Source organism: Pan paniscus, chromosome 1, assembly GCF_029289425.2.
Source record: "Pan paniscus chromosome 1, NHGRI_mPanPan1-v2.0_pri, whole genome shotgun sequence".
Lineage (NCBI taxonomy): Eukaryota > Metazoa > Chordata > Mammalia > Primates > Hominidae > Pan > Pan paniscus.
The window spans coordinates 225,809,357-226,048,285 of NC_073249.2; the positions used below are offsets into that span (position 1 = coordinate 225,809,357).

At 58.3% G+C, this 238,929-nt stretch overlaps 4 protein-coding genes across 21 annotated transcripts; 2 read left to right on the plus strand and 2 right to left on the minus strand.

Annotated features, from left to right (window-relative positions):
• The first annotated feature begins 33,165 nt into the window (after positions 1–33,165).
• Positions 33,166–40,970, plus strand: PEX10 (peroxisomal biogenesis factor 10). Its single transcript, XM_055099132.2, has 6 exons — positions 33,166–33,414; positions 35,340–35,420; positions 36,933–37,339; positions 38,896–39,071; positions 39,172–39,307; positions 39,959–40,970. Exons 1-6 carry the CDS (start codon positions 33,303–33,305, stop codon positions 40,025–40,027), a joined length of 981 nt encoding a protein of 326 aa, XP_054955107.1. The 5' UTR covers positions 33,166–33,302; the 3' UTR covers positions 40,028–40,970.
• RER1 (retention in endoplasmic reticulum sorting receptor 1) lies at positions 40,357–55,744 on the minus strand. Of its 4 annotated transcripts, XM_055099148.2 has the most exons (8): positions 55,051–55,222; positions 54,294–54,446; positions 51,136–51,223; positions 49,474–49,578; positions 47,228–47,327; positions 45,807–45,885; positions 43,447–43,582; positions 40,357–42,753 (listed from the first exon to the last, which is right to left on the minus strand). In XM_055099148.2, the coding sequence occupies exons 2-8, from the start codon at positions 54,305–54,307 to the stop codon at positions 42,664–42,666; spliced, it is 612 nt and encodes a 203-aa protein (XP_054955123.1). In that variant the 5' UTR covers positions 54,308–54,446; positions 55,051–55,222; the 3' UTR covers positions 40,357–42,663. The 4 variants fall into 4 exon arrangements, with proteins under 4 accessions (XP_054955123.1, XP_054955128.1, XP_063458447.1 ...); XM_055099153.2 differs by lacking the exons at positions 54,294–54,446; positions 55,051–55,222 and adding an exon at positions 55,644–55,744; XM_063602377.1 differs by lacking the exons at positions 54,294–54,446; positions 55,051–55,222 and adding an exon at positions 54,883–54,961.
• On the plus strand, positions 55,267–131,399 carry MORN1 (MORN repeat containing 1). 14 transcript variants are annotated; one of them, XM_055099087.2, is made up of 14 exons: positions 55,267–55,551; positions 57,010–57,081; positions 58,663–58,761; positions 59,470–59,580; positions 61,082–61,172; positions 61,912–61,999; positions 72,579–72,675; positions 74,545–74,655; positions 88,422–88,545; positions 89,533–89,699; positions 115,509–115,642; positions 115,811–115,890; positions 128,492–128,538; positions 131,073–131,399. In XM_055099087.2, exons 1-14 carry the CDS (start codon positions 55,476–55,478, stop codon positions 131,267–131,269), a joined length of 1,494 nt encoding a protein of 497 aa, XP_054955062.1. In that variant the 5' UTR covers positions 55,267–55,475; the 3' UTR covers positions 131,270–131,399. The 14 variants fall into 14 exon arrangements, with proteins under 14 accessions (XP_054955062.1, XP_054955069.1, XP_054955100.1 ...); XM_055099082.2 differs by having other exon boundaries at positions 55,304–55,605; XM_055099083.2 differs by having other exon boundaries at positions 55,304–55,605; positions 115,814–115,890.
• Positions 131,400–142,510: 11,111 nt separating this feature from the next.
• SKI (SKI proto-oncogene) lies at positions 142,511–227,738 on the minus strand. 2 transcript variants are annotated; one of them, XM_003807318.6, is made up of 7 exons: positions 226,322–227,738; positions 149,524–149,649; positions 149,231–149,346; positions 148,532–148,794; positions 148,048–148,340; positions 146,384–146,614; positions 142,511–146,055 (listed from the first exon to the last, which is right to left on the minus strand). In XM_003807318.6, exons 1-7 carry the CDS (start codon positions 227,288–227,290, stop codon positions 145,867–145,869), a joined length of 2,187 nt encoding a protein of 728 aa, XP_003807366.2. In that variant the 5' UTR covers positions 227,291–227,738; the 3' UTR covers positions 142,511–145,866. The 2 variants fall into 2 exon arrangements, with proteins under 2 accessions (XP_003807366.2, XP_034809393.1); XM_034953502.3 differs by having other exon boundaries at positions 148,526–148,794; positions 226,322–227,357.
• Positions 227,739–238,929: the final 11,191 nt, after the last annotated feature.

Sequence of the window (238,929 nt, forward strand, 5' to 3'; positions counted from 1 at the left end):
CGGGACCGGGAAGGGGGCGGGGCCGAGAGCGCTTCCCATCTCCAGGCTGGGCGTTTGCCCAGGCGCTGGGAGAAGCCAAGACAGGGGCCCCGGCGACACTACAACCCACCCCCCACTCCCATCACCCTGGCGTTTGAGGACTGGGGCCTGGGCCACCCCTTCCCCATTTGAGGACTGGGGCCTGGGCCACCCCTCCCCCAACTAAGATGTCAGGGGCACATGCAGACCCTTGCAGAAGTGCCTGGGACTGCTGAGAACGGGGTACGGCCCAGCCCCAAGAGGGTGGCAGGGCACCCTTAGCTCCCATCAGGCGGCCAGCCCACCCACCTCTGGGGGGAGGGAGCTTGGTGCTGCCTCCTGTGCCCCCAGGGAGAACCAGGATGACCATTCCCCTGGGCAGGTCCCTAGCCCCACACCAGTCAACTCTTCCACTGTTCCAGACCCTGGAGGCCCAAAGCAGCCACAGAGACAGGCCCTAGACCCTGGGGACCCTCCCTGCCCACCAGGCTTCTCTGTTTCCAGGCACTTCGTCGGTTCCCCGCTCTGCTGCAGGCAGCCGTGAAGGAGGAGGCGGGAGACAAGTCAAGAGAGACTGCCCAGCTCTGGCCTGTGTCCAGAGAGGCCTCAGCTCCCCCAGGTCTGCCTTGGCCACAGAGCCAAGAGGCAGAACTTTCCCAACAGACCCTCCTGGCAGACTCTGGAACAAGAAGGGCTCCTGCACTCAGAGCCCCCAGCTTACCCACAAGGCCAGCCTCCAGCCTTAGAGGGAAGCCACAGCGTTCACCCTAGGGCAGCCCCGTGCACCCACACCATTCTGCTTCTGCACCCAAGGGTCCCTGGACTTTGTTCTTTGGGTCTAATATGAGTGGTTCAGACTGAGAGGGGGTCCTCGCCAGAGCTGAGAAAGGGGCACAGGCCACTAAGGACACACACATCCCTGGGCCCGTCAGCTCTGCCTGCCAGGGAGAGGAAAGGCTGAGTCTGAGATGAGGCCCGAGATGGGCGCCAAGCTGGGAGCCAGGGAGGAGGCCAGGGGTGGGGTAGGGGTGCATGGGAGCGTGTCACTTGGGACCAGTGTTGCCAGAGTTTCTATTTTGCTCTCCAAAGCAGACTCTGCCCACCATCTGGCCCTGGCGTAGTGGCTGAAGAGGAGACAGAAGACACAGGTGCATGTCCTGGCTCCCCACAGATTCACGAGAGGCCTCAGTCTCCCCTCCAGACCTCAGTTTCCCCAGGAATAGACCTGCTGGTGTCTATGGTTCTTTCCCGATTGCTGAAGCCCAGGAGGTTTCTGACTCCCCCAAGCAGTCTATTGCTTGGCTGTGCCCCAGAGCCTGGGGCATGGTCAGGATTCCTCCTGGTGCAAAGCTCACGGCGGAGAGGCTACGTCCTGCCGCCTGCAGGGCCAGCTCCGCTCCCGAGGCTTTCTGCTTTCCAGGAGCACCAGGCAGTGCCATCTCCACACAGCCCTGGAGACTCTGTGCTGGGTGTGTGTTCCCGGATGTTTCATCTGGCTGAGGCTGGGCGGGCTGTAGCGGCCTCTGCCCAGGACCAGGAGCCTGCAGTGAAGCCTCTGTCATCACTACCCTGAGGGGCTGACAGAGCCCTGCGCCCTGAGGTGTGGCTGCCTTAACGCAGGCTGTGGATGGAAGGCAAAGAGAGCCGCTCCTCCCCCAGTGAACCCTGTGGCAGCTCCAGGGCTTCTCCTCCAAGGAAAGGCTAGTTCCTGGCTCCCTTGGCCACACCGGCACACGGGACTCCCAGACTCCACCCTGGCTTCCTCTCCCGGGGTGCTGGCTCCTGCAGCTTCTCTGCTTACCCCTACACCAGGGACCTAATGCCCAGGCCAGGGCAGAGTTGCCGCTCCTCCCTCTCCTTCCCAGGAGGAAACCCCGCCGTGACAGCATCAGCTGGTCTGGGATCCCAAAGTGAGAGTGGACTCAGCAGATGAGTGGAGGACGGACGTGCCAGTCGACGCTCAGAAACGTGCAGGAGGAATAAATGAGGTGTGGGTGAATGAAAGAGTACCCACAGAGCTCGGTGCTGTGAATGAACGTCCCCAGGCTCCTGCCCACCCCCATGCCCCCACGCTCAGCCCCTCCCAGTGCAGGCCCAGGAGCTGGCAGAAGCCAAACCCAGGCCGGATGCGACACCTGCTTGGAGTTGGGAGTTGCTCTGGGACCATACGTGTGGTGCCCGTGCCTCTTCGCTTCTGAGGCTTCACAGCAGGGGCTGGCAGGGGCCGGCAGGGGCTGGCAGGGGGGCTCTCTCCACTTTTCCCATCCCCCGGCCCTCTAGGGGCTTTCCTCAGATGAAAGCCTGAGCACCCCTTTCACTGCCTGGCTTAGAGACCACCTGGAGCCAGGTGCAGTCAGGATGGGAACCCACCCCCTCCACTTCCTGGGCACCTGGAACGGGCAGTGCCCTCTCAACCATGCCCATCTGCACCCCCTTTCCCGGACAGCATGGTCGGGGCGGTTTCCTGGGGGCAGGACCACCCGGGCACAGCCAGATCTCGGCAGTTGTGGAGCTCAGTGGCCTCAGATGAGGCCCCAGGAGGAAAGACCCACAGCTTTCCGTTCCCAGGGGGACGTGGCCAAGCACCAGGGACCCAGGGACAGAGGCAGAGAGATGACACCAACAGCAATGAGACAGAAACCTGGCCTCCTGCACGAAGCCAAAACTGAAATGCAAATTGGAAACCGTGAAAGAAATCTCCATCCTGAGCCATAGGCTCAAGAATCCCTGGTCGCAGCATGCAAGATCCCCGGGCGGGCCGGGCAAGGCCAGCGACAGACATGGAGAGAGGATCCCTGGTCGCAGCATGCAAGATCCCCGGGCGGGCCGGGCAAGGCCAGCGACAGACGTGGAGAGAGGATCCCTGGTCGCAGCATGCAAGATCCCCGGGCGGGCCGGGCAAGGCCAGCGACAGACGTGGAGAGAGGATCCCTGGTCGCAGCATGCAAGATCCCCGGGCGGGCCGGGCAAGGCCAGCGACAGACGTGGACTGAGGATCCCTGGTCGCAGTATGCAAGATCCCCGGGCGGGCCGGGCAAGGCCAGCGACAGACATGGAGAGAGGATCCCTGGTTGCAGCATGCAAGATCCCCAGGCAGGCCGGGCAAGGCCAGCGACAGACATGGAGAGAGGCCGCCTCTCACGGCAGACTGTGTGGAGGCACCCACCACCATGGCCGGGTGCTCCTGGGGGCAACCCCGGCAGCCAGGGCACACTGCCTGCCTCCCACCCGAGATCCTCCCCAGCTCCAGCCCTCCCAGCCAGTCTTCCTTCCTGGGCGCTCCCAGATGGGCTGCTTCCTGGGCCATACCCACAGACCCCATCTGGCCTGCAGGCCTCACTCCAATACACCCACCCCTGCAGCTGGACCACAGGCTACATCGGACCCCTCAGCCTGGCACCCAGGGCCCTGTGGACTGGCTGCAGCTGCCTTCTCTACCCTGTTTGCCCTTCCCTCATAGACACTCCACCAAGCCTGACTCCCCCTTCTCCACAGGCCCCCTGCCCACCCCTGCCTGGTTTCCAAGGTCAGGAACGAGGCACCTCCTCTGGGAAGCCTCCCTGGTTGCCTTGTCCCCCGCAGTGTCCCGGACATGACCTTGCCCTGATTTTGAGTCTGCCCTTCACATTAAGATCGTGAGGTCCCTGCAGGCAGGGAGCCGCGTGCCCGCTGCCCTCGAACACTCCAGCCAGGCCTGGCTGCGGTGTCTCTCAGGCAATGCCTTTCCTCAGTGGAGAAGAATCCAGCTGGACTCTGACGGGCTCTCCCCACGGACCCCGGGACTCTCCCTCGAGGGCGGCAGTGTCAGCCCCAGGTGAACAGATGGCTCAGGGCCAGAGACCTGGGCGGGAGGTCTCAGAGGCCCTTCTGCAGCCTGAGGTCACCATGGAGGACAGACAGCCCGGAGAGGCACAGCTGAGCACTGCAGAGAGAGCACGTGCACGCAACTCAATCAATGGGCTTAATCGGGTAAACGTGCAATCCTCAGCAGCTAAACTTAGAAAGTGTGTGTTTCATTTTCCACCAGCATCTGGTCTGAAGACGTCCCGTTCTCAATCAGAACTCAAGACAACGAACGGGTGGGATGGGATCAGCTGCCCCTGGCTTGGCTTCCCATGAACAGGGCCCAGAACCCGGGGGCAGCCCTGGGGTTGGGGACCAGGTCTGGCCAGCACTGGGGTGGGTGGGAGCCCACAGGGCAGGGCTGAGCCTCCTGCTCTGAGACCCCCCCAGGCACCTTGCTGCATGGGCTGGTGCCAGCGAGAAGGGTGAGGACACCCTCGGGGGGCCAAAGGTCTTTATAGGCACTGTCTGCCCCTAGGAATCATTGAGGCCTGACACACCCTTTTCTCCGAGGGGGAAACTGAGGCACAAAGAGAGAAAGGCACCTGCCCAGGGTCCCCAGAGACATGGTATCCTGCCTTGAAACAGTCTCTCATTGGCAAGGGAGATATTTCCGTCCAGGTCTAGCAAGACAGGGACCCTGGGAGCTGGGTCAGGGCTGGGAGGGCGTAGTCAAAGCCACTTCTACCTGGAGCCACCCATGTGGCCAGAGCTGGGCTCCACCGGCCCATCCAGATCCCTGGGCAGGGCAGCCCACGCCGGCGAATTGGGGCAAAACACTCAATGCTGCCGCGAATTGCCCCAGTTCCCCCCTGCACACGCTGCGCCCCCTGAAGGACCCCAGATCTGCAGGGAAGGTGCCCATGGGACCAGAGGCCCCTCTGGCACACAGGGAGGGTGGCAGACTGGTGGGCAGGCAGCGGGACGGGGGGTGCTCCCAGCTGGAATGATCCGAGCAAATTTGGAGGAAAATAGACCTCCAGGCTGTGGGGAGCAGGTGTTGGGAGGCGGGGGCAAGAAGGGACCTTCACCTGCCCTAGCCGCAGTGGCCGGGGGTGCTCTCTCTTGGGCAATCGGCAAAGACGATGTGGAGAAGCACCAGCCCCCTCCCCTTCCTGTGGGCACCCACACCCAGAGCCCTCACGCTGCCCTCTCTGATGGAGGCCAGGGTCAAGTGTGCACACCTTTGCAGGAGGTGAGCTGCAGGGGACATGGCAGGGGCATGGGAGACAGTACAGGAGGGAGTGCCTCCTGGACAGGCCCTCCCCTGGGCCTCCTGCTGACCTGGGCTGACCCTGGGCCCCTCGGCCTCACAGTCATGCCCCAGGGGTGCCAAGGGGCAGAGACTGGTGGGACCCAGGGACACTGGGCCCTGCCCTTTCTTCTTACCCCACGCCAGCCGGGCCCAGTGCACACTTCCTTGTAAACCAACTGTCGCCTGCACAGGGCCGGGCGCCAGCACACACCGTCTGCCGAGCACCGTTCATCTCCGCGCTTGCTCATTTCCACGGCTGCCAACAGGCACGCTCTGAGCATCCCCAGGGCTCTGAGCCAGGTGGCTGGGAGCGCAGTGTGACCCTGCCCTGGGGGAGGCCTCAGCCCAGGGACCTGCAAAGCCAGCACACAACCAAGTTGCCAAGAACTTTACTAATGCTGAGGCAGTAGGTGCCAGGCGTGCCTGGAGGGACCTTGGCGGCTGCTCAGTTGGGGTGGGGTGGAAGAGGCAGGCAGGGGCCAGATCGTGGAAGGCCTTCGAGGCCAAAGAGGAGGCGGTGAGAGGCGAGTTCTGGAAGACCACTGAGATGGACGGCCACGTGCGTGGGTGCATGTACTGTGTGTGCACGTGTGTGGTTTGGGTGCATGTGAACATGTGTTGTATATACACGTGTTTCCCTATGTGTGGGGGGGGTGGGTATACATATGTGTGTGCACGTATGTGTGTGGTATGCACACGTGTATGTGCATGTCTGCACAAATGTGTGTGCCTTCATGTGTGCGTGTGCATGTGTGTATTGCCTGTCCCTAGAGAGAGAGGCAGGGAGCAGGCGATCTGGCTATGGCCCCTGCTTAGCCAGGTATGACTTGAGGGTGGTTCTGAAGGGGTGGGGGCTGCAGGAGTGGAGCAAAGAGGGGGACATGGGACAGGAGAGAAACCCCCAGGCTGAGTCAGATGGTGGGCAGGAGGGTGTTCCCAGGATCTGGGCCCCCCAGTTGCGGTGGGTGCTATTTGCCCAGCAGGGAGGCCTGGAGTCAGGGTCTGAGGTTGAGTCCTCAGGGATGATGAATTTGAGATTTGGGCAGAGCTGTCCAGCTGGCCAGAGGAGGTCTAAGTCAGTCTTGGACAGGAGTAGGGGCTGGGCACTGCATGGAGCAACCCTAGAGAATGTGGGGGCCTCTGGAACAGGAGTCCGTGCTCAGAGAGGAGGGGCTCGCAGCCCACCAAGGCACCGAAATTGGCAGAGTGACCCTGGGCCATAACCCAAGCCTGCTCCCTCCCAGCCAAGCCCTCCATGACCCGGGGACCTGCTGTGGCCTTGCTGCTCCCTCACCTGCCCACTGGGCCCCAGGGCAACACCGAGCACCTGACCCATGGGGGCTGCCCTGCCCCACAGAAGGCGAGAGGCCTGGCGGCCCTGTCTGGGCTGGGGACTGTGGAAGGGTCTTGGGAGCAAAGCCCCGGGGAGGGGCCCCAGCAGCACCTCAGGTCCCCATGCTCACCCCCACCCAAGGTGCACCCTGGGCCCAGAGCTCCCCACGAGGCCTCAGCTGGGTGGTCTCTTGGGACACTCTAACCAGATGGGCCATGCTGCCCACACCCTCCCCTGCCTGCAGGTCCCCACCTACCCTGGCCCAGGAAGACCAACCCTGCCCTCTTCACCAGACTCCAGGAGCCACGGTGCCCAGGACAAGGCTGCATATGCCCACTCAGTGCCAGTTTCCAGGACACTAGGAGAAGGGACTAGCCTGACCCTCGGGCCATGCCTGCCAGCGCAGCCTGCATAGCCACCCACCCCTGCCTCTCCAGGCCTCCCAGGAGACAGAGCCACAGGTGACGGCTAAGCCCTGGGGAGTCACCACTGACCTTGGAGGGAGGAAGGGAGGAGGGAGGAGGGAGGAAGGAGGAAAGGTGGAGGGAGAAAGGAGGAAAGGAGGAGAGAGGAAGGGAGGAGGGAGGAAGGGAGGAAAGGAGGAGGGAGGAGGGAGGAAAGGTGGAGGGAGGAGGGAGGAGGGGAGGAAAGGAGGAGGGAGGAAGGGAGGAGGGAGGAAAGGAGGAGGGAGGAGGGAGGAAGGAGGAAAGGTGGAGGGAGGAAGAAGGAAAGGAGGAGAGAGGAAGGGAGGAGGGAGGAAGGGAGGAAAGGAGGAGGGAGGAAGGGAGGAGGGAGGAGGGAGGAAGGAGGAAAGGTGGAGGGAGGAAGAAGGAAAGGAGGAGAGAGGAAGGGAGGAGGGAGGAAGGGAGGAAAGGAGGAGGGAGGAAGGGAGGAGGGAGGAGGGAGGAGGGAGGAGGGGAGGAAAGGAGGAGGGAGGAAGGGAGGAGGGAGGAGGGGAGGAAAGGAGGAGGGAGGAAGGGAGGAGGGAGGAAAGGAGGAGGGAGGAGGGAGGAGGGAGGAAGGAGGAAAGGTGGAGGGAGGAAGGAGGAAAGGAGGAGGGAGGAAGGGAGGAGGGAGGAAGGGAGGAGGGAGGAAAGGTGGAGGGAGGAAGGAGGAAAGGTGGAGGGAGGAAGGAGGAGGGAGGAGGGAGGAGGGAGGAAGGAGGAAAGGTGGAGGGAGGAAGGAGGAAAGGAGGAGGGAGGAAGGGAGGAGGGAGGAAGGGAGGAGGGAGGAAGGGAGGAGGGAGGAAGGGAGGAGGGAGGAAAGGTGGAGGGAGGAAGGAGGAAAGGTGGAGGGAGGAAGGAGGAGGGAGGAAGGGAGGAGGGAGGAGGGGAGGAGGGAGGAAAGGTGGAGGGAGGAAGGAGGAAAGGTGGAGGGAGGAAGGAGGAGGGAGGAAGGGAGGAGGGAGGAGGGGAGGAGGGAGGAAAGGTGGAGGGAGGAAGGAGGAAAGGTGGAGGGAGGAAGGAGGAGGGAGGAAGGGAGGAGGGAGGAAGGGAGGAGGGAGGAGGGGAGGAGGGAGGAAAGGTGGAGGGAGGAAGGAGGAAAGGTGGAGGGAGGAAGGAGGAGGGAGGAAGGGAGGAGGGAGGAAAGGTGAAGGGAGGAAGGAGGAAAGGTGGAGGGAGAAAGGAGGAGGGAGGAAGGGAGGAGGGAGGAAGGGAGGAGGGAGGAAGGGAGGAGGGAGGAAGGGAGGAGGGAGGAAAGGTGGAGGGAGGAAGGGAGGAAGGGAGGAAGGGAGGAGGGAGGAGGGAGGAAGGGAGGAGGGAGGAAGGAGGAGGGAGGAAGGGAGGAGGGAGGAAAGGTGGAGGGAGGAAGGGAGGAAGGGAGGAAGGGAGGAAGGGAGGAAGGGAGGAGGGAGGAGGGAGGAAGGGAGGAGGGAGGAGGGGAGGAGGGAGGAAAGGTGGAGGGAGGAAGGAGGAAAGGTGGAGGGAGGAAGGAGGAGGGAGGAAGGGAGGAGGGAGGAAAGGTGGAGGGAGGAAGGAGGAAAGGTGGAGGGAGAAAGGAGGAGGGAGGAAGGGAGGAGGGAGGAAGGGAGGAGGGAGGAAGGGAGGAAGGAGGAAGGGAGGAGGGAGGAAGGGAGGAAGGGAGGAAGGAGGAAAGGAGGAGGGAGGAGGGAGGAAAGGTGGAGGGAGAAAGGAGGAGGGAGGAAGGGAGGAGGGAGGAAAGGTGGAGGGAGGAAGGGAGGAGGGAGGAGGGAGGACGGAGGAAGGAGGAGAGAGGAAGGGAGGAAGGGAGGAGGGGAGGAGGGAGGAGGGAGGAAGGGAGGAAGGAGGAAGGGAGGAGGGAGGAAGGGAGGAGGGAGGAGGGAGGAAGGGAGGAGGGAGGAAGGGAGGAGGGAGGAGGGGAGGAGGGAGGAAAGGTGGAGGGAGGAAGGGAGGAAGGGAGGAAGGGAGGAGGGAGGAGGGAGGAAGGGAGGAGGGAGGAAGGAGGAGGGAGGAAGGGAGGAGGGAGGAAAGGTGGAGGGAGGAAGGGAGGAAGGGAGGAAGGGAGGAGGGAGGAGGGAGGAAGGGAGGAGGGGAGGAGGGAGGAAAGGTGGAGGGAGGAAGGAGGAAAGGTGGAGGGAGGAAGGAGGAGGGAGGAAGGGAGGAGGGAGGAAAGGTGGAGGGAGGAAGGAGGAAAGGTGGAGGGAGAAAGGAGGAGGGAGGAAGGGAGGAGGGAGGAAGGGAGGAGGGAGGAAGGGAGGAAGGAGGAAGGGAGGAGGGAGGAAGGGAGGGAGGAAGGAGGAAAGGAGGAGGGAGGAGGGAGGAAAGGTGGAGGGAGAAAGGAGGAGGGAGGAAGGGAGGAGGGAGGAAAGGTGGAGGGAGGAAGGGAGGAAGGGAGGAAGGGAGGAGGGAGGAAGGGAGTAAGGAGGAAAGGTGGAGGGAGAAAGGAGGAGGGAGGAAGGGAGGAGGGAGGAAGGGAGGAAGGAGGAAGGGAGGAGGGAGGAGGGGAGGAGGGGAGGAGGGAGGAGGGGAGGAGGGGAGGAGGGAGGAGGGGAGGAGGGGAGGAGGGAGGAGGGGAGGAGGGAGGAGGGGAGGAGGGGAGGAGGGAGGAGGGGAGGAAGGGAGGAGGGAGGAAGGGAGGAGGGAGAAGGGAGGAGGGGAGGAGGGAAGAAGGGAGGAGGGAGGAGGGAGGAGGGGAGGAGGTGAGGAGGGAGGAGGGGAGGAGGGAGGAGGGGAGGAGGGGAGGAGGGAGGAGGGGAGGAAGGGAGGAGGGAGGAAGGGAGGAGGGGAGGAGGGGAGGAGGGAGGAGGGAGGAAGGGAGGAGGGAGGAGGAGAGGAGGGAGGAGGGAGGAAGGGAGGAGGGAGGAGGGAGGAAGGGAGGAAGGAGGAAAGGAGGAGGGAGGAAGGGAGGAGGGAGGGAGGGAGGAGGGGAGGAGGGAGGAGGGAGGAAGGGAGGAGGGAGGAAGGGAGGAGGGAGGAAGGGAGGAGGGGAGGAGGGAGGAGGGAGGAAGGGAGGAGGGGCCCTCACTCTTTTCCTGGCCAGAGGGAGAGAGATAATGAGAGCCCAAGTCTCAGCAGCAAATTCAGCCCCACACTGGGCAGACCAGGTGTTCCCAGCTGAGCCCCCCAGGTGTGGGGCCACTCACTCCAGGCTGAGCTGAGCCTCCCATCGCAGGGGCTCTGGACCCCAGCTGCCCACAGTTCATCATCTTCTCCACCCTGGCTGTATTCCACAGCCATCAAAGGACCCTGGAAACCCAGTCTCCCCTCCTGGAGATCATAGCTGGCCAGGCGTGCTGCGGGCTCTGAGAGCCGTGTCACGCTGCACTCGGGCCCTGCCAGCCAGCAACTATTCCCACCTCTGTCCTCCCCAGGGACCCCATTGAGGTCCCTGGCCCCTTCCCCAGTCCCTGCAAAGAGAGGCCCCTGCGCCTGCTATCCCCGCCTCACTAACACGTGCCTCCAGCCTCCAGCCATTTGGAACCTAAAACAGCTTTGCTGGTGCCCTCTGACTACCCAGGGTGGTGTGAGAGCGCTGGTCAGCCCAGAACCCGGGGACCCCTGGGCGTGAGCCTCACTTCCCTAACCTCTCTGAGGAAACACCTGAGCCCAGGTGCCCTCCCTGCAAGAGGCAGCAACCGGGCCCCACCCCCCACAGCCCCTGCCCGGCCTCTGGCCTGCTCACTGTCCGCAGGTGACAGGGGTTCCTGGAGGAAAGGTCCTCACCCCCGGGACCATCTTCCACATGCTCTCCTTCGTCCTGGTGAGCTCCACCCCTCCTCCCAGCAGAGCTCCTGGACTGCCCACTTCTCGGCAGCCCGGGCAGGACCATCCAGGTCAGTGCACCTGCCTCCTGCTGCTGACAAAGCCAAGTCCCTGGGCCCCGGTGTTCTGCCCGGCCTGCTGCATGCTGAGGCTCGCAGGCCACGGACTTCTCAGAACAAATCCCCCCTGAGAAGCCAGCTCTGGGCCACGGGGACACACTTCTAGAGGCCTGCCTTCCCGTGCGGGCTCAGCTCTCCTGGGCAGCCTGGGTACAGCATGGGTGCCCGAGGACATACACAACCCACAGCTGATCCTGCCCGGGGGTGGTTTCCACAGGGAGCCTCGATTTCCAGGTGAAGCACATCATCAGTGCGCGTGGCACCAGCGAGAGGAGCTTGCATGGCCCCAGAGTGGGGACACAACCGGCGAGGCTCTCCCCACTTTTAGTGCGGCTGGCAGCCCGGGCAGCCTGGGGCTCCTCTGCTGGCTGTGGGGGGAAGGGGGTTGCTGGAAGCCAGGCCCTTGCCACACTTGGCCCTTCCGGGACTGGAGGGTCCCACGGCCCAGTGTCCAGGGTTCTGCGTCTCCAAGGAGAGTCAGGGCCCCCGAGGCCAGTGACGGAGCTTGTGCCGCCCGCACCTGGCGGCAGCTGCTTTGTCTACAAAGGCAGCGTTTAATTTTGCTTTCCACAACCAGACTGCATTCTGGATACAGCTGTGGAGACAGATAAGGAACCTGTGCATGGGGGAAATACGCCCCTGCCAGAGGCCCTGTGGGTGCCCGGGAGAGAAGGGGCCCCACGGCACAAGGAGCTGGGGCCACCTTCCCAGGTCGTAGACGGCTGTGAAGGTGAGTCCGTGTGTCCTGCCTCCTTCTAGAAAAGCCTCTGACCTGGCTTCAGGCAGGGACTGACCCGGGGAAGGCACGGTGCCCCCTGCCCAGGCGCGGCCCCCGCCGGCCCCTGGCACACCCAGCCACCTCCCTTGGTTGCTCAGTAAGAAGCTGAAGGTGGGAGCCTCAAAGAGCTCGGTGCACATACATCAAACGCCACCCTGGGAGACCCGCAGCCTCCAAGGAAACAACGGGAGACCCGCCACGAAGCCGGATGCGCGATGCCTGTGAAGGAAACTCCTGCGATGTTGATGGCAGCAGCGCGTCGAGTTTCCTCGGTGCCCGGGGGAGACTGCACTGCTGCCCCTCGGAGCATGAGGCAGACACTCAAAGCCGGGCTCCAGGGGAAAATTCAAAGGTTCGAAGGGACCAAACGGCCAACATCACCCGGGACCCCCAGTGTGGGCACATCCGTGGAGGGAGTCGATGGCTCTGAGGGGGTTGGGGAGCAGGCAGGGGCTCTGCCTAACCCAGGCACCCAAAGCCACGAAGGAGCGGGGAGAGGTGGATGGCAATGGCTGGTCTGATTTTCTCCCTTGTCTTTTTCTGTATTTTCCAAAGCATCTCCTCTGAGTGAGTCTTGCTTTCATGATCAGGGAAAAAAGAAACATACAAGAGCCGCCAACATAAGAGCCGGTGTAGAGTCAGAAGGAAAACGCAGATCTGAGTGCACTTTGAAGTCAGAAAGCCCCCGGGGAGGCTCCTGCTGTGCGGACACACCGTTCCCACCTGTGCCAGCCTCAAGGTACCGAGACTGAGCCACTCCAGCTCCAGCTCAGTGAGAATGGGGGGACACATACTCCAGCAGCCCTGAACCCCGAGAGCCACAGCCTCCCGCTGGAGTACTCCAGGGGACAGGAGCACACCGGTCCAGATGGGCCTCAGCAGCCCCTGGCCAAGTAGGGCCATGCTGCCAGCCTCATCCACATGGAGATGCCAGGGAGGCCAGGCCACCAGCAGCCCCAGGTGCACATGCAGTCAGCCCCACAAAACCTGCCTGCCTCTGCTCCCAGCACCACCACCCAACCACAGCACACTGGTCCTCCCCGGACACCTGAGCACGTACACAGCGGGGGCCGGGAGCCAATCTGGAAGGGGAAGAGTGGAAGGAGGACCCCCATTTACCCTTGCTGGCTCAGTATTAGGGGGCAGCCCGAAGAAGGCTCCCACCTCTGAGTTCAGTGGGGCCCCACATCCAAGCTGTTCAATCCTCCCAGAGGGAAACACGGCCCCAACCTCAGGGACGGGAGGGGGCAAGGGGTGGGCACTTGAAGCTCAGCCATGGGCACTGGTGGGTAACAGGCAGGCAGGGTGCCCAGGTTCTTCCACCCAGCCCGTGTGTGCACCGGGAAGAGAAGGGAGCACTGCCACAGACCCCTCCCCACCTGACGGACGGGAAAGACCTCCAGGCGCCTCCCAGGGGCAGCTCCTGTGACAGCCCCTCCGGACGGGGGAGTTGGGGACCCTCCCTGCTGTGGGAGGGTGGCAGTGTGCGTCCAGGCAAGCCTGCACGGCGGGCTCTGACCCTCTACCTCTGGCATCCGGCCCCAGGCACTGAGAGGCTCAGGGATCAGGAGTGAAGGCTCCCAGAGCCTGGAGAGTGCACTGTCTGGGCAGCTCAGACCCTCGTCATGCCCAGCAGGGGACCCCGGGCCCAGGGCACTGAGTGTGGGGGCCGGGTGCACACCCCAGCCTGTGCCATGGGCCCGGCCACGTGCCCAGCAGTCATTTGCATTCTCCCCCACCCGTTAGCCCCGGGAGCTGGATCAAGCTGCTCTAAATGAAAGCCCGTTACCACGGATACACGAGAACTGGGGTAAGGCAAACTGCACAGGGGACGGGGTGTGCTGTCAGCCATGAGGGGCCAGCAGGGCAGGGAGCTGGCCCAGTGCTGTCCCACGGCCCCCAACCTGGGCCCCCTGCTGTCCACCTGCCCCAGTCCCAGCCGGAGTGCTCAGTTATTCACCCCCAAGCTGCACTCCCAAGCGGACCCGACCCCCATCCCCATCACTGCCCACCGCTTCAGGGCTGAGGGTGTGAGCCAGGAAGATGAGAGAGTCGGCAGCCAGGTGCCAGCCCCAGCATTGTGGGGTCCTCACCGCCTCATCTGCAGAGTGGGGCCTGGCCTCACTGTCGGCAGCCATGGCCGTGAGTCCCAGAGGAGGCAGCACGAAGCTGACGCCTGGTAAATGCACGAGGCTCCATACAAGCCCCCCAACCTGGGACCCCGAAACCCAACAGGCAGAGCCGAGCCTGTCCTGGAGCAGGCCAGAGGCCCACACCACCCAGGGCACCTTGCCAACCACTACCCTAATGTGCACAGGTAACTGAGCTGGCATCAGTGGCGGCAGGCACGGACTCAAAGGAAAGGGACACGATTCAGGCTCAACCAAGAAGGATCCTCCCAGAAAGGCCCCCAGGATGAGGGTAGGCCCAGCACCCAGCACAAGACTGCCCTCCCTCAGCATCCACCACCCAGGCATGGGGCGGGGACAGTAACAAGGGGTAGGAATGGAGAGGCAGGGACTGTGATGAGGGGCAGGGCCAGCAGCAGAAGGGTACACAGCAGGAGTCCCCTATCCTGGGAACTGTTGCCCCTGGACCTGATACTGTTTCTGCACATAGGACCGCTGGCTCCTCCCGCCCCCAGGCCCTGCCAGAGTTGGAAGCTCTCCAGGACTCTGGAAGCTCTGGAGAAGGGGGTGCAGCTTGCTCCCCTCCCCCATCTGGTCTCCCCTTTTCCTGGTGTCCATTCCAGACAGCTCTGAAAGCCAGGGCCCCAAGCCCGGCAGGGGCTGTGTGCAGCTCCACAGGCGCAGCTCCACCCTCAGATGGCGAAGACCTGTCTGGGCATATCTGGAGAATGTGGCATTAACAAGCCGGAGCCACCTCTGCGAGGCACAGGCATGCACAGAGCATGAGCACACACACACACACACACACACACGCACTTGGGCACACACCATGTAGGCACAGGTGCAGACCCTCACGAGTGCAGGCAGACACACGCAACACGCACACACGCTCACCACTGCCATGGTTCTTGCCTGGGAGCAGCCGCCCAGAGAGCAGCAGGGGCCCCCAGGGGGAGCAGAAGCAGCAGATAGCGGTGTGCGCGCACACACACACGCACATGCACACGCAAGGCAGCCAGCCACAGGCCTGCCACTCCAGGGCATCCCAGCAGAAGCTCAGGAGCTCAGGGGACCAGCTCCACACCCCAAAGTCTCCACACTAGACCCCAGAGCTGTCCGCCACATCGGGAGGCCTTCGCCCTTCTGACAGTGACAACACGACCAAGAAGAAAGCATCGTGAGCTGCAGGGGCACCTCTCCCAGACCCCCCAGTGCAGCAGGTGGGCAGAGAGCCGTCCCCCAAGAATGAACCCACCCCCTCTCTGCCCACACGAAGGGACACACACTGAGAGCTCTTGAATTGCACGCCAGGCTCCTCTGCACGTGGCGGCCCCACCTGCCCTGGGGTGCTAGCAGAGCCCCAGTTCTCCCCAGGTGACATCACGGGACATCAGGATCACTGAACTGAACCCTGAACCGTATTGTCCCTGGGCTCCAGGAAACAGAGACGCACTCAGCAGGAGAAGAACAATGTTCTCTGGCTTGGTGTGGGTAGCCAGGGCCTCACTCACCCACGGGCAGAATGTTGGCGCTCAAGAAAAGCCACCTGCTCTCCGGATCCGGCCCTGGGTCCTCAGGCGGAAGAGCTGGGCCAGGAAGGGGGCCGGCTGTCGGGGGAGCCATCATGGAGGGACTGAGGACTGTCAGTGCAGGCAGCAACTGAAAGCTGGGACTGGCTGGGATCACCAGCTGGGGCCAGCCGTCCACAGGAGGCAGGAGGAGGCTGCTCCGAGGTCCCTCTGCTCCCAGGGCCCCCGGTGTCCCTTGTCGGGGTGTAGCCTGGGCCAGCAGCTCATCACACACCTAGAGAGAGCAAGAAGGCCAGAGGGAGTTGGTGAGTGAGGTCTGTCCAGGCAGGTGCATAACTCGGGGGAGGGAGCACAGTGTGTGCCCAGTGACCCCTGCTGGCAGGCGCTGCATTGCAGCCCAGCTTCACTGCACCTCATAGGTAAATAGGCCAGCACAGTGGGGCTGGGTAGCTGTGTCTGAAGAGTCAGGTGGGAAGAACCAAAGGGCAGGGGAGGAGAGCCACAGGACCCTGCCCTGAAACCCCAAGTCTCTGGGGGAGTCACAGAGGAAGCCAGAAGACCAGGGACCCGAGGCCACAGCTTCCTCCATGCTCCAGCTGTTTCTCTGTGTTGACACTTTCCCCACAGCTTGATGAAATTTAAAGGCAAAACAGGAGTCACTTTACAGAAACCAGCCAGTCTCCCAGGAGCACATTTGCAAAGCAAGAGGTGCCTGGGGTGTCTCTGAGGCTGGCCCCCCCAGCCCCTCCTGCTGTGCTGGGTACAGGAGGTACTTGCCAGCCCTCACAGCACAATGGGCCCCCACGGCCCCAAAGAGGAGCCGCAGGCATGGCGGGCAGCCCTTTCTCCTTTCTCCAGCCCTGTGGTCTCACCAGTGTCACTCCTGAGGCCAGGGTCTCAAGCCCTTTTGGTCACCACGCAGCCCATGCAGTGAATCAAGGCCCCTTCGGTCTCTCTGGTAATGTCTGCCAAGGGCAGCCCCGTTTGGCTGAGCTCCAAACCCCTAACTCTCACTGCTCCCAAGAAGGGGCCCCAGGCTCCAAACAGCCTCCTCGTCCTGGCCCAGGGGTTCCGTCCCACCAGCCTCTGCTCAGCCTCCCTGCCCAGAACCTGCCTTTCCACCACACCACCCGCCAACTCCTCACTCTCAGGCCAGCTCCTTTCAGAGCCTTTCTGGCCACCTTTTCCTTGGTGCCCGCCCCTCAGGGAGGTGAGTGCCCTCCCTGGGGAGGGGATTAACAGGGGCCAGGTGGAGGCCTTGGCCATTAGGCCTGGATTCTTCCCAGCCTGCCCAGCACAGATGGACATCAGGAGTCCTGGGCCCTCAAACACACAGAGCCATGCTCTGCCAGGTGGGAAGAACAGCCAGGGCTGGGAGGGGCAGGCTCCTGGCGGCACGTCTCTCTCCCCAGGGCCCTAGAAGCAGCCCTGGCAGGTAGGACCCCCACCCTTGACCTCGCCTCCCTCCTCGCACCCAATCCCCAGGAAGGAGGGCCCCTTGGCCACCTGTCCCCTCACCCTGCACACCCCAGGCCCTGGCCCTCCAGCCTCACCCACCCCCTCCAATCGGCACAGACCTAGACTTGGCTGGCCCGGCACCTCTGGCAGCCCTGGCCCCAGAAGATGGCAGGGAGAGGGCATTGGGCCGCCACCCACCCTGGGGCCCCCAGGACTCCCAGCTTGCTCTCGACCAGAGGCCTCCCTCCTCACCCAAGCCTGGTGGTGCCCAGCCCTCTCTCCGGAGCCTCTCACCGCACTGCCCTGGCTCCAGGCTCACCCCCAGGCATGGGGTCTCCCAGCCCAGGTTCCCCGAGGCGGCTGGAATGAGCACTCAGCCCCTCAGCCTCAGGGCCCTGGAGGCTTGAGCTGATCCAGCCACCGTCCCAGCCGGAGACCGGCAGGTTCCTGAGCAGTTCCTGCGGCAGTGGGAGTGCAGGAGCCGTGCCCCGACACGTCTGCCGGCGTAAGGGCCGGGCGTGGGCTCCGCTGGGGCTGGCACAGTCCAACCTAATTAGGCAACAATGCCACGTCGGCTGCCGCAAGCCTAGGCGAGGCCACGGAGGACCATGAGGTCAGCCGTTGGCGTGGGCCCCACAGCACGGCACCGGGCGAGCCAGACGCAGGACCCCGTGCAGGACAGATGCAGTCCACGCTTGCCCACCCAGTCCTGCCCTGAGAGCCACCGTGGTCCCAGAGTGGCGCCCTTACTTCCAGCCACACTGGTCTCTGTGGCTCCTGGAGAGCTGGAGAGGGCCTACAGGTCAGAGGAGCACCGGCTGGTCTTGTCATGGGGCCATCCCCAGCGAGGCCTGCTGCTCCCCGCCCTGGCCATGGAGTGCTGGCCGATCCCCAGGAGCCCAGACCCTGGCCTAAGAAGGGGACATTGCCGGTGCCAGGCCTTCAGCCTCTGCTCAGACCCTGGACCTGCTGCCTTGGGCAACTCTCACTGACAACGTCACTCGGGGCCAGGCTGGACCGGGCCATGCTGGGGACAGGGTGGAGAGGTCCCCTGGACCCTGTCCCCACTGAATCAGGAAGCACAGCCCAGGCCCAGGCCCAGCTCCGGGCCGAGTGCCCAGGGTGCAACGGCCACACGCAGACCAGCAGATCTTCCTCTAGGCAGGGACCTCTGCCCTCGAAGCCCCCGGAGGATGAAATGGCACCCACTCAGCAGGTCCTACAGCCCTAAGTTCCCAGCCTGCCCGCCCACTGCTCTCACCCACAGGGAGAGCCCAGGTACCTGCTCAGGGCCAGCGAGTCCAAGCCGGCTCCCACCCCTGGAGGGCTCCCACCCCCGGAGGGCTCCCACTCCCGGAGGGCTCCCACTTCTGGAGGGCTCCCACTTCTGGAGGGCTCGCCGGCTGCTTCTGTTTCAATACCTGCGGTGGCCCCTCCCGCTGTGTCCCTTGGATCGCGAGCTCCCAGCAGAGGTACCGGAGGCCCCCACAAGCCCCGGCCTGCTCCTCTGACCCATCCTCCCTCCCACCTTCTGCGGCAGTGCCCAGGAAGTGGGGTGCCACACCCTTGGCTGGTATCCCCTGGCTCAGGAAGCCCCCTGAGGGCAGGTAGAAGTGGGAGCCTCAGCCTCTCCAGGAAAGATGTCACAGAGGGGCGTCCTCTCCCTCCTGGCCTGAGGCCCCACTGGCCACCCAGCCCACAAGAGAGTCTACTCTCAGGAGGGAGAGATTGAGGCCCAGAGAGGGCAGGACCCTATCCCGGAGAAACCACCAGCAGGGGCGGCTGAGCTGGGGCGGGTTCGGCTGCCCCCAGCACCTGACTCCTCCCAGACCTGCGGCCCCAGGCCCCCACTAGAGACCCAGAGGGTGAGGGGACAGCCTGCCTGCCCCAGCTGCCCTCCTGGCCCCAGGGCGCCCCACTGCAGCCCACTGCCCAGCTCCTCAACGCCCCCAGGAGCTCCACCCGGTGGGCCCCTCGCCACCGGCACCCGCTGTCACACACAGGCCACCTCCTGCTACATCCCTGCTACCCTGACTTCCGTCTCCAGGCTGAACGTGGGTCCCAGGTATGGAGACCCCCGGCCAAGACGTCCTGGGCATAGGAGGCAGACCAGGCCCCATGCCAGTGAGCCTATGGCTGGGCCTCTGCCACTCTGCCAGGGGCCACTGGCTGCCCACAGTCCTCCCCACTCTCCCAGCCCAAGGCCCCTCTGTGAGGCCCTGCTCCCACCCCTGGACTAAGCGGATGCAGGGAACACACACCTAAGGCCCCGGAGAAGCCACAGGCCCCAGCAAGCTCAGCCGCTGCCCCCAAGCTGGTGGGGTTGCTGGAGCCCGCCTCGCTACGCCCACCTGCCGGCCTGGCCGCACAGGGAGACAAAGGACCCAGCAGCCCCGACCCCACAACCGTGTCAGGAAGTGCGAGGCTGAAGCCAGGCCCCTCCATGCTCACAGCGGGCAGGAATGTCAGCCTGCACATCTGCGCTCAGGGGCCAGCTTCATGGAGGGAGTGGAGCCCGCCCGGCTCACCGGCACTCTGGAGACAGAGGGAGGGGTGTTTGACAAGGGAAGGGAAGACCGCGAGGGGCCAGCCCTAGGTCAGCGTGGGAGCACTGGGCCGAGCTCGTGTGTGTAGGCCGGGGACTCCGCCACTCTGACCTGGAGGGAAAGGCCCCCAGGACCCCATGGGGACTCAGGAGGCTGCTCATGGCAGCCCCGAACCAGGGACTTTGGGAGGCCATGGGGTGGGGGACACCCCGGAGCCCCACTCAGTGTTAGAAGCAAGAAGGGAAAGCTTAGTGCCGGGTGGAGAAAGTAAAGATCAGAATGGGGTGCTTAGCCAAACACGGGGCCATAGACACTGCTCCCCAGAGTGTGGCCCACATAACCCTGGGGTCCTCAGAACCTTCCAGGAGCCTGCAAGGTCTAAGCTGTTTTTATGTAAAGGAGGTGTCCCTTCCCCGCGCTGACATCTGCACAGATGGTGAAAGGCTCTGATGGGTGACACCCTGGGCCTCGGCTCAGATACAGTGTCCTTCACCAATGCATGCTCAGAATTAAAGCAGAGAACAGGCCATTTCCCTAAGAAGGTCTTTGTTGAAACAGCACAAATGATGAACTGTACCGAAGCTCAGTTCCGTGCAGGGAGCCAGGGAGAACAGAAAGCTGCCATAGCAAAGGGCGTTTTCCTGGGAGGAGGCTCTCGAGCGACGGGGACTCCAGCTGAATTAGCTGGGGGACCCACTGTATAGTGGGGAGCAGGACTTTCCTGGAAAGACAGCTGAGACACTGCGGTGCTGCCGGCTGTGTGCTGCACTGGCGTTTCCTCAAAAATGCATGAGCCCGGCGCAGTGGCTCACTCCTGTCATCCCAGAACTTTGGGAGGCCAAGGCAGGTGGATTGCTCAACTGAGGAGTTTCAGACCAGCCTGGGCAACATGGTGAAACTCCATCTCTACAAAAAAAACACACCAAAATTAGCCAGGCGCGGTGGTACGTGCCTGTAATCCCGGCTACCTGGGGGTCTGAGGCAGGAGAATCACTTGAGCACAGAAGGCAGAAATTGCAGTCAGCCAAGATCATGCCACTGCACTCCAACCTTGGCAACAGAGGCAGACCCTATCTAAAGCTGCCACCTAAAAACCAGCAGAGCAGATCCAGCAACCCCACTCCTGCGTATACTTCCAAAGGAAATGAAATCAACGTGTTGAAGAGACCTGCATTTCCATGTCCACTGCCACACTGTTCGCAACAGCCGAGTTACAGAATCAGCCTGAGTGTCCATCAGTGGATGAGTGGATACAGAAAATGTGTGTGGGGGGGTGTATGTGTGTGTATATGTGTGTATGTATATGTGTATGTGTGCATGTGTATATATGTGTGTGTGTGTATGTATGTGTGTGTGTTACATATGTGTGTGTAAATATGTGTGTGTGCATGCGCCCAAGCAACGAAATACTATTCAGCTTTTCTTTTTTTTTTTTTTTTTGAGACGGAGTGTCACACTCTATCGCCCAGGCTGGAGTGCAGTGGCGCGATCTCCGCTCACTGCAGCCTCCGCCTCCTGGGTTCAAGTGATTCTCCTGCCTCAGCCTCCTGAGTAGCTGGGATTACAGGTGGCCGCCACCACGCACGTCTAATTTTGTGTTTTTTGTTTTTTGTTTTTTTGAGACGGAGTCTTGCTCTGTTGCCCAGGATGGAGTGCAGTGGAGCAATCTCAGCTCACTGCAACCTTCGCCTCCCGGGTCCACACCATTCTCCTGCCTCAGCCTCCCGAGTAACTGGGACTACAGGCGCCCGCGACCATCCCCAGCTAATTTTTTGTATTTTTAGTAGAGACAGGGTTTCACTGTGTTAGCCAGGATGGTCTCGATCTCCTGACCTCGTGATCCGCCCGCCTCGGCCTCCCAAAGTGCTGGGATTACAGGCATGAGCCACCGCGCCCGGCCTAATTTTGCGTATTTTTAGTAGAGATGGGGTTTTGCCATGTTGGCCAGGCTGGTCTCAAACTCCTGATCTCAAGTGATCTGCCTGCCTCAGCCTCCCAAAGTGCTGGGATTATAGCTGTGAGCCACCGCACCTGGCCTCAGCCTTTAAAAAGGAAGAAATTCTGTCATTTTCAACAACATGGATGGAACTGGAGAACATCAAGCTAAGTGATATAAGCCAAACCACAGAAGACAAATACCACATCTTCTCACTTATATGTAGAATCTAAAACACCTGAGCTCATAGAAGCAGGGTAGAAAGCTGGTCCCTAGAGGCCAGGGTTTGGGGAATGGGGAGATGATGGCCAAAGGGTGCCAGGCCTCAGTTAGACAGGAAGGGTATGTTTTGTGGTTTGGGGGGATTTTTTAGTTCTGTTGTGCAGCATGGTGAATATAATTAATAATAGAGTTTCGTGCATTTCAAAACTGCTAAGAGTACATGTCAAATGTTCTCACCACAAAAGATGGTAAATATCTGAGGTGATGGTTATGTTAATTAGCTTGATTTAAACTGAAATGATTGTATTTAAAAATCATAACATCACTATCTACCTCATAAATATATACAACTATAATCTGTCAAATATATACATTTAAAAATGAAATTTAAAAATAAATAGGCCGGGCACAGAGGCTCATGCTGGGAGGCCAGGGTGGGAGCACCACTTGAAGACAGGGTTTGAGGCTGAAATCACTCCTGTAAACTTTATAAAATTATTCAGAGAAGAAGGGAGGGGGAGAAGGGAAAATGAACTAAGCTGGTGGTGCAGGCAGCGTCACGACGAGGTGGGCTGGCTCTCTGACCTCTCCTCATAACTGTTGCTGCCTACTGCCCCAGAATCACACAGACCCCATCCCAAGATCATAGTTCCCCTAACTACCATAGAGAGAACAACTTAAACATTGTAAAAGGTTGATTTCCATCTGAGATACTCTTTCAGGTCCTGCATAACAGTAAAATTACTGATGCCAGCTGGTGGGAAGGACCTCACAGGAGCTGACTCACCAGCAAATGCATTTTCCACCTCCTGATTTCATCCCCCTTACCCCAACCAGTCAGTGAGCCCAGCTTCTCCAGCCCCTCACCCTCCATAATCTCCTTAAGAACCCCAGCCCAGAACTCCAGGGGAGGTGGATTTGAGGGTCTCCTCCCATCTCCTTGCTTGGCACCTGCAATCATTAAGCTTTCTCTGCTGCAAACCCTGCTGTCTCCGTGTATCGGTTGGTTACTGTGCAGAGGGCACACCAACCTGGTGGCCTTGTAACAAGAACAGCAGCGACAACAGAGCAAGATCCCATCTCTTTAAAAAAAATAGCTGGGTGTGGGGGGATGTGCCTGTGGTCCCAGCTACTCAGGAAGCTGAGGCAGGAGGATTGCTTCAGCCCAGGAGTTCGAGGTTACGGTGAACTGTGATGGTGCCACTGCATTCCAGCGTGGGGGACAGAGCAAGACCTTGCCTCTAAAACAAACAAACAACAAACAAACAAACAAACAAACAAAACTAAATAAAACCCTCTCCAAAACAACACAAAACAGCAAATTGCAGGATCTGTTGCCAATAATAAAATTCAGGCTTAGGTAAAAATCAGCATTTTGGAAAACTTGTATTCATCACTGTGAGTCTATCAGCTTCCAAATATTTAAAGGCTTTTATCGTGAGATCGGGGTGATAATAATGTGATTTTGGGATAATATTTAATAAAATGTGTCAAGATTTGAAAAATCTGCATAACTCAGTAAACCAATATTTTTCAAATTATTAATACCAAAACATGGTCTTCCAAAATTATGCACAGGTAAATTTCCACTCAAAGTGAAAAACAGGGCCAGGTACAGCGGCTCATGCCTGTAATCCCAACACTTTAGGAGGCTAAGGTGGGAGGATCACTTGAGGCCAGGAGTTTGAGGCCACAGTGAGCTATGATGGTACCACTGCACTCCAGCCTGGGCAACAGAGCAAGACCCTTTCTCAAAACATAACAAAAACAAAAAACAAAGTAAAAACAGACCAACAGATGATAATGTAACACAACAGATGATAATGTAACACAACAGATGATAATGTAACAATACAAAAAGTCCATTGGCACTGTTTCAGATTCTGTTATCGCAACAACCTGTAAGAAACTCTACCATTCATCCAGTCCGGGTGTACCATCAGAGAAGAGTGTCCATGATTACCTGAAAAGGCGGCTCAGCCCTGTGAGGCCAGATCTCTTCACTGATTTCAACCAAAACACACTGTGACAGATGCAACGCAGATGCAGACAAACATTCAAGAGACTGCAAAACTGCAAAGCCACGTCCCTCTTCTCACTGGATTTTTTTGTTTTGAAAGTATTTTTCATAAAATGTTAACATGTTATTTCTACTAACATGTCATTAGTTTATGGGTTTTTGTTTGTTTGTTTGTTTTTTGAGGTGGAGTCTTGCACTGTCCTCCAGGCTGGAGTGCACTGGCGCGATCTCGGCTCACTGCAACTTCCACCTCCTGGGTTCAAGCGATTCTCCTGCCTCAGCCTCCCGAGTAGCTAAGATTACAGGCACCTGCCACCATGCCCGGCTAATTTTTGTATTTTTAGTAGAGACATGGTTTCCATGTTGGCCAGGACGGTCTCAAACTCCTGGCCTCAGGTGATCCTCCTCCTTCAGCCTCCCAAAGTGCTGGGATTACAGGCGTGAGCCACTGCGCCTGGCCTTTTCTTTTCTTCTTTTTTTGAGATAAAGTCTTGCTCCATCGCCTGGGCTGGAGTGTAGTGGCGTGATCTTGGCTCACTGCAGCCTCTGCTTCCCAGGTTCAAGCAATTCTCCCGCCTCAGCCTCCTGTGTAGCTGAGATTACAGGCATGCGCCACCACGCCCAGCTAATTTTTGTATTTTTAGTAGAGACGGGGTTTCACCATGTTGGCCAGGCTGGTCTCAAACTCCTGGCCTCAGGTGATCCTCCTGCCTTGACCTCCCAAAGTGCTGGGATTATAGGCGTGAACCACTGCGCCTGGCCTGTTGTTATTTTCAATAAGACTTCATGAATATTTTCATATTTTTTCATGAAGGTGGTGTAAACATGTGGTGTAAACATTCCCACTTGAGCCCACAGAGCACAGAGTGGGGAGGAGATGGACAGTATCATACGGCATTTCCACTAGACAGACACACACAGACTGCACCCAGATAACAGCATGGATCACAGTAAGCTAGAAATAATTAGGAAGCAATACATTTTGAGTATTTATTTCCTTTGCTTTTTATACTATTTCTGTGTTTTACATAATTTAATTACTTTAATTTGATTTGAATAATGGTTGTGTCCAACAACCAGCTGATGAGATTACTGGAGATGCTACCGTAGGCTCTGGTGAGCACGTGCAAGCCTGCTCCAGCACACACTACAGACAGCACCCCAAAACCAAAGTTCCTTGGGCTTCTCAACAGCTGCTAAGAGTGTTGGGGCCAGATGCAGTGGCTCACGTCTGTAACCCCAGCACTTTGGGAGGCCAAGGAGGGTGGATCATCTGATGTCAGGAGTTCGAGACCAGCCTGGCCAACATGGTGAAATTCCGTCTCTACTAAAAATACAAAAATTAGCCAGGCGTGGTGGCGCATGCCTGTAATCTCAGCTACTCAGGAGGCTGAGGCAGGAAAATTGATTGAACCCGGGAAGCAGAGGTTGCAGTGAGCCGAGATCGCACCACTGCACTCCAGCCTGGGTGAGACTCTGTCTCAAAAAAAAAAAAAGTGTGAAGGGATACTAAGGCCAAAACGTTTGCACCCCACTAATAGTGATTAAAATACTCGCACCAGAACAACACAGCATTCTGGAAAATACAAAAAACCAGATACACACTCAACACTCCTCAGAAGGAGTCCCAAGGGGGAAGAGATACTGATGGGGGCAAAGGCAATGAATCGATTGATCAATCACTCCACCCTCCAATCGAGAGAGGAGCGGCTCCCACAGCCCTCCAGGCCTGAGGCCTGAAGAAGAGATTTTTCAAAATGGGGGTCTCTGGGTCAGAGGTCAGCTTGAAGCCTGCCCTTAAACTCTCCCTCTCTGACTCAGTTTCCTCATCTGTAAAGCGGGGTGCAAAGAGTGTGCCCCAGCCCTGGGGTCCTGAGAAGCTGGACCTGGCAGGCGGACTTGAGGCCCTTCCTGTGGTCCAGCTCCGGGACTCCCCAGCCCTCGGGGCTCTTTCTGCAGCCCCTACCTACCGGGACATAACCGTTCAGCCCCGCATCCCACTGTGGATCCGCAACCCCGCCCCTGCCTGGACCTTCTCCCCTTGCCAGCATCACTGGGCCCCACAGGCCCCCACACCCACCTCTCGAAGGAGGTGGAAGCTTTCAGACCTGCACCTGGGGAGCTTTGTCCTGAAATCACGGGGCAGGGGGCTGAAAGTGGAATTGAGCAGCGGGAGGAAGGACAAGAGGTGGGTGCTGCCTGGATGCCCCCCAGACACTGGCTCCTTTGGGATCCAAGTCTTGGGGAGGAGTTGGGGTCAGCTGAGAGGGATGTGAGGTAGGGGCTGGGGCGGGGGGCCTGTCTGAGTCCTTAACTCAGCACTGATGAGCTCCTGACCAATGACCAGAGATGGCGGGGAGTGGGGAGGCAGGTTACTGTTGCTGTGCCCGCCCCCACCCCCATAACTGTACCCAGCCTACTGGGGAGGCAGCACAGGAGGGGGTAGTGGGGAGAGGGCACAAAGGGGTTGCCTGGGGGTGGGGGGGACTTGGCCTGCTATGCTTGAACTTGAGTTGGCAAGAGCCAACTACGGGCAGCAGGTGCAGCAGTTCCGAGGCAGAAAGGGCCTGGCTGGCCCCAGCCCAGGGCTGGCTTGAGGGTCCCAGTCCAGCTTCTACGGACAGCTTCAGATTAATCCCCCAAGGATGAATATGGTGGAGCCCACAGGAAGAAGGATGAGCGGCCCCCAAGTCTCCAGAACCCCATGTCACCACCTCCATCAGAGCCAGCAGCGCCTCCTCGAAGCTGGCCCCCGGGTCTGTGGATGCCAGGGTCAGGCACGGGGATCCCTGCATTGAGCTCCGGGCAAGAAGAGCCAGCGAGGTGGTGGGGTGGTAGATCTGGAGAGCCCCGGGCCCCTACCTGCTCCCCTTCCGCCCTCACCAGCCTCACATCCCCAGGGGAGACCCTGCACCCCACTGCCATGGGAGGCGCCTCTGTCAACAACAAGTGGAAAACCCCCCCGACCAACAGCCGAGGCCGGGGCCTCAGAGTGTGGACCAGCTCCGCACAGGCGCCCCTTCGATCCCCTCTGGACAATTATTGTCTCTTCACAATCAGTGGGAAACTCAAGGACCAGCAAATAGGACCTCCAGGGCCAACCAGGAATGGCACGGCTGAGCCAGGGGTGCAGAGGGAAGGAGCTGGCAGGGGATAGATGGATTTACGGATGGATAGACAGACAGCAGCACAGCCCAAGGCCTCCGCTGTGGATTGAAGCTCAACCGTGCAGACCAGGCCGGCAGCCTGGGAGGGGACAGATGACCGCAGGTGGGAAGGGTCAGGGCAGGCTCTCCTGGGACGGGCCCCACGCAGGGAAGGGCAAGGAGCTGGGCAGACAGATGGGGGAGCCTCAGACGCCACATCCTTGGCCAGGTGTCACATGCCCCAGCCAGAGGATGAGCCGTGCCAACCGCAGAGAGAGGCGTCGGGCACAGACCCCGAGGGTGGGGAGGTGAGCAGGTCCTCTCTCGGGTAGGGGAGTGGTAGGAAGAATCCAGGGCTACTTGGCTGCAACCCCAATAAGCCAGGTTTTGCGCCAGCATTTCCCCGCCCAGTGTGGGCTGAGGTGGGCAGAGACCTGGGCATAACTGGGCACTGGGAGGTCGGCAGCCAGGGAGAGGGGGACAGCCAAGTGGAGGCCACGTGCAAAGGAGAGGCCGTCATGAGCGCACAGGTCAGGTGTCTGCGGAGCACACGGCTCACTCCCACTCGCACACACAGGACCTGCGGAGGCAGGCGGGCAGCCTCAGGAGTCCAGGACGGCACCTCTGGAACTTGGGGAGCCTTTGCCTGACTGAAGATCCTGAGCCCTGAGGAGCAGCCCCGTGGGGAGCCCTTATTGTCCATCGGGTATCAAACGCCAGGTTCAGAACTCCGGAAGGAGGCAGGTCAGAGGAGAACAGGAGGGGATGACCCACACCATTCAGCCGTCCGAGGGAGGCAGTGGGTGGGGCCCAATGCCAGCCATGGCCCCGGGGCCCCTCCTTCTAGCACGTGGTGGAGCAGAACGACCAGAGCCCTGCCCCCTCCACTGAGACCCCCAGAGCTCGCTGCAGGAGCCCCCATGCCTGACCCTGGCATCCAGACCCGGGAGCCAGCTTTGATAACTAAAACATCCCCACTCCTGTCTCTCTCGGTCTAACTGAAGGCGCCCAGAGGAATGCTGGACGCTGTCACTGTCGGCAGCTGCTCATCGGTGTGAATCAGTTCAGTGCAGTTTCCAAAAAACAAAATTCAGAAACCAACTAGCTATGGGGCTGAAGACAGAGCAACATGGGCTCTGCCCGGAATTCTCGGGGGCACCTGCCGTGATGGGTGTCTGCCTCGCACCGGTCACACGTCTTCACTGCGCTGACTCCACAGTTCCTGCAGGTTCCTGAGTGCCTGCGTGTTCGCGTTTGGGGGCAGGACACAGGGATGCCCTGGGCTCAGCCTCTTCTCACCAGAGTCTAAATGCCTGCAAAGCTCTGAGCTGGGGGTCCGGGGCAGGCCCCGAAGGGCACCCCACACATGTGCCATCCTAAGTCCTCTCATAACCCGGGAGGCAGGGGCCTCTATTCCCCCACTTGACAGGTGAGGAAGCTGAGGCCAGGGAAGACCAGGAGCTGCTCAAGGTCACACCTCAGCGCAGAGGCTGTAGCCCCTGCCCGTCCCCTCCTCCCAGGGCTGCCCGGCTCCTGGCCCTGACTCTGCCTTAGGGGAGGCTGCGTGGGGAAGGTGGCGTGGCAGTGCCTCAGGAGGTGGCTCCCAGGTGCCCTCCAGCCAGCACACAGCCCCTCACCGGCTGGCCACACTCAGCACAGCCCAGGCTACGCAGTGCTCGCAGGACAGGGCCGGACTCTCCACAGCCCATCCAAATGCCCACATCCAGAGTGGACGCCATTCCAGCTTGGGCCTCCCTCGTGGGTCCTCTCCGGCCTTGCCTAGTACCCACAGGTCCTGGGCTCACTCTCCTGGGAACCCCACCCTGTGTGATTCCAGACTCACCAGGCCCCCCTCCCTCCGGCCTCACAGAGGAGGCTGGGAAGCTGGGCAGGGCCCACCCTTAGCGCCCCCCAACCCAACAATCCCAGCCTCCACTTGTCAGAAAAGGCCATGCCTCTCACATGGACAGAGCCCTCCCTCACTCTTACCAGTGCAAAGTCTCTTCCTCCAGGAAGTCCTCCCAGATCTCCTTTTTGGGGGACCCTTGGTTTCCAGCCCCCAGTTATCAGCCGGTTCAGCCCAGATGACAGCTGCACACCAGGACCCCTCATTTCCTATCAGTGAGGTCATGGTGCCAGCACCCCTCCCCAAGCCCAGCGACAGGTAGAGACTGGGACACAGGTATGGGCAAACTGACCTGGGATTCACCTTGTGCCTGCCTTGGACCAGGCATGGCCTCTCTGGCCATCAGTTTCTCAACTCTGCCACAGGCCCATGCCCCTCTCTCCACAGACCCCTCCCCATTTCTCTTTCCTGTCCTAGCTCCCTCAGGGTCCTAAGAGCAGCCCAGAGCCCCAGGGCCCCAGGGCCCCCCCAGGCTGGCTCTGCTGTCAGACCCACAGTTCTGCCAGGAATTCATTCCTGCTGGTCCCCGGCCAACACAGGGACACAGGCAGAGCCCCGGACCACCTGCCCGAGCCCCAAAATCACCCAACATCACTTCCCAGGCCAGCCCATGCCCACACCAACCCTCTGCACTCTGCACCCCTGTCCTAACCTCACCTGCTAAACCCTGGCCCAGGCACTGTTTCCCACAGAGGCTCCAGGCGGCCTTCATCCACCAGCACTTCCTGCCTCTGGCTGCCAGGCCCCGCCCTCCCCGTCTTGGCTCTGGGGCCTCTGCCTGACTGTGCCCACCCAGGGCTCACTTCCCCTCCCTGGGCCCAGTGCCGCCCGCTGCCCACCCTCCCCAGCTCACACTCTGCAGGTACCTCCAGGTCCTGGGTCTGCCACAGACGGGTGGAGTGCGGCTCCCAGGGCCTCCAGCCAGGCAGACGAACCCGTTCTCCCGGTTTGTGGCTGGCACTGCGAGGGGCTTCCCGAGGGCCGCACCCTACAGTCCTGTCCCTGTACTCGGGGCCAGCTTGTGGGTGGCCCTTCCTCAATCCCCAAACCCATGTATAGCTAAAGAGAAGGGAGGGGACACGGCCACACCCCTGAAGCCAGAACTGCCACGCTGGGCAGGAGCCACTCCCCTCAAGCAGCACCAGCGCCCACTTCTGCTCTGTGCTCCGGGCACCTGCCCACCCAGGGACCCCGACCTGCTGTGTCCAGCTCCTGGGCCCACCCTTCCCTCCTCGGGGTCCTGAGCGACCGCTGGGTGCCAGGCAGCAACCCAGGCACAGCAGTCCCCTGTTCTGGTGGTGCTCACACCCCACCAGAGGGGGCACAGGGGGCAGCACCTGCTGGTGCGTCAGATCACCTGCGGGGCTGCCCACTGCACTGGGTGTTGGTGGGGGGATGGGGATACGAACCGTGGGGCTGCACCCCGAGCTCCCTCTCCTCCCCGGCCTCTGAGCTCCCCACAGCACCGGAACTGGGTTTAGCGGAGCAGCGCAGGCCCTCCAGAGGAAGGATGTCGGACAACACACCTGCTGCTGCTGGGCGGAAGTGGGTGAGTGTGATGGGCGAGGCTGAGAGCCCTGCTCCGGCGCAGGCTTCGTCTGGGAGCTTGTTGGAAATGCAGAACTGGACCTCGGCCCAGGCCCATCCACCCAGACCTGCACTGTGACCAGACCCCAGACGATGTGTGCACTGGGCAGGAGCAAAGCAGGCTCTTAATAAATACCAGCTGATTATTGCCCAGTCCCATTCCACAGACCAGAAGACAGAAGCCCAGGGGAGTTCAGACGGAATGGGTGTGAGAGCCCCCTGTAAATGGCAGGGCCGGCGGAGGGCACAGCAGGCTGCAGTCAGAGGCCAGCCAGGAAGCACTGCTGTGCCGCGTCCCCAGCAGCCTGGTTTTGAAGCCGGGCGGCACATAGGCTGAGTGGCAAGAGATGGTGAGGCATATCGGGGCTTATTGATTCAAGAGCAGGCTCCTCCAGAAGGATGTAAGGCGCTGCCAACAAGAATAATGCTCGGTTTAAAGGCTGTGGTGATCCCCTGCTGGGGCCAGGCACATGGCTGTCAAGAGACCCAAGACTGGGGCTGGGCCCTGTTGGCCACTTCTGCCCAATGCCTGTGGTTGCTCTCCCTAAAATCCACAGCCTTGGCCAGGCACGGTGGCTCACACCTGTAATCCCAGCACTTTGGGAGGCTGAGGCGGGCGGATCACAAGGTCAGGAGGTCAAGACCATCCTGGCTAACACGGTGAAACCCCGTCTCTACTAAAAATACAAAAAATTAGCGGGCGCCTGTAGTCCCAGGTACTCAGGAGGCTGAGGCAACAGAATGGTGCGAACCCCAGAGGCAGAGCTTGCAGTGAGCCGAGATCCTGCCACTGCACTCCAGCCTGGGCGACAGAGCGAGACTCTGTCTCAAAAAAAAAAAAAAAGAAAAATCCACAGCCTCCACCTTCCTGACCTCAATCCCCAAAGAAGAGAGGGACAGAGTTTGTGAAAAGTCCCAAGGGCTCAAGAGGAGGCTGCCACAGGAAGGCAAGGGTGCTAAGTGGCAAACGCCCCCTCCCCTGGCAGGACCTCCCATGCCCCACTCCAGAACCCTGGAACCAACCAGAGCTCCCAGGTTGCCTGGTCAGCCAGGAAGGACATGGAGACCTGACTCCCGCCCCACCTCCCTGAGACCCCCCTCCAGGCGATGGTCGCTCCACTTCGCCAGTGGTTCTGATCTAGATTCGATTCCCTTTGGGGCAAAACTCACCGCCTAATCCCCTGTAACTCTACCGGGGAGCCCGGTGGAGAGCAGACGGGCTGACGCTGCCACCTGCCGGCCATCCCAGGATAGGACCGCCATATTCAAGTCGCCCTCAGGAAAGACCCTCGGGGCACGAGAGGCTTTCGAAGCCCCAGTGAGTGAGGCAACTGAGGGTCGCGGGTGCCATTACAAGGCCCAGTCAAGGCCTAGAGCCAAGGCTTGAACCGTGGGGGACCCCCAAGCCCCACCTGCCCAGGAACAGCAGACACTGGGACACTTTGTTTCGGGTCCTGCCCAGGCCCCTCCCACTGTGAGGCTGGGATTTGTCGCCCAGGGTGCAGATGAGAAGAGTGGGGAAAGCAGTCCTGAGCCAGGACAGCGGTGGGGGATGCCTCCTAGAGCAGGCCCTCCCGTCAGGGGCCCATCCTAGAACCCAGCGTGAATCCAAAGGAGCCGAAGCCGCCTCCTCAGAATCAGACGTGGAGCCATGAACCCAGGGGCCAGAGCGGCATCTCAAACTGTTATCTAAGCATTGACCAGAACACATGATCACCTCAGCGGCTCCACGTGGGCGATGCCAGGTTGCCTGGTCCACGGATGAGGGGTTCAGCCCAAGGTGCTCAACCCAATCAGAGGGCAGGCTCTGTGTCCAGGAGACATGGGTGCACCCGCGGGGTCAGAACTCCAAAGGGGCGCGGGGGCGCTGGGAGGTTTGGTAGCCAGAGGGCCTGCGGGGCGGGGCCACCCAGGCCATGCCCCTTCCCTGTAAGAGGGGCCATTCCTGCAGGGTGGGGCTCTGGCTTTGTGACTGGGCTGTGCCAGTCTGGGGATGATCCCACAGCTGAGCTCCTGTAGATGGAACCAGAGGTGAGGCAAGGAACTGGAGGCCCTCCCCACTGAGGTCAGCGGGGCGCAGACGCCCCCTTGTCGTGCCCTGCCTTCCTCCTGCAATCCTGCAGGACTCTCCAGGGCCCAGTGCTGCCCTTGGGGCCAAAAAACAGGGCCTTCTCCTTCACCTGCCCTGCAGCCATTCAGGTATGTGCCAGGCATCTCCTGCCCTCCCTGGCCAGGCGGCCCCAGAGGCACAGGCCGCAGACACCGCAGGCGACCTGCGCGGGCCTCCAGTTCCCGCCCCAGCCCTTCCCGCCCCCAGCTCAGGGCAGGTCCAGCTGTGGCCAGCGGCTGGGGAAGGTTCTGTCCCCTCCAGGTGTGCGGCCTTGGCAAGTGCTTCAGGCCTCCCTCCGCTCGTCCCCTGGGAGCAGAGGGATCGGAGCGCCTGCGATGTGGTTCCCCAGAGCACCTGCGGGGCTCAGGCCAGGCAGGGTGGAGGGTGGAGGGTGGAAGGCCACCTTCCGCCCGTCCTGGAACCACGCGGCGGCCTCCCGGCTGCCCCCCACCCGCCAGGCCCTGACTCCCGTGGGCACCAGGGGGGCGTCCACACCAAGCAGGCCGTGTGCTTTTCGCGCAGGATTACTGGGGAAGGCGGCTGCTCGGGGCCTGGAAGGTCCCGGGTCTCGCCTCGTGCCCCTCTGGCCCCCAAACCGACCGGCTCCCCGGAACTGGCCAACCCGCGCTGAGAGCCCGCGCAGCTCAGAGGGCGCGAGGGCGGGACCGCCGCGGCCGGCGCTGGGAGCTCGGCTTCCCGGAGACCCAAGCGAAAGCCTCCGTCTCCCCAGCCGTAAATGGGCCTGCAGCGTCTCCACTCCGCAGCGCTGTCCCCAGTGGGAGGGCGGCCCGTGGACGTGCAGGGAGCAGAGCAGGGGCCCCTGGCAGCGTAGGACCCCGGGGGCGCCGCAGCCACGCGGCCGCGAGCCCGTCCCGCTGCCTCGCCAGCGCCCCTCGCGCGTGCCCCGCCCCCACCTCGGCTCGCGGGCCCCGCCCCGCTCCGCCCCGCCCTGCGCCTCCGACTACCTTCCCGCTGCCCCGCCCCGCGCTGCGCTGGTTCGGACTCCAGCCCCGCTTCCGCCCGGGCCCTGGCCCCGCCTCCAGCCCCAGTCCGGCCCCGCCCCAGCACCTTGACGCAGAGGTCTGCGCCGCACGCAGAGCCACGTCGTGCCGTCATCAGTTCTCGCCCGTCTGGGCGTGGGCGTGGCCGGCGTCGCTTCTCGGGACCACCCGAACCCGCGGCCATGGCCCCGGCCGCCGCCAGCCCGCCGGAGGTGATCCGCGCGGCGCAGAAGGACGAGTACTACCGCGGTGGGCTACGGAGCGCGGCGGGCGGCGCCCTGCACAGCCTGGCGGGTGAGGGCCGGGCGCGGCCGGACGTCCTCGCGAGCGGCCCAGGGGGTGTTGCCCCTCATGGAGGCGGGGTGTCTGCCGTGTGTGGTCACGGTCGCCTGGGCCCGTCCCACAACCTGGGACCCGGCAGTCTCCTTCGCCTGCCCTGCGGCCATTCAGGGATGTGCGGGGCACCTCCTGCCCTCCCTGGCCAGGTGGCGCCAGAGGCACAGGCCGCAGACACTGCGGGGGACCTGCGTGGGCCTCCAGTTCCCGCCCAAGCCCTTCCCGTCCCCAGCTCAGGGCAGGTCCAGCTGACGCCAGCGGCTGGGGAAGACTCTGTCCCCTCCAGGTGTGAGGCCTTGGCAAGTGCTTCAAGCCTCCCTCCGATCCTCCCCTGTGAGCAGAGGGGTCAGAGCGCCCGCGGCGCGAACGCCTCATACCTCGGTCCCGTTCACACTGACCCCGGCCTTTCCTAGGCCTGAGCAGCAGCCCAGGCCCCTCGCCCTGCTGACCGCAGTGTAGGCTCAGCCAGGCCCTGCCTGCCTCACCAGGCCGTGAGCTGAGTACAGAAGCCAGTGTACTCAATGAAGCAGCACCTGTCATCCCAGCAGTTTGGGAGGCAGAGGCGGGAGGATCGCTTGAGCCCAGGAGTTTGAGACCAGCCTGGGCAACATGGCAAGACCCCGTCTCTACAAAAAATCTGAAAATTAGCCAGACGTGGTGGCGGCATCTGTAATCCCAGCTCTTCAGGAGGCTGAGGCAAGAGAATCGCCTGAGCCCGAGGGATGAGGCTGCAGTGAGCCATGATTGTGCCGCTGCACTCCAGCCTGGGCGACAGGGCCAGACCCCATCACCGATTAAAAAACGAAAAAAAAAAAGATGCCAGGTGTGGTGGCTCACGCCTGTAATCCCAGCACTTTGGGAGGCCGAGGCGGGTGGATCACTTGAGGTCAGGAGTTCGAGACCAGTCTACGCAACATGGTGAAACCCCATCTCTACTAAAAATACAAAAATCAGCAGGGCGTGGTGGCGCGTGCGTGTAATCCCAGCTACTTGGGAGGCTGAGACAGAATCACTTGAACCCGGGAGGTGGAGGTTGCAGTAAGCCAAGATCGTGCCACTGCACTCGTCTGGGCAACAGAGTGAGACTCCATCTCAAAAAAAAAAGGCAAAGCCATCAAGTCTTTGGGGGGTGGGGCAGGCAGTCGTTAAAGGCATGAACTCCCAGCAGAACGTTTCAGGGAGCAGTGGCACTAGAGCCCAGTGGTGGGGGTGTCGTGGCCACAGGAACAGTGCCATGGGACAGGAAGAGCATGGGTAAATATCAGAGGACAGCCAGGCTCCGTGCCGGGAGGCCCATGGGTGTCAGGTGGGCAGCCATTGGTGGATTCTGAACAGGAGAGTGACATGATGAGAATTTTTTGTGTGTGTACTTACTTGTTTTACAATACACTTGGCACTTACCCCTGTGCCAGACACTGTTCCCAGTGTTTTACAAATATTGAATCTTCAAACATCCCTCCAAGTAGGACTTAATACTCTTCTGATAGATGAGCAAATTGAGATTCCAGAAAGACCTCACAGCCAGCAAGTTGGAGAGCTGCTTTTTGATGCTAGACAGTTGGCCTCTGGCCTGTAATCTTAATACCCCAGACCATCTTTCCATGTGGCCCTCATAGGCCCTAGAACAGTTGCTCAGGGGAATCCCGGAGCAAGAGATGAGCACAGGTGGGAGATTCTTCGCAGACTGTCTGCAGCTCACGCTAAGGCAAGTCAAGGTGGTGCCTCCGGAGACAGAAGCAGAGAGGGAGGCCAGGGAGTGAGTGTTGGCTTCATGGAAGGGGTGGGACTGGATCTGGGCCTAGACAACTGGGGGAGGACTGTGGTCCCTCATCCTCAGGGGATGCCCACCAGCTCCCCCGGACTAATACTGTTTCTCCTCTCAGGTGCGAGGAAGTGGCTGGAGTGGAGGAAGGAGGTTGAGCTGCTCTCAGATGTGGCCTACTTTGGCCTCACCACACTTGCAGGTAGAAGCTCCCACGGGACCTCAGGACTGAGGGCAGCCACACACACCAAGTCTGGGGACAGTGGCCAGGGGGCTGCCAGGCAGTATGAGAAGCTCCTGGAGCTGGCCTGGGTGAGGTTGCTTCAGGGAAGTGCAGGAGGTACTGCTCCGAGGGAGGCGAGGCATCTGCTCCCAGCAGGGAGCCGACTTTTCCAGCCTTTGTGTGTCCCTGGGGATCTTTGTTTAAGACTTTACCCCGGGTGCCATTGAGACCCATTTCTCAGTGGCCAGCCCTGGTGGCACCAGTGAGTCACAGTGCTGTGCCATGTCATAGGGTGCAGTGCCCGTGTGACAGTGCCCTGGTGGAGCAGTGGTGGGTCTGTGGCCCAGGCTGGTCACCATCCTGTAGAGGGAGTTGTTGACAGAGGCTCTCAGGCTCCCAACCCCAGCTCAGCATGTAGCAAGGACCACCGAGTGCCAGCCTGGTTCCCTACGAGGGGCTCGCCCCGGGCATCCTGCCGCCATGGAGGGTGTGCTCGGTGGGCGGGAGACAGATGTGGCTGCGTCACAGAGCATCTTGGGAAGTGAGGGGCTCTCAGAAATAAAGACCACGTCTTGGGGGAGAGCATTTTCCAGACCGGCAGAGCAAGCAGCCGGGAAAGGCCCTGAAAAGAACACGCCCTTGGCGGTTTGGGAGAATGACCCCAGGGGGCTCGTGAGTTTTGTAAGCCCATAGCTTTCCCTGTGCGAGGCTTGGGGCGTTGCAGGGACGTGGGCAGGGGAGAGGCCGACCACTAGCTAAGACCAGACCTCAGGGGACAAAGTTGGGCTCAGGGAGACTACAGAGGCTGTGACAGTCCCCCACAGGATGGTGGTGGTACAGAGCAGGGGCGGCAGCAAGGGGGTGGAACACACAGGGAAGGTGCATGCAGGGTGCCCCTTGGGCTTGACCTCAGGAACCGGAGGCCTGGCGTTGCCATCCACAGAGATGGAAACGGGGAGCAGGCTTTTCTGGGTGGGGGCGCTGAAAGCTGTCTTGGCAGGGGTGGAATTGGGGTGCTCATCTGAGGATACATGGCGATGTCAGGTAGGTGGCGGACCTGCATGGCTGGCACTCACAAGTAAGGTCCAGGCTGGGCATAAATCGGGTGGTGCCAGCTGTGTGGTTGGTGGAGAGCCATGGGACTGGATCCGAGTGCTTGGGCTGGGGTAGGTGGCGGGGACAGCTAGGGAGAAAGGGGAAAGAGCAGAGACTCTCGGGGAGAAGCCAGGAGAGCGAGGGACACTGGCCAGCCAAGGCCCTGGGAGCCAAGGGCAGCCATTGGCCGGGCCTGTCATGTGCTGCCTGAGGTCACAGTGGGCTTAGCGACAGAAGGTCATGTTGGCCTCAGCCAGCACGGGGTGGCAGTGGGCTCAAGGGCAACAAGATGGGGCTGTTGACAGGAGCCAGCAGAGGGTCGGCTGGCAGGGGCGCCGGGAGCCTGTCCCCGCGGCAGCAGTCTCAGGGTCCACATACCCATCCTCTTCCTCGCAGGCTACCAGACCCTGGGGGAGGAGTACGTCAGCATCATCCAGGTGGACCCATCGCGGATACACGTGCCCTCCTCGCTGCGCCGTGGCGTGCTGGTGACGCTGCATGCTGTCCTGCCCTACCTGCTGGACAAGGCCCTGCTCCCCCTGGAGCAGGAGCTGCAGGCTGACCCCGACAGTGGGCGACCCTCGCAGGGGAGCCTGGGGCCAGGTGGGCGTGGCTGCTCAGGGGCGCGGCGCTGGATGCGTCACCACACGGCCACCCTGACTGAGCAGCAGAGGAGGGCGCTGCTGCGGGCGGTCTTCGTCCTCAGACAGGGCCTCGCCTGCCTCCAGCGGCTGCACGTTGCCTGGTTTTACATCCACGGCGTCTTCTACCACCTGGCCAAGAGGCTCGCGGGGATCACGTACGTAAGTAGCAGGCGCTGAGGGCACAGCTGCCTAGGCCGCCCTTGTCACCCCCACTGGACTCGGGTGCATGCACAGAGCTGGCCCTCCAGGCCTCTCAGCCAACAGGGTTCTACATCCAGCATCTGTGTCAAGGCAGGAACCCAAATCCTCTGCTTGGAAAAAAAGCAGATTTTGTTTAGTTACACTTGGCTGAAAGATCCAAGGAAGTCCAGACCCTAAGTGTAGAATGATCTCCTGCTGCAGCCCCTCATGGACACCAGGCCCTGCGCTTAGCTCTTTACTGACCGGGGGGCCCCGGGTCACGCCTCACCACAGATCCCTGAACCTGGGCCCGTGACTGCCTATGTCACTGCTGTGGGGAACAAACAGCTTCTCCCAGACAGTGTGGGAGCGTGGACTGCAGCCCCGGCCCCAGCCCCTCACCCCTCGCCCCTGCCTGGCCCAGCAGTCTGCCCCATCAGACGGCCGTTCCCACCTTCTCCCCTCCGCAGCCGTCGGCACCTCTGCCTATCCTGACCCCCAGCTGATGCCCCTGCTTCCAGATTCAGCAACGAAGCCTCCCCCGTGGTCCCACCACCATGTCCACCTGCCACAGCGTTAGTCCCTGGCCCACCAGAGCCACTACTGCATGAGCTCCTTCCAGAACAGCCCTCTGAGGAACCCCCTTCCTTTTGTCCCTAGAGCTGCACTGGTCCCCTCAGCCCCTACTTGCCAGGCAACCCCGCCTCCACACACACCCTAAACAGGAGGCCACCGTGACCTCGTCGCAGAGCCAGTGGTCAGGTCTTCGTCCTCAGCGTACCCAGCCTCACTCGCGTATTTGATGTGGTTTCTTGCCCCGTCCATGTTGGTGAGGGATTTGATGAGCTGCTGTGACAGGGGCATGGAAGTGGGGCTCAAACCAGATGGGAGGCTCCCTCTCTCCTAGGACAGCCAGGAAGTGGCTGGACACCCAGGGCCCATGCTGGCTGTGTGACCTGCCACCTCTGTATGTGGTTCCCGGCCCTGGGCCGAGGCTGTCTGGCTGTCTCCATTTCCCAGCCAGTGGAAAGTGACATGGGAAACCGAGGGCAGCCAGCTGTCCTTCAGTGGCACGGTCAGAAGCTACCTGTGTCACCAGCAGGAGGGTGGCAGCAGTGTCCCTGGGGCCATGTGCCTTGTTACACTGGGGCTTCGGTCCCTGTAGCAGGGTAGCTGGTGGGCAGCGTCTGCAGCCCCACATTTCCGCTCCCCGCCTCCTTTTCTGAGAGGTGGTCCCTGGACATCCCCACATCCTCACCTGCTCTGCCAGCCTCATAGCTAAGACTCTTTCTGCACTGGTGATGCCAAGGCTGGTCTGGAGCTCAGGCCTCTCCGTCATGCTAGGCTATGAAGCAGGCACCTCAGACTCCCTGAACCTGCCCCCTGGCTTGATCGTTTCTGCCGGGCACTCCCCGTGCCAGTGAGAGGCCTGGTTCTAACGCGCTCTGTGCCAACTGAACGTGTGACCCTCCCAGCAGGCACTGAGGCCAGATCCCCTCAGGGTCCTGATGAGTGTGGCGCCATCTGCCTTACAGCTCCGTGTCCGCAGCCTGCCCGGAGAGGACCTGAGGGCCCGTGTTAGCTACAGGGTGCTGGGGGTCGTCTCACTGCTGCACCTGGTGCTGTCCGTGGGGCTGCAGCTGTACGGTTTCAGGCAGCGGCAGCGAGCCAGGAAGGAGTGGAGGCTGCACCGCGGCCTGTCTCACCGCAGGTGCGTGCGGGGGCCACACATGGGGGCTGGGGGTGTCCTGGGCACTTCACAAGGACCTGTAAGGTACACCCACCTTGACGCTCTGCCCCACCTTCCCCAGGGCCTCCTTGGAGGAGAGAGCTATTTCCAGAAACCCCCTGTGCACCCTGTGCCTGGAGGAGCGCAGGCACCCAACAGCCACGCCCTGCGGCCACCTGTTCTGCTGGGAGTGCATCACTGCGTGGTGCAGCAGCAAGGTGAGGTGGGAGCCTGCTGGGGTCCTGGGGTGGTCAGCGGCTGTGCCAGCAAGATGCACCTGGCTGCAGCAGAAGTGGGGAGTCTGGCTCTGAGCACCCTCCAGTTTTGAGGGTACAGAGGTGGGCATCTTTTTAAAGGCTCCCAGGTAGGTCAGATCTGGGTTCGTTGCGGGGGTTAAAGTTCCAAATTCACGTGTATTGAGGCTTTGCCGAATGCAGGTTGGGGTAGTGGCCAGCCCTGAAAGGCCCCACGCCTGTGCCACACACCCCAGCACACCCTTCCTCCCGGGGTCCTCACCACACTTGAAAAGCCTAGCACACTGACTCACACCCACCGAAGATGCCGGCAGGGTGAGAGCAGCACGCTTTCCCAGGAGCTGGGCTTCCTGGGCTGTGTCAGCTGCGGGAGCAGGAGGGAACCTCCCGGCCGAGCCCCACACCCTGAGCCCCACGCCCCCAGCCCCGCCCCAGCCCCCACTGGGACTCGGCCTTCTGAAAAAAAGGCTGGCTTTCTTGGTCATTAGTTGAAGGAAATACAACATTTATGTTGTGTGTCATGTGCAGAGAATGTGGACAGGAAAAGAAATGCCGATGGGGATGGGCATGGCCCAGTGGCCCCAGCTGCTGTGACCCCCTTTCTCCTCTCTGCAGGCGGAGTGTCCCCTCTGCCGGGAGAAGTTCCCTCCCCAGAAGCTCATCTACCTTCGGCACTACCGCTGAGCCGGCGCCCAGGTGGGCCTGGACACACATGACCTCTACGGGAGTCCGAACGCCAAGATTGAGTCTCAGGATTAACCTTGCTTGCACGGAAGTTAGAACACTCTCAGTTTTTTGTCATGTAAGATACTAACCTAGCCACCCTGGGAGAGAACAGAAAGCTGTCCCTGGCTGCGCTTTCTCAGCCCTGGGAGGGGCGCCTGAACCCACAACATTTCCCTAACCCCAACCTGGCAGGACTCAGCCACTTCTTCAGGAATTTCACTTATTTGGACAGGATTTTAGGTTTCCCTCCCTTCCCCAAACCATACAGTTGAGAAGTAACTCAGAAGTAGGCCAGAAGACACTTTATTCGTTTATATTGTGAGAAAATGGCCCCATCAGGCTTGTGTTAAGGCAATGGACTGAATGAGTGCGTGCTGGGTGGGGTGGGGCACGGAGGCTGGCGGGTGGCTTCAGCCAGTGCGGTGAGAACAGCAGCCCCACGGCCCCATGGGAGGCGGCGCTGCTCTCCCCGAGGGCGGCTGGGCAGAGCACATCCCCCAGGACTTGACCACACGGGGCAGAGAGAAACCAACCAAGGCCAGCACCTCCGTCGGAAGCATTTGGCACGCACACCTTCAATACACGTCAAGGTCGCTTCCAGTTTTAGAAAACAGAAATCTGCATCTCAGCCTGAGACGCACAGAGAGGTCTCTTCCTGACCCAGACGCACTCACGAGCCAGGTCCTGGGGGTATGGGGGCTGCCAGGGGCGCCCGAGCCCTCTCCTGGGGGCCTGCTGGGCAGGCGACCTGCTGACCCACGGTCACTGCTGTGTTCAGCCCCTCAGCTCGGCCCCAGCCTATTTCCCGCCTCCATTTGATGTTTCCAGGTTTTCAAAACTGCATTTAACCTGCGCCAGAGAGTTCGCCGTAGGCATCTTTAATAAACTAACTCCAGCAAAATGTGGGTACGTTACTAACACAAGACGGAACTTGAGATTTCCTGAAGCGCAGTGTTAAAATGCCTCGAGGGTGTGTGCCACATTTCCCTGCTGACGTAAAACACCTGGCCAGCAGGACCGGCTTCCAGCAAAGACCCGCGCAAACCATGTCTTGCTGTTTGACTTACTTAGGAATGAGGATGACCCTGTATTCCTGGGTTAGTCAAGGTCAGCTTGCCAGAGACGGATGAGGGCGGGGGGGCTGTGACCCTCTAGACTGGGAGGACCACCAGGAGAGGCACTGGGGGCTGCGGCCGGGTGGGCAGATGCCGCCGTGGCTCCATCCATCAGCACCCAGTCCTTTGCTTCACTGTGCTCTGGCCAAGCGCGTGCGACTTCCTGTCACACCTTAGGCCTGAGCGCTTATTAAGAAAACAGTATGAAAAATGACAAACACTCCTGTCCGCAGTCTGAGAATCCCAAGTGTCTCAACACGGTACCAGAAGTACCACCTGGGAGCAGCACTGGCTATCTTGGGTCAGGGACACACAAGCTTGAACATGGCCTCTTAGAGGAGCTCGATGTCAGATATGTAAACACTGGCACAAGAAAATCCAGACACTAAGCATTCACCGTGTCAATTCTGAGACAGGAAACACCGCCCAGAGTGAGGAGCCTGCGCAGCCCGGGGCCCAGGAGGAGAGGCCTTTACTCGCATGTCAGCGTCTCATCTGGGACCACAGCTGGGATGTTCTGCTGTGCAATATGGGTCACCTTTCGAAAAGGCCAAACAAAAGGTGGGCTTTCCTGTGTCCAGCGACTGCCATGTTTTAGATAAAGACTTTAGTAAAGGTGGAGGTAAAATCACTTGGTAAAACGTTGAGAGTATTTCTTTTCTCGAATCAAAAACGCTGACATGCAAGTGGGTTCCGCCTCTCCCGCAGTGGGGGGCCGAGTGCTGAACCTACAAAGCCGTCTGCTCCCTGCCAGCTTCGCTGCCCCTCATGGAGGGTTGCATGAGGACAGATTTAAATTAAAAACAAAACACTCTACGTATCAAGGAAATGTGTCAAAATAATCTCAAACAATTAAAATATAATATATATTTATAATTCCGGGCCCTCAAAAGCAATCATAGTAGTTAAGAACAAAGTTTTGAGTCATTAGGATAGAGGCCAACTTTAAACATCTCCAGTGAGATGGAATTAGGAAACTGGCATTAGAACCCCACACAGTTACTTGACAATCACCTTTAAAACGTTAAGTTCTTTCGGACACGCAGGAATCAGGCTAGATCATCCCTCGGGCTCTGTGGAGTGGCTGGCACCACCTGCGGCTGCTGGGGAAGGCGGCTGGCGGGGAGCGGCCCGTTCCTCCCTCGCAGGCCTTGCTCCTGCCTGCCCACCTGGCACAGCGGGGACCGGCCACTCGCCCTTGCTCCCATGGGCTCCACCCGCCTGGCTTCCCGCCTGCAGCTGACTAGAATTCCATCCGTGAGAAACACTTGAACGTCACTGAAAAAGAAATCCATGCGATTTGGTTTAAGCGCCAGTTTCTTCTAGAACCTGATATTTCAGTTACAAATCATTGAAGCTCCTTTTTAAAAAGAAAATTTGACTCCCTCGTAATCAACTACTTTATGTGAAGAAAAAAGGCATTGTTAACAATGGCTGAAAACTGTTCTTGCAACACGTGAGGCGGCCTCAGTCCCGCTTCTAGCTGGCGAAGGCCTTGCTGGCATCCTCCTTGCCTCTGTACCTCCTCTTCCCATGTGTGAACGGGATGTACCGGTACTTAATCATGTGCTGGGGGGAGAAACACAGACTCAGTTACTGCACAACCGCTCTCCAGTCAGTCACACTGTCCCCAAATCTGAGCGGCCAAAGGTCCCCCATCTTTTCTATACATCAGACAAGTGGAATCGGAGCCCCAGTGGCTTCCTGCGCCCACATCAACACAGCAAGACCTTCCACAGCCCACGAGGCCTAGGTTTGAAACCCCATCAATCCCAGTGCTTCGTGAGCCTCCCGTGGAGGAAGGGCAAGGGGGATGTGAGGTGGCCCAGGGCCCTCTCTGCAGCCAACACCCTGGGCACAGAGTGAGGCCCATGGCACGAAGGCCACACCGTCAAGGGCACAGTCCGCAGTCTCAGCTAATTTCCCCCTAACGCCCTCCTCCTCGGGCAGGCTGGCACAGGGCGCTGGGCACCCTAAGAGGAGCCACCGGGACACTGCACTCGCCGGGGCTCTCCCACCCGGCTTCCACAAAGTTTCCACCAAGAGCCCGCCCGCTCCCACAGCTGCGCTCCCCGTTTAGTTAGCCGGCCGTGCTGGGGAACGGAGCAGTGTCCTTGTCACACACAAGATGGTGCCACTTAGCTCCACATTCACACCAGGCAGACTCTGCCACCACCCACCACAGCCCAGCACAGCTCCCCCAATGCTGTGGGTAACAGAACAGCGATTGCGGCCGGCGTGGCGGCAGCGCCTCTGCTTTACCTTGATTTGCCTCTTCATCGTGATACAGAAGAGCATGATGAAGTACATCACCAGAATCGGCCAGAACACCGGGACGTTGAAAGCGTCGAAGAAAGTACAGACCATAGCCACAAGGATGCCCTTGGTAGCCGCATGCCTTCAAGTGGGGAGAGAGGGTTAGCGCCGCATCTGCAGCCAGCACCGGGCACCTGCCGGCCGCCTCCAGCCTTGCAGCTGCACCGACCGTCCCCGCAAACAGAAGCATCCCTGTGGAAAGGAGGGGTCTACCCTGGGCACAGCAGCAGCAGGACCCTTTGCATGTAGCTCACAGACATGTACTGCCCTAACCACAGAAACATCCTTCTCTTACTCCCTTGAAAGACACAATTCTTCTTAAAACTACACAAAGTATAAAGCATCAGTACTGAGGCTGGGGGCCCCATGCCTGCTGGCTGGGCCTGCAATCTGGAGAGAAACCCAGGCTGTGTCTTGTGGACCATCCAGGGCCTTCACCTTGTCACTGTGGCATGGCCACCAGTGCTCCCTCCCGTCCCAGCACATGGCCAACAGATGCCACGGCCCTGGAGGCTCAGCTCTCCCTTCCTAGTCCAAGCTTCTGGTGGCTTCCAGGGCCCCGATCTTTCTGCACCACATTCCATCTGCGGCTGCAAAGTCAAGGCGTGGAGCCCCACGAGCTCAGCAGGCTCCTTCAGTTTACTGATCCAACAGACTTGGGTTCCTCCTGTGCTCCCAGAGTGGGGTATGAGGGACAGGACAAACGGATGCACACGCTCCCGTCCCTCTGACGGCTGCGCCACCCACCTCTGCCTACCCGTGCAGACACGGACACCTCGGCTCAAACCCCTCTCAAAAATGACTCCAGGAGAAGGCTAGTCCCCCTCTGCCAGCCAAAAGGAGCCACAAGGCTGGGGATGGGAGAGAGGAGAGAGGAGGGAGGAGGGAGGAGGGAGGAGGAGGGAGGAGGAGGGAGGAAGGAGGGAGTAGGAGGGAGTAGGAGGGAGGGAGGAGGAGGGAGGGAGGAGGGGGGAGGAAGGAGGGAGGAGGGGGAGGAGGGAGGAGGAAGAAGAGGAGGAGGGAGGAAGAAGGGAGGAGGGAGGAGGAGGGAGGAAGGAGGGAGGGAGGAGGGAGGAGGAGGGAGGAAGGAGGGAGGAGGAGGAAGAGGAGGAGGAGGGAGGAAGAAGGGAGGAGGGAGGAGGAGGGAGGGAGGAGGAGGCAGGAAGGAGGGAGGAGGCGGCAGGAAGGAGGGAGGAGGGAGGAAGGAGGGAGGAGGAGGGAGGGTGGAGGAGGAGGAGAGAGGGAGGAGGGAGGGAGGAGGGAGGAAGAAGGGAGGAGGAGGGAAGGAGGGAGGGAGGGAGGGAGGGAGGGAGGGAGGGAGGAGGAGGGAGGACGGAGGGAGGAGGAGGCAGGAAGGAGGGAGGAGGCGGCAGGAAGGAGGGAGGAGGAGGGAGGAAGGAGGGAGAAGGAGGGAGGAGGAGGCAGGAAGGAGGGAGGAGGAGGGAGGAAGGAGGGAGGAGGAGGCAGGAAGGAGGGAGGAGGCGGCAGGAAGGAGGGAGGAGGAGGGAGGAAGGAGGGAGGAGGAGGGAGGAGGCAGGGAGGAGGAGGGAGGAGGCAGGAAGGAGGGAGGAGGAGGGAGGGTGGAGGAGGAGGGAGGGAGGAGGGAGGGAGGGAGGGAGGAGGGAGGAAGAAGGGAGGAGGAGGGAGGACGGAGGGAGGAGGAGGCAGGAAGGAGGGAGGAGGCGGCAGGAAGGAGAGAGGAGGAGGGAGGAAGGAAGGAGAAGGAGGGAGGAGGAGGCAGGAAGGAGGGAGGAGGAGGGAGGAAGGAGGGAGAAGGAGGGAGGAGGAGGCAGGAAGGAGGGAGGTGGCGGCAGGAAGGAGGGAGGAGGAGGGAGGAGGAGGGAGGAGGAGGGAGGAGGAGGCAGGAAGGAGGGAGGCGGCAGGAAGGAGGGAGGCAGCAGGAAGGAGGGAGGAGGAGGGAGGAAGGAGGGAGGAGGAGGGAGGAAGGAGGGAGGAGGAGGGAGGGTGGAGGAGGGAGGAGGAGGAGGGTGGAGGAGGGAGGAAGGGAGGAAGGGAGGAGGAGGGAGGAGGAGGGAGGACGGAGGGCCTGCCCTCCCCAGGCCACGACCACAGGAGCCGGTGCGCACTCCATCCCAGACTCAGCCTCCAGGGCACTGGTGCTGACTTGAAACCAAGAGAATGCGGCAAGGTAGTGAGTGGCCTTCTACAGAGAGCCCCTGCGATTCGCCGTGCCCAGCCCAGCACAGCAGTCATCTTTCAGGTGACTTGAACAAAAATCAGTGTAGTCTCAGTCTCAGCCACCCTTGAGCACAATTCTCTTCAAATACCGTGAAGAATTAGCTCACCAAAATTTAAACTCTGGAAGCCTTCGAATGAAGGGGCGGAATTCCTCGTTCTGTTTGGTGGGTAGCGAAGGACCGTCATCTGTAAGGCAGAGCAACCATCAGGGAGGGCACCTCTTTTCATTCCCATCACAGTTCTACCTTTTCCCCTCAAGGCTTTGGACTAGCAGGCCTCACAAATCTAAACCGAGATTCATGTCGTTTAACCAGAGAAAACGAGAAAACGGGGGTCTGTGGTCAACTGACACATCCAATTCACTGCTTTCAGAAGGTGCTATCAGAATGTTTTTAGACTTCCACACGTTTTCAATGCACAAAGAATTCAACCACATATAAACATCCAGGAACACGTCAGCTGCACCACGTAAAGGCACAGAAGAAAACAAAGGCAAATTAACATAAAAAGCAAGCGGCAGAGAACAGGGCGGGGCCGAGGATGCGCTGACCGTGGAACCCCGGCGCCAGGCCTGTCCCACCAGCAGCTGTGCCAAGCCCACTCTCACCCCGCCTCCCCCACTGGGATGGGTGCCGCTCCCCATTTACAGATGGGAAAACTGAGGCCTACAGGAAAGGGGCTCTTTGTTGTTTTCTAGTCTCCTCCAAACAGCAACAACAGAGAGGGGCTGTGTTCCCAGCAATCTTTTCATCACATATCCTACACAGAAGACTCACAGGCTTCTGGCCACACAGTGAGAGCATACCCTACTCCCTGACAGCAGGTTCCCCCAGAACGAGGAGGGTCCTGGCAGGGAGCTGCGTGTGGGTTTTCCCTCAATGGCCACCACGTCCTGGAATGCAGTTGTTTGTTCCTCGCCTGGGGCTGGTCAGTCAGGCGTGAACTCAGGGCCCCTACCTGGCCCAGGCAGGCCCAGGAGCTGCGTGAGTCTTCCAATAGTGGAGCACGAAGCGCCAGGAACACTTCAGCTCACAGCTCCTCAGAAACCAGAGAAGGCCGCCCAAAGCCTGACCCGACCCGATGCTGGCATTAGGGTCCCGGCGGTCTCTGTGCACCACAGTGAGCTGCCTGTGGAACCCTCTGGCTACGGGAAAAGGTAACCTCGTCATGGCTGCCTCCGCTGATTCTGAGAGGGACCACTGACTGGGGTGGGACGGGGGCCGGAGTTGGACTGTCCACCTCAGACCCCTACTGTCTGTGGTACCATGTGACCTCGAACACGTTACCTAACCCTGTATGCCTCAGTTTCCTCATCTGCAAAGTGGGAAAACAGAATGAACACCCACTTCGTGGCTGTCAGGAAGGTTTGAAGAGTCACTCTACAAACATATCCTGATCACCCAACATTATAAGTACATTTCAACCCCAAGAGAAGAGTCTCGGGTGTTTCCAGAGAACACTGGGCAATCCCATCAGAAAAGAAAGGCCCAACCTGCCCACACAGCCCAGTGCACAGCCGCTACCCTACCTGAGTCTTCCATTAAGGAAGGATCCACTTTGGGAGAAAGAAAAGCTATGAAAAGATTTAGATGGTAGATCCCCAAGGCATAGGTCACAATGTACCAACCCTGAAAGAGAAGGAAAGAGAGTCAGTGGTGCACTCTGACCGTCCATCAGCCTGAGCCAGTTCACGTTTGCACTCCGGTTCACTCTCAACTTTGTTAACTGATCTAACTTTGTTTTAACACAAAACTTACTCATAGCAAGGACAAGGAAATACAGTGAAATCCCATGGTAACAATTTATCTCAAATTATACTCTGTGGGAACAGAGACAAAGCGGACAAGCAAGGGCCCAAATGAGCAAAGCTCTTCAAGGGTCCAGTTAGACACATGTGATCCCTGAAGCCACAGACGCCCCACAAGGAGCGCAGCAGAAAAGGAGGCTTTTCTCAAGAAGCACATGCTCAAGCTACACCACAGGCTCGGGTGGCCCGGGCACCTGAGCGATGCTGGCCCAGAGCCCCACCCAGGAGCAGCTTCATCAGAAACAGAAGACAGACTCTCAACTGTGACTGGAGGCGTGCTGGCTGATGTTCCTCCAACAGACAATTCACATTGCCAAAATCACTCTGCCAGGAGGGTTAAACCTTTGCCCAGAAGAAATCCACAACCGGGAAATCCAGAAAAGTGTGCTTATGCCAAGCCTTCCTCAAGAGATGAAAAGTGGGGAGAATTTTGGCAAGATGCCTGAGTGCAGCACACTTATTTGCAACTAATTCATTTTTAAAATGATTAAGCATATACCGTTAGAAGCCAGAACTGCATTCTCAATTTCAAAAGCCTTAAATTTCTCAGTCGGGTGTGGTGGCTCACGCCTGCAATCCCAGCACTTTGGGAGGCCAAGGCGGGTGGATCACCTGAGGTCAGGAGTTCAAGACCAGCCTGGCCAACATGGTGAAACCTCGTCTCTACTGAAAATACAAAAATTAGCCAGGCATGGTGGCACATGCCTGTGATCCCAGCTGCTCGGGAAGCTGAAGTAAGAGAATCACTTGAACCCGGGAGGTGGAGGTTGCAGTGAGCCAAGATCAGGCCACTGCACTCCAGCCTGGGCGACAGAGTGAGACCCCATCTCAAAACAATAAATAAAAATATAAATGCTTTAACTTTCTCATACAAACAAGAAGTCTTTCTGCCTAAAAGCTTTTCCAGTCAGACGGCTGAACGCCGGATGTGAGGGCTAACTGATGTCTGTGTGTCCATCCTCGGCTGAACGCCAGATGTGAGGGCTAACTGATGTCTGTGTGTCCATCCTTGGCTGCAGGGCCACACCCGAAGAGACGCCAAATGAGGCACGAGCTTGGTTTCGAACGCAATAAAACTGACCTGTGGGTGCTGCACTCTTCCCGCCCCCTGCTCCTGCCTGAAGTCCCTGATTCAAGATTTCTAGGTCATTCTTTCCATCAGAGAATGGACCCAGTTCCAATTTAAAAACAAAAATAAATAAATAAATTAAGGTGTGTGCTTTAAACAAGGAAGTATCTTCTACAGTCCCCAGAGGAGAAAATAGCCCAGACAAGGCTTTCAGCATGCCCTGCTCTGCACATAAGATTATGTAACCTCCTCTAAAGACTGACGAAGAATTCCCATCTTACAGGTTTGCTCCTAGAAACCCCGTGTTTACCAGCAAGTAAAGGAGCACCCAGGTGAAGTCTGAGACGACATCACCTGACCTAGGGGTGCCCGAAAACACACGAAGGAAACCCTCGAGACCCCCTTCGGTCACTGTCTCTCTTACTTGACTCGGCGTCTCAACCTGCACTGTGCTTTGGCCTCACACAAGGGAGAGCTCAGGAAAAGCTACATAAACCCTTTGGACGCCGAGTCATTCATGACACCCAAGGCATGGACTCTTCACCCAAGGAATGAGGCAGCCACAGAGCGCAACCTTGTCCTGAGCATCATGCAGCAGGGTCGGAGGGACACCAGCGGCTCCACTGTCCAGGCCTGGACGTGCCCAGGGCAGGGCCAGGCTGGGCTCAGGACGGCCTGGGTATACTGAGAAGCCTGGCGAGGGGACTCCGGGTGAATCATAAACAACCCTGTTCGTTAAAGGCAGTCACTGAGATCTTTCTGACATTTGGCGTTTAGCTGAAAATTGATTACTAGAGACCACTTCCTGCAAGACAGACTGGATCAACAACATCCCCACAAACACCACGCCCAGGTAACGTGGACAGAGCCAAGTCTTGTCACTTCAGCCCACACCTACCTGCAGCAGGTAAACTCGAATCATGTAGACAAAGCTCAGGCCCAGTGTCACGACCCATCGCACAGCCGTGTAGGGTGTGGACTTGTCTAGCCAGGACTGATAAATCTAGAAAGACAAGAGTCCAAAAGCATGAAGCAGGTCCTGTAACTTCTGTACTGACTCTGCCACAAAATGTACCTTCTGCTAGGGTTGGCTTTCAATTTTTAAAACAGCTAAAAGAGTGAGTTAAAATAGCAAGAGATCATCTGTGTATCAGCACAAAGTGACTACAATTAATCCAAAGTTTATTTTCAATAATTCCTGAAGCAGGTTCATCTCTTAAGCAAGACTATTACAAAACAATCTCCTAGGAAACTGTGACATTGTGCTGGCCCCAAGGGATCACTATGGGGAAGACCAGCCTCACCCCAAAGAGAGGACTGTGCATCTCAAAGTCCCCACCCTACAGCACAGCCCTTATCGTCACATCTCAGGTCAGCTCCCCCATCTGCAGCAGCCAGCAGCCAGCCTTGCCCCGCTCCCAGGCCCACTGGCCACAGCCTGAGCCCCAGCAGCCACACCCGCATGTGTGTGCGTCCAGGCGGCTGTGGACATGACCGAAGGAGCCCTTAGTTTTATGTATGTATTTTTACAAATATACGTGTGTATGGTTTTTTAATTTAGAAATTTAATTTTCAAATTGTGAGAAATTTCCAAATTCACAAAAGTAAAAAGATTATAGAAGCCTACATATGCCTGTCACCCAACTTCATTAATCGCCAATTGCTTTTCATATGTGATTTAATTAAGGTGATGAATTTTTATTTGAGCCAGATCCTCAGCATCTGGAACTGCCGGTGACCCAAGCTTTTCCTGACACTGAGGTTCGGACTCCAGCGTTCAAAGGCAGCTCTAGGTCCCTCACTCACCAAGCAACGCACACACAGCCCACACAAGAGCCTCTCACCCTCAGGGACAGAACCGCCGAGCTGACACGGGGCAGGTGGGGCTACCAGCACCGGGGACGTGGGTGGCTGGGAGAGGGACAGCAAGAGCAGAACGGCAGCCACGGCCACGTCTGTCCTGCCTGGGAGCTGAGACTGGGTTTTATATTTTTAAAGCTTGGTAAAAGGAAAACAGAAACAGAAAACGCATATGTTTGATAGACCACGTGTGGCCCCAGAGCCCGATCTCTCCACAGCTGGCCCTTCACAGTGAAGAGAACACTGTCTTCAGGAAGTTTGAGCCTGAGGCGAAGTAACTTCTCCATCAGGAACACCAGCAAACAGATCCTTCCCGAAAATGCTGGGAGTCCCATTTCTTTTTCAAATATTTTTTTTTTTTTTTTTTTTTTTTTGAGACGGAGTCTTGCTCTCTCGCCCAGGCTGGAGTGCAGTGGCCCGATCTCAGCTCACTGCAAGCTCCGCCTCCTGGGTTCACGCCATTCTCCTGCCTCAGCCTCCCGAGTAGCTGGGACTACAGGCGCCCGCCACCACGCCCGGCTAATTTTTTTCTATTTTTAGTAGAGACGGGGTTTCACCGTGTTAGCTAGGATGGTCTCGATCTCCTGACCTCGTGATCCGCCCGCCTCAGCCTCCCAAAGTACTGGGATTACAGGCGTGAGCCACCGCGCCCGGCCTCTTTTTCAAATATTTATACTCATCTACTAAAAAACCCACCAACCTGTCCAAGTCTTGTGAAAAATCTGTACACCACCGAAGGTTTCCCATGGACGGACTCTCCCACACTGTCCCCTTCAGACATTCTGTAACTGGGAGAAAAACACAAAATACTTTTCAGTAAAAAGCATTCACGGGTGTGAAATCCTGGCCCTATTTTCACCAACACTGTCAAGTAGGTTTCTTCCACATTCAGTATTTTGTCCATATACCATTTGTGTTTTTACCATGAATTGTTCGGGAAAAAGTAGCAGGTACACAGGCTTCCGTGGAGGGGAAGGGCAGCGTGAGACGCATGGGCCCAGGAGCACAGGCCGCGTTTTCATTCCCACTCTGGCACCTCAGTCACCTGCGTGAGCGGCACTGTCCACCCCACTGGCCCCAGGAGCAGCCTTGCTGGCCATGGGGTCCACTGGCTGGTCCATGGCACGTGGCACTGCATGTCCTCCCTCCAAGGACTGCATCCTCTGTGGATCCCTCAGGGTTCCCCCGCCCAGGCACCTTGTCTGCTCCACGCCCTGTCCTGGGTCTCTGGTCTGGCAGGAGCAGGAGGGATCCTGTCCTCTCAGGGCCAGGTCCTCCACCCCATGAACAGGAAAATGTTATCTACAACTCTCAGGTAGTCCATCCATCTGCGTCCCAGTTTCTTATCTGGCAAGCGGAGGTAACGTATCTGCTCCTATTTCAACACACTGCTGTGATGCCATGAGGAATTCACCTGAGAACCCAGGTGCCAGAGGTCACACTGTTCACCCACTTAATTCCCAGATGCTCAAGTGAAGGGCATCATGACCCCCATTTCACCAAGTCTCAAACAGTGGAAGCCACGTGTCCAAGGTCCTGCCACAGCCCTGCTTCTGGGCAGGCCAAGCCAAGCCTGACTGCCACCTGGCTCCTCAGCTGAGCACGCCGCCACCCCACTCCTGAGAGGAGACGGCGTCAGGACCTGCCGCTCTTCGGTAAAGCACAGCTGAGTACCGAGGGCCTGCCGGTTGTCATTCCTACTTTAAAGATGAGATGCCTCCTGGCCCCTGAGCTAGAGAAGACGCCAGGGGTGACGTTCACCTCCCCCACCACCCCCCATCTGCTCCCTCGGCAGGGCAGTGAGGAGAAACAGACTCTGGTCTCAAGTTTGGCTTAAAGTCCCACCTGTGCTAAGCGGCTGTGAGGCCTTCAGCAAACCCTCTGAGCACGCAGCCAGCCTCAGTTTCCTCATCTGTAAAATGAGGCTCTAAGAAATACCAGACACGAAAGCAAAGACATCATTCCTCAGCAACAGCTGGGGTCAGTCTTATTGTTCTCATTTACAGATAAGAAAACTGAAGCTCACAAAGACCAAAGAGTTGCCCTGGCCCATCAGCATGTTCGCAGTGGGCAGGAGCCGGAACCTGCACCTTCCTGAAACCAACGCTCTTCCAGTCCCATCCTCACTGTGAGCACTGGGGAAATCTTCCCTTCAGGTGGCAGGCAACAGGTAGCCAGACGCAATCCCGCCCTCAAGTGCCTTGGCTCTCCCATCACAACTGATGCGCTGAAGTGATCCAGGCAGCTCCCTCCACGTCATCAAGTCTGTGCAGAATGTGGCTCCATGACACCGTTCCTGGATCCTCTGTGCAGAGTGCCAGGCTGCTCAAGGAGACCGAGGGGCCCTTTGGTCTCGCGGAGCCGTGTAAACCAGACACAGAGGAGGAGCACCTTTACTCTCCACTGAAAGAACTCCATATTTAAATAGAGGCTACACTAAAATGCGTCACCTGGAATGGCCACCCTATTTAGGCCAAAGCCAGGCCATCTGAAAGCCACCTGTCACACTGTTCGTCCTACAGCTCCTTGTAAGTTTCCCTGTTTTACTCAGACTGTTTCCCATTAAAGCACTTTTACTGGACTGGAGGTGATGAGAGTAATGTCAGGGAGAAAATACCCAGCTCTCCTGCCAAAGGGTGTTCTCTAGGCAAAGCTCAGAACTTCTCACTCTCCAATTGAACATGTAGAAAACCTACTCAAAACGCCATCAGCCAATTCTGCTTGTCTGACACACATAACACGTATACCAAACACACACGTATACCAAACACAGCTTGCACCCTGACTGAACGCATTGCCAGGAATAGCCTGAGGCAGGGCAGCAGGAGCAAGAACGTGAACTTTGGACTCCAACGGCCTGCTTTCAGATCCTGGCTCTACCACTCTCTGCCAGTGTGACTAGGACAGGCTATTCCAGGATGCCTCAGGTTCCAGTCTGTGAAATGGGACAACAGCACCTCTCATGCCTTCTCCACGAGGCTCTCGTGAGGAATCAGTGGGCAGCCCATGGAGCACCCTTGGAGCCGGGCAAGGCAGTGCCAGCCCTGTTCCTGGATCAGGGCCAGCCCTCACAGCAGCTGCCCCCCCTGCAGTCCTCTTCTCCGCTCAGTTTGAAGGCCACCTCCTCTTCAGAGGCCTCCGTTACCGCCCACACTGACCCCCAGTCCCTTACATCACATCGCCCTATTTTTATTTTGTGTACAACTGTTTCCTGATACCTTTCTGGTTTACTTCTCAATTTTCTCCTGCTAGAATGAAGCTCCTTGAGGGGTCCCTTGTCTGGTTCGGGGCTGGGCCCTGCCACCTGGAAGTCCATTACATAGTAGACAGCCCATCAATTACCTGTTGAAGGTGACTGCTTTATGCCTGGTCACAAACAAAACAGAAAGGGAGATAAAACCAGTCCAAGCAGAGACCATGAGGACGTGCCAGAAAGTGTAAGACTCTCTATGTGCCTTGTTCCAGGCCTGTCACATTCATCCACATCTGTGGTCCATCATTCTGCACGTGGAAAGGATGAAGTCCTCTGCCTGGCGTCCGGGAGCATTGACAGTCTGGCTCCCGCCTTTCTCTTCACGTCCCCATCCCCAATTCCTCCGGGACTAAGAAAGCCCCCGGCTGCCGTGCACCAAGCTTCACGCCTCTGGTGTTGTTCAGTCCTCTGAAATGCCCTCCCAGACCCCGTCTCTTCCTTCTTCCCAAGGCCACATTCCAGCCTGGGCTCCCCCCTCCTCTGGGCCTGACCATCTTATATCTCCACCTGGCTCTGACACACTGTTACCGCCGTCGCCGTCACCTCAGGCATACGGCAGAAGCCATGTGAGAGTCTGAATTACTGAGAACCCTTTATCCACTTACGGGGATAACTGCATCTTCCTGGGAAATGTCAACTCAACCAAAAATAAAGTGCTTCCAGGACTAGCGGCCAGTCTCTACTCTTCATAAAGGGAAAAGGGCGAAAGCCCACTGAAGGTACTTAGGCTGAAAGCAGCCCTCTGTGCTGTAAGACACCTGGCAGAGAAACGAACGATACCTTTATCAGTGGGGCCACAGACCAGTACTAAGTCAGCCTGGAGAATTTATGATTTTATTGCCTATTTAGAATACGATCAAAACCGATGTAACTAGTTTCCCTTCAGCCCGTCAGTAACGCCTTCACCCCAGAGCTTAACACTAAATCCTACAGATAAGCGCTGACCTGGACGCAGGATGGGGAGAGGGCACATTACTCTGGAATACAGCCCAACTCGCAGCGCTGTGGGGGCCGCGACTGCCCGCTTCCCCCAGATGCCAAGGAGGGGATGCGGACGAGATGCGGCCCGGGTGGCTCGAGGGCTGCAGCCCCCGCCCGGCCCCTCTCCCGCTCCCCCGACCCTCGCAGGCCCCAGGGCTCCGCCGCACCCTCCAGCACCCCGTCCCGGGCCCGACCCCGAGGCGCGACCCGTACCCCTCAGGGCCGCGGGTCGGGAACACGGTCCCCGCGGCCACCCGGGCCCCGACGGCCCTCCCCGCCCGGCCCTCAGCGCGGCCCCGCCCGCCCGCGGCCTTGACAGCCCGGAAGGAGCGGAGGCGGCGCTGCCCGGCCGTTCCCGCGCCACGCAGCCCTTCCTGGCACCTCGCAGCTCCGCTACGGCCGAGCCGCGGTCTCCCTCACGGCCGCGGGAAGGAGGACGGCGGGGCACGGGCGGCCGCAGGCGCTGCGCTCCGGCTCCGGGAAGCTGCAGCGAGCACTTCCGCTCCGTCCTCCGCGGCGCCGCCTCCAGGGCCCCCAAGATGGCGCGAGGGCGGGGCCAAGGGCTCCAACCATTTCCGCTTCCGGCGCAGACGCGCAGGCCGTTGGCGGGCGGGCCTCTCGGCGGAAGAGACGACAGCGGCGGAAACGCGCACAGGCGCAGCTGCGTCCTCTGGCTCCGGGCCCGGCTAGCTTCGCTCCAGAGATTGCGCGGGCTCAGGGACTAGGCCCGTGGCCACACCCCTCCTTGCGACAAAGACCAATGGAAGTGGGCGTTGCTGGTCGCTAAGGGAACCCTCGGCAGCAAGATGGCAGCGGCTGGCGAGGGCACCCCGAGCTCCCGCGGGCCGCGTCGGGACCCGCCTAGGCGGCCGCCCCGGGACGGTAACGACTGCGGGCCACGGGACAGGTCGCTGGCTGCCCTGGGCTCCATTCAGGGTGCGATCGCTCTACGCCCTCGACCCCCAAATGCTCACCTCGGAAAGTAGAGGTCCAGGTGCCGCGGCGGAGCCAGGGCCGCCCCCGCGTCCCCCACTCCCACAGGACTCGCCGTGCGCCTCCTCGGGCCCGGCTCGCACCCTTCCCCGAGCCCTCCTCCCGCAGCAGGCCAAGCCCTGCAGGGGGTCGCCCCCCGCGGGCTCCTAGCAGGGAAGACCGGGTTCCGGCCGCAGCCTCACAACCAGCGGGACCTGGGGTTGCCATGGGGATCCCGAAGCCCAGGACGTGGGGCGAGGGCAGGCGCAGGAGCAGCACCAAGCCTCCTGACTTCCTGGCCGGTGCTGTCCAGAAACGCTAGGACGCGTTTCAAAAGCAGTTTTTGCCTGTACTTCCAGCACTTTGGGAGGCCGAGGCGGGTGGATCACCTGAGGTCAGGAGTTCGAGACCAGTGTGGCCAACATGGCGAAACCCCGTCTCTACTAAAAAATACAAAAATTGGCCGGGGGTGGTGCCTCCTGTAGTTCCAGCTACTCGGGAGGCTGAGGCAGGAGAATCGCTTGAACCCAGGAAGCGGAGGTTGCAGTGAGCCGAGATCGCGCCGCTGCACCCCAGCCTGGGCGACAGAGCAAGACTCAGTCTCAAAAAAAAAAAGAGCAGGTTTTGATAGGAACTGTTTCTAGAATCAAATAAACGGGTCTGGAATGAACTCAGAGCTAACACTAGTATCTTCAGGTAGAACCTGACCCTGATTTGGGACAGATACAGTAGCCTGTAGTAACCCCCTGCCCTCCTCCCCGACATTTTCCCATAAACCCTGCCCCCAAAATGTGCCTGAGGAGCTGGTAGGGAGGGAGCCCTGCCCATTCCTGGAACTGCAGGAGTTGGCGGGTGGCACACCCAGCAACTAGGAGGAGATGAAGCCGGCCAGGCCGTCCTTGGGTATGAGTGTGGATTTTCTCCCCAGCGATAGGAGGCCACTGAAGGGCCACAGCAGGGGATGGGAGAGTCTGCTCCTCCCTTGTGTGCCTCACTGACACTGCTGCTCTGCCTTCCCCTGGCTCACTCATCTCCTGCAACAAGGCTCCCAACCTGCCCCTCACCACCTCCCGAGCACCTCTGGTCTCTCAAGGACCTGCACTTGTTTCAAGCCAGCCCTCTTACTGGGCCTGTCTTCTCTGCACCAAGTAGGTCCTCATCCTTGTCACATAAACAAATGAGCAAATGAATGGCCCAACAGTCGACAGGAGAGCTCATGAGCCCCACAGGTCGCCTCTGGTCTGCTGAAGGTGACGTGTACCAACCCCTTGAAGGCCCTCAAGGGAGCTGCACTCCCTCCTTCAGCACTGGAGAGCATCCCTCATCTCTGTGTCTGTGCTTACCTGTGTATGTCTTCTCAATACTCAGGTTATGGTGTCTACGTATACCCAAATTCCTTCTTTCGATATGAAGGAGAATGGAAAGCAGGGAGGAAGCACGGTGAGAAGCCTCTGTGGTCTCTTCTTGCAGCTGCTGCCCCACAGCTGATGAAACCAGTTTCTCCCCGGGAGGTTGGGTGGGCAAGTGGCATTTCCTGTAGCTTTCGAGCCCATTGTACCCTGGTGCTTCCCTGGCTGCTCAGGGTAAGGCCGGATGGGCAGGGGAAACAGAGGCCTGGGAGACCCCCCTGGAGGGCCACCTTTAGCAAAGGAAGCTGCGACTTTGAAATTCTCCCTAGAGGTTGAGTTCATTTGTCTTTTCCAGACTGAAAACTGGCCTTATGGTTTATTTCCGATTATAAAGAGAACCTACTCTTGTAGTAAACCCAAGTAATAGAAGAAAGAAAGTGTAAAGTCAAGCCAAGCACAGTGGCTCACGCCTGTAATCCCAGTACTTTGGGAGGCCAAGGTGGGCGGATCACTTGAGGTCAGGAGTTCCAGAACAGCCTGACCAGCATGCTGAAACCCTGACCCTACTAAAAAGACAATAATAGCTGGATGTGGTAAGGCACACCTGTAATCCCAGCTACTTGGCAGGCTGAGCCAGGAGAATCCCTTGAACACAGGAGGCAGAGGTCGCAGTCAGCTGAGATTGTGCCACTGCACTCCAGCCTGGGTGACAGAGACTCCATCTCAAAACAGAACAAAAAAAGCAAGTATAAAGTCGATAACACCTGTACCCCCACCAACCCCAGGCAAGTGCCGTGAACCTTCGGTGGTGTGGACGTTCCTGCCACTGTGCTCCTCCCACGCAGTTTTGTATCTGCTCTCTGCCAGTTTTGTTTCTTTTCTTTTTTTTTTTTTTTTTGAGACAGAGTTTTGCTCTTGTTGCCCAGGCTGGAGTGCAATGCTGCCATCTCGGCTCACTGCAACCTCCGGCTCCCAGGTTCAAGTGATTCTCCTGCCTCAGCCTCACGAGTAGCTGGGATTACAGGCACCTGCCACCACGCCCGGCTAATTTTTGTATTTTTAGTAGAGATGCAGTTTTGCCATGTTGGCCAGGCTGGTCTCGAACTCCTGACCTCAGGTGATCTGCCCACCTCAACCTCCCAAAGTGCTGGGATTACAGGCATGAGCCACTGCGCCCAGCCACTCTGCCCAGTTTTCTTCTCTCTCTCTTTTTTTTTTTTTTTTTTTTTTTTTTGAGACAGTCTTGCTCTGTCGCCCAGGCTGGAGTGCAGTGGCGCAATCATGGCTCTCTGCAGCCTCAACCTCCTGACTCAAGGGATCCTCCCACCTCAGCCTCCTGAGCAGCTGGACCCACAAACACGTACCACCACACCTGGCTAATTTTTAAAATTTTGTGTAGAGACGGGGTCTCTCCGTGTTGCTCAGGCTGGCTGCGTGCACTTCGATTCCTGTACTTGTTCTGGCTGAAGGCGCCGGCCGCTCAGGTGTGTTTCAGCAGATATTTTTGAGAACATTTTTTTATTTTTAAATACATGTACAGCATGAGTGATGGAGCCAAACACAAGTTTTGAAGCCAAGCTCTTCGTTCTGAGAAACAGGCCCAACACTGCACAGTGTCATTCGCAGTCAACCCAACCACTGTCTGAGTTCACATGACGATTTCTCCTGCCAGGTCACGGGAAGTTGTTATTTAAAGATGGCAGTTATTACGAAGGGGCGTTTGTGGACGGAGAGATCATGGGAGAAGGCCGCCGGCACTGGGCCGGGTCAGGTGAGCTCCAGCCGGGATGGCACATTCACTCCTTTCTCATAACCCCTCAGGCTCAGTTGGTCCCCTGAGTCTAGACGCAGAAGGCGTGACATGTAGACGGGAAGCTTTGTGCCGTGAGGGGCCTGGCCTACCGAGAAGCCCTGGGGACCTGACTGAGGCTCTGTGGTCACCGCTGAGAGCAACTCAGGCTTCCGGAGACACTTTTCTAGAATAAAGATTTATCTGTCCCAAGTTACACTATTTCTTTTTTATTTAAAGCTATTTCAGCCACATTGAATCCCTAGATGGGAAACCAGCTCTGGGGACTCGTTGCCGGGAGCTGTGTGTCCAGGAACCTCAGACCCTCACGCCAGAGGGGTCGGTGGGTTCTCAGTGGAGGTGTTTTCTCTCAGGCTTGGCTTTCAGTTTTTAAAGAGCCAGGGAAAAAGCTCACCCTTCACCCTGCAAACCGACCAGAGGGTCCTTTGCCCTCGGGATAGATGCCCACAGAGAGTGTCTGCCTGGGGCTGTCTGCATGCCCAGCTGTTGGGGAGACCAGACCTGCTTACCATGTTTTCCCTCATGAACCAGACTGAGTAGTATGATGAGGCAGGGACGTCCATTCTGGAATGGTTCCTGCGTGTCATGGGTCAGGGACAGAGGAGAGCCGACTGGGGCCGCAGCCCCGAACTGAACCTCCTGTCTCCCCTCCTCCTTGTCCACATGCAGGAGACACCTTCTCTGGACAGTTTGTTCTGGGAGAGCCTCAAGGCTACGGCGTCATGGAGTACAAAGCCGGCGGATGTTACGAAGGGGAGGTCTCCCACGGCATGCGGGAAGGTCTGGCGCCCACAGGAGCCGGGTGCTGTGAGGGTGGGCGCTTTCAGGACATGGAATCCTACGTCCACTCGGGTTCAGGAACCTCTGAGAGGGCCTGCCTGACTTCAGAGGGTGGGAAAGGAGGTAGGGGGCCCATGCCCTCTTCTCCACACCCCCAGGCCATGTCCTATGCCCGGCATACACCAGTATGCCCAGCGGGTCCTGTGGCGCTTGATGCAGCTCTGTCATCCGCTACCGCGGAACAGACGCCCGTGGCTTAGGGGTTAAAATGGCCACTGCTTTATTGACTGCTCCTGATCCTGGGGTCAGTAGGTTGGCCTGGGCCCTGCAGGGAGGGGCTTCTGGTCTGGACTATGTGGGGTCACTAAATGGCTACAGTCACAGCAACTCTGCCAGGCCTGAGGGTCCCTGAGGTCCTCATAGGCCTGGGAAGCCCAGCTCCTTGCCCGGTAGTCTTGCACAGCTTAGCCACTTCCTCCACATTCTGTTGGCCCAAGCAAGTCAGGAGGCCAGACTCAAGCCAGGAGGGGGCTGTGCCCTGTCCCTCTACCCAGCCAAGCCAGGCCCAGCACGGTCCGTAGTCCCACAGCCAAAAGGCCACCCGCACCCGAGACAGGAGTCAAGCACATAATACCCTCCACCACAGACGGAGCTTCTTTTTCCAGTGTTTTCCTTATGTTAAGAAGCAGAGGCCAGGCATGGTAGCTCACGCTTGTAATCCCAGCACTTTGGGAGGCCAAGGCAGGCGGATCACCTGAGATGAGGAGTTTGAGACCAGCCTTGGCAAAATGGTGAAACTCCATCTCTACTAAAAATACAAAAATGGCTGGGCATGGTGGCACACACCTGTAATCCCAGCTACTCAGGAGGCTGAGGCAAGAGAATCACTTGAACCCAGGAGGCAGAGGTTGTAGTGAGCCGAGATCGTGCCACTGCACTCCAGCCTGGCGACAGAGCGGGACTCCGTCTCAAAAGCAAAGCAACAACAACAAAAAAACAAAAGAAGCAGAAATACTCTCAAATTTCTGAGTTGTCCAAAATCTGAAAATGCCGCAGTTTACGAACCCCCATCCTCTTTTGAGTTTCTCCTTGTTCAGGTCAAGCCCTGCCCTCCTCACTGTGAACTTGAAGTTTCTTGTGAAAACAAACGACAGGCCCAAACTGCACCCATCCTCACCCCAGCAGCACGCAGAGCCTGTGCAGCCTCAGATGGCAGAGTCTGCAGGGCCCTCGACGGCACCTCTCAGAGCTGGACCCCAGGGCCATTTTTGCTGCCCTGTCAGCTCACCGACCTTTCCCGTTCAGAGCCTCACCGAGCCGTGCTGAGGCCTCTGTGTAGCCAGGTCTGGAGGGTCTGTCATGTTCCTGGGGGGCCCTGAGCCCCATGCCTCCTAGACTCGCTACTTTGCTCCTGCCCGCCCTCCAAGGAGCGGAGGGCAGATCCCTTCTCAGATGCAGGAGGAGGCACAAAGCCAAGTCTGTCTCTCGGTCCCTTCTCCAGGACACGGGTTTCTGGTGGACCGGGATGGACAAGTGTACCAGGGCTCCTTCCATGACAACAAGAGGCACGGCCCTGGGCAGATGCTCTTTCAGTGAGTATGAGTCTTGCGGGTGCTGCCTGGTGCACGACAAATACACAGGGCAGGTGTGAGGCCATGTGGCCTGGGGGTGTAGACAGGACTGCCGTGGGACACCCCGGGCCTGTTCCGGCCCCTGCTGTCTACCCGCCACCCCCCCGGTGCCAAGTTGTTGAACCACATTCTGTGGTTTCAGTGTTATTCTGTAATTTTCCCCTTGTTTATTGAAATTGACCAATTGTGTGTTTGGTAGATAAAACATCACCCCCCCCCCCGATTAAAATACCTCCTGAGGACGTCAGGCTGGCGGCAAAGTGGCACCACAGGAGCGTCTCCAGGTCTAAATGAGGATGGGGGTGCCCTCCAGCCAGCAGAGCCTCCCGCCTCCCGAGTGCTGGGCATCTTCAGCCCGTGTGGAAATTCCCACTGCGGAGTCTTGGCCTCACTGGTTGTGGAGACTGCAGCTCCCTCCCGTTGCCTCTCCTGGGTCATTTTCCCATTTTGAGTGGCGGAAGCCGAGCGCGTCCCGAGCAGGCCTACCATCTAGGGTGGGGGTGGGCGGACGTGTCCCCACCGCCTGTCGTCGGCCCCCAGCCGGCCCTAGCGAGGCAGGAGCTCTTGGGGCCATCTGCTCGGGCCTATTTTTGCCTCGGTCCCGCGGTGCCTGCGGAGCCCGGTGGGAGGAGCCGGTCTGAGTCACTGCCACCACCGAGCTCCCCCCGTTGAGAGTGGACTCTGTGCGTGTGTCCCCCAGGAACGGTGACAAGTACGACGGCGACTGGGTCCGGGACCGGCGTCAGGGACACGGGGTGCTGCGCGGCGCCGACGGCTCCACCTACGAGGTACCCGGGGCGCACGGCGCCTGCTGCCCAGAGGGTGCAGGCCTCGTGGTGGGCAGGGCGCGTGGGGTGTATGGGGAGCCTCACCCTGGCAGCTTCTCCACGTGCCAGGTCCTGCGATGCCCTGATCCCATGTGGGAAGATAAGTTTCTCTCTCCCCTCACAGTTCCCTGTTGGGAAAAGAGAAAAACAAACAGGAGTGTATTCATATGTGTGCCTTGTGTATACTCGGGAGGTACGCGGAGAGGCAGGGAAGCTCACAGGCGGCTCTCACTTTTGACTTAAATCCCATCTTCAGCCAAACCAAAGGAAGAAGCGTGCTGGGGGCCAGTCACGGGGATAAGGCTGGTGGCGCAGCTGAGGCGGGGCCTTCTCCACCAACGGGAGCCTCTGCGCCTCGGCGATCTGGGGCCTTTCTCTTCCTGGTACGGAGAGGAGATGCCCTTACCAGTGGAACTTCCTTTACGGATGCAAATTTTTTCTTACAAAAGGGAGCTTCTCCTGTGTCTGCAGTTTCTCAAAATAATCTGCTCAAAATAGTGCTGATGCCAAAGAGGCAGATTTGGGGGTGGTACATTCTGGTCTGTGACAAGCCCTACAAGGCAGGGACTAGGATTGTTCGCGGGGGAATGGGGCAGCGGCCCCGTGAGTGCAGAGAGCAAATTTCAGGATGTTTGGAGGAGAGGACACCAGACTTGTTGACAGGCTGGATGTGTGGGCAAAGGCAAGAGAAGAGTCAAGGTTGGTGCCTGAGCTTTCGGTCTGAGCATTGGATGGACAGTGGGGCCTGGTTCAGGACGCAGTCAGGAGGCAGAAGCAACACCGATCACTCCAATGGGGAAAAATGTAATGAAAAAATCACTAACAAGGACGATTCAGGAGACAGAAACCACACCCATCACTCCAATGGGAAAAACGTAATGAAAGAGTCACCAACAAGGACGAGGCAGCTAGCTACCAAAAAGGGCAGGAGAAGGAAGAGCAACGTCTCAGTGTCAGGAGGGGGCCCGGAGACAGACCCTCTGCGGTGGAGTCTGGGAGTGGTGTGGTTGCTGCTTGGGCTGGGCTGCAGGCCTGAGCTCCTGGCTGGTGGGAAGGGGAGGCTGCTGGTCCACAGCGTGGGGGTGCTTCACAGTTAACCAAGCCATCCCCCATGTTGGCCGTGAGGCACCAGCGGAATTGAGAGCCTCAGAAACCCAGGTGCTGCTGTGTGAGGCTGTCGCAGCCATGAAGATGACCATGACTGCAAGGGCTGTGAGGGGCCCCTTGAGCGTCCAGCAGCACTAACAGATAGGAACCACACGTGCAGGTCTCTAAACGCAGCGCAGGTCACAGCCTGAGAATCAGGACTGCTGTGGCCGTGGAGAGGAGTCCCTCGTTCCTTAGAGCCTCGGGGCTGCTTTGATGAGAAACGCAACATTTAATTGTGTGGGTCGCAGAATTACAATGTCAGTTGAATTCCCTTCCTTGCCAAGATTCTCCTATGAAAGTTGGAGCAGTGGTTGGAGAGAATGGTCCCTGGAACTAGGAGGAACCCAGCACCCTCCTGAGACTCAGACCTCCACAGAGAGGGTGTGGCTGCCAGCCCAGGTGGTAGAGAGGTTTTCTAGGGTGCCAGGGGCCAAAGCTACTTCTCAGGAAACTCCCCCTGAGGTGCAGGAGACGCTTGCCAGAGACCAGACACTGGGGTGTTCCACAGGCCACTGGCCCTGGCCATAGGAGTTAAAGTAGAAACACTACCTCCCACAGTCCCGCCTTGTTCTCTGTTGACAAAGCCTGGCATTGCACTTGTTGGCAAAGGAGAAACATTGACAGGGTCCAGTTCCCGTCAGGCAAAAGTGGGCAAGGAAGGGGGTGCTGGGAGCTGAGAGGTGATGGGTTGGCAGTTGGCATGGGGCCACATGGGGATGGAGGAGTTGGGGGTGGGGATGGGAGCCTCATCCTGGCTGGCACAGCTGCCCGCAGCAGGGCCTCAGAGGTGGTCAGATGTGGGGCCCCTGGAGGGGTGGTCAGGCGGGAGGTGCAGTGTGGCTCCCCTCCGCATGCATGTCCACCCTCCCTGCTCTTGAAACAGAGCATCCTGCTTGGGTAAAAGTGCCACCCATGCCCACTCCGGGGTCTGCCAGCCCTGCTCAGGGCAGTTGACCATTGGCAGTGTCCTTGCTGGACCACGGGAGCCCATGTCAGCGTCGTTGCTGCCCCTGCTGGCCTGGGCTGGTGCTGCGGGTTCTCACCTGAGCCATATGCAGGAGATGCTGTAGCAAGGCCAAGGCTCTGCCTCTTCTCCCCTGGGGACGTGTGTCCATCCTACAGGACCAGACTTCACCGCGTGCTGGGGCAGCCACTGCTCCCTTGTCTTCACTGTCCAGAGTGGCAGTGGGAGAGTGCGCCTAAGGGAGTCCCTGGGCAGAATTCTCTTCTGCCCACCCCTTCCCACCCGAGCACACCCGGGCCCCCACCCCACTGCCACCATGACGATTCCCTCGCCTTGCAGGGCTAGGGCGAAGCTGGGGCCGGCGCTGGTGCACAGCTCTGGAGCTTGGGCTCGGGTGTGTGGTTTCACTTCCTGGGTGCCAGGCGCTGCTGTCAGCCTTTCGGTGCATTGGCTCATGATCCCCACCAGTCCGAGCAGGGCATAGGTGAGGAAGCTGAGGTGCTAGGATGGCAGGCTCCCTCACCAGGGCAACGCAGCCCTGTGGGCCCCCGGCCACTCACCCAATCCTCATGTTCCCTGAGATTCAGGAGGACCTGGTCAGGGCATGTCTCATGGCCCAGGGACACAGAGGTGCCGCCTGCTGCCAGACAGGGCCATCCCCTCCGGCCTGGGCTGGGCGAGAAGCAGCTCCTGTTCTTCCAGAGGACCATGGACAGCTTTGTCCTCCCCACCCCCACTCCCAGCCCAGCCCTGTCCCCAGAGGCTGTTCTGTCCCACAGGTGCCCTGGCTACCACCCAGGCGCCAACTCGGGTCCACACTGCTTGCTGGTCACCAGCGCCCTGGGCCAAGAGAGAGGACCAGGCAAGGGACGGCGCCCTCCCTCCTGGGCTGACAGCACCAGGGTGCTCAGCGCATCCACCAGGGGGCAGCCCAGCCCTGTCCCGGCACCACACTGGCCCGGGCCTTGCCGGAGGGAGGCAGCTCCTCCCCGGGAGCCCAGAGCTTATTCCCAAGCCATGAGTTTGGACGGGGGAGGATGGCCTGGGATGGCCACTGGGCCCAAGGGCTGGCTGGGTACTCCTGAGAGCCGGGCCCCCAAGCGGCCCCCCAGGCCTTTCTGCTTGGGATGGTTTCTCCCCTTGGTGCTAAAACCTTGAATTCTGCAGAGGGTTTTGCAGAGGATTTCTGCGAGAGTCTTGGTGCCAAACCCTTCGCGTGACCTACATTCCCTGGGGTTATAACATGACCTCCCCACTCCTCTGCCGTCCAGGCCCAGAGGACTGGGAGACCTGGGCAGGCCCTGGGACCGCCTGCCAACCGAGGCCCGCACACCCTCCCCAGACAGGCCCGTGGCTTGAGCTCCCTGGGGACACTGCTGTGTGCTGGTGCTCGCTGCCCCACGGGGTGCTCTGGGCAGTGTCACTGGTGGCAGCAGTCCCCTGGCCTCGTCCACGCTGCTGACACCTGCAGGCACCGGCAGCCCGTGGCCAGTGAGCTGCCTGCTCCTCCAGCGCCTTCTCCAGGCATTGCTCCTGCCCAGACCGATGTAGACGCTGAGAAGGGCACCCGAGGCCAAAAGGACAGGCTGGGCCCCCATGCCCTCAGGTCAGGACTGGGCCGGGGCCACCTCCCACGCAGCACAGCCGTGGCTGCCAGACCACGCTTCAGAGGCAGGAGGTTTTCACATGGCTGTTTGTGCAAGAAGACATTACCAGGTCTGTCCGTTGGACTCTGGTTAATGAGGAGAAGCGAGGCTCTCTTGGCTCAGCTGCTCAGTTCTCTGCTCTGCATCTTAGCGCTGGGCCCTCCGGTCACAGTGCCTCTCCTCCACCTTCAACCTGGAGAGTAAACGACATCGACCCGGAGAGGCAGCAGCCGCCAGAGACGGGAGTCAGGCCGCACATCCCGAGAGCTGTCCAGAGTGAGGGGACAGCCGTTCCTTGTGGTGTCATTAGTCAAATATTTAGCCCGCTTTAAAAAACATTTTGTCGACCAGGCACGGTGGCTCACACCTGTACTCTCAGCACTTTGGGAGGCCGAGGTGGGAGGATTGCTTGAGCCCAGGAGTTCAAGACCAGCCTGGGCAACACAGGGAGACCCTGTCTCTACAAAAGAAGTTTTAAAAAATACAAAAGTAGGCCAGGTGCAGTGGCTCACGCCTGTAATTCCAGCACTTTGGGAGGCCGAGGTGGGAGGATTGCTTGGGCCCAGGAGTTTAAGACCAGCCTGGGCAACATAGGGAGACCCTGTCTCTACAAAAGAATTTTTAAACAATATAAAATTAGCTAAGCATGGTGGTACACACCTGTGGCCCCAGCTCCTCAGGAGGCTGAGGAGGGAGGATCGCTTGAACCTGGGAGGCAGAGGTTGTAGTGAGCTGAGATCACGCCCACTGCACTCCAGCCTGGGTGACAGAGCAAGACCCTGTCTCAAAAAAATAAAAAACCAAAACACCAACCATTTTATCATGGTAAAATCCATATAACGTAAAACTTAGCATCTTAACTACTTTTTGTTTTGAAGAGGCGAGGTCTCACTGTGTTGCCCAGGCTAATCTCCAATTCCTGGGCCCCAAGTGCTTTTGCCTTGGCCCCCAAAGGGCTAGGATTTCAGGCGCGAGCCACTGCACTGGGCCGTGACCATTTTTAAGCGTGCAGTGGCGTGGCAGGAGGCACAGGCACATTTCGTGTAGCCACAACCACATCCACCTCCAGAACTTTGTCACCTTCCCACCCGAACCTCTGTCCCCATCCAGCACGAACTCCCCACGCTCCCACCCCTGGCAGCCACTGTTCCACTGTGTGTTTGTAGACTCTGCTGATCTCAGGGCCTCCTGTGAGTGGTGTCCTTTCGTGCCAGGCTTGTTTCACCCGGCGCGGTGTCCCCAGAAGCCTCCATGCTGGAGCCTGTGCCAGCCCCTCCTTCCTTGCTAAGGCTGAGCCGGGCCCGCACCCCCAACCACCACCACCCCATGTGGACAGACACGCTTCTGTGCCCATCTGTGGGTGGACTCTGGGGAGGCTTCCCCTCCTGGGTCCTGTGGGTGATGCTGCTGTGAATACGGCTGCACAGAGAACTCTTCAAGGCCCTGTGGGCCGCAGCCCCAGAGGTGAGACTGCTGCATCGGATGGTGATTCTGTTTTTAATTTTTGAGGAACCGCCATGCTGTTCTCCACAGCGGCCTCACCCTTTTACCTTCCTGCCCACAGTGCACACAGTTCCAGTTCCTCCCCAGCCTCACCAACACTGGTTATTTTCTGTTATTTTTGTAAAAGGTTACCCTAATGAGTATTAGCCCTCTTAACAATAACCACAATTGAGATGCAAGCCCACCCACTGTCAGCCGTGGCCACCACTGCGCACCTGGTCTCCCCCTCTTTGACGCTTCTTGGCAGCTGTAGTCTCCCCCAGTCCTGGCCACCAGCTGCCCCCACCCGTGAGCACCTGCCCCTCACCATGTTTGGTGGTGCCAGGCTTTGTGGACAGGAGTTTGGCCTTTTGACTTCTTCCTGGGAGCTTAAACCATCGATCAGGGCCACGAGGTAGGCGCTGGGACCTTCTTGGACACTGAGTTGCCTCTTAGAACTGCCCTGCCCCTCCAGCCACACCCCAACCAGCGCTGGCTGTTCGTTTATTTTTAGAGATCATTTTATGTTCTGAAAAGACTAGAAAGTGGTAAGTCCTTTCTTCTCTCTCTCCTGGCCTTCGCCTCTGCCCACCTCGGAGCATGCCCTTGGCACCTCCTACATCAGCTCTGATCCACCCATCTATAGTAGGAGAAACTCAAGGAGACATCGGCTGCTACCCAGACACCATGAGCTCGGGGTTGGTGAGGCCCCTCTGGGAGACCTGTTCTCCCTCTCAACAGCAGGTGTGTTTTCTGCAAACCGTGTCTCCTGCCTTGCAGCCAGTATTCCTTAATGCAGAGCTCTATGAAGAACCTTTTTTTAAAAATGCATTCTAGAAAAAAATGCATTCCTGAAAATAAACATGTTACAGCTTCTTCTGATGGAAAATAAGAACAGCGGATCCCAAAGCAGAGAAGGCTCCTCTTCCACAGGGACAGGAGCCACGCGGCTCAGGCCGGTCCCGGAAGCCACAGAGGTCCTGGGCCACGAGCACCCCCACCAGCCTGTGACGCCTCAGCCGTCTCCGTCCCCCACACTCCTAGTTTACAGCTTACTGCCTCGACCTCCCAGGACCCGAGGGCTTGGGCAGGCCCCACACGTCCTCCAGAACATCCTCGGTGGGAGCCGGACCAGAACACGGAGCAGACAGAGTGGAGGCCACACGTGTGTGTGCACATCAGAGCGTCTCCTACCCATGTTGGCAGCAGCGCGGCCCTCCGGGTGTCCCTGGCTGTATCAGCTGCGCCATGAGTGTTGGCTGTCTCACACGCCAGCTTTCCCGGAGTTGCCGCTGGGTGCCGAGCACCTGCTCACTGCACGGAGCAGGTGGCTCCTTCTGGGCGGCTTTGCCTGCCGCAGTCCCCAGGCCTCCTCTCCTCAGCTGGGCGTGTGTGGGAATGCCCAACCGGAGGCCTCCACGGGGCCTACAGCCTCCACATTTGGGCCTACTGCCCTCGGACCCAGGGGTCACAGTCCAGGAAGCCTGGGCCAGTGGGGGACTCCTGGGGTACATGTAACACTGAGAATCATGTAGATAATTTGGGGTGTTTGAGCACGCATGGCCTGTGGGGAGTCTGGCCGGCTTGCCTCATGTGGACCCCCCACCACCCTGGGGCAGAGGAGGGGGCCGGCTGTTGGGGCCGTCATGGAAGCACTAGGGTTACACTAGGGCGGGCCCCATGTACCCTCTGGAACTCCTCACAGTTCACACCTTGAAGCCCAGGCACTTGCGATGGGACCAGCGAGGTCAAATGCAGGACCCCCGGTCCTCACTGTTACCATGAAGTGATGCAAATGGCCGGTCTTCAGAAACCGGAGCTAGCCCCACCCGTGCCACCAAGGCACACCAGCCCCTGAGCAGTCGCAGGGCCCAGGCAGAAGGGTCCGGCAGGCACCTCACTCATGACGTGGCCTGAGGGGGCTGGGCAGCTGGTCCTCGGAGCCCCCACCTGGTGCACCAGGCCATGAACCTCAGCAAAGGCCCCGTCTCTTGATGCCCAAGGTTTGGCAATGGTTGGGGGTTACTTTCTCCAGACCACAGCACCCTCGAGGCCAACACTGGGGAAAGCTGGAGCCCCTGCTCTTCACCCCCACCTCCCGGGGCTGTTGAACCCCAAGGAGCACCAGACCCAGGACCCCCCCAGGAGGGCCAGAGGCAGGAAGTGCCTGATGGTGCCAGGGGAGGGTGGATGCCTGACTAGGGCCTGAAAACAGAGGGCATCGCTTCCAATAAAGCATGGAAAGAAAACAGCATGAATGGACCAGAAGTGCTTCCCAGTGGGAGAAAGAAGAGCACTCACAACCTCTTCTGCCCCAGGCTGCTTGGAGTGGGCCAGCGCCAGAGCAGTCCCTGCACCAGCCGAGCCGTCCGAGCTCCTCGACTATCAAGGAAGGTGTGAGCCTTTGGCTGAGTGGTGCTGGGAGCTGGGGAGAGCCGAGCACTGCCCGGGGCCTCCTGAGTGCTCTGCTACCCGGCTGGGCAGGGAAGGGAGGGCCCCTCACAGAGGACACCCTTGTGGTCCTGGGGTCGCCTTTGTGACCGAGGGGGACGTATGTGTGTCACCATCATCCTGCACAACCGCTTCCTGACTTTGGAACCGCTGTTTGCCTCTTTATTTTGGGTGTGGACCTGGACCCCAAGTGGCCGTTCCCCAAAGGTTGTGTGACCATCACCACCTTCCCGTGTCCCGCACCGCACACCCGTGCTCACCTGGGTGCCAGGCAGTGGCCCGGCAGGGAGGAGGAGGGTGAGCAGGTGGCAAAATGCCCATTCCTCGGTCCCAGCCTCTGTGTGGCTGAGGCCCTGCACGTAACTCTCCACGCTGGGCATCGGCCTGGACTGTGCCTGGGTGCTCCCTGAGGCCCGGGCGGGAGGAAGCTGCTCCAGGACTCTCAGCGCCCCAGTCTGTGCCGTCAGCAGGAGGATCAGGAGCCTCCCCTGCACCCTATTTAATAAGCTCTTGCTCGTTCCTGCTTGGGGTACATGCAACAGAAACAGCCGAATTGTCAAAGGTGTGATTGATAACGTGAATTAGACAAGACCGTGCTATTGGATCAGTTGAATTATCACTCAAATGTGCTTGGACTGACCAAGTGCTGCATGAAAGCTTGCCTGGCTCAGCCCTCCCACCCGGACACCAGCGGTGGGTACCGAGGATGCCAAGCCCTGACCTGATTGCTGCGCACCCAGGGAGGGAGATGCCAGGCAGGCTCGTGCCACATACGTGAGCCGCAGCCTCAGACCAACCATGGGTGGAGCCACTCACCCCAAAGGCGGGCTCTGCACCTCTGCATTTCTCGTGACTCGAGTGTGTCTGGCTTCCCCTGCCCAGCCACAGCCTCACTGGGTATTCACCCTGGACGCCATATTGCAGCTGGTGTCAGCCCTGCCCCGCAGCTCCACCTCCCTCCTCCTGAAAGCCCGGGGCACCTTCCAGAGGCCGAACAGGTGGAAGGGGGCAGAGACCAGACATCGCCATTCTCATCAGTGACGGTGACGGGGGCCCCGGACGCCCTGAAGAGCCCTCAGCTGTGCGCTGACTCGCGCCTCTCCCCGTCCAGCGTGAATGAGATGAGAGACAGTGAGGACAATGGTCCCAGGAAGGGACCCTCAAGAAATGCCAATCAAATGCGTTGGACTCTCACCCAGTTTGGTGGGAACGTCTGGAGTCATAGGACAGAGAGCTGAGGGGGCAAGGCTGAGGGGAGGTGCTCTGTGGATGCAAGGGTGCCCACGGCCTCCAACAGGGCATGGCCTCCAGGCATGCCATGCAGCAGCAGTCAGGGCAGCCCATGGACTCTGCACCAGTCCTTGGTATCTGAAGCCCAGAACCACTCTCACCTGACCCCACATGTGGTCAGCTCTGGAGCCCCCATCCACTGTAGTTGCCAGCGTGGATGGTGCTTGCCCAGAGCCCAGGGTGGCACGGTGAACCGGACTCTGATCTTCAGGGCAACTGTCTGGGCCGATGGGGTGACGTCAGTGGTGCGCTCAGCTTGGAACACTGCAGGAATGCAGCCGGGTGGGTGCTGGCTGGGATCTTGGGGTCTGGGAGCTGGAGGAACAAGAGCCTCAGGAGCAAGGGCCCTGTCCAGACAGCAGCCGGGCCTCTGCCCACCTGGCACCCCGAGCTGGCTGCCTAGCCTCTCCTGAAGCTGAGAGCTGCCTTTTTGCTGCCTCCGGGCACCCACGCGGGCTTCCAGTTGTCTCGGATCGGAGCCCTCTGCCTGGAGGCGTGAGCCGTGCTCCCAGCCAGCAGCTGTGAGTTGCCCCCACCCTGCCCCAGCCCTTCATGCACTGTGGCTCTCCCTGGCCTTTGGGGCAATCCAGTCGCCTTCAGGGCTGTCTGCAGAGGCCCTGTCTCCCTGCAGCCAGAGAGAGCTCCAGCACCATCCACTTCTCCCTGATCTGCCACACTCCTCAGCCCTGGCCCTCGGCCCTCGCTGTCTCTTCCCACGCATCCCAGGGCCCAGGATCCGTGGAGAGGCCCCAGAAGGCACGAGCTGCGCCCTGCAGACCTGCCACAGCTGCCTCGGGGTTCTCCTGGGGAAGGCACCCAGGGAGGGCCGGGCAGGGAAGCAGGAGCCCACTTAGCTCCTGCCAAAGAGTGAACAGAAGCAAAACGTGTCTTTGGTTAATTTTTCTTCTAAGAGAAGTAATTCAGAGTGAAATGAAATACCATTTAAATTTTCCATGAAAATAATCACCCTGCTATTTCACATGATTTTCCCAGGCTTTGTTGTATGACTTGGAAACCAGGCTTGTTATGAAGGAGGCAGAGTTGGGGTGTGCAGCGAACAGGCATTTCTCCCAAGCGCACGGGCACATTTTTTCAAACTGTGTTTTTTAATTGGCCTCTTCATGTATAAATGAACAGTGTAACGGACAAGCAGGGCACCTTAATCCCAACGCCACAGTCGGCCAGTTTGCGGGTTCAGGCCTCCTTTATGATACATGCCACAAACACAATATCTTGGTATTAAAAGGATTTTTTTTGCTGAAATGTGCCCGTTTGAGGTTTTGTTTGCATTTTATATACTGTGCCGTTGTTCCCATACCTCCTGGCATCGTTAAAATTCCAAAGGGAGTATATTTTGCAAAGCAAATTGGATCGCATTCTAATGAAACAGTTTCTCACCACCAAGGGACAGGCTGCAAGGACCCTCGAGACGATGTGGTTTTCTAGCAGCCTTTGGTCCTGGGGCCCTGCTGTAGCACCAGGAAGCTGCAGTGCCATGCGGGGACCCACAAAAGCCCCTTGGGAGCCACCAGCCTGAGCCTCACCCTTCTCTCTGCAGGGACAGTGGCACAGCGACGTCTTCAGTGGACTGGGCAGCATGGCCCACTGCTCAGGGGTCACCTATTATGGGTTGTGGATCAACGGCCACCCAGCAGGTAGGTGTCCCTGCCTTCCTGTGGGCACTGTGAGGTCCACTGTGGGGGGTGTCCCTGGCCCCTTGGCAGTCATATGGGAAATACTGACCAAGAGCACACTGGGGAGGGGTGGGGCAAAGTGGAATATAAAATCCCACCCCTTTTAAGGAAAAACATGTTCTAATCTGATGTCAAAAGTGGTCCTGCTGCAAGTGGGGCTTCCCGGACTTGGGGCCTGAGTGTCTGGGGGTGGCCTCGTCACGGCTGCGCTGTCCCCCAAGTGGCCTCTGTCCAATTTCCCTGAGCCCTCTGCACTGTGATGTGGCCACAGGGTGGCCTCGGCTCACAGAAGGACCAGCCAGTTGGGCCTCCTCTGGGGGCTGCCTCCCGAGCCACCCTTCCTCTCCCCATGGTGTTCCTGGTGGCCTCTGGGTGACCTCTCGATAGATTCCAGGATGAGGGTGCCACCCCAGGGGTCAGTCTAGCCAGGGACACAACACTCATCCAAACCTCGGGGCCAAGTTCGTGACACAGGTGCAGGTGCCGCCAGCACCGACTCTGGCTCTGCGCCGGGGCACCTGCAAGGTCTCAGCCCAGGCAGCCCCACACGTACCTCCTGGGTTGGAGGACCTCGGGGGACCAAGACCTGTTAGCTGGGAGAGGTCACAGGGGTGACGGGTGACAGTAACTGCTGCCCTCAGCACAGACCCGCTGGCCCTGGGCTCCTCGTGGAGGCTGAGATCTTAGGGAAGGCAGGAGTGGCCAAGTGCCTGGGGAGCACTGACAGGTGGGTCCCAGCACCCGCATGCACACAGTGCACCCTGCAGGGGATCCTGGGATGGAGGCCGAGCCTGGGTCCCGGCCCAGATGCTTCTCCCTCAGGTGGAGTCTCCGTGAGGGGCCCCTGGATCCTCAGCAGAGCCCTCCAGGAGTGTCTTGGTGACCTCACCTCAAGGGAAAGAATCCAGATCCCAGCCCCTCCTCCCAAAAAAGTCTCTTGGCCCTTGTTGAAATTTCTAGGTGGGAAAAACGGGGCAAGAGGTGCAGGACGCAGCCTGGCTTCACCCCGAGGAGGGTCTCCCTCCGAGCCAAGGTGGGTTCTGGCTTTGCCCCCAGAACACAGCAGGAGCTCCCACAGGGGCCAGAGCTTCAGGCCTTTCCCCAGCCCCACCATTACCATGAAGTCCGGGGCACCCGCCACCCTGTGTACCCGGCGTCGCCTGTGCTGCCTTTTGAGGCAGCCTCAGATCCCAGGTGTTCTCCCAGCATCTGCTTTTAAAGCCCCTCCATTGTGCTTTGCTGGAGGCCAATCCATAGGGGAGAGTCAGGGATGGCAGGTGGGGGCGGGGGCGGTGGGCAGCAGGACGCGGTGTGACGACACCACCCACAGCGATGCCCTGCAGGCCCCGGTGGAGCAGGGGCGGCCCTGGCTGCCAGGAGGCACTGGCCAGCCGGTGGACCCACCCTTGCCAGGTCTTGCCCTAGTCCCAGGTCCAGCACCTCAGGGTGCTGACTCAGATGCAGTGAATGCAGGGCCTAAATCCCGACCAGCGGGAAGACGTGCGGGAACATTCCACGGGCAGGAAAACCCAACAGCCCCACACCGCCCACTTGTGTCTCTTGCATGCTCCGTGGCCCCGGTGGTCCACTTGGTTCGATTCCACAGTGCTCCGGGCCAGCAGAGCCGAGCCTCACAGTCTGAGCGCGGACGACTGCCCAGGTCGCTGCTCTGCAAGGTGGTTTGCGGAGGGTCGGCCCCCACATGTGCTTGTGTTCCAGCTGCCACACTGGGCTCTGGTCGGTTCTTGGGGTGCCCACTGCTGACTCAGCCATGGGGTGGGTGGGGGACCATGCCAGTCACCGCTAAAGCCACACTCTGTCCTCTCCCAGAACAAGCTACGAGGATCGTGATCTTGGGTCCGGAGGTGATGGAAGTGGCCCAAGGGTCTCCCTTCTCGGTGAACGTTCAGCTGCTGCAGGACCACGGGGAAATTGCCAAGAGTAAGCATCTCCAGGGGGAGATGACCTAACGTTTCCAAAAGAGAAAAGGCAGCAGGTTCTTAAGCAGTGAAGATGCGGACGAGATGTTGCATGTGGCTCCTGAGGCACAGCAGTGACTTCGTGCCCAGAGCCTGGCAGAGAGGTCGCAGGTGTGCCAGCTTCCCTGCCAGTCAGGGCAGCCTTGGGTGTGTGTGCAAGCATGTGTGCACATATTGTGTGATGTGCATGCTCGTGTATGTGTGTGCGTATGTGTGTATGCCTTGCACAGGTGTGCACAGGTCTGAATGTGTATACGTGTGGGGGGCACGCGTGCACGTGTGTCAGAGTGTCCTTCCTTTTTAGGAGGAATAGTCTTCTGTTCTAGTGAGGGGCTACTTTCTGCTTACCCACTCATCCGCTGCTGGCCATCGCAGTTGTTTGCACCTTGGGCTGTTATGAATAGTGCTGCTGTGGACATGTGTATACAAGTTTTTGTGTGAATGTGTTTTCATTTCTCATGGGTATGCACCTATGAATGGAATTGCTGGATCACATGGTAGATTTATGTTTGAACTTTTTTTTTTTTTTTTTTTTTGAGATGGAGTTTCACTCTTGCTGCCCAGGCTGGAGTGCAGTGGTGCAATGTCGGCTCTCCGCAACCTCCGCCTCCCGCGTTCAAGCGATTCTGCCTTGGCCTCCTGAGTAGCTGGGATTACAGGCATGTGCCATCATGCCCCACTAATTTTGTATTTTGAGTAGAGATGGGGTTTCGCCATGTTGGTCAGGCTGGTCTCGAACTCCCGACCTCAGGTGATCAGCCCGCCTCAGCCTCCCAAAGTGCTGGGATTACAGGCGTGAGCCACCGCGCCTGGCCTAAACTTTTAAAGAAACTGCTAAACTGTTTTTCCAAAATTGCTGCAGCATTTTACAGTCCCGCCAATAACGCATGAAGGTTCAGATTTCTCTGCGTCTTCCCAACACTTGGAATTGTGTCTTTTTGTAATAGCTGCCCTGTGGGTGTGAAGTGATAGCTCCTCGTGATTTTGATTCGCATTTCCCTAACGAGTGATGACGATGAGTGGCTCTCGCTGTGTTGATTGGGTATTTGTTTGTCTTCTTTGGAGAAATGTCTATTCAAATATTGTACCCATTTTTTAAAAATTGGACCGTCAGTCAGGCACAGTGGCTCACACCTAAAATCCCAGCACTTCGGGAGGCTGAGGTGCGAGGATCACTAGAGCCCAGGAGATCTTTCTTTTTGTTGTTGTTGTTGTTGTTGTAGTTTTGAGACAGAGTCTCGCTGTGTCACCCGGGCTGGAGTGCGGTGGCATGATCTCGGCTCACTGCAAGCTCCGCCTCCCAGGTTCAAGCGATTCTTCTGCCTCAGCCTCCCGAGTAGCTGGGACTACAGGCGCCCACCACCACGCCCAGCTAATTTCTTGTATTTTTTTTTAGTAGAGACGGGGTTTCACCATGTTGGCCAGGATGGTCTCGATCTCCTGACCTCGTGATCCGCCCGCCTTGGCCTCCCAAAGTGCTGGGATTACAGGCGTGAGCCACCATGCCCGGCCAAGTCCAGGAGATCAAGACCAGCCTGGGCAATATAGTGAGACCCCATCCCTAAAAAAAAAAACAAAATTGTTTTTAATTAGCTGGTCATGGTAGTGCATGTGTGTGGTCCCAGCTACTCGGAAGGCTGAAATTGGGAGAGTCCCTTGAGCCCAGCAGGTTGAGGCTACAGTGAGCCCCGTGACTGCACCACTACACTCTAGCCTGGGTGACAGAGGGAGACCCTGTCTCATTAAAAAAAAAAAAAAAAAGAAGAAGAAAAAAAACGAAAAAAAGGTTTTCTTCTTATTTTTAGCTATAGAGTTCTTTACCTATTGTGGATATAAGTCCTTTATCAGATATGTCTTGCAAATGCTTTCCGTCCACCTATGGCTTATCTTTCCATTTGCTTAATGCTATCTTTGGAACAGCAGAAGTTTTTCATTTTGCTGAAGTCCAGTTTGTCCATTTTTTCTTGTAGGAACATAGTTTTGGTACCGTATTTAAGAATTCTTTGCCTAACCCAAGTTTCACAAAGATTTTTTCGTATCCCTCCAGAACTCTTATAGTTCTAGCTCTTACATTTAGGCCTGGGATCCAGTGTGAGTTATTTTTTATGGAAAAGATAAAGTTCTAAATTCATCTTTTCTTCATGGGGATGTTCAATCATCCCAGCATCATTTGTTGAGAACACTGTCCTTTTGCCGTTGAGTTGCCCTGGCACCTTGGTTGAAAATCAGTCAGCCCTAAGAGTCAGAGTTGATGCCTGGACCCCCGGTCTGCTCCACTGATCTGTCTATCCTGATTTATCCTCAGTCTATGCCAGGACCACACTATCTGGATTCTTGTTGCTTTTAGCACGTTTTCCAATTGGAGAGTCCTCCAGTTTTGTTTTTCCTTTTCAAAATGATTTTGACTCTGCTGGGACCTTTACATTTCTATATAAAATTTTAAGATCAGTTTGCCAACTTCTGCAACAACAACAAAAGAAGGCTGCTGGAATGTTGATGGAGGTGCGTTGAACCCCTCTGGAGAGAATGGCCAGATGAAATCTTACCAACACTGAGGCCTCCAGCTCATGAACACAGAAGCATATCTCCATTTAGGTAGAGTTCTTACTTTATCGCCAGTGTCTTGTTCCTTTCAGCACACATCTTGCACTTCTTTGTGAAAGCTATTAATACATAATGTTATTTATTAGATATTGAATTATAATTATTTTATTAATTATTTCTAAATGCTGATAAATTTGTTTATTCTTTTTATGCCATCATGAGTAGAATTTTCTTAACTTCATTTCAGAGGTTGCCGTAGACTCAATTGATTTTTACCTATTGACCTCATTTCCTTTGACTTGCTTTACTCATTTATTAGTTCTACTGGTTTTTTAGAGGATTCCTTAAGATTTTCTCTATATACGATCATATTGTTTATAAATAAATACAGTTTTACTTCTTCCTTTTCAGTCTGAACATGAAAAGCTGCAAGGTTTTTACATTACCTCCAGCAATGAAAGAGGGTTCCAATGGCTTTACACCCTCCTCAGTACTTGCTATTGTCTGTCTTTTTTTTTTTTTTTTTTTTTCTGAGACTGAGTTTTGCTCTGTCATCCAGGCTAGAGTGCAGTGGCTCGATCTCGGCTCACTGCAAGCTCCACCTCCTGGTTTCACACCATTCTCCTGCCTCAGCCTCCTGAGTAGCTGAGGCTACAGGCGCCCGCCACCATGCCCGGCTAATTTTTTTGTATTTTTTTAGTTCAGACGGGGTTTCACCCTGCTAGCCAGGATGATCTCAATCTCCTGACTTCTTGATCCACCGCCCTCGGCCTCCCAAAGTGCTGGGATTACAGGCATAAGCCACTGCCCCCAGCCTTTTTTTTTTTTTGAGACTGGGTCTTGCTTTATTGTCCAGGCTGGAGTGCAGTGGTGCAATCTCAGCTCACTGCAACCTCTGCCTCCCGGGCTCAAGCGATTCTCCTGCCTCAGCCTCCCAAGTAGCTGGGACTACAGGCACCCACCACCACGCCCAGCTAATTTTTGTATTTTTAGTAGAGACAGGGTTTCACCATGTTGGCCAGAATGGTCTCCATCTTCTGACCTTGTGATCCGCCCGCCTCAGCCTCCCAAAGTGCTGGGATTACAAGCATGAGCCACCTTGCTGGCCTGTCTGTCTTTTGGATGTAGCCATCTTTGTGGATGTGAAGTGGTGTCTTCTTGTGGTTTTGATTTACATTTCTCTAAAGGCTAATGATGTTGAGCATCTTTTTGTGTGCTATGGGCCATTTGTAGATCTTAGTTGGAGAAATGGAGATAAGAGGCAGAACTTGACTCCAGAAGTGGGGCTCAGACACAAGACCAAATTGAGGACTAGATAAAACAGGGCCAGGGAGGAAGCAGCCTTCCATAAGACACGCCCACCAACGCATCATGCCAGTTTACCATCACCATGGCAACACCTGGGAGTTACCACCCCTTTCCATGGCAATGGCCTGATGACCCAAAAGTTACTGCCGCTTCCCTAGAAATGTCCACATAAACCACCCCTTGATCTGCACGCAGTTAAAAGTGGGTATAAATATGACTGCGACACTGCCCTGAGCTGCTGCTTTCTGCCTGGGGGGCAGCCCCGCTCTGCAGGAGCTGTAGCCCTGCCACTTCCATACCTCCCACTCACCCTTAAATCCTTCCCTGGCCAAAGCCAAGAACCCTCACAGGCTAAGCCCTGCTGTGGAGCTCACCTGCATCAAAATGTCTTAAGAGTTCTTGACATATTCTAGACACAAGCCCCTTATCAGATATCTAATTGGCAGATACGTTTTTCCATTTTGTGGGCAGTCTGACAGTTTCTTGATGGTGTCCTTTGAAACACAAAAGTTTTAAGTTTCGATGAAGCCCAATTCTCTATTTTTCTCTTTGTTGCTTTTGATGTCATATGTACGAAGACTTTGCTTAGTCCGAAGTCATGGAGATTTACTCCTGTGTTTTCTTTTAAGAATTTTATATTTTTAGGCCAGGCACGGTGGCTCACGCCTGTAATCCCAGCACTTTGAGAGGCCAAGGCAGGCGGATCACCTGAGGTCAGGAGTTCAAGACCAGCCTGGCCAACGTGGCAAAACCCTGTCACTACTAAAAAATACAAAAACTAGCTGGGCATAGTGGCGGGTGCCTGTAGTCCCAGCTACTTGAGAGGCTGAGGCAGGGAGAATTGCTTGAACCCAGGAGGCAGACAGAGGTTGCAGTGAGCCGAGATCATGCCACTGCACCCCAGAGCAAGACTCCATCTCAAAAAAAAATTATATATTTTTAGCTCTTACATTTAGGACTGTGAACCGTTCGGTATTAATCTTTTTGTTTGGTGTAAGGAAGGGGTCCAACTGCTGTATATTCTTTTGAATGTGGATATCTATTTGTCCTAAGATCACTTGTTAAAAAGAGTATTCTTTCCCCAATTATCTTTTTGTTTGTTTTTGTAATTTTTTTTTTGTAGAGACAGAATCTCACTATGTTGCCCAGGCTGGTCTCAAACTCCCAGGCTCAAGCGATCCTCCCACCTCAGCCTCCCAAAATACTGGGATCACAGGCATAAGCCACCAAGCCTGGCCTTTTTTCTTTTTCTTTTTTTTTTTTTAATAGAGCAATGAATTATCTTGTCCTTCAGTTTGCTAAAGTTTTGTTGGGAATTTCTGCATCCCTGTTCGTGAAGGATATTGGCATGAAATTTTCTTTTCTTGTAATGTCTTTGTCTAGTTTTGCTATCAAGGTAATGCTGTCCTCATAGAATGAGTGAATTGGGAAAAATTCTCTCTTCAATTTTCGGGAAGAGTTTGTGTGCACTTGAGAAGAATGCGAATTTTGTTGTGTACAATATTTTATAAATCAGGTCAATTTTGTTGATATTATTGTTTTTCTATGTATTTTTCTATGTGTTTTTCTATGTGTTTTTCTGTGTATTTTGTTGATGTTATTGATATTCTGTGGATGTATGTATACTATGTCCTTGCTGATTTTCTGTCTGCTTGTTTTATCAGTTATTGAGAGTAGCATATTGAAATATCTGACTATGATAGATTTGCCTTGCCGGGTGCAGTGCCTCATACCTGTCATCCCAGCATTTTGAGAGGCTGAGGCGAGCACATCACTTGAAATCAGGAGTTTGAGACCAGCCTGGCCAACATGGTGAAGCCCCATCTCTACTAAAATCTCTACTAAAAATACAAAAATTAGCCAGGCATGGTGGTTCACACCTGTAATCCCAGCTACTTGGGAGGCTGAGGCAGGAGAATTGCTTGAACCTGGGAGGCGGAGGTTGCAGTGAGCTGAGATCGCACCACTGTACTACAGCCTGGGTGACAGAGCAAGATCCTGTCTCAAAACAAGCAAACAAACAAACAAAAGATGTGCCTATTTCTGCTTTTATTTGTTTTTTTTTAATTTTATTATTATTATACTTAAAGTTTTAGGTACATGTGCACAATGTGCAGGTTAGTTACATATGTATACATGTGCCATGCTGGTGTGCTGCACCCATTAACTCGTCATTTAGCATTAGGTATATCTCCTAATGCTATCCCTCCCCCCTCCCCCCACCCCACAACAGTCCCCAGAGTGTGATGTTCCCCTTCCTGTGTCCATGTGTTCTCATTGTTCAATTCTCACCTATGAGTGAGAATATGCAGTGTTTGGTTTTTTGTTCTTGCGATAGTTTACTGAGAATGATGGTTTCCAATTTCATCCATGTCCCTACAAAGGACATGAACTCATCATTTTTTATGGCTGCATAGTATTTCATGGTGTATATGTGCCACATTTTCTTAATCCAGTCTATCATTGTTGGACATTTGGGTTGGTTCCAAGTCTTTGCTATTGTGAATAGTGCTGCAATAAACATACATGTGCATGTGTCTTTATAGCAGCACGATTTATAGTCCTTTGGGTATATACCCAGTAATGGGATGGCTGGGTCAAATGGTATTTCTAGTTCTAGATCCCTGAGGAATCACCACACTGACTTCCACAATGGTTGAACTAGTTTACAGTCCCACCAACAGTGTAAAAGTGTTCCTATTTCTCCACATCCTCTCCAGCACCTGTTGTTTCCTGACTTTTTAATGATTGCCATTCTAACTGGTTTGAGATGGTATCTCATTGTGGTTTTGATTTGCATTTCTCTGATAGCCAGTGATGGTAAGCATTTCTTCATGTGTTTTTTGGCTGCCTAAGACAAACCCACAGCCAATATCATACTGAATGGGCAAAAACTGGAAGCATTCCCTTTGAAAACTGGCACAAGACAGGGATGCCCTCTCTCACCACTCCTATTCAACATAGTGTTGGAAGTTCTGGCCAGGGCAATTAGGCAGGAGAAGGAAATAAAGGGTATTCAATTAGGGAAAGAGGAAGTCAAATTGTCCCTGTTTGCAGATGACATGATTGTATATCTAGAAAACCCCATTGTCTCAGCCCAAAATCTCCTTAAGCTGATAAGCAACTTCAGCAAAGTCTCAGGATACAAAATCAATGTACAAAAATCACAAGCATTCTTATACACCAATAACAGACAAACAGAGAGCCAAATCATGAGTGAACTCCCATTCACAATTGCTTCAAAGAGAATAAAATACCTAGGAATCCAACTTACAAGGGACGTGAAGGACCTCTTCAAGGAGAACTACAAACCACTGCTCAGTGAAATAAAAGAGGATACAAACGAATGGAAGAACATTCCATGCTCATGGGTAGGAAGAATCAATATCGTGAAAATGACCATACTGCCTAAGGTAATTTATAGATTCAATGCCATCCCCATCAAGCTACCAATGACTTTCTTCACAGAATTGGAAAAAACCACTTTAAAGTTCATATGGCACCAAAAAAGAGCCCGCATCGCCAAGTCAATCTTAAGCCAAAAGAACAAAGCTGGAGGTATCACGCTACCTGACTTCAAACTATACTACAAGGCTACAGTAACCAAAACAGCATGGTACTGATACCAAAACAGAGCTATAGATCAATGGAACAGAACAGAGCCCTCAGAAATAACGCCGCATATCTACAACTATCTGATCTTTGACAAACCTGAGAAAAACAAGCAATGGGGAAAGGATTCCCTATTTAATAAATGGTGCTGGGAAAACTGGGTAGCCATATGTAGAAAGCTGAAACTGGATCCCTTCCTTACACCTTATACAAAAATTAATTCAAGATGGATTAAAGACTTAAACATTAGACCTAAAACCATAAAAACCCTAGAAGAAAACCTAGGCATTACCATTCAGGACTTAGGCATGGGCAAGGACTTCATGTCTAAAACACCAAAAGCAATGGCAACAAAAGCCAAAATTGACAAATGGGATCTAATTAAACTAAAGAGCTTCTGCACAGCAAAAGAGACTACCATCAGAGTGAACAGGCAACCTACAAAATGGGAGAAAATTTTCGCAACCTACTCATCTGACAAAGGGCTAATATCCAGAATCTACAATGAACTCAAACAAATTTACAAGAAAAAAACAAACAACCCCATCAAAAAGTGGGTGAAGGACATGAACAGACACTTCTCAAAAGAAGACATTTATGCAGCCAAAAAACACATGAAAAAATGTTCTGCTTTTATTTCTTTCAATTTTTGGTTCATGTATTTTGGGGCTCTGTTATTGGGGGCATACACATTTAGGATTTTTATGTAGTTTAATCAATTGATCCCTTATCACTGTGAAATTACTTTCTTTATCCCTAGTAACTGTCCTTACTCTTACATCTACTTTCTGTGATATTAATATGGTCACTTTTTATTTCTTTTGACTAGCATTAGCATGGTGTAGCTCTATCCATCCTTTTACTTTTAACCTGCCTATGTTTTTAAAGTGTACTTTTTGTAGGCAGCATATCGTCGTCTTGCTTTTTATCCAATCTAACAATCTCTGCCTTTTAACTGAACTGTTTATACCATTCACATTTAATACGGTTATTGACACAGTAGGATTAAATTTACCACTTTACTATTTTTTAATTTGCCCCAGCTGTTTGTTTCCCCTCTATATTTATTTTTATCTTTTTTGAATTGGGCATTTTTTATGATTCCATTTTATTGTCTCTGATTATATATATATATATTTTTTTTTTCTAACTTTTTTTTTTTTTGAGACAAGTTCTCACTCTGTCACCCAGGCTGAAGTACAGTAGTGAAATCATAGCTCACTGCAGCCTTGACCTCCTGGGCTCAAGTAATCCTCCTGCCTCAGCCTCCTGAGTAGCTGGGACTATAGGTGCACACCACCATGCCTGGTTAATTTTTAAAAATTTTTTTTTTCTTTTAGAGATGAGGTCTCACTCTGTTGCCCAGGCTGCTCTTTAACTCCTGGTCTCAAGCAATCTGCCCACCTGGGCCTCCCAAAGTGCTGGGATTACAGGTGTGAGCCACCACGCCTGGCCCTCTGTTAATGTATTAATTTTAACTCTTTGTTTTGTTATTTGAGGGATTACTTTAGGGTTTTACAACTCATTAAGTAAAAGGGGATCATCATAAGTGTATTGGAGGAGGAAGGGTTGGTCTTGCTGTGTCAGGGGTAGCGGAGGTACATCTTGACTTACCACAGTTTCTTTCTTTCTTTTTTTATTGTATTCTTTACTCCTGGCAAGCTGTGACACAGTTATTTTCAAGAGATGTAATATACTACTTCACACGTAAGAACTGTACAATTGTATACCTTTTTTGCCAGTCCCAATTTTTATGCAGTTGTTTTCATACATTTTATGTTCATATATGTAATAAAATTAATAATATGTTGTTATTTTTATTTAAATGACCACTTAGGTTTTAATGTGTACTTAATAAACAGTAAGCAGTCTCTTCTGTTGACCCACATTGCTGTGGCTTCTGGTTCTTCTCGCTTCTTCCTGTGGGTCCATATTTCCATCTGCTCTCATTTTCCTCTGCCTGAAGGACTTAATCTTTAACATTTCTTGTAGTACAGGTTTGCTAGTGATGAATTCTTTCCGCTTTTGTATGTCTGGAAACATCTTGATTTTAGTTTTTTTTTTGAGATGGAGTTCTGCTCTGTCACCCAGGCTGGAGTGCAATGGCGCGATCTCGGCTCACTGCAACCTCCACCTCCCAGGTTCAAATGATTCTCCTGCCTCAGCCTCCCGAGTAGCTGGGATTACAGGCGCCCGCCACCACGCCCAGCTAATTTTTTTTGGATTTTTAGTAGAGACAGGGTTTCGCCATGTAGGCCAGGTTGGTCTCAAACTCCTGACCTCAGGTGTTTTCATTAAATTTGGAAAATTTTCAACCGTTATTTCTTCCAGTAATTTTTCTGGCACAGCCTCTCCCATGTGTTACCCATGATTGGGCTACTTGAGGTTGTCCCACTGTTTGCTGGTTCCCTTCCTTTCTTCCTTCTGTTTTTTCTTTTTAACTCTTTTTTTCCCTCGATGGTTCACTTGGGATGGCTTCTATAGCTGTACAGTTGACCCTTGAACAAAAACAGGTTTGAACTGTGGGATCCACTCATACACAGGTTTTCCTCTGCCTCGGCCACCCCAAAAACAGCAAGACCAACCTCTCTTCTTCCTCCTCCTCCTCAGTGTATTCAATGTGAAGACAACAAGGATGATCTTTGTGATAATCCACTTCCACTTAATGAATAGTAAATATGTTTTTTGTTTTTTATTTTGAGTTGTCTCACTCTGTCGCCCAGGCTGGAATGCAGTGGCATGATCAGAGCTCATTGCAACCTCCACCTCCTGGGTTCAAGTGATTCTCCTGCCTCAGCCTCCCGAGTAGCTGGGACTACAGGCGCACGCCACCACGCCCGGCTGATATTTGTATTTTTAGTAGAGACAGGGTTTCACCATATTGGCCAGGGCGGTCTCAAACTCCTGACCTCGTGATCCGCCTGCCCCAGCCTCCCAAGGTGCTGGGATTACAGGCGTGAGCCACTGCGCCCAGACTTGTTTTCTTTTACTATGATTTTCTTAATAACATTTTCTTTTTTCTAGCTTACTTTATTATAAGAATACAGTGTTTAATAGATATAACATACACACTATGTGTTAATCAACAGTTTCTGTTATCAGTAAGGCTTCTGGTCAACGGTGTGCTATTAAAGTTGTGGGGAGTCGGAATTGACATGTGGATGTTCAGCCGCATATGGAGGGTCAGCGGCCCTCATCCGCATGTTGGCCAGGGGGAAACTGCATTTCCAGGTTCATCAATCTTTTCTTCTGCAATGTTTAACCTGTTGTGAATCACATCCAGCATATTTTTTATCTCATACATTACAATTTTCATCTCCAGAAGTTTGACTTCGTTCTTTTTTCTTATTTATTTATTTATTTATTTATTTATTTATTTATTTTTTGAGACAGAGTCTCGCTCTGTCTCCTAGGCTGGAGTGCAGTAGTACAATCTCGGCTCACTGCAACCTCCACCTCCCAGGTTCAAATGATTCTCCTGCCTCAGCCTCCCAAGTAGCTGGGATGACAGACACATGCCACCACACCCAGCTAATTTTTTGTATTTTTAGTAGAGATGGGGTTTTGACATGTTGGCCAGGCTGGTCTCAAACTCCTAACCTCAGGTGATCTGCCAACCTTGGCCTCCCAAAGTGCTGGGATTACGGGTGTGAGCCACTGCACCCAGCTCTTTGTTCTTGTTTATATCTTCTGTGTGTCTATTTAACTTTGGAACATGGAATACAGTTATGATCACCATGCTCGAATGTCCTCTACTGCTGATTCTCACATCCGTGTCAGTTTTGGACCGGCTTCAGTAGATGGATTTTTCTCCTTGTTATGGGCCATACTTTCCTGCATTCTTTGCATGCCTCATAATCTTTGATTGGATGCCAGACATTGTAAATTTTACCTTGTTCGGTGTTGGATATTTTTGTATTCCTATAAATATTCTTGAGCTTTGTTCTGGGGCACAGTTCAGTGACTTGGAGACAGTTTAATCCTCTTGGGTCTTGCTTTTATGATTTGTTAGACAGGTCTGCTGGAGACCTGTGTGCCTCACACCAATGGTTCCCCATGACTGTGGCAAGACCCTTCTGAAAGCTTGCCCCCGCTTCCTGTGACCTCTGAGTTTTTCCAGCCTGGCTGATGAGAACAGGCACCATGCCCAGTCCTGTGTGAGGCCCAGGTCCTGGTCCCTCTTAATTCTTCAGATGGTTCTTCCCCAGCCTCGTGGAGTTTTGTCCCGGGTGTGCTGAATGGTGCTCTGCTGAATACTCCAGGGCCTCCTGCGGGCTGCAGGGTCCTCCCTCTACTCAGGGTCCTCCCTCTACTCGGGGTCCTCTCTCTCCTCTTCGCTGCTCTGCCCTTCGAATTTTAAAACTCTGACTGTGTGCCTTGTTCCCCAGATTCTCTGCTCATTTTCCTCAACTAAGGAGTTTGTTGGACTCTGCCTCAGTTTCCCCCTCTGCAGCTCATCCTGCACGTTCTTTTAAGGCAGCAGCCAGGGCAATTATAGAGTCCACGCCGTTTGTTTCCTTCTTTCAAGGATCTGTCCTGAGTTGCCTGGTGTCCGGGATCCTGATATCAATTTCATTGCACTTTGTCGGCTTTCTTGGTTGTTGGAACCAGGGGTGTCAATAGATCCCAGTTACTCCATCCCCATACAGATGTCCAGCAGGCTACGCTAGTGTTTTTACATTTGACATCTTTGCTTTCCCAGTCGTGTCTCCTTTGCCAGATCTTAGTAAGATGAGAGGCTGGGTTCCTGTTAACCTGTCCTCCATAGGACCTTGACCTCAGAGTCCGCATGACCAGGCCCTGGACCTGTGCCTAGTGCCAGGGGTGCAGGGCATGATACATCATCCGTGATGATTGGGGGTAGCCCCAGGCTCTGAGGCGACCCCTCCACAGCCACCCCAAGTGGGAGCCTGCCTGGGCCCTGCTTTGTCCGAATGGCCCATGTTTGCTGAAGTCCAGTCACTTCCCACTTGGGAGCCCGTCCCAAAGCTCGGCATCCACTCTGGGGCACCGGACTGGTCTCCTTCCTCTTCTTCTTTTGTTTCCCTTTTTTTTTTTTTTGAGACGGAGTCTCTCTCTGTCACCCTGGCTGGAGTGCAGTGGCATGATCCTGGTTCACTGCAGCTTGCGCCTCCTGGGTTCAAGCGATTCTCTTGCCTCAACCTCCCAAGGAGCTGGGATGATTACAGGTGCTGCCACCACACTTGACTACTTTTTGTATTTTTAGTAGAGATGGGGTTTCGCCATGTTGGCCAGGCTGGTCTCAAACTCCTGACCTCAGGAGATCCACCCGCCTCGGCCTCCCAAAGTGCTGGGATGACAGGGGTGAGCCACCACATCTGGCCTCCTTCCTCTTCCTCTTTGCTCCTCTCGGCACAGCCATCTTGCCTCCACCCACGGTGCCCAAGCCACTCCTCCCTGCTATCCAGCACTCCCACGTGGGGTCTTCTGGGTGTGGCTGAACACCCAGCTCTGCCACCTCCACCTGCCCAGCAGGGCCCAGAGCATCTTCACTCAGCAACTCAGAGGGACAGTGGTGTCCACTCCTTGGGCACAGTCCTCTGGGGGCCACCTGCAGCCTGAGGTTCCCAGGAGCAATGGGGTACAGGATGGAGCAGCTGACTCAGCAGACACTTGGTGGGCACTGGCTATGTGCCAGGCCCTGTGCTGGGTACCTTAGTGGAGGGGGGAGCCCATCCCCCCAGGTCAAGGTGGGAGATGGGCGCGGAGAGCCTGCTATCTGCCAGGGTGATGAGGACCACCATGGAGGCCCCGGGAGCTTGTGAGTGCCAGTGCCACCCCACGCCCCTGACCAGCCCAGGGCCTGGGTGTGCCTGAGGTGAACCCGAGGCTGGTCAGCAAGGAGATGCCTTCCCATAGTGTGCCAGCCCCAGGCTAGGGCAGGGGTGGAGCCAGGGGTCCCCGAGGCCTAGAGCTGGAGATTGAGGATCCAGGACCTGAGGCGAGGGGTACAGGGGTACAGGGGTATTGGGGTGAGTGTGGCCAGCACCAGAGATCCCAGGGCTGGGAAACTTCTGCAGGGCATGGGAGAGGAGCACAGAGGCCACGAAGGGCAAGCCGGGGTCCTCAGCCCACCAGGGTCACAGCCACTGGCAAATGTGGCCCCGCTGAGTTATAAACACAGCGTCCCAGAAGCCTGCCCCGGGCCCCTGCCCGCAGGCGGCGTCTTGGTGAGCCCTGTGCCCGCGCACCCCGCTCCTGGGTGCCTGTGAGTGTTCACTGCCTGCTCCTCTCTCCTGGAAGGCGAGAGCGGCCGGGTCCTGCAGATCTCAGCGGGCGTCAGATACGTGCAGCTGTCGGCCTACTCTGAGGTCAACTTTTTCAAAGTGGACAGAGACAACCAAGAGACACTCATCCAGACCCCATTGTGAGTACGTGTGACACCAATGGGTTAGTTTTGAGTTTGTTTTGAGTTCATTTAGGTCACATTAATTCCTTGTCCTTTTTTCCCTAGAGACCTGGGCTAAGTCCTGGTTATGACAAATGAAATATTCGATGTCTGTTCTAAGGAAACAGCTCCCTTGAATTTCAGTACCTGACCCTCTGCTGTGGCCCCTCTTGCCTTCTGAGACCGCGAGCCCCTGGTCAGAGCCCCTAGTCTCCCCCGGCGCTCGGCCCCCAAGCCTCTGGGCCTGGGTCCGTGTCTGGAGTGGAGACATCAGGACTCCAGCCCTCGGGTGCTCCTGGGAGGAGGGTCGGCTGCAGAGATGCTCAGGCCTCTCGGTGCAGCCAGGAGGGGAATGGCCCTTACCAGCCAGGCCTAGTTGGGCGCCACTCCCCATGCACACATCACCAGGCCTCCCAGGAACACGCTGGACCAGGCCAGTGTGTGCACAAACCCACACGCAAACAGAGGCCTGAGCTGCAGGACTCCAGGCAGAGGCCTCACTCTAAGCCCCGCAACATGAAAATCCATGCATTTTACTATTCACAGTCAGAACTTAGCCCCAGGCGACCAGACCTGAGCCTGACGTCACAGCTCTCACACTCCCTTTTCCCACCGGCCCTTCTCCTGAGTTAAGGACAGTCTGACATTTGGGGTAAACTTGGACCCACTGTGAAGTCAGAACGCACCCGAGAGGTGACGCTGCTGGAGTTGTCATAAATAATAACGGGGGCGGCAGGCAGCTCTTCCTTCAAGCCAAGACCTGCTGTCTTCTCCCTGGCGAGGTCCTTTTTCTCTCTGGGCCTCAACTGGCCCCATCCCAGCAGGAGACCTCCCAGAGAGGCTGAGTAGCGCTCCCTGGACTCAGTGTAGGCAAGTCCCAGGGTCCAGGGTGTGGGCCACGCAGTCTGCCTGCACCCTAGTTTGGTGTGGGGTGAGTAGAGCCAAGCTGCCCTCATTCCTTTGCAGTGGGTTCGAATGCATCCCTTATCCTGTGTCCAGCCCCGCAGCTGGGGTGCCAGGGCCCAGAGCTGCCAAGGGAGGTGCAGAAGCCGACGTGCCCCTGCCCAGGGGAGACCTGGAGCTGCATTTGGGTGCCCTCCATGGCCAGGAGGACACCCCTGGTGGCCTGCTTGGTAAGTGGAGCTCACAAACCAGTTGGGGGTGGGTGGGCCCAGGCCTAGCAGTCAAGGTGGGGGTGGGGTCATGGGGACCCAGAACCAGGCCAGAGCAGGAGCAAGCCACACCCAGGGTCAGTCATCACGCATGGGTGAAAGGAGGCAGGGCCGGGCAGCCCACATCCCCAGACAAGCAGTCACGGGTGGCTGCGGAGGCTCAAGCCGATTGTTCGTCTGCCCTGAGCCTGGCAGGGGCTGCAGCCTCGTGGGGTCCTCAGGGCAGAGTTCCTGGGCCTACTTGGCTGAGGGCAGCACTCACCCAGGCCTCGAGGCCAGTGGCCAGCCTGGACACGGCCCCAGCCACTCCTGCCGCCCGGGAGCCCCCACAGCAGCCGCCGGCCATGGCTCTGGGGGCCGCGGCGCCGACTGCTCTCTCGAGGTCAGGGTTTCCCGCTGCTCCGCTTCTGCACGGGTTGCCTCACGTTTCTTCATGGAGATGAGGCCCAGATGCTCCGGCAGAACCCCGCAGCCCCCAACTCTGCCCCCCAAGGCTGGGGCCAGTGAGAACTGCACTTCCATAGAATGTGCAGCCTAGACTTCACAGGGATCATTCCAGAGTTACTCATGGAGTTGAATCAAAGCTTAATCCCTCTGGTGCAGCAAGCAGTGCGCGTCAAACCCTCCCATGCAGTGAGCAGTGTGCATGTCAAACCCTCCTGTGCAGCGTGGTGTGTGCGTCAAACCGTCCTGTGCAGCGAGCAGTGTGCATGTCAAACCCTCCCGTGCAGCGTCGTGTGCGCGATTCAAACCCTCCCGCGCAGCACAGTGTGCGTCTCAGTGCCGGACTGAGGGAACAGTCTTGACAGCGTTGGGAGGCCCTGGGGTGCTGCCGGCCACCGGGTCTTTCTTGCCACAGCCCTGCACCCCAAGGCTCAGTAAATGGGGGTCGGGCATGGGGGTCCCCACTGGACAAATGCGTGGCACTTTGAGTTTGGGGGCCTTTGAAGAGGGCCCAGCTGACAGCTGAGGTTCCCGGCCCCCAAAGCTGGGATCTGAGCCTGAGGTGCTGCTTGGGGAGGACACAGGCCGCAGGTTCCTGGGTTGAGGAGCACAGGGCAGATCTGAGAGGCTGTGGTGAGCCCAGATCCACAACTTAGCAGGGGTGGGCTGTGCGCCACCACCTTCCACATGCAGATAAATGTCCCAGGTTTGACGAGACGTCCCTGGTCATCCCCAAATGCGCCTCATACGCCGGCCCTTGTCACCTGCCTTGGCCGATGCGAGCTCAATCCCTGCCATGTCCCTGCCCAGCCCTTCCCACCACATGCAGCCCCAAGTCCCCTGGAGGCCTCTCCCCAGGATTTGCACAGATGGCACCACCAGGCGGCCGTCGCGCCACCTCCCCAAGTGCCAAGGCCTCTCTACTCTAGACCTGAGCCCCACCTGCCGCCCCTGAGTCCTCACAGTCCCCCGACCCGGCTGCCGCACTGGGGTGATCCCCCAACTCCAACCCTCCAGGCCCCTGGGGCAAGCAGGCAGGGCCAGCCCCTTCCCAAGCCGGAGTCCGGTGAGCCTTGGCCCGGACCCCCCTTTCCTGTCCCTTAAGCCAGCCTAGCAGGCCCCAAAGCCTCCCTCACATCTTCCTGCCCAGGGTGTGCCTGTCCCAAGGGTGCCGCAGACCCCAGCCCGGCCAGCCACACTGCCTTGTGAGCTCAGCTCAGCTCTGGGCTCTCTTGCAGTGAGACAGGGCTGAGGGCTGAGGGGCGTGGTTGGCAGGCTGTGCCAGGGCCCTTTCTCCCGGGCACTGTGTGGCCTGTGACCCTCCTGGTCACTGTCTGCAGCAGTCCCTCTCAGCGGCCAGCACTCCTGGCCGGTCACTCGGCCCCGAGTTCTCCCTGAGGTTCCATGACTCACATGGCTGAAGTGGGAGAAAGTGGCAGCGGAATGGCCCTGGCCGCCCTGGGAAGAGCCTCTGCCACCAGGGCCACCTCCATGCCCATGCCCCTGGGAAGCCTCCACCACCAGGGCCACCTCCATGCCCGTGCCCCTGGGAAGAGCCTCCACCACCAGGGCCACCTCCATGCCCGTGCCCCTGGGAAGAGCCTCCACCACCAGGGCCACCTCCATGCCCGTGCCCCTGGGAAGAGCCTCCGCCACCAGGGCCACCTCCATGCCCGTGCCCCTGGGAAGAGCCTCCGCCACCAGGGCCACCTCCATGCCCGTGCCCCTGCCCCCAGAAACCTCACCCAGCTGGTGGCCAGAAGCCCCAGAGCCTCAGAGCCTCAGGGGTCTGTGCTTGCAGGGAGCTCACTCTTCTAGGATCAGACGAGTCTCCTTCCAGACAACAGCTGTGAGAGGACCAGCAAGCGCAGGCGTCATTCATCATATAAAAGAGCATGCAGGCATCCCAGGTGGGGCAGCAGGGCCCGGCGCCACTCCATGGGAGGCCAAGGCGGCCAAGCCTCAGGCCAACAGGCCCACGGGGGGCCCGGCCCGCGCCCCCTCGTCTGCCTTCACCTCAGTTGATAGAAGCAGTTCCACACCGCATAGGTGGAATAGCTCTCATATTTCTGCATAAAAATACTTACTGGGCGCCACGCCTTCTACTTGGAGAGATTTTCAGAGCCAAAGTCTCGATTGAAACCAGCCTCGTGCTTGCATCGCACCCTACCCCGCGCGGGCCCCCCGCGCCGGCCCCACTGCCTGAGTCTGGGGCGGATCCTACCTGGGGGCCTCCCCCCACTCTCACCCCGGCTCAGGCTGTTTCTGGCTTGACGATGATGTGAGTGTCCAGCCGTAAATTCTCCAGCACAAAAGATATTTCCCTTGGGAAACCTAGAGGAACGTGCTTTTGTTTTTGTAAGACCTGCTGGGGCTTGAACCACAGACATTTGGAGTTGGGTGCCGAGCTCTGCCTGGGCCTCACTGGTGCATCCGAGACCAACCCTGGGAGACTGGGCTGCTGCTTTCACTCTGATGTAAAGCTAAACCTCTCTGTGCCTCAGTTTCCTCATCCATAAAGGGAGGGCAACAGCAGCGTCCACCCCAAGGACGGATGACTGAGTGCGCATGCTGGCCTCCACCCAGGCCTGTGCAGGGGGCGCCCCGGAGGAGAGGGGCGTGGCCTGGGGTCTGGTGCAGTCAAGTCCACACTGAGAAGAGGAGGGGGAGGCCAGGGTCAGGGAGGGGCACTCCCGTAGGCTTCTACTTTCTTTCTGTCACCCAGGCTGGAGTGCAGTGGCGTGATCTCGGCTCATCGCAGCCTCCACCTCCCGGGCTCAGGTGATCCTCCCACCTCAGCCTCCGGAGTAGCTGGAACCACAGGCACGAGCCACCGTGCCCGGCTAATATTTTGTATTTTTTTGTAGAGACAGGGCCTCGCCATGTTGCCCAGGCTGGTCTCAAACTCCTGAGCTCAAGCAATCCTCCCGCCTCAGCCTCCCAAAGTGCTGGGATTACAGGCTGCTTTTACTTTCCTTTTCTTAAAACTGTATAACCCCTCACGAGAAGGGGCTGGTTGGGCAGGTTTCCCCAGAGCACGGTCGGCAGGGTCCTTGCTTTGTCTGTCTCCTGTCTCAGCGACTGGGCCAAGGACCCAGCAGGACTAACCCTAACACCACGCCCGACTAATTTTTGTATTTTTAGTAGAGATGGGATTTTGCCATGTTGGCCAGGATGGTCTCGAACTCCTGACCTCACGTGATGTGCTCGCCTTGGCCCCTCAAAGTGCTGGGATCACAGGCGTGAGCCACCACGCCCGGCCTCTTTAGTCTTTATCTTCCCTTCTTTATGTAATCCATAATCCCATTTAGGACTGATTTATTGGGCTTGCTGCTTCCCAACCATGATCCATGAATTATTACCCTTCATTTCATGCAGGAGTTGACACAAACTTTTCTTCCCAATTCCCATCTCCCATTGAAAGTCTGCCCCCAACATGTGGCCTTCACAGCACCCTGGGACATGGTGGGGACATGTGGCCTCCCTGCCCTGGGACAGCAGGGTGCTGGGCAGAGGGCCTCACTCGGTACCTGGAGCCCTGCCAGGCCCCCACCACAGCCCTCGGGCCCCTAGGGGATCGGGGACTCCGGCCAGGAGCCCTGCAGAGGAAACAGAATCATTTCTAAGTTTCAGTTCCAGCCAGGACAGCATTCATCCCCAAGTAGGAGAAAACTAAAGAAATCATGGCTTCAGCAAGAGTATTCCTGGCCGGGAGGCCCAGAGGTGTCAGCCTCACTGTCAGGAACACAGCTCTGTCTACCTGGACCCACCAGCATCACCCCGAGGTCTGAGGCAGCTCCCGGAGCCCCTCCCTCAGTCAGCAACCCCTGCTCAGGCCTGGAAGGGTGTGCCAATTCCAGACAGGCTCAGGCCCAGCTGCACGGAGGCCCTAGAATCAAGCAAGACCTCACAACCAGCCAGCAGGGACAGGAGGGCCGGCTTTAGCCATCATCCTGAAAGAAAACAAAAGGGTGGCGTTCTGAGGCTGTCCAGCGTGTCCAGGGAAAATACACTAGGAATCATTTCCTTGTAAGCATGAACTTCGCATTCTCAAAAAAACCAAACCAAAGTCCCTTGCTCACATTTGTCCCTGGCCCAGTCACAGCGCTGCCTGCTTGGCTCCCAGACAGGTGTCCTTCCCTCTGGCCAGACCCATGCAAAGAGGTGGGCCCCGTTGAAGCCTCTGGCCTGGCCTGCAGTGCGTCCTGGGACCGCAGGCAGCTGTGCTGGTCCCAGCCTCAAGTTTCCACCTCTGTGCTTACCTGGGAGAGGGCTGGGGGCCATGGGACGCAGGATGTCCCGTGAGACTCCTGCCCCGTGGCTGCAGAGACCGCACCTGCAGAAACCTGCCCGCCTGGCACCGACCGTGACACGCCCTCCAGCCACCAAGCAGGATCTCCCACCCAGACAGCCACTCACCTACAGGGCACAGACATCAGGCCAGAGAGCTTCAGGCCAGAAGATAATCCAACATGAGGCCTGAAAGAAACTTGGGCCAGAAAATCTCCAGGGTACCTGCCCGCCGAAGTCCCTTCCGAGGACTCTCCTGAGCCAGTGGCTGAGACACGCACATCCATGGTGGAAGCTCCAGGTCTGGGCAGCCCTCTCCCTGCAGTCACAGACTATGCCCACTAGGAACACCCACCTGGGACAAAGCCTGGCCACAGCCAGAGAGCAGGACGGCTCTCACCAAGCCCCTCGGGTGGCTCCCCGCCGCTGACCCTGTGCTGCATGGCACAGGCTTCCCCAACGCCCTGCCACATTTGGCTTCCTCCAAGCAGGCCATGTGCTTAGGATGAGATGTGGCTACTTTTAGCAAACAACACTAGAGTGGCTTCAGCCCAGCCACGGTGACTTCTCGCTCCCATAAGAGCTCAAGAGGGAGAGGTGATCTCCCTCCCCAGCCACTGGGGACCCCAGTTCCTGTTGCCTATTCTGCCACTGTCATCTTCCTGCACCACCTCATGGTCCTGGATGGCTGCACAGGCTCTAGCCGTCATGCCCCTATTCCAGCTAGGAGAAAGGGGGAAGCATAAGTGGCAAGGAGAAGCGCCCTCCCCTTCTTCTTTTTTTTTTAATTGCTCTATACATTTATTATTAGCTATTATTAATGCAGAACCAGGGGACAAAAAGCTCACAAACACTACACAATTTCACAAGACACATTGCAGGGGAAAAAGTGACTGAGATGGATCAACAGTATGCTAGGGTCTTGGTGGACTCATTCCTAGGGGATGAGTGGTGGAGGGGGTCTCATTCCTGGAGGGGGGCATGCCTACTGGTGCCCGTGGGTGGCCTCATACCAGGTTCAGAAGCTCCAAGTTTTAACTCTGGACATTGGATCTGGGGGAACGGCAGTCATGACCGTGGGCAAGAGTAGCAAGATGCTGCCGCACACGGACCACAGAATGAGACGTATCCTACAAGATGGCCGAGTCTTCATTGGCACCTTCAAGGCTTTTGACAAGCATATGAATTTGATCCCCTGTGATTGTGACGAGTTCAGAAAGATGAAACTAAAGAATGCGAAGCAACCAGCACGTGAAGAAAAGCGGGTTTCGGGCCCTCCGCTTCTAAAGAAGCTTGCTGGGGGCGCCACACTCACTGCCATTGCTCAGAACTTGGTTACACGGCCCGGCCACACCAGGCCACATAGAGACAAGAAGCGCAATGTGCTGGCAAAGACTCTTACCAGAGGAGAAGGGGAGAATGGCTGTCTTTGCCAAATAGCCCGTCACAAACGTACCCCTGCTGGGCCCCCGCAAGTGCACCAACCGACTCGAAAGCCCCAGAGAGGGCTGGCGGGCAAGGACCTGAGTCTCCAGCCACCCCTGCAGGAGGAGCCCAGGGACCCTCGCATCCCTGATAAGGAAGCAGGTGGGGTGCCCTGCTGTGACCCCGAAACAGCCTGTAGTCTCACCCTCCATTTCCACGAGACTCTAAGTCTGCCGCTTTTGCAGCAAAAGCCCAGTGCTGGGGGTGAGCGTGTGGGGAGTGTGGGAGACGGGCTCTGACCCGGCCACCCTGGGCAGCTGTGCTCACGCAGCACACCCCCGCCGGTCCCAGCTGGACTTCACCTGGCAGGACACCCAACAGGCCTCACCGTGGCCTCCGCCCCGGGGGTCGTGCATGGGGGACTGGGCCAGCCTGAGCAGTGGGACATGCTGCCTCCCTACCCTGCTCCACCTGCCACAAACACAAACTGGAATGTTCTCAGCCACCTCCAGACTTCACACCCTTTGGGCTTTGGGGCACAGAGGTCGGGCTGCCCTGGGGAGAGGAGGGAGAGAAGGAGGCTTCGAGAGAGCACGGACATGAGTCAGACCTGAAATAAAGCAAAGCCACACCGCCTCACGTTTTAAAGCAATTGCCAATGTCTCAGCGTGTTCTGAAGCTCAGGGCGACAGCCAGGGGCCGATAAACACCTGCCACAGATGCCCAGCATGCCCGTGCCACCCCCGTGCCACCCCTGAGGTCTCTGGACTGAAGGAAGCAGAAGGCCCTGGAGGGCACCTCCTGCTGGGTCAGGGCCACTGGGGTCTCCCAGGAGCACCTCCAGCCCTGCCCCCCATGCCCAGATTGTGGGGAGCACAGGGCTCGCTCCACTGTCCATGGAAGAGGCTGGAAATTCAGCCCAGCCATCCCCACCCCAGGGACAGGCCTCCCAGGAGCTCACACTCACCCCCCACAAACTGACGTGGACTTGGGGTCCCAGGCATCTTTCCTCCCAGACCCGAGAGCAGCCAGAAACAAACCCTCCAGAAACCTGCCTTTCACTGGTACAAATAAATCGACAAAGAGGGCAAATCCTTTCTCTTTCTGGAGGCCTAATGTCAGTGATACATAATTGCACATCACAGTATTTTATTATTTTGTTGATATGAAATATATCAGTTGTTTAGTTGTTTTTAACTTTCAAATAAGGATTTGCATTTCGTTGAGAAGAAAAGATGATTTCCAAGACATGGACTATTGCCAGATATTCTAAACCCTATTTTGGTTAAATTACAGCACCCAGATTTTAGTAACAAAGCACATTGATTTTATATTCAAAGCATTTTTATATTTAGTCTCTTAACCTTTTGTAATTCCTACCCACAGCTTGCAGTGCGGAACCCTTTTGTGTCCCTTGTTGTCAGTGGGGTGCCTGCCTGGGCCCAATAATTTGGGCCATTGAGTTGGAGTGCAGGTGCTGCCCATGGCGGGTGTACATTGTCAGGCCGGCTGGGCCCCAGCGCCTCAAACAATCCCCTGTGAATTGGATTTGGGAACGTAGAGAGGCCGCAGCCGTGAGAGGACGTCAGGTTGCTTTTCTTTTCTTCTTTTTTTTCATGCACAAAACCCTCCCAGTGAATATTTTCAACGGATCTGAGTGGTTTCTCTTACACGTGTTGGACAAATGGTTTTGAGTATTCATCAGATGGGATCTATGAAGAATCAATCATGATTGTAAGATGATTTTAAAAATCAAGTTGCCCTCTGCCACTAATTCAATCTTGCCCGTAAAAGTGTCTGAATGTGCAGCAGAGAATTTCAGGGAATTTCATTGCCTCGTGGGGTGATAACAGCTTTAAATATTAATTGTCTATGGTTAATTATGGCAGAGTAGCATGAAAGAGCCATATTTTTAAAGGAATGTTTGTGCTATAAATTCTTTTTCTAGGAATCACATCATATAGAGGGACTGTCCCAGAAAAATACAGTATAAAAAGATATCATGTTGCTTCCAATGCCAGAACAGTAGATGAAAATGGAAATGAACTCAGACTTCGGGGTGTGCGTGTGTCTAAAACTAAGCAGGGATGTCAGAGGGGCCGGGACTGGGAGCAAGGCTAATTCTCTGCCTTCAGGCAGGCTTGTGGGTGCTGAGGGGCTCTTTGGTCGGCAGGCGGGTGGAGCACCCCTCCCTTGGGGTTAAGCAGCCTCCTTGGAGGTGGCTGCTCTTTTGGGTAAAAGCTTAAGCTTTCAGGTTCCCTCCGCCTCCACAGGTCCTTTTCTCTTCTCTGAGGTTCTTTCCTGTTCTTCCCTCCCCTTCCCGCCTGGAACAATTCAGTCCCAAAGCCATCAAGTCCTGCCAAGTGGGGTGGCCATCGGGGTCTCAGAGCCCCTGCTCTGGGCGTTGGGCCCAATGGAGCAGGGAAGCCCCCAAGCACAGGGCCTGAGGGGGTGATGGAGGCAGCATCCATGGGGTGTCCCTGTGCTGAGGGGTGCAGCAGGGCCTATGGACACAAAGAAGGGGGGACAAGAAGGAACCCGTGGGCTGGCACTCAGGGGTGTGGACTGGGGGTTTGCATCATAGAAAGTGAACCTGTGCGTTTGTGTGCATGTCTGCGTACACATGGCTGTGTGTGCGTGCACATGACTGTGTGTGCCCGCGCAGGTGTGCATGTGCGTGCGTGTGTGTGCGTGCCCACGCAGGTGTGCGTGTGCGTGCCTGCGCAGGTGTGCGTGTGCATGCGTGTGTGTGCGTGCCTGCACAGGTGTGCGTGTGCATGCGCGTGCTTGTGTGCGTGCCTGCGCAGGTGCGTGTGTGCGTGCGTGCCTGCCTAGGTGCACGTATGTGCGCATGCATGTGTGTGCACTCTCCGGCTCTGCCAGGGCCCGTGGGCAGCAGCTCCCCAGCAGGCAGGAGCGGACACAGTACCCAGGTGCGCGTCTGAAAAGAACCGGGGTTCCCTGGAGAAGCGGCGGATCCGGGCTGGGGCAGGGTGGAGGCACTTCCCCCATGGAGGGCAGAGGGAGGAGGAGTCAGCTCCCCACGGAGACGCGCCACCAGCCTCACGGTGGACTCCACTGGTTCTGGGTTAGTGAAAATCCTGCCCCACCTGGCAGCGTGGGCTGAGCAGACCCATCCATGAAAGGCATGAGCGTCGCATCCATGCCTCTCCTGCCAAAGATGCGTAACCCGGGTCTCTCTGTGATGAGACCTCAGACACGGCCACACGGGGGAACCTTCCCTGAAAGGCCTGGCCCGGAAGCTTCGAAGACGCCAGGACCATGGCAGTCAGGGAAAGGCCCGGGAATGTTCCAGACCAACGGAGACTGAAGACACAATGAGAGCTCGCTGCAATGTGTGGTCCCAGGCTGACCTCCTTCCCGCGAGGGACATCACTGGGCCACGGGGAAGCCCAGGCTGGGGTCTGACCCCGAGGCGTGCCCTGCCCTGGGACGGCTGTGCTGGGTTACGTGAGGCGAAAAACTTCCCGGTTTGTAAAATGCACTCGAGGACGTGGAGTGAGGAGCAAATTCAGCAACGGACTTTCAGATGGCCCAGCGACAACATTCTTTGTACTCTACCTGTGACTTTTCTGTAAATGTTTGATTAAACATTTACCCCAAAATGGAAAATACCCGTGCGCCCGGCACGCAGGGTGGCAGGGGGGTGACGGGGGCAGCGGGGGCCGAGCAGGAGCCTCAAGGCCGCAGCAGCCGTGCAGTCCACCTCCCTGTCCCGCAGTCAGAACCTAACCCTGAGGCCATCGGGAGCATCGCACGGGCAGCCACGGCGGGGAGGACACCTGCATGGCCCCGTCCCCCCTGCACCGAGACTATGGGGCCAGCAGCTGGCCTGGTGGTTCTAAGTCATCTGGGGCCTGTCCAGCAATGGCCTAGATCCCTAAGGTCATGGGGTGTGTGGGCCTGGGGGGGCCTCTGCAGATGCCAGGGTCTCAGCCACTCGGGATCCTCCTCCCTGGTGTCCCCTGGAGACAGCCTGTGCCTGACCAGTGCCCTCCATGGAGTGCCCCATACCCTGCTTCGGGATGGGTGATCGGGGGTAGGGGGCAGCCGCAGCCACACAGCACACACACGGGCCATCTGCCACCTGCAGCTGGGGATGGAGCCTTCGTGGCACATTAGATTCTGTCCTTTCTAGAGGCGCTTTGGCACTGGCACACAGTCGCAGCCTCTGAACAGACTCAGACTGGCCACCAGCTGCCCCAAGGGGACGTGCCCCCTGCCACTCTACGTGGGAAACCACCTCCCCCAGCAAAGCTGTGTGGGGGCGGCATCCCAGGTCCTGGGGCCATGGGGCCAAGAGTGCAGCTGGGTAGGGTGCTTTGAGTTCCCCATCTCCCAAAAGCTCCCCATCTCCCAAGAAGTTCCCCATCTCCCAAGAGTCCCCATGTCCCAAGAAGCTCCCTATCTCCCAAGAAGGACCCAGGAGTCCCTCTCCTAGGAGGAAGGGAGCACCCACACCAGTCCAGCCCTGGCCAGCGGGACGGTGGCCTTCAGGGCTAGTGGGAGCTGGGCCGGGGGTGGGCAGGGAGAGCTGGGCCCCACCCAGACTAGGAGGACAGCTCCTGCGGCCCAGGGCAGACCCCAGCAGGGGTGACCGGCAGGAGCCTCGGTACTCGGACCGGCTGGGGGCTGGAGCACCCTGAGGGGCTGAGGATGCACCCAAACACCCTTCTTAGGTCGAGATGGGGGAAGGAGAAGGGGGTGCTTTTTTGTCTTTTCCTTTAAAATTTATCTCAGGGTGGGTGCGGTGGCTCACGCCTGTAATCCCAGCACTTTGGGAGGTCAAGGCGGGTGGATCACCTGAGGTCAGGAAATCAAGACCAGCCTGGGCAACATGGCAAAACCCCATCCCTACTAAAAATACAAAAATTAGCCAGGTGTGGTGGCGGGCGCCTGTAATCCCAGCTACTCAGGAGGCTGAGGCAGAAGAATCGCTTGAACCAGGGAGTCGGAGGTTGCAGTGAGCTGAGAACACACCACGGCACTCCATCCTGGGCGACAGAGCGAGACTTTGTCTCAAAAAATAAAAAAAATATAAAAACAAAATAAAATGTATCTCGAGGCCAGGTGAGGTCCCTGTAATCCTCAAACTCCTGGGCTCAAGTGATCCTCCTGCCTCAGCCTCCCAGCACTTGGGAACCTTCTGGGGCCTTTCCCTGACTGCCGGCACCCTGGCGTCTGTGAAGCTTCCAGGCCAGGCCTTTCAGGGAAGGTTCCCTGGTGGCTTTGTCTGAGAAAGGTTCCTGGTGGCTTTGTGTGAGGAAGGTTCCTGGTGGCTTTGTCTGAGGAAGGTTCCTGGTGGCTTTGTCTGAGGAAGGTTCCTGGTGGCTTTGTGTGAGGAAGGTTCCCTGGTGGCTTTGTGTGAGGACGGTTCCCTGGTGGCTTTGTCTGAGGAAGGTTCCTGGTGGCTTTGTGTGAGGAAGGTTCCCTGGTGGCTTTGTCTGAGGAAGGTTCCCTGGTGGCTTTGTGTGAGGAAGGTTCCTGGTGGCTTTGTGTGAGGAAGGTTCCCTGGTGGCTTTGTGTGAGGAAGGTTCCCTGGTGGCTTTGTCTGAGGAAGGTTCCCTGGTGGCTTTGTGTGAGGAAGGTTCCCTGGTGGCTTTGTGTGAGGAAGGTTCCTGGTGGCTTTGTGTGAGGAAGGTTCCCTGGTGGCTTTGTGTGAGGAAGGTTCCCTGGTGGCTTTGTCTGAGAAAGGTTCCTGGTGGCTTTGTGTGAGGAAGGTTCCCTGGTGGCTTTGTCTGAGGAAGGTTCCCTGGTGGCTTTGTGTGAGGAAGGTTCCTGGTGGCTTTGTGTGAGGAAGGTTCCCTGGTGGCTTTGTCTGAGGAAGGTTCCCTGGTGGCTTTGTGTGAGGAAGGTTCCCTGGTGGCTTTGTGTGAGGAAGGTTCCCTGGTGGCTTTGTCTGAGAAAGGTTCCCTGGTGGCTTTGTGTGAGGAAGGTTCCTGGTGGCTTTGTGTGAGGAAGGTTCCCTGGTGGCTTTGTGTGAGGAAGGTTCCCTGGTGGCTTTGTCTGAGGAAGGTTCCCTGGTGGCTTTGTCTGAGAAAGGTTCCCTGGTGGCTTTGTGTGAGGAAGGTTCCTGGTGGCTTTGTGTGAGGAAGGTTCCCTGGTGGCTTTGTCTGAGAAAGGTTCCCTGGTGGCTTTGTGTGAGGAAGGTTCCCTGGTGGCTTTGTGTGAGGAAGGTTCCTGGTGGCTTTGTGTGAGGAAGGTTCCCTGGTGGCTTTGTGTGAGGAAGGTTCCCTGGTGGCTTTGTCTGAGAAAGGTTCCTGGTGGCTTTGTGTGAGGAAGGTTCCCTGGTGGCTTTGTCTGAGGAAGGTTCCCTGGTGGCTTTGTGTGAGGAAGGTTCCTGGTGGCTTTGTGTGAGGAAGGTTCCCTGGTGGCTTTGTCTGAGGAAGGTTCCCTGGTGGCTTTGTCTGAGGAAGGTTCCCTGGTGGCTTTGTGTGAGGAAGGTTCCCTGGTGGCTTTGTGTGAGGAAGGTTCCCTGGTGGCTTTGTGTGAGGAAGGTTCCTGGTGGCTTTGTGTGAGGAAGGTTCCCTGGTGGCTTTGTGTGAGGAAGGTTCCTGGTGGCTTTGTGTGAGGAAGGTTCCCTGGTGGCTTTGTGTGAGGAAGGTTCCTGGTGGCTTTGTCTGAGGAAGGTTCCCTGGTGGCTTTGTCTGAGGAAGGTTCCCTGGTGGCTTTGTCTGAGAAAGGTTCCCTGGTGGCTTTGTGTGAGGAAGGTTCCTGGTGGCTTTGTGTGAGGAAGGTTCCCTGGTGGCTTTGTCTGAGAAAGGTTCCCTGGTGGCTTTGTGTGAGGAAGGTTCCTGGTGGCTTTGTGTGAGGAAGGTTCCCTGGTGGCTTTGTGTGAGGAAGGTTCCCTGGTGGCTTTGTCTGAGGAAGGTTCCTGGTGGCTTTGTCTGAGGAAGGTTCCCTGGTGGCTTTGTGTGAGGAAGGTTCCTGGTGGCTTTGTGTGAGGAAGGTTCCCTGGTGGCTTTGTGTGAGAAAGGTTCCTGGTGGCTTTGTGTGAGGAAGGTTCCCTGGTGGCTTTGTCTGAGGAAGGTTCCCTGGTGGCTTTGTGTGAGGAAGGTTCCCTGGTGGCTTTGTGTGAGGAAGGTTCCCTGGTGGCTTTGTCTGAGGAAGGTTCCCTGGTGGCTTTGTCTGAGGAAGGTTCCTGGTGGCTTTGTCTGAGGAAGGTTCCCTGGTGGCTTTGTCTGAGAAAGGTTCCCTGGTGGCTTTGTGTGAGGAAGGTTCCCTGGTGGCTTTGTCTGAGGAAGGTTCCCTGGTGGCTTTGTGTGAGGAAGGTTCCTGGTGGCTTTGTGTGAGGAAGGTTCCCTGGTGGCTTTGTCTGAGAAAGGTTCCCTGGTGGCTTTGTGTGAGGAAGGTTCCTGGTGGCTTTGTGTGAGGAAGGTTCCCTGGTGGCTTTGTGTGAGGAAGGTTCCCTGGTGGCTTTGTCTGAGGAAGGTTCCTGGTGGCTTTGTCTGAGGAAGGTTCCCTGGTGGCTTTGTGTGAGGAAGGTTCCTGGTGGCTTTGTGTGAGGAAGGTTCCCTGGTGGCTTTGTGTGAGAAAGGTTCCTGGTGGCTTTGTGTGAGGAAGGTTCCCTGGTGGCTTTGTGTGAGGAAGGTTCCCTGGTGGCTTTGTGTGAGGAAGGTTCCCTGGTGGCTTTGTGTGAGGAAGGTTCCCTGGTGGCTTTGTCTGAGGAAGGTTCCCTGGTGGCTTTGTCTGAGGAAGGTTCCTGGTGGCTTTGTCTGAGGAAGGTTCCCTGGTGGCTTTGTCTGAGAAAGGTTCCCTGGTGGCTTTGTGTGAGGAAGGTTCCCTGGTGGCTTTGTCTGAGGAAGGTTCCCTGGTGGCTTTGTGTGAGGAAGGTTCCCTGGTGGCTTTGTGTGAGAAAGGTTCCCTGGTGGCTTTGTCTGAGGAAGGTTCCCTGGTGGCTTTGTGTGAGGAAGGTTCCTGGTGGCTTTGTGTGAGGAAGGTTCCTGGTGGCTTTGTGTGAGGAAGGTTCCCTGGTGGCTTTGTCTGAGAAAGGTTCCCTGGTGGCTTTGTGTGAGGAAGGTTCCTGGTGGCTTTGTGTGAGGAAGGTTCCCTGGTGGCTTTGTGTGAGGAAGGTTCCCTGGTGGCTTTGTGTGAGGAAGGTTCCCTGGTGGCTTTGTGTGAGGAAGGTTCCCTGGTGGCTTTGTCTGAGGAAGGTTCCCTGGTGGCTTTGTCTGAGGAAGGTTCCCTGGTGGCTTTGTGTGAGGAAGGTTCCCTGGTGGCTTTGTCTGAGAAAGGTTCCTGGTGGCTTTGTCTGAGGAAGGTTCCTGGTGGCTTTGTGTGAGGAAGGTTCCCTGGTGGCTTTGTGTGAGGAAGGTTCCCTGGTGGCTTTGTGTGAGGAAGGTTCCCTGGTGGCTTTGTCTGAGGAAGGTTCCCTGGTGGCTTTGTGTGAGGAAGGTTCCTGGTGGCTTTGTGTGAGGAAGGTTCCCTGGTGGCTTTGTCTGAGAAAGGTTCCCTGGTGGCTTTGTCTGAGAAAGGTTCCCTGGTGGCTTTGTGTGAGGAAGGTTCCCTGGTGGCTTTGTCTGAGGAAGGTTCCCTGGTGGCTTTGTGTGAGGAAGGTTCCCTGGTGGCTTTGTCTGAGGAAGGTTCCCTGGTGGCTTTGTCTGAGGAAGGTTCCCTGGTGGCTTTGTGTGAGGAAGGTTCCCTGGTGGCTTTGTCTGAGGAAGGTTCCCTGGTGGCTTTGTGTGAGGAAGGTTCCTGGTGGCTTTGTCTGAGAAAGGTTCCTGGTGGCTTTGTGTGAGGAAGGTTCCCTGGTGGCTTTGTGTGAGGAAGGTTCCCTGGTGGCTTTGTGTGAGGAAGGTTCCCTGGTGGCTTTGTCTGAGGAAGGTTCCCTGGTGGCTTTGTGTGAGGAAGGTTCCCTGGTGGCTTTGTCTGAGAAAGGTTCCCTGGTGGCTTTGTGTGAGGAAGGTTCCCTGGTGGCTTTGTCTGAGGAAGGTTCCCTGGTGGCTTTGTGTGAGGAAGGTTCCCTGGTGGCTTTGTGTGAGAAAGGTTCCCTGGTGGCTTTGTCTGAGAAAGGTTCCTGGTGGCTTTGTCTGAGGAAGGTTCCTGGTGGCTTTGTGTGAGGAAGGTTCCCTGGTGGCTTTGTGTGAGGAAGGTTCCCTGGTGGCTTTGTGTGAGGAAGGTTCCCTGGTGGCTTTGTCTGAGAAAGGTTCCTGGTGGCTTTGTCTGAGGAAGGTTCCTGGTGGCTTTGTGTGAGGAAGGTTCCCTGGTGGCTTTGTCTGAGAAAGGTTCCTGGTGGCTTTGTCTGAGGAAGGTTCCCTGGTGGCTTTGTGTGAGGAAGGTTCCCTGGTGGCTTTGTGTGAGGAAGGTTCCCTGGTGGCTTTGTCTGAGGAAGGTTCCCTGGTGGCTTTGTCTGAGGAAGGTTCCTGGTGGCTTTGTGTGAGGAAGGTTCCTGGTGGCTTTGTCTGAGGAAGGTTCCCTGGTGGCTTTGTGTGAGGAAGGTTCCCTGGTGGCTTTGTGTGAGGAAGGTTCCCTGGTGGCTTTGTGTGAGGAAGGTTCCTGGTGGCTTTGTGTGAGGAAGGTTCCTGGTGGCTTTGTGTGAGGAAGGTTCCTGGTGGCTTTGTGTGAGGAAGGTTCCCTGGTGGCTTTGTGTGAGGAAGGTTCCCTGGTGGCTTTGTGTGAGAAAGGTTCCCTGGTGGCTTTGTCTGAGGAAGGTTCCCTGGTGGCTTTGTGTGAGGAAGGTTCCCTGGTGGCTTTGTGTGAGGAAGGTTCCTGGTGGCTTTGTGTGAGGAAGGTTCCCTGGTGGCTTTGTCTGAGAAAGGTTCCCTGGTGGCTTTGTCTGAGAAAGGTTCCCTGGTGGCTTTGTGTGAGGAAGGTTCCCTGGTGGCTTTGTCTGAGGAAGGTTCCCTGGTGGCTTTGTGTGAGGAAGGTTCCCTGGTGGCTTTGTCTGAGGAAGGTTCCCTGGTGGCTTTGTCTGAGGAAGGTTCCCTGGTGGCTTTGTGTGAGGAAGGTTCCCTGGTGGCTTTGTCTGAGGAAGGTTCCCTGGTGGCTTTGTGTGAGGAAGGTTCCTGGTGGCTTTGTGTGAGGAAGGTTCCCTGGTGGCTTTGTGTGAGGAAGGTTCCCTGGTGGCTTTGTCTGAGAAAGGTTCCTGGTGGCTTTGTCTGAGGAAGGTTCCCTGGTGGCTTTGTGTGAGGAAGGTTCCCTGGTGGCTTTGTCTGAGGAAGGTTCCCTGGTGGCTTTGTGTGAGGAAGGTTCCCTGGTGGCTTTGTCTGAGAAAGGTTCCCTGGTGGCTTTGTGTGAGGAAGGTTCCCTGGTGGCTTTGTCTGAGGAAGGTTCCCTGGTGGCTTTGTGTGAGGAAGGTTCCCTGGTGGCTTTGTGTGAGAAAGGTTCCCTGGTGGCTTTGTCTGAGGACGGTTCCCTGGTGGCTTTGTCTGAGGAAGGTTCCTGGTGGCTTTGTCTGAGGAAGGTTCCCTGGTGGCTTTGTGTGAGGAAGGTTCCCTGGTGGCTTTGTGTGAGGAAGGTTCCCTGGTGGCTTTGTCTGAGGTCTCATCACAGATGCAGGCTGCATCTTTGGCAGACGTGGAAAAGGGGAGACAAGATAGAACCCATGGGCCTGGGGCGTGTGAGCTCGGGGTGTGCGTCATAGAGATAAGAGCAAACATCTGTGTGTGTGTGTGTGTGTGTGTGTGTGTGTGGCCGCATACATGTGGCTGTGTGTGTGCTCTTGCTTTCCCCTGGCAGGGCCTGTGAGCAGCGACTCTGCTGGCGTGAGCTTGGCTGGCATGGGCACCCAGGCACCTGGGGTCAGAGCTGCTCACCACAGCCTGGCCCTAGGCCCTCAGGGCACAGTTTCTGTTCCTCGAGGAGACCCTGGGACACAGAGGCCCTATGTTGCCGGCTAGGGTGCCTTCGTCTCCGTCTCTGGTCAGTAGCAATGCTGCCAGCAGCCTGTGTCCACTGGCGAGGGGCAGGTGCTGGGACTGGCCCTCTGAGCGGCCTGAGGGTCCGGCTGGCAGGGCAGGGGGTCCCCCGGTGCAGAGCCTGGCCCTTGTTGTTCAGAGCCACGTAGGGTGAGCCCGAGGCTCTCCAAGGAGGACGGAGGCAAGACAAGTGCCCCGAATTGTTCTGTGTCCCCCAACAAGGCCGGCCCATGCCCGGCCGCCAACAGGGAGCAGTGGGGGAGTGCGTGGCTGCTGCCCCAGCGGGTGGTAGGTGGCGGGTGTGCAGGCCTGGCCCTGGCCTGGTGCTGGAGGTGCCGGGGCACAGACAGACCCTGAGTGTGGCAGCCTGGGGACCGCCCATGCCTGTGCGAGGGTGCGGGCACATGTGGCCATCCATGAGCGTAGAGCGTGAGCACGCGTGGACCCTCCTGGAGGCTGACACTGTCTTCGGGGCGCATGTGGCCATCCATGAGCACAGAGTGTGAGCATGCGTGGACCCTCCCGGAGGCTGACGCCGTTTTCAGGGCGTGTGTGGTCATCCATGAGCGCAGAGCGTGAGCACGCGTGGACCCTCCCGGAGGCTGACGCCGTTTTCAGGGCGTGTGTGGTCATCCATGAGCACAGAGTGTGAGCATGCGTGGACCCTCGCGGGGGCTGACGCTGTCTTTGATGCTCTCGCTTTGTGCCAACAGAAAGACGGTCATGCTCCCTCTGGCAGAATTCTGCATTCGGGGACTTGGCATTTGCTGCTGGAAGGTGGAGGTGGCCCCCAAGGTCCTCCATGGCCAGCTTCAGCCCTGCCCCCAGGCTCTGCAGGCGGCTGTTGTGGCTCGTAGAGCCTGTGAGTTGGCACAGCGCTCCCCCTTTCCCTTCCCACTGGGGCGGCCGGGCCCCATCTGTGCAGCGCAGGGACGAGGCCCCCAGGGAAGGAGGCCGGAGCAGGCCAGGGTCCTCACACTTGCCCTGAGAGGCCAGCAGGGACCAGTGTGTCCTTTGCACAGCCCAGCCCACACGGGACCCCCCTCCAGAGGAACTGCGGTCTGTGCGGTCCCCGCTCCTGGCCTCCTCACCAGCATCGGCCTTGGGGCTCTGCGCCCCACACCCTGTCCCCCAGGCCTTTCCCAGCCCCCACACATGCTCCTGGTCGCTGGGCCTTCCTGCCGCCCCAATAGCGAGAATGTGGCCCTGTGGGGGACGCTCGGAGCCAGCTCGCCGCACCGCCTTGTCGAGTGTGCTCACCGGAGCTTCTGGGGAGTAGCTGCCTGGCTTCAGAACCATGTGTCAACCTGCCCTGCAGATCCCTCCCAGGCCCGCCAGCCCCTTGTGCCTGGCCACGCCCAGCCCTCAGGTGATGCCGCTCTCGCAAGAAGGGCCCCTAAGGCCGCCCGAGGGCAGTGCCCCTGGACATCCTCCTCAGCCATGGCCATGGGGACTCACATTCTCTGCTTTGTAAGGCATTTGTGGCCTGATTCTGGTGGGTCTGGACCAGGCCCTCCCACACTCCTTTCTCTCCTGCTCCGGATGGGAAAGAAGGCCGATGGCCGGGAAGGAGGTCCCAGGGAAGTTGTCCCACCCCCACCCCACCCTGCCCCTGGCCCCAGCCCCAGGCCCAGTCCCGCCTCAGTCACCCCCACAGCTGGCAGCAGGGGAGGCCTACGGGAATCCCGCCCAGCAGACATGGGACCACGGTTTCCTCCATTCTCTTCCGGAAGAATGGGGCCGTGGATTGTTCATCGTTTTGCTAAAAGAAGTCCAAACCCCAAGCCAGAGGTGGGTGCCATGGTGTTTAGAAGCCTGGGGAGGCAGCCAGTCCCCGGGAAAGCTGGCCTCTGCGGCTATGCGTCCTCCTGCCACCCTGTGAAGCTGCTTCCAAGGCTCCGCGAGGCCTCTGTCTATCTGAGAGCCCAGGACAGCCGTGGCAGGGTGGCTCCTGGCCTGTCCTCCCCAGGAAAGCTTCAGAACAGCTCGTGAGAATGCAGTGGAGGTGAGGAGAACCCTGAGGACAGCAGCCGCAGGGAGCCCCGGACCTTGGCCAGGCCCCTAGGCCCGAGTCTCAGTCCTCGAGGGGCCACTGCTGCTCAGCACAGCACCCCCAGAGGATCAGGAGCAAGATGAGGGGCCTGCCCCACACCTGCCTGGCTGGAATGGCACCCGCCTGGCCCCAGCAGGGCTGGTGCCCCGCAGCGTCATCCCCAGGGCCCGGCGGCTCTGTCACAGGGCCCAGCGGCTCTGGCAGCTACACAGACAGCTTTGTGGGGGGCTCCTGGAGGCGAGGAGCGGGCGGGCACGGAGAGAGCCCAGAGCAGTCCTGTCTTGGCAGCTTTACCAGCAGAGGTGCCCGCAGGTCCCAGAGGCAGGTCTGAAGGCAGCAGTGGAGAAACGTCAGCATCATGCTTACCAAATACGCAGGAGCAGCCACGACGGCCCAGGCCCCAGGAGCTCTGGAGTGTCTTTTATTTTCTGAACGTTCAGGAAGGATGGAGGCTACTGGAGATGGAGGCTTAGGGTCAAGCGCATTTTCTATGCCTCAGGAAAGGCAGGGGAGCTGGCGCGGGGCCACGCCCGTGATCCCAGCACTTTGGGAGGCTGAGGCGGGAGGATTGCTTGAACTCAGAAGTTCAAGGCCAGCCTGGGCCACAAAGGGAGGCCCCATCTCTATGATAAAATAAAATAAAATAAAATATTTAAAAAGGCAAAGGAAAGGCCAGCACAGGTCCCTTCTCGGTGACAGTGCTAGGGCCCATGCTGGCTCTGCTGAGGGAGGCCAGGCATGGTGCTGGCCCAGCCTACACCTCCTCGTGGATCTTGGGTGGATTGGGTCAGCAGAGCCACGTCTGCGGTGTGGGAGGTGAGGAGGGTGAGGGAGGTGAGGACGAAGCCCAGGGCTGGGGACAGCAGGGGAGTCTGAGAGGCCCCCCGTGTGTCTCGTATGCCCCCGCGTGTTCCCGCTGACTTCTCCAGGCCCCGCCCTGCATCTCTAATGAGCCGCGCTTCTCGGCTGACTGATGGACTCTTAAAGACTAATGCCCTGTGTCTGGTCACCTCCAAACGAGACTGTTCTCGTCCCCTTAGGGCCAATAACGTTTTATGTTTTTAATCCACTTAAACGAAGTCAACGTTTCTGCTTCGGCCTGCCCTCCCCCTGGCCAGGTCCTGCGCCTGCCGTGGCTATTCTTGGGGCTGGCCTGGCCCGAGCAGCCTTGTTGATTCGGGCAGTGTCCCTGCCTGCTGCCTGGTGCCCTACACAGGTGACTAGGGAGTCTAATTGAGTCCGCCGTAAAAAGATAATGAATTGGTATTTCCCTCCAGAGCGGTCAAGCTGCCCGATCCTGTCCCGGGCTGGCTCAGCCTCTCGGTTCCCGAGGCCCCTGAGGTCGTACGGTGACCTTTATCTTGCTTATAAAGCTGTAACTGATGTCATTAAAACTGGCATAAAGGCTTGGAAGGCACTCCTGAGAGCTGGGGAGGGGCATGCCTGCCAGGAGGTGATGAGCATGGCCTTGGCTCGGGAAGTGCCCCAGACACTGCCAGGGACCCTCACTCTCCATCACGAGTGGTTCCTTTGGGGCCCGTGCAGCCCAGAGTTTGATGAGCTGACACATCCATCACAGAATGTGTCTCCCTGAGCCTTGGAGTGAGGCCCACTCGGGCTGGCGGGCGCCACTCAGACGGGGAAGAGAGGATCTCCACTGACGGTGGGTGCTGCGCTGTCCGAAGGTGTCTCTGCACCTCGGCTTTTCTGAGTTTAATGCCTTTGGGGGGCACTTGCCATCAGACTTTTAGCCTTTTCTTTTTCTTTTTCTTTTTTTTTCTTGAGACGGAGTCTCGCTCTGTGGCCAGGCTGGAGTGCAATGGCGCGATCTTGGCTCACAGTAACCTCTGCCTCCCGTGTTCAAGCGATACTCGTGCCTCAGCCTCCCGAGTAGCTGGGATTACAGGCGCCTGCCACCACACCTGGCTAATTTTTGTATTTTTAGTAGAGACGGGGTTTCACCATGTTGGCCAGGATGATCTCAATCTCCTGACCTCCTGATCCGCCTGCTTTGGCCTCCCGAAGTGCTGGGACAGGCATGAGCCACCACGCCTGGCCCCTTTTAGCCTTTTCTTTTCAGTGGTTTGGCCTAATGGGAGCAAGTTTGCAGACGGGGACATGAGCAGGGTGATGCCCAGGAAGGGGGTGATGTTGGGGGGCAGCTACACTGTGACCAGCAAGTTGGCTCGGCCAGGCACCTGGCCATCGCACGGTCAGCAGCATGCCCAGGACCAGTTGGGGACCGCTGCGGACAAGACAGGGAAGTGTGCTCTGCTGGGGACAGATCCACAAAGGGGAAGCTGGGCAGCAGGCAACAGGTGGGACACAGCAGGGCTGGGAGAGGCTCCGTCGGGAAGAGCCACCAGACCGAGGTGGTGTGGGGACCGGGACAGAAGGGCAAGGCCAGCCTGCACCAGACGAGTAGCAGTGCCAGGGCCAGAGGGGCCGGGTGGAGACGTGCAAGGAGGAGAGGACCATAGGACAGCCCACGTTGTGGTCTCGTGGCTGGTATCACGGTCTGCACTATGGGCCCCATGTTTTGGCTTGTGTGGCAGCCCTTACCATGGCCTATGTGGCCGTCTGTGTGGTGGCCACAGGTCGTGGCCTTTGTATGGTAGCCTGTGTGGCAGCCTCACATCATGGCCTGTGTGGCAGCCTGTATGGCGGCCCTCATCGTGCCCTGCGTGGTGGCCTGTGTGGTGGCCTTCGCCGTGGCCTGTGTGGTGGCCCACATCGTGGCCTGTGCGGCGGCCTGTGCAGCAGCCCCACGTCGTGGCCTGTGTGGCAGTCTGGTGTCCTGTGTGGTGGCCCGTTGTGGCCTGTGTGGTGGCCTATGCTCACAATGCAGGAAAAGCCTCTGGCCACGTGGAGCCGGTGAAAGACAAGGTCCACCTGCTGCCTTGAGTCCTCCATGTGCTGGACACAAGCAGTGGGCAACAGGACCAGGGGTGCTGGAGGCCTAGGGACCCACTGCAGTCCTCCGAGCCACAAATGATGGCCCAGACCCCAGGACTGCAGCCAAGGAGGTGCCCACAAGGAGGATGCGAGAAGTTTGGGGAGACTTGTGTGGGTGGAGGGGTGTCATGGAGCGAGGGGAGGAGTCAGTGACCAGCGGGAGGGCAGGCCCTCAGCAAGGGGAGGCTGAGCTGGAGGAGGGACTCAGGTCTGCTCTGGTGTCTGCAGGGAGTGGGATGCGCAGGACACAGCATGAGGGGGCTGCTGGCCGCCAGGGCTGGGTGTTTGGCCCCTGAGGAGGCAGGTGAGGGGTCATCTGGCTGAACGTGGTGCTTGTGTCCATGGGAAGCGAGGTGACCACCCAAAGAGGGGTGTGAACAGAGGAGGGGCCAGCCTACCCCAGGGACAGCAGCCTCCGAGGTCTTCCGGAGGGCCCAGGGGCAGGAGGAAACAGGGCCTGTGGGGACAGTGGCCATCTGTAGCCGATGACACCGGGGGACAAGTGGGGGCTCAGGCCAGGGCCACCCTGATGTCAGCGGCAGAGCCCAGGCGCAGCCTTGGAAAACCTGCGTCTTCAGCAAACACGGAGAAGCCGTGCGGCGGAGGCGCCTGTTTCTGCACAGAGGGTGCCCTGAGCAGGAGCGGCCGAGTGATTCCAAGCTGTGCTCCGCGGGGAGCAGCCCCGCAGGACACTTTGGCTGGGCCTTCCCGTGCCCTCGTTTTCTTTAGGGGATGTGCAAGCTTGTGTGGTGTTTCTGGCCCAGCATCAGGCCGGGGCCAGGCCGGGCTGAGCTCCAGGCCCTCGGCAGGGGAGGGACTGACCTGGCTTCCGTGTGAGGGTCCCGTGTAAACAATGGACTGAAGGGCGAGGGGGACCCAGGAGTTAGGCTCCAGCTGAGGGCAGTGCCAGCAACTCGGTGGGAGACACTGGGGCCTGGCGGGGGTGTGGCAGGGCAGTGGGGAGCCTTGGGGGTCCAGGTACAGATACGTTTTGAAGGCAGCTTTGATGTCAGCCTTGTTGCTGCAGCTGCAGAAATTGTGGGTGCACAGGATATGGTGCAGGGGCAACGAGGCTGACCCCCAACTTTCAGCTTGAGCACCTGGCGGGTGCGGTGCCGGCCTCGGGAAAGGCGGTCACGGCCAGGACCCAGGGGCCGCTGCGGTCAGCCTGCAGCCCCGACTCGGGGAGTGCATGGCAGAGGTGGACCGCCGTCTCTCACGGTCAGGCAGTCCCCACCGTGTGGCAGCAGAAACGCCCCCTCCGTGGACCTGTGCCATGCGGCGGTAAGAGCCTGAGGGAGGGGGAGGTGACATCCAGAAGAAAGACACACGGTGTGGGCTCCTGGTCCAGATGCGCCGGGATCTAGAAGGCTCCTCTGAGGCCGAGGCTGGGGACGACCCTCCCCTTCCGCTTTGCACCATTTCTCGTTTCTCTTGCTTGCAACAAAAAGCGTCTTGGCCAACCCGGAGGGCCTCCTCGTCGCTCCTGGACAGGGACCGCACAGAGGAGAGCTTCTGCCTGCGCCTCCAGGGGACCCCACGTGTCAAACCCACACAGGCTCAAGGAACCCGGCTTTACAGGCCCTGGTGTCCTCTGTCCTCTTCCCGCTGAACTGAAAGCCGTTAATTTCTGTTTGTGCTGCGCAGGGAGGGCTCCCTTTACCTGGCTGAGCCTCGGCTGCTGATCAGCCAGGGACAGTCACGACAGCGTTTACTCTGAGGAGAGCAGGGATGTGGTGAGAACCTGCCTGAAGGTGCCTGGCACCAGCCATTGTGATCACCAGGCAAAGGAGGCTCTTCAAACAGCTTGGTCAGAACCCCCAAGCCTCAGCGATGCAGACACCCTCCAGGCTCCATGTGGATATATGTTTATTTGCACACCAGGAATGCCTGCTGGGCTTCTAAAAATACCTTTTCCAAACTCCCACCTTGCCCCTGGAAATGGCACGTGGCAGGTGGAGGTCTGAAGCCCCCACCACCGTGTGAACCATGTGTACTTGGGGCTCAGGATCTGGGCCCACTCTGGAGCGGTCACCTTGCCGAGGGTGAGGGCGTCCGCATGATTAGGATACAGAGCTGGTGTCTTTATTGTCCAGGGGGTGTCGATAAAAGACGCAGTCCAAGTTAGCTCCAGTGCAGTCCACGTGGAAACCATCGGTGCGTTAAGAAATGGAAATTATGCCGTCAGCAGTGCAGCTCCCAGCCATTGCCCCGGACGTAAATAGTGCCGGGCCAGCAAAAGCTGCTGGGAGAAGGATGTCAGTTAAAGAGTGTCCTTGCAGAAGGGAAGACTTTCTCTCTATAATGCACCATAATGATTAAATTAAGACACCTCTGAGAGAGATAATTCTCCCACCTGTAATTTGGAAATATTTCTGAGGCTGGCTCTCCCTAGCGTCTCTGTCGCTCCCTACAGAAGCTGGGCTCCGGGAAAGGGACATTAATGCCTCCAGCCCCAAGGTCCTATCCAGCGCCCCTCCACTCACTCAGAGCCCCACAGAGGGGGCTGCCCCGGGGCCCCATGTGAGGGTCCCGCCTCCTGGGCTCCGGCCTCAAATGAAGCTGAGCCCACACAGACCCAGCCTCCTGTGCACCCCTCAGCAGCCCCTGACTCCTCCTTCCCTCCTGGGCACTGTCTTGGCTCCACCCTTCTATCCATCCTGGAGCTGGGTCTCTCTGTTTTTTTGATGGTGTCACTGCCTGGTGGGGACACTCATCTGTGGCCCTAAAGCCACCGCCCCAGCCCCTGCCTCCCTCTCAGAACTCTCCTGTCCAGCCAGCTCTGGTGCCGACCTCCAGCCCTCACCACATCCCGTGGCCTCCTGCTAGCACCTCCTCCCAGTGGTGTGTGCAAGTGGGGGGCCCTCGGGGCAGCGGTGTCAGGACAGCTCCGAGCTGCTCGTAGGAACGTGGGCTCTGATGTGTGTGTGTGGAGGGGCTGCACTGAAGTTATCTCCTTCAGGCTCAGCCACTGACCATCCTTGTAAAAGAGACAGCAGGGTGGGCCCTGGGGGCTGCAGCTCCATCTGTGCGTGGGGGAAGCCAGAGGGGAGCCCCCATACCTCGCACCCTGGGACCCCGGGAGAGGGGCTGGAAAAAGCTAGGTTGGGCAAGGGCCTGCAGGGGTCCCACTGAGGGATGCAGAGGCTGAGCCCGCCCACACCCGCCTCTGATGCCCGAGGACCTGGGGTCTGCCGCCACGTGGAGGGACTCCCAGCCACCCCCGGTGTCTCCCCTCCACGCCTGTGGAGAACGGGGCCTGACGCCAGGTCCACCTCGATGGGCCGCTGGGGCAGAACCATCTTCCTCCTCATGCCGCGCTGCAAGGAGGGCACACGGCTGTACTGTTGAGCGCCGGCCTCTCCGGCCAGGGTCCCGGTCCCGGCCCTACCCTGGAAGCGAGTGCCTCGGCTGAGGGGGGCTGCTGATGGGAGACCCTTCCCACCGCAAAGCGCTGGGCTCCCTGGCGCTGGGGTGGACTCAGAAGGGGGCGGGGGCGTCAGAGGCCGCGGACACGGAGGACCCCCACCTCCCCTGTCGGCGGCCGGAGGGAGCACCCAGGATGGACAGTCCCTGCCCCCTGACCTGCCCCCACCAAGATGGCATCGTGACTGGCGTCTGTGCCTGCTGCCCTGGCCAGAGCCACACTTCAGCACAGCCCTGTGGGGCTCCCTCCGTCTCCGCCCTGAGCCCCTCATAGGGTCTTTCTTCATTCTGTCTCCTCAGCCAGGGGACACGCGCCCCATTGTCCCGGGGCCTGTCAGCGAGTGGAGCAGGGCTGTGCCGAGTTCACAGATGTCCTCCTGGGGCCGCCCCCGCCTGGGTACCACCCGTTCCTGTTCCTGGACAGCCTCCACAAGGTGGGTGCCCACGGGGGGCGGGGAGGCCACCCCACATCACTCAGACTATCCCTGCCCACCCACCACCTCAACACCCAGGCCATGTGTGCCCCAGGGGGGTTGGAGCAGAGCTCCTGGGCCCACCTTCTGAGCCTCTCCTTCTCCCCTCCTCCTGCCCAATCTTTCTAGAAGGCAGGCGGCAGATCCAGAGGCGGCCTGCACCCCAGGGGGACACCACCCACCACACAGGAGCCACCTGGAGGCAGCAGGTAGGATGAGCCCACCCCACCTGCAGGCGTTCGGAGGGTCAGCTGTGGCCTCCTCATCAGCTGGGCCAGGAGGACGGGGAAGGCCCAGGGGAGACAAGGGCCTGGTCTGGGAAGACAGTGAGCCTACACCGGCCTCGCTCCAGAGAGCCCCCCCCCCCCCCGCCAGCCAGGGTCTCGCGGGGCTAACAGCTGCCCTGCGACTTGCCTGGGCTGGCATGAAGTGGGTGGAGCTGGAGCCGGTCCATCTGCTTCGATCACCACAACTCCCAGACCCGCCAGGCGGACCAGGCTGTGGGCATGCAGAAGCAGAGAGGCAGGAGGGGTGCGGGGCCTCCCAGAGGAAGACGGCTGGTGGCCAGGGTTCAGGGCAGTGGCTTGAGGGGACTCTGTGAGCTGGAGGACAGGAGTGGGACCGGGTGCACACTGCGGCACGTGCAGGCGGGGACACCGTGGGGGGTTTGTGGCCGTCACATCTCACCATCCTGGGCCTGGCAGTGCTACGGGCACAGCACATGCAGGGCCATAACCGGCCGGTTCTACCAGGAGGAAGCTGGGGCTTGGGGCTCGGAGTCCAGCAACAGCTGCCACCTCAAATCGGGACTCTGTCTACAAATTGGAGGCAGCTGCGCGCTGGGCTGTGCTGGGCTGGGCTATGGAGGCGAGGAGGCCCCCGCTGATGTGCCCTGGGGACCCGTCCCACCAGCCCTCGCCTGGCCCCGCACACTGTGGAGGAGCTGCCGGGTTGCTCGCAGAGTGACCAGCACCCGCCCCGCTCCCACCCGCCTGCCAGGCACTCGCTCTTGTTTCCTTGGGTGGAAGCTGTGACGTTTGGGATTCCTGATTGGAGCAAAAGATTTTGGTGACGCAGTGCACAGACTCTGCCGGAAAAATCACCTGCTCTTGAGAGACATGAGCCCTCCTGGGACAGGGGTGGCACCGGGGGCCTTGGGCAAGGCAGGTGGGTGGAGAACCAGACCCCTGTCGCCGCCACAGAGGGGCTTCAGGGGCAGACGAGGGCTGCAGGCATCCCCAGCGCCTGCCTGGGACCGACACGGGGTCTTGGGCCCTCGAGACCGCCTCTGCCTCTGCCCATCCGGCAAACAGAAGCGGACGTGAGTGTGAGTGTGAGTGTGCCGGGGCCGCCTCCTGCTTCCGCCGGGGGTGGGGCGGGTATGGAAATAGCCAAGGCAGTGAGCACAGGCCCAGCGGTGGAGCTCCAGGGAAGAGGTCCGGCAAGGTGGGAGGAGGGCCTGCTGCGGCCCCCTGCAGTGAGGCCCCTCGTGGGGAACGCTCGGGGGCTGCCAAGGTGCTGGCACTGGCAGGCCTTCGATGCCACTCACGCATGGGGGAGGCGCCGCCCTCTGTCCGGCTCTGAGTCATGGTTTGTGAATTAAATATGAAACTCGCTTTGTACGATAACTTGAGAAGCAGAGACTAAAAAACAGCCAAGATCCTGCAGGTGCGGGGGCCCTGTTTGCCCAGTGACTCGGCCTCAGGAGCGTCTGCGAGAGCCAAAAGCCGAGACATTCTGAGAGACTCCCACAGACTCACACCGACCCGAACGCCCAGGGCGGCACCTCCACTTCGCTCCAGAACCGTGGCAACCTCCGCGCTGAGGGTGATGTTGGAACGTCTTATTTCAGCAGAAAGAAGGCTTTCGTTCTTTTCCACCTGAGAGAACGGAGGGGTCGGCGTCTGCTCCCAGCCTGGGCCTCCCAGCCAAAGGGCTCGCACTGTCCTCGAGTTAAGTGTCGTTGGACTAGGATTGTTTCAATCCCAGGACGACCTGGCCGCGGAGTCGGAGTGTTCAGTGTTCAAATGATGTCGTCTCTTCGGAGCACACGTCTGTGACCAGCGGCCACTTCCCCTGCCTCCTGCCGGCTCCACGGCCACACAGCCAGGGCCCTCCCGTCGTGTTGGGACAGGCAGCCCAAAACCAGGCCTGCTCCCCCCAGGGAGCCCCGCCTCTCCATGCAGCTGGCCTCACTACGTCTTCTGGGTGCGGAAACCCTGGGGAGTCTTTCCCATCGGGAACTCTCCGTAAGCTCTGCCCACTCCTGGGTTGAGGACCCAGCATGGAGGTAAAGGGCTGCACATTTGCAAGCCTCTCCGCCATGGATCATGGGGTGGCAGCGACTTAGAGACAAACCTGGGCCTGTGCCTCTCGTCCTCCATGGAGCCTGGCCCCCACCACCAGTTCCTTGTAGCCACGTGATCCCTTATCGTTCTTACACCTGCTGCCCCCCCACCACCCAGAGGCCCTCAACTGTGGCTGACCGGGGCGTCGACCTCACGACCTCTTCCAGGGCCTCCCCAGCTCTGTCCCCGCCAAAACCCCCACAACCCATCTGGGTGTTTGTGTGATGGCCCCCTCTTAGGAAAGAGTGGGGGACCCTGCCTGAGGCTCCCCCAGCTGTGACCCCCATGCCTTCTGCCTGCTCTGCGGTGAGGAAGAAGCTCTGGGGTCTCCCATGCACCCCTCCCTCTGGTCTGGGTCCCAGCTCCCCCAACCAGCGTCCAGACCTGGCTCTGGGCCCAAAGAGCCCACTTTTCAGAATTCTAAGAAAGCTGTTCTTTCCAGCAGCCAACCTGGCTCTGGCAAATCCAAAGGCCTCCGACACTCAGTCGGCTGTGTCTGGTTTGCATTCAAGGAACCCTCGCTGTGTCGTGGCCGAGTGGTTCCAGGCAGGGTCCTCAGCCCGTGCCAGGCACAGGGGAGGGCTCACTGTCGGCAGGCAGGGCCAGAGGAGTGGAAGCTCCTGGCACCGTTGGGGCTGCCGCTTCCGACAGACACGCTTGTGAATGGGGTGGAGAAGGGCAGGGGCAAGGGCCGGCTCTCAGCGCACCCTCGGGCTCCAGCCTCAGCAGCAGCGCCTTGAGCCAGGATCCTGCCGCTAGCACCCTGGAGTCCCAGGAGACCCCTGAGGTCCGAGACCTCCCTCGGGTCCCCCTACAGTGTGGCCCTGTGACCGACAACTTTGTTCTGCACGAGCCGTGGCCCCTACCCTGGCATGGTCCTGTATTGTTCCAGCGTCTCCAGGCCCGAGGCCACTCACTGCACTCAGCTGTCACTCACTCACCAGCTGTCCCCAGTTGCCATCGCTGGGTACCCCCTTTCCATAATGGGGAGGAGGCTTCGGGAGCTGGGTCTGGGGCTGACCCGGCTGCTGGGTCCCAGCTGGCATCCCCACTGCTGGGCACAGAGGATGTGGGGCCTGTCCCCGGCCTGTTGCAGCGGGGCCAGCCCAGGCCCTGCTAGACGTGCCCACCGGCCGGCATAATTACGCACCAGGAGCATCTCCAGGCGGGAGCCCGACGCTTACTGCACTTCCTGCCTGGAACATTCTGGCCACCCCCAGTCACGCCCCCCAACACCTGGTCGCCTTTTTATCCTTCCTAAGGACCCCAACAATGCCAGCTTCCTGGGTTCCGTGTTTTTATAGTCCCACTCTCCAGTTCCAGAGCAAGCCCCTTGGGGGACCTGTGGGGGTTGGCCAGAGGTCAGTTGGGTGAAGGCTCAGAGGCATCCTCGTAGGCAGCCTGGTGGGCTGCACCCCATGGAGGTCACGGAGCCCCAGCCCGAGCCCCAGTCCCCGACAGAGCTTGGCCCCTCGAGGCGCAGCCTGGGGGCCCCTCTGAGACCCTGGGGTCCTGGCTCCGGCTTCTCCCCTCGTCTCCGCACAAGCCCCAAAGCCTCACTCACTCATGGAGGTTTTCACCCCTCCCAGGATCCCAACAGGAGCTAACAAAGGGTTCTCCTGGCTGCTCCAAATCTCGAGGCACAGACGAGATTCTGCAGTGTGGACAACAGGAGACCAAGTGAGACGGCAGTGTGACCCCTTCCATGTCCAGACGCCACGTCGTGCCCTCCTGGCCCCCAACCTGGGCCTGTGCCGGAGGTCTGCCGTGCCCCTCACAGCGCCGCCCATTCCCCCATCATAGAAGCCCAGGTCCTAGCGGCCTGCGTGGGGTCGATGTCAAGACAGAACTGCCGAGGGGGACGATGGGAGAAGCAGTGAGTCCGGGGCCAGGGGACGCCCATCCCACTGGAAGAACCTGAGTGTGGACCAAGGACAGGGAGCATTCCTTCCAATGCTGGAGTCCGTGAGCAACGGTCAGGGTGGCCGGGCTATGCTCACCAGGGTGTGCTGAGACCGGGGCTCTAGGGGAGCCCCCTGTCCCTCAGAACAGCCACATCTGTGTCCCCTTCGTGCAGCTGCACAACAGGAGCTCCTCTCAGCATCCGCTGGGGGACGTCGGTGCCCTCAGGAGGACAGGCAGCCCCGCTGGGCACCTGGTGAGTGCGGGGTCACCTGGTGCACCCCCCACTGGGTGGCTCCCTCAAAGCCCACATCAGAGCCTGTCACTGTCATCCAGGAGGCTCCAAACAATAGAAATGACTGAAAAAAAATCGACAAAGATGAAAAGTGACACACCAGCCTGTAATTTCGGGAGAGGCACACAAGGGAGAGGCGCAGCGGCGGGAGAGGCGCAGGGGCGGGAGAGGCGCAGGGGCGGGAGAGGCGCAGCGGCGGGAGAGGCGCAGCGGCGGGAGAGGCGCAGCGGCGGGAGAGGCGCAGCGGCGGGAGAGGCGCAGCAGTGGTTACATAAGAAGGACGGCGCATGCGGGAGAAACGTGCGCCTTTGTTACAACTCTCAGGCAGGATCCTGCAAAGTCGTCTTTGACTGTTCCCTAAAATAGGCAGAGGAAAGAGGGGCCAAGGTTCCTTCACAAGCTGTGCCCCAAGGGAAGCCCGGGTTTCATGGGCACAGAGGCCATGTCTGCCCTCCCAGAGCCCAGCCAAGGCCACCAGGTCCCCCTCAGGCACGCTCTGACCCTGCAAAGCCCTCCAGGGCTTGGTCACCCATGTGCAGGGTGGCCAGAAAGGAGGGTCCTGCCGCGAGGGCCCTACAGACACAGCCAGAGGCTGAGGCCCGGCATCCGCCTGCCAGGGCACCCCCAACTGCCCCAGCAGGTCCAAGGATGTCAGGGAGCCCCTGGGAGAAGCCTGCCCACCCCTGTGGCCACGTGGGGCCGAGTCCAGGCGTGGAGGGCCAAGGCTGCCCTGGCCCGTGCTGCCTCTGGCAGGATGACAGGGAGAGGTGCTGACCAGGAGAGGGGTCCCGAGTGGCTCTGGGGAGGCTGCACGAGGGGCTCCTGCGCCAGCCGCTGAATCTGGCTGCCAAGTCGCTGCCTCACCATGTGCCCCGTGTCCACCTGGGGCTGAACCCCAGCTTGTGGGAGGGGAGACAGGGTGGACGGGATGGCCCTCCCTGTAGTGGGCGGTAGACACAGACCAGACATGAGGGCCCCGCACGTGCCCGCCGCCTGCTGCCCTGGGAGGGGCCGCGTTTCTGAGAGGGCCTCTGGCTGCGTTCCTGCAGAGACATTCCAGGCGTGTTACGGAATTCCACAAAAGGACAAAGCCCTGTCGGTTCTGAAAAGATGTGAGATTATGTCAGCTGCAGAAGAAGGACTCGGTTTAATCAACGTGGCCGTGACTTTGCCCAGCCACACAGGAGAATTCCACAGGAACGGTGGGGGTGGCAGTGGCCCCAGAAATCCTCATTCCATGCTTCATGATAGGAAAACGTGGCCACCCGAGCCCCATCAGCCCGGGACGGGGTCCCTCAGCCCGACCACAGGCACGGGTGTGCGCGGCGACCTTGTGTGTCATTGCTCAGTGGTGGCTGTCGGCATCCAAGCTCCTCCTCCCTCCTCGGCTCCAAGAAAAATGGGCTTAATTAAGACTTCTGTGATTAGTCATTTAATCAGTCATTAGGCCAACACAGATGGAGTCAATTAATTTTTTTTTACTTGAAAAGATCGTGGATGCTCCACAGCCCACTGAGCCCCTTCCTGGCTCTGTCGCCAGTGACCGCAGAGTGTCCCACACAGGCCTTCATCCCCTTTGAAAGGCCACCGGTGGGCACAAGCCAGCACCTGGGCTCCTCACCTGTCCCAGGCCCAGAGGACGCAGGAGACCGACCCGTTCCTCCCTCGTCTGCCACAAAGAGGTGACAGGAGCCAGGAGAATGGCCTTGGAGCCAGCAGCCACCACTGGTGCCTGGAGACACATGGGGCGAGAGCCTGGCCACCCACTGGGCCTATCGGGGTTGGCTGGGTCTGAACAGGGACAGGACTCAGGGTGGCAATGTGTCCGTTCTCTGAGCGTGAGTCCTGGCCAGCACGCTGTGGCCAGTTAGGGGCAGGCCTGGCCAGCAAAGCAGCCTGTGACTCGCAGCCCAGGTGGGGAGGCCTGTGCCGCTGGCTTGCTCAGCCGAGGGGTGCAGATTAAGGAGGCACAGAGAAGCCCAGCAACCGCTCCCACCCTGGCCCCAAGATGGGCAAATAGGCAGTTCCCATGGGCACAGGCCAGGGTCCCCCCTCACCCGGAGCTCCCTCCAGTCCTCTCCTGGGCACGCTGGTCCCCGCCATAAACACACAAACACAGTCAGCCCAGCAGCCCAGCCTGCCCCTTGGCCTGAGCCTGGCCTGCTCACGGCTGGTGCCATCTCTGAGCATTCTTGCTGGTGCCTCCTCCACGCTGTACCTGCACGGGGCCCAGCCCAGTGGGGCCTTGGGGAACACGATCTGAAATAGACCCTCGACAGACCCAAAGGGGCCCGCGTGATGCGGTGGTGACTCCGGCCTGCTCGGCTCACCTGCCCACCCTCCCCAAGGGCTCTGCCTCCTCTCTGGGCCTTGCCACCTGCTGACCCCGTGGCCAGGAGGCCCCACTCAGCCCAGCCCCTCCATCCCCAGGGAAGGCACCCAGGAGAGCCACTGGGCAGTGGGTCTCAGGCTGCACCTGGCTGTGGTCCTCATGGGGCCTGGCCCCAGGGCGGGAGATTGGTGTCCCGCAGGCGGGGAGCTGGGCCCCCAGGGATGAGAACTCCCAGGACAATGGGATCGGCTGCAGGGAGGGCACAGGGAAGCTGGGGGCACCAGGGCCCTCAGTAGGCGGCACCAGGTGCCCTGGCCCTACTGCTGGAAGCGCCTCCAGGTGGGAGTTCAGCCACGAGAGAAAGGGATTGACTGGGTTCTTCTTTAGAAACTTTTAAAGGTTGAAAAATGAACCCTGTCTTGTCCAAGCAGGGATACTAAACCAAAGCAGGTGTGAGGGCCGGGCGGGAACAGCTGGGCCTGCAGACGTGCCCAGCGCTCAGCGGGGATGTGGAATGATAACCCCACAGCAGACGGAGGGGCTGGGGCAGGGCGGTCGTTAACTCTTCGCACGCCCACGCCGGCAAGGGCCCACAGGTGAACAGGCTCCCCCAAACAGGGAACACCCCTCAGGCTTTTCAAGGCCTGAAGCTGACCGCCCACTGGGGACAGGGCACCTGGGTGTCCACGGTGGGCACCTCCCCAAGGCTTGGGCCCAAGAATCCAAGCTCTGACCTTCTTCGACCTGGGAAAGCAGTCACAAAACCACCGTCATCTCCCTGGGCTGCAGATGCCTGCGGGTGCAGAGGGGCCTCCCTGGGCGGGTTCCCTTGGCAATATGGCCCCCAGTTCCTCGGCCCAGGCAGGAGGCCAGAGGCCTCCCTGGTGCCGGCACGTTCTCCGGGTGTTCCATGGGGCAGGACACACAGGCTGTGCTCTCCGGGAGAGGAGCTGGGGCTGGCGTCTGCACCCGTCTGTGTCTGTGCCTGGGGCTGTTACAGAAAGCACTGGCCCCTGGCTCTCATTTCTTGGGGTTACTAAGGAGGTGACAACAGTTTCCAAGCTGGCCCCAGATCTGCGGCCAAGGGCCCTGATTTTCAGACTTTCACAGGGGCTCCCGGGGCTGCAGAAAGCCGCAGGGTGTGCCTCCTGCACAGCAGGCAGGGGAGCCTGGGCCCTTCTCTGAAAGCCGCACCCCCCCCACCTCCAGGTGACAGGTTCCTCCTGATTGTGTCTTCCTTGACTCTTGCCTCACTGGCTCCCGGCACATCCTGGTGGCCCTAGAGGCCACGTGGAACCCCAGAGCTGGGCAAAGGCTCCTGCCCCTTGTCACCAGGATCTGCCTGGACTCTCTGACTCCCAGGCATGGCCCTTACTGCACCAGTGGACGCCCTTCTCCAGGAGCCCGGACACCAGGCCAGCCTGCAGGAAGGGGTCCCCTGGGCCTCACACCCCTGCTGCAAACCGCCCTCCCTGGCCTGGCAGCAAACTGGCCTCAGGCCCAGCTCTAACTTCATGCCCAGGTCAAGGCACACCAAAGCCGTGCATGAGGAACGTGTCCACGTCATGGACTGGAAGACTGAGGACAGTAAAGGCCGAGCCTAGGCCCGAAGGAGTGGGTCCGGGTAGACAGGGTCAAGGGCCACAGGCTGCCAGAGGTGCCTTGCTCAGCCTGCACTCGGCTAAGGCCTCTCTGACGCCGCTCCCTGGAGCTCTGCTTGGTGGCTCGCTGCTGTCTGCACACAGAAGCCTGTGACGGGCTCCTCGGGAGGCCTCTTGGCTTCTCGGAGCATCTGGCCTGGGAAGGTGCAGTAAGGGGGGTTGCCAAGGCCAGGAGCTCATGCGGGGACGCCGAGGCGCGATGTGGGGCCTTGGGAAAGCGGCCCTCAGCCGTCAGGGCGGCCAATTCGGCCAATGGGCCATTCTGGTCACCGCCAGAGGCACAGGCAAGAGGAGGGAGCCGGGTGCAGCACCTTGTCGGCCTTGCAGAGGTGGTGCCGCCTGCCCGCCGCGCCTGCCCCTCCTCGTGGCCCTCCCCCTGTGCCGCCTCGTCCACCCCATCTCCTGTCTGTGCTTCTAAAAGCCACACAGGCCACTCGCAGCCGTCCACAGCCTCTGGGCCTGGTGACAGCGATGGAGCCTCTGCAGCCTGGACACCGCCCACTGTGTTTCAGTGTTTCTGTGTGTTTCTGTGTTTCTCTGTGTCTGTGTGTCTGTGTGTTTGTTTCTGTGTTTCTGTTTCTGTGTGTTTCTGTGTTTCTGTGTTTGTGTTGCTGTGTTTCTGCGTCGCTGTGTTTCTGTGTCTCTGTGTTTCTGTGTTTGTTTCTGTCTTTCTGTGTGTTTCTGTGTGTTTCTGTGTCTCTGTGTTTCTGTGTTTGTTTCTGTGTTTCTGTGTGTTTCTGTGTTTCTGTGTTTCTGTGTTTGTTTCTGTCTTTCTGTGTGTTTCTGTGTGTTTCTGTGTCTCTGTGTCTCTGTGTGGGCGCCAGTGTGTCCGCAGCGCGCGTCAGTGGGGACGACACAGGCCTCAGACGTCCAGTGCTGCAGAACAGCCACACACAGACCCTAGGTGAGGCCCGGGCCACTGTGTCTTCACCCTGATCCCCAGACACCAACCCCGACGGGGAGGCCGAGACTGCCAGGCCGATGCCGGGCCAGGCCTCTGAAAGTCAGGAGGGAGCAGGATGTGTCTGCACGGTGGTGGCAGCTGCTGCCTCAGGCAGAACTGGCAGGAGATGGCGCCGGGGTGGTGCGGACTTACTGGGGCCTCCAGAGGGCAGCCAGTGCCAGGGCCGTCATGGCCAGCGCGTGAGGGACAGGAGTGAGGGGCCAGCACCCGCATGAAGGTGCAGTCCCAGGCACGCGGTGGGTGCCCAGACGCACCCCCAGTCCACTGCCCAGGGCTCCTGCACCACCTCCCCATGTGCGGTCCCTGTGGACACTGGCCTCGGGCCTGCTCACCGTCTGTGGGGCACCGATGCCTGCAAATCTGCACCACCTCCTCCCTAGGCCGAGACTCCGGAGCTCCTTGCTGGCTCTGCCTGTTTTCTCAAAGCCCTGGGGGTTCTGTAAAAGCTCTCAGGATTCCTGTAATCCTGCCTCCTTTCTCTAAGGCTGGCAGCCTGGCAGACTAGTTCTTCTCGGTGCTGAATTATGTACCCCGCTTCCCCTCCTCACCCGCACTCCTGTGTCTTACGTGGGTCCTGGGGTCCGGCAAAGCCTGTTCTCCCCACTCGAAATGAAGTCATTTCGAAGTCTTGTCTTTCATTCTTTTTCACCCAGTTGCTGCCTGTAGGATTTAAGTTTGTCGACGGGTAGGAACCTGGAGAGTCAAGGAGCCCTTGGCTCTCTCCGAGCTCTGGGTGGGCTGTTGACCCCCTTGAGCCACAAGTGACAGGAACTGGCCAGCCACAGCGGGCAGGGCGGCGGGAGGAGGCCGCGGGAGGGTGCCAGCCCAGCAGGCCTCCCCAGGCCCATTCGATGGGTAATTCTGGACACAGCCCAGCCCGGCGCACCTGGGGCTTCACACAGAAAGAACATCTCAGCTGGGCGCGGTGGCTCATGCCAGTAATCCCAACACTTTAGGAAGCCGAGGTGGGAGGATCATTTGAGCCCAGGAGTTTGAGACCAGCCTGGGCAACATAGTGAGACCCCATCCCCACACAAAAAAATTTAAAAAGTAGCTGAGCATGATGGCATGTGCCTGTAATCTTAGCTACTTGGGAGGTTGAGTCTGCAGTGAGCCATGATCAGGCCACAGCACTCCAGCCTGGGCAACAGAGTGAGACCCTGTCTCTATTGCTAAAAAAAAAAAAAAAAAAAAAAAAAAAAAAAAAAAAAATCAACAAAGGCCAGGTGCAGTGATCCCAGCACTTTGGGAGGCGGAGGTGGAAAGATTCTCCTGAGCCCAGGAGTTTGAGACCAACCTGGGCAACATAGTGAGACCTCCTCTCTAAAATTTTTTTTAATTATCTGGGCATGGTGGCACACTCCTGTGGTCCCATGGGCATGGTGGCACACTCCACACTCCTGTGGTCCCAGCTCCTTGGAAGGCTAAGGCGAGGGGATTGCTTGCTCAAGCCCAGGAGTTGGAGGCCACAGTGAGCTGGGATTATGCCGCTGCACTCTAGCCTGGGTCACAGAGCCAGACTCTATCTAGAGAAAGAAAGGAGAGAGAAAGAGAGACAGAGAGAGGAGAGAGAGAGAGAGAAGAAGAAGGAACAAGAGAGAAAGAAAAGAAGAAAGAAAAAAAAGAAGGAAGTGAAGGAAGGAAGGAAGGAAGGGAAGGAAGGAAAGGAAGGAAGGGAAGGAAGGAAGGAAGGAAGGGAAGGAAGGAAGGGAAGGAAGGGAAGGAAGGGAAGGAAGGAAAGGAAGGAAGGAAGGGAAGGAAGGAAGGGAAGGAAGGAAGGGAAGGAAGGGAAGGAAGGAAGGGAAGGAAGGAAAGGAAGGAAAGGAAGGAAGGAAGGGAAGGAAGGGAAGGAAGGAAAGGAAGGAAGGAAGGGAAGGAAGGAAGGGAAGGAAGGAAGGGAAGGAAGGAAGGGAAGGAAGGAAGGGAAGGAAGGAAGGGAAGGAAGGAAGGGAAGGGAGGAAGGAAAGGGAGGGAGGGAAGGAAGGAAAGGATGGGGGGAAGGAAGGAATGGAAGGAAGGAAAGGAAGGGAGGGAGGGAAGGAAGGAAGGGAAGGAAGGAAGGGAAGGAAGGAAGGGAAGGAAGGGAAGGAAGGGAAGGAAGGAAGGGAGGAAGGGGAGGGAGGGAGGGAAGGAAGGAAGGGAAGGAAGGGAAGGAAGGGAAGGGAGGGAAGGGAGGGAAGGAAGGAAGGGAGGGAGGGAGGGAAGGGAGGGAGAGAAGGAAGGAAGGGAAGGAAGGAAAGGAAGGGAGGAAGGGAAGGGAGGGAGGGAAGGAAGGAAGGGAAGGAAGGAATGGAAGGAAGGAAAGGAAAGAAGGGAGGGAGGGAAGGAAGGAAGGGAAGGAAAGGGGAGAGAAAGAAGAAAGTAAGATATATTTCCGAAGTGCATCTCACTGCCTGGGGAGGAGGGTGGGTGTCCACACAGAGTCAGCCCCTCGTCCTTGCAGCAGGAGCATCGGAGGCACCTGCCGGGCAGCCCAGCTTCCTCACGTGCAGGGACTGCCTCCTCCCCGCCAGGGCCATGGCCACGTCCTCAGGGCCCACCTGCTTCCCTGACCCAGATCCTGCCTGGCCATGGCCCTGCCCCAGCCCGTGGGTGCCCCGAGGCGCTGTCCAGGCAGGAGGAACAGGCCCATCACTTGTTGCAGATCAGAAACCCTGGTGGGTGGTGGGCCCCCCCAAGAGACTGCCTCAGGGCAGGAGCTGCACCCCTCAGGGAGCCAGGGCAGTGAGTGTCTCCACGGGGAGGCCCCGGCAGGACCCTTGGGCCCCTCCCATCCTCACTGCTACCTCTCCTTTCCCAGCCATGGCACTCCCAGGTGACACTGGGCCTCTGTCCCTCCAAGGGGGCACCATACCACCGCCGGGCCTCCTGGTCCCTCTTGCTGAGACTTCCGCCGCTCCTAAGTCGCTCCCTGCAGGCTCCAGCCTCGCCGTCTTTCAGGGGCTCAGGGTCTTTCCCGCCCTCCGGGATCTTCTCAGTTGCACCCTGGGAGGCCTCCGCCTTGTCAGAAGACTGTGGAAATTGGGTGGTCGGTCCCACTCCTGCTCCAAGGCCATAAGCACATCAAGAATTTAGACAAAGAGGATTTGCACAGGGCAGCCCACGGTTCCGAGGGGCAGAGAGCTGGGTGCAGGCTGCCAGAGGACTCTCCCCGTCCTGCCCATGGCCCCGAGGTGGGGTTCGCAGGCCTCTGCTGTGCTGGGGCCCTGAATCTGCCCTGGAGCCACTAGCCCTGGTTCAGGTCAGGGATGCCACGTCGTGGGGGCCCAGGCAGGACATTCAGGGGCCTCACTGTGTCGTCTCCACAGGCCTGAGGGGAGAGCCACGGAGGAGCAGGCTGCGGCAGCACACCTAGGTAGGTGGACAGGGCCCAAGTCCATCGCCGGCTGTGCCACTGTCTGGAGAGGCGAGAGGCCACAGCCCAGGGCTGGAGGTGGGGTTGGGGGAACTCGGCCCGGGGCCCCCAGAGGTAGGTGGCAGTGGGTGGGGGACTGGGGAGCAGCCAGGCCCTCCCAGGGACCTGAATGGGAAGGGGGCTGGTGGCTTGGGGGCTGGGGACGGTCCAGAAAGATTTGAAGCTGGGCCGACACAGCCCTTGATGTGGGGAATGTCCTAGAAAGGAGGAAGCCACGGGGGCAGGGAGCACGGGGGCTCGGAGGCCTTGGGGTCCAAGGGGAGCCGAGGGGAGCTGTCAAGGCCCACAGTGGCTGAACCATGAGGAGCTGCTCCCCAGCAAGGCCGGCTGCAGGGCCTGGTGGGCCTGGGCTGGGCGGAAGGCTCCTCCCAGCGTGGGGGCTGCTGTGGGGACAGCAAGGAGGGGTGCAGCGAGGGCCTGAAGAAGGCTCAGGTGCAGACCCTCAGCCGTGGGGCCTCCTCCAGTCGCCCCAGTCCTGGGGCTCAGCCCCACAGCCTGGGCCTGGCACACCCCCCCCCAAGCCAGAGGGGCTGAATGCCAGGGCACCTCAGCTACACAAAGGCTCGGACCCCTAGCAGGACCTGGGCGCCGCGGCTGACTGGCTGCCTGACGGAGAACGGAGCCTCTCTGTCACCTGGGCCAACACGAACGACCCTTCGTCTGGTGTCTCTGGGGTTCTGGCTGGAGAGCCAAAGGCTGGAAGGTCTGGGCCCGCTGCTCACTGGGGTCTGGATGCCACCGTGGAGCTGCCTCTGGCGCAGCGGGAGAACAAGCAGAGCCACCCTGGTCGTGGGGACGGCACCCGTGTGGCTGTAGCCAGTGAGGCCTTGGTGACGGGAGGGGCTGGAGTGCCAGGCGGTGTCCCCCGTGGTCCCACAGCAGCCCTCACACCATCAACCGGGCCACCGCGCCCCGGCCATCCCAGGAGGGGGCGGGGACATCTCTGCAGTGACAGGAATCGGCTAGACGCTGGCATCTGTGCCCAGCCGCTCGGCCAGGGTTTATGTGCTCAGTGGAGACAGCTCTGGGGGTGAGGAGCGAAGGCAGATCCGATTCAGGGGCCACTTGGGGCTAAGCCATGTATGTGTGGCCGAGGCCCTACGTGAGAGCTGGCCCAGGGCTAGATCACGTGGCCGTCGAGGCCCGGCCTGCCGCACGGTGGCCACCAGCCAGAGCCCTTGCCGCCCACCCTTCCCATCTGCCGGGACGCCAGCCTCAGGAGTGGGGTCAGATGGGGCCTGTGGCCGGGCTCCTCAGCCACTGCCCACTGAGCTCTCGGCCCCCCGGCCAGCGCCTTGGCCGCCACTGGTATAGCTGGATTCCTGGGAACACCTAGAAACCAGGCTGCTTGGAAACACTGTGGCGTTGCCATGTGGGGCTCTTCCTCCGCCCGCCAGGGAGGCTGTCCCCGGTGCCCGGAGCTGTGGCCCACACCCGCCAGGTTGCAGAACGTGTGTCCCCCTGGCGAGGCCCCCCAGAACCGTGGTTTTTTTTCTAAAGGAACTGACTCGGGGCCAAGCACATTCCTCCCGGCCCCCGAGGCTCGCTCTTGTCCAGCCCTGGGAACGCACAGGCGGCCGAGCCCTTGGCCTGGCCGGAGGAGGCCACCGCTCTGCGAGGGGAGCGCTGTTTTCCAGGCCGGCGTCTGGAATGTTGCTCTGCCTCGCGGTGTGAGCCGACTCCTGCCCCCATTTCAGCTGCGGCCGCATTCCTGGTGTGAGCCCGGGCCAGCCGAGGCGCTTTTTCCACGCTCCGGTGCCAGCCCCGGCAGGCTCAGGGGAGGGGAGAGGATGGTTTCTATGGCAACCTCACTTTTTGTTATTTCTTATTTTCTTTTTTATGGTTTCTCCAACTTTGAAGCTCTCCAGACAGTTTACAGACTGTGAAAGGAAAAGTACTTTTCCTTCTCTGCCGAGTGCCCCCAGCAGGGCCGCCCTCCAGCCCCACCCGGAGAGCCCCAGCGCGGGTGTGGGGAAGGGGCCAGGGCGGGGGCTTCAAAAGCAAACCAGACACACCATGCCTTCAGAGGGTTCATTATTTTTAAAAACAGTTTATGGAGGAAATGAATTATTTTTCTCCTAAAAAAGTAGGAAAGTATTTGCAAAAGAATCCTTCAGGGACCTGTAGCCAGGTCAGCAGTGGGGGCTTGAGAGCGGCCACCATGCGAGGGTCGTGTCCATCCTTGCCAGCCTCCGAGCTGGAGGCCATAGCTGGGCTGTGGCCTGAGGTCAGAGGTGGTTTCCTTTACCCCAAATTAGTTTATTCACCTATGCTGACCGTGTGTCCAGCCCCCCAGGACCGGTCCGGTGGCCAGTCCTGTGGTTACAGTGCCAAGAATCCCAGAACCCAGGCAGAGACGACCAGGGTCGGGGGCACAGGGGCCAGCGGGCACATGAGACAGTGGGCAGTGGGCTGAGGCCAGGGAGGGGAAGGGACAGGAGCCTGCTGAGGACCAGCCCACCCGCCCCTTGCAGGGGAGTACGTGCTCATGATCCACGACCTGACCACCCCGCCGTTCCTGGGGCGCAGGCTGCCCCCCGCCTTCAAACACCTGCGGGTCGTAGCGAAGAGGGCTGGCCAGCCACCCCATGTCCCGGAAGAAGGCCCTGAAGCCTCAAGCAGCTGGCAGGCCGCCCACAGCTGCACCCCAGAGCCGCCAGCGCCTCGGTGAGGCCCCGTGTCCACAGGAGGCCACCTCGGTGTGAATGGAAGGAAACGCTGCCTCTGCTTGCGGGACTCTGCTCCCCGATTCTCCAGAGCCCCGTGGTTGCTGGCTTGAATAAAATGCTCAGTGGCGGCTATGGAGGGCACTGCTCCTTGGGCCCCACGCCAGCAGCAAGGCCCCCCCCATGCACCCTCACACTCACGGGCGAGGCAGCGGGACTGGAGCCCACGTCCCTGCTCACTGCTGTGGCCCCCGATCTGCGCAGAGCCCTGGGAAGCCTGGGGGGTCAGGCGGGACACATGGGGTGGCTCATCTCAGTGCCTCAAGACCAGGCCTGTGGCAGTCACCCAGGCACCCTGCGAGGCCAGCACGTCTGTCCCACCCACACTGTTCCCAGGCCCAGCCGCGGTCGGTGCTGGAATTCCCTGCCGGGCTGGGGCTGGGAAGGAGGGTCCCTGTCTCCCTGCCACAGAGCTCTGCAGTGAAGCCCAGCCAGCCAACCCCCTGGCCTCCGCCTGGCACTACCCACTCCAGGCAATCCTGCCCGCAGGACGGGCTCCCATGACAAGAGGCAGGAAGCATGCAATCAGCTCTGCTGACCAGGTGTCCTGCCTGCCTGACGCCCCCACCCCGCATTGACCAGGGAGGATGGTCAGGGACATTTTACAGCTGCCTCCGGAGGGCCCCTCAGCCAGAGAGGGGCCAGAAGGTCGTTGGGGAGGGGGCACTGAGATGGCCCATGGGCAGCCAGCCAGTCGGTCAGCACAGAAGGCGGCCACTGCAGAGACCCTGCCTCCTGGCCCCACTGCGCCTGCCCTGGCCCCTGGCTTCACCCTGCCCACCTGGGGCCTGTGCAGCTTGGCTGGTCTCACCCTCTGCCCTCCCAGCGCTGGGCAGGGAACCAGCCTCCTCATTCCCTTGCTCTCCTGGCGGCCCCTCAGACCCGCCCCCGTCCTTGCAGCCCACCCTCTCAGAAGACCACCGTTTGCAGCCCTGGGGAGGGGGCGTCCAGGGCCCAGCCTCAGCCCCACACCAGACCCATGCCCCCTGATGTTTCCCTCATGCTGCTGTCCCCGGCCCTCCCACAACTAGCACCGACCTCCTTGCGTTGCGGCCAGACCCACCCTCCCACTGTCCAGGCGCGCTTCCCTGGGAGCACACCCATCTCCCAGGCCAGCTGCGGCCAGGGCGTCTCTCCAGACCTGCACAGGGAGCTGCTTCTGCTCGGCGGAGGGAGGCTGTGGACAGAGGAGCTGCGTTCACAGCAGTGCAGGAACCCGGGGCAGCCCCTGGGCACATGGGGTGAAGATCCACCCAGAAGCTGGGATGCTCCACGGTGGGGGGCCCTGGGGAGCTCTCAGGGAAAGCCTGCTTGGGGCCAGGTCAGGCGCAGCGTGGTGGATGCACTGAAGGCGGCCTGCTGCCCAGGGGCAGAGGGGCGGGCTGGGCGGCATTGCAGGGAGGAACCAGGCCAGATCGTGGGGTGCCGAGTCCCCCATCCTTGGAGGTGACAAGCTGGAGGCCACTGGAGCTGCAGCGAGGGGACCCTTCCTCTGCCAGGGCAGAGTGTCCCCAAGGCCCCCTGGGTCTGAGCTCTGCCATTTGGAGGCCGAGTGCATGTGGGGGGCTCTGGCATCCCCGAAGCTTCCCCAGACACCCAGGCATCCATTCCAGACAGCAAGGTAGGCAGCCACCCTCCCGCACCTTCTAGAAGCCCAGAGCCAGTGGCAAGGCTGCGTCTCCTAGCTGCGGCCATCCTCGAGGCTCCCAGAGCCCAGGGCGGCTTCGTCACAGCCATGGCTCCAGCCTCTGGTCCCTGGGAGCCCGGTGAGCGCCTGGCGGTTCTGACACTGCCCTTTACCCTTGGGGTTGGCTACGCCCGTCGGAGGGGAGGCTCCTGGCCTGCCAGGCCTGCTCCGACCTGGGTCACCAGCCTCCCAGGAGGCCAGGCAGACATCGGCCAGGCCGGGCCCACAGAGGAGCCCCCGTGAAGGGCAGATACCACCGCGTCACGCTGACCCTGATCACTGCGTGTGAGCGGCGCCCACCTGGGCCTGCCCCTTACATTTGGCAAATTGCTCTGTAGCTGTTTTTCACTTCAGGATGAAACCACATTTGTGTCAGAAGAAAAATAGAAAATGATGTTTCAATTTAGAGAGAGAAAAATTGCTGGGAACAGCAGCAGCTGCTGGATTTCCAGTGTGTTGAGCGGCGTCCTCTGGGATTTAATTCCCAATCAGCAGCCTGGCTTTCAAAGTCACAAAACCCACGACAGGAAATCCAGCGCTGTTTTCTCCACACGGGTGCAGCGGATGTGGGGGTCTGCACCTTGGGGGGCTCCTTTGTGGCTGACAGGTGCATCTTGCCGTCCATCGAGGCTGACTTTTCTGTAAGCTCTCTGCAAACACAGAAGCCCAGGGCCGTCAGCTTCCTTGGTTATCACAGCAAAACCCCGGGCAGGCATTGGTGTCCCCTGTGCTTGCTGCCAGGGCCACTGAGGGCCCAAGAAGGTGGCCAGGTGGCTACCTGGCCGTGCTCCTCTCCCCATGCCCCACCCACCAGGACAGGCCCTGGGGACCCTGGGAGGGAGCAGAGAGCCGTGGCTTCCTAGGGCTGCTGGCGCCTCTCTGGCCAGCATGCCTGGGAGCTAACGGGCAGCCAGCCTTGGAGAGACGCAGCGCCTGGGCCTCGCCTGGACTCCCGCCCCGGCCCCACTCAGCCTACTCCTCACACCACATCCCAAAGTTAAAATACGCAGGAAATTTGAATTCTTTAAAAAAAAAAAAAAAAAAACCACTGCGGGAGAGAGGCTCTGTGGAGACAGCCTTGTGGCCACAGACACGACTCTGGAGGGCTGGACGTGGGGTGAGGAGCCGGGCGGGAGAGGGAGGGACTGCGGGGCGCAGCATCCAGAGACCAGGAGTGGCGAGGCGGCCGCAGGCCAGGCCGCACCCAGGGACAGTGACCCTCCCCTCAGACTCTGTTCAGGCAGCCCACCGTGGGGACAGAGTCCTCGGGACCCGCCACAGAACACAAGGCCTCCCGCGTCCCTTCACCCTGGCTTCTGGGTCTGCCAGTCCCCGTGGCCCTGGGGAGGCCACAGAGACTGGCCCGTCTGTCTGGTCCCGCTGACCTCCTGGGCAGTCCCAGGACCCCTTGCTCTCTCGGGGTGGGGAGGAAGATTCTGGAAGGAGGACGCAGAGCCCCCCACACGCGTCTCCCACCAGCACACGCCCCCACTCCGGGGTGTGCCCGTCCCCCTGTGAAAGATCCTTTCCCATCGCCTGCCCCATGCAGGCCGGAACCAGTCCCTGAGTGCCGAGCCCGGGACGGGGTCAAGTGGAAGGATGGGGGCCCGTGGGCTGACCTCGGCTCGCCTGCCCCTGCTCACTGGGCCTGCGTCTGGGACTGGGCGCTGATTCCCGGGCAGCAGCCTCACACCCGGCATTGGGGCCTCAGTGAGTGGACAGACTTGCTGCCGCCGAGCAGTGTCCCTGAGCTGAGGGCGCGGGCCGGGGACAGATGTGGTCCCAAAGGCCTGGAGCAAGTGGTGACGGCCACCAGCCCCGCCCACGGCAGCCATGGTCTCCCAGCCTTCCCGGGCCGCCTCTGCGTGTCAGGGGGAGGGCAGGCAGCTCTTGGTGCTGGAGGTGGAAACACACTGGCTTTGGGGCCAGGGTGGCCATGCCATGTGACCGTCTGACTGCCAACACAGCGGGACATGAGCTGGGCTGAGGCCTCCTCCCAGGCTGGGCAGGGGCTCTGCTGGGCTCCTCCGGACCTGGTGGGCATGGTAGGGGCTGTGTCTGCCTCTGGCCTGCAGACCACGGCCTACTGGTGCCACCCCTGGGAACCTGAGGCCAGGGGCCAGGTGGCGGCTCTCTGGCAAGCTCACACACACAGTGTGTTGGAGGTGGAGCCCCCAACCCCAGCCAGCCCCTTCTCCTGCCCCAGGAAGAGTCCCGGGGAGAGCTCCAGGTCCCAGCCCTGCCCACCTCCCTGTGCCCCTCCTGTTCCTTTGACCTCCAAACAAGGGAGCAGTGGCCATTCCTCCTTTCCTCCCACCCATGGTTACCAAGCGAAGATGACACCGAAAGAGAGCATCAAGCCAGTTGCTGCCATGGAAGATGGAGTCTGTGAGCCAGAGAAAGAGAGATACACAGAGAGAGGCAGACACAGAGAGAGTCAGAGAGACACACACAGAGAGGTAGAGAGACGGGGTGGGGATAGTGGGGGATGCCTGCCTCACCCCTTCAGCAGGGCCTCAGCCAGGACACCCTCCAGACCATGCCCAGGCCCCTTTGGCATTAGCAGAGGACAGCGTAGCCAGGCCACAGCCAGGAACCAGACAGGACCCACCTGACCTGTGTCTCCTTCCCAAAGCCTCTCCCTCTTCGCTCCTGGTGCCTAGGGGGGTGTCGAGACCAGCTGTGCAGAGCAGCTCCTCGCAGGCAGGCCTTCCTGGAGGGCCAGGTGCCCAGCCCCATAGGCAGGTTCCTGCACAGCCTGGCCTGGCCTTCCCTGGGAGCCTCAGGCCTGGGCTGAGTAAGCCAGGAGTCGCTGGGCCTGTGGGCTGGCTCAGCAAGACCACAGCTCAGCAAACTGCGCTCTGGGCTGACCACAGACCCATCAGCCCCTTCGTGTCCTGCCTCCAGGCCCAGGGGCAGCCAGCGAAGGTCAGGCCCAGGGCCTCCCGGATGACAGAGCCCCCAGCTGGGGCTTGCAAGGGGAGCTGCCAGGCCCAGGGCTGCCGGCCCTTCAGCGAGCCCTGGGGAGTCTGCCTGGGGCCAGGGTGGTGCCTGGCTGCCCTCTTGTCCTCAGCTTGGCCTCTGGCGGTGGCACTCGTGAAAATGCTGGACACTCCTTCTCCTTGTACTTCCACCTCCCGCCCACGGCAACCAGAGCCAGGAGCCAGGCTGTGGGGGCTCCGAACACAGCTCCAGGGCCAGCAGGGCCTCCTCAGTCTGTGGGGCCGCCTTCCTGAGGACCCGTGGGGAACAGAGGTAGCTGCCCACACCAGCCCCCCAGCCTCCTTGGCTCCTGAGGTGGACCACAGCCAGGGAGGGGCCCCCAACAAGGGTCCAGGCCCTGCCCACCCCTGCCTTACAGCCCAGGAGTCCCCAGGGGGCAGGCCAGGATTCAGCCCCAGCTCTCTCTGCCCCTGCTCCCAGCTGCCCAGCCCAGTGGCTGCTCCCTGGAAACCCCTCGGGGACTGCATCTTGGCTCCCCAGTGGCCTCAGGGAACCAGCAGCCGTTCTCCCGCCTATCTGCAGCCAGGCCCCGTCCTGGAGACCCTGTCCCGCTGCCCCAGACCTGACCCCACCGGGTCCTCATCCACCCACACGTCGAGCATGTCCCCTGCTAGGGCCCCACCTGCCGGCTTCCATCTGGGGACAGGAGAGAGGACACGTGTGGGCTCCACGGTCCTGCCCAGGCAGAGAGAGGCAGGCTGAGCACCACGGGGCTGCTATACCCTTGATGGGGTTAGCGGGAGGGGAGGCTCAGTGCCTGGGAACCTGAGGGCATTTCCTTCCACGGAGCTCCAAGCAGAAGCGGCCTGGGGCGCAGCCAGGCTCCCTGCTAGGAGGGCGGGTTTCAGGCCCACAGCTCAGAGCATGGGTGGGGTGCCTGGGCTGGGGGTCCCTGGGCTGGGGGTCCCTGGGCTGATGGCCTGAGGGAGATAGGAGGCCAGGCCTGCAGGGAGCCAGGGGGGCCGTGAGGAGGAGAAACAGCTCTAAGCGGCAGGTCTCGGCGAGGCCGCCTGTGTCTCATGGTCTCCTGTGGTTGGATCCACCAAGTCCCCCAGGGCCCTGCGGGTTGTGGCGAGTGGGCTCACGGAGAGAGGGCGGCCTGCGCCCACTTCCCCAGCAACGACTTGGCGGCTGGGGCCTGCGGGCCGGGATGGGGGGTGTGGTGGTTCTTCCCGGGAACGGACCCCCAACTGAGCAGAACAGGGAGGCCGCGCCCCAGAGAGAAAAGCACCCGAACCCGCCAGGCTGGGACCTTCCGGGAGGGCAGGGTTGGCAGGGACCCCCCCAACCCCGAGCTCGGCCGAGCTGCAGTTCCCGCTTCCACCGCTGGGGGTCGCACCGCCGCCCCCGCCCCCGCCCCCGCCCCCACCGTGCCGCGGGCGGTGAAACCCGTGAAACGCGCGCCGTCTCCGCGGGGCCTGGGGTGGGGAAGGGGGGACGAGCGGGGGAAGAGGGGTACGGGGGGGAAGGGGGAACGGGGGGGCGCTTCCTGCCGCCGCCCTGCCTCCCGCAGCGGCCTCTGGGGGCGGCCGCGCCCACCGACGGGAGGAGCCGCAGCCTCTGAGACCCCCGCACTTAGCCCGCCGGTTCCGGGGGCGGAATTCCCACCTCGGGAGCCGCCCCCACGCTGCAGGAAGCTCCCAGGGCCTCCCGTCCCGCCCCCCAGCCCGGGCCTGCTGCTCGGACCAGCCGCCCCCAGGCCGGAAGCCCCCGCCCCACCCCGCCGGAATCCGAGGCGCTGGCCGCGAATCTGGGGGGCGCCGCCCCGGACGGCAGGGAGGGTGGGGTAGCGGAAGAGGCGGCGGGGGCGGGGGGGAAACTGAGGCTGCGGGGCTGCCCCTCCGCGTGGGGAAGTGGGGCCCGGCGCGCTCCGCCTGACTCGGGGCCCCCAGTGCCCCCGGACTGGGAACGGAACGGGCGTCGGGGAGGCCGCCCCGGCCCTGAGGACGCGGCGCGGGGCCCGGGACGTGCACCCCTCCCCACCCCCCCAGCGCGGCTTCCGGCCCGGGCGAAGGAGCGGGATTGGGAAGGTTTCGGAGCCGGCGCTGAAATTCCTGGGTAGTTCCTCCGCCACCGCCCTTCCCCCGCGAGGCCGGCCTCCGACGGGGCCTCTCCAGGGTGAGGGGCAGGCCCTGGCCTGGAGCCAGAAACAGGATTTCCCCAGATGCCAGGACAGCGCCAGGGCCGGGGACAGGCCGGGGCCCCACTGCGGGTTTTCTGTCCTGCGCAGCAGTGACCCCGCAGACTTCGCGCACGGGGCGCAGGATGGGGTAGGGGGCCCAGAGCCTTGGTCTGTCGGACCCTCAGCGGCCAGCGCAGGTCGGTGGTCATTTCGGAGTTCCGGCCACTGTCCTGTGCAGGAGTGACCCTGGAGGCCGCCTTGGTTTGGCCTGGGGGGATTTTAAACACGGAGGGGCCAACACCGAGACCCGAGAGACCCCGGCCTAAACCTGACCCAGTGCCGGCCACACCAGCCACGGCCCTCCTCGCATCCCTGGGATCACAGAATGGGACAGCCTCCCCACCCACAATCCCCCCAGGCCCTGGCGAGGGCAGCTCCTCCGACGCTACAGCCTTTTTCCTAGGACTGTTTTTCCTTAGAAACAGGAAGCTGGGGCGTGGGCATCACGTCCCTCGGGTGCAGGCCCCACCAGGGGCAGGGCAGAGTGGGGCTGGACCACAGGGCACACAGTACCTTGCCCAGCTCCTGCCCCAGGGTGGGCACAGCAGGGCGCAGGGCGGTGTCCATCTGCGACTGGTAGCCTGGCCTAACCTGGGCATAGCACCGACCAGGGTCATTTCACCCAGCTGGGGGCATCTCCATGAGGGAGGACACGCAGAGCTCCATCGTCTGTCCCTGGTTCCTGCTTGCCCTCCACCAAGACCCCAGCCTGGCCAGGCCCACCTTGCAGGAAGGGCCAGAAGGTTCCGACAGCAGAGAGGGGGACAGGGCTGTCAGGGAGAATCTGGCAGGGCCAGGCCAGGGGGGCAGCAGCTGGCACTGGCCAGGGTACACGGGACCCTCCAGGGTTCGGGGCTGGTGGCCTGCCCGGCCCCCACCAAGGCCTCTAGACGGCCCTCGACCCTCCACACCCCTGGTCTCTGGTTCTAGATCTGGATGGCACCCAATCCTGGTTTCTGGGCTGAGCTGGGCAGCCAGGAGCCCATCCTTCCAAGCCAGCCAGTTGTATCTCCACGGGGCCTGGGCACTTGGCACCCCTATACCTAAGAGTGTCCTTGGGACAGCTGCGGGGAGGGGCAGGAGACTGGGAGACACTGCTGCCTGGGCTGACCCAGGGAGCCCCTGCCTCCAGCCCCTACCTCCCCACTTCCCCACAGTTCCCTATCCCTGGAAGTTTCTGGAACAGGCCTCCTTTGCAGGAGGAGCCATGGAAGCCGAGCCTGGGCTGCACTTCTTGCCAGTAAGAGCTGCCAGGCCCGGCCATGGGAGAGAAAGGTCCGTTCCCAGCCTGGCTGGACACCTGGCCCAGCACAGGACACTGCAAAGACAAGCCAGGCTGGCCAGGCTGCCCCTGCCGGTCCTCACCCGCAGCGGGGCCACCTGCTCCAGGGCTGGGTGCCCCAGCCATTGAGGCCCCCACCCACCTGGCACAGGCCAGGCACAGATGGCCATGTGCGTCACTGAGACCGGGGGGTGGCAGGGCTGGGCGGGCATCCAGTCCCCAAATGTTCTGTCCTCACCCCCTCCCCAGGGTCCGCTGTGGGTGGAGTAGACAGGGCAGTTTCTGTGGGGAGGGTCGGGACCCCCCCGGGGCCAACACATCAGGGTCACGACCCCATCATTTCTGGAGGGCAGGCGGCCCTGGCCTGGGGGTGTCCCTGTGGGCTCCGCACCTCCTTGCAGGGGAGGCTCCGTGGGGTCAGAGGCCGGGTCGCCTGGAGCAGGACCAGCAGCTGTGCAGAGGCTACGAGAACAGAGTGGGTGGGGGCTGCCTCTTCCTGGCCAGAAGGAAGTGGGGGAGTCAAAGCAGGTGCTGGGACGTGCGGGTGGCCAGGCCTGGGCCAGGATGGGGTCGGGGTCTGGGCCTGTGGGCTGGGGCAATGGGTAGAGCCCCTCATGCAGCCATGAGGGGGTGTCCAGCTTGGGGGCCCCTGGCCATGCCCTTGGAGCACTGCGCTGGGGCAGGAGGGCGGGTTGGGGGTGAAGTGAGGGAGGAGCCGGGTCCCTGCTTAGGCTTAGGGCTGGGGCCGGACACGCGGGCCTGAACCAGTGGCTGCAGTAACTGGTCAGCAGTCTCCACTCACCACCTAGGACGTGCTGGCCGCTGCCTCCCCAGACAAGGTCAGGCTGCTCAGCCGCTGTCAGCCCCCTTGACCACAGGGTGGTGGGTGAAGGCTGGCAGGACTGTGGCTCCAGGAGGAGGGGGAGACCAGCACAGCTGAGACCCAAGGGTGGCCTAAGGACAGCTGTTGGTGACTGAGGCAGAAATGAAACGGGTGGGGCACAGGGTGGGGCAGAAACTAGGGAGGTGGGGGAGCCCCCATCCCCTTCCCTGAGCTCATCTTCCCCAGACCCCAGCTCTTGGGGGCTTGGAAACAGACACTGCCAGGAACAGGGGTACTGGGAGCTGCCCTTCCAGGGAGCTGAGGCTGGAGGGCTAACCCGTGGTCCCTGCAGAGGCCCAGGCAGGTGTGAATGCTGGGAGTCCTGAGCCTGAGGATGCAGAGGTAGGGTGGGGAGGGCCATCTCTCTCCCCCAACCTCTGCCCTCCCCTGGCATGGAGGCAGGGAGCTTCTCCCACCCAGGCCTCCTCTCCCCCAGCACTCAGGAGACCCCTGGATCACTTCGGAACAGCTTTGGGAAGAGGGTTCTGACCCTGGGTGACGGCTGGCCTGGCTCAGCAGGTGGCCAGAGCCCTTTAAAGCTCTAAGTTTATACCCAAAGGTAAACACCAAAGAGAAGCCTGGGGCAGCTTGGGCAAGAACAACTGAGCCCAGAGCACCGCCCCTCCCTGCCCCCACGTGGCTGCTGGAGGCAGTGCCTTTGAGTCTCCGGGAGGGCCGGGAGGGCCGTCATCAAGCCCTGTGGTGCTCAGCTCCGAGGCAGAGTGCCCACGTGGCCACAGGGACGGTCCTCGAGGCCCACCCAGGACCTCGGCCCAGCCCTTCCCCAACTCCTCCCCACTGCACTGGACCCCAGGCTGGTCCTCTGTGCTCACAACTGACTCAGTCTCAGGGTCCTGCCAGTGGCACTCTGGAGCCGCCCATCCTCTGCCCCCCAGAACATGCACGTGCCCAGGACCAGTCCACACCCACTCCTGCTGTGGCCCATGTTCCCCTCGGCCCACGCCCCTGCCCACTGCCCCCAACACCCAGGGGCCTAGCCTGGATGGAGAAGCCAGGCCCACGTGGAGTGGGTGTTTTGAGGCCTGCTGGGGTACGCCTGTGTGGTCTAGAGGCCGCCCTGTACCCTCCATGGGGGCTCTATGAGCCCTTTGGGGCCCTGGGCAGGGAAGAAGGAAGCCCCTATGTGGCAGTGAGGGGAGGGCCAGGTCTGCTCTAGCCTCAAGCTTGGGGGCACTTCCCGAGGGGTGGAGAGAAGAGATGGGGACCTGGGAATTGTGCCAGGAGGCTGGGGAGAGGGGCCGGCTGGAGCCCCTACCAGCCCATGCCTTTCTCGGACCACAGCCGATGACCTATGAGGGCCTGGATGGGCTGGAGATGCTGGATGTGATGGCCTAAGGAAGCCTAGAGAGGTGGTGGCCTGGCACCCCAGGGAGCCCACCCGGGGCTGTGCCTCCATGAAATCGGCGTGCGGCACGGCACTTCCAATCCCCAGAACAGGGGTCTGGGAAGGCCCCCCTGTGAGGTCAGGTGGGGAGAAGGGACCTCTGTGTCTCCCTCGGGGCAGCTCGCTGGGGTCCAGGGTTCTGATGCCACCTCCCCTCTCCCCCGCAAGTAACCCAGGAGCTCCTCAGGGAGCTGGCGATCCACCCCTTGGGGACAGGTCTGTCCGTGCGGGAGCTGGACCTTGGCCAACCGCAGGTGCGGCCTCAGAGGCCCCCATGGAGGCCCAGCCGGGAAGGCCCCATCCCGTCTTCTGTCCTGGCACTGCACTCTGTGGGGCTTCCTCCCAGCCGGCCCAAGGCCACGGTGGCCTCAAGCCAGGGCTCCAGCCACATCCAGTGCCACGAGGAGGGACTGCAAGCTCCCTGAACCGCAGAGGAAACGGTGGCCTTGCCCAGCTCAGAGGGGATGGGGACTAGGTGAGAGGGCAGTTGTGCCAGGGCGGCCGCCTGGACCCCACGTGCCCTCGGGGTCGACGGAGACTCCGAGGCCCACATTCTGACCTGTGACAGCGCCCCCACCCACGATGGCCTGAAAGCGAGGGGGTCCCAGCCGCCCGTGTGTGGCCGGTCTGGGGAGGGGCTGTGGCGGGCGCACGCACAGCTGTCCCGCGGTCCTCTCAAAGTCCTTTATTGTACAATGTCATCTGTTTCGGGGTCGGGGAAGGACTAACAGGTACACAGCGAAATAGATAAATATGCCAAGCTCTTTCTTTTCTTTTTAAATCAGGCATTTATAAACAAGAAAGCATACATTAATTACATAAAAATAGTTTCCGAGTAGCAGAGTAAGCATCATACTGTCGTTAGCAGCAGCGTGGGGCACGGGCAGGGGCGGGGTCTGGGTGATGTTAAAGGTAGAGATGGAGCTTTTTCCTTAATTGAAAAAAAAAAAGTCATTTGTGACTCCTGACTTAAAGCGAGAACGAACATCTCCCTGGACCCTGGTGGGCTGAGGGAGGGGTGGGGGGGGCCAGGGCTCGGACCCACAGGGAGGAGGGATGGGGGGCCGGGGCTCGCACCCACAGGGAGGAGGGGGTGGGGGGGGCCGGGGCTCGGACCCACAGGGAGGAGGGATGGGGGGCCGGGGCTCGGACCCACAGGGAGGAGGGATGGGGGGCCGGGGCTCGGACCCACAGGGAGGAGGGATGGGGGGCCGGGGCTCGGACCCACAGGGAGGAGGGGGTCACATGGGAAACGCACACGGGTTTCTCCGTCTCCCCTGCCCCCCGGCAGGAAAGCATTTTTTTTTTTTTTCCTCAGTTAAAAACAGCCCAGAAAACAAGACAACTCTCAGGTAAGAAAAGAGTTTCTGAAAAAGGACCCAGCATATACATGTATAATACAACGGTGAAAAAGGAAAAGGTATTTACAGGTGAACTGTTTTTACATTGGCTAGTTCTGTACGAAAAGCAGACATTATGTGTATGAGTTAGCTGCTCCAGAGATATGAATGTTATTGCTGTTGTTTTTCCCTTCGTTAAAAATCTTCTTTCAGTATAGAAATATAATGAGAATTAAACTGAATACACAATCACTTAGATGAAGGGCCTCACACACAGAGGAGTCAGCAGCCCACACAGCGGACACCTCTTCCCCCTTCTGCTGAAAAGAAACGGACTCGCACCTGTGCCAAGGGGAGCCAGGCGTGCACCCCTCGGGGCCTGGGACCCCTCAGTCCAGAGCAGCCCTGCAGCCACAGCTGCCCCCTCAGGCCCCTGACAGTGGAAGTGACCCTGGTGAGCCGAGGCAAGAGCTGTGGGAACTGCCTGGGAGGGTCCCGAACTCGCCTGCCCACGTCCGGGTCCCACTGACCGCACGGGCCTGGCAGCTGCAGGAAAGGGTGGGCCCAGGTGACACTGGTTGGACCCTCCCAGAGCCGAAGTGGGGAAGGGCTGCCACTGCAGATACAGCGCTTTCCGTTTGGGGCAAGATGGGGCGGTGGAGGCGTGGACCCAACGGTGACCGTCGGGATGGAGCAAGGGCAAGGAGAGGCTCTGGCCCAGACACAGCTTGGAAAAGCTCATCTCCCTCTGGGGTCTAAAAACTCAAAGCAAACGGAGCAAGCCTGGCGGCCCTGGGGATGGGGCAGGGCCTCTACCTCACTGTGATCTTCGACCTGGCGACACAGGACAGCCACACAGAAGCACGCCAACACACTTAAAGCTTTGCTCCAACTAAATCATTTAGTTTCCCTTGAAGAAATAACTGAAAAAAAAAAAAAAAAACTCTGGTAAAACAAGGCTAAAAACAGCATTCTGCGTGTTGCATAACAAAACCGACCCTTTACAAGACACGGTAATAATGCCCGCTGACGGATCTACCTACGGCAGAGGTGTGGAATCCATGCACACAGAACAACCGCAAAGAAAACAAAAGCAAAGAAAATTCCAAACAAACGCTGCATATACATGATGTCCCTTTTGCATTGCACTTTAGAAGGGGTGGGGGGCTTCAGCAGCAACCAAGACCCCCCTCAGTAAACCAAGGGCAAAACCCCGCAGGCAATTCCGCCACCCAGATGCGAGGGCTCAGCAGTCTCTGGTCTTTGCTCGTCACTGCCCCGAGGTCGTCTGTACCTGGGCAAGTAACCTCCACCTTCTGTGAGCGCGTGCAGCTGCCGCGGGTGTTAGAACGGATTCAAGCAAAGAACTCCTGTAAGATCTTCTTATGTAAATAAATACCGTAACTGTAGGATAGGTAGCCGCCTCCTGTCTACTGGGAAATCATTTTTCAAGCTTGGGCATAAGAAACCTTATACAATTTGCATAAACAGGTGAGAGTAAACGAGATTATTTGGAATAAATGCAAGGAACTTATTCTGAGAGTGGCAGATTCAGTCGCTACTGAAGACATATCTTGGGGGTAAAAAGACACGAGTCAGGATTTGCTGTACAAGATGCTGGAAGGCACAGAACGACCCCCGAAGTTCAGTTTTTGCATTTTCGTTTTCTTGTGATTCCCTTGTTCAACCAAGCACCAGAGGGGGTTTCTAAGCACTCGAGCACTTCGGATTTGACTGCTCTATAAATCGGTAAAAACCTCAGTTCACTGGGGAATAGAAAGAGAAGGGAAGGTTGTGGACAAAGTGCAGTTCTAAATATACGTTTAAATGAACGAACAAAAAAAAAAAAAAAGAAAGGAAAATTGAAATAATGCTGTTTTGTTCCAATGCTGCAGCCTCAGTCCCAAAATGAAGGGAGCGACGTCTGCCGAACTGAAAAGGGTCGCCCGGTCAGGCGGCACGTGTGCCCGGAGGGGCTGAGGGCGTGACCGCCAGCCACGGTCACCACCCGACGCAGGTCAGTGCCTCGTGGTGGAGGAGCGTGGGCAGAATCACGGGGTGCAGAGGAGCCGAAGCCCGTCCCCTCAGCTCTGGGGCAGCTCCTGTGCGGCTCTGCACTTCCTGGTACCCGTGGGGACGGCGCTGGCATCGACGGCGGCGTGGCGGGCGGGGTGGGCGGCAGTAAGGCGGGCAGTGTTCGAGCTCATCTCGCACGCGGCACTGTCCCTGCTCTCCCTGGCAGCAGCAGGAAGACCTGGGTCCTTGTCGCTGAAAAAATAGACTCTGAAGAAAAACCCCTGCTGTCCTCACGCAGCCGCGGGCAGATGAGCTGTGATGGCTTCCCCGGGTGGGGAGGGTGGGGCGGCCGCCACCCCCACTCCGTTGCGGGTCTTCAGATGGCGTCGTGTGTTGGGGCTTTTAAAAGTGAGTCATTTAAAAATGTGTTGATTTTCTGAATTTCAAGTCTCCTTACTGGTTTTAAATAGCTTATAACAAAAGTGTAAATGTTAGAATGTTCCAGCAAGCAGAGGACCAGCAGGCCGCCGAGCTGGCCCCGTCTCCAGCTGTAGTTGGGGGACACGGCTTGCTCACTTGAACTTGGCCGGTAGAAAATTTTGCAGTGGATTCCAAAACTACATGGTTACAAACACTCGCTTGGTAATAGGCACAGTAAGACGTTGTGCTGTGTGGGCTGCAGGGGCGGAGCCGGGCAGAGCTGCACCCGCGTTGTCGGCGGCGCTGCGGCGGCAGGCCCGGAATCTACGGCTCCAGCTCCGCAGCGCCCTCGCTGCCCGCAGCCTCGGGGCGGGCCCGCGGCCACAGCTGCTCCTGCAGCTCCTTCACCACCTTCTCCAGGTGCTCCCGGGCCTCGCGCTCCCGCAGCAGGTCGGCCCGCAGCTGCTCCCGGTCCGCCTCCGCGTGCTGCAGCTTCACCTGCAGGTCTTCGATCTGAAAGGGAGCCGAGTGGTCACAGCAGCGCCTGCTCGCCGCCCTGCCCCGGCCCGACGCTGCTTCCCCGACCCGAGGCTCCTGCGCTGCTCCCTGTGCCTCCCCAGTGCCGCGTGCTGGCCCCTCCTCCACCTGCTAGGACACAGGCTCACGAGACGCAGGGCCCAGCAACCACCCACCCTGTGCCCGTCAGGGGGGCACGCACTGAACGTGGTCCCGGGCCTGGATTCTGCTCCAAGGCCTTTCCGGCTGGGCAGGACTGGCCACCGGGGCCCACGGCGGCTCCACGCCCACCGTGCTGCGTGCCTCAGTCTCCCCACCCGCATACCTGGGCCGAGTACTTGGCGCGCAGGCGGCCCGCCTCGCAGCCCTTGTCGCACACCCGGGCCTGCCGCGCCTGCTCCAGCTCCCGCTTCAGGCGCAGCCGTGACTCGTTGGCCTCTTTCATCTTCTTCTCGTTCTCGGCGCGGAGACGCTCGATCTCCTTCCGCAGGTTACGCTTGGCCTCCGTGGCCTCCCGCAGCTTCTCCTTCTTGGCCACGCGTAGGAACTCCAGCTCCTGGGGGCCGGAGGCGGCTCGGGGTCACTGCGCAGCCGGTCCCAGCACACCCCCCACCATGACCAGCAGTGCTCAGCCCACCCCGTGGGGTCATCTATCTGACAATGTGCCCTGGAGCCCCGCCCCCAGCGCGCCATCAGCCCAACCCGTGTGGGGCCCCGACCCCACAAAGGCTTTTCAGACCCCCATCCTGAGTTTCCGCCAGGCCTGCGGCAGCTGTGCTAAACCTGGGGGCCTGAGTCAGTCACTTGAGGCTGCGGCGGGGCCTCCCCCGATATCTAGGGCCACGTTCCCCTTGGGGGCAGCCAGCCAAGTAGGCCCTGGCTCCCATCAATGTGAGGAGGGCAGCCTCAGACATCGCACCATCTGAGGGCCCCGGGTCTCCCCACGCAGCCAGATGGAGACGTCCATCCGCCCGGCGCCTCCGCAAGCCCCCCCACTCTCCCCATTAAAATATCCGTGTGACTCACACCCCACGCTGCAAACACACCACATGAATATTATGTGGGAAATCACACCTCCAACCAGAATCAAGGACAACAGTGGCGGGGGACGTGCTGGGGCGAGGGACTGGCACGCGCAGGAGGGCACGTCGGCAACCCTGCAGCTCTGAGGGCCGACGGGGTTGTGTTGTGCTAAGGCCCACGCCACGGAAGCTGCCAGACGCCGCCGAGGTGTGAATTTAGCGAGGCCGGGGCCGGGTGAACAACGGGCCGCCTGCACACCTCTCTCCCCAGGCAGCTCTGCCTGTGAACCGCACCTCCCTCAGTCATGTCAGAAAGAAACCTAAACAACGTAAAAGGAGGCGCGAGACCGGAGCTGCAGCGTGAGAACCGTGAGGCGGAGCCCAGAGAAGCAGCGTGTGCAGGTGGGTGTGTGTGTGTCTGTGCGGGCCGAGCCCTCTCCTTCCTACTCGGGAGGCCTGGCGGGAGCCGCCTTCTGAAACACCAGGCATTAGTAAGCACGCCCCTCACGCCTGTGTTTTGCAGACGCCAGGTCTTGCTGGCGGAGCGCGTGAACACCCACTCCTGGAGCACACAGAGCAAGGAACTGTCTCCATGCAGCTGCTCCCAACTCTTTCTGCCACTAAAAATAGCCCGGCCTCCCTTATACCAGAGGAACATGGCTACTTCCTCAGTGGGGCCACCACGCAGGGTGTGTGATCCTGATGGGGAAAGCTGTGGTCAAGCCAAATGTAGTGGCCTCCTGGGATGTCCATCAGCCTGGGGACACTGAGGGGCTCACCATACCCAGGGCTGCAGCTTTTGGGAGACGGACCCCCAAGGTCCCAGGCAGGCCCACTGAGGTGGAGGCAGAGAGGAGCGCATGGGGCAGCCAGGAAGGGAGGCAGCACCACCTGTGCCCGTTCACCTGGTGCAGGCTGTGCTCACTGCCCGCGCCCTGGACCTCCCAGCACCACTCGCCCCACTCACCTGGTGGAGGCTGCGCTTGGCCTGCAGGGCTGCGCTGAGCTTCTCCTCCTGCTTCACGCGCATCTTGACCACCTCATGCAGGAACTTCTCTTTGGCTTCCTTGGTGTCCAGGCCGCCCTCCAGTGCCTGCCGCAGGTGCTCCAGCTCCGCCTCCAGCCCACTGGGGGCGTCGGCAGGGGCCGCAGCATCAGGGACGGCCGAGGGCAGGGCACGCGCACCCGGGGAGCCCAGGTCCTTGGCGGAGCTGGATGAGGTAAAGGACGGGGAAGAGAGCGAGGACAAGGAGGAGGTGACTGAGGAGGAAGCAGAGACAGAAACGAAGTCACGGAAGTGCCCGGCAGCTCCACACCAGGGAGACGCGCCGCTCCCGGAGGAACCTGGGAAACATGGGGCCGCCAACGCACCCCCGGGCGACCAGCCCCCCTCAGCCAGTGCCACCCCCACAGCCCACAGGGAGTAGGCACAGAAAGCGACTCACACGTACATTCCTCCCTGCTTTCAACTTCCACCTCCGCCTCCGAGTCCTTGTCCTCCTCCGGGGCAGCCACGGGCGCCAGCGTCTCTGGGGCTCCTGGGGTGTCCACAGTCAGCTTCCGCTTCCGAGGCTGGGTGCAAGTGGCGAGAGGCTCGGGGGCCCGGGAGACGGCGGCGGCACACGGAGGGCTGCTCACAACCTTCTGCTGGGCCGGCGGTGCGAGGGCCACGTTGGGGGCCACGGCTGTCTCAAAGCTCTTGTAGGAGTAGAAGCTGGAGGGGCAGGCGGGTGTCGGGAAGGTGCCTCTGTCCCCAAGCACCACCCAGACCCATCCTGGCGTGCACCCCCTCTGAAGGTGTTAAACAGGAAAGACTTTCCCAGCTCCGAATCTTCAAGTCAAGCTTACAGTTCCTAAGAACCCGTAAGCGTTTTCTGCTTGCTGGGTCTCTTGCGAAGGCCAGACACAGGCCGACCAACACATCAAGAAGCTGCGCCCAGCAGACAGGGCTCCACCCACGACTCCACCCAGAACACAGGGAACGCTCTAGGTGTGCTCTCCCTGATGCCAGCCAAAGGAACGAGACTGCCCTGACCAAAAGGCGGCAGGTCTGGGCACCCAGCCTGCAGAAACATGGGCGCGTCCGCATGCACAGCCCTTGTGGAGCCTCCCCCCGTGATCAGAAACACCTGTGAATGGCGCCCACTCACCTGTCTCGGATGAGGGCCGGGAGGTGTGGGGAGAGCTCTTTCTCACTCGCTGACACTGCGGGGGACCAGGGTCGGAAAGCAGAGAGGCGCTGGCGAGGGTGAACACAGCCCAGGCTCTGTCGAGAAAGAGTTGTCTGTGTGAGTGACCAGGAGAAAAGCCACTTCATGTCCCTGAGGCTGCGCCGGGTGCCAGCCCTCAGTAGGGGGCAGGTGGAGCCGCCAGCCGCTGGGTCTGCCCAAGGAGAAGGGCCCAGTACCCACCACCCCAAGGACCCCGACAGGCCCCACAGCACCTTATTGGAAGAGCCGGCCAAGGTCCGCAGCCAGCTGGACGGCTTGTCCTTTTCGGAAGGTGCGGGGGACTGGGAAGAGGTGTCATCTGTTTTGGGTCTTATGGAGGCCGGAGGCTCAGAGGAGACCTGCGATCAATGAAAGGTTTTGTTGGCACCTGTGGTTCCCAGGGCAGGGTCCCTCCACCAGCCCCGTGGCTGGCACATGGCAGTCAGAGCCCCAGGCACTCCGGCCACGAACGACCCTGAGCGGCGCAGAAGGCAGATTCCAGGGCACCCCCCAGGAGACCAAGTCCACTTTGCATAAAGGCCCTTAAGCCACACTCAACAGGCGCGTGGAGGCTGTGCCGAGGGACAAGTCATCTCCGAGAGAACAGAGCGGACCTTGTCCTGCCGTTCCGGGTGACCTCACCCACGGCTGCAGCAGGTTTGGGATAGAGCACCAAGACCCACTCTCCCCTTCCACAGCGGCTCAGCCTGGCCGGGAATCCCTCGTCCTTCTCCTGCCAAACCCCTTTCCTAGAACCCGAGTGTGTTCTCAGAGGGTGCCCAGCGCTGGGCACTCAGCTCAACCAGCCACAGCGCGGCGAGAGCCACTCACGACGGATGCGTCTGGGAAGGGCAGCTGCAGCACAGGGGTGGTTCGCGGGGAGGGGACACCGTGTCCCTGTGGGCCACTGGCACAGGTGCATTAAAGAGTGGCCATTCTGGCTGCCCCCTCCCCACGGGAAGGAAACATTTTCAAAACGAAGGACACCATCCCCAAGGAGCCTGGCTCTACAGGATGGCAGCACACACACCTTTGCCTCGCTCCCTGCCAGCCCCGCTGCTGGAGGAAGCTACAGGATGGCACCACACACACCTTTGCCTCGCTCCTTGCCAGCCCCAGTGCTGGAGGAAGCTACAGGATGGCACCACACACACTTTTGCCTCGCTCCTTGCCAGCCCCGCTGCTGGAGGAAGCTACAGGATGGCACCACACACACCTTTGCCTCGCTCCTTGCCAGCCCCGCTGCTGGAAGAAGCTTAGCGAAGGTGCCCGGACCCAGCCCACCCAGGACCAGGTGTTGTGTGTCAGGTGCTGAGGCACATCCCCCAAGAGCCAGTGAGTGATGTGGGTTGTGTGCTCGGGGCCTGAGCCGGTACATCCAGCCTCAGGCAAACGTGAACCCCCACAGCCCTGCGGCTGGAAACCCCTGAGACGTGCTGCCCGCGAGGCACAACTGAGACCCCAGGTCTCCTCCCAAGCAAAATCACAGGGCAGTCTCCGTCAAATGGGCCATTCCTCTACTGCCAAAGACCCCACAGGACAGCACAGTCTCCAGGGCAGCTGGCACCAGGTCTACACCACAGGCCAACGCAGAACAGGCCACACAGGGCAAGGGGCCCTTCACAGGGGTGAGGTCCCACTCACTCTACCGAGGCCAACCTCAAGAGGAGGCAGCAAAGTCGGGCGGTGGGGGCTCCGCCCTTGCCCTCAGCCAGGAAGCCTTGGTGGACAGAGCACACTCAGGGCCGGGGGCTCTTCCCACCTCCAGGACTCTAGGAGAAGACGCTGCATCAAGAACCAGCCTCCTGGAGGCAGCAGGGACCCTGCTTCCCTAGGGGGAAGATGGGGCGCAGGGCAGGCTGTCCATCAAGGTGCTCCAATTATGGGGATGGAGGGCCCTGGGGGAAGATCTGGCCAAAGCCCGTGGCCTCCCCTGCAGCACGTGCACCCACCCTGCAGCCCTCAGGGAACAAGCAGGGTGGGGCCAGGGGAGGGGCAGGTGCCTGGCTCTGACCTGGGCCCAAGGGAGAAAGATAAGTGCTCGGGCGCACAGGGCCGGGGACGCAGGGCAGGCAGCCCCTGAAGGCTCACGGCTGTGGATGGTTTTTTTCAGAGACACTAAAATAGCTGTTCAGGAAAAAAGACACTGAAAATACCCCCTCTATGTGGCGGCTTTCGAGGGGAAGTGAGTGTTGATGACGTCTGGCGGAGGCCCTGACCGCAGGGTGCTGTGCCTGGCAGGGGCGGGTGCCATCCTAGCTGCAGCAGAGCCCCTTCCGGAATCATGCGGACCCTCCCGAGAGGCACAGAAGGCCGAGGACGCCCGGCTGGGTGGAGCTTCCTGTCTAAGCAGCCACTGAAGCGGGCGCGGAAATTCGGCTCAGTTATCACCCGGGGAAAAGCCACAACAGCCGGCGCTGACTCCGGGAGACTCAGAGACTCCTTGAGGGGAAAGAGTCAGATGCCTCAGGCCACCTCCATGAGAGCCAACGCCTGAGAACACGGCTCTGCCTGGCGGGGCCCCAACAGCCGCCCTGTGGAGGTGGCGGGAGGACCGTAGGCCCGGGGCCCCGAGCCCTATCCGCTCAGTGGTGGGTGGCCGAGGACCCTGCAGATCTGGAGGGTTGAGGCAGATGGGCTCAGGGCCATCCTTGGGGCCAGGGACGCTCCTGGTCTTCAGGGAGCCAGGACGAGCCTTCGGAGACATGACTCCGTTAAGACTCCTGCCGACCCCTCATCAGGCGACTCCCGGCTCTCAGGGCGGGCTCTCTGCAGCATCAGAGAAACGGAGAGAAATGTGTAAAATAGAAGGTGTCTGCGCCCCTGTGGGCCGGAGGAAGTGACACTCTCAGAGGGACTGTCACCTGAGCAGTATTGGTTTCTCAAAGCCTCAGGAAGCAGACAGCCGTCTTCAGGCCTGGGATGCCACCCGCCCTACCAAGGCCCCTGGGGGCCCCAGTGTCAGCTGTCGGTCAGGGACAAAACCACACCCAGTGACAGACGGCTGAGTCTTACTCTGGGAAGAGCAGCTACGACCGCTTGCCTCTGGTGTGACCCTTTCTGGGGCTTCAAAACCCGCCCTTGGAGCCCACAGGCCATGAGGCAGGAGCACGGCTCTGGACCTGACACACCAAAGCAATGGGGCTGGGCCTGGATAGGCCTGCAAGGGGCTGCCCCATCCCAAAGCCCTTCAGGCCACTGTCAGCTTACACAGCGGAGGCCAGACGACACACCGCACTGCCCCGCGGCCACTTCCCCTCCTGGGGTCCTTCCCCACACCCCGAGGATGACCAGACAAGCTACCTGGCCAGCAGGCACCCGGGCAACGAGTGTGAGCTTGCACCCAAGAACAGGTGCCCCCCTGCCAGGGCAGAGCAGGGCTGGACTGAGGAATAGCGGGCCCAAGACTGTGGACACCCTAGGCCCTCTGACGGAACAGTTCCTGAGCAAAGCCTACAGGACCTATGCAGAGGCGGTGGCCCAAACAGGTGAGCCAGCAGCGGATGCCTGCCGAGGACTGGGCAGCCACAGTACACTGCCACAAGCCAGCCACCAGCTCCCCATGGGGGGGGTCTCAGAAAAGACGCTCTCCAAAAATGCACACCCCACCCTTGGGGGCCCTGCGTTTCAGGCCTGTAAGGTGCCAGGAACAGAGAAGAGCCATTGGGAAGGCCTTGGGGACCCTTTCCTGCCTGACACGTACAGATGCTCAGGGCTCAGAGCGAAACGCTGGCCCATCCCCTGCAATAAGGAAAGGGAGTTTGGAGGTCACAGAACTGCCTTCTCCCTTCCCCAGGCCCCTGGCTCAACATGAGTGGGGGCTGCTTCTCCTGCCAGATCCCACAGGGTCCAAACACAGAAGACCTCAACCCCCCAGAGCAAGGAGACGCTCCATGTCCCCTACCCTGGCAGGGAGGCTGGAGTCCTGGACAGCTGCCGAGGGAGACGCCGCAGAGGCGGAGGGCACTGAACCCAGAACCGAGTGCAGCAGCGGTTACAGCTGGCCTCTGTCCCCAGGCACCTGAGCCACTCCAGACAGGCTGAACCCAGTCTGCACATGTCCTAACAACAGCTCCTCCCAGGGCACCGAGACCCCGGGTCGTCAGCTGGGCCACTTCCCCCACTGTGGCCTCAGCGCCTCTCACTTCCAGAGCCCGTGAGGAGGACATGGGCACAAGCTGCTGCCCCGCCTGCCCGTGTGCCCCCCCCCCCCCCCCGAGGCAGGGACGGTCACTCGGGTCCCCGAGCTGATGCCCACAGCTCCGGGCCTTCTCCACACTGAAGCTAAATGATGGGGCTCAACGCCGCATCCCCGCCCTGCTGGCCACTCGGCGCTGACGGTCGCTTCCTTGAACCTTCTGAACACTGGGGTTTGAGTCAGCCTTTGCTGAGAGGATTCACACCCCAAATCCAAACAAAACAACCACATAGAGCCTGCTGTGAACCTCCACGACCACCCGGCATCCACCCACCCAGGGCTCACAGGCACCAGCAGGCAAGGCTCCACCCAACTAGAGAAGGCAGCTCCCACACCAGGACCCCCCAGGACAAGACTCCGGGGAGGCGGGAGTGAGTAGTGGGCAAGCACCACAGGGTGAGCTCTGGGCACCAAGGAGCCCATGGCCTGGAAGCTGGCACACGCGCCCGCCCACCACAGGCACATTCTTGCTTTTGACTGATGATCAAAGAAGGCCCCATTTGGTGGGCGCGTTGATACAGCAGCCAGGATCGGCCACGTCTGTCTCTGAATGTCTGCACCTCACCTGGGATGTGGCCTGCCTGGAAGCAGCACCCAGACCCCAAGGCCAGACAGGCCTGCCTGTGAGTTTTCAGCCTCCCCTTAGACTGGTCTCTTTGCCCTCATTGGTAAACGGGACCCCGTATTAGGGCCAAAGGATACAAGGTGGGAAACAGGACCCAGGCAGGGTCCCGCCTCTGCTCATGCTGCCTCAGGGAGCTGCTGAGAAAGCCGTCCGGCCCGGGGACAGGCCACGGCCACACCCCAGACCATCCTGAGCATGGGCAGCTGATCCAGGAGCCGGGGACCACACCTGCTCCAAGGGAAAGGCGCACAGCTGCAGCCATGATGATGTCAACACAACTCCCTCCAACCACAGGGACAACCACAGGGAACTTCGCAGAGTGAAGAAAACCAGTTTTCTGTTCAACTTGCAGCCCAGCGACCTGTCAGGAGGGCACCAGCCTCAGTCACCCCAGGACCCCAGTGTCCAGCGGCCAGTGTGCCCTCAAGCCCCCACGAGGGCGCGCATGTATCCGGCTGAAACAGACATTGAGGCCTTTGTGACGCCGGCTTCACATGTGAACAACGCACAGTGGCAGAGCGGTTGAGCAGCCCACAGGTCAGTGCAGGGGCCACCACCAAGCTCTGTGGGTCAGGCTTCCGTCTCCACACCTGCATGGATGCTCGGCCCATGACCACCCGGTGTCAAAACTGCACCCTGGTGCAGGGGGATGGACCCACAGCTTGCGGCTACACCCCAAGGCCTGCCGCACGGCACAGCCCACCCTGCAACCCCTCCCGTGCGTCCCCTCAGCGTCTTCTCCTGCCAGGCTGCAGCCACGGGGTAAGGGGACCCTCCAGGGGAATGCATGCGCCATGGGAGTGGCCAGTCTCAGACCTGCCCATGCACACCGGGCGGGCCCACGCCTCCTCTCCTCAGCATGCAGCATCCGCAACCAGGCACAGCTGCCATGATGGGAACTGGAGGGAAACGTGCGGCCAAGGGCCGGGAAGTCCTGCAGACGCAGATGCTGCCTCGCAGAGTGAGTCCGTGAGCGCCAATTCGTCTCTGTACAGGGGCCACGGGCTTATGGAGGGGATGGCTGCCACCAATGGGCAACGCTGTGGAGTGGCGCAGATGTTGTAGGCACCAAGAAGCCTCCAGAAGCTGCCAGCCACAGTCCACAAGGTGGTGCAGCCCTGGGGCCACAGCAGGTGGAGCGGCAGGATCGCCCACAATCTGGGTTCCGAGGAGATCGCCTGTGCTGGTGTTCTGACATTCCCAAGAGGCCGCTCACAGCGTGGTGAGCAGGCTGGGCACTCGAGGTCCTGCCTGTGGCCCTGCTCCTGAAGCACATGGCCCAGCAACACTCTGCTACGCTGAGGTTCTCTTCGGTGTGGCTGAAAACCCGTCTGCTATTCCTTAAAAGGATACAACCCAAACTTCAGCCGTGGGCCCGGCGTGGTGGCTTATGCCTGTAATGCCAGCTCCTTGGGAGGCTGAGGTGGGAGGATCACTGGACCTCAAAAGGTCGAGGCTGCAGTGAGCTATGATCCCACCACTACACTCCAGCCTGAGCAACACAGTGAGACCGTGTCTCCAAACACAAACTTTGTGGTTTTCAGACCATCTTGCCACATTCTTCAAGTGGAAGACGGCCTATGCCCACACCAAGAGCCTGTGCGGGTGCCTGGCACCTCCATTCAGCATTTTCAAGGGAGGCCACCAATTCTCACCTGCAGAGGCCACGGGCCTTGTGGGAACAGCACGGTGTGCTCTCATGTCCCTGGCTGCAAAGACTGTTTCTGTGCACGGCCTCCTTAAACCATTTCCCGGACTGAACCGTCTGTAGAGCCGAGGCTGCGAGCGCACGTGAAGGTTTTCACAGCAGGAACGCGGCGGCCTCAGTCCAGACTCCCGCCCCCGCAGAAGTGCTTCCATGACACCAAAGCACAAGGAACAGAGAGAAAACACAACAACAAGGCTTCCCAGAAAACAATCACGACGTCTTTGTGCTTCAAAGGACACCATCGAGAAAGCGAAAAGACAGCCCACAGGATGCAAGGGAAAACGTGCAAACCCGGTAGCTGGTAAGGGACCAGATTCAGAACACATGAAGAACTCTGCAAGTCAGCAAGGAAAACACAAAACACAACCCAATTTCCAAATGGGAGAGAATTCGAGTAACCATTTCTCCAAACAGGATACTAACATCCAGTAACCGCATGCAAAGCTGCCTGACATCATTCACTGTGGAAACGCAATCACACCGCAGGGAGACGTCAACTCACGCCCACAACGATGGCTAGAATTGGGTTTGTTTTTGAGACGGAGTCTTGCTCTGTCACCCAGGCTGGAGTGTAGTGGCACGATCTCAGCTCACTGCAGCCTCAACCACCCAGGGCTCAAGCAATCCTCCTACCTCAGCCTCCTGAGTAGCTGGGACTACAAGCATGTGCCACCATGCCCAGCTAATTTTTTGTATTTTTTTTTTTTCCCTAGAGACAAGGTTTCACTTTGTTGCCCTGGCTGGTCCTGAACTCCTGAACTCATGCAATCTGCCCACCTTGGCCTCCCAAATTGCTGGGACTACAGGCATGAGCGCCTGGCCTAGAATTTTTTAGTTTGGACAAGTGTTGGTGATGACATGGAGACACAGGAAGCCCTATGCATTGCTAAGAGGAACGTACAATTATTTAGCTGCTGTGGAAAACAGTCTGGCAGGTCCTCGGAAGCTTAACACAGTTACATCACCCAGCAATTCCAGTCCTCGGCGTACACGCAGGTTACTGAAAACACACATCCACACGACAGCTTGTGCACAAGTGCTCACAGCAGCAAAGTGCAGCCACCCAAGCATCCAGAGACAAATGACGGGATAGATTGTGCGGAGTATGATTCAGTCATGAAAAGGAAGGAAGGAGCCTTGAAAATACTGTGCTGAGGCCAGACACACACAGTCACACGTGGCCCGGACACAGCCACACGTGGCCCGGACACACAGTCACCGTGGCCCGGACACACAGTCACCGTGGCCCAGACACACACACAGTCACGTGTGGCCCAGACACAGTCACACGTGGCCTGGACACGGTCATGCATGGCTCTCATACACACAGCCATGCGTGGCCCAGACACAGTCACGTGTGGCTCTCATACACACAGCCACGCGTGGCCCAGACACACACACAGTCACGTGGCTCTACTTCTATGGAATGACCAGGACAGGCCAATGGCCAAGATCAGTGCTGGCTGGGATTTGGGGCCTGGGGAGTGACAGACCACGTGCATGGGGCTTCTTGTTGGGGGTGACAAAAATGTTCTCAACTTAGATGATGATGGCTGCATATACTGAAAAACCATTAAACCATATTCTGTGGAAGGAAGAATTTTATGGTACGCAAATTATATCCGAATACAGTCTTAATTTTAAAAATCAAAAATATGAGAGTGAATTCTTGGTCGAAAGCCAAACTGTCAAGGTGAATGGTTTTCACTGCAGCACGGCCCTCAGAGCCAGACAGGATGAGATGCCTGGGAGCCAGAGGGGCGCTCGGCTGGCATGGATGCTGCCATGACATGCAGGGGCAGCTCCTGGCGCAGGGCTGCCACACTGGCACACCTGCGTGGACACACAGGACACCAGGAAGGCTCCAGTTCTGAGTCTTTAGCAGCTGTTCAGGGTCAGGCAGCGCTCACCTGCCACAAAGCCCACAGTGCAACTTCACCTCTGGAAGCCTAGTTTTTCACCTTCTAAAGCCCATCAAGAACAGAAAGCTCCATCTGAGCCAGGGGCCTGACATCCACTTTAGGGAACATTCTGGTCCCTGTCACCAGGGGCATCCCACAGAGCCCTGCCACCACCCTGAGGTCAAGTCTCCTTTCCAGAGGGGCCCCACTGTGTGGGCATGGCCTCCATCCCAGGCACAGGGGGTGGCAGTAATGGTGCCGTGGAGGGTGGATCCTGCCCTGCTGGGGGAGTCGCCTGCGCAGACCCCAGCCCAGGTGCCAGGAGACTGGCAGACGGGGGCCTGAGGGCCCTGGGAGAGCAGGTGGCTCTCGGGGAGACAAACATGTGAGAAGCAGCTAGCGGGGGGAAGGCCAGGCCCCCAGAGGCCTCCCTGCCATGGGGACAAACATGCATAGCCATCCCTGGCAGCCAGCACCTCCCACAACTTCTGGGCAAGACCGAGGGGCTGGCATCTACGTGGACCCACGTTCAGTGGAGGACGTGACAAGGTGGCCCTGGGCTTACCAGTTCCCCGAGACAGCTAACGGGCTCAAGGGAGGAGGAAACAACACGACGTGGTCTTCTTCCTGCCAGAGAGGTCAGGTGGTCTCTGGGGCCTGCCCTGGTCCCCATATCCCCGCACGGGGGAGGCCAGCGGGAGTCGGGGCTCTGGATGGGGGCAGCCATTTGCTTGCTGAGGAGAGCAGCCACACACAGCCAGCCTGATGGTCACCGAGTGCCAATTTTGTGATTTTCATGCCATTTAGCAGATCACCAGATGAAACCTTTTCTAGAAATGTCGCCCTGCCCGGCATCAGGCCTGCCTTAGACCTCTCCATCCTGGGTGTGACTCACAGCAGCTGAATCCTGCGGAGCTATCAGGCTCAAACCCCATGGGCACCAGTGGGAGGGAGGCTCTGGAAGCCCCCGCTCAGGGGAAGAGGAAGCTGCCGCACCTATCACATCGGCTTCTCAGGACCACCCCGAGACCCTCGAACCTTCCTGCACGACATCCTTCCAATATCTGAGATGAGATGAGCACCCCTCCATGTTCTGTGCACCTCAGAAAACATGGGGAGCCTCCGAGACCACAAATGAAAGGAGAATGAAAAGCCCAGAGTGGCCCCCATCACATGACCATCCTGCTGCCTGGACCCCCGTGGTGGCGCAGTGACCACCGCCTGCACTGGAAGGGACAACCCAGAACCCACGACAGATTCCGGGAACCCGCAGCCACAGGCCTGCTCGCCTGGCATGGAGTTTCAAGGTGCCAGCTGAAGAAGCCGGGAAACGGGGGCTGGGACAGGTAGACGGTCCCAGAGGCCGGGCAGCAGCCACCAGACCCAGGGGCCTTGCACGGGGATCCCAGACAGAACACAACGCAGTGCCCAAGAACAGGGGCAGCGGAAACACGAGGACACGCAGCTTAAAGCAAGACACGGGGAATGAGAAGGAGACATCCCAAACACCAGGGAGATACCAGATGCTCGAGCAGAACTTTCCAGAATAAAAACCGTTCAAAGAAATCATCCAAACACAGTCCAGAGAAGAAGAGGGCACGATGGTGGGGACAGACACGCAGAAAAGGGGACGGCCAAATGTGCCTGGAAGGAGAGGGCGACGCAGGAGAACCTTCCAGATGTGGGGGGGGGGCCTCGCCCTGGCTTCTCATCTTCAGAGAAGCGACATCCGCAGGCCCCAACCCTCGGCTGGACCTTCCAGGCCCAAGGGCAACACCACTCAGGGCCCGTGACTGCTCCCTGAGCACACAGGGCAGCCACCCAGGGCCACGCCGGTGGATCCCACCACGAACCTCAGGTCTAACATGGTGAGTCCCGATCGCCAACCAAAGCAACAGAACAAAAGCCTGTGGGGGCCAGAACCCCGCTCTGCACAGTGGCCTGCCCCCGCCCCACTCACAGTGGCCTGCCCCGCTCAGGCCCGAGCCCTACCGAGCCTCCGTCCTTGTGGGACTTCAGGTTCAGGTTTATTGACAAATTTGCCGGGTTCCTGCCAACCCCTGCTCTCCCGTGCACCCTGCCCAGGAGTGAAGCCCCACAGAACAGTGGCTGCTAGACAACAGCAGGCCCCACTCACCACCACCCAGAGACTGTAGGAAGTCCACAGGCCCAAATGGTGCCGACATCCTCGGCTGGGAGAGGGTGCCACTGAGACACGGCCTTCGGCTCAGCGGCCCCGCCAGGGACAGGCGTTGCTTCCTCCAAAGGGGGCTCCGCACAAACTGTGCCTTCCTGCACCTTCAGGAGCCCCGCCGGCGTCAGAAGACCACCCCCACCTCCCCAAGTTTCCTAAAAGCCACAGGCCCTCACGTCCTCCCCAGCAGGGGCACAGGCAGAGGACACTGCCTGGTACCAGGCCTTCCTCTCTCCCTCCCTTAGGCGAGGGTCATGTCCACACACCCAGGTGGGCACCGCATCTGAAAAGGACCTGTGGGTGATGACCACAGCCCAGAGACAGCTGTGGCCAGGTCCACACCCCTCCGTCAGAGCTGCCCCCACACTGCTACGGCTCCCCAGGGGGTGTGGGCTACACAGCTAGGAAGGAGGAGCTCTCGAGGTGAGGTCTCCACCTGGCTGCAGTCAGTTCTGAGTGTGACCCCAGCCTGGCCCACAGCAGGTCCCTGATGAACGTCTGCTAGATGAAGGGTCACCCCACTGCTCAGTCCTTCATGGGGCACCCAGGGCAGCCCACTGTGGCCACCCTACCATGCAGCACAGCTCAGAGCTTCTATAGGCAAAGCCCCACCCCAAAGCCTGGACAAACCCCAAAAGCCCGAACCCCAAAAGCCCGAGGTGGGCTGTGCTCTCCTACGTGGCAACTCCCATGCAGCCCTGAGCAGGGCAAGGAGGCGTGGGGACTCCTCTCCGGGGACTGGCAGAAGCTCGCACTGAGGCACTCTAGAGACAAACCCTGCTGAAACCATCGCTGTCTCCTCCAGGTGCACCCCCAAATACCCTCACTCAAGAATCGGCTCACGTGAGCTATGGGCCTTCTCTGAAGATTTCACGGTTCAAGAAATTATAAAGCTATTTTTGTAAGTGCCATTAATATTTCACACATGATAATTCACTTTTCATATTGGGCTTAAATTAACCTATTTTCTGATTATTGTGGCACAGAGGAAACAGACTGAATCTGCAAGACAACCCCAAGCCCCAAAATGAAGTGAGAATACCAGCTTTAAAGGTTCACTCGGATTTTTCTTTCGCTTAAGTAGGTCATCTTTGCTGTTACTTTGGCGCTGTTGATGACAAAAAGCCAAATCTTTCTAAGGAAACTGAGTAGCAACTAGTAGCGCTCCCTCGGGGCCTCGGCACTGGCCCTCTTCCTCATGCCCCAGGGGGCCCCCCACAATGCCAGAGCCAAGGGGCGTCAAGACACAAAGACCCATCCATCCAGGGGGGAAGGTGCTGGAAGGAGGGTGGGGGCTGCAGAGACTGAGGGGGTTGGGGAGGGCCCAGCTTCTGTTCTGGTCCAGCTGCTGTCCCGGGGAGGGCTCCCTCTGCAGCCCCAACCTTGCTGGGGTTCTCCTGGGACCTCGGTCTGAGGCGTCCACCAGGGGCCAATGGCCAGGCAGTGCTGCCATGGGCTCCATGACGACCCTAGATGTGCGTGCTGACCCCGGGAAGTCTGGCCCCACTCTTCTCACCCTCCCCATCCAGCCTGAGCCCTGCACTCAGCCTCGAACCACAGACCCCAGATTTGAAACCAGCCTGATGACACTGGGGCCGACCACAAAGGAGCGGCCACACAGCCCTGCAAAACCTCACTTTCGGAATCCGAAAATTAGCCAGAGGTCCCCCAGGGGACACACTGGGGCGAATGTATCGTTCTTTTCCTCCGATGCTACTGAAGGTAAATGCTGAAATAGCTTAAAAGAATAAACAGACTCCCAGGAACAGCAAGCTGGCGTGAGCATCCCCAGCGCCTGCATCCGCAGCTCGTCTGGGTCCCCTCGCTGCTTCAGTTCTGGGGTGAGGGTGAACGGGGTCTGCTCCCTCCCCGGACGCTCCTGCCAGCGACTGGCTGGCGGGAGGCGCGGCCCGTAATGGCCGCCTGGCTGCCTGCCACCCTCGCCAAAGATTGAGGGAGACAAACAGGCCTTTCCATCCAGAATTAGAGGAAACGCTGCAGAAAGAGAAAAATGCGGAACACAGAAGCGGCACAGGATGCTGCGGTCGCGGTTCTTGGAAGGCTGATTCACCAAGAATCGGACTCAATTAAGAGTGTTTCGTAAGAGCGGCAGGAGGGGGTGACAATGCATCCTGCCATCCCCGGCTTTACAGGACGGCTCCGCAAGCCCAACCCTCACCCAAGCGCCAGCTGGGGCAGAAGGGGCCCTCAGACCAGCGAAGTATCTCAGCAGGTGCCCTCCTCCTCCTCCTCCTCCTGCCTACAAGACCTCAAACCACAGAAGGCATCGCTTGCCCCAGTGCTGGCCCAGACACACGGCAGCGCACAGAAAACTCTGGGGGAGCCCCTGATGAGGTCAGAAGCTCTGACGACCCCAGCCCACCTGCCAACTGTTGTTCTGGGGCTGGTCTCTCTCCCCTGGTGTCTGGAAGCAAAGGCCCTGGGGCCTCATCTCAGATGCCCAGAAACACGTGCAGCACCAAACAGCCAGAGAGGTGCTCAGGCTGAGCAGTGCAGGGTGGCGGCTGTGTCCCCTCAGTTCCCAAGTGTCCCGCACAGAAGGCTGGCCTACCCCCAATCAGCTCACATCCACACTGCAGTCAAGAGTCCCCATCACAGCCACATCCTCACAGCTGGTCCCTGCTTGTGCCCTGGAGGCCCTCTCAGGAGGCTGAGAAGTAGCCTCTTCCCAGGAGCCCCGGGCCTTGCCTGGGGCAAAGGCTCTGCCGGAGGCAGCCCAGGGCTGCCCTGCCTGATCTCTTAAGACCAAGGACTCCACCCCTTACAGCCAACATCACCCTTGCCTTACCGACTCCCTCCCCACCCCAGGAACATCCCTGACCAACAGGGACCCCCGGCACCACACAAGAGGGCAAGGGTCTCTGTGCTAGGGCACAAACAGCCATCCTAAGACCTTGAGGAAAGACTCCAAGGAGGGGGCTGTGGAGGTGGCATGTCCTGGAGCAACGTGGCCTGGAGGCGCCTCCTGCACCCCCTCTGTGGAGCGGCAAGCACCCCATGCTCACCCTGGCCAGGCCACCCCTTCCCTCTGCCCAGTTAGCCCAGCCAGGTGCTGCCCAGAGGGAGGCCAGGCCAGCCAGGCTCTTGGTGGAAGAGGACAACCCCTTCTCTGCTGTTTCCAAACCTCATCAGGGACGTCAACCCAGATGCTGCTGTGGGGCCAAACCGAGAGCTGTGGTCATCTCAAAAGGCTGGACAAGGAGCACACGGTGGGCTCGGGGGAGGGGAGAGCCGCTACAGCCAGCCCCGGTTCTCCTGCCCTGCCCTGCACCCCCACCCCCACGATCTTGGTTCTCCTGCCCTGCCCTGTGCGGGGCTCGGGGTTGGTGTAGCTCTGCAGTGCCACATTTGATCTTAGAGGAGGGGCCTCACAAAGTGGCCACGTGGTGACCAGCCCTCGAAGACTGGCTGGCAGGAGAGGTGGCCTGTAATGGGCATCTGGCCGCCTGCCACCCTCACCGAAGAGGGATGAAGACAAACAGCCATGGCCACTGAGACAGGTCTCAAGTCCTGACAGAGAGGAGGCAGGAGGGCCACCTCCGGGTCTCTGCGCTCCCTGCCTAGAGAGGCTCAACATAACAGAGGAGCTGCATCTCTAGCCTCTGCCTTCTGTGTGCTTTCTCACCAACCACTGCTCCTCAGGGAGGGGCAGCTGGGTCCTGAGGGCCTGAGCCACCAGGTCTCCTGCAGAACATGACCTTCCCCCCAGCTCCACTTCCCGGGTGGGTGCAGCAAGCTGACCACACTGACAGCTCAGTGACAGGTGCATGCGATTCGGGAAAACCAGGCGGCGCCGGGGACCTGCAGGAAGAGCGAGGCAGCTCCCGTCACCTGGAGGGGACCTGTCACCCAGCAGGCCCAAGGGTGGCTTCTGTGCACACCACTGCAGGCCTCACACACGTGGCGGGGGGAGAGGGTAGTTTTTGGAAGAGGGGATCAAAGGAAGAAGACGAACTTGGTACCTGAGACAAGGTCCCCACCCCCACTATCACCAGCCTGAGGGCACTGCCATGACCCCAAAAATGCCAGCAGGCCAACAACAGCCCACCTCAGGCTAGTTTCATCCATGTGTGGAGGTGACCCACAGACAGCCACTGCCAGCTGACTCTGTGGCCAACCAAGGCCACTCAGGACAAGGGAAGGGAGCAGAGAACACATCCCACGACTCCCAGAGCAAAACCACCTGGGGGTCTCACGTGCATGCAAACAAATGTGCACGCACGAGCAAAGACAACTGTCTGCCTCTGAAAAGAGCCACTCCCACAGGAAACGACGACAACCAATCGTGTTCTCACTCCTAACCTCACAATAAAACCGAATTCGGGGATCGGAACATGTACCTTTAAGTAAACAGCCCTGCTGGGCACAGTGGCTCATGCCTGTAATCTCAGCACTTTGGGAGACCAAGTCAGGTAGATCACCTGAGGTTAGGAGTTAGAGACCAGCCTGGCCCATGTGGAGAAACCCTGTCTCTACTAAAAATACAAAAATTAGCTGGGAATGGTGGTGCACACCTGTAATCCCAGCTATTTGGGAGGCTGAGGCGGGTGGATCACCTGAGGTCAGAAGTTCGAGACCAGCCTGGCCCATGTGGAGAAACCCCATCTCTACTAAAAATACAAAAATTAGCCGGGCGTGGTGGCACACGCCTGTAATCCCAGCTACTTGGGAGGCTGAGGCAGGAGAATCACTTGAACCCGGGAGGTGGAGGTTGGGGTGAGCTGAGATCGTGCCATTGCAGTCCAGCCTGGGCAACAAGAGTGAAACTCCATCTCAAGGAAGGAAAAAAAAAAAAGAAAGAAAAGAAAAAAGACAGACAAGAAACAGCCCTGAAAGCAGCCCTTGAGTGCCAGGCCAGGGCCAGGAGCGCCCAGGGCTCAGGGCGGGGCTCAGGGCTCGGGGTGGGGCCAGAGGGCGGTGCCATGCAGGAAGCTGGTCCATCGGGGACACACTGGAGACCCCAGAAAGGAGCCTGGGCTCATCCCCCAAGGTGAGGGGAGATCCCTGGGAATCCATCCATCTCACGGCTGCCGCAAGCCCTGTCCTTCTAGGGGGAGACCACCCCCACGCCCCACGCAGGGAAGGTGACGCATGCAAGACCCGTCCACACCCTCCCTGCGGCAGACCCTCGTAGCCCACCTTGAGACAGAGACCACCCCCACCCACAGGCAGAGCACACCTACCACCAACACTGCTATTTGGACTTGGATAAAACATTTGGACATTATCCATCCTGGCTAACACAGTGAAACCCCGTCTCTACTAAAAATACAAAAAATTAGCTGGGCGTGGTGGCGGGCGCCTGTAGTCCCAGCTACTCGGGAGGCTGAGGCAGGAGAATGGCGTGAACCCGGGAGGCGGAGCTTGCAGTGAGCCGAGATCGCGCCACTGCACTCCAGCCTGGGCGACAGAGCCAGACTCCATCTCAAAAAAAAAAAAAAAATTGGATATTTCCATTTCTCACCAAATTGGAATTTTTCCTGTCCAAGGCCAACACTCTCTCATCTTTAAAATCTAAAGAAACGCATTCCCAAGTCGCCTCCACCTTCCCACACAAAATGGCAGTCTCCAGGCACCCTGGAGCCCCACACGGCACAGGGTCCAGAGCACAGGTGCACCCTGGGCCAGGGCACCCCGGGCAGGAGGGTGCGCAGGGGCCCTCTAGATTTTCGCCCAGAGCTGGCTGCTGTGGGGCCTGCAGCTGGACACTCACGGCTGGACCACCGGGTCTGGGAAGAAAACGCCCTCCACTCGTTACTTTTCCATCCAGAGCTGGCTTTGTGGGCACGCAGCCATGTCCTGGGCTTAACGCTCTGTCCCCATCATTGGCATTCTGAACAGTTTCACCTTTGATAAGATGTTCTTTTATAAGCAAAGTTCTCCGTGACCACAGAGCATGCATGAGCAGAGGTGGCACACGCCACATGCAAGCCCACTGCCATTCCCAGCCCGTGTGCAGAGCGTCCAGTGGGGGAGGTCGCGTTGGTCCCACCCAGTCACTTTCTCCCACTAGCCCACGACCGGAGCCTTGGGAGGGAGGGAGACAGGCGCCCACAGCCCCCACATGCAGTCTGTCCTCACTCAGAGCGAGGGCTGCGTGGCCACATGGATGAGTTAAGTGAACTCCAACAGCCAGGTTCATTTTGGGCAGCATTTGCCCTGATGTGGTAAGAATAAAATGCACACGCACTTTATTATTATATTTGGGGTTCAAATCATGAACTGTGCAATTTTGATGATTCCACAAGTTAAACACTCTTACATTTGCATTTTATGATTTTTTAAAGAGACAAGGTCTCACTCTGTCACCCAGGCTGAGTGCGGTAGCATCATCATAGTTCACTGCAAACTCTGCCTCCCAGGCTGCTCAAGTGATCCTCCCCTCTCAGCCTCTAGAGTAGCTGGGCCTACAGGCACACCACCACACCCAGCTAATTTTTGTATTTTTGTAGAGATGGGGTTTCTCCATGTTGCCCAGGCTGGTCTCCTGGGCTCAAGTGATCTGCCCACCTTGTCCTCCCAAAGCACTGGAATGACAGGAGTGAGCCAGTGCACCCGACCTGCATTTGCGTTTTAAACTGGCATTACACAAGGTAAAGATGAACAGTAGGCTGGGCGCGGTGGCTCATGCCTGTAATCCCAGCACTTTGGGAGGCCAAGGTGGGCGGACGACGAGGTCAGGAGTTCAAGACTAGCCTGGCCAATGTGGTGAAACCCCATCTCTACTAAAAATACAAAAATTAGCCAGGTGTGGCAGTGCATGCCTGTAGTCCCAGCTACTCGGGAGGCTGAGGCAGGGGAATGGCGTGAACCCGGGAGGCAGAGCTTGCAGTGAGCCGAGATCGTGCCACTGTGCTCCAGCCTGGGCAACAGAGTGAGACTCAGTCAAAAAAAAAAAAAAAAAAAAAGCCCGGGCGCAGTGGCTCACACATGTAATCCCAGCACTTTGGGAGGCCGAGGCCGGTGGATCATGAGGTCAGGAGTTCAAGACCAGCCTGGCCAAGATGGTGAAACCCCATCTCTACTAAAAATACAAAAATTAGCCAGACGTGGTGGCAGCTCCTGTAATCTCAGCTACTAGGGAGGCTGAGGCAGGAGAACTGCTTGAACCCGGGAGGCGGAGGTTGTAGTGAGCTGAGATCACGCCACTGCACTCCAGCCTGGGTGACAGAGCAAGATTCCGTCTCAAAAAAAAAAAAAAAAAAAAAACAACAACAAAACAAAACTTTCAAAGGGAGAGTTGTTTATTGTTTGTTTTTGAGACAGAGTTTTGCTTTTGTCACCCACGCTGGAGTGCAGTGGCACGATCTCAGCTCACTGCAACCTCCGCCTCCCAGGTTCAAGCAATTCTCCTGCCTCAGCCTCCCGAAGTAGCTGGGACTACAAGCACCCGCCACCACGCTCAGCTAATTTTTTTGTATTTTCAGTAGAGATTGGGTTTCACCATGTTGGCCATGCTGGTCTTGAACTCCTGACCTCAGGTGATCCAGCCGCCTCGGCCTCCCAAAGTGCTGGGATTCCAGGCGTGAGCCACTGCGACCGGCCTGGAAGAGTCTAAGTCCATTTGTTAACACCTTCCAAATGCATGTCAAAAAGGCAGCTGACGTCAGGGCAGATGGAAATTTACTAGACAGATGGGGACAAGTCCACACGGCCACACCAACTGCCGCATGACACCTATCTCCAACCCAGACTCTGACCCTGGCCACGACTGCCCCCAGCCTCCAGATACCCTGGTGGCCCAAACACGAAATCATAAAACTTGAGCAAGAACAAAAAGGCTTTTCTGTCCTGTTAATTTACAAAATAAAACCACTTATGAATTCTGATCATCAGAAAGGCCCGCCTGGTGCACCTGTGCTGTGTGTGGCACCAAAACCACCTCCACGCTGCACTGCGGAGCAGGGTCGGACCCTCAGTGAGAGCACCCACTCTCACTCTCCAGCCACCAGGGCCCCCAGCACAGGCCAAGGTGGGCCCCCGTGTCCACCTGTCATTCTTACAGCCACGCCGGCCATCCACCCCTCCCTGACTCTTCCCTGCCTGGAGCCCTCCCAGCCACCCAGGGGCCAGGGAGGGCTCATAGGCCGGTGTGAGGCGGGAGGGAGCCGCCGCAAGAGGCCCACGCAGTCACAGGAGGTCCACACGGACAGCAGGCCCTCTGGGCCGGTGTCAGCTTGAATTCTACCACCCCCACACCACTGGGGTGAGCCCACTGGGGAAGGGTCCCTGCCCCCCGCCCAGGCACCTCAGCTGCATCTGCCCTGCTCCACAGAACAGGGACAAATCTCTTCCAGACAATCTCTACTTGACACGGAGCTGCCGTTGCCCAATTAGGTTTTAGGTTTCCATGAGATAACTGTTACAAAAGAGGTCTGAGGGCAGCTCCGCCTCTACTGTGCTGACCCAGGCCAGGTCACCTGAACCTCCAAGAGGCTCTTCTCAGGCCGCCTCGGGGTGGGACAGGAGGGAACTCAACCCTACCAGGACGTCTCGGCAGCACAGGTCCAGGGGTCAGGGATCTAGAGGCAGGGCAGCAACCTGAGGAAGCCTCTGGCATCACCCAAGAGCCCCAGCCAGTGGAACAGGGAGGACGCTGTGTTGGGGCCAGAGCCCCCCAGGGCCGGCCTCTGGGGCCTCTGATGCAGCTGTGACACCCAAGAGGGGAGGCCCATGTGGACAGGAGATGGACCCCAAGCCCCGGGCATTCATGGACGGGGGATGGCCCGGAGGACAGGGTCTCCATGAGTTGGGGAGGGTCTGGGTCTGGGGAGAAGATGGCACGGGCACTGCACCTGCTAACAGGGCACTAGCTGCGGGCAGACAGCAGCTCTGGAGGGAAACAAGCACCTCCCCGCCTCCTGCAGGAAGGGGATGCCACAGTGGCCCCCACCCGCCAGCGGGTCAGCTTTGCTGCCTCGGCCTCCCGCCTCCTCCAGCCCCAGCAGACGCCCACGATGTTTTCTCGCCATGAAAACCGACACAACATGGTGCCAGGCCTCAGCTCTAGTGGATAGGCCTCCCGTGCCCTTCGGGCAGCTTTGAACCAGAGCAGTGCTGCCTGGACTTCCGGGCCATGGGCAGCAGGGCTGCACCCCAGCACCCCACATGCACTTGAGGGGCAGCCCCCTGAAGCCCCCTGGGCTGGATGGCCCCTTGTGGTACCCAAAGCCACAAGCCTGTCCTGAACATGGAGACACAGAGACCCCAAGCCAAGGCCCAGGCCTGCAGTACATCTGAGCAGGGGGAGCAGCCACCAAACCCACAGTGACAGCACAATGGCTGTGGTCCTGGCCCCGGCCCACATGGCTGCAGGAGAATCACAGGGCCCTCCCTAGCAAGCCAACACCTCTCCAAGACTCTGTCCTCAAAAGGCGATGCTTGCCACCTCCTCACCCCCATCTTCACAGAGACATACTCCCCAGGAGGCCCTGCCCTCCTCCTGAGGCTCTGAGTCCTTGCCCCATCAAAGGGCCTGGACAGGCCCTGGGCCAGCAACAAGAGCTCCGTGCTGGGGAGACTGAGTGGGGCCTGGCGCAGAAATGGGGAGAAGTGTTCAACTGTAAGCAGACAGCCTCACCCATAGGAGGAGCGCACCGGCACCCTCGGAACCCAGCCTGGGACCCAGCCTCCGCACAAAGCCTCTCGGGATCCCCGACAAAGGTGGTTGGGCCGGGTGGGGACGCCTCCCTGGCCATGGCGTGGGGTCATTCCCACGGGATCCTCCCTAGTCAGCCAAGATGCCTGCGCCCCCACAGCCACAGGAGCTGCTGGCAGATGAGGGTCCGAGACTGGCTCCCGTCTCCCAGCACCGGCAAGGGAAGCGGGCCAGGTGCACACAGGACCCCAGCCTCCCCTTCAGTGCACACAGTGGCTCAGCTTAGGGCACAGGAGGAGCTCACTGAGGTCACTGGGCCCACACCAGGGTGACAGGTTGGAGGCTGAGGACCAGACCCACCCTTGTGAGTGTCACTAGCAGCATGTGCTGGGCGCCAAGGACAGGACTGGCACCCCCGAGAGCCGGTGTCCCTGGAAACCGCTCCTTGACGGGGAGCCCAGCCTCCTGACCTTTTCCTGGGTGGGGGTAAAGGGTGACCAGCAGCCCCTACCCAGGCCCTATCATGAGGGTGGAGGGCTGGGAGCCAGCGGGCTTGGGGGAAGCAAGGCTTTCCATGGGTTCGGAGGCCCTGCCCTGGTGCCACACAAGCCGAAACACTGCCCACCCGCCCACTATGGAATTCTGGGCTTTCTTTCTGAAGATCGCCGCCACCGCCTGTCTTCTCAGGCGTCCTCTCTCTGAAGATCTCCGCCGCCGCCTGTCTTCTCAGGCGTCCTCTCTCTGAAGATCTCCGCCGCCGCCTGTCTTCTCAGGCGTCCTCTCTCTGAAGATCTCCGCCGCCGCCTGTCTTCTCAGGAGTCCTCTCTCTGAAGATCTCCGCCGCCGCCTGTCTTCTCAGGAGTCCTCTCTCTGAAGATCTCCACCACCGCCTGTCTTCTCGGGCGTCCTCTCTCTGAAGATCTCTGCCACCGCCTGTCTTCTCAGGCGTCCTCTCTCTGAAGATCTCCGCCGCCGCCTGTCTTCTCAGGAGTCCTCTCTCTGAAGATCTCCGCTGCCGCCTGTCTTCTCAGGCGTCCTCTCTCTGAAGATCTCCACCGCCGCCTGTCTTCTCAGGAGTCCTCTAAGATCTCCGCCGCCGCCTGTCTTCTCGGGCGTCCTCTCTCTGAAGATCTCCGCCACCGCCTGTCTTCTCAGGAGTCCTCTCTCTGAAGATCTCCGCCGCCGCCTGTCTTCTCAGGAGTCCTCTCTCTGAAGATCTCCACCACCGCCTGTCTTCTCGGGCGTCCTCTCTCTGAAGATCTCTGCCACCGCCTGTCTTCTCAGGCGTCCTCTCTCTGAAGATCTCCGCCGCCACCTGTCTTCTCAGGAGTCCTCTCTCTGAAGATCTCTGCTGCCGCCTGTCTTCTCAGGCGTCCTCTCTCTGAAGATCTCCGCCGCCGCCTGTCTTCTCAGGAGTCCTCTAAGATCTCCGCCGCCGCCTGTCTTCTCGGGCGTCCTCTCTCTGAAGATCTCCGCCACCGCCTGTCTTCTCAGGCGTCCTCTCTCTGAAGATCTCCGCCGCCGCCTGTCTTCTCAGGAGTTCTCTCTCTGAAGATCTCCACCACCGCCTGTCTTCTCGGGCTTCTTCTCTCTGAAGATCTCCGCTCTCTGAAGATCTCCGCCACCGCCTGTCTTCTCAGGAGTCCTCTCTCTGAAGATCTCCGCCGCCGCCTGTCTTCTCAGGAGTCCTCTCTCTGAAGATCTCCACCACCGCCTGTCTTCTTGGGCGTCCTCTCTCTGAAGATCTCTGCCACCGCCTGTCTTCTCAGGCGTCCTCTCTCTGAAGATCTCCGCCGCCGCCTGTCTTCTCAGGAGTCCTCTCTCTGAAGATCTCCACCACCGCCTGTCTTCTTGGGCGTCCTCCCTCTGAAGATCTCTGCCACCGCCTGTCTTCTCGGGCGTCCTCTCTCTGAAGATCTCCGCCGCCGCCTGTCTTCTCAGGAGTCCTCTCTCTGAAGATCTCCGCCACCGCCTGTCTTCTGGGGCGTCCTCTCTCTGAAGATCTCTGCCACCGCCTGTCTTCTCAGGCGTCCTCTCTCTGAAGATCTCTGCCGCCGCCTGTCTTCTCGGGCGTCCTCTCTCTGAAGATCTCCGCCGCCGCCTGTCTTCTCAGGCGTCCTCTCTCTGAAGATCTCCACCGCCGCCTGTCTTCTCAGGCGTCCTCTCTCTGAAGATCTCCGCCACTGCCTGTCTTCTCAGGTGTCTTCAGGTTTCTCTTTAAAAGGTATGTGGCGGGCCAGGGAAGACTCCCAGAAGTGGCTCCTTCCAAGACCATTCAGGGGGATTTTAATGTCTGGTCACTGCACTTACAGCAGACCAGGCCTTCCCCAACGAGGGTGGAAGGGGCAGCCCCCTTGCGAGAAGGGGCTGTGGTCAGACTTTTTTTTTTTTTTTGAGACAGACTCTTGCTCTGTCACTCAGGCTGGAGTGCAGTGGTGCCATCTCAGCTCACTGCAACCTCTGCCTCCCGGGTTCAAGCGATTCTCCTGCCTCGCCCTCCCAAGTAGCTGGGGACTACAGGCACCTGCCACAATGTCGGCTAATTTTTGTATTTTTTTTTTTTTTTTTTTAGTAGAGACGTGGTTTCACCATATCAGCCAGGCTAGTCTTTAACTCCTGACCTCATGAGCCGCCTGCCTCGGCCTCCCAAAAGTGCTGGGATTACAGGCGTGAGCCACCACACCCAGCCCGTGGTCAGACCTTCCAGAGGGGGTTCAGGTGGAAGGCAGACTCAGAATTTTCGCCCACCCATGCCTCGCGCTTCTCCGGAATGGCTGAGGAGTGGAGGGCTGGGGGTGGGGCCCAATTTAACCCATGTTTTAACAAACCCTACTCTAAAACTGCCTGACATGTCACAAGGACCACCGCATCACAGGCCAATTCCCCTCACTGGATGCCCGCACTGGTCTAAACTTAGGAAGAGGCTGGGCACACTGGCTCACTGCTGTAATCCCAGTGCTTTGGAAGGCTGAGGTGGGAGAATCGCTTGAGGCCAATCACACCACTGCACTCCAGCCTGGGCGACAGAGTGAGACCCTGTCTCTAATAAAAAATAAAATAAGGAAGAAAGAACTGTTCTGTCTGTGGGGCTGGGCCACGCCCAGTGCCTGGGTGGGCAGGAGAACACTCTCCCCCACAGCCGACTCCCCCCTTCAGCCCTCCCTCGTCTCACCCACTCTGCTCTCCCCTCCCCCCTCCCCCTGCAGCTGGAGCTGTTGTCAGAGGAGGGGAGGCATTTCCTGTGTCCCCCTCCCCCTAATTCCCCTACATTCTTGGCAAGCCCAGAGGAGGCCTGAGAGAACCAGAGAGGGATGGGCGGGAACAGGCGAGAGGCCGGGAGGGAAGCCAGGCCCCACCACACACACAAGACTTGGAGAGCAGGGCCAGGAAGGAAATGGGGGAAGGGATGAAGCGATGCCCCGAGAGGGGCTGGAAAGGACGCCCACCGTCATCAGAGGGTGGTCTCTGCTGGGCACGGCCACGCCCCTTCCACCCCTCAGCCTGCCTCCTCAGGGCGTCTAGCAGGCTGCCATTCCGTAGGGGACGCAGAAGAAAGGCCAGAGGCAGTCCCGCTCAGAGATCAGGGCCATCCCCAAAGAACTGACTGCGCCCTGACAGTCAGGCGCCCAATGGGGCGGTGGAGGGCCCAGCCCAGCAAGGCCCCTCCGGGACACCAGGAGACAGGAGGGCAGAGTCCAGGCGACCACCCAGCAGCCACCAAGCCCCCGAGCAGCTGGCCAGAGTGACGGCCACAGCCTGCCCTTGTCTGGAGCTTACTGTCTGGGGAGGGAGATGAAGGTGGCACTTCAACGCCAGGGTCCAGGAGGCGGCAGCATCCCAGCACCACGGGAAATTGGGTGGGGGGGTGCGCAAGCACTCGGGCCCTAACCAAACCTTAGCCCCAACACCCCCCACCACCACCTGGCTCACAGGGCAGTGCTCACGGCCTGTGTGCACGTGTGCTCATGGGTGCTGCCTGCCCAGGGACTGCAAGAAGGGGGGTCTGCAGGCCACGGCATCCAGCCTGGGGCAGCCTCCAGCAGAAGGGGCCACTCCAGAGATCAGGTGGGGAGCTGGGCTCCCACCTGAGTGGCATCAGTGACTTCCTAAAAAAAAAGACCCCAGAGAGACCCCACCCCTCTCACCATGGGAAGACACAGGAGTTGGTGGGTCTGGGGAAGCCCTCACCACACAATGAATCTGCCGGGCTCTACCTTTAGCAATGGGCAGGACAGGCCTGCTGCGCTGAGGCCACGCACAGACGGGGAGGCACACCACGCAGCCTGTCCCTGACCGTGGAGGGTGAAGGGAGGGACAGACCCAAGGGACCTGGGTAGATTTCTCCAGCAAGAGTCGTCTCCAGATCACATTTAGGAATCTGCAATTTCACCACTGCCCTGATACAGACTGCCGTCCTCCCCCAGGGCTCCTGCGTCTCACAGCAGGACAGTGAAGGTAAGGCCCAGCCAAGCCAGAGCTGGCTGCTGCCTCTAGGCAAGGCCTCCACACCCCACCCTTGCATCACTCGTGACTCTGCCCTGTTCAGACAGCCCTGCCCATGATGGGTGGGGCACAGAGACCAGTGGGAGCAGCACTTTGGGACCCAAGGCTGGGAGCAAGTGGGTCCAGGGGACACTGGGCTCCTAAGAACCATACTGTGGCCCCACCCCAAGTGCCTGCCTCCAGACTTGCTCACCCGAGGGCGAAGCAGGCACCCAGCAAGCCGAAGCCATTGGGAGTGGGTGCATGTGTGTGTGCCCATGGTACTGATGTGTGCATCCATGTATGCCCATGGGTGCTGATGTGTGCGTGCACGTGTCCACGGGTGCTGGTGCATGTGTGTACATCTGCCCGTGGGTCCTGACGAATGCGTTGAGTGCAGGTGTGTGCGCCCACGGTGCTGATGTGTGTGCACGTATGTCCGTGGGTCCTGAGTGCATGAGTGCCGGTGTGTGTGCCCACGGTGCTGATGTGTGTGTGCACGTATGTCCGTGGGTCCTGAGTGCGTGAGTGCCGGTGTGTGCGCCCACGGTGCTGACGTGTGCGTGCACATGTGTCCGTGGGTGGTGTTGAGTGCGTGAGTGCAGGTGTGTGCACTCACGATGCTGACGTGTGTGCACGTATGTCCGTGGGACCTGATGAGTGCGTGAGTGCAGGTGTGTGCGCCCACGGTGCTGATGTGTGTGTGCACGTATGTCCGTGGGTCCTGAGTGCATGAGTGCCGGTGTGTGCGCCCACGGTGCTGACGTGTGTGTGCACGTGTCCGTGGGTGTTGTTGAGTGCGTGAGTGCAGGTATGTGCGCTCACGGTGCTGATGTGTGTGTGCACGTATGTCCGTGGGTCCTGAGTGCATGAGTGCCGGTGTGTGCGCCCACGGTGCTGATGTGTGTGTGCACGTATGTCCGTGGGTCCTGAGTGCGTGAGTGCCGGTGTGTGTGCCCACGGTGCTGACGTGTGTGTGCACATGTGTCCGTGGGTGTTGTTGAGTGCGTGAGTGCAGGTGTGTGCACTCACGGTGCTGACGTGTGTGCACGTATGTCCGTGGGACCTGATGAGTGCGTGAGTGCAGGTGTGTGCGCCCACGGTGCTGATGTGTGTGTGCATGTATGTCCGTGGGTCCTGAGGGCGTGAGTGCCGGTGTGTGCGCCCACGGTGCTGACGTGTGTGTGCACGTGTCCGTGGGTGTTGAGTGCGTGAGTGCAGGTGTGTGCGCTCACGGTGCTGACGTGTGTGCGCGTATGTCCGTGGGTCCTGAGTGCGTGAGTGCAGGTGTGTGCGCCCACGGTGCTGATGTGTGTGTGCATGTATGTCCGTGGGTCCTGAGTGCGTGAGTGCCGGTGTGTGTGCCCACGGTGCTGACGTGTGTGTGCACATGTGTCCGTGGGTGTTGTTGAGTGCGTGAGTGCAGGTGTGTGCACTCACGGTGCTGACATGTGTGTGCACGTATGTCCGTGGGACCTGATGAGTGCGTGAGTGCAGGTGTGTGCGCCCACGGTGCTGATGTGTGTGTGCATGTATGTCCGTGGGTCCTGAGGGCGTGAGTGCCGGTGTGTGCGCCCACGGTGCTGACGTGTGTGTGCACGTGTCCGTGGGTGTTGAGTGCGTGAGTGCAGGTGTGTGCGCTCACGGTGCTGACGTGTGTGCGCGTATGTCCGTGGGTCCTGAGTGCGTGAGTGCAGGTGTGTGCGCTCACGGTGCTGATGTGTGTGTGCACGTATGTCCGTGGGACCTGATGAGTGCGTGAGTGCAGGTGTGTGCACCCACGGTGCTGACGTGTGTGCACGTATGTCCATGGGTCCTGAGTGCGTGAGTACAGGTGTGTGTGCCCACGGTGCTGACGTGTGTGTGCACATGTGTCCGTGGGCGTTGAGTGCATGAGTGCAGGTGTGTGCGCTCACGGTGCTGACGTGTGTGCGCGTATGTCCGTGGGTCCTGATGAGTGCGTGAGTGCAGGTGTGTGCACTCACGGTGCTGACGTGTGTGCACGTATGTCTGTGGGTCCTGAGTGCGTGAGTACAGGTGTGTGCGCCCATGGTGCTGACGTGTGTGTGCACGTGTCCGTGGGTGTTGTTGAGTGCGTGAGTGCAGTGTGTGCGCTCACGGTGCTGTGTGTGCGCGTATGTCCGTGGGTCCTGATGAGTGCGTGAGTGCAGGTGTGTGCACTCACGGTGCTGACGTGTGCACGTATGTCCGTGGGACCTGATGAGTGCGTGAGTGCAGGTGTGTGCGCCCACGGTGCTGACGTGTGTGCACGTATGTCCGTGGGTCCTGAGTGCGTGAGTACAGGTGTGTGCACTCACGGTGCTGACATGTGTGCACGTATGTCCGTGGGTCCTGATGAGTGCATGAGTGCAGGTGTGTGCGCCCATGGTGCTGACGTGTGTGCACGTGTGCCCATGGGTCCTGATGAACATGTGAGTGCAGGTGTGTGCGCCCACAGTGCTGACGTGTGTGTGCACTCCATTTTCACGCTGCTGAAGAAGATATACCCAAAACTGGGAACAAAAAGAGGTTTAATTGGACTTACAGTTCCACATGGCTGGGGAAGCCTCAGAATCATGGCGGGTGGTGAAAGGCACTTTTTACATGGCAGCGGCAAGAGAAAAAATGAGGAGGAAGCAAAAGCAGAAACCCCTAATAAACCTATCAGATCTCATGAGACTTACTCACTATCACGAGAATAGCACAGAAAAGACCAGCCGATGATTCAATTGCCTCCCCTGGGTCCCTCCCACAACACATGGAAATTCTTGGAGATACAATTCAAGTTGAGATTTGGGTGGGGACACAGCCAAACCATATCACCGTCTCTACTAAAACTACAAAAATTAGCTGGGCATGGTAGCATGTGCCTGTAATCTCAGCTATTCAGGAGGCTGAGGCATGACAATCACTTGAACCTGGGAGGAGACAGGATGAGACTCCATCTCCAAAGAAAAAAAGAAGTTTTAAGTTTGAAAGGTTTAAACAGCCTTTCTTTTTAAACAAACAACTGTTAGCACAGAGAGGAAAGACCCCTTCCTGCAGCCCCAAATGAGAGGAATCCCAGCTCCATGGAAGCAACCGCTCCAGCACCTGCACCAGCCTCCTGGGTGAGGGCCCTGCTGTGTCAGAATCTCCCCAATGCCCCATCCCTGTGGGGAAGCAGCTCCAGTGCTCATCAACACCCATTACAAACGCATCAGGGGTCAAAGGGACCCAGGAATTCCAGAACCAAAGAGAAAAACCTCAACAGAGGCGTTCCTGAACATGTCAGGAACGGAGCTATGAGCACGGGCTTTTCATCGGGGTTCCTAAGTTACGCAAAGACAGCAATCAGGAACTCAGCAATCAGGAGCCAGAGGATGGCCACATACTCACAGTGGAGGCCACTGTACCCCTCTTGGTGGAACACCCCAGGTTGGGGTGCACGGCCTAAAGCAGGCCTAGCGCTGTCCCCAGCCCCACACAGTGAGCCCTACCATTTTCTGTTTACAAAGAAAAAGCTTCATGTTTTCTCACCATCCATGCACAATTCTGTCTCTTGCTTATGGGATCTAAAACACTGCAGGAGGTGGCTCAGGGCCTCTCGAGGCACAGACAGGGGGCCCTACAGGCCCTCAGCCCTGGCTCCCCAATCCCAGGGCCACAGAAGCAGGTGGCCCACGGGCCAGGAGAGCAGCAGACACGCATTTCCGGCTTGCTGAACTCCCTGGAGGGTCCAGGCCAGTCGGGGCAGCCCTTCCTTTGGAGATAAATATCAAACCTCAAGTAAACGGCCTCTGAGTGCAGCAGGTGAACTTCTGAGAGCTGGGTGGAGTCAGGTGCTCCTGGGGTAGCCGGCCACAGCCTGCTGCGCTGTCCCTCCAAGTGCAGATAAAGGCAGGTGGTGCTGCAGTGGGGGTCGGGGGTGGGGAGCAGGACCACTTCTTTTTGGGAAATGTGGCTGCGTGAATGGGAGAGTCCACAGGCCCTGCGCTCAATCACAGTAAATGCCACTCCTCACGTCTTCTCCCTATCGGAGCAACCGGCCCTTGCTCAGTGTGAACCAAAGAAAAGAACAGCTTGAAAGAGCACAAGGAGACTGCTCAATTCTCAACAGCTCTGAGAGGCTGCCTGCCCCAGGACCAGCCTGATTTCCCTTCAGGAGTGTAGGGCCTGTAGGAATTCCTGCCCGGGCGGGGAGGGTGGGCAGTGACCAGGAGCTGAGGTGCACTGGCGGGGTGCAGGCAATGGGGCCTGCCAAGGACTCTCCCTCCCAAAGAGCCAGGGGCCAGGTCCAAGGGACATTTAAAGATAAACGCTGGCCAGTGCGGTGGCTCAGCCTGTAATCCCAGCACCTTGGGAGGCCGAGGTGGGCGGATCACAAGGTCAGGAGATCGAGAGCATCCTGGCTAACACGGTGAAACCCCGTCTCTACTAAAAATACAAAAAATTAGCCAAGTGTGATGGCACACGCCTGTAGTCCCAGCTACTTGGGAGGCTGAGGCAGGAGAATGGCATGAACCCGGGAGCGGAGCTTGCAGTGAGCTGAGATTGCGCCACTGCACTTCAGCCTGGGTGACAGAGCGAGACTCCGTCTAAAACAAAAACAGATAAACGTTTCTGGAAAAAGCAAACTCTCCCCACACCCCTCGTCCTGCCCCAGGGCTCAGGGTCTCAGACGAAGGGCAAAGCTGTCCACACCGGCCAGGCCACACCCAGATCGCCTCAGAGCACCTAAAAAGCCCCCAGAGGCTGGGGCAGCCCCACTGCTCCCTGATGGCGGAGCCACAGGAAGCCTCCTCCCTGTGGGAACCTCCAGCTCAGTGACTACAAGAAACAGAAAGGAGCCGCCGTGGCGCCTGAGCGGAGCCGTGGGCCGGCCACTGCTCTGACCTCTCAGGGGCCCGATGTTCCTTCCAAGACAGAATCAGACCAGGACCCCGCGAACACATCTCCACCAGGCCCCCAAGGCTGGCCACCATCTCTAGAAGCTCCTCTCACGGGGGCAGTAGCCCTTTCAGGGTGGGGGTTCCAGGACGAGCTTGTTCAGCTGGAGAAACACCTGGTGCCACCCCCTGTGAGGCCGCTTCAGCTTGGGTGGGTGAGAGGTGCCCAGCCTCCACCTGCCGACACACACGGCCTGGGGATGCCTGGAAAGACCAGCATAGACAGCAAGGGACAGCGAAGGCCCCAAACAACTGGAGTGCCTGTGCCCACCCTCACAAGGGTCTTGTCCCCTCTGCTGAGAGCAAGAAGCCAGGAGGGGGCCGTGGCGGCCGGGAAAGTGACCGAAGATGACTGCAGCAAGGGGCAGCAGCCGGCCCTCCTCACTCCCACCCAGAAAGTGGGGTCCCTGCCCCCCATCACGGCTGCTATTCTCCTAGGGTCCAGCGCTGCAGCCACATTGTCCAGAGGCCCCTTCAAGTCCCATCAACCAACTGTCATGGCTCATGGCCAGGGGGCAGTATCTGCCCGCTATGAGGCTCCAGCCTAGAATCCCACTTCCAGAAACATGTTAGAGGGACGTGGCCAGGTGCCGCTGGGACTTCCTGCCATGGGGCAGGAGTGGACACCATCCAGGTGGCCCCCGGGGAGGACTGACCACCCACACAGCAGAGCACACGCGGCCACGACCAGGACACGGGCCCTCGGGTGGCTGGTGGAGCGAGCGAGAGGCAGCCGCACACCACCCTCGGCGCCCACGGGGAACTGCACCCCACGCAGCACAGCCGTCATGGGTGGTCTTGACCTGCAAACCCAGCATATGGGGGCCTGGCTGAAATGCAGAGAGAAGAACCGTGAGCCGGCAGCCCCAAGCCTGGGAAGGGCCAAGAACTTGCCGGAACCAAGTATTTGCAAAGACTGATGAAAAGTTTGTGTCTTTATTTAACCAATAAAAAGCCCGCCATGGGAAAGCAGGCAAAGCACATGAGCAGAGCTCCTCAGAGGGAAAAGGAGTTCAGCCTCGGAGTAAAACCAGTGCCATTTACAAAGCGCTACCTTCCTCAATCCCCCTTACCTGGAGGTGCCTGTGTGAGCGCCCACCCAACTGCAGGTGTCACCTGACCCCGGGGCTGGGTCTGGACACGGCCCGTAGGACCTGCGCACACGCATGGGCGCTCAGCATGCCTCTGGGGCGACCAGGACACTGTTCTGGGGCTGCCATCCTGGCGCTGCGGGTCAGGGAGATGCCGTCACCTTCCAGCCAGGGCAGTGAGTGAGAGGGTGGTGGGCGGAGAGGCATCCCCACCACAACCACCCAAGAGCACGTCTGCCCACACGGCCCATCCGCACCCGGTCCACAGAACAGACAGGAGGGCCACCGTGCTCCCAAGGCCCCCTGCAGCCTCAGCCCGAACGCTGCCCACAGGGCATCTTCGAGGTCCTGCACCAGCACACTTTGGTGCAATGCTGGGGGAGGCTGCAGTCACGGTCAGGCCTCCCGGCTGGGTCCACACTCTGGTCACACACTCGTCACACTTCTCCGTGGATGTTCTTACTCCCCACCAGGTCAGCCACCCAACCTGCACCTTTTCCCTGGCTCACAAGGCTGGGGAGGACCGCCCCAGGCAGGGTCACGGGTGTCCCTGGCTCAAGCTCACTAACAGAGGCAGGGCCAGGCCCTCCCGTTTCCATCACAGACAGAATGAGGCATGGCAGCCACCCCGTCCTGCCCTCCCCACGCCAAGCCGAGAAGTCCCATCTCAGCCCTGTGGCTCCCAGGACTGTGGGAGGAATGCCACCCTCTGACCAGGATAGGGACCCCACAGCTGCTGTCTTTCCACATACACTTCCGAGGGTCTCCGGCACTGGTGGGAAGGAGGAGTGGCCGGCCAGGACAGGGACCCCACAGCTGCTGTCTTTCCACATACACTTCCGAGGGTCTCCGGCACTGGTGGGAAGGAGGAGTGGCCGGCCAGGACAGGGACCCCACAGCTGCTGTCTTTCCACATACGCTTCCGAGGGTCTCCGGCGCCACTGGGAAGGAGGAGGGGCCGGGAGAAGCATGGAGCTTGGAGAAGGCAGCATGGCCAAGGCCCAGACACCCCCAGGTGGGTCTCAGACGGCCGAACACACCCCCTTGGTCTGTTCCCGAGATGAAGGGCCAAATGGCCTCGGAAGCCATCTCAGGAAGAGCCGTGTGGCATCTGCACTGAACGCAGGTGGCACCAAATGTCTCCATGGAGGCGGGGTACAGCCTGTGTTTCCAGGGGCTCTTTGGGGCCAGCTGATGACTTTTACTACTGCTGGGACAGTTTCTCTGATTTAAGACCCAAGGTGCCTACCACCTCCCCCTCCGCCTGGAAGAAGCACAGACGCCAGCGAGCCTCGGGGGCATGAGGGGCGTGGGAGGGCGGGGCTCGGGGCGTGGGAGGGCGGGGCTCGGGGCGTGGGAGGGCGGGGCTCGGGGCGTGGGAGGGCGGGGCTCGGGGCGTGGGAGGGCGGGGCTCGGGGCATGGGAGGGCGGGGCTCGGGGCATGGGAGGGCGGGGCTCGGGGCGTGGTGAGAACTGCCTCACCGGTCCCAGGGTCAGCACACGTAGGCAGGGGCAGGGGAGACGGGAACCAGACTCCAACACGCTATTGACAAAACACTAAGGCCTCAACAGGGAGTTTTGGTTTTGATAAAAACATTTTACATTAAGGACACCATTTAAAATACACGGTTGTATTTAATTTCAGGGGTTCTTGGCAATCAATTACAATGCAAAAATAGGAACCAGTTCACCCTCCATTATTATTTTTCTAAAGTGACAAAGGGCTTCCCCGAGCCTTGGCAGGAACAGGGCTTGTGTAGCCTGTGGGGGAAGGAGGCCCCCAGACCACAGGGACGGCCACTGCCACTCAGTGCCGCTGGGAGCTGCAGACGCTGGGCCAGGGCCATCTCCCCAACCCCCCAGCGGAGGGCTCCCGTGGAGGGCTCTGCCCCTCTTTCCACTGCGCTGGTTTGAGGGGGCAGCACGGTCTCAACACCTCTGGTTTCTATTTATGCTAAACCTGGAAGTCTCTGTGTGTTTTGCTTAATTTTTAACACCATTTTTAAGCTACTAAGACATTTAAGCTTGGTAGCTCGGCTCAGACCTTTCAGTGGGTTTTTAATCCCCGGAAAGGCCGGCCCTCGTGGAAGCTCCAGCCCCGCCCATCTGTGCAGAGGGCAAGAGGTCGTGAGAACGTAAGAGACAGCAATAAAAATCGGGGCAGTGACCTTTTGACCCGGCCTCTTTGCAGGACGCAGGCCTGGAGAGAGAGCAAGGTGGCCTGGGGCGGGCAGGGGCCCCCAAGCCCCTCCGCTCAGTGCCCCTGCACCTGCCCACAGGGGCAAGTCCTCCCAGAGGAGAAGAGCTGCGAGAAAGCAGCCAGTGGCCCAGAGCGTCTCTCCCAGTCCCGCCAGCCATCCACGGGCCAGGACCAGATGCATCTTCAAAAACCACTTTCTGGAAGCATCACCAGCCAATCCTCCCCAGGATGTCAACCTCTGGGGCCATCGCACAATGTCAGAATCTCCTGGCCCCTGGGCAACAGACCTGGACGTGAGGTTGGGGGGAGGCCTGCATGAGTGCTCAGAGGGTCCCCTTAGGCCACCAGAAGCCCCCCACCCCGCCAGGGGACCAGGGCCACAATCCCCGCCCTGGGGCAGGCCCGCGGGGACAGACAAGGGGCCCCAGGCAATGGCGGGGCTCAATGGGACAAAGGTTCCCGAGGGGCGAGAGCAGCGTAGCACAAAAGGCGAGCGTCTGGGGTCAGCCCGGGGCAGGGCAGCCAACACAAAGCCCCTGCCGAGGGCAGCCGGGCGCTCAGCGGAACCTGCCAGCATCTGAGCGCTTAATCCCCACGCTGGAGGCCGTCTAAGAGAGGGACATTGAATGAGTCTTCTTTAAAAGGGGGCTCCCAGGGGTGACACCAGCCCAGGCGCCACGCGGCTCCATAACAGGCTCCTGTGGGGGACCTCTCCCGGCGGGAGAGGCTGCCTGGTTTCTCTGGCCTGGACAGGGAGCAGCCCCCTGCGGCTCCCCCACCGAGCAGACTCTTCTGAGGGGAGGACAGCAAGTGTTCTTCAGTGAACAAAAGCCCCTGGAGCCATCAGGGAGGATGTGGCAGGGCCTGGCTGGGAGATGGGGGTGTCCAGGCCTCTGTGCTTCTCAGGGACTGTCCCGGGACCCTGGGGTCGCCCATCACAAAGGAGCCCAGGCTCGTGTGCACCCCAACACCCATCAGGAAACCCCAAGTTCTGGGGTGGGCCCAAGTCGCGCATCCCTCCAACCCCCACAGACCGTGCAGGTCACACCAGGCCCCAGCCCACTCCTCACTGGGCCTCAGTCATCCCCACAGCCCAGGCCTGAGGCCAGGCACTTGGGGCCATCGGCTCATTCACAGGGAAAGCGCCTGGCCTGGTGACATGGGCAGCTGGTCCAGCCTGGGGTGGCCCGGGACAGGGCCAGGTGCCCTGGGGCAGGAGAGGGGCAAATGTGAACTTGTGCACCTCCATGCTGGTCCTCTGGAGTCCAGCAAAGGGACAGCAAGGATGTCCAACATCCAAACAGCCCTGCCCTCACCCCCAGAGTCCAGGGGCCCAGAGGAAGGGAAGCGGGAGGGGCTGGCCAGGTCCAGTCTCTGCTCCCGCCCCACCTCCAGCCCCTCTGGAGAGCAGGGACAGCCTGAACTTTTCACCTTGGGTTCAGACACCCGGAGAAAGGCCGTGAGGTGTCTGCCCGGGAGGCACGGGGAGTGCGGCCTCCTCAGCCGGCAGCTTGTTTCCCCAGCGCCCCCTCAACACTGCACACTGCCCGTTTTACAATCGCCAGATGGCAGCCCAGGAACCACAGGCCTCCCATTACCCTGTGACCGCCTGACCTCTCGTAAACGGGACAAAGCCCAGGCCCTGTGGCCACACCCCCTGGCCTGTGAGGGACCAAGCAGGGGCTTCAGGTCACCAGGGCTGCATTCAAGATAGGCACTGTCCAAGGGCTGCCTCAGGCCCTGGCGTCAGAGTGGTGTCACCAGCATCTCTCAGCCCCTACTCCCATGCCAGGCCGGCAGGGAGGATGACACGCAGCAGGTCCAGAGCCGAACCCAGACGCAGCGCCAGCCAGTGGGCCCACCTGCCCTTGCTCTAGCTCGTAGACAGACGACCTCTGTCCCTCTCTTGCAGCAAGGTGCTGGCCACACTTTACTGCCTGGCTGTAGGGGACAATGACCAGGGCACAGCACCCCTGGGCAAAACTCCAATCCGTGGGGGACATCCAGGGACAGGCAGGCTCATCCATCGGCAGCCTGATGGCAGGCACCACCAAACACGCCAGACCCGCCAGACCCACGCCAGCCACAGGCACCACCAGACCCGCCAGACCCACGCCAGCCACAGGCACCACCAGACCCGCCAGACCCACGCCAGCCACAGGTACCACCAGACCCACCAGACCCACGCCAGCCACAGGTACCACCAGCCACGCACTGCTCTGGTCCAGAGCCCTGAAGCAGCCTCCTGCCAGCCCTGGGCCCGGTGCACAGCCACGTCCCCCACTGTCCCTGGTGCCCAAGGCTGGCTTAACAGCAACCAACAAGGAAGGAAGGAGGAGAGGTCCAGGACCAGCCATGAGGCGATTCCAAAGTTGGCTTCTGCCCACAAAGCGACGCTCCAGGGCAGCAAAGCTCCTCATCACACCTGATAACCAGGCGCCACTAGTGCGGGCCTGGAACAGGGATGAACCCAGCCTGCAAAATGGCTTTGCTTCACAGAAGGCCACAGACTGCTGAGGACGGATATCCCACATGGGGGAACATGTCCTGCAGTGTCCGCTTGGCCTACTAGTGACGCTGTGGGGGCCTGCAGTGTGGCCACTTCCATCAAAGCTCACATCACTGCAAAACCCACTGTCTCTGTCCTAACAGCCCCTTAGTCACTCTCTGGCTCTGCCCAGTCATGGCCAGAGGCGCTTTCTTCCCAGGGCTGGATCTGCATCAAGAATCAAACATGGGCCAGGCACGGTGGCTCACACCTGTCATCCCAACACTTTGGGAGGCTGAAGCAGGAGGATCGCTTGAGCCCAGGAGTTCTAGACCAGCCTGGACAACATGGCGAGACCCCATCTCTACCCAAAAAATATAAAACGTTAGCCAGATGTAGTGGTGTGTGCCTGTAGTCTCGGCTACTCATGAGGCTGAGGTGGGAGGATCACTTGAACCAACAAGGTTGAGGCCACAAGACTGTGCTGCTGCACTCCAGCCTGGGTGACAGAGCCAGAGCCAGACCCTGTCGAAAAAAGAAGAGGGAGAGAAGGAGAGAAGGAAAGAGAGAGAGGGAGGGAGGGAGGGAGGGAGGGAGGGAGGGAGGGAGGGAGGGAGGAGGGAAATGGAAATGGAAGGGGGGAAAGGATAAAGGGGAAAGGCAGAAGGGAGGGAGGGAGGGAAGAAGGAATCAGAATACGGCAGCACAGCAGCTGGGGCTCTCTGGGTGGGGCCAGAAGGCACAGTCGCTGTCCCCACCAGTCCCCACACCCACTCCTGTCATGGCCTCTCCCTGGACTGCGCCTACAGCCCCTGGGCACGCTGCTCTGCAGCCCTCACAGGCCAGAAAAAGACTCCAAGCCTCATCTCTCCGTCAAAGCTGAAAATTGGGTGAAACTCCATGGTCAGGGAAAGGGGGACCTCTCAAGCCAGCCAAGAAAATTCACCTTGTCTCAGCACCAGCCAAATGCGGCCATGGCTGCCCTGCAGTGACAGCTCAGCACCGCTGGGGAGGCCAGAGGAGTCCCCATGCACCCAGACATACCCCAAGGTGGCTTATGAGCCCCCGGGCACCTGACTCGCTGCTGTGCCCCCTTAACAAGAGGCCCTCCATCAGCGCCACGCAGAGCCTGCAGGAAGCACGGGTGTCCCAGGCCACAGAGCACCAGGACCCCACACCCGGGCCAGGGTGCAGGGTTCAGCCCACCCAAACCCTACCAGGAGCCCTGAGCCCTCTGAGACACCTGGCTACACAGCCCCCTGGGAGGCACCGGAGGGGCGAGAAAGCACACAGTAGGAGCAGCAGGGAGGCGACACCGGCCCCCAAGGATGGGCGACAGCAGCGGCAGCACAGCCACCCACCCACAGAGCCAGGGCCCCGCCGCACAACCCAGGGGGCACCTGGGCCAGGGCTGCGAGCACCATGCATCTGACCACAGGGGTGGGCACCAGCTCCACGCAGTGCTGTTGGGAGTGCCCTGGCCTGTGGGAACCTGCTTCTAAGGGTGAGTAGCGTCCACAGAGGGGTGGCGGCTGCCCAGCCTGCGAGGCCTCTGCCCAGCACCCACAGAGCCACGACCACCACAGCACACAGGCCCCGGGTGGCACACAGGACCTCCAGCCTCCCACTGGAGGTGGCCTGAGGTTCAAGCTGTGACCTGGAACCAAAGTGTGACTTTCAAACACGTCTCGCAGGGCATGCAAGGTGTTCCTGCTCATTTGGAGACAGTGTGACCGTGGACCCGTGTCCTGGGACAGTCTGGAAGTAGAAAGGCCCATGCATCAGCCTCACACACCTCAGGATGTCCCAGCTGCGTTTCCTGAAGCCCAAAGGCCGGCTGCATCCCTGAAGTGTGGTGCGCCCCCCGCCCCCACAACAAGCCTTTCCCAGGCCTCTGGCCACTGCCCAGCTTCCGATGAGAGCAGAGTGCAGTGCTGACCATGTGGCCCCTAATGCCCCACTCCCTCAGTGCCCTCAGGCCTGGCCCAATCCCAAAGCCATCCACCACCCCTTCCACCCTGAAAGGAGGCTCTGGAGCGAATGGGATATTGAAGCATGAAGAGGTTTGTCTCCCGACAGCACACGAGAGGACGTGGGACATTCCTGTCGCACCTGCTCCGGCCCGAACGGCCCTGTCAACACACCCCTTCCTTGCTCCTCACAGGATCAGACTACCTGGAAATGCCCGCAAACAAACCCCAGAACTCCACTGCAGCCCGCGCAAGCTGAATTCTGAGTGGTACGTGCTAGTCCCCCCTTTCCTGACAGCTAGCCCACAACTGCTAACGTCGCCTGTGCCTGCAGATGTTATTAAGAGCGATATGGACACCAAGCTTGTTACAAAACCAGTTCAGTGCTGGCTCGATGCAGTTGCTCGCCTGAATAGTCAAAATCATGGCACTTTGTTCATAATCAATTCCCGCTGAAACTGAAAAGGCGGTGATGAAGATGTTAACAAAACGAATTTAATGTAGCCAAAATTATTGCAGAAGGAAAACACATCCGCTCACAATGGATGTGCCAGTCAGCACAATTCAGCGATGTTTTTAAACCTGCTGCCACGGAGCGTGATTTGCCCACCTTCCTCCCTGAAGCAGAGGCCACCCTGAGGGCCTCCAGGGCCATCTCAACATTTCCAGTTACTTTCGCTCTTTCTATCTGAAACTTGGCCCTGAGCAACTTTCTCCCACAACAAGAACCTCAGCCTAGAGAGGAGCCCACGAGCTACAGATGTCCGGCCGCTGTGACGACAGCACCATCTTCATTTTCTATCTCATTTTACAAATGGAGTGGATGAAGGGGGTGGCTGATGAGAGAAGCTGGAGGTCACTCATGGACTGCGATGCCAGGGCCCGCCTGCAGCCAAGGTGAAGTCACAGAGACCCATCACCCTCCTCCCTGGAAAGGCCAAAAACGCAGACAAGACAGGAGACAGGAGACAATGGCCCCAGGGACCCTGGAGGTCAGGCAGCAAAGGACGGTGGTCCCCAAAATTCAAAGTGGAGCCAAGCCCTCTGGCAGCCCCAGCTCACTGCCTCCCGAGAGTTCCCAGCCATGGTACAGGAAGCAGGACCCAGGCAGGGCCCAGCAGAAACTGGGTTGAGATGGAGCTGACAATTCAGGGAGAGCATGGCGGCTGGAATTCACAGGACAGAGCAGCAGAGAAGGGAGCACCGCACAGAGGGCCTGGGGTCTGCAGGGGTCCTTGGCAATTCCGCAGACCCCAGATCACAGTATGTATGTGCAGAAACTCCACGAGGCTGGGCAAGAGTCACCCACAAAGATTTAGAGACAACAGGCCTGAGGCTCACACCAGGCTAGGCAGAGAGCCTGTCTCCACCCGACAGACAGGAAATTGCCCAAATTCATGGGGTCCTATGTCCCTCAGAAGATTCTGCCACAGGAGTGGTGAATTATCAGGCCTAGAATGAGCCCTGAGCCCAGCTCTAGACCCACCTAAAAAAAAAAAAATCACAAAAGCAAGACTCAAAAGGATCAAGCTGCCTCCAAATAACTGAACGCAGTCTAGACAAAGCTCAAGAATTTTTTTTAATTTTATTTTTTTCCTTGAGATAGGGTCTGGCTCTGTCACCCAGGCTGGAGTGCAGTGGCGCGATCGAAGCTCACTGCAACCTCCACCTCCCGGGTTCAAATGATCCTCCCATCTCAGCCTCCTGAGTAGCTGGGACTACAGGTGTGCACCACCATGCCTGGCTAATTTTTGTATTTTTAAGTAGAGACAGGGTTTCTCCATGTTGCCCAGGCTGGTCTCAAACTCCTGGACTCAAGCAATCTGCCCACCTCAGCCTCCCAAAGTGCTAGGATTACTGGTGTGAGTCACCATGCCCAGCCAATTTATAGGAATACAAAAACATTCAGCACCCAAACAGGCACATTTCGAAACGTCTAGAATCCAGAAAGCAAGAAAATGTGGACCACAATGAAGAACATCATCCATCAATCGCAAACAACCAGAATTGACACAGACATAGAAATTCACAGAGAACACTGGAACTGTTATTACAGTGTATTCCACATATTTAAAAGAGTAAAATAAAGACACGAAAGTATAATATAGTCCCAAATCAAACTTCTAGAGATGAAACATCCACTATATGGGATTAACTATGGGGGAGACATTGTGAAGAAAAGGTTTGTGATATGGACACAGAGTAACAGAAACTACTCACAGAGAAATAGAGGAAAAAAAAGAACCCAGAAGATGAGAAGAGCACCCTGAGCTGACAACATTCACATGACTGACACACGGGCCACCAAGTGCCCAGAGGAGGGACGCAGGAGACACACCTTCCAAACCTGACAAAAACTACACAACGTACTCCAAACACATGCGGCACGAGGAAACCACAGCAAAGTGGCTCAAAGCAGTGACAAAGAGACAATCTTAAAGAAAGGCATGTCCAGTCGGGCGCCGTGGCTCACTCCTGTAATCCCAGCACTTTGGCAGGCCAAGGCAGGTGGATCACCTGAGATCAGGAGTTCGAGACCAGCCTGGCCAACACGGAGAAACCCCGTCTCTACTAAAAATACAAAAAATTAGCCAGGCGTGGTGGCGGGTGCCTGTAATCCCAGGTACGCGGGAGGCTGAGGCATGAGAATAGCTTGAACCCGGAGGCAGAGGTTGCAGTGAGCTGAGATCGTCCCACTGCACTTCAGCCTGGGTGACAGAGTGAGATTCTGTCTCAAAAAAACAAAGGAAAGAAAGAAAAAAAGAAGAGGCATGTCCGTCAAGAAGAGGATGAGCAGATCTCTCTCTGGAAGCACGCATGCAGGAACACAGTACAGCAACACCTTTAAAGTACTGAAAATTGGGGCCAGGCACGGTGGCTCATGCCTGTGTAATCTCAGCACTATGGGAAGCTGGGGAGGGCAGACTGCTTGAGTCCAAGTTCAAGACCAGGCTGACCAACATGGCGAAATCCCGTCTCTACAAAAAAATAAAACAGGCCGGACGCAGTGGCTCACCCCTGTAATCCCAGCACTTTGGAAACCTGAAGCAGGCGGATCCATGAGGTCAGGAGACCAAGACCATCCTGGCCAACATGGAGAAACCCTGTCTCTACTAAAAATACAAAAAATTAGCCGGGTGTGGTGGCGGGTGCCTGTAATCCCAACTACTCGGGAGGCTGAGGCATGAGAATCACTTGAACCCAGAGGCAGAGGTTGCAGTGAGCCAAGATCGTGCCACTGCACTTCAGCCTGGGTGACAGAGCAAGACTCCATCTCAAATAAATAAATTAAATTAAACTAAACCACAAAAAAAATTGAAACTTTTTGAAGTCAACCTATAATTCTATACCTACGCAAATACCTTTCAGAAACAAAGGGAGAAATGGCATTTTTAGTTGAATTGAGAAAATTACTTGTGTAACACAAACCAGTAACTCTCAACCAAGAACAGATAAACTGAATAGTCTATATAGCTAAAAATCTTCCCACAAAAAACACTCTGGGTCCGAGTAGGTTTTAATGGTAAGTTCCATGAAACTTTTTTTTTAATAGAAACAGTGTCTCCCTATGTTGCCCAGGCTGTTCTCGAACTCCTGGGCTTAAGGGATCCTCCTGCCTTGGCCTCCCAAAGTGCTAAGATTATAGGCGTGAGCCACCATGCCTAGCCCCACGAAACTTTTTTTTTTTTTTTTTTTGTGATGGAGTCTTGCTCTGTCGCCCAGGCTGAAGTGCAGTGGCACAATCTCAGCTCACTGCAACCTCTGCCTCTCTGGCTCAAGAGATTCTCCTGCCTCAGCCTCCCAAGTAGCTGGGACTACAGGCATGTGCCCCCACACCAGGTTAATTTTTGTATTTTAGTAGAGATGGGTGAACCATCTCACCACCATATTGGCCAATCTGGTCTCGAACTCCTGACTTGGCCTCCCAAAGTGCTGAGATTACAGGCATGAGCCACCGCGCCCAGTCCCCCCACCAAACATTTTTAAAAGAAAAAATTCTTTCAGAAAACTTAGGAGGAAATACCTCTCAAATCATTCTACAAGAACATTACTCTGTTAACACCAAAACCAGACAAAGATACAAGGGAGGAAGAAGAAGAAAAAACACACACCAACATCCCTCATGAATATAAATGCAAAAATTCATGGCGGGCGCAGTGGCTCACGCCCTGTAATCCCAGCACTTTGGGAGGCTGAGGCAGGAGGATAACCTAAGGTCAGAAGTTCAAGACTGCCTGGCCAACATGCTGAAACCCCGTCTCTACTAAAAATACAAAAATGAGCCAGGCACAGTGGCATGCGCCTGTAGTCCCTACTACTTGGAAGGCTGAGACAGGAGAATCGCTTGAACCCAGGAGGTGGAGGTTCCAGCAAGCCAAGATCGTGTCACTGCACTCCAGCCTGGGCGACAGGGCAAGACTCCGTCTCCAAAAAAAAAAAAAAAATTCTAAGCAAAATTTTAGCAAATAAAACTCAAGAGGCCAAACACAGTGGCACATGCCTGTAATCCCAGCACTTTGGGAGGCCGAGGCAGACAGATCACTTGAGGTCAGGAGTTCGGGACCAGCCTGGCCAACATGGTGAAACCCCGTCTCTACTGAAAATACAAAAAACTAGCTGGGTGTGGCGGTGGACACCTGTTATCCCAGCAACTTAGGAGGCTGAGGCAGGAGAATCATTTGAACCTGGGAGGCGGGGGTTACAGTGAGCCGAGATAGCGCCCTTGCACTCCAGCCTGGGTGCAGAGCAAGACTCGGTCTCAAAAACAAAAAAAAAAACAAATTCAACAATATTCTAAAATAATAATACATCACGACTGAAGAGGGGCTATCCCAGGAATGAACAATTGGTTTAGCATTCAAGAATCAGTCAATATAATTCATCACATTAGTAACCCGAAATAGACACTCACCATATTAATAATCTCAATAAATTAGGAAAAAAAAACACCTGACAAAACCCAATATCCTTCCTGATCAAACTAGGAACCGTATTCTGGGGACTTCCTCGGACTCATAAAGGGCACTGGCGAAAACCCAACACGCAGCATCACACTCGACGGTGCCGAATCCAGATCAGCAGCGAGGGCGTCCACTCCCCACCACTCCCATCCAAACTCTGATTCCACGCCTTCAAGATCAGGAGATCAGGGCGAGGGCGTCCACTCCCACCACTCCCACCCAAACTCTGATTCCACGCCTTCCAGATCAGGAGATCAGGAGCGAGGGCGTCCACTCCCACCCAAACTCTGATTCCACGCCTTCCAGATCAGGAGACCAGGAGATCAGGAGCGAGGGCGTCCACTCCCACCACTCCCACCCAAACTCTGATTCCACGCCTTCCAGACCAGGAGATCAGGAGCAAGGGCGTCCACTCCCACCACTCCCACCCAAACTCTGATTCCACACCTTCCAGACCAGGAGATCAGGAGCGAGGGCGTCCACTCCCACCACTCCCACCCAAACTCTGATTCCACGCCTTCCAGACCAGGAGATCAGGAGATCAGGAGCGAGGGCGTCCACTCCCACCACTCCCACCCAAACTCTGATTCCACGCCTTCCAGACCAGGAGATCAGGAGATCAGGAGCGAGGGCGTCCACTCCCACCACTCCCACCCAAACTCTGATTCCAAGCCTTCCAGACCAGGAGATCAGGAGATCAGGAGCGAGGGCGTCCACTCCCACCACTCCCACCCAAACTCTGATTCCACGCCTTCCAGACCAGGAGATCAGGAGCGAGGGCGTCCACTCCCACCACTCCCACCCAAACTCTGATTCCACGCCTTCCAGACCAGGAGATCAGGAGATCAGGAGCGAGGGCGTCCACTCCCACCACTCCCACCCAAACTCTGATTCCACGCCTTCCAGACCAGGAGATCAGGAGATCAGGAGCGAGGGCGTCCACTCCCACCACTCCCACCCAAACTCTGATTCCAAGCCTTCCAGACCAGGAGATCAGGAGATCAGGAGCGAGGGCGTCCACTCCCACCACTCCCACCCAAACTCTGATTCCACGCCTTCCAGACCAGGAGATCAGGAGCGAGGGCGTCCACTCCCACCACTCCCACCCAAACTCTGATTCCACGCCTTCCAGATCAGGAGATCAGGAGATCAGGAGCGAGGGCGTCCACTCCCACCACTCCCACCCAAACTCTGATTCCACGCCTTCCAGATCAGGAGATCAGGAGCAAGGGCGTCCACACCCACCACTCCCACCCAAACTCTGATTCCATGCCTTCCAGACCAGGAGATCAGGAGATCAGGAGCAAGGGCGTCCACTCCCACCACTCCCATCCAAACTCTGATTCCACGCGCCTTCCAGATCAGGAGATCAGGAGCGAGGGCGTCCACTCCCACCACTCCCACCCAAACTCTGATTCCACGCCTTCCAGACCAGGAGATCAGGAGATCAGGAGCGAGGGCGTCCACTCCCACCACTCCCACCCAAACTCTGATTCCACGCCTTCCAGACCAGGAGATCAGGAGATCAGGAGCGAGGGCGTCCACTCCCACCACTCCCACCCAAACTCTGATTCCACGCCTTCCAGATCAGGAGATCAGGAGATCAGGAGCGAGGGCGTCCACTCCCACCACTCCCACCCAAACTCTGATTCCACGCCTTCCAGATCAGGAGATCAGGAGCAAGGGCGTCCACACCCACCACTCCCACCCAAACTCTGATTCCATGCCTTCCAGACCAGGAGATCAGGAGATCAGGAGCAAGGGCGTCCACTCCCACCACTCCCATCCAAACTCTGATTCCACGCGCCTTCCAGATCAGGAGATCAGGAGCGAGGGCGTCCACTCCCACCACTCCCACCCAAACTCTGATTCCACGCCTTCCAGACCAGGAGATCAGGAGCGAGGGCGTCCACTGCCACCACTCCCACCCAAACTCTGATTCCACGCCTTCCAGACCAGGAGATCAGGAGCGAGGGCGTCCACTCCCATCCAAACTCTGATTCCACGCCTTCCAGATCAGGAGATCAGGAGCGAGGGCGTCCACTCCCACCACTCCCACCCAAACTCTGATTCCACACCTTCCAGATCAGGAGATCAGGAGATCAGGAGCGATGGCGTCCACTCCCACCACTCCCACCCAAACTCTGATTCCACGCCTTCCAGACCAGGAGATCAGGAGCGAGGGCGTCCACTCCCACCACTCCCACCCAAACTCTGATTCCACGCCTTCCAGACCAGTAGATCAGGAGCGAGGGCGTCCACTCCCACCACTCCCATCCAAACTCTGATTCCACGCCTTCCAGATCAGGAGATCAGGAGCGAGGGCATCCACTCCCACCACTCCCACCCAAACTCTGATTCCACGCCTTCCAGACCAGGAGATCAGGAGCGAGGGCGTCCACTCCCACCACTCCCATCCAAACTCTGATTCCACGCCTTCCAGATCAGGAGATCAGGAGCGAGGGCATCCACTCCCACCACTCCTATTCAAACTGCCCTGGAGGCCCTAGCCGGTGCCATTAAGCAAGACAAATAAAAGAGCATCCAGACTGGAAAGGAAGAAGTGAAACTGCTTTTACTGCAGACGACATGATCATCTACACAGAAAACCCAATGGCAACTACAATAAAAGCCACTAGGACTCATGAGCAAGTTAGGAAGGTTACAGGCTGCAGGATCAACATATAAGAACTGTAGTGGCTGTTTATATCCAGTAATCGAATTTTTAAAATATATTATTTACAAGACCAAGAAAAAGCCTCAATAGATAAATCAATAAATCTGACAAAAGATGGTAAAAACCTGTGCACTAAAAATTACAAAATATTAAATTAATAACAACCCATAAACAGCTTTCCGTTGGTCGGAAAACTCCCGATTTTTAAGATATTCCCAATTTATCTATGGACTCAATATAATCCCAATCAAAATTTCCCAGAAATGTTCACAGAAATTGACAAACTGATTCTAAAATTCATATGGAAAAGTGGAAGATCCCAAATAGCTGTAACAGCTCTGAAAAAGTGCAGGGTTAGAGCGCGAATATCACCTGACCTCAAGAATTATTTCAAAGCTACAATAATCCAAAACAGCATGGCGTTGATGTAAAAAGATAAACAAGTGGATCAACTGAATACACATCTGCACAGCTGATTTCTGACAAAGGCACAAAGACAATCCAGTAGAGAACTAATCTTTACAACAAACTCCACTGAAACATCTGAACACCTTAGGCAAAGAAATGAACTCAGGTCCACACCTTGCATCGCACACAAAAATTAACTCAAAATGGATCACAGACCTAAATATACAACTTAAAGCTACAAAATTTCTAGAATACAGGAGATAATCTCTGTGACCTTGAGTTAGGGACAAAGTTCCCAGCTAGGAAACCGAAGTCCAAACCAAAAGAACAAACTGAGGCCAGACGTAGTGGCTCACACCTGTAATCTCAGCACTTTGGGAGGCCAAGGCAGGCGGATCATTTGAGCTAGAGTTCTCAACCAGCCTGGGCAACATAGCGAAACCCCATCTCTACAAAAAATACAAAAATTAGCCAGGTGTGGTGGCGTGTGCCTGTAGTCTCAGCTAGCCAGGAGGCTGAGGCAGGAGGATCACCTCAGCCTGGGAGGTAAAGGCTGCAGTGAGCCCAGATCACAAGATTGCACTCTAGCCTGGGCGACAGAACCACACCCTGTCTCAAAAAAAAAAAAAAGAAAAGAAAAAGAACAAACTGAAAAATTGGATCCCATAAAAATTTTGCAGTTCTACTCTTCAAAACACACCGTTCAGAAAAGGAAAGCCATGGACAGGGACAAAGTCTACGTAAGGCGCAAATGTGAAAAGGGACTTGCATCCAGAATATGTAAAGATCTCACGAGTCAACAGTAAAACAACAAACCCAGTCTAAAATAACTGGCAAAAATCAGAAGGGACATTTCACCAAAGAAGACATATGGTGGCAAATACGCACAAGAGAAGCCACTCTACGTTCTCAGCGATTGGGGAAGCGCAACTTAAACCTCAAGGAGATGCCGCCGCACACCCATCAGGACGGCTGAACGCCTAAGCCCGCCCACCACACACGCTGGCCAGGACGTGGAGCAGCAGGAACTCTCACTCACCGCTGGTAGGACAAGGAATGGTGCAGCCACCTTGGAAGATAGTCTGGCAGTTTCTAAAAGTTAAACATAAGCACAAATATATGATCCAGCCACTCCACACCTAGGTATCTATCCAGGGAAATAAAACCGTGTGTCCCGACAACAACTTGTACCCGAATGTTTGCAGCCGCTTTCTTTGTGACAGTCAAGAACTGGAAACACTCCACACGCTCCAACGGGCAAATGGAGGAACAAACGCGACATCCACGCAGGGGAACACTGCCCAGCACACGCCACGCATCCAAGGAGCCCAAAATAATGACGCTGAGGGAAGGAAGCCAGACCAAAAGAAGAACATATTGTAGGATTTCATTTACACAAAGCTCTAAGGAAGGCAACGAATCCACAGGCCCAAAAGCAGACTGCTGCAGCCGGGGGAGAAAGGGGTGTGGGTAGGAGAGAGCTTCTGGGTGACGGACAGGTTCATCATCTGGACGGCAGCGAGGGTTTTATACATGTGTTATATGTGTTTGCATACATCAAAAGTTATCGAACTATATCTTTAAATATACGCAGCTTATGTTAATTATGCCTCAAAAAGCCGTTTTAAAAAATCACTACACAGCAATCATCCCAACTGCACCCTTATATTCCAGGCTTCATTTGATCTATAGCTTTAAACAACCTCCACAGCTCAGGACAAAGGTAAACTGGTGGCATGAAACCACCACGGCTTCTGTCGTTGACCTCAGAGATGCCCTTTTCCATCCTAAAGAGTTTCACAAAAACAATGTAGCTCTGTGTTACAATTATTCTTTCTCTCGATCAGGAACCTGCAAGCGTTTTCCGTAAGGGACCAAATCACACATATTTTGGGTTTGTAGGCCACATGGTCTCTCTCGCACCTACTCAGCCTTTCTGCTGTGGCACAAAACAGCCACAGACAGCACCGGCGAGGGCGGGCGGGCGTGGCCATGCACCTGTAAAACTTTACTTACAAAAGGAGGCAGGGGTTCCGGAGGAGCCACCACGTCATCTGGGAACTTGCTAGAGATGCACATTCTCAGTCCCTACCTCGGACCTGGGAACCCACAATTCTGGGGATGGAGCCCACAGCATGTCATTTCAGAAGCCAGCCCATGATTCCAAAGCTTGGGTTTGAATATGCTGGTCTAGAAAACCGGCCAAGTGATGAGCTGATCTGATTTAAAAGGAACACACCCCGAGGCAACCACTCAAGGGCCAGGCACTGCTGACCCTGCTCCCAGGTGGGGGGCCCTGGGCCACCTCAGATAAAACATGAGCTCCCGCCAGGCACGGTGGCTCACGCCTGTAATCCCAGCACTTTGGGAGGCCAAGGTGGGTAGCTCACAAGGTCAGGAGTTCAAGATCAGCCTGACCAACAAACCCTGTCTCTACTAAAAATTAAAAAATTAGCCGGGCATGGTGGCAGCCGCCTATAATCCCAGCTACTCAGGAGGCTGAGGCAGGAGAATCCCTTGAACCTGGGAGGCAGAGGTTGCAGTGAGCCAAGACCACGTCACTGCACTCCAGCCTGGGTGACAGACCGAGACTCTGACTCAAAAACAAAAACAAAAAAACCATGAGTTCCCCGACCAAGCCACTCATGGGGGGGAAAAAAAAAAGAAAGAAAAGAAAATGACACTCCTGATAAACCTGTTACTCCATTTCCTGACTGACAAGTTTCAACTCTTTTTAAAAAACACAATTCTCAAACGCCTCTGCTGTTCTTCCATGACGCCGTAGCACGCTCAGCACAGCCACTGTCCCATCCTCCCTAGGGGGTGATTCGGCCTCGGCATCTAGAATAGGGGTATCTGAGCTGGTCCCACACATACCAGCCGAGACCATTCTATGCTGCAGACACCGAACATACGGGTTTAAGGACCAGGAATCCTGTGTGTCCACGTGTGCATGCACACACATTGTCACGAGATAAAACACCACATTCCAAGAAAATAACGTCTGGCTGTCCAAAGATTACTTCTGGTTAAAGTCGCAAATAATCAGTATTGCCATATTTCCCTTTATAAAGTACCTCTTCACACTCTTCCTTGCTCAATGCTTAAAATGTCAACATTTACTTAAAATGTTGTGCAGGCTGGGCACAGTGGATCAAGCCTGTAATCCCAGCACTTTGGGAGGCTGAGGCGGGCAGATCACCTGAGGTCGGGAGTTCGAGACCAACCTGACCAACATGGAGAAACCCCATCTCTACTAAAAATACAAAATTAGCCAGGCATGGTGGCACATGCCTGTAATCCCAGCTACTCAGCAGGCTAAGGCAGGAGAATTGCTTGAACCCGGGAGGCGGAGGCTGCGGTGAGCCCAGATCACACCATTGCACTCCAGCCTGGGCAACAAGAGCAAAGTTCCACCTCAAAAATAAATAAATAAGTAAATAAATAAATAAATAAATAAATATATAAAATATAAAAATCTTTTGCAAATCCAGAGAAACATGTCAAGAAGATATAATAATTCAAAAGCATAATGAGGAAAGAAATCCAGTTTTAAGACGGAAGAGCAACATCGCTTCAACCCCATTCTCCTCTCAAAAATCACCGAGAGCCCGGCTCTTGGATGAAGGAAGCATTGTCTCGAGCTCAAGCACACACAGGGCAGGAGGCAGCTGGGAGGAGGCGGCTGGGGGCCAAGCAGCTGCAGAGGCAGACGCCAGGGAGCCACGCCGACGCGCTCTGGCACCAAAGCGCCACCATGGGAGGGGAGGCCTTGCAGAAGCAGGATCGGGGCTGGCCCGCACGTCTGCATAAGAGCCATCCGCGGGGCTCTCAGGTGCCCTCCCCCCTGCAGCCACTGGCACGTCAGCCTTGACGTGACCAGATGGTCAAGAATTGGCAATGTGGGGAAATGCCCCTTTAAAGCCGAGGTCTGAAACCAACCAAAGGAATGCAGAGGAAACCAGCAGGACAAACTGTCAAGAAAAACATCATTAATGTCTGCAGCAATAGGAGAAAGATACAGCATCCACAAGTCACAAAAGGTGGGAGCTTTTACAAAGAGATAGATAAGATATCTTAGAAACGAAAATGAAATCATGAAACTAAAAGTAGCCAACAAAGAAAGTGCTGATGATAAGGCGGAGACCTCCAGAGAGTAACCCTGAGCCACAAGGGAACAGCAGGGAGGCCACAGCAACCAGAGCACCAGTGCCAGGAGGACCAACGTCCAGCCCTAGGGAGCACCGAGCAGGAGATGCCACGGGCACCATCCCAAAGATCGGGGCGCGAGCCTCCTGGCAACGAAAACCTGACAAGGGCCCAATAGGCGCCCAACACAGGGCCAAACACAAGCCGCCTCGAGGTGTCTGACAAGACATTTTGAATGCCAGATCTAAGAGGAAGGTTCTGAAAGCTCCTGAAGGGCACAGTCAGGTCACATGTCAGAGCCCAAAGCAGATGGCAGAGGACTTCGCCATGGGGACACCAGAGGCAAGACGCTGAGGAGCGCCGACAAGTGTTCTGTTCCAGCCCTCCATACACGGGTGCCCAGTTACCCGGTCAGCCATGCAACACCCAAAGCACGTGCCTCCCAGGCACCCAACTGCACAGTGTGCTGTGGCCACTCAGATAAGGATGAACCCAGGAGGGGAACCCCTAGAATCCCTCACCAGGAAGAGCACAGAAATACCCAGGGCGGGCAGGTGAGGGCCAGCTGGCCATCAGCCTCTGGACCACAGAGGGAGGGGGCAGAGAAGAACGCTGGAGCAAGGACTGAGCAGCCAGAGATCCTGAGAAAACCAAGCAAGGGAGTAAAAACCAAGATGATGCCTAACTCCAGGAACACACAGTGGAGAGGAAATGAGGTCAGGCACGCAACTCCAAGACAGAAAGCAGCACAGACAGGAAATGAGGTAAGGACACAGAGAGCTCCAGACAGGAAATGAGGTCAGGACACAAGACAGGAAATGAGGTCAGGACAGAGTGCTCCAGACAGGAAATGAGGTCAGGACACAGAGTGGCGCAGACAAGAAATGAGGTCAGGACACAGAGTGGCACAGACAGGAAAAGAGGTCAGGACACAAGAGTGGCACAGACAGGAAATGAGGTCAGTACACAGAGTGCTCCTGACAGGAAATGAGATCAGGACAGAGAGAGCTCCAGACAGGAAATGCAGTCCGGGCACAGTGTGTTGCATACAGGAAATGAGGTCAGGACAAAGAGTGGCACAGACAGGAAATGAGGTCAGGACAGAGTGACACAGACAGGAAATGAGGTCACTGGCTCCAGACAGGAAATGAGGTCAGGACAGAGAGAGCTCCAGAGAGGAAATGCAATCCGGACACAGCATGTTCCAGACAGGAAATGAGGTCAGGACAAAGGGTGGCACAAACAGGAAATGAGGTCAGGATACAGAGTGCTCCAGACAGAAAATGAGGTCCGGACAAAGTGGGACAGACAGGAAATGATATCAGGACACAGCATGTTCCAGACAGGAAATGAGGTCAGGACATAGAGAGATCCAGACAGGAAATGAGGTCAGGACAGAGAGAGCTCCAGACAGGAAATGCAGTTAGGACACAGCATGTTCCAGACAGGAAATGAGGTCAGGACAAAGGGTGGCACAGACAGAAAATGAGGTCAGGACAGAGTGGCACAGACAGGAAATGAGGTCAGGACACAGCGTGTTCCAGACGGGAAATGAGGTCAGGACACAGAGAGCTCCAGGCAGGAAATGAGGTCAGGACACAGTGTGTTCCAGACAGGAAATGAGGTCAGGACAGTGTGCTCCAGACAGGAAATGAAGTCAGGACACAGTGTTCCAGATAAGAAATGGGGTCAGAAGACACCACTCAGTCATATTAATCAGCCAAAGGATAGATTTATCAAAACTCAAGACGCAAGGTGTCAGCACGTGGGGCTGTGGCAGGTACAGGTCTAAGCAGCTGGACTGAGGACAAGCACCATAGTGCTTATCACACTCAGGTACGTGGGGGTCACTCAGGTACATGGGGTCAACAGAAGACTATGCAGCAAGAATGGGGAGCGTCCATGCCTGTGGAAAGTTGGGGAGGACAGGATGGGGACACTGGCTGTCATCATTCAGCTTTTGGTATGCCATGGACTCCTTAGCTAAAGATAAAAGACAAAAGAAAGGCCGCATGGTGGGGTGACCGACACCTGAGAGAAACTGGCCTAACAAACACGTGGGGTGTGGCGCCAGTCCACAGCACGCACCACAGGACACAGAGGTGACACTGTGGGGCAGTGCCCAGCCATGTCCCCTAAAAGCCACCTGCACCCAAGTGCACAGCACAGGCATTTGGAGGAAAGAAGTGTTGTTGTGGCTGTCTCCACCCTCAGAAACCCCCCAGAGCTCACCTGACCGCCGGGACCCCATAGGTGTGCAGCAGGGGGGCTGCACGCCTCAGGTGCAAATGCCAATGGCCCGTGCTATTCCACCAGCAAATGCCCTGCGCATCACACACACACACACATGCAGTGACCACAGTCTGGCCAAGACTGTGATAACTTCAGGAACAAAGAGAAGACTCCAATTCAGCTCCTACCTCCCAGTCCACTTCACCCCTCCCCAGAGATAGTGGTGACGGCCACAAGTCTAGGCACAAGGCCAGACAGGTAGACCGGTCACTGCACACAAGGACAGGCTGACAGCTAGAGGCCGCGTCTTCAACGCACCCAGACTGAGTATCAAGTAAATTAAAATAAAAAGCAGTCCAGTAGGCATCTAAGTAGGACCTCAAGCCTTCGGGAAGGGACGGTAATCCTAGGATGAGGCATTGCCATTTCAGGGCTGTTTGGGACGGGGACATGTCATGCTGGAGATCTCAGTGCAGCAGAGTCCTCCAAGCACCCTGTGACATGAAGACCCACGGGGGGAGAGCAGAGCCGAGCCCTCCCACCCCCTCCAACGGGCACCACGCATGGGGACCAGTTGGGCCAGCACTCTTGCAGGCGCACCAGCCGGTCGTGGCCTCCTCTAGCGTGGACCTTCCAGATTCTTCACAATCAGTGTCTGGAGGGGAACAAGCAGCTCCCACGTGGGTCCAACACCTCAGAGGAGCAGCGCCAGTGCCAACCCCAGCCCCTCATGGTCACTGGAGACCACCTGGAATGTCTAGAATGGTGCCTTCTGTCCAAGAGCCACGTGAGGCAGCTCCGGACAAGTATCCGTGGCCTGAAGACCAGGCACGTGGCCCTCCCCGCCGTGGTCCACACAGCCAGGATGGGCATCCAGAAGGACCCAGAGCCTTCTCTTCCAGCAGCAGGCACTCTGGGGACACCACTCTGGCCCAAGATGTGCGCAGACCACCAGAAAGCAACCCTCAGCAAGTCCGGCATTGATGCCCGGCCCCCGCACACACCTCCCCTCTGCTGTCACTGTGGGCTCTCAGCCCTGGTATGGGGGGCACAACACCCCCAAACAAAAGCCTCAAGCCAGGGCCGCACCAGGGCATGAGGGACCCGCAGCCTCACTCCCAGGGCCTCTGTGGGCAGCAGCACCAGCTCCATCCTCCATCTGCTCGCACCGTTCCTAGCTGTCAGAACTGGGGGCATGTGGCTCATTTAGTAAGTGCACACGCGCTGGGAAGATGCCCTCAGGAACAAAAGTGAGGAGGCCCTGGCAGAGGCCAGCAGCCCCTGAGACAGGGCGTACGTGCAGGAAGCGCTGACAGGAACATAAGGCTGCGTGTCCTGTTCATTCCGCTTCCTCCAAATGTGTGTCCAAGGACGACCTGCACTCACAAGTGGCCAGGCTTCTCCCTGGGTTGTAAACCAAGGGATACACCAAAACTCAGGAAGCCCCCTTTATGGATAACTCCAGACACCTAAAGTCTGGGGAGCCTCCCACCTTTTGCCCGCTGTGCTGGAGCCCGTGATACCGGCCTGGGTGCTCTGGAACCTGTGATGTAGGCCTGGGTGCTCTGGAGCCCGTGATACCAACCTGGGTGCTCTGGAGCCCGTGATACCAACCTGGGTGCTCTGGAGCCCGTGATGTAGGCCTGGGTGCTCTGGAGCCCGTGATACCGGCCTGGGTGCTCCAGACTCCACAGGGGAGGCTGCGCTGCAGGCGGGTGCTGGACTCACAGAGCAGCTAAAGCAACTGAACTGAATCGCGTTATGAAATATTTACTCCAATTTAGCAACTCTATTTTTTTTTTTTTTTTCAGACAGGGTCTCACTCCATCACCCAGGCTGCAGTACAGTGGCATGACCTGGGCTCACTGCAACCTCTGCCTCCCGGATTCAAGCTCTTCTCATGCCTCAGCCTCCCAAGTAGCTGGGATTACAGGCACCTGCCACCACGCCCGGCTAATTTTTGTATTTTCAGTAGAGACGGAGTTTTGCCATTTTGATCCAGGCTGGTCTCAAACTCCTGACCTCAAGTGATCTGCCCATCGCCAACTCCAAAAGTGCTGGGATTACAGGCATGAGATGCCGCGCCTGGCCTCACTTCCTTCTTGTAACGTTCAATATTTCACTCTTCCACAGATGCGCTGGGACCATGGGAAGGCTCTTCCAGAAGAGCTGAGCACCAGCCTGGTGCTGGCCCTGAGGGAGGAACCCATACCACGAGTTTGGGGACAGCTGTGAGGACACTGGCCGGGTCCTCCAGAGGGCCACAGACTGTGCCAGAAAGGACCGTGAGCAAGGGGCTGCTCCCTTCCCTGAGCTGTACCTGCTCCGCCGGCACTGACTGCTGGGCCGCCAGGTTTCTCTCGAGTGTGGAAATAAAGACCCTCAGTCAGCAGCTCAGATGGACGAAAGCCTTCCACAGGCCAAAACACCATGACATAAAGGGGCCCTGCAGAGGTTAGTGCCAGGTGGGACCCGGGCCCAAGCTGCTTCTGGGGAGGCTGAGTGCAGCCCTGCACCAGGATCAGAACGTGGGGCAGCCTCCTCAGCAGCCACAGCACCCTCCTGGGGCCCAGGGGATTCTCAATCGAGCCAGGCCACAGCAAACCCTGGTCTTGGGACACAGACCCCTACTCAGCTTTCTCACCTTTCACGGAGCAGCTAAAAATGAATGGACCCGTTCTTTACAAGACTTTTGAGAACTTAAGGTAGGATAAAGTTTGTTATTAAACTGGAGATTCCAACCCTCCACATCCGAAGAGCGCCCTACCTGCCCTCGGTTCCTCCTCCTCCTCCTCGGATCTCTCACCGGGGGGTGCGCAGAGACCTGGCAGGAAACCCCGAGAGGCCTCCCCACAGGTGTGCAGAGCACTGGCAAAGACCAGCATCACTCCCACGTGCCACGGCGCGTCTGGGCACAGCCACTGCCAGGAACAGTGAAATGTCAACGGACATGACAGCTGGGGAGGCCTCCAGAGACGAGGCCAGATAAGCCGGTTCAGCCACCCTGTGCCCGGAGCCAAGGGGCGGGGAGGGAAGCAAGAAGGGGAGAAGCTGCAGGTTTGTGTCACTGGCCAACAACAACCAGACTCGAAAAAATGGTCGACATTCACGAGGAAAGAAATACTTTGCGGTTCATTTTTCTAGAAAAAGCCACTGTGTACAAACACAACTTCACAGCTGAGACCTGTGAACCTATCGCATACATTGGGTTCCACCAGTGACACGGAGCAGGTCTCCCACTGCCTGGCGCCAGCCCCCCCCAGATGCCGCCCACACAGAGGCAGTAACCGTTACGCAGGCGAGGGCTCTACAGGGAAAGGAGGGCGGCTGCAGCTGGGGATGAGCCTCGATGGCCCCACACGACCTGGGGACCAGGACAGGAGTGGACACACCATACGTCACTGTAGTGGGACGTGAGGGCACTTGAGAGCTGGGAAAACCCTGCCGGCTCTGAAATAAGACCTCAGCAGGGGCTGGGGCAGGGGGAGGGAGCGGGGGCTCACACCTGTAATCCCAGTACCGTGGGACACCAGGCGGGAGGATGGCTTAAGCCCAGGAATTCACGACCAGCCTGGGCCACAGAGTGAGACCCCATCTCTACAAAAAATAAATAAAGAACATCAGCAGATACCCAGACCTGTGGGCAGCCAACAGAAGGTCAACTTGGGCATCAAAACTGTGACTAGAACAGACAGTAAGTGACTCTTTCCGAACACGGTCCGCAGCGCTACTACATGGCGAGAAGGCAGGCGGGAGGAGAAAGGCAAGACTCCAGCAGCAGCAGTGGCCAGGAGTGCGGTCAGCGCCCCACGTCCCCATCCCTAAGACAAGCAGACTCACCAGGGATCCTGGCCCACCCGGATAAAGTTCATGGGGACAGGGGACTTTCGGGGTCCAAAGTTCCCCTCGGCGGATTACTCATTAATTACCAAGGGAGAGGCTCCTCTGAGAAAAGCATGGGGGCTGCTTGCTCCTGATGCCTCCCACGCCTCTGATAGGGCACCGGCCCCCCAGGGCTGCCGCTACCCACCTGCCCTTCCGGGCCCTGCCAACGCGCAGCCAGCTGCCTAGGGCAACGAGGCAGGCCCAAGAGAAGAGTCAGCTGAGCTGCCAGGCAGGTCCCAGGCAGAAGTAAACTACTGAAGAGGGCGTGGCAGACACGGCAGAGCGTGGCCAGGGGAGCCAGCTTCCCAGACTTGGTCACCGTGTCACGGTCACACACCACATCCCCTTACTTTTAGAAATTCAGAATGAAGGGCTTAGCAGGGAGGACCCCACTGACTGAAACATTCTCTCAAATGACCGGCAAAAAGTTGCAAAAACAGTCATGGCGAGAGGAGGCCAGTGCCAGCAGCAGCTGAGCTCAGGGAATGGGGACTCACGACGTTCTTCCTGCAACTTCGCTGTATGTAGGTTTGGAGATTTCTCAAAATAAAAAGACCCAAACCAAGGACAGGCAGCAGGCTTGCAAATGGGCCACTTCCTGCTCCTCCGTCAGCCATGGACAGTGGCACACCTGGGCAGCAGTGGCCACCCCACACTTGAGGACACGCTGGGAACGGACAGCGGGTTCTGGGACGGCCAAACAGAGAGCGGCACGAGGGCTACCCAGCACCACACGGGGCTCTCTGTTGAGCAGGGCAACGAGCACCCTTAACTTTTAAGACACTGAGTGGTTTCCTTAAAACAGGTGGCCATGGCCAGGTGCGATGGCTCATGCCTGTAATCCCAGCACTTTGGGAGGCCAAGGCGGCTGCATCACTTGAGGTCAGGAGTTGGAGACTAGCTTGGCCAACATGGTGAAACCCCGTCTCTACTAAAAATACAAATATTAGCGGGGCGTGGTGGGCGGGCGCCTGTAATCCCAGCTATTCGGGAGGCTGAGGCAGGAGAATCACTTGAATCCAGGAGGTGGAGGTTGCAGTGAGCCAAGATCACACCACTGCACTCCAGCCTGGGAGACAGAGTGACACTGTATCAAAAAAAAAAAAAAAAAAAACCGGTGGCCAAAAGATGCAAGCTGCAACAGCAGCAAGACACCGAACTCCAACAACCCGAAATGTTCTGACTGTAACAAACTCTCCAACTGTAAAAACATCTCCAATTCCAGTTCAACAACCTGGGTCATAATTGACGAATCCAACAAAACCTGTGGCCTGTTGAGCAGGAGGCAGGACAGGGAGGCCCCATGAGGCCGCGGCCAGTGAGTCCGTTGGAGCAGGGGACACCGTGAGCCCTCTGTGCTGGCTCTTCCCTCCTCCACGCTTTCGGCCCCAACAGCAGCAGGTGGGGAGTCAAGCATCTCTCAGCTGGCTCTCCACTCACTGCCTTGCTCTCATTTCCGGAAACATCTCTTCCGAATAAGAATCACCTGGGGTCGGTTTCAGCCCACTCAGACCGCACCATGGGTGAGGAGCCGGCCACCCGGGACCACCAAAGGCAGAGACACTTGAAGGGGTCCCCCTCAGCCTTGATCTCAAAACAGCCCTGGGGCACTGAAGGCTGAACTGAGCAGACAATTGTCTCCCATTGCCAGGGAACCTCCTGGTGACACGGCTGTCTGCGTGGCCGGCAACGCTAGGAACATCCGGCCTGCATGCTGGACCCTGGAGCCTCACACGTCCTCAGCCTGTAGACTTCCCCCAGCACCTCCACGAATGAGGCAAGGGGCCCTGTGGACCCAACCACAATGGGACCTGATGCCCAGGCCCAGGTCAGACACACCCTGCACGCCCACCAACGACGCTGCCATGAAAGCTGGCCTCCAGCTCAGAGCCGACCATCAGGGCGGCAGTGCCAGGCAGCACCAAGAAACAACAGCACTCGACCGCATCTGCCACTGGCCTGACAGCCTCGCACACTCCAGGCATTTTGCTAAGTACCTACGGGAATCCATCAGCTGACCACCAGGCTGGCTGGCTGTGGGCACAGTCCCCGTGCCAGCGCCCAGACGCGGCTCCTGAGATGGCTTGTGGGACCCAGCTGCCTCTTCCAAACAGGAGAGGGGCCAATGGGAAACTGAGGCCTAGAAAAGTAACGTGGCCCACACTCAGAGTAGGAAGGTAGCCCAGCCATGCTCCTAAACCCTAAGCCACGCTGCCTCTCTACGCTCCTAGAAACTTCCACTTGACTGAAATAATCAAAAAGTACACTGGCCACTATTTGCACAGAGGAGACGTGAGAAGGAAAGACAGTGAGTTAAACAGCAAACCCAACTGCAGTGACTTTCACTTCACTGTGGGCAAAGGAAAACCAACAGGTACAGCCAGTGCCTGCCAGAGAGGCTGCCCCACGGCTTTTCTGAACCAGCGCAGAGCTCCGCCCGCCTCGGGTCAAAGGCTGCCTGTCCAGGCCCCGCCACTGCCAGGCTTCCTTTTGAATCCAACCAGCACCGTCACAGTTGCATTGCCCCAGTGGCGCAGGGGCCCCAGCGTTATTTGCAAAACAAAAAGTGAGGACCCTCCACTGGAGAGCCACCCTGCGGCGCCCCTCATTAATATTCAACAGTTAGGACAAAGCCGGACAAAAGAGCAGAGCGGGTCACCAAGCTCAGAACCCACCCTGAGTCCCACAGCCTGCTCCTGATTCCAAGATGGGGCCTTTGGAAACCAAGTAACGGAAATGGCTGCCAGCCAGGCTGAGTCCGGGCAGCCCCGGAGAGGGGACGCGGCAGTGTGGGCACCACCCAGCCAGGCCAAAGTAGAACCTAGGAGCTCCCCCCAAGAACCTGGTGGCCTCAGGGCCTGGAAAGGCAGCTGGCCAGGCCCCTAGGGCTCTGGGGAAGGAATGTGGGCTGCTCCAGAAAGTCCCCAAAAGCACCAGGGTCCTTCTGCGCACTCACCACAGCCTCTCCGTGAGGCACCGGTGCACAAGAGCAGACACGACGCGACCAAGGCCCCCCGCCAACGCGCCCCCCCACCCCGTCACCACCAGCAGAGCCAAACAAGTCAACATGGGGCTGAAACTGGTCCCAGCCCACATGCCCTGGTAAAAGGGGCAGGCACGCTGCGTCCAAGGGCTGTCCCAGCTGCGTTGGCAATGGCGCATCCAGGGGAAGGAGGCCAAGGTGTGCAGCCAGCAGTAAGGCCCCTTCCCGAAAGCCAGACTGGACTCGGGCTGGGGCAGCTGTGTGCTCCCCAAGGGCACCTGTGGGGCCCAGGAAAGAGGAAGAGCAAGTCCTGATGCCAGGAGCAGGCCCTGGGCTCCTAGGTTCAGGAAAAAGTCAAGGCCAAGCCAGCAGATTGTCCCAGAAACCCCAAGTGGCCAGGGCAAGGGGGTACATACTTCTTGCCTGGTGGCTGCACCCCAACCCCAGGGAGGCATTTCTAGGGGCTGCCAAGAAAATGGCACCTTGCCCCGGGTCCACCACACCACCCACATTTGGCAAGGGGATTCCAAAGGGAGGAATGTGACAGGCTTCTGTGAGGTGGGAAGTATCATTTTCAGCGAAGCCATCATTTTGCTAAAAGAACTTTCTCCAGGATCTGGCAGGATATAACTTCAGAGCCAGAAGAAAGGAGGGAGAAGGACGCTGCAAAGAGGCCCCTGGTCATTTGGGAGCCTGGGGTCCTCTCGCTGCCCTTCCCTGGCTCCAGGCTGAGGGCGCCCCTGACCCAGGCCCTTCCCTCTCCAGCTGCACACACCCATGCACACCTGTGCACACACATGCCCACGGCTCCCTTTTTTATTTTTTGTTTTTTTAAGATGGAGTCTTGCTCTGTTGCCCAGGCTGAAGTGCAGTGGCACAATCTCGGCTCACTGCAAACTCCGACTCCCAGGTTCAAGTGATTCTCCTGCCTCAGCCTCCCAAGTAGCTGGGACCAGGTGCATGCCACCACACCTGGCTAACTTTTGTATTTTTAGTAGAGACGAGATTTCACCATATTGGCCAGGCTGGTCTTGAACTCCTGACCTTGTGATCCACTGGCCTCAGCCTCCCAAAGTGCTGGGATTACAGGCGTGAGCCACCGTGCCCGGCCTGTGCCCATGGCTCTTGCACAGGCCTCCCAGAAAGCAGAAGCAGCCTGGCCACAGTGGGCGAGGTGGAGGTTCCTGAGGCCCCATCAGGTTCCTCTTTGCTGCTGCCACAGGCCAGGCACACGGTAGGTGCCCCTTCACAGAACAGCAGCCCCATCAGGCCCGACTGCCGCACTCTCACTCTGAGACTCCCTCCCCCAATGGCACTCACAGCCTTCGGCCCCAGCAGGTCACTGTCATCTCTGCATCACACAGAAGCCCTCTCCATGAACACCACCAGTCCCGGCAGAGCCCCCGCCCAGCTCGCACAAAGGAGGGGTGGGGAGTCTGACTTGCAGACGGCGCTGCACACCGAGGCTCACAGAGCGTCTCCTCTTACAAACATGAATCTGGCGCTGAGAAGCTCCAGCTTCCTGACCACCACAGCAGAGGACCGAGGCAGCCTCCAGCAACAGAGGCAGGATCCGACCACGGTGCACGCAGTAGACAAACAGGAGACAGAAATTTACAAGTAGAACAGGATCACTAACCAGAGTAGATAAAGACGTACAACTGAGCAAAGGCCCCCACACACAACTCGACTCAAAGAGGGACTCAGACATTCCTCAAAGAGGATATAGGAGTGGCCAATAAGCACATGAAAAAATGCCCAACGTACTAATCATCAGGGAAATGAGAACCAAAACCACAATGAGATGCCACCTCACACCCATTAGGATGGCTGCTGTCAAAAAACAGAACAAGTGCTGGAGAGGATGCGAAGACAGTGCTGCTCGAACGCTGTTGCTGGGAGTGGAAAATGCTGCAGCCACTATGAAAAACAGTCGGTTCTTTAAAAAGAAAAATGGGCTGAATGCGGTGGCTCACGCCTGTAATCCCAGCACTTTGGGAGGCCGAGGCGGGATGACGGCTTGAGGCCAGGAGTCAGAGACCAGCCCGGCCAACGTGGCGAAACCCGTCTCTACTAAAAAAACAAAAATTAGCCAGGTGTGGTGGCACACACCTATAGCCCCAGCTACTCAGGAGGCTGAGGCAGGAGAATCACTTGAACCTGGGAGGCGGAGGTTGCAGTGAGCCGAGACTGTGCCACTGCACTCTGGCCTGGGCAACAGAGTGAGACCCTGCCTCAAAAAAAAAAAAAAAAAAAAAAAAGAAGGAAAAATAGGGCCAGGTGCAGTGGCTGACGCTTGTAATCCCAGCACTTTAGGAGGCCAAGGCAGGCAGGTCACATAAGTTCAAGAGTTCAAGACTAGCCTGGCCAACATGGTGAAACCCCATCTCTACTAAAAATACAAAAATCAGCCGGGCGTGGTGGCACATGCCTTTAGTCCCAGCTACTTGGGAGGCTGAGACAGGAGAATCGCTTGAGCCCAGGTGATGGAGGCTGCAGTGAGCTGAGATCGTGCCACTGCACTCCAGCCTGGGCGACAGAGCGAGAGGCTATCTCAAAAATAAATGAATAAAAATAGAATGATCAATGATCCAGCAATCCCACTTCTGGGTCTACACCCAGAACTGAAGGCAGGGTCTCCAGAGGTCACCGTGCACCCGTGCTCACAGCAGCATCGTTCACGACAGCTAAACTGTGGAAGTCACCCATGTGTCCACTGACAGAAATGGGTAAACAAAATACATCCATACAGCAGCCTGAGGTTCAGTCTTGAGAAGGAAGGAGACTGTGACACAGGCTACGTGTGGCTGCGCGTTGAGGACATGGTGCTGAGTGAAATAAGCTGTCACAAAAGGACAGATCCTGTGCGATTCCACTCACAGAAGGCCCCTAGAGTCACCAAAGTCACAGAAACAGAAAGTGGCGGGTGGGTGTCGGGGGCTGGGGGAGGCAGAATGGGGAGTGAGTGTCTCATGGGGACAAAGGCTGAGCCTGGGAAGGTGGGTGAACAGCAGCGTGAATTTGCTTTACAGTTTTAGCTGTTCTGAGGTTAGGTGCGTATATATTATTGTTAGATCTTCCAGTTGATTCGACCCTTTTACTGTTCTGTAACTACTTTTCTGTCTCTAGTAATAGTTTCTGAAGAAAAGTGTATTTTGTATGATACAAATGGAGCCACTCCTGTTTTCTTTTGGTCACCAATGGCATGGGATGTCTTTTTCCATTCCTTCACTGTCAGCCTATGTGTTCAACACTGCTGAATGCTACACGTAATGGTCAACATTATGTTTATTTTGCCACAATAAGAAAATGTAATATGCACAAGTTACAGAAAAAAATACTGAAATAACAAAACAATCAACCCACCAAAAAGCAAAGAAATACAAACTAAACGATGAGATTTTTCACCTTTCAAATTAACAAAGACACTCTAAATGACAGAATCTTGTTTTTGCTTTTCGTTTTTTGAGACAGAGTCTCGCTCTGTCACCCAGGCTGTAGTACAATGGCGCCATCTCAGCTCACTGCAACCTTCACCTCCCAGGTTCAAGCTATTCTCCAGCCTCAGCCTCCCAAGTAGCTGGGACTACAGGTGCACACCACCACGCCCAGGTAATTTTTGTATTTTTCTAGTAGAAACATGGTGTCGCCATGTTGGCCAGGCTGGTCTTGAAAACCTGACCTCAAGTGATCCACCCACCTTGGCCTCCCAAAGTGCTGGGATTACAGGTGTGAGCCACCATGCCCAGCCTAAATGACAGAATCTTAAAAGTTGTCAGGAGGGGCCAGGTGCAGTGGCTCACGCCTGTAATCCCAGCACTTTGGGAGGCCGAGGCAGGCGGATCATGAGGTCAGGAGATCGAGACCATCCTGGCTAACACGGTGAAACCCCATCTCTACTAAAAATACAAAAAATTAGCCGGGTGTGGTGGCGGGCACCTGTAGATCCAGCTACTCAGGAGACTGAGGCAGGAGAATGGCATGAACCCGGGAGGCGGAGCTTGCAGTGAGCCGAGATCATGCCATTGCACTCCAGCCTGGGTGACAGAGCGAGACTCTGTCTCAAAAAAAGAAAGAAAGAAAGAAAGAAAAGTTTGGGTAAAACAATCCCACCTTTTAGGGGAATCTCAGAGTCCACTAAGGAAATGATCAGAAACGTGAACAAAGATCTAAGCACACACAGAATCATCCCAGCTGAGTGAACATACAAAAGCAATCTATAGAGATGTGTATTGCGTGTGCGTGTATCAGTAAATAACAGGGTGCCCGGCAGACAGTGTGCCTCCCCTCTGACCTGCCACGTCTACAAGAAACTCACCACACACCTAGCATCCCATGCAGCAGAGAACTCGTTTACAGCCAACAAGACCGATGACAGGGAGTGTTAGGACGCTTTGGAAGACGGCCTGGCGTGACGGACATGCCCTCTGACCAAGCTGTTTCACTCCCAGGCCCACATGGTGCACCACAGCCTACCCAACAGCAAGCACTCTGCCCACTCGTCCCAAGGCACAAGAACAGGACGAGCAAAGCTGCACGGTGACACTGACACAGTGAGTCAGCCAGAGTGACAGGCACTCGGAGAGCACACGCGCAGACCAGCAGCCTGACAGGAGCTCCTGCAACAGAGCACGACGGCCGGCCTGCACCCACAGCTGCAGAAAGGGCAGGCGGGGCATAAGGATGGCGGCCCCCTGCCGAGGAGCACGAGAGGGCAGGGCGGGGATGAAGCAGGCGGTACGCGGAGCACACTGACATCTCGTGCAGCCAGCACGTGGTCACGAAGCCCGTGTGATGTGTTTGTGCTGACACGCGCCCTGAAGCATCTCTTGCGATACCAAAACACGGCCCATGCCCTAGACACTAAGTAAGTTCCAGACCCTCAATACCAACGGATACTCCAAAATACCACAGGGCTGGCCCAAAAAGGCACCAGGCACCCAAGGCACTCATATCCCAAAGCTGCTGAGCAGAGCAGGGCAGGTGGGGAACCGCGTTCACATGCCCTTGTGACAAACCAAGAACAACTCTGCCCTCACCCATGTCTGCGTTTGCCTTTTATACCCTTCTGTGCTATGTGAATACCGTGCTGGTGTGCTTTTCACTTACTTCTTACAAGCATGTCACAATAATATTCCCACAGAGAACACAGCCACAGAAATACTTGTTATGCCTCATTCAGGGAAAAAGGCAGACCTTAGTGCACATATGGAAAAATCCAATTACGAAAAACACTTTCAGGCCAGGAGAGGTGGCTCACAGCACTTTGGGAGGCTGAGGCAGGAGGATCACTTGAGCCCAGGAGTTTCAGACCAGTCTGGGCAACAAACGGAGATCACATCTCTAAAATTAAAAAAAATATCCGCCAGGCGTGGTGATGCCCACCTGCAGTCCCGGCTACTCAGGAAGCTGAGGCGGGAGAATCTCTTGAGCCCAAGATGTCAAAGCTGCAGTGAGCTGGGATCACACCACTGCACTCCAACACAGATGACAGAGCGAGACCTTGTCTCCAAAAATAAGAATAAGAAAAATCTTTCCATCAATGTGGTAGAGATTACAGTGAGGGCAGGGACACCCACTCCCCTGCGGGGCCAGAAGGGGCCACGGTAGGCCACATCCCAGCTTCCCACGTTTCCAGCGACAGAGATGTGGTACATTCCTGCCTCTCCCCTGACGTGAACAAACAGGACACTGTACTTCTCCCCCAACCCACCAAGAACAAAGACAGAGAAGGGGTTACCCTCTGCACTCTTCTTGGCTGTTCTGGGGTTCTTTGATGAGCACATACCAATTGCTTCTCTGATTACTCTCCTGACTAGACATGCACGGGAAGTGTTCACATACATTTACAGAGGTTCACCACTAGCGGCTGGGGGCCACACCAAGGGACGCATCACATGAGGAAGGTCACCGACGGTCTCTAGGTGGGGAGGCTGGCCCTCCTCCAACCAGCTCCGCTCTCTCCTGGCCTGCTGCCTCCCAACAAGATATTGACTCTGCCAGGCTCAGGTCAGCACGCGGGACTGTCCCCACAGCCCATCACAGCACCACACACGTACACACAGGCACACACAGGCACACACACACACACACAGACAGGCATGCATGGAAGACCCATGCATCGCACGCAATGCTGTCCCTGGGTCCCGAAAAGCAGCAGGAAAACACTTCTGAGACAGGAAGGACCTGAACACGGGCTGGTGTCCGGAAATTGCCCTCAGCTTTGTTAGGCAAAGTAATGGGTCATGGTGAGCGTTTTTTATGATTCCATATTCCTTAGATGTGGATATTGAAACACTTAAATATGAAATAAGATGATGCCTGGGATTTGCTTCAAAAAATTACAGTCCTGGCCGGGCGCGGTGGCTCACGCCTGTAATCCTAGCACTTTGGGAGGCCGAGGCAGGCGGATCGCGAGGTCAGGAGATCAAGACCATCCTGGCTAAAACGGTAAAACCCCGTCTCTACTAAAAACACAAAAAAATTAGCCGGGCGCGGTGGCGGGCACCTGTAGTCCCAGCTACTCGGGAGGCTGAGGCAGAAGAATGGCGTGAACCCGGGAGACAGAGCTTGCAGTGAGCAGAGATCGCAGCACTGCACTATAGCCTGGGCGACAGAGCAGGACTCAGTCTCAAAGAAAAAAAAAAATTACAATCCCTCCCCCTCAAAATAGGAGAGGGAGTTGGATGAAACAAAATGAGTGAGCTGTGGATAACTGGTGAACAGGATACATGGGGTGCACTGAGCTAATCTCTCTACTTCAGTGAAAGCTGGAAATTTTCCACACAGGATGGCACTTTTAAGTCCACAGACATATTTAAGCCGCAAGTTCATAATGACAGTAAAATGAGAATTGTTCCCGCTGGTCCCCACAGGCAAGTGTGAGGGGACCCTGGGCCCTCTGTGCCCTGGAGTGAAGTGATGGAGCCCGCAGGGCCCCATCTTCTGGGCCCACAGCATCCTGGGCTCCCTCTTCCATGTGTCAACGTTTAGGCAGAAAATGGCAGAGGCCAGGGATGTGGGGCGGCCACAGAGCTCCTCCAAAGCCCTCGCCTGCAGCTCCTGTGTGCATCCTGCAGTTACCCACCAAAGCTCAACCAGGGAGCCCAGGGCATCTCAGAGGCTGAACACAGCCGAGGAGGATTGGGGTCGACGCAGGGCCACTTCCCCAGCAGTGCTGAAGGGCTGTGGACGGCCCCCACACTGGGCAGCACGGATTTTCCTAAGAGCTGTGGTTTCTCGCGCCTCTCACCTGACTCATGAACAACAGGACGCTGTGCTTCTCCCCTCCCACCAAGGGTGAAGTCCGTGTCTGCGCCACCGCTCTCCTGGATCTAGAACTGTCCTCCATCCTCCGAACAAGGAGAGAGAGCTTCACTTCGAAGAATTCCAAGTTTTCTTGTTAATGCTGTGTGGTTACTTCGGGCTAAAGAGAACTCTGCTTCTTAAAATCCTCTTGATTTCTTCTTCTGGGAGCCTCGATGGCCCCAGGAAGCCAGCGGTCCCAGTCCCGCAGCCTTGCCCCACAACCAGCCACCACCCGCCACCACCCACGGGACCTCCTCATAGGGGCCAGGCAACATTGTGGACAGCATGTGGCTTGCCGCCAAGTGCTTCTGGCAGTTCAGAGTCCCAGACACAGTCCTGCCCGTAGCCAGACCTGCCTGGCCCACGTTTCTGGAGGCTGCTCGGAGGCGCCTGCCCCTCCCACGTTCCTCCAGGCCCAGGACTCCCTCCTCCCTGACTTCTCTGCCTGTGGCTTCCCACTGGTGCCGCTTCTCCAGGCCTGTGGCCATTTCACCCTCCCAGAGGCCTCCTCGGCCAAGGTCCCAGAAAGTGGAGAAGAACCCGGAGGACAGCAGCCTCTGTGGTGGGGGCCACCCTGCGGGGTCCTGGCCACTTCCCTCAGCCCTTGGGGCCACACTTCACTGAGCAAACCAGGACAAGAGACCCCACAGACACTCCTGAGAGAAAACAGGTCCTCCTTCATCTACAGTCCATTGAAACACCAAAGAAATCACAATCCAAATAACGACGTTCAGCTGGGAAAATTAAAAACCCATCTACACTAGAGGCGCCGAGCTCAGTCAGGGAACTGAACAGGGGTGGGGGCACTGAAGTTACGGGGACCCGCAAAGGAGGCAGCTGAAGCAGCAGTGGGGAGCAGAAGCAAACCTAAACCCAGTGGAAGGAGCCAGCTGCGCCACTGCCCAGGCACACTGGGACGCCCGGGAGGGCAGGATGAGCCTAGACACAGGCCTCACTCAGCCCCGGAGCTGTGAAAGCTGCTCTGAGAAGCCTCCCGTTGGCCAGGAAAGACTTCAAAGTGAGGGGTTCTCGCCTCTCCCAAACTGAACCGTGAACGCCAAGGCCCACGCACAACCATCCACAGCCAGCCGCCAGCATCACCGGGGAGCCCGCCACCAGGACCGGCCCTTGCCACTGCACACCCTGCGGGTCCCCGGCACGCGGGCCATCCGGGTTGAAACCCTTCCTGACTCCGTTCAGGTCCAGGGTGTGTCCCCGTACAAAGGTGCCGCCAACGGCTACACCCACATGGGATGAAGGTTCTCCCGTTCCCCCAACGGGAGCTCAAGACCACGCACGAGGCAGGTCCCCACACCAGCCAGTGACAAGGAAGACATCGAGCCCGGCTTGACTCGAAGAGCCACACAGAGGCAACCCAGGGGGTTTACCTTGTTTTCACAGTTTAAAGAGCTTTATAAATTAAGACAAAACCCACTAGGGTCAGGCAAGCTGGGCGCCACTCACCGCATCCAAGAATGTTAACAAAAATCACAGTTTTGATAGTTCTGCAAAAAAAAACTTAGCAAATTTACAACAAAACTGTCAAGTAATTAAGGCAAGGCACTTCACACATGAACTTAAACTGCTAATTAAAATCCCCTCGCTTAATTGACTACATTTGCATATCATTCAACTTGGTAGTATAATTTTTTTAATGATTTGGGCAACAGGGTTGTAGCCAGGAAAGGCGGAGGCAGCAGGTGAGGCAGAGCGAAGGCACTGCCAACGGCACAACCCGGAGCACCAGGCAGGTGGCCAGGGACCATGCCAGGCCGGGTCCCCACCCCCCTCCAGGTCCACACGGGCGTCCAGGGAAGCAGCAGCTGAGATCTCACAGACGTCACACCAGCTACGGAGGTCCTGGGTATCCCTAACCCAGAAGGCAGCCTGGGGCAGGCTTCAGTGCAAGCACACGGAATACCTCCCTCCCCAGTGTGGCCTGGCCCGCTGACAGCAGAGGTTCTGCACACAGCTCTCACTCGGTGAGTGCCAGCCCACAGGACACAGGCAGCGGCGCAGGTAGCCTCAGTGGACGTGTACACCTTCAGCACCACACACGCAGTGTCCACAGCTCCGCAGAGGGTGGCTCGGCTGCCCTGTCCAGTGTGCTCCTCTCCCGCCTGGACCAGGGGTCAGAGTCCAGACCCCACGCTCACCCTCACCAGGCAGGCAAGAGTCCCCTCACTCTGGGGCCCCGGGCTTGTGCCACCTCTGCAGAGGGAAGTCTCAAGGCTGGGAGTGCCCGGCCCCCATCCTCAGGCATCAGAGCCTGTCAGGGCCACGGAGGCAGAGCACCCTGTGCCCAGAGGCCCAACCGGTGCCATGGCAGGCCTGTCCTGGGTACCGTGTAGGTCCACGCAGGGCCGCCGACCTTCCAGGGCAGCGCAGGGAACAGCATGCCTAGGATGCAGAGGCCCAGCTTGGCCCAGTCATCTGGGAAACCATAAAAAAAGAGGGCCACGGGCAGCTGGAGCTGCCATCCACTGCCACGCAGAGGCTTCTCAGGCCACAGGATCCTGAAGGGAGGCACGGGGACAAACTGCTTCCTAAGGAAGGCTCGGGTTCTCTGAGCACGGACAATGAGGCCTAACTCCTCTCAGACAGACCTCCCAGGGCCAGCTGGTGAGGGAGGGAGCCAAGGATGCCCACCCTGGAGCTGCCTGGACCGTGGGCAGCCACACCAGGCGGGGACCTGGGGCTGCCACAGCCCAGCGCCTGGCACAGAGAAGCCCTTGACAGCACCAGGCGGGAGGGCACCGGGGAGAGACGCCCGCCACGCGAGGGTGATCAGCCTCTCAAGGCCCGTTGGACTCCTTAAGTAACCCGTCCTGGATAGGGTCAAATGGGCCAACCTCAGACCTCCCACAGAGGGCGCCAGCCTCCCAGGGCCCTCAGGGATAAGGCGTTCACGCGTGTTCTGCAGGACGAGCTCAGCACCCGGCCAGACTGGCCTCCACGCTAAGGACAGACACGTTCCCTCAACAGGGCAAGAAGGACCCAGCCTATGGGCCTTATTTCCAAAAAAAGAAACCAAGAGCATTTCTGTTTCTGGGCAAAGATACATCTGCTCCATAGTAAAAGCAACAATGTTTTCATGTTACTTTCCCGGCAGAGAAAGCCTGCATCAGACTCTGCAACAACTGTGCCCCCAGTCAGCCTCCTCTCAACAGCTGGACCAGGGGTTCCCAGCAGGCAGCACCCCAACCAGGACAGGGTGAAGGCGGGTCTGCAGGCTGACAGCCGCTTCTTATTCTCATCACTTACAGGTTTACTCCTAGGCAGAACAACACAATGTAATTAGCAGACACCTGGCTCTCCTGGCAATATGGTTTCCCCTGTAGAAGAAGACTGACATCAAAGGAAACCACCGGCACAGCCACAGCCTTCAGGAACCACAGCAGCCAGGAGCACCGCAGGGAGCACCTAAGCCACTCCAGATACACACAGGGCGTGGACAGAGAGACAGAGGCAGCGCCAGCACCGCTGGACACCTGCTGGGTGCTCCCTGCCCTCCCACCACCCCTCACCCACTCCTGACGCACTTCCTGGTGAGGTCAGCCAGTCCCCAGGTGCCCCCATAACGGCACACAAGCTGTCGTGGAGTCACCATCACCTCACACACGCAGCTCAGGGGTGAGGTCTGGTCGGGAAGGGCCACACAAGAACCCAGTTAGTGCCCTGGGTCCTGGGGTGGAACCCTCAGGACAGAGAAAGATCCCTGATTTGGGTGATGGCGTCCCCTGCCACCCATGCCCACCTGAGGCCGCCAGCCTGAGCTGCGTTTCTCTGGAACAAGCAGCACCGTGGGACCTGCAGGAAGCCTAGAACAGGAGCTGTTTCTTTCTAAGTCAGCCGCCGACGTTCCAGCAGAAGCCGCAGTTGGTCCAGGCAGGGCTGAGAGCTGGGAGGAGCATCAGCACTCAGCCTCACCAGCCAAGGGTAATATTCCAGCAACTTCCCAGCCCTCAACACAGAACCAGGGTAGAAGCGCCCCCCAGGTCAGAAGACAGTGAACCAATTTCTTCCAAAGGTGGAACAATGGCCAGGCGCAATGGCTCATGCCTGTAATCCCAACACTTTCGGAGGCCGAGGTGGGCAGATCAAGAGGTCAGGAGATGGAGACCATCCTGGCCAACATGGTAAAACCCCGTCTCTACTAAAATACAAAAAATTAGGCAGGCGTGGTGGCACGCACCTGTAGTCCCAGCTGCTCAGGAGGCTGAGGCAGGGGAATTGCTTGAACCCGGGAGGTTGCAGTGAGCTGAGATCACGCCACTGCACTCCAGCCTGGGCAACAGAGCAAGACTCCATCTCAAAAAAAAAAAATGGTGAAACAGTGAGAAAAGAAACAACATTCTCCTTCTAGCCAAAGAATGGACCTGCCAATAAACCTTGACTGCCAGTGCCTGCAGAGTTCCACTGAGTCATTCAGTGAGTTATTGAATCTGGCCCCCAAACTGGGGACCCAGACGTGACCAGGCGTCCCTAACCCTAGCCCCTGAAGCCAGCAACACAACCACACAGGCAACAACCCCCACGGCCAGTGAGACAAGCACCCCAGCAGAGGCAGCCCAAGAAGGCCTGACCAAGGCCGCCAGGTGTGCCAGCCCAAGAGGCAGGCCTAAACGCCCCGATTCAGCATCTGCAGCTGCAGAGGCACCGAGGCAGAGCACTCCTTCCATCTTTATGAGTCAAAAAAGTAAAATCAGAGAAGACACGAACACCAAGCACCGAACAGAATCTCAGCCGTTTCCCAGGATCACGCCGAGACGCCTCTCAAAGCCCCCTTTATCTGTTTCCCCCCAAACAAAAGACAGGAGCGTTACTCAAAGGAATAAGCACTTCAAGCGAAGGCCTACTAGGCAGCCGGCAGGACACATGCTGAGGGCCACAGGCGCCAGGCGCCACCACGCCACCTCCGGGCCATGGCCAACGCAGGTGCTCAGTCCATCTGGTCCTAGTCTGGATTTTACTATTGTCCCCACAATCTCATTTAAAATTCACACTCAGGTCCTGGTTCTTCATTTTCGTAAATAAGCAGGCTCATGTGGCAGCATGTCCCCAGAGCTGGAGGCTCCCTGGGCCCCCCATCGAGGCCACCCCAGCAAGGCAGCCTGGAAAAATATCAAGTACCACACAGTGAAACCAACATGCAGGCTCTGGGAAGCGGGGCCCTTCTGGAACTCTCTCATATTCACAAAGCAGCAGCACCTAAGAGCTATCGCTTATCATGCCCCCCAGCCCCCGGGGTGAGCCAGAGCTTCCTGAGGGTCACCTGGCATGGCACCTGGTCTGCAGAGGGCAACCAGGCCTCGAGAGAACAGGTGGCACAGTGGGGGCGACCCCTCCAGCCCGCAGACCCCGGGGATGCCTTCCGTGGCAGAACCCACTCCAGGGGCCAGGCACAGTGGCTTATGCCTGTAATCCCAGCACTCTGGGAGGCCAAGGTGGGCAGATAACTTGAGGTCAGGAGTTCGAGACCAGGCTGGCCAACATGGTGAAACCCCATCTCTACTAAAAATACAAAAAAATTACTTGGGTGTGGTGGCACACATCTGTAATCCCAGCAACACAGGAGGCTGGGGCAGGAGAATCGCTTGAACCCAGGAGACGGAGGCTGCAGTGAGCCAAGATCGCACCAGTGCACTCCAGCCTGGGCAACAGAAACAGAGCCTGTCTCCAAAAAAAAAAAAAATAACAACAAAAAAAAAACCCTGCTCCAGACCACGAGGGTGACAGCCAGGGCAGGGCAGGAAGGAGCCGCCCTACCGCCCGCTCTGGAGGCCAGGTGTAAAGAGCTGGTCCCCGGGCAGCCCCCGCTCCATGACACCCTGGCCTGGTGACCACTGCTCAGGAGGGGAAGAGCCCTGAAGAATAAGGACGGGGGCCTTCTTTTCCAGCTCTCCCAGATATTAGGGAAATAATTCACCTTCTGTATTTTGACTCAAAACAAAGAAACTTTTTAAAAACATTTCAGTTGAAGCTTGCATAATTCTTCCAGTGGAGAAATCCTCCCTCGACTTTCGCAATCCTTAGAAAGAGACACATTATTGCCACAGAGAGCCGGGCCGCCGGCGTGGACACCTCCTGCCAGACAGTCAGGGCCCAGGCCCCGGAACCACCGCCTTCTCTCTGGAGGCCCTGCCAGCAGCAGTGAAGGCCTAACCTAAGCTGGGGCTGTGGCCCCACAACCCCGAGAGACTCCAGGGCGGGGTTCGGCTCACACTTACCCCAGACTTCCTCGCACCATATCCTGTCTGCCCTCACCCGGAGACTCAGACAGACAGACATTGCACAAATAGCCGCAGGGACGGCTGAGAAACAAGATGCTGAAAGAGAGGACCCGCCCCCCCCCCCCCACCGTGACCCTGCTGCCCCAGAAGGCGAGGGACCCAGCCCAGCTCCCAGAGGGGTCCCAGACAGATGGATGACAGACCATGCCGGGAAAATGACCACTAAGCTCTGCTCCCTGCAGAAGCCACCTGGGGGCAGCTGCCCATGCCCTCCCCAGTCCATGCACAGCCAGCTGGGGTGGGCAGAGGTCAAGAACCACTCTCGAGCTGCTGTTTCCCCTGCTTGAGAAGACTCAGCAGCCGGCCGTCTTTCCGGAACCCTTACCTGGGGGGCAGACCAGCCCAAACCCACAGACCCTGGCCTTCTGCACGGGGACCAGGGCCTGCCGGGAGCCTGACCCCAGAGCATGGCCCAAGACTACAGGGAACCCCACGAAAAGCTGGAGAAAAACACTTGCAGCAAACACTTTTTCCAAAGGAAGCTGGTGGACAAAGGGACAGATAGCCCCCGAAGTGCTCCCCGGACCTGAGGGTGTCTGGGAGAGCACAGCCCCAAACCCACACACGGCCGCTGAGCTGAGTGAGGGGTGTCCCAGAAAGAAACTCTTGATGCTGTCCCTTCCTGTGATCATTTCAGCTTAAAACAGCAAAGAGCAAAACACAACTCCTCCCCAGAGGCTCTCCAAGCCCAGCAACCCCTTCCTGGCCTCCACAAGCACAGTCATTCCCCAGAACAGACCTCGAGACTCAAAGCTCTCAAGCCCGACCACCTGGCTGGGCACCTGCCTGAAGAAACGCTGCCTGGGGCCAGGGGCAGCCTTGCAGTGACACGGGTCAAAAGCCCAGCATGAGGGATCAGAAAACCCCCGTCGCGGACCCTCCACTGGGAAGCGCGCAGAGCTTCCCAACCAAGCGACCCTCAACCCACAGCCCACTGAGACCCACGCCAGCCCACACAGAGCAAGGGCAAGGGGACCTGCAAGACCCCTGGGAATTCAGGCATCTGCAGGACAGAGCAACAACACTCTAACACAACCCAAATTCTCCAGTCACCAGAACGCCCAGACTGCACGTGGCCGGTGGAGAACAGCTCTCACACAGGCAGCCCACCGCCCCTCGGAGCAGGACGCCCGGCCCCCTCGGAGCAGGACCCCCGGCCCGGAACAGGACCCTGGCCCCCTCAGAACAGGATCCTGGACCTCTGGGAACAGGACCCCCCCCTCCAGCCCTGTTGGAACAGAAACCCCAGCCCCCTCGGAGGAGGACCCCGGCCCCCTAGGAGCAGGACCCCCCCCTTGGAGCAGGACCCTGCCACGGCCCAAGGGAAGCACCGCACCACCCTGTTATCAGCCTGCACGGAAAGCGCTTGGCTGACGTTCTGCGGGACAAGGGGCCGCGTCCCAGGCAGCAGGCCAAGCGGCAGCTCCAACTGCCACATTTTGTCTCCGTCTCTGACAGCTGTCTATACTGACAAAAAAAATGTAGTCCAATGGAGTCCTACAGCTATCAGAGAACCCGAGGAAGGAGGCGAGCCGACCGGAAAGAAGAAAGAGGGGTGGGAGTGGGGAAGGCTCAGAGGCTCCAGTCTTGGCTAAGTGCTCCCAGCAGCACAATGACCCATCTGTGCCCCACCTGTACCACTGAAAACATAAAGTCCAAAATCAATAAACAGTAGTCCCCAGTTTACACTGAGGCAGAGAGGTTAAGCAACTTGTCCAAGGTCACAAAGCCAGTGTGGGACCGAGTGGGGAGGTGAGACAAGGTCCCCTGTCGAGGACAGCAGCCCCAGGGTCCCTAAGAGGGGACTCGTCAAGCACCCACGCAGCCCACATGGTCTTCCAAGATACAGCAGCAGGAAGCTGGCCGGGCCCGACAGCCACTGGACAGGAGCGGAGGCTTCCTCTGTAACCCCGTGATATGAGGGGGCATCTGGAGGAAGACTGTCTGCCCCTCACGCTGCCACTGCACTGCCGACAGGCCAGGGGCTCAGGCACAGCCGCTGTCACAGGAGGCTTCCAAGGAGAAAGCTGCAGCCCCGCCTCCCACTTGGTTTGGGACCCGGGAACATCTCCGCCCTCTCCCACCTCCCACCATGGGTAGGAGAGTGGCGCTGACCCAGCCCACTCAGGCAGGAGACCCGACCCTGGCCTGGCCACAAACACCCGGAAGGCAATTCAGCCCCCTCCGGCTCCGCAGAGCCCGAAGGCCTGCTGGGAGCAGCAGCCCTGCAAAGAGAGTTCCAGTACATTCTTTGTTCTGCCCTCATCTTCGGCAGATCAAAAATATTAAAATAAGCTACAAAGGAAGTGAAGAAATCAAAACATATCCCGAGAATAAGCTGTCAAGACACGAGTGGGAGGAGCCAACGGCGGCCAGTGAGGGCGGAGGCGGGGCCTCCCAGGCCACTCCTTCTAGGACAAGTAGGGTCTGGGCACTGTGGGTCCACGCCCACCCTGAGACCACACTCCCTTCTCATGTGTCGCCCCTGTGCACACAGAGACACGCACACGGCTGTCCTGAGGAGACTTAAGGGGACCCTGCAGTCCAGAACTCCCAAGTGCACAGTCACAGAGCCCAAAGGGCAGGCACTGAGCGAGGGCAGAGTCCCTGGCCGCCATCCCACGTCAAGAACATAGGGCAGGAGGCGACACGGGCAGGATGGGTGCCCCACCCCCAGGAGCATGAGGAGAGGAAAACCCGCAGGAGCTGGTGAACATTCAGGGAGCCAGGCGGAGGACACCACTGCCAGGGCCAGGCTGTGTGGCTGCCACTCAGGCCTAGAGGACACAGTCACACACCGTGCACGTCGTCAGTATGGCCTGGGAATTGCTTTTTAATCGGTAAATGAAATTTCAGAGCAGTGCTGGGGACTTCAAAAGGGAAAGGCGGCTCAGAGGCATCCGCTGAGATGACCAGAGCCTGTCTGGCCTGTCTCTATGGCGGCCCAAGGACCCCAGCGCTCACAACCACAGGGAGAGAGAAGCCGGGTGGCCTGGGCCCTGCTCTGTGTCAGCTGTGACAACGAGGCCCCGCTGGCCACTCCAATGGGCCCCCAGCAAAGCCCAGGAAGACAGAAAGACCACAAGCACACACATGACCCACAGTCGGACAAAAACAAACGCAGACACACCCTGCTCAACCGAGATCCTCTGCCATCAGCTCTGAAGACAGTGACGTGAGCGTGTCCCAGCAGCTCAGGCCTTGGCCACAGGTGACCCACTACGCAGCCTGCACGAGCCCACAATCCCCCCGACATGTGGCTTCCTCCAGCCACAGGCACTGACGAGGGTGCGGCCACCCCAAAAAGAAAGGCCCCAGCCCACAGGGAGCGCCATCGGGCCCACCCCAACCAACTCCCCGTGTGACACGAAGGGCCCCAGCCTGCTACGTCTGTCTGCAGCTCCGCCACGAGCATCCTTCCCCAGCCCACAGGTCTGCAGGCGGCTGCCACCTGAGCCCTGGCCTGGCAGGGTCAGAAGCGCGCACACACACACACACAGGCACACACACATGCACCCTCCGCAGCCCCCTCCGAGCAGAGGCGACAGTCCCTCGCTTCCATCCACAGCCCCTCCTCCCCACGATCTGACACTCTGCTGGAGGGGCGCCCAGAGAAAACCGGGCTGGAGCATCTATTCACAGATTTAGAAAAAAAAAGTTTGATGCAATAGCTGAATTAATTAGGCCTCCCAAGAATAGCTGAGCCAATGCAGCATTCTGTGTGTGCAATTTAATAAGCCTGGATATTTAAAAGAAAAGTTACAAATACTTGGGGAGGTACGCAACGGAAAGTTCCTGAGGACCCCACTGAGTAATTTCGGCACCTCGTGGCCTGGGAGCTGCCCATGCCGGATCTCATAGATCCTCCAACTGGCAAACAACAAAGCCAGGCCAGCGGCCTCCCTCTCCGGCGCACCCCTCTGCGTTTCAGAGGGAGAGAAGGAAATGGGTGAGTCCAAAGCAAATCGCAGGCCGCCAGTAACTCCAGCACGCGGGCCCAGGGGCCTGCTGACCAGGCCCCTCAGCCGGGTGCCAAATGGCCCTCACCCCACACGGCGGACTCTGGGATTTGGTCCCTGGCAGGCCCAGGGAGACCAACCAGCACAGTGCTGGAACCGCCAAGTCTCGGGTCCCTGCCACTGAAGCCTGGACACCTGGCTTCATTTTGTGTCTGTGTCCCAAAACTTCAAGGCACCAAACAGGGAGCGGGAGCCAGTAACAAAACCAGGCCTCGCCTCACCCAAGCTCTGTCTCCTGGGGCCCAAAGGCAGGCAGCCCTCCGTCTTCGAGGCTGGGTGCCTTCGGGGCGAGGACAGCCACCTTCACCCCAACCCCAAGAAAGACCTGGGCCTGAGGCATCCGGGCCGGGGCCCAGCTGGAGCTAACTTCCCTGACCTGGGGCAGGCCGCTTTCTCGGGAGCATGAGGCCTGTGCCTTCCTATCTGGGCAATGCCTGTGGGCCTTCCCCACACACCAGGCCTGGCCCCCGACCCCACCGCCACAGCCCGCACTCCAGGCTCGTCCTGGGGAACGGGCAGGAGGGCCTTCCTACCAAACTCTCTGGCCCTGCCAGTCGGAACACTCTGAATTCCCCTAAAACAAAGCGAAGACTTGAGACTTGGGGCACGGCAGAAGCACAGGTCCCAGCCTTCGGAGACCAGAGCCTGTAGTCCAGAAGGGGCCCCCACCCCAAGCGCATCCTCCCCAGCTCCCAGGCCTGGGGCCACTCACCCGGGGCACCCGCCGCTTGTACTTGTTGCCATAGTCGAATTTCTCCTTCACGTCGTCCAGGCAGCGGCCGAGGCGCGCCTGCTCCTCCTTGCCCGTGTAATCCTGGCTCAGCAGGATGTAGGCCCGCCAGTTGGCCGAGTCGAAGCCCCAGTGGCAGGTCCGGTTCTCCAGGGCCTTGTGCGAGTGCACCACGAACTTGTGCGGCGGGTACATGAGGCGGCAGTCCAGGCACTGGATGCAGGCGGCGCTCGGGCTGCTGTAGAGCTCGGGCACCAGCAGCCCCTTACACTTGCCGAAGCACTCGTGGTACACGCGGACGCTGCGCTCGCTGAGCTCCAGGCCCAGCGCCAGGCTGGCGGCCAGCTCCTTCTTGCAGGGCGGCGGGTAGGCGCCGCCGTAGAGCAGCGCGTTGCACAGGCGCTCGGCGTCCGTCTTGGTGATGAGCCCGCACGAGGGCGCCGAGAAGGGCAGGATGCCCATGACTTTGAGGATCTCCAGCTGGTCGGCCGTGCAGCGCGAGCAGTAGATGTGGAGCTCGTCGCACACCGCGTTGATCTGCTGCAGCGAGAAGTCGCGCAGCACCGAGTTGAGAATCTGCGGCAGACACAGGCGCTTCTCGCCTCCCACCACGAAGCACGAGATGGTCTCGCCTTCCAGTACGGTCTCGCAGCGCTCGGTGGAGCGGTCGGACGGCATGAAGAAGGGCCCGGGCAGCACGGGCGGCGGCGGCTGGATGGCGGGCAGGTGCAGCACGGGCGGCGGCTCGGTGGCTGCGGGCACCGGCGCCGGCACCGCGGCCGCGCCCGCCTCCTTGGCGCTCTCCTTCTTGTAGGCCTCCTGCGCCCAGCGCGCCGAGAAAGCGGCCGGGCCGCCCAGCGAGCTCATGGAGCTCAGGTGGAACTGCTCCAGCGTCTTCTGCAGCCCCGGGTGCGGCTGGAAACAGCCGCGTCCGCCTGCCGCCGCCTCCATGGTGCGCTCCGGCTCCCCCGGCCGCTCCCGCTCCCGCGCGCCCGGGCCCCCCCGGCCCCCGCCGCCGCCCCGCGCGCCCCGGCGGCGCCCGCGGCCCCGACCCCGGCCGCCCCCCGCCGCCGGCTCACGGCCGATCACGGCCGCGGCCTCGCCCGGGGGCGCGAAGGGGAAGGCGGGCGGGGCGAAGGGGTCCCGCCGCTGGAGCCCGCCGCCGCCCGGGCCCGGCGCCACATCCACGCGCCCCGCGCCGCGCCCGCCGCCGCCCGGGCCCCCCGCGCGTCCCCCGCGCGCCCCCCGGGCTCTAGGCGCGGGGCATGCCCCGGCGCGCGCCGCCAACGCCAACGCCAACGCTCGCGGGCCCGGGGCTCGCGGGGGGCGCGCGGGCAGGTGCCGGCGCCGCGAGGCGCGAATCGCCGCGGCGGCCGAGGCCGAGGGGCCCGGGAGGAGCGGGGGCGCGGGCGCGGGGCCCGCCGGGCCGTCCTCGCGCGGCGCGCCGCCGCCGCCCCGCTCCTCCCACCGCGAGGCGCCCGCCCGGCTCGTCCCGGCGGCGCTGGCCGGCCGCGTCGCGCCCGCCGCCGGCCCGCCCGCCCGCCGGCTCCGCGGCCCGCCCGCCCGGCTTCCGGGGCGGCGGAGGCGCCTCTCGCCCGCGGCCCTCAGAGCGCGGCGGCGGCGCGGGGCTCGGGGCGCTCGGCGCACATCCTCCCGGCGGCTCGCTCCGGCTCGGACTGAGCGCCCGGCGCTGAGCTCACGCCGCCGCCGCGCCGCCCCGCCCCGCGCCGCCCGCTCCGCCCCGCGCCGGCCCCGCCCCCCGCGCTGTTTGTTGCCGTGCGTCCGCCTCAGCCCTAGCGCTGGCCAAGAATGTGACCCGCTCCCCAGCCGGGCTCTTCCAGGAACGCGCGCTCCCCGCCCGGACTCGGCCGCGCTCGGCTCCGCTCGCCCGGGACTCGGCCACGCTCGGACCCGCCCTGCCATGACTCGGCTCCGCTCGGCCTGGACTCGGCTCCGCTCGGCCATGCTCGACTCCGCTCGGCCCCGCTCGGCCCCGCCCGCCGAGGGCCGCTGGGCGCGGGCGGAGGCGGAGGCGGCGGTGGCGCCCGGGGCCCCCCTTCCGGCCGAGGCCGCTTCCTGCGCCGCTGGGAAGGCGCCCGTCTCGCCGCCGTCGGGGCCCAGAAACCCACAGGCCCCCGCCACGACCGCAAACCAGCTGGGGGCGGCCGGGGGGCCACGCCACGCACCCGGGGTTCTCCCAGGGTGGGACACCACACAGCGGGGAGGCCCCGGACGCCTCTGGGGTCCCACACACTACCGGGACGCCACACGGTGACCTGGGGTCCCACACACGAGGGGGACAGCGACCACGCCCAGGGACCCTGCGCCGAGACGGGCACCGCGTCGCGTGACCCTGGCGGCGCAGCCCAGCGGCCCCCGCTGCGCCGTGGCCGGTGGCTCGGTGGCCGAGTGTCCGCGGCTCCCGGCCGCGCCAGCCCCGCCCCGCCCGCCGGCCCCTGGCGGAGTGTCCCTGCTGCGCGGGCCGGGGGCTTCGGGCCTGGGAGGGGCGGCGCCCGGTGCCCCAGACGCAGCCGGTCTGCCAGCCACTCCTGCCAGGTGGCTTATCAGGATTTCGGCCCCGCGGGGCCCGGCGGGCGGGCCGGCGAGACCCCTGACCTCCGCCCCGGGGCCGTGGAGCGCTGAGACGTCTTTCGGGGTCGGATCGGCCGGCCCTCCACGCCTGGCCACGCAGTGGGAGAGACTCAAGCCCTGGCAGGGCGGGGAGCGGGAAGCCCGGGGCCCCGAAGTTGGACAGTCGGCCGGGTGGTCTCCAGGGGAGGCAGCTTCCAGCGAGGCCTGCGGGCGCAGGGACGCAATGGTGTGTTTGGGGAGGGGCAGGGCTCGGTCTGTGCTCGCCTGAGGCGGAGGGACATTCCCCACGGGCCGGGGGTGCCCAAGCTGGCCTGGGTGCTGGGCGGAGGCGAGAGGGCCACGCCGCTGCAACCTGAGTGACCTTCAGCTGGGACCTCCTGCCCCTCACTTCCCCAGTGGAGGCTGGAACCTGCCTCAAACCAGCACTCCTGGGCGCAGTTCCTACCCTGGGGGAGCCGGCCCGGAGTCCCTGTGCAGGTCTTGGCCGGACCTGCGGCAGAGCAGGTGTCTAGAGAGGCAGCCAGGACCTACCTGTAGGTGACCCCAGGGTGGCTCCATATTCCCTCTCTCCGCTGCCTTGGGGGTTGTCTCCTTGTCCTCACACTCCGCGCTGTCCCCCGACTCTTCCCATTCACTCCGTTGGCCCCCACAATTGGAGGCCAGGCTTTCTCTGTGTGTTCACACACCAGAAAGCTGGGTAAGAAGATCATTTCCTTAAAAGTGATATTTAACCCGGCAAGGTGGCTCACGCCTGTAATCCCAGCACTTTGGGAGGATGAGGCAGGCGCATCGCTTGAGCCCAGGAGTTCAAGACTAGCCTGGGCGATATAGTGAGACCCTGTCTACAAAAAATAATTTTTTTTTTTAATTAGCCGGGCATGGTGGCCTGCACCTGTGGTCTCAGCTACTTGAGAAGCTGAGGTGGGAAGATTGCTTGAGCCCAGAAGGTTGGGGCTGCAGGGAGCTGTGCTTGAGCCACTGCACTCCATCCTGGGTGACAGGGACACACCCTTTTTTTGAGACAGACCCTGTCTCAAAAAAAAAAAAGGGTCAGGCTCAGTGGCTCACGCCTGTAATCCCAGCACTTTGGGAGGCCGAGGCGGGCGGATCACGAGGTCAGGAGATCGAGACCATCCTGGCTAACGGTGAAACCCCGTCTCCACTAAAAATGCAAAAAATTAGCTGGGCGTGGTGGTGGGCGCCTGTAGTCCCAGCTACTCAGGAGGCTGAGGCAGGAGAATGGCGTGAACCTGGGAGGCGGAGCTTGCAGTGAGCCGAGATTGCGCCACTGCACTCCAGCTTGGGCGACAGAGCGAGACTCCGTCTAAAAAAAAAAAAAGGATATTCAGTCCAGACGCAGGGGCTCACGCCTGTAATCCCACCACTTTGAGAGGCTGAGGCGGGTGGATTATTTGAGATCAGGAGTTGGAGACCAGCCTGGCCAACATGGTGAAACCCCCTCTCTACTAAATATACAAAAATCAGCCGGGCATGGTGGCACATGCCTGTAATCCCAGCTACTCGGGAGGCTGAGGCAGGAGAATCGCTTGAACCTGGGAGGTGGAGATTGCAGTGAGCTGAGACTGCACCACTGCACTCCAGCCTGGGCCATGGAGTGAGACTCTGTCTCAAAAAAAAAAAAAAAAATAGAAAAGGGACTTCTTTGTTTTCCTGGAGATAGTTTCGTTGGCCCACATTTTGGACAAAACACAGCTAGTGTTGCACTTGACGTTGTCACTTCCTTCCATCTGGATTTGAATTCCATACAACTCAGTCAGATTGTAACTCAGAGAAGGTGGTTGCAGCCAGGCCTGCTGGGAAGTGTCTCCAATCAAGCAGAGAATTCCTCTGGCTCCTCTGGTGGACCAGGGGCTCTGTGCAGGGCCCCTAGCATGGGCAGTGCCCACCCAGAGCCTCTGCTTCCCTCTGTGCCTCTGGCTTTGCAGGGTCCTAGCCAGGGACCAACACTTTGTCCAGACTGTGGACCCCTGGGAAGTAGCCATAGGTGTGCCGTGGAGTGAAGGTGCGGGGACAGGTGAGGGCCTCCAGTTGGTCTCTGAAGCTACCTCCACCTTTGTGGACTCTTGAGACTTCCTTCCCCCAATATGTCAGAGCTTCCAGAGGAAGGCACCCACCCCACCAAGGGTCAGAGCACCCACGCCTAGAGGGAGCCACCAGGGTCCACTTTTCTCCCTGAGCTTGGCAGGGAAGGGGGTGGGGGGGTGTCTCCCACCTGCTGGCTTCCACCCTCCAGCCCCGCCCAGCAGCTGCCCAGGCCAGTTGCCTACGCGGGCCACCATACTGGCAGGCAGCGGGTTAAGGCTGCAGGCACAGCCACAGCGCGGAGTAGGGTGGGATGGACGTGGTGCCTGCCCAGAGAAGCCCTGGCATGCGGGCAAAGGCAGGGACCTTCCAGCTTTCTCCCTGGCCCCTACCACGGTGACAGGCTTGGTCAGCTAGTCACGAGTTTGTCCCCTTGCTCGACTGGGATCGGGGTAAGGAGACCAGGTTGTACCCCGTGTGGTTCCATTCTGGTGTGAGAGACAACAGTCAGTCAACAAACCTGCTAGTACGGGAGCGAGATCTTTCAGATCCCCAAAAGGCGCGGAGTGACTGGGGCTGGCTTTAGGCAGGGAGGGCCTCCTGGGAGGCTGGCCTTGGAGTTGAGACCCCTACCTTAAGGAGCCAGCAGTGTGGAGATGAGTTGGATGGCGCTCCAGGACCAGAAAGAGGAAGACACTGGCAAAGCAAGGGGTACCCCAAGCTTTGGGGGAACTTGGAAACCTTGGTGGGGAAATGCATCGCAGACCAGCTCTGCTCCACCCTGCCTTGCCCTGCCCTGCTGCCACCCACTCTCTCCTCCTCAGGAAGCAGAAGGAAGGCCTTGTAGCAGCCAGGCACAGACTGCCATTGGCAAAAACATGCTCAGTTACTGGGAAAGAAACCTTCAAATGTGAAAATAAAAATTGCTCAAGTAACATCAGCTTCGTATAATTTTGTTTTGTTTTTGTTTTTGTTTGAGATGAAGTTTCGCTCTTGTTGCCCAGGTTGGAGTGCAATGGTGTGGTCTCAACTCACTGCAACGTCCATCTCCCAGGTTCAAGCGATTCTCCTGCCTCAGCCTCCCGAGTAACTGGGATTACAGGCGCCTGCCACCATGCCCAGCTAATATTTTGTATTTTTAGTAGAGACAGGGTTTCACTATGTTGGCCAGGCTGGTCTTGAACTCCTGACCTCAGGTGGTCCACCTGCCTCGGCCTCCCAAAGTGCTGGGATTACAGGCTATGCCACCGTGCCCGGCCAGTAGGAATTTTAGAAAGACCTTTGTCTTACTTTGGATTCCCCCAAACATAGGCCCTGAGACAAAGATTTTTATTTTACTTTATTTTATTTTATTACTTTATTTTTGAGACAGAGTCTCGCTTTGTCATCCAGGCTAGAGTGCAATGGCACGATCTCGGCTCACTGCAGCCTCAGCCTCCTGCATTCAAGTGATTCTCATGCCTCAGCCTCCCGAGTAGCTGGGATTACAGACATGCGCCATCACACCAGGCTGATTTTTGTATTTTTAGTAGAGACGGGGTTTCACCATGTTGGCCAGGCTGGTCTCAAACTCCTGACCTCAGGTGATCCGCCCGCCTTGGCCTTCCAAAGTGCTGAGATTACAGGCGTGAGCCACTGTGCCTGGCCTTTTATTTAATTTTTTATTTATAGAGATGAGATCTCACTATGTTGCCCAGGTTGGTCTCAAACTCCTGAACTCAAGCGCTCCTCCCCTCAGCCTCCCAAAGTGCTGGGATTACAGGTGTGAGCCACCGCGCCCAGCCAAGACAAAGATTTGAGTTTGAGTGCTTTGCTTGGGAGGCGATCCAAGGAAGCACAGGAAAGGGTCAGAGCAAGTGAGCGGGGGAGGGGAAGCCGGGCCCTAAGGAGGGATCTGCAAAGCCTCTTACCGCTGGGCACCTGGAGCTGAATCCTCAGGGCAGAACCCAGGGCTCAGAGCCATCCCAGGGGCTGCCCTGGCCAGAGCGCAAGGGAGTGAGGGACAAGCACTGGAGTGGGGGGGTTGATCCAATCAGGAAATGAGTTAAAGGTAGCAAGAGTCAGGTTTCTCGATGTTAAAATACGGAAAGGGAGGAAGGAAGCATGTGGTGTTGGATTGGAATTATTGATACCTGCATGATCTCATAAATGTCCATATTTATAAAGAAAACTGTTGATGTAAATGTGTTTTGTATAAACATCAGCCCTCACTCTGCCCACCAAGACGAGGGACACCTCAGCAGTAGTGAGCGCACCAGGAAGCCCAGTCTTGGCTCCCAATTTTCATTCACTGAAGGGAACCAAAGTGTTTTTGTTTGTGTTTTTGAGATGGAGTCTCGCTCTGTCGCCCAGGCTGGAGTGCGGTGGCACGATTTCGGCTCGCTGCAACCTCTGCCTCCTAGGTTCAAGCGATCCTCCTACCTCAGCCTCCCGAGTAGCTGGGACTACAGGCACCCGCCACCACACCGGCTAATTTTTTGTATTTTTAGCAGAGATGGGGTTTCACCGTGTTAGCCAGGATGGTCTTGATCTCCTGACCTCGTGATCTGCCCGCCTCAGCCTCCCAAAGTGCTGGGATTACAGGCGGGAGCCACTGCGCCCGACCAGGAACTGGAGTTCTTTAAAGAGATGGCTGACCCAGGCCGGGCGCGGTGGCTCACGCCTGTAATCCCAGCACTTTGGGAGGCTATGGCGGGCGAATCACCTGAGGTTGGGAGTTCAAGACCAGCCTGGCCAACATGGTGAAACCCCGTCTCTACTAAAAATACAAAATTAGCCGGGTGTGGTGGTACATGCCTGTAATCCCAGCTACTCAGGAGGCTGAGGCAGGAGAATCACTTGAACCTGGGAGGCAGAGGTTGCGGTGAGCCGAGATCATGCCATGCACTCTAGCCTGGGCAACAAGAGGGAAAACTCCACCAAAAAAAAAAAAAAAAAAGAGATGGCTGACCCCAGGGCTGGGAAGGGAGAGAGAGTAACGACAAGACATAAGGCACACCGGGTCACATGGAGAGGGCACTGAGCCACGGCCTGTTTGCCAAATCAGACAGAATAATGATATTAATAGATAGTAATGATAGTAACGAGTTATAATTATCAAATAAAATAGGAAACCATATGTCTATACATATTTTAATATTTATTAAAATATATTAATGAATTGAAAATTTAAAAAGAGCTATTTGCATATTTTAAACGTATCAGCTGGGCATGGTGGCTCATGCCTGTAATCCCAGCACTTCTGGGGAGGCCAAGGTGGAACGGCTGCTTGAGCCCAGGAGTTCGTCACCAGCCTGGGCAACATAGAGACCCTACTTCTAAAAAAATTTAAAAATCAGCTAAGTGTGGTGGTGCAGGCCTGTAGTCCCAGATACTTGAGAGACTGAGACAGGAGGATCACTTAAGCCCAGGAGGTCAAGGCTGCAGTGAGCCGTCATGTTGCCACTACACGCCAGCCTGGGCAACAGAGCAAGACCCTGTCTCAAAAATAAAACAAACAACAATAACAAAAAGTAGCTATGCATGATGGCATGCACCTGTGGTCCCAGCAACTCAGGAAGCTGAGGAAGGAGGATTGGTTGAGCCAAGGAGTCCGAGGCTGCAGTGAGCTAGGATAGCATCAGTGCACTTCAGCCAGGACAACAGAGTGAGACCCTGTCTCTAAAAAAGAGATGGGGAGAGAGGGAGGAACGAGGGAGGGAGGGAGGAATCTTCCCCACAAAATGCTAATTTGTCACAAAGGGAAAAAGAATGTCAGTTCCAGCGGAGACACAGACCCCACCTTAACCGAGCGATCGCAGTGGGCTCCATTGATACTGGATCCATCAGAGTCCTGCCCCACCTGACAGGGTGGGGTGAGCAGACCACAGTGTCACATCTGCTCCTTTCCTGCCAAAGATGCACAACCTGTGTCTCTCTGTGATGACATCTCAGACAAAGCCACACAGGGAACCGTCTCCAAAAGGCCTGGCCTGGAAGCTTCAAAGAACAGTCAGGGAAAGGCCCAGGAATGTTCCGGACCGAAGGAGACAGAAGACATGATGGCAACTCAGTGCAATGTGTGGTCCCAGGCTGATCTCTTTACTGCAAGGGATATTACTGGGACAACCAGAAAGCCCAGAGTGGGGTCTGACTCCACGTGATTTCCCGCCTTGGACAGCCGTGTTGGGGCGTGTAGGAGAATGTCCTTGTTTTGGGGTGTGGTGAGCACCATGTGGCAACAAACCCTCAAATGCTTCAGGGGAAAAAAAGTTCCTGTACTATTCTTGCAACTTTTCTATAAGCTTGAGATTGTGTCAAAATACAAATTTTATTTTTAACAATGTTAGGAGGAGGAGGTACACATTCTCCATTCGGCCCTGCTGAGCTTGAGCTGTCGGGCAGGCTGCAACCTGAGGCTTCTGACTGCAGCCCTGCAGTGGGGCGCTGTGAGGGTGGGGCGGGGGAGCCACAGGACACCAGAGCATCCGCTACAACCCCAGCCAAGATGGCGCAGGGTCCCCTTCCTAGTCCAAGCACAAACACATGCTGGGTAAAATAGATTTGCTTTTTTTTTTTTTTTTTTTTTTTTTGAGACCGAGTCTCGCTCTGTCACACAGGCTGGAGTGCAGTGGCGCGATCTCGGCTCACTACAACCTCCACCTCCTGGGTTCAAGCGATTCTCCTGCCTTAGCTTCCCGAGTAGCTGGGATGATAGGCGCCCGCCACCACGCCCGGCTAATTTTTTGTATTTTTAGTAGAGACAGGGTTTCACTGTGTTAGCCAGGATGGTCTTGATCTCCTGACCTTGTGATCCGCCCAGCTCGGCCTCCCAAAGCGCTGGGATTAAAGGCGTGAGCCACTGTGCCCGGCCATTTTTTTTTTTTGAGACAGAGTCTTGTTGTGTCACCCAGGCTGGAGTGCAGTGGCGCAATCTCGGCTCTGTGTAAACTCTGCCTCTCGGGTTCAAGCGATTCTCCTGCCTCAGCCTCCTGAGTAGCTGGGATTACAAGCACCCGTCATCATGCCCAGCTAATTTTTGTATTTTTTTAGTAGAGATGGGGTTTTGACATGTTGGCCAGGTTGGTCTCAAACGCCTGACCTCAGGTGATCCACCTGCCTCGGCCTCCCAAAGTGCTGGGATTACAGGTGTGAGCCACCTCGCCTGGCCAGATTTGGTTTTTTTGTTTTGTTTTGTTTTTGAGACAGAGTCTCACTCTCTCGCTCTGTTTCCCAGGCTGGAGTGCAGTGGCACAATCTCGGCTCACTGCAAGCTCCGCCTCCTGGGTTCACGCCATTCTCCTGCCTCAGCCTCCTGAGTAGCTGGAACTACAGGCACCCGCCACCACGCCCAGCTAATTTTTTTTGTATTTTTTAGTAGAGACAGGGTTTCACCGTGTTAGCCAGGATGGTCTTGATTTCCTGACCTCATGATCTGCCCGCCTCAGCCTCCCAAAGTGCTGGGATTACAGGTGTGAGCCACCTCGCCTGGCCAGATTTGTTTTTTAAATGTCCTGTAAAAAGGCACAAGGAAGGTAGCTGTGCAGAGCTAGAAATGAAGATAGCACTCAAGCCACAGTGGTAAGCAAGAGTGGAAACCAAACTGCCAATGCAAGCCTTGGGCCTGGTCTCACGTCCACTGAGGGCTGCTGGTTAAGGCCAGTGAGAGACAAGAGTCATGGCCACAGGCCCTTTCTGAATGGGATCTGGAACTGGGCTTCCATCGTAACAATAAGAGCTAAGAAGGGTCTGTCCCAGTCCATGAAGGGGACATGGAAATCTCTGCCCACCAGCCTAGACATGGAGCCCAGAGAGTGAGCAGCCCAGACTAAGCCAGAAGGACACAGGGCTCCAGGAAAACAAGGAACCAGTGGAAGGTAGGATGCAACTGACTAGATCAAACACTGTGTGGAGGGCTTGTTGGAAGAGGTAGGTGGGATGGGCCATAGGCACAGAGGAAACTCAGCAGATGACAGAAGAAAGCAAGGCCACTACTAACTCCAGGAAAAATAAAGAGAAAACCTAAGCAGAGTTCACTACTTGACTCAGCAGAGAGTTATAGTACAAATCATAATAGAGACATCAACTTAAACAAAAATGAGGAAATTGCTCATTTGGGAAGACAGAAGAAGAGATGGTAGGGTGGGGCAGAGAGCATTGGATAAGAGCAAAACCCTCATTCTCCAGTAACATCTCACCATGTATAAAGCTGCTAAACCAAGAAGGAGCAGCAAGAGCACATAATTGAGAAGTATGGAGAGAGCTAAGACAAAAAAAAAAAATGGGTGAAAGCTTTGAAAGAGGCTGATGCTAGGGCCGTAATGGAGGAGCAAAGGAGGGCTAGGGCTTGGTGAGTTCCACAGATACAATAGTTTCTACAGATGCTACAGTTTCAGTATTTAAACTGTACTAACTTTGGGGGTTCTTTTTGTTTATCTATGTATCTGTATTTCTTTGGTAACTATTAAAATAAAGAAACACACTAGAATTCCAAACTAAAAATAACAGGCTGAGGGCAGTGGCTCACACCTGTAATCCCAGCACTTTGGTAGGCTGAGGTGGGCGGATCACCTGAGGGCAGGAGTTTGAGACCAGCCTGGTGAAACCCTGTCTCTACTAAAAATACAAAAATTAGCCAGGTATGGTGGCATGTGCCTACAGTCCCAGCTACTCAGGAGGCTGAGGCAGGAGAATCACTTGTACCCAGGAAGCAGAGGTTGCAGTGAGCTGAGATCGCGCCACTGCACTTCAGCCTGGGTGACAGCGAGACTCCATCTCAAAAAAATAAATAAAAATAAATAACAAAGAAAAATACACATTCCCATCAAAAATCACCATTATCTGGGACATTGTAAAATACTTTGGACACATCATCAATTAAAGAAGGGATCAAAATGGAAACCACAAAATGTTTTAAATTGAATGATAATGAAAACACTGTCAATGAAAATTCCTGGATGTAGCTTACATGGTACGTAGAATGTTATAGCCTTCAGATCATATATCAAAAAACAAGAAAGTGACTTTTGCCAAGTGAAGAATCTACAGATGTCTTAAAGTTTCTCTTTTGCACTGACCTGCAATTTCTAGTTTTCTTTGTTTTGTTTTGTTTTGTTTTGTTTTTTAAGACGGAATCTCTCTCTATCGCCCAGGCTGGAGTGCAGTGTCACTACCTCGGCTCACTACAATCTCCGCCTCCCAGGTTCACACAATTCTCCTGCCTCAGCCTTCTGAGTAGCTGGGACTACAGGCGCCCGCCACCATGCCCGGCTAATTTTGTATATTTTTAGTAGAGATGGGGTTTCACCATGTTAGCCAGGATGGTCTTGATCTCCTGACCTCATGATCTGCCCACCTCGGCCTTCCAAAGTGCTGGGATTACAGGCATGAGCCACCGCACCCAGCTCTTTTTTTTTTTTTTTTTTTTGAGACGGAATCTCTCTCCATCGCCTAGGCTGGAGTGCAGTGGTGCGATTTTGGCTCACTGCAACCTCCGCCTCCAGGGTTCAAGCAATTCTCGTGCCTAAGCCTCCGTAATAGCTGGGATTACAGGCACATGCCACCATGCCCAACTAATTATTGTATTTTTAGCAGAGACGGGGTTTCACCATGTTGGCCAGGCTGGTCTTGAACTCCTGTCCTCAGGTGATCTGCCCGCCTCGGCCTCTCAAAGTGCTGGGATCACAGGCATGAGCCACCATGCCTGGTCGGCAGTTTCTGGCTTTCTTTTTTTTTTTTTTTTTTTTGAGACAGAGTCTTGCTCTGTTGCCCAGGCTGGAGTGCAGTGCTGCAATCTTGGCTCACTGCAACCTCGGCCCCCCGGGTTCAAGCTATTCTCCTGCCTCAGCCTCCTGAGTAGCTGGGACTACAGGTGCCCACCACCACACCTGGCTAATTTTTTGTATGTTTAGTAGAGATGGGGTTTCACTGTGTTAGCCAGGATGGTCTCGATCTCCTGACCTCGTGATCCGCATGCC

Excerpts from the sequence above, each read along its gene's own strand:
- PEX10 (XM_055099132.2), top strand. The coding sequence starts at position 33,303 with ATGGCCCCGGCCGCCGCCAGCCCGCCGGAGGTGATCCGCGCGGCGCAG. Across the intron at positions 35,421-36,932 it reads TGGCCTCACCACACTTGCAG|GCTACCAGACCCTGGGGGAG; the intron begins GTAGAAGCTCCC and ends TCTTCCTCGCAG. Across the intron at positions 39,072-39,171 it reads CGCGGCCTGTCTCACCGCAG|GGCCTCCTTGGAGGAGAGAG; the intron begins GTGCGTGCGGGG and ends CACCTTCCCCAG.
- SKI (XM_034953502.3), bottom strand. The coding sequence starts at position 227,290 with ATGGAGGCGGCGGCAGGCGGACGCGGCTGTTTCCAGCCGCACCCGGGG. Across the intron at positions 149,347-149,523 it reads TGGCCGGCTCTTCCAATAAG|AGCCTGGGCTGTGTTCACCC; the intron begins GTGCTGTGGGGC and ends CTTTCTCGACAG. Across the intron at positions 146,615-148,047 it reads CCAAGCGCAGCCTCCACCAG|GAGCTGGAGTTCCTACGCGT; the intron begins GTGAGTGGGGCG and ends TCCGGCCCCCAG.
- RER1 (XM_055099144.3), bottom strand. The coding sequence starts at position 53,751 with ATGGACTTCCAGGTGGCAGGGCCCAGCCCCGAACCAGACAAGGGACCC. Across the intron at positions 43,583-45,806 it reads CTTCCAGAGTTTAAATTTTG|GCATGCGGCTACCAAGGGCA; the intron begins GTGAGCTAATTC and ends CCCCACTTGAAG. Across the intron at positions 42,754-43,446 it reads CGATGAAGAGGCAAATCAAG|CACATGATTAAGTACCGGTA; the intron begins GTAAAGCAGAGG and ends TTCTCCCCCCAG.
- MORN1 (XM_055099082.2), top strand. The coding sequence starts at position 55,476 with ATGGCAGCGGCTGGCGAGGGCACCCCGAGCTCCCGCGGGCCGCGTCGG. Across the intron at positions 74,656-88,421 it reads CCACGGGGAAATTGCCAAGA|GCGAGAGCGGCCGGGTCCTG; the intron begins GTAAGCATCTCC and ends CTCTCCTGGAAG. Across the intron at positions 128,539-131,072 it reads GGCTGCGGCAGCACACCTAG|GGGAGTACGTGCTCATGATC; the intron begins GTAGGTGGACAG and ends CGCCCCTTGCAG.